The sequence below is a fragment of the Oryzias latipes genome, chromosome 14 (genome assembly GCF_053564925.1).
Source record: "Oryzias latipes strain Hd-rR chromosome 14, Olatipes_Hd-rR_3.1".
Classification (NCBI taxonomy): domain Eukaryota; kingdom Metazoa; phylum Chordata; class Actinopteri; order Beloniformes; family Adrianichthyidae; genus Oryzias; species Oryzias latipes.
Window position 1 is genome coordinate 29,655,358 of NC_136250.1, and position 288,358 is coordinate 29,943,715.

Here is a 288,358-nt window from a genome sequence, read left to right on the forward strand (position 1 = left end):
ACCATTGTACAAATGTAAATACTAAGATCATGAGGACTTGGTTTTAACCAGTTCGGAAAATTGTGACATTCTGACAATTTTTTTTAATGTAATTCTTGTGGCAAATTGAACACATCTTTTATTTTTTTACAGTTCCCTTTGATCCAACAGTCGTAGTTTTCTTTTGCTCAACCTTTCCTCTTCTGAGTATTTTGTCGTACCGTTTTGTCTCCGTTAGGGGGCAGCAGAGTTTTTGAAGATTCCAAAAAGAGGAAGAGGTTGTTGTTTTAAAAGAAGAAGAGTGTGAAGTTCAGGGAGACTTTGTAAACGTAATTTTGAACGGTAATGTGTTCTTCTTGAAAGGTTATTTGTTCTTTGGTTAATAAAGCCGCGTACTCTGGTCTTTGAAGTGTTTGGCTTTAGAATTAAAAAACACACAGATCTACTCAAGAAATGTACATTCTCCCATCTGTCCCCGACTCACCACAGACTTTGAAAAAAAAAGAGGTAATGAAGGACGCTTTTTGTATAGTGGGGTTTAAATGTAAGCAATTTAAAGTCATTTAAACCAGCAACACTAGCAAGTAGATATTTATGTTTGTTTTGTGCTTGCATGTTTTTACAGATTAAAATTCTGTTTTACGAATCTGAGTTGAGCCAACCTGTCATCGGTTTGAATGCAAAAATTCAGAGGGCGCGTGAAGGCAGCTGGTGGAGCAGAGGAGGAACCTTAGCAACGCAGTTGTAAAGCTAGCGTTTCCCCTGATAGAAATGTCAACATGCACCTTGGTGTTCACGGAGAGCGCGTAGTGTTTTACCTGCAGGCCTCTTCATGCTCCCACGTTCATAATGAAGCTCTTTAGTGAGCCAAGCTAGCCCCGCGGACTTTGGCTTTGTCGTAGCCCCGATCGGCTAGCTAGAACGAGCCGCCGTTAGCTTAGCTAGTACCTCGGTCGGTGAATATGGCGATTGTGTCTGGATCGTGTTCCCGGGTGAGCAGCTCCAGAAACGGGCCGTCGGTGTCCGCCGCGCCGTCCCCGTCAGTCGGACAGTCTCAGCCAATGATAGCGGTGTGGGAATGGCAGGACGACCAGGGCTTCTGGCGGCCGTACAGCGGCCAGGTCTGCTCCCACATCGAGCGGTCCCTGTCCCCGCGGGGCCACCGGGGAGCCGGACCCAGCTCCACCAGCGTCTGCCTCGGACAATCAGATCCCAGTCTGTCCCCCTACCTCATCGACATACCGAGCCTGAAGCAGTTTCGACAGGATACAGGTAAACCGCTTCAGCACCACACCTGAAGTCCGGATTCAGATCAGAGATTCTGGTTTCCGTCGTTCATTTTGTCTTTTTAAACTGCATTTCTGAGAAGATGATGTTGGTTCAGTCAGCTGGTCTAGAAAGCAGCAGTACACTTTAAGTTTATTTTATTAAGTATACTTGAGTACACGTATAGCTAGAATACTAGAGACTATGTAGATTTAGTGAAGTAACTGAGTATTTCTTGGAACATTTTGAGTCCAGGAATAGACAGTATGGAAGTGAACTTCAAGTGCATCACTTTTAGTATAGACCAAGTACCTTTTGTAGTACTCTTACAAAGAGTACTGTCTTGCTGAAGGTAAACTCATTTGCGGGTTTTTGTGCAGGAACCACGCGCTCCGTGCGCCGGTCTCTGTTCCCCCAGTCTTCGGGCCTCGGCAGTGGCGTTTACTGGGAATGGGCCAACGATGAAGGGGGCTGGACTCCGTACGAGACCAGAACTTCCATCCTTCTGGAGCACAGTTACCAGGCCCGCCAGGGGACCGCCGACCTGGGCCCTCACGGATACAACTACATTGTGGACCTCACGTCTTTCGCCCAGGTCAACAAATCAACGGGTTTCAGACGGCAGGTTCGTAGACTGGGCAACTCCCCGTTCCCGCTGGCGTCCCCGGGGCCCCCGGCTGTCCCCTTGGGGCCGGCCTGCTCCTGCCAGCAGTGTTTGAGCCACAGCAGCACGGGGCCCATGCCCAGCCGCTCCCGACATTCCTTTTCTTCGGGGAGTCTGAACCGACCCGGCCTGCAGGGACCAGGAAGGGCAGCCGCGACCCACCCCACTTCCGTCTACTCGCCGTATCCCCGGAGGCCCCACTCTGTTGGGGGGATATCCTGGGGCAGCCCCTGGCTCCCCCCTCCCTCTGCCAGTCAGATCTCGGCGTCGCACCTGAGCGGCTCCGCCAGCGCCAACGGGCTCAGGTGGGTTCCGCCTCTCTGTCCGGGGTTTCTGGTATCTGCTAAAACGCTGCCGGTCCCGTTCCAGTCGCCAACACGGATCTGAAGTCACTTTGTGGGGTCAAATGGTTTTACCTGAACAAATGTGGGACAGACATGGATAAAATAGGAACTCTTACATTTTGATTTGATTTGATTTTTGATTTGAAATGGTTTATTTCAAGCAATCAAGGAAGAAAAATACACAAAAACAATACAATCAGCATATTTTATTACATGTTTTATCTTTATCCGGTTCAGAACTTTTATCAGACAGAATTAAGAATCTTTTGGTGTCAATAAATCTCATGATAAAGATGAATTTCTTAATTATTATGTAAAAATAGACATAACTCTATTTTAGAAATAGCAAATGCAGATCAATTATCTAAAATATAAGCTGATTATATTCATTAGAACAATGATGTATATGATTAAAAAATAATACTATATCAGTAAAATAGACATAACACTGTTTCAAAAATCTTCAATATCAAAAATTGATCAAAGTTCAAAAGTTAAAAATATGTGCAAAATTAAGTTTCATTAAGAAAAACCATGAATCCATTTTTGGAGCAAGTGAAGTAATGTAATTAGAAATCACTCATTTTAACCATCTTCGATAATTGATTATGCATTATTTTTATCTTTATTTTATCTTTTTTTTATTTTAAGGTAGTTCTGTGAAATCAAATAAAATGAGAATAAAATCCTTGGTTGTGTCTGAATTCCCACCCTAACCCCAAACTACATAGTGCAGCACTGTGTAGCGCCCTGAATGTTAAAGCGATTCGGACGCCACGCTCACTACTTGTATTTTTTAGACGGCGGATATGACGTCATCGATTTCACAAAGTTAAAATCGAACTGATATGAGCGTTTTTGGACGAGTATTTATGAGTCTACTGTCTTCTGAAGATAAAAACATTAATGATTTATTAAAAAAATACATTTTAATGCATTTTTTTTTTTTTGCCAAAAATTGTTTCGACGCAATGCATTGTGGTCTATATGTGCCGTTTTTTTGCAGACACTTCTGGGAAATTTCAAGGGCACTCCATTTTGACAGCACTAGAAAATCACTATGTAGTGCACTCTATAGGGGTTAGGGCTGGAATTCAGACACAGCCTTTGTTTTGCCACCAACAGTGAGAGGAAAATGCCTTCATGGATGTGATGCATCAATTCTGTAAATACAGCTTTTGTCGGCGTTGAAAGCCGCCCTGCTTTTGGTGGCAGCGAGGATTTGCTCTGCTGGGGTTCTTCCATTTCCCACCCGCTTCTCTTCCTGCCTCATCGCTGAGCCGCCCTGCAGGGCAGCAAAGTGTTTTCTCAGGCTCACTTCCTGTCACTCCTGAGTGCATCGTCTGACCTTCCTTCCTCTTCAAAGCGGTTCCTGTCCTCAGCCGGGCTGAAGATCCAGACCCTCCTGAGTTCTGCTGGATGGGCTTCTTCTCCAGACTTCCACAGTTGTTGCTTGTCCTAATGTTCCCCTTGGAGGTGTCAGGATGCTGCTTCGGAGCCTCAGGAAGCTCCTCCTTCCATCTGGTGGTTCTGCTTCAGTTCCTAAAATGTTCTGATGAAAGCTCCAGAAAGTTCCAGTAAAGGCATTAAAGAGGCAATGTTTGGCATTCCTCCAGAGCTGCTTCTTCTCTTTCCACACAAAGGCAGCTTGAGAGCTCCATACAGCAGCAACTCTCTGGGCTTGGACCGGTACCGGTCCGTGTGACAGTTGGTACCAGGCCGGAGAGAACAAAAACCGTTATTTCTAATCTAATTCTGAAGGAAGTTTTGGAAAAACAACCGACTTCTGTCCACCTCATTCTCAGCACGTGTCACGCCGCTCGGTCCCGTGTGGAAAATCCATCCGCTACCTTCGAAACCGAGACCCAAAAGCTAACAAAGTTAACAAAAAACAAACGTATTTGAAAAGCTTCTTTACTCTGAAAAGATCCAGAGAGGAAACGGAAGAAGAGCCTTCCACTTCAAAATAAAAGCTGCATTTAACAGACAGGAACCAGGAGTCTTTACTCCAAACATGGATTTTTGTCTCCTGCTGGATTTTAGAGGAAACTTTGAACAAAAGAGGATCTTGGTGTTTATTCTTTACAAACTACAATTAGATTTGAAACTTTATGTTCTGTCAGAGCGTCATTCTCAGATTCCTGCATTGGATGCTGCTATTGTTTGGGACAAAAACAGATTCAGAAGGAAGAAGATTTCACGTTGAGGAGAAAATTCTCATCAACATTTTTCAAACAAGCGACGAGTCCCGGTCTGGGAATCCCCCCCGCTGTGGAAGATCTTCTCATTTTCTTTTGCAAAGTTAAAAGAAACGTTCTTTTGTTGGTTTTCACGTGGAGCCATGAAGCTCAGAGACCAGCAGGTCTTCCTGGAGAGTTTGGATCAAAGTTTCAACATACGTGGTGTTTTTCCTGGAGCCATTCAGCCCGTCCATCGTCTTAAATCTGTCTTTCATGCTGATGTCTCCAGGGTTCTGCCCCCCCCCCCCCCCCCCCCCCCCCCCGCCTGCTTGAGCAGAAGACATGAAGTTTAGTGTTTCTTCAGTGAGGCTCCGCCTCCTCCCAAACCTCAGCATCCTGACTGAAAACTCCTCCAGAAGATCTGCTTGTGTCTTTGGGTCTGGGGGCCAGAGAGGTGCAGATCTTCACACTTTGAGGGGCTTCTGTTGGGACTCTTGGCAGACTGCAGGTTTGCCATGAAGGAGCTGCTTCCTTCAGAGTTTAGGACCAACAGGCGCTTATTTTTCCGTGTTTTCTGGCTGACGTTCCGACACGCCGGACGTGACGGCCTCCGGAGCCTTCCGGATCATCTGCTCGGTTCTGCCTTTGTTCTGCTCTTCCTGTGCGTGTCACGTTTGTTGCTGACGGGTGTCTCTGTCTGCTTCCTGCCCCGCAGCGTTCCTTCCATCCCCGTGCAGCTGAGCGGCTCCACCAGCGTGAGCTCCGCCCTGGCAGGTAAAGGGGGTCACCGACCACCCGTCCTCCGCCTTTCCTCTGCTCCTGGCGCGTGTTGGCGGTCAGGGAGGTCAGGGGCTTCAGACATCACCATCTCACAAATTCCATCCCAAACCGTGGGGATCAGATCAGCGTTGAAGCTCAGCGCTCGCCGTCTCAGCTGGAGCTCTCGCATTTCTTCTGTTTTATAGTTTTGCAGCGTTTCTTCTTGTTTGAACGGAGAACAAAGCCATTCCTGCGTTTCCACCCCCAGAGGAGGCCCAACCTCCCCCCCAAGAGGGATGGAAAGGGATGGGCGGGGTTAGATATGTGTCCAAATGAAACGGGGGGCTTATAGACAAATTTGAAGAAGAAAAAAGAATACATTTGTTATTTCACGTGACGTCTGTCTTCTTAAATGGCCCTTTCTTGGTGCTGAATACAAACGTTTCCTGTTATATTATGCTCCATCGAGTCACCAATTCAACTAAATAGGCGAGTGAGTCTAATGTTTTTAGCCTTCATCATTACTTCATTGAGGTTTTGTTTATGTAGATGATTGGTCACCAACCCCCCCCCATGTCCCAGCAATAGCGTCACAAACGACAGACGGTATCATTTCCTCGCCACCATGCGGTAAAATGATGACGCCATATTTAGAGATGTGTAGATAAAGATTGTCTACTCGTTTATTTTCAACAGAACTATTGGGGTTTGAAAAATTCTTATTCGGTTCTAGTCCCGTCTAGTCGAGTCGACCAGAACCCCAGAAACATGCCTTTTGTGTCAATGCCTGCAGCCCCAGGCCTATTTTAGGGACATTTTGTATTCAAAACAAAGAAAAGTCGTCTTCACACCAGATGTGTTGAACGTAAAACCAAAGTTCGTGTTCTTTTTTTTTTTTTCTTCTTGTCAATACTTTGTGCTGAACTTTGTCTGTGTGCGCAGGTTTCATTTTGACAGCTGTGTAACCCCACAGAAAATCCCAAACTATCATTCTGTGGGGATGAAAAACAGGAAGAAATAATAAAAAATGAAATTAGGAAGATTTAAATCTGTCATTGCAGAACGTCAAACCCTAAAAAACCTGCAGCTGCAGAAACTCTCTGCTGTCCTTCTCTTCCCCTCCTCGGCGGTCGGGTTCTGGGCCGACGGGCTGCATGTGAATCATTACAGCCGCCGGACCAGAACCTCATTAGGGAGAAGCGCCGGACCGAGACCTCAGCAGATCATTTCAAATGGAAGGTCGCTGGTCTTCTCCAAACGCACACTTTTAATACTCATTTAGTGGTAATGAGCTTTAATGGTAATCTGTGCCAAACTTAATACAGTTCAGTCTGCGGTCGGGCGCATCCCATAATAATGCTGCAGCGTTAAGCAGCTCCTCTGCATTCAGAGTCCCGCTGCAGATGTTTTCCACGCCTTTGTGTTCCGTGGTCGTAATTCACGATGGTTGATGTTAAACATTTGACTGTAACAACAATGGGACATCTCAACCCCCCCCTCATGTTCCCAAAAAGGACGTACCTTTGCCTCCTAATATGGGCGCCGCCATGTTAAAACCAGTCGACCATGATTGGTGACTGGGACCAATGGCTGTCGACTGGTGTCAACGTGGCGGCGCTCGTGTCAGGAAGCACCGGTGAGGGATTTTTCCTTATTTCGCTCTTTGTTTGAAAAATGCGTCGCCGTGGCAACATTTCTCTTTTTGATTTGTTCCTTATTTCTTCCTCCCTGCATCTCTGCATCCGCCCCCCACTCCACTCCGCCCCGCCCCGCCCCACGTCACTCCATCCCATCCCACCCCACCCCACCCCACCCCACTCCAGGCATGGCCTCCATTTTGATGTCAGCAGTGGGACTCGGCGTGCACTTCACCTCCGCCCCCCTCCCTCAGCAGCAGCCGCCACAGCAGCATCAGCTGCCGCCGCCTTTCTCTCTTCCTCCTCCACCTCCTCTCCTGCCCCCAGCCAGCAGGCCCAGCAAGCCCCCCAGCAGCAGCAGCAGCAGCAGTTCAGTTAGGAGAGCAAAGAGGCAGCACAGGAGAGGTAGCTACCACACCAGCAGCCCCCACTCCACCTGTCCTGCTCCATCACTGCACTCAGGCTTCTGTCCTTCAGACTCTCCTCCATCAGAACTTCTTTCTGCTTCTGCCTCAGTTTCTTCTCTGAATCTGACAGACTCCCCCCGTTAAAGGGGGGGGCAGCCGTGGAGACGTTCTTCACGCTGAAACCTGAAGAAGATGGTTTCTGAAGAATCACTGAACCACCATGACAGGGAGGGGGGGGGGGGGGGGGGGGGGGCATCATTTCCTCACCACTTTCACTCCGTCCCATCACTGCTTTGTTGTTGATCTGGCTTCACCTTGATTGGTCTGAACGTAATCATCAGGTTCCTTACGGTGAGCTCTTTGTGTAGCTGGAATCAAATGGAGAGGATTTTTTCTGTGGTAAAAGTATTTCCTGGAGGATTTCTAAACCTATTTTGTGGAAATCATCTCATTCCACCAGACTCTCCTGGTCTTTCTTGGGTCCGTGTTTTGGTTGGGGTCCTTCAGAACCTCCTCCTGTGTTTTCTCCCACAGCGTCGGCCCAGAAACCCGAGGAGGTGATCCAGCGTTACATGGAGGCGGTGTCGGCGGTTCCAGATGAGGTATGTCATGTTCCGTGTCGGTTTGCACTCATTGGTGGAGGCAGAGAAAAGGGGCGTGGCTATGTGACATCACCTGTCAAACATTCAGGACTGCATCATCTGCATGGACCAGCTGTCCAACCCGTCCGGCTACGAGGCGGGCCCGTCCGAGGAGAGCAGTCCGAGCATCGGGCCCAGCAGCGTGGGGAAGTTCGTGCGATGCGGCCACACCCTCCACATGCTCTGCATGCTGGCTATGTACAACAACGGGACAAAGGTACGCGGGCCGCCGCCATGTTCACCCGGGACGCTCCCCAGACGGAGGGTGAAGGTCTGTTCAGAGTTAGAAGAGCCGTGTGGGAGAAGTTCTGCTTTAATAGTGAAGACCCGCTCTGCCGGGTCATCGGGTCGGCGTTACAGAGCCGGTATCCCGATGGTTAAAGACCTCCACCGGGTCACAGGAGCGCAGTTAAATGTTTCACATCTCATCCTGTTCTTCAGCTGCTTAGACGTCCTTTTCTTTAAGGGAAATCTTTAGTTTTACTTGTTCAGTTCCAGTCTAAAGATGACTAAACCGATGAAACTGTTGGATTTAAAGCAGGTTCAGATGATGATGATGATGATGAAGCACTAGAACCTGTGTCTGTGGGCGGTCTTCTTTGAGGAGTTGCTTTCTCCGTCCTGAACTCCTGAGCAGAAACGCACTTTGTTTCTCTAAAAGTCGTCTGGAAACGTGGCTCAGCTTTGGTTTCAGGAGCTCAGATGTTCCTCGGTGGGAAAAGCTCCACGTCTGACTGTTGGTTGGTTGTTGAAAGGTCCATTTTACTGAGGCTCCGCCTTCTTCTGTCTGAGCTTCTGTAAGGGGCGGAGCTCACCGGGTTCCCTTCTCCCCCGCAGGACGGCAGCTTGCAGTGTCCTTCCTGCAAGACAATCTACGGGGAGAAGACGGGCACGCAGCCCAAAGGCAAGATGGAGATCTACAGCATCGCTCAGTCGCTGCCCGGACACCCGGACTGTGGAACCATCCAGATCATCTACAGCATCCCTCCTGGCGTCCAGGTACATCCCTTCCTTCAGCTACCATCAGGACTCAACCTTTCCCCTTTTGGTTCTTTTCTAGAGATTTTCTGAACATTTTTTTTAGTTTTTCTTTAGTGATTTTGCTCGTCTTCACCATAGAAACCCGTAGGAACCCAGAAATGCCTGGTGAGCTGCGTTTAGGTCCGGGTTCTTCAATCTCTGCTCTTCCTCTTTCTGAATAAAATACCTGAAATTTTGAATTTTCTACCTTGTTGGTTGTAATATTTACTCTCAAAGTAAAATATTTACCCAGAAAAACACGAGTCTGAGATCAAACTGATGTTCATTCAGGTTTACAGAAACCAGATTCCAAACAACTTTGGTTTTTTTGTTTGTTTGCTCTTCATCTGACAAAGACAGAAACACTTTAGTGTAGAAAAAAATGTTTAAAAATAAATGAACTCACAAGTTTCAACCTGTTTTTGGTCAATTATGCTTTAAAATGGTCAAATTTAGGTTTAAAACACCAAAAAAAGAGTTTCTTTTGACTGAACTTGCAGTTTTATCGTTGTCTCTTCTTCTTCATCCTGCAGGGTCCAGAGCACCCTAACCCGGGACAGCTGTTCACCTGCAGGGGCTTCCCTCGTTTCTGCTTCCTCCCAGACAACGACAAAGGCAGGAAGGTAGGGGGAGGAGCCTTGGCCATCATCCCGCTGTAATTCACTGATGGAAAGTGGGATTAAATAAGCCGGCCTCACTCTTTCCTGAATGTGTGCTGCCCCATGTGGGGGCGAGGCGGTAGAAATATCACACAGGCCTTGAACTCGCCTCACGTGAACAGCAGGAGGCGCCACAGAGGAGACCAGGAGGCGTTCAAACATTTTATTCTCAGTCTTGAGGTCTTTCTGCTGTATCGTAGGTTGAAACGGGCTTTTTTTGTTTTGTCGTCGAGGTCCTGGAGCTGCTGAAGGTGGCGTGGATGCGGCGCCTCATCTTCACCGTGGGAACGTCCAGCACCACCGGCGAGCCCGACACGGTGGTGTGGAACGGCATCCACCACAAAACCGAGATGATGTCCAACCTGTCGGGCCACGGTTACCCCGACCCCAACTACCTGGACAACGTTCTGTCGGAGCTGGCCTCGCAAGGCGTGACGGAGGACTGCCTGAAGCCCGCCGGAGGCAGCAGCTAGGCCGCCCCCCCCCCCCCCCCCCTCCCAACACGCCTGCCAGACCGGCGGGGGGGGGGTTCTGTTACAAACGGACTTCTGTGCCGCTCTGCCGATCCCATGAAGCACTTTAGAGCGTTCCTTTGACTCCAGACCCAAACGCATGCAGTCGGGTTTTTTTTCCCAGAAAACGGCCGAGCAGTTCAGGCTAAACGCTGTAAATAAAGACACGAATGCAAACGAACTCTGACTGAAGCTCTCATTCCATCCTGTAAGCCGGTTCTGAGAGAGGTGGGTCATCCTGGAGATTCCTGCAGCATCAGCTGCTGAAGCTGCATCCCGATGGATCTTCATCACATCACAGCGTCAGCTAAGAAGTTTCACGCCATTTGTCCATTTTTGACTGTTTTCTTACATCCTGAAGAAGTGGAAAAAAAACTGAAGTGATTAAAAAAATAGTGAATTTAGAAATGAAACGGATCTTTGACCTTCAGGAATCGCCGTTAGCTGAAGAAACTGAAGCTCAGAAAACATTCAGCAACTGTTCAAAGGGAGGAAATGAGGATGAATATTTATACAGATGAATATTTGATGAAACCATAAACCTGTGAGGAGGAAAAAATGCTGAATCCTGAAGAACCTCCAGCCGTTCAGACCGGCTCGGTCCCGGTTCTGTTCTGGGCCGGTGAGGTGAAAATGTGTGAGGACCAAACAGTCGCGCTCCTTGAACCCTTTTAGTAACGTTTTCATTTCTTCACATAGAATCACAGCTGATTACGTTTTTACCCAAATGACTGAATTTGAGCAGAAATAAAAAAAAGTAAAAGTCTGGAAAACAAAAACCTGAGTTCATCTGAAATGTTCCACATGATTTAGTGCTGAACGCTTTCTGTAAACTCATCAATGGAAATCTGTGAGCAGGAAGAGACAAAACTCTGACTCTTTACGGTAAATAAATTTATAAAGAAAACAGAAAATAAAACGTAGACTTTATTTCAACTTTTCATAACCCTTTGATGTTTGTTCAAAGGCGGCTTTAAAGTTCAGAGGTCAACTCTTCTCTACCAGCCCTCATCAACATCTTAGAAAAGACCTAGACGTGTCGTCGAGGGGTCATGTGACACCGTTTCCCCCTGTTCTCAATGGCTGATCACAGCATCCGGCCGGACTTGGGACATGCCCCTTCTTGATGGAAGCGTGTTCTGGTCCATTCTCTTCACGGTTCGGTCTTTCCCTTCACAAACGTCAGAACATACGACAGGAGGAGAGAACTGAGGTGCAAGGCAACACATTTTATTTGAAAGGCCTAAATGGCGTTAAGGTACAGCATATTAAATAGTTAGTCCAGAAGAACAGAGCAGTCTTTACATGATACATTCAGGCTGACTTTAATGACCTATTTACAGGTTCAAAGGCCCTTTGCTGCGGATGAATCTGAACTGGGGTGAAGCGGCTCCTCAGTGTGCTGATAGTTCCTCAAAGACAACAGAAGAAGATTTTTTACATCCCTGCCCGTCGTGTTAGATTGCAATAAATAGAATAAATAAGAAGTACAAATATGTGAAATAGTTCGGGACCAGAGGCTCGTCAGGCGTTTTTGTCGAGTCGGTGGATGGACACCAAGATGAGAAGGCAAACGATGAGATAGTCGGGACTTTTTTTTATCATTAATGTTAAAAAAAAGGAACAAAAGGTGATGGTTGAAGAAAACCTGCGTACATTCAGCTGCTCCTCCTCCTCCTCCCATCATCCCGTCCTGCTGCAGTTCTTCTTCAGTAATTGACCTTCCCGGGAACCTGAACGTTCACGCCGCCGTAATCCACCATGTACATGGGCCACTGCTGCGGAGGCACAAACGCAGCTCTGGAGGTCACTTCCTCACAGCGCCGGGAGGAAAACATCGCCGCTTTTCCAGGGGAAACGCACAATCTGCTGCAGGTTTGGATCCACTAAAGGTTTTTATTCAGACACCAGTCACATGATCAGGCCCTCCTGGCCCGGGCAATGCTTTACTTAATATTTCAGTATTTATATCATTCCATCCACATCCTGAAGCGTTTCTGTGTTTCTGATCTTTGCGTAAAACGGATCAGAACCGCTTTTATACAGTTGGTTTAAGCCTCATGAATCATTTCTGATCCTCTGGTAAATTTGAGGAATGTTTTCAGATTTGACAAAAAAACAGACTTACTGTCGTTTAGGAACCCAACAACAGTTCAAAGGATTTCCTCTGGATTTAGCAGCACTTCATAGAAAACTAACAACGACGTACCATGACTGGAATCTGATTGGTCGACGGGGCCAGGTCGGAGGCGGGGCTTACTCGGCTGCTCTCCTGGACTCGTTTGCGTTTGCGGCGGTTGGTGGAGGCGTCTGTTCCCACTGAAGATGAGAAGCAGAGGCGTGACTTCCAGCCCCGACCAACGGCGTGGCCCCACACCTGGGCGGACACTCACCTGTGTTGCAGGCGTGGCTGCAGATTTCCGCAAAAGGCCTGAGACAGAAAGCAGCGTCATTGCAGGTGACAGCAGGAGAAAGCATCGGCATCAAGCTGTTGTCTCTGCTCAATATTGACAGATCTCAAAGCAAAAGTGAGCGCCAGGCTCCGTCTGAACTCACTGCAGCTGGCTCTTGATGTTGAACGTGATCTTGTCTGCGGCCTGCAGGATCTTCTCCAGGCACAGGAGGTCGTAGGTGTTGGGGTTCCGGAAGGGAATGTCGTCTGGAAGGCCGCCGACTTCCACAGACTCCGGACTGCCGCGGATCAGCTTGTACGGCACCACGACGGAGCGGTCCAGGCCCAGAGCCTCACCTACAGAACACAGTGGAGGCGGCGCACACGCGTGTTCCTGTGCGTCAGACACATTTGACTGGAACGTCTCCCAACTCTGTGTTTTCTGGAAAACTGTCGACACACAACTAAAAAGTATCGTGACAAAGTGTGGGGGCTCTAACGGCGCGCCCAGAGGAACGCCGCCCAGAAATACCGTATTTCTTGTTGAACAGCTCCTTGACCTGCTCCCGCAGCACCACCTTCTCCCCCATGCGGCTCATGTCGTCTTCATCTGTCGGGAAATGAGGACGATGAAGAAGCAAACAACAACTTTTCAGGCTTGCCGACGATCGAGCGTCTCCTCACCACTGATGGCGGCGTAGGCTTTTTTTAGTAGAGTGACTCGGCGAGGAGCTGACGGGGGGAGGGGGGGATAAACTTTAGCATTTGGAGACTCCTTCCTGAAGAGCGTAGATGAATGACGTACCTGGTTTGGGGATGAGTCCTTGAAAAGGTCTGAAAACCAATAAAAAAACAGCTTTCAGGATAAACACGCTTTTAATGATGTCATCAGTCAACTAACATGTGGGCGGGGCTAAGGATAAAACGGCAGTCTGGTTGCTGGTGTGAGTCTGGGGAGGCGGCGTTCACGGACGGCGGCTTTCAGACCTGGTGATGGTGAAGCTGATCTTGTCGGCGACCGCCAGGATCCTCTCCAGGTTCTGGGAGCCGAAGGTGCAGGGCTTCCTGAAGGGGATGCCGGGCGGGAGGCCCTGGATGATGACCGAGTCCGGGTTGTTCTTGATCCTCTTGTAAGGCACTTGGACGGGGTACTTGATGCCCAGCGCCTCCCCGTACTTCCTGTTGAACAGGTCCTGGACCTGCTCGCGCAGCGTGTTGGCCAGGTCGATGCGGGACAGCTTGGACTCCATGCAGTCTGCGGAGGCAAACGGACGAGGGTTCGAACCCCAGCATTCAGAGGGAACCGCAGGGCGGCGAGGACGCACCTGAGAATCCGGGTTTCTTGGAAACGGCTGCAGAGTCTTCTGGCGTCACCGGAGTGGCGTCCGTGGCGTCGAGCTCTGCAGAAAAACACCTCAGCTTCAAACGGAACGTCTTCCTGAAACTGGGACTTCAAAGACAAGTGGATCCTCAACGTTTGAGACGTTTCTTTGTTCCTGAAAGATTCTGGAAAAACTCTACAAGTTCTAAAACCTCCAGAAACGTTTAGAACAAAAGAATCTGAACAAAGGAAAGCGGTTCTGAGTGTCCTCTTTCCTTTCTGACAAACTCTCTGTGGTTCCCATGGTGGCGTCATGGCAGGGGCGGAGTCACAAAGCAAAAACGTGGCGTTAGCCTGAGCACAAACCTCTGCATTTAAGGGAAACTCTTCATTCCCCCCATCGTGGACAAACCATCAGCTCTGTGAAAAGAGGCCCATTTTCCAGAGAAACCGGAAAAGTGAACGCGCCGTCATTCAAGTGAAGAGCCTTCCAACACTTCTTACAGATTCCAAATCACAAAAAGTCATTTTATTAAAATCAACCATGATTACCGGTAGTTTGACAGAATCCTAATTTTGTTTAACCTTTCAGTCAATCAGGTAAAGTCCCATAGAGAGTCCGGGCCCAGAAAGCGGCCCATCCATACACAGAACTGTCCAACCTCACATCCAGCAGAGTTTCAACTCCATCATTTGGACATTTCTTTTAGAAATGATTTCAGGTTCAGGGGGCAGAGACCCTTAATGCCACCTCCAGCTTCTGGACAGTTGGTACAGTCCAAAACAGGGGTTCTCTGCACAGAACTGTGCAGCCGTTCACATCAACACATATCAATGATAAAACCTCCATAAAAACATCAGAAGTTCTGGATCTATAAACCTGAATACTAGGAATTCGTGAAATCATGACTGAAAATATTGATTTTATTGATCGGCAGATTGATTTGATTGTTTTTTTCTTTTTAATCTTTAATCCAAATAATGGAAACCAAAATAATAAATAGCACCAAATTTGGCTTGAATGGACCTCTGTCAGAAAGACAAGTTTGCCACGAAAACATCCACGATTTTAAAATGTGAATACAATATATGTACTTAATAGTATTCTGTCTGTTCCCTTCAAGTTAAAAGACTCCGTTTACTTCATTAAAGGCACATTGTTGACATTGGTGTCACGGAAATCCATTTTAAATGCATGGCTGCCATCTTTAAAAATGGCCGCCATTTGGGGTTTTTCTCGTGGCTAACGTGCTTCCTGAAGGAGGGAACCATCTCCACTAGAATCTAAAGGTTTCTCTGAAGTGAAGGTCCGAGCCAGGGGGGCGGGGACTAACCTGCGTCACAGATGGGGAGGGGGGGCATCTCTTGCTTCACCTGTTCGGTCAGAAGCTCCGGCCTGAAGACGAGCAGACGGGACGTTTAGACACCCGGCCGGCCGGGGGCTTCTGGGAGGCGGGTTTGAAAGCTTCCTTACCGTTTGATCACGAACTGGATCTGACCGCTGGCCGCCAGGATCTTCCGCAGCTTGGCGGCGCCGAAGCAGTTGGGCCTCCGCAGGGAGATCCCGTCTGGGAGGCCGGTGACGTACAGATCCTCCGGGTACATCTGGAACCGCGAGTACGGCACCTTGGTGACTTCTGTGAGGCCCAGAGCTTCAGCTGAGGAAGAGGAGGGAGACGTTTGGTAGATGAAGAACTCTCCTCTGGTAGGAAACCGCCTGCCCCCCACCGCCTCTGGGGCTCCATGACGACGGGAAGCTTACCGTACTTGATGCCGAAGAGGCTCTCCACTTGCCTCCGCAGCTGAAGGATCATCTCCCCGATGTCCTCCAGCAGAGTTCCTCCTGCGGGACAGAAGAGCTCTTCGGTCAAAGGGTTCAGCCCTCCTCTCTGCTGCACTGTGGGGTCTCTGTGGGCGACGGGACCACCTTCAGGAGGTCTGCAGACGCTCTGGGAGGACGCTCCGGGTGACGGCGCTTCAGCTGCAGGAGCAAAGCGCACAAATCAGTGGAGAGACGGGAGGATTCCTGAGGAAACTCCAGAGTTTTATGTCCTTCCTGCATCTCAGAGGCTTTTTTTTTGGGGGGGGCCCGGTTGTGTTTATCTGTGATCATCTTCATACAGTTTCCATGTTTACTGAGATCAAGCTAATCAGCTGAAACAAACGTCCACATCACACAAACAAAACAGTGAAACGAACCTGTTTCCTCCAAATCTGATGAACCTTGAACTCACGGAGGACTTTCTCCGTCTAGAATCATCACTGAATGATGGCAAAGCAATGCCATACCATCACACTACCACCGCTGTGTTTGACTGGTCTCCCTCTGAACACCCCACTATACCCCCCTGGTCAGAGCTGCACTTTGCTTTCAAAATGGTGGCTTCCTATAGGTTTTATCTCCATAGCAACCACTGTATTTTTTGGTTGCCTGAAAGTGACAAACAGATCTATGTACATTTTAAAAACATCAGCAATAGTAATTTTTTGGATTTTCTTGGCAACAGAGGTTTTTTGTTGACCACGCCCACATTCCTATCATGTTCACGTCGTTTCGTTTCGCTCAGCTTGAACCGGGGATTCGGATTCACGTCACCCCCGGAATTCTTCGGGGAACTGGCGGCTCTAATAAACGAAGAGTGGATTTTATTTTTCTGCACTCACCTGCATCGCTCTCCTTCAGGGGTCGTTGGCGAAAGAAAAGAAAACTTCAACAGAGAAACAATGAAAAGAACCAAAGAAAAACAAAAAAGAACGCCTGAATTCTACGACCGATATCCCTTTGAGCAGACTCCTTCATGGAAACAAACGGTGCGACGAGGACGAGCTGATCTCAAACTCCTCTCTCTGTGTCTCTGTTTTTCAAAATAAAAGCATTGGAGCTATAGCTTTGTCTCATTGAGGAGTTTATTGCAGCGATATTTTAGTTGATTAAAATGTTTATATCTATTTTTTCAGCGCATAGAATCAAACATGACATTTGATCATAACCGTTTCCATGACGATTCCAAGATGACTCCGCCTCCGTCAGAAATCACCATAACAACCACGTACATTGGGGGTTAAAGTTACTTATCTTCAGATTTTCCATCATTACAATCTAAAACTTTAATTAAAACCTACATTTTTAAATTATAATCTTATTAGAAATTATTAATAATAGTGACTGATAAGATCTGTCTTTCCCCCTGATTTAGTTATCAGATTTTTATTGATTTGTTGAATATAAATGTTATTTTTAAAAACATCAGAGGTGCATCGTTGAAACATTAATCCTGGGGTGAATAACGTTTTTGTTGTATTTAAAATGTTGTTTTTACATCCTGAATAATCATCAAACCGTTTTAAATGTGATTTCTTCCACATAAATGATGACTTTAAAGTAACAATTTTTTTTCCTGTTTTTAAGTAGAAACTAAAGTTTCCCAAACGTCTTCAGCTGAAACCTTCAGAACTTCTTGGTTCAGTTCATGGTTGAGGCCTGGAAACTGAGGTGCGAGGGGGCGGAGCCTGCTCAAATGTTTTCGGTAGGTTCCATGGGAGGGGAGGAGCTCTGTGAGATCTGGGAGAACTGATTGGTTTAGTCTGTGACTAAATGTGGTGGGCGGAGCTAAAAGACTGAATCTGTGAGGTTCACGACGCATCGCTCCACACGCGTCCCGCGCTGTGACGGGACAGCAGAAGATGCGGCGTGCTCCTCACAGGTGAGACTACAGGGGGAGGAACGGGGGAGAGGAGCAGGGTGGAGCTACGTGTTACGGGGCGGATTCCCCGCTGAGGAGGTGACAGAGGAGGGTGCCATACGTGCTGCAGCTCATTGGGCTGACAGAGGAAGCTGGAGCGGCGAGCAGAGAGGCTTCTGGGAGAAGAGGAGGAGGATACCTGGGTGGTTCTCCATGGGGTGGTGGGATGCAGGAGGAGCGGGGGGCGCTGAGGGCGAGGATGTGGTCGGACACGGCGCTCCTGCGGCGGCCTCGCTCACAGCCTCGCTGGGCTCCTCCCCGCTTGTGCCGGCGTCTGCAGGAGAAAGGTCTTTTAGTCGAGAGGTTACAGCGGAACCGACTCTGGATCCTCCGGTGGTGCTGAAACAAAACCTCAGGACTACACAGGAAGAGAAATAGTTGTGTTTGTCAGAGGGGGAGGTCAAAATGACATCATATCTGTGGAGATTTTCCCTTTTTAATGTGAGTTAAACTATAAAATTAAAGCCTAAAGCGGCGTCGTATGGCCCGCAGGCGCTACCCGCCCCGTAGCGCTAGTTATGCTGCAGACGAGATGAAGGCTCAGCTCCAGGACCGGCTCGGTTGGTTCCGACCCACACCTACGAAACCAGGAAACGTCTGACAGAAAAACACAACTTTGCTCTAAAATTCACAAATATCCAGTTCTGTATTTCATTCCAAAACAGGATTTATTGTAGAAATTTCACCTGAAAAAAATCATCAATGATTTCTGTTCAAATTTGATCGTGTTTAAAAATTAAAATAAAGGATTTTTGCCATGATTGAATACTAGCATCTTCCTCCATTTTCTGCCGCTTAACTCCTCCTACTATTTTTCAGCTATTTTAACCATTCAACTATTCAAATGTTCAGCTCTTTCAGCTTTTTCCAGCTGACCACAGAAAGGTCCCCCATTCAGCCGGGACTTGAACCGGTGAGGCGGGAGCGCTACCCACTGCCCCACCCGCTTTATTTTCTTGAACCTGAATCAATTAGAATGGAGATCACTCGTTTTCCTTTTTTTAACCAGATGCAATAGGTTTCCATAGTTTTTTGTCTCAAATAGGAGAGAAAACTGGACTCCAGACGGACCTAGATGAACGTTTCCAGGATCTGCAATAGAATAAAGTCTGTTCTGCTCTGTTTCCTTTCAGAGGGGAAAAGCGGTTTCCTTGAAGCTTCACATTTCTGGACGGGGTTTAGTTTTCCAAGAACTCACCAGGCACTGTGATTTGGATGATTTCTCCTTCTGGAGGCTCCGTTTTGATCCTCCTCAGAGGAGCGCAGTCTCCTGACGGACCTGCGGGGATCGAACACCTCATGGTAACTGCGCAGCCAACGGCCGCAGACGCATCAAAATGTTGAAACATCTGCGGGTCTGAGGGTTCACCTGCTTCGCAGTCGGCCAGAGGACTGACACAGGCGCTGGTGGATCTGTGGGGAGAGATCAGTAAACGTCTGAGCTTCTGCCGGAACAACCTCCAGGTTTTGAGGCTGTTAAAGGAGCTGACGGCCGGCGCCGCAGCGTTTGTGCGTATGCCCCCCCCCACCTGCTGCTGTGGGCGTGGCTGACCGGCTCGGCGGCGATCGGGGCGCTAAGACTGTCGCAGAAGCCGTCTTCGGGCGCGGCGCCCGGCTCGTGCTTCCCCTCCTCCCTCGCAATCTTTCCGGCAGCTTCAACAAAGCAGTCCAGACGGTAAACCAACTGCATCCCATAATAAAAACCACCATGGAGAACAGATGAAGGTCAGGAAATCCCTGTCTTCTCTCATCTGTTTTACAGCTGATGTAAAACAGGAATTTAATGTCAGAATGAAATAAAACGTCAGAAAAATGTTTTATGTGAAGATTCTCAGCCATCATGAGGATCGGTTCTGATATTTGTAAAAACTTAGTTTGCCAAAAGAGGAGAAACACAAACTTGATAAGAGTTTTTTTCTCTGCAGACTCAGTTCTCCTGAGGAGATCCCTTTGGATCAATTGAAGATCTTAAATGTGTCACCATGTAGAACCTGGATCGTTGTGTCTAAGGTGGTCCCACCCTGAGCTCCAGCTTTGGCCCAAATGCTGGCGGATGACGGTTCCATGGTTACGTGAGCCGCGTTCTGCTGACTCGACACTTTTCCCGTCAAACTCGCCGTCAATCAATCTACTGGTGGGGATCCTAGAAATCTCTACGTTTGCTTTAAATCCGAAACGCCCCGCCAACACAACGCCTAATGTCATTGTGGTGAGCAGACGCTCGTGCAATCATGAGATTTTCCTTTAAATAGGTTCTCTGCAGCCGCCAGAAACGATGTCATTGGGGAAGAGGACGCTCATGTGCTGGTAACGTTTGAAATCTTTGCTTGATGGAGACAATTTCCAGAATCTCGGCGGGTGATTAGAGACGCCGAGGACGGGAGCTGGGGAGCGGGTGACTCTGTATTTGGGCCAGACGGCAGCTCACATGCAGATGAAAATGAAGTTGGCAGAAAAAGAGAAGGACTGAGACTCTTACCGGTGAAAATCCTCTCATCGAACATCCTGAAGAAAGAAGCAGAGACGGGACTTTAGTCACCGAACGTTTCATCTCAGCCAGAGAGTCAGAACCAGAAAACCACAGAAGGACTACAGAACTAAACACCTTTACGTGGTTCGGTCGCCGTTTCAGCGGCAGGTTGTTTCCCGCTGAGGCTTCAGTTGATGCTGAAGCACAAACAGCAGAAAATCCCTTCATCCTCACCGTTCTACCAAAAGTCCCTGCGTCTTATTTTGAAAAGCCAATAGATCGTTTACCAAAGTAAGAGCGGATAACATATATATATATATATATATATATATATGTATATATATATATATATATATATATATATATATATATATATATATATATATATGCGGAGTACCACCAAATAAAAAAAGGAATATTACGAGATTTAAGTCAGAAATGAAAGAAAAGAACTTGGAAATTTACAACTTAAAATCTCACAAATGAACAACTTTTTTCGTGTAAATTTTCGTGTTTTTGTCGTACATCTAAAGTAAAATCATGTACAACTTTAAAAAATGTAAATTTACAAGGAAAAAGTCCAAAGTTTGGCCAAGTCTAATAATCGTAAATAAATAACTTTTTTTTCGTAAATGTTTGACTTGTGTTTCAAAACTTGAACTAATCCTCCGTCTTAGTTGATGAGATTTATTGACAGGTCTGCAGAAAAACACTAACAAGGTCGACACGTTTTTGTCCAAACTAAGATTTCAAACTAACATTTCTGTCAAATCTGCTGCATTTTAAAGAAAATCCATCAACCTGCAGACACGCCTGGGTCATTCAGGCCGGTTTAGTCTCTTTTCTTTGAGGGTTTTTGATCCTAAAAAAGCAGAACAGCCTTAAAGACTAACAAACGTTTTAAGTGGATTGGATTGGAAAGGAAAGCCGCACGTTTTACTGGGAGATGATCCAAAAAGGAGGAAAGAAAACGGAGTTTCATCACGTTAGAATAACTACCAGCAGCTGAAAACGTCAAATCTAAGACCAACAAATCAGAAGCTGCATCTCCTGGAACAAAGACCATCTGAATCCCGTCGTCAATCCCTCCTGATAGCGGCCTGAAGGATTCGATGTCGCAAACGGGCCACCAAGTCTCCCTTAAGCGGCCCAAACGTGGAGCCCGATGCCCACGCTGCAGCTCAGGGAGCGAGCTCCGAAGGGCCTCCATCACCTTTTGACCACGAAGCGGATGGAGTGGCGCTCGTCCAGGATGCGCTTCAGCTTGGGGACGCCGTACGTGCACGGCCTCTTGAAGGGGATCTGGTCCGGGATGCCGATGATCTCCACGGCTCCAGGGTCGCAGGCGATTTTGCGGTAGGGGACAGGCACCATGTGATCCAGACCCAGAGCCTCCGCTGCAAGAGAGACGAGAAGACGGCGTGATCTCAAAGCATGATGGGAACTTGAAAACTCAGACCATCTTTTGATCTGTTGTGTGGTCTTTCAGGTATCATTATGGCGCTTTGAGCCAAAGTTTTGGCTCGTTTTCAAGGACTGTGGGCTGGACTGTAAGCGCAGAGCGACCCCGCCCCCTTTCCCCTCCCCGTTGCTGAGGCCGCAGAGCGGGGAGCTTGTGGCCCGCTCAGCCTTTCTTCTACGTCACAAATACAAACGGCATTTTTTCATCTGCTCCTGATTCACAGTGATCTGAATTAAAAAATACTCTGAAATGCCCTTTTGATCTGAATTGTCTTAAACCTTTAACAGAGAACCGGAGTTTGTTTATTGAAATGCTTTCCTCGCCTCTTGAGAAAAATCTACGATCCTCCTGTCAATCAAAGAAACTTCACCTGATTCCTCAACTTTAAGCTCCTAGAGGAAATTAAAAGATGAGCTACATTTTTTAAACTCTCCACAGGAGAGGACTGTAGGTCTTTTTATAGCGCCACCTTGTGGTCACCTAATGTACTGACCTGGCTCCATTCTGTTTGGAATTAGCTTCAATCTGGAAGTTGAGCTAAAACGGTTGGCAGACACGACTGGAGTCCTAGGACGGATGGAGAACAGGTCCACAGCGAAGCGCTCTGGCCTCACAGTCCAGCCGTAAAAGGCTGAAAGCGGAGGCTGGCCTCACCGTATCTGCTGTTGAACAGGATCTGCACACATTCCCTCAGCGTGTTGATGTCCTCCGTCTCCCGAATGAACGAGTCCCATTTTTCTGGAAACAAAAAGCACAGAGCTGAACGTTTCAAAACACCGTTTCATTTCAGAAGTCTGAGGATTTCTTTAACCAGACACCGAAATAGTTCCAAAAGCGTGGAAAGAGAGAACAATTGACGTGTTTGGAGTCTTTTTAACTGCAGGTTCTATGGACTCTGGTTCTATAACATCACCGTTTTGATCCATTTTTGTCCAAACATTCGACTGACTCTCAACCAAAAGAAAAATCAGAATCTGATCACTGTTATGCAAACAAATTCACCTAAACTTCACCACCGGACAAAACCGTTTTTGGTTTGTTTAACTAATAAAATATGTAAACTGGAGTTTTATATTTATTGTTTTCAATATAGCTGATTGGTGTCCTTTCACCCAAAGTCAACATAAAAAGGATGAAAATAACTTTACAAACTCGAACCTCTCCACTTCAAAACCACTGTTTTTTGCCTGATGGGTTTGGATTTTGGTGAATTGTTTTTTGAAGAATGATCCATTTAAGGTCAAATTTATTCTAAAGAATAAATTGGAGTGAAGGACATAAAAACATAGAAAAACATTAGAGCTGTGCTTCTTGACGCTTCCTGAAGCCTCTTGAAACCTCCTGAAGCCTCTTGAAGCTTCCTGAAGCCTCTTGAAGGTTCTTGACGCCTCCTGAAGCATCTTGAAGCTTCTTGAAGCCTCTTGAAACTTCCCGAAGACTCTTGAAGCTTCCTGAAGCCTCTTGAAGCTTCTTGACGCTTCCTGAAGCCTCTTGAAGCTTCTTGAAGCCTCTTGAAACTTCCTGAAGCCTCTTGAAGCTTCCTGAAGCCTCTTGAAGCTTCTTGACGCTTCCTGGAGCCTCTTGAAGCTTCTTGAAGCCTCTTGAAACTTCCCAAATGCCTCTTGAAGCTTCCTGAAGCCTCTTGAAGCTTCTTGAAGCGTCTTGAAACTTCCCGAAGCCTCTTGAAGCTTCCTGAAGCCTCTTGAAGCTTTTTGACGCTTCCTGGAGCCTCTTGAAGCTTCTTGAAGCCTCTTGAAACTTCCCAATGCCTCTTGAAGCTTCCTGAAGCCTCTTGAAGCTTCTTGACGCTTCCTGAAGCCTCTTGAAGCTTCTTGAAGCGTCTTGAAACTTCCCGAAGCCTCTTGAAGCTTCCTGAAGCCTCTTGAAGCTTCTTGACGCTTCCTGAAGCCTCTTGAAACTTCTTGAAGCCTCTTGAAGCTTCCTAAAGCCTCTTGAAGCTTCTTGACGCTTCCTGGAGCCTCTTGAATCTTCTTGAAGCCTATCGAAACTTCCCAATGCCTCTTGAAGCTTCCTGAAGCCTTTTGAAGCTTCTTGACGCTTTTTGAAGCCTCTTGAAGCTTCTTGAAGCCTCTTGAAACTTCCTAAAGCCTCTTGAAGCTTCCTGAAGCCTCTTGCAGCTTCTTGAAGCCTCTTGAAACCTTACCAAAGCCTCTTGAAGCCTCTTGAAGCTTCTTGACGCTTCCTGAAGCCTCTTGAAGCCTGTTGAAGCTTCTTGAAGCCTCTTGAAACTTCTTGAAGCTTGACTCTAATATCAGCGGAGAAGTGTTTTCTGAAGCTCTGTACTTCCTCGGTGTGTTGGTGCTTCATCTGAAGCTTGTTAGCCTCTGAATTTAAATCTTTGAGGTTGTTGCATTTTTCTGACGGGGGGCGTTGCCATTTTCCCTACAGCTGCTTTGCCGTGCATTTACAGCAAAGACAGTTTTCCTGCAGACTCACCGGATTTGTCGTGCACGATGGAGAAGAGCAGCCTCTTGGAGATGTGGATGCCGGGGGGGCTCTGACCCTGCTCGCCGGGCCCCCGCTCATCTGCAAATGCAAATGGAAAGAGGGTTTAGCCCAGCTTCCCTGCAGACGGCGCTGCAGTGCAGACTCTACCTACCGGAGCTGACGGCGTCCTTCCCGCAGCAGCTCTTCTCTGCCGCCGCGCTCCAGGTACTCGGCCTGTCTTTGCCCAGGTTGAGCAACGAAACGGGTTTGAAGTCCAGCTTTCCATCGGGAGAGGGTTTGGAGGACATGGGCATGCCGTACAGGAAGTTTGACAGAACCGAGTTGCTGGAGGCGGCCTGACTCTGCGGCGCCGGTTTCACCGGAGCGGGACCGCTCTGGGGAACAGAGCTGTGGTTGACGTCGCTGCTGGACTTGGCTTCCCGGGACAAATCCTTCGCTTGACTGCACAAAATAAAAATAAAAAAGGACAAGAATGAAGCCGAGCCGCAGCAAAGTCTGCACTGAAATGTACATCTGTGTGGCCTCTGGAGCGTCAGAATTCCAGCCCGAACGGGCGCTGAAGCTCTGGAAGTTCTCATCATTTCACAGAGTCAGGAAATCCCGCCAAGACGCGTGACAGACGACAGCAGGGACCACTTCACGCCCAATAAATACGGGTTAAAACAGAGCAAACGAGAAGGAGAAGTGTGGCAAAACAATCTGCTGATGGTGTCTGCAGCAAAGCCAGGAGCGCCAACACTCCACCCACAGACTGCTTCACCCGCTAACTGGCACCCATGCAGAGGGACGGATGTCTGACGTTTTTATTCTCTTTGAGGCATCAAATCCTGGATCTGAAGGCGTCTCCATCGTTCTGCAGAAACAGAGCAGCTCCTTCCTTTTCCCTCTTTTCCTCCTGAAGCTTCAGCTACACGTCTGGTTTCTCTGCTGCTGATGGAAATCCCCGCAAGGATAAATCTGAGAGTTCTGTGTCTCAGACGCTGTTTGTCATGTGTGGACCCACAATCCCTTGCACCCACCTTTGCACTGTGAAGTGGATGCGGTGGCTCTGCTCCAGGATCTTCATCAGCGTTTTCGTGTCGTACTCCGACGGCTTCTTCAGGGCGACTCCGTCGGGCAAACCGTGGGCCACCACGCAGCCGGGGTCCTTCTGGATCGTCTCGTAAGGCACGGGGACCAGGCTGCTCTTTCCCACGGCTTCACCTGCACATCGCATGACCCTCATGAACCCACGGCGAACGCCTCGCCACGCCTGAGCGGGCGGCTCCTTACTGTAAAGCACGGTGAAGACTTCCTCCACCATCTTCCTCAGGACAAAGACGCTGGACTGGGGGGCTTCTGACGGAGCTCTGTGCTTCCCCAGCTCTCCATCCTTACTCGCTTTGCTCGGGTCAGCCTCCGGCTCTTTGGTGTGACAGTTTGCTGCGTTGGGCAGACATGGCAACCCTGAGGTCACATGACAACAAGCAGAAACTCAGACTTTACTGATGCTTGTCAATCAATAAAAAAATGTAAGTTCTGTAGAAAAAATACACTCAGTCATTCTATTGGTCAGAAGAACTGATACCTTATTTTTTTGTACATATTCTTTGTTGATCCTAATTTTTTCCATGATATTTATTCTGTAGTTCAAGTTATTCATGTTATAAACTGACCAATCAGGTGCCTCAATAAAAGTAGGTGGAGCCTGCTTGGTAGAGGGGTGTGGACTTCTAAGAATCTCACTCCTGATCGGCGGGAGTGGTTGCCATAGAAACGATGACTCAAACCGATGCTTACCGACGCCATCTGGCTCCAACATGGTGGCGTCCGTATCACGGAAAGATGGTGACTGAGTTGACTTTTAGTTGAATTGATCCCGTTTTCTATGGATGATGTCACACCGACTCAGTCCAGTTCTTACTTACAGTCACTGGGCTGAACTCAGAATTAGTCGTTTTTTGTCTAGTTTTTAGAGAACAGTCTGTTTTTGGGTAAAGACGAGTTTGTTTTACATTCAACGCTACACATTTCACATCTCCTGGTTGCACCTGAGTGTCGATGTTTGCCGCTGAGCTTACGATGGGACGGATTATGGATCGGGGGAAAAGCATTTCAATCGGAATTTACGGCAGAACTTGTAGAAGTCAGTCTGGATTTCCCTCCTGGCGTTCAGGAAGACCCTCCCCTTCTCTGTTCCCACGGCGATGACGCTGTCCTCGTGCACGGTGACGCACACCACCTCAGCATTCAGCTTCGACATGGCCGTGCACTGGAACACAAAGACGCAGGGAGGGGGGACATGCTCAACACCTTTTGGGATCGGATGTGGGATCCGATGCTGACAAAGTCGTTTCTATTGATAATTCAAACGGTTCTGTTCTGCAGTGGAAACGACGGCTTCGTGTGGGCAGAATAAGCTTTTCTCCAGACCTCTGGGTGGTAAAATAAGGTAGAAAAAAAGCAGAGTGAAATTCAAAATGTTCACTCATCTTCCTTTTTAAGTACCGTTGGTTGATATGAGTTTTCCATCTGAACTTCAATCATGATTCAATTTCCCTGACTTAACAAATGTTAACTTGGTGACTGTTAAGTTTCATAGCTGAAAATTGATCTGTGAACCAATTTTTCCCTGATGGTTTCCCTTCATTCAGCTATATCTGTGTTGGATAGGTGAACACAAACAACAACAGTTTGAATTATTTTAGAAACTTTGGAGTTATGATTAATAACCATAATGAAGAGTAAAAGGACCAAGGAGAGATCCTTGGGGGACTCCACTAATAACCTTAATTTACCTGCTCAAAGAGGCAGAGGCAGCATCACTTCAGGAGACTTTTACCTCAATTCAGGAATCTTTGTCTTCCTTAAGGCTCGAACTGAACACACACAGAACTAAAGTCATGTCGTTTAAAAAAAGCAAACATCCCCACCTTAAATGGGACTATTCTGGAACAGGTTCCTGGATGTAAGGATCTGGGCTTCTGGTTGGGTCTTAGTCCTTTGTTCTCACACCACAGAAGTAGGTAACATTCAAAAGTCTAAACGTGGCTTTCTTTCTTTAAGATAATTGATACTTATCCCATGCACACCCATCACTTTTTCTGCTAGAAAGCCTTTGGTCCCAATGACCATCCTACCAATGCTTGACCATGGTGCTGTCGTTTATAGATCAGCTCCTAAACCTTCCCTTCAGAAGGTGGGGGGTTATCTACCGCTCTGCATTTCATACCAAAGGCCTCCCTTCACACTCATCACTGTTGTTTGTATTTGTACCTGACAAAACCAGAGAAAAAACCCACTGGTATCTGTTTATCGGTTACTGTTGAATGGGTCTGTCTCCACCCTATCTGGTACAAACAACCCTCTCTGACCCCCCCACTGCACGCGCCCGGCCCAGCTTATCATGTTCCTAAAATAAAATCAAGATATGGAGAATTATCTTTCCAACATGCAGCAGCAAAAGTCTGGAATGAGCTTCAAAAAGTCCTAAAACTAAACACCTTTGTGTCCATCTCAGCTTTTTAAACCTTTTCCTTGATGTACTGTCTGAATCCGGCATGTTTGAACTCAAAATGCCTTCATCGCGTGTATATTTTACAGAATCATTTTGGACTGAATGGTTTTCTTGATGGAAATTCTTGATCCTATAGGAGCATCTTTGGAAAACAGCAGGCTTCCATGTATTCAATCAAAGGATTTTTGTAAGTCCATAAGCTGGGATTGCATATCGCTTCTCATCTTTTGCAGCTGCATTTCTTTAAGTTAACTCCATTAAGGCCATCGGCCTAGATCTCTGTGATCTCAATGCAAATTGTTTGACAGGTAATCACTGTTTTTTTTTTAAGAAAACAGTTTAATTTGAGAGCAAATCTTTTCTCCATCTATTTAGAAAAGTGTGAAAAAGGGATGATTTTGGTCTATAATTATTAAACTGATGCTTGTTTTTGGCAGAGCGGCCGCTCCAATCGGGTTCAAATAGAAAAAGATAACAGTTAAAGTTCACGTCATCCAGACTGTCATCAAAATGACCTCCAGAAAAAGAGCAAATAGAAATTTGGTAGAAAAAAAAAAACTTGGTCTGATCTCAAACATTTGCTTGTTTTTACTGTAACCATGGCAACAGGTGGAGGCTGAAACGAAATGCTGCTTTTTTTCCTTTGGGCAGCACTAAGTTGACAGAATGTCGGACCTTTGACCTTCATGAACGCTTCTGGGATTTTGCTGCAACTCCTGCACGTTAATTTGGGGAAACCACTGTCACCATGGCAACCATCTTGACGGCTGTGCCAAACCTTTGTTTGCAGATAATCGGTAAACACTTGGCCTGCAAACAACATTCCCCACATTTTGCTCTGAATTGTATTTCTCCCGTAATCCCGGCGTGGGTCCGCCTGTTGAACGTACCACGGAGTCCAGGGCGGACACCAGGCTGGTGAGGATCTCCTGTCTGGCCGACACCAGCGGGGCCTGCAGGTCGCTGCGGGAGTTCACCCTGACGCCATCACAGGCCAGCTTCCTCATCTGAGCCATGCCTCTGCAAGGAGCACAGGGGGGGGAGGAGGAGTCAGAGAGGCGGGATTCAGGAGGCAACCGCGCACGCCAGCAGCAGCAGCGGCCGCCATTCAACGCAGGTTTGACTGCAGGCAAAAATGAGCTTCGATTAGAAACAAAGAACAACAGAACATCAGGGAGGGAAAATGAGATCAAAGGAAAGAAAGTCACCCTAAACGGCACGAGTAAACCTCAGTCTGAGAACTGGACTGAGTGGCCCCTCCCCCCTGGCGTTCCAAACAGGAAGTAGCTCCAAATCCCAGAGACTTCTATAGATAAATAAACAGCTGTCACTCATTCGTTCTATTGAGCAGAATAAACATTCTTGATCTGATGCCTTGACAGATTTTGTGTAGCCTGCTTACATATGGTAGGGGTGTGGCCTTCTAACAAGCTCACTCCTGATTGGTGAAAGTGGTCCAAATGTTGACTTAAGCCACGCATAATCCGGGCATTTGATGTGCGTTCAAGAACGAGCTCAACGCACGTTCTTAAATGTGATGATGAACGCCCACGGTGTTCACACTGGACAAGCTGGGAGGGGCTTATTTTTCTTCTTGAACAGTTTTCCAGCGCATGTCCGCCCCTTACAGTTGGAGGAGGCCCTGATTGGTCAGGGTTCTACCTGGTTTAACTTCAACACGCATTCCATGGCAGCTTGTTTTGTAGGTAAAGCCCAAAAATGGCGGTAAAAACCTGCATAGCTACGTGTGAACGCAAGAGTTTTGGACGCACAGCCCAAAACGCGCATTTATGCACGTTTGGGCAAAGTTGTCGCTTGAACCCGTGTGTAAACGGAGCTTCAGTCCGGTTCAGCCCGATCACCGTCTTTCTTGAAAAAAAAAGCGACTGAATTGACTTCATTTGGCTGAAGATGGATGTTTTCCTATGGGTGATGTCACACTGGCCGGGTTTGGCTGTAGCACACAGTGGAAGGTCGGAAACTTTGAGGTGACGTTTGACAAATCCACGTCTCTGGACGGCCGTTCAAAACAACCTGAGAAATGTGTCCAGATTAAAAACCATTGGTATTCAGACCTGACTTGGAGATTTCCTGCCTTAGACTGAAAAACGCTTGTATTCATTGTTGACCTTTTAACCCTTTACTCTTCATCTCGTCCACAAACCAAAAACCTCCAACTATTCCCAAAACTTGCAGTAAAACCAGAGCAGATCTGGACACCGAGTGGTTGACCCTCATCTTCGGATCAGACTGACTCTGAGTGTTCAAAAGTCAGGTTTTTATTCATTTGTTGATTTAAAATCGTCTTTTACTGCAACTAAACCTTTGCTTATCCTACAAATGACATGATTGTTCTGATTTCCTGTTTGATTTCATGCTTTTTTTTACTAATGTAAAACACTTTGTGCTTGCATCTGAGAACGATGCTATAGAAATAAACATTTACTTACTTTACTTACTTAAAGTTAGATAACAAAAACATGAGAATAAGATTCCTAAAGAGTTCAAATAAAAAAGAACCAGTAAGAGAAAACCGTCACAACGTTGAGTGTCTGACGCAGAAGCTGTTTCAGCAAACCCAGATGCTGCTCTTGAACAACTGAGAATACAGTATAAAAAAAAAACAAAAAAAACAGACTTCATTCAAAGAAAAGGAAACTTAGTAACACATTTGAAAAGCTTTAATTATACACGTAAAAAAAATGAAAGAAAATGCCAAAAGACAAAATTCAACAAGATAGAAGCCAGAAAAGAAAATCTGAAGTGTTTTAAAGTGGAATTTCCAAATATTCTTGACTCATACACTGAATACATTTGCTTTTTGTTGTTTTGAAATAAAAATGTATCTTGATGCATTACAGACTACAGAAATCGAATCAAACTGTACTTTTCCCGCCTGTTCATTTCCTCCATGCTGTTTCCTGTTTACAAACTGAACCAGAAAAGCTCTGGACTGTTCCGACCAATCATGAACAAGGTGTTAACCAGATCACATGTTCAAGATTGATCAGGATCTAAAGCTCTAAAGGCCTTTACAGCCAATTCTTCAGGGATGTTCTTAAAAAACAGAGATGGGTCATGTGACGGACACGCCCGATTCCGTTATGATGCTCCTAGGAGGCTAAAAGTCCAATCCATCAAGACGCCAGAACGTCCGGTTTGCTTTTGGCAGCTGAAGATGATCAGAGCACTCAGACGACGGCATATGACACTTGATTCTCCGTCTTTGACAGATGGCGCAGTAGAAGCGGTATTGACTGAGGGTGGTCAGGACGAGTCCTCCAGCTTCAGACGCGCCGCCCAGTCCGACTGCAGCAGAACCATCCGTCATGAATAAAACCCGCCAACCGAACCCCATTTAGGAAAGCAAAGAGGCGAACAGATAGGAAGCGGCTCGGCTAAAGCCAGGCACTATGTTTTCATGGCAACTGAAACCCCGTCTCCTTGGAAACTAATCTCGGGGCATTTGAACAATGCAGCTCTGGCCTTTAATCTCTCCAGACACTGAGCCATTATGCTAGCCTTTGGCGAGCCCCGACCACGGACTCAATAGAGACCAGGAGAGTGGGTGTGGTGGGATTCAGCTGCAGCACAACCAGCGTGCCAAGCCTATTGGCCATCTAAATCTGCCTCCCCTGGGGGGCCACAGCAAACATTAGCCCCCTCCTAAATCGTTACAGGCTGGAAATAGATGGCCTCTTTCCCTCACGCTTTTAGAAAGCGAAGGAAGCAGCTCTGAGGAGAGGAAACCGGGACGAGCAGAGGCTCTGGGTAACGCCGTGCCGAACGCCGTAAAGGAGGGATGAACAGATGAATGGATGGTCAGAAAGAGTTAACACGCCCACGAGTCTTAGCGGTGAAGGATTTCCTCCAGACAGTTCATCTGAGGAAAGTTCACCTCATTTTCAGAGTCAACAACAGTTTGAGGACTTTACAGTTTTGTTTTGACAAAGCCAACGATGTGTTAGCGCCGCTCGCTGCTGCAGCCGGAGACAAACACAGACAGACTCCTGGTCTGGTTTAGATGAATCCATCAGCAGTCCTGGGCAAACTGCCCGACTGCCGGCGTTTTAGGACAAACCAATACATCCACGATAAAGGAGATCTGAAGAGTCAGAGCAGAGATCAGAAACGTTCAGCGCTAGTCCAGGACAGACACTGTTCTGTCCAAATACTGAACTAATGCAGACTCCTCTATACTAACTGATAGGACCGCGTTGGAAGATCTGTTACCAACACGACAATGACGGAAAACCCAGAGCTGATGAATGATCATGGAGGGAACATTTCCACATGCAGCACTAACCTGGAGCGCAGTTACATACGACGGAGTATTAGAGCCACCGTAAACGAAGAAAATATAGGAGAAAAAGGTCTACAAGAGTAAAGATATAAAACCATTAGATAAACTCTTCATTTTACTGCAATAAAGTTGTACAATTATGAGAAAAAAAAAGTTTAAATTTGCGGAGAGTAGTTATGAAATTATGAGAATTAAGTTCAAAATGTTGTAAGAATAAAGTCGCAAAATTATGACAAAAAAGTCCCCGAAAATTAATTCAATAATTTACGAGAACAGTAACAAATTTAGTTCTCAAATAGTTGTCATTTAAAAAGATGAAATGGAAAATTTTGCTTTTAAAATGTTGCGAAATAAACAGTCAAACATTGTTTCATTTAAGTTGCAGACGATTCAGAGAAATGGGATTCACATGATAGATCAAAAATCTCCTGATTTCTTGTAGAATTACAGCTTCAGCTCAGACGAACCCTCTGTTCTTTGTCCTAAAAGAATTTGGTTCATCTGATGATTTTTCAGAATAAATCCATAAAATAAACAACAATTAGTGCAAAAATACAAAGGCACATTTGAAGGAGAAACTACTTGGAGATAAAAACCTTCCTTTTTTTTAATCATAGTGTAAAGTTGATAGAACTTATCTGACCTTCCAGTGTTTTTACATTCTGTTAATTGTAAAGCTAACAGAAAAGAACATTGGGGTCATCATGAGGACCCATCCTACGCCGCTATGACGGTTTCCCACAGGTTCAGGAGGGTTCGTGGGAATGTTTGACCGTTCGTCCAGAAGGTCATTTCCAAGGTCAGACGCTAAAGTTGGATGAGAACATCAGAGTTTTTTGGGTTGCTCCTAACTCCCATAAAGTTAGGAGCCTGGAAATCTCTTCATCTAGTGACGTAATCAGAGGGAAACCCAGCTCCTTACAAACAACTCCCCATTATAATTCTCCCTCCACCAGAAGTCCCAGATTCATCCATGCAGATGGAAAAGCTGGACTCACCACATTAGTGATGGATGATTGAATGCAGCTGCTTGGTCATGGAAACCCTCCTACTGTTCCTCAGCTGGTCTGACAGCCTCATGAAGTTCTGAGGCTTGCAGTCAGTAAAGCCCCAATCACATCCACCCCTACCGGGGGCTTGACCCGTCCAGATAGGGTCCCAGTGGTGACCTCAAGGGACGTCATGATAATGGAATGTGCCATTGTCATGAGGTAAGTGTATTGTGAAATGTGAAGAGTGAACATTTTCTCCCTACCGGGTCCCTGAGTGGTCTACAACCTTGGTATTGGCAGAAGTCAGAGCTCGGTCTCCCCCTCTCGTCACCAGCGGGAGCAGTCTCCAGAGTACCGAATGCACTTCATCTCCCAGCAGCCCCAGCGAACACTTCCTGGATGCCAAACACCGGACTCTCATTCACCCAACCAACCACAGTCTACTGAAGCACTGTACTGAGCCTCACTCAGTGTAAAGTATTGTTTATGCCACTCTGCCTTCATTAACGAGTGTTGTATTTGGACCTGATCTTCTGCCTCCTGACCCTCTTTTGCCTCCGACTCTACCTGCCGCCTGCCCCAAACTCTCATCTGGATCCTGACTACCCCTGTTACTTCTCTGATGCCCTCATGCCTGTCATTGAACCCTGCCTGCCTGACCCAGATTTATCTTTGTGGACTTTTAGCTGAGCCAATAAACCTGCTGCCGTTGGATCTGCCTGTTCTTGTGACAGATATGTTTCCCCCACAGACAGCCCATATTCACCCGTAAGGACAGTTGGGACCATGGTCAAAGGTGGCAACCTCTTTGGTCTACGGGCAGCAGCTTTCTCCAACCTGCTCTAATCCACTTCACTATAATACCAATGACCGCTGGAAGTTTTAGAAATTCCCAACTGGATCTGTGATACAAGATCATCCAATCAAAGAAACCGGATCTTCCTGCTCTGGAAGAAACCTGGCGTGGGTATTTCACAGTTGTGAATAAACGTATTTGGTTGTGAATATCTTTGGCTGTTAATCCAGTCGGGTTCTGCTAAACAAATGCACACGGAATTAACACATGAGAGAACAAAATTGCTGCAAGATCAGAGATGAGTGAACCAGTGAGGATATTCATCCCCCCCCCCAGATGTTGTTCTGGTTCATTGAGTGGCTGCTCAGGTGAAGGCTAAAGCTAAATCAGGTGTAGCTTCAACCCCACAAAGTATAATTATCTAACGTTGTCTGTTTGAACTGGTTGTTCTGCTGAATGTAAATGAGCTGAGAGAGAACAAACCAACACACTTTAAAAGCCATGTCACACACCCATACGTACATTTTGCACATATAGCACGGATAAAAATTGGTCATACGTGAATATACGTGGAAAAAGTGAGAAAAGTTGTGGTTCTTTACGTTAAATCTTCACAAATGTGTCACGAATGAAACACGTTAAAACCACGAAAGAGGTACGAATTAACCACGCAAAGAAAACGTTAGTCAACCTACAACATGAACCGTGGGTGAAATGAAAAACTTCCCAAAATAAATTACAACTGGACCAAATTTCCCCTCTCGACCGAGCGGCTTCTCCAGTTCTCTGTGACCGGTGTTAAGCAATTGGTATAGAACAGCGCGTGATTATTGCGCCTTTTATATGCAAATCATTAGTGATTTGCGCATCAATTACGTAATTTGAACGTGATATGTGCGCCGTACAACTTCAGAAAATATACCAACTTCAGAAAATATACAGAAAATCCATATTTTGACATCAGGATTGGTCTCACTGGTCGGTCAAAGGAACGAACCATCTGATTAAACGGCCGGATCGGACGTGTAAGTGTACAATCATATCCAGGATATGACAATAGAACAACTGTCAGCACAACACAAACTCTACAGCCAGTGTCTTCAACCTGCTGTCCAACTGTGATTGGTCGAGAACGACGGTGAGCTATTCTGAGTGAGTGTAAACACCACAGAGGAAGTTGCATAATTGGGTTTATAGATTTGGAGAATTTAAGCTTCACCGTGTCAAAAGATGCGCCCAAATTGTACCACATGTCTGCTCATGTACGCATGTGCAGCGTCTCACCAAACTGCGCTCAAGCAGAGACCAGAACTTCAACGGCAATAAAGTGACGGTTCAGTTGAATCTTCCTAACATGACAAAGTCAGTTTTGGTGTGCACCAGGGCTCAGTGCTTGGCTCCATTCTTTTCATTTTTCATATGCTTCAATTAGCTGACATTATAAGCCAGGAGCATGAAAGTCCGTGGTGATGAGATTGAGCAACACTAAACTAGATGAACACAATCAGCGGAGTACATTAATAGCATGTCTTTAATCCATCCGTTTACCAAACCTCATCTCTTTTGGGGTCACTGAGTTGCTGGAGCCTATCCCACCAACTGGACAAATGCGGGGTACACCTTGGACAATTCACTCGTCCATCCCAGGGCAACACAACTTCACACACACTTGCATTCACGCCTGGGGGCAATTCAGTCACCAATTAACCTGATGCAGCCTGTCTTCATTCATTAGTGTAGTCCACACGGAAAGGACCCATCTGGAGTTCGAACCTCTTAATGTTTTAAACAAACAAAATAGTTTAGTTTAAAATTCTTCTACATGTATGGAAAATTCCGGAAAACACCCATCGCATTTTTCCACAAACTCATATTTCCATTGCATCAAACCGAAGCATTTAGAAACTTCCAAATCTAAATTCTCCTTTCTACTCCCGAGGGTCATTTTCCGATAACCCTCGACCTTCTTTTTTAAAAAACCCAACACATTCCTGAGAAGAAGTGAAGTATTAAGAAAACGACATATCTGTCAGGAAATCAAGTGTTCCACATCAATGTTTGGCTGCAAACCCTTCAAGGCCACAGAGGGCAGAAAACAAAAGCTTCACTGTGTTCAGATTCAGATCTACAGCTTCAAGTGAGTCAGGGAGTGGCTGGTCTGCAACTGTTCATTACAACAACATCATCATCATCTGCGTGTTTGCTCCCCGAGGCTGAGCCTGCAGCGTTGTCATCACTCATGTCAGGATGTGTAATTTCTGCACAGACGAGCAGGACTTGTGATAAAATGAGAACACGGGTTCAGCTCGGTGACTTCATTCCCTTTAATGAAGGAAAGACACGCCGATTGATTATGGTGGCATTGAAGACCACAGACTCAGTGTGGTCACTTTCCAACATTGGGTTTATCTGAACCTCATGGTTGACTCCAAACGGGTCATATGAATCCAGAAGCTCTATTTGGACTGGCAAAGTGATGGACTGGGTTCAGATGTTCTTTCTTTCACATCAGCAAAACAAACCGTTTGAAGTTTCGGCGTTTTGTTCATGAGGGAAAAAGCTTCGACTGTAAAAACACTTTTATCCTCCAACAGGTTAGACTGAACTTGTTTCCAATTGGCCTCCCCGCTGGACACGGGGGGCTTGACCTGTCCGGGTCCGTGGAGCGGCTGCATCCAGTTCCCTTAAGGCGCGTACGGCCACCTTGAAGAATGTCATGGAGATGGAACGTACCATTGTTGTGAGTGTGGTAAGTGTATTGGGAAGTATTCACAAGGATTTAAGAAATTACACGCACTGTTGTACGATGTCCTTACGCCAAACTCCAGTCACTAGTAAGGTGGGGGTACTGGCCCCCTACTGACTGTCTCTTGACTGCGTCTACGATTTGAATAAAGAAATACTCAGAAATGTGATTAAATTTTTCTGTATGTCTAATTTTTTTATAGTGTGAACATTTGGACCTCAAGTCTGTAATAATTCTATTCTACTCTAATAAAATATCCTGTCACATCAAATTTAACAGCCTTTATTAGTAGGGGGGGTAACGATTAATCGAATCAATTTCAATGCGTACGATCCAACCAGATGGATGCGTCTAAAGCAGAATCGAATCGAACTAAACCATTAAAAAATCTCTTTTAAACTAGATAAAAAGATAATTAAATCGATATTGGAGAATACCATTTAGATTGAGACATAGTGGAGTTATTTGACTAGTAGATAAAAACGACCAAGTGCATGATAGCGGATTACACACATGTGATGTCATCAACATGTATCAGTCCATCATTCCAGTCCAATGTGTGGACAGACTGTGAATAAAGTCATGTGACCATCCAGTGTCTAGAATGTTCTAAGAATGTTCCCTTTGGATTCTTTGGATGTGGAAAAACAACAGTGGTGAACTTTAGGAAACTAACATGTGAATGGATTTGACATTCATTCTAGTTTACTTGTTGGTTTGGACACAGATTTCATTTAACTTGATGATCTGGAAGAAATCCAAGAATCTGGAAAACTGTTCAATAGCAGGAATTTCTGTCTGAGCTGGAAGTTCGGATCAAGATGATCTGGATCCACTTTAGGGCAGATAATCGGGTTGTCAAACCACGAATTATGATGTGAATCAAATCGTTGTTGAAAAACTATTTTTGACTTGAGATGTTCCAGTTGGAGGTGTTGTCCGGTTCTCTGTGAAGCTCGTGGACCTGCTTCTGAGTCAGAACCAGCAGTGGGTCACGATTTCCGGCAGAAAATTCCAAATCCACTCCAATTCTTGGGGATGTGGTGAACTTTGCCTGGCAAACTGGGAAAACCCCAACAGATGATGGATGGGATCGAACCCAGTAGGACCTCCCGCTCCCCTTCGGGACACCAGTCTGTCTGTTGGGATGTTTGCCCTCCAAACTACAGTGACTTCCTCGGGAAGTGGTTCCCAGTCTCTGGAAAACTTTTGAACGGCGGCTGGAAGAAGCGGCTTCACCAGCCTCTTCCCTGCTCTGTCCGCCGGCTGTCTTTGTTGTCCTAGCCGGACAACCTCCACTGATCGGGGGGGTGATTTCCCGAGCAGACAGCTGCTGTTTTCCTGTCAAAAGAAAAAAAAAAAAAGAAAAATCCACAGGCTCGCGCTCCAGCCGCGAGGCTACACCGAAGACTGGATTAAAACCCAGGAAACGGGTCACTAGCAGCACATTTGGACTAGTTACGACCAGCAAAACTAACCACTACTAGCTAATTAGCTAACGGTAGCATCATAACATTAGGACAGCGGCGGAGCTAGCTTCAAATTAGCCTGGTGGCTAACTAGCGCTAGCACTTTTCCTTTCATGTCCCCCGCAGAAATGATTATAATCTGATCATTTCTGGATGTTGGCTCACACAAAGACACACTCCCCGCAAAAGCACACCGCGCAGCGGCTCCGACACGCACGAAAAACGCACCGAAATCTCACCTCAATTAACGTTTAAATAGCCTTGTTGCTGCTGTCAATCCCGGAATATTCCCCGATTTTAATCCATCAGAAACGGCTCACAATTCCCGTCCGTTGAAAAACACCCTAATCCGGATCATCGCGCCTTGGACTGCAGTTTCGCTTTCCTTTGATTTTTCCCAGTTTATTCCTGTTTTTCCCGTTTTTGCAGAGCAGGGTGTCCCTTTCTCCTTTTCTTTGTTCTGTAATCCAGTAAAATTGAAACTCATTCGCTTTCTGCTAATCCCAGCCCAACTCAACACCGGCATCCATTGGCTGCGATTTACATACAGGATTAACGGAGGAAACGGGAAAAACGGAAACGGGCCTGGGACCTGAATTTAAATGAGGGAATAATATTCCCAGACAGTTTTAGATTACGAGTTTGGATAAAAGGCTAGGATTATTTATGAACAGTGCAACATCTGGGGAGGTCATTTTAATCTAATCCAGATATTTTTGAATACATTAATTCACAAAATCAACACAGACCTAGAAGCATCAATGAATTAAAACATTCAATGTATTTCAATATAGGCTAAAGTTCATGGAGAAATACAGTAAAGAAATAATCTGATATGTAATCAGATTAAAAAATAATATGAAATCTAAAAAAAAAAAGTAATGAAATAAAGAAATAATCTGATATGTAATCAGATTAAAAAATAAAATGAAATGTAAAAAATAAATAAAAATTGTAATAAAATAAAGAAATAATCTGATATGTAATCAGATAAAAAAAATGTCAAATGTAAAAAAAAATCAAAAATGTAATAAAATAAAGAAATAATCTGATGAGTAAAAAAATCAGGAATGTTAAAAAATAAATAATCTGAAATGTAAAAGAAATCGGAAATGTAATAAATTATGAAACAATCTGAAAAGTATTTTAAAATCAAGACAAAGTCCATGAAAAATAAAAAAAAGGAAATCATACGAAATGTTTTTTTTTTTTTAATTTTGAGCTAACATTCTTGGGAAAATAAAGTAAAGAAATAATCTGGATCTGAATAAAACAAAGAAAATTTTCTGAAATCTATTTTAACAGCGATCAAATTAAATAAAAAGTAGTATATTTAATATGGGCAAAACATCATGGCAAAATTAGGTAAAGAAAATAATCACCGGCTTCTTCAAATGTATTACACCTCCTACCCATGAATATCCAGACTGTGGATTAAAAAAAAAACCTCTGTTCAAGTGGATTAAGGATCCACGGCTTGGTTGGGCTTTACAGATAAATGGTTACAGCTTTGCCACAAAAACCCCAAATATGTGGAAGTTACACTAGAGTAGAATAAAACATGCTCAGCCCACAGGATTAATGTTTAATGGCTCAGTTTCCAAAGACCTTCAGCAGAAAGGTGGCGTTTACGGAGTCCTCGCCGGTTGTTGGACCTTGTGTGGCGTCCTCTGAGCAAGCAGGCCTTTAGGTTGAGCGGACAAACGCATAAATCTGTAGGTGGAAGGCTGAATAAAAGTTTGTTTTTTAACCGTTCACCGCTCAGGTTTGAGCTTCTGCAGAATTCTGAACATTTTTATTCATTTAAAGTTATTAGAATGTAAAGGCCACGTCACACAGCCACTACATACAGTTTGAGCATATTGTGCGGATGAAAACTGGTCATACACGAACATGCGTGGAAAAAGTGTTCGTTATGGGAAAATTCCATAGATGTATCAGGAATGAACAGCGTTAAAACCACGAAAGTACGAATAAACCACGCAAAGAACATGTAAATCAACGTAGAACAAGGAGGTGCGTGATTATAGCGTTTATATGCAATTCATTAGTGATTTGTGCGTCAATTATGTAATTTGAATTGATATGTGCGCTGTATACGCAATACATGCGAGAAAAGTCCGTTAGACATATGTGGATGTATGTAAAAAATCAAGCACCGTTACGCAAGTTTTACGTAATAATTACAGATAAACTACGTAAAACACGTGTGAACTGAGTAGTTCTCACCCGCTAAATACCGAATTCGCGGGTTTGGTTTGCTTAGTTGTTGGACAGGACAAGTTAAAAAAAGACAAAAAACGATTCATGTAAAGATCCGTTGGCCGAAACCCTTGACAGACATCTGTGCTAATCGGCGAACGCAAGAAACACTAATGAATATATCACGCATGTATCACGAAAGACCGAAAATGGAAAATGCGCAAAATGTCGGTAGTGGCTGTTCGACACGGCCTTAAGAAAAGACTTTGGTTGTGTTCGAATTCCTTCACTACTCACTATATAGTACTCTCCGGAGGAATTCGGAGTACAGAAGAGAAGGAATTCGGACACGACTTCCTTCCCTACTTACTATATTGAGCACTACATAGTGCGTTTGCCTTTTTTAAGTCATGTGCGTATACATGGTTGTGTCCGAATTCTTTGACTTCACACTATAAAGTGCATTCGCCATTTTCTGGTGCTGTCTGACTCTACAATTCCAAAATCCAGTGCCCTAGAAATTTCCCAGAAGTCTCTGCGAAAGACCAGTGTGCATCGATGCTCACTAGATTGACGAATATAGACTACAAAGCATTGTGTCGGAACAATTTTTGCCAAAAAAAATGTATTTTTTGAATCAACCATCAACAGTTTTTACTTCAGAAGACAGTCGCAAAACAATCGTCGCTAAACACTCAATTCAATTTAGACTTCGTGAATTGATGACGTCATATCCGCCATTAAAAAAAAAAAAAGAACAGTAGTTAGCATGGTGTCCGAATTGCTTTTAAAATTCAGGGAACTACAAAGACCATGTAGTTTTTTAGTAGTTATGGGGTTAGGGCGGGAATTCTGACCCAATGCAGAGCAAAATCCTAAAAATGATGAAGGGATGCGGGGTCACAGCGCTCCACTCTTTCATATAAAAGCTTTAATGACTGAAAGGATTCAGAGTTACAGTATTTTCTCCCATCGTCACATCGTTGCTCGTGGTTCCCCATCCTGGTTCCTTCCTTCGGTTCTGGACACTTGGGTTTCATCTCGACAGCCTTGAAGGGTTTGTTTGCTCGTTTTTGACCAATCAAAAGACGAGATGGAAAACTTTCCATCCAAAAGAGTTTTCATGAGCTTTTCTGCAGACATACAGTGGATTCTAGAACAGAAGTGATAAATAAACCAAAGGAAGCCATCATGTTTTTGTCAAGTCAGCTGTTGGGGGTTCTGGACCGAGATGCAGAGCGGTCCAAAAGTTCTTGCAGAAGTTTCTAACTACGATAAAGCATCAAAGGTTTTCAGCAGGTGTACCGACAACATCTCTCCTCGTCCGTTTTTATATTACTTTAAGCGTTCTTCGTTGCTCTCCAACAGCTCAGAGGTTTTGGTTTGAAGTGGGAACGTCTGCGGGGAGGGGGGGGGAAGAGTCGGTCCTCCGTCGGTCTGGATCCGGCTTCTCCCGCCTCCATCAGCGCTGTCCCTGAACACGGAGCAGAGCGGTTAGGAATGAAGCGGCATCCACCTCAAAGCAGCATAAAGAGGCGATACCAACATCTTCTGACTCCTGGGGGTGAATCCCGTTGGCCGAGTTCGCTCCGTGGACCTAGAACACAAACCGGTGTCAATCTGAATCTATTTAGGATTGTTAACACGGAAGTTTGATGTTTAAAGTTCCTTTGAAGAGCGATATGAACCACAAAAATGGATTTATTTGAAATTCCCATCTTCGTTTTAGACCCAAATACTTCAACATGTACATACAGACCAAAATATATTAGTATAGTTTATAAACAGTGTGTGTCTGCTTCAAATAGACAGGCAAAAGACTGACTCAAGGTAGTCAAAGAGAGGGTTTCCTTTCTACACTGCTGTGGTTTTAGGGTCAAATGGACCCTTTAATGCACCTTAGTTCAGTGTATAACAAGCTGACTGGAAACTCTAAAGCTTCTCTGCTTGTTTCTAGGCCTTAAGGAGGAAGTAACCCTTGTTTATTTCAGTCTGTTGATCTTTTTTCTAAGTGGTTTTTTCATGATGACGACGCCGGTCACAGTTTCTGCAGAGCAGAAGGAGCTCCTTAGAAATTATCCCCTGAGTTGTGGGCGGGACCGTTGGCATGGAGCAACCCCCGCTCCCCTCCCCATGGCTGAGAGCTCTCCGTTCACATGCTCTCCTGCTAGCTTACAGCCCCTCACAACCTAACATATCAGAGGCGTACAGTTCAGATCCAGATTCCAGCTCAGACGAGGAAATCAAAGACGTCCGGCTCAGTGGCCTTGCGCTAGAGTGTCCGCCCTGTGACTGGAAAGTTGTGAGTTTGAATCCAGGCCGAGTCATACTTGACGCTAAGCATGAAGGGGTTGGACTGGGGGGTTAAACCCCCGAAAGCGGAGGACAAATTTCACACACCTAGGTGAGTGACAGATGAACTTTATCTATGTGTCTGCAGGAGGAGCACTTCTCTGTTAGAACCCCTCCTATGTAGACGTGGGTCATTTGGAGCACAGTTTAGGTTATTTTGACTTTTGTTTGAACTGTTTTATATGTTCGTCTATGCAATACTGATCACTGATGTGGCAGCTTTCCTCACATCGTCCAGCTCTACTCAGAAATGCAGCTTTATCCTCTTTATCCATGTCCTCCATTGTCATCATCGGAGTGGGTCTGTCGATGTCTCACCGGGCTTTTATCGGGACGTCTGCGCATGGCCTGGACCAGCTGGTCCACCTGCTGGTTGTGGTCCAAGGCGTTCCTCAGGGCGTCCTCCGTGCTGAGCAGCCGCTGCCGCAGGCGGTTCACCTCAGAATCCAGAGCCATCGGGTCCAGCATGGAGTAGCGTCGGTGATCCGGGGAGGATCGCTCCCGCCCCTGGAAAAAAAAAAAAAAACCCCACTTCATCTGCTGAACTCCTCAGATCAGGTCAAACCTTTGGAAGATCTAAAACCCTATTAGTGGACATTTGCCAGCTTTGATGTGGCTTTTATTTAAATCACCACAATGGAGAATCTTTTGAGAGCTGGGATCTACAAATAAGTAAATGATGGTTACGATGAGTCCAAACCCGTTTGCAACAGAAAAACTTGATTCAAGACTTTTCAACATTTCAAATTTCACAGTACTGAAGACAGACATTCATTCTCCTTATTTTGAAAACAAAAACATCAAATTTTGTTTTAAGAATAAGTACAATTTTTAGATTTTATGAGGATTTATTAAGATGGACCAAGAGCCACATCTTGTTCACATTTTCTTCTAAAATGAGTCATTTCCATTTATTACACTAGTGTTTGTCACTATAATCAAAATAAACCACAATTAGGTTAATCCAAACACAAACTTTCTGTTTAGAATGAGCAAAAATACACCGTTTTCAGGATGTAGAACATTCCGTTTGAAGTAATTCTGTCATTTTTTAGCTTATTTTTTGCCCTTTTGAATACTTTTGTGGACCTCCTGGTAAGTTTGATCAGATTTCTTGAGTAAAAATTGCTGCTGCATGGAGAGACCATTTGGTGACTTTCAAGTCATTTTTGTCTTAAGATTAAAGGGTTTTTAGGCTCTTTTTGCTGTTTATGCAGCACATTTTTAAACAGTCTTTTTTTTGACGTCATTGTTAAACATTGAATTCCTTCCAGGATTGATGTTTGCCACATCCATCAGGCCATATATTATCTTCAAGAAATGGAAGTGCTCCCTTTTTACAGCTCAGTTTTACAGATTTCAAAGAACTGCTTCAACTCATGGGTTCATGAACTACAAAAAGGGAAATAAGAGATCAGTTAGGCTCCGTTTCTCTGCAGATCTCCTTCGTCTCGGCTGCATCTAGAGCAGCTTGACAGGAGAAACACTGCGACTACATTCCCCATGGAGGCATTTAGTTTGGAGTTTCATGAAAGTCCAGAGAAGTGCCACAAATAAAGGAATGTGTGGATCCGGATGGAAGTAAAACCTCATCTTCCTCACCAGAACCAGCAGCTTTTCTCTCAGGGTCTTGATGTCTTCCTGAAGTTTCTGCTCCTTGACCTTCCACTCGGCTTTGTGCACCTCCCGGTTCAGGTCTTTCTCCACGTCGCGCGAGTGGCGATGGGACTCCAGGAGCAAAACCCGGAGTTCATTCAGGCTCCTGAAGATAAAAACCAGCAGAAGGTCAGCTTTCATGACCAAATCCCCCCCCCTGTTTAACACTAGAGTCTTGGTTTAAGGTGGTATTTTCAGAGCCGTGTTTGTGTCATCCAGGTTTGGTCCTGCAGACCTTCACCGTGGAGCAGAACTGTCTTCTGTTGTTTTAAAGTTGGAGGTGTTTTCACTGACCGAGGTTCTGTCGTCTGTAAATACAAGTTTCTATACACTTTGGATTTTTCTGCTTCAGTGGTTCAAACCTTAAACAAAGTCTCATCAGGATTCATGATCCACAAAAATATACTTTTTATATTTTTTGTATTCATGCAGCAGCTTTTGAAGTTTTGTCAAACAGCTTTTGTGTACGACAAAAACAATCTGATAGGTTGAAATAAATTCAATTATTCATCGAAAGATTGAAAGACAATCAAATGATGATTCTTCCACCACCGTGCCGGCAGCTGGAATGAGGAATCCTCATCCTGATGGTCCAGAATTTTGTGGGTTTTTTGTTCAGATGCAGAAACAGAAGCTTAAATCTGGAGATTTTATAGACAACAGCCGCTCTCAGTACAGTTTACAGATCTGTTTAATCCTCCTGAGGCTTGTAGAGTCTGAGATGTTGTTCTGTTTTGTGTGAAGAATATTTTTGGATGTAGAACATTCCAATCAGTCAATATCTACAGAGAAGATGAAGTCCTCTCCTGCATTAGAGCGTCCGTCTTCACATTTAGTTTGGGTCTAATGAAATGTTTCTAAAACTCTGCCGTACTTTATCTTCTAGGAATCAGTCCTAAAAGGATTTTTATCAGTCACATCTGTGAGAACAACAGGGTAGGAGAAGAAAATCCACATTTACTTCTCTTTCTTCAGCAGGTCCTGGCTGATGCTGACCAACTGCCCTGATGCATCATGGGACTTCTTGGTCATGGACTCCAGCTCCGCCTCCACGCGCATCTTCTCCTTTGCCAGTGCTTCCGTTCTCTTTTCCCCCAGTCGAACCTTGCCCTCCAGAGCTGACGTCAGAACCAAAACACGTCATTCAGACCAGAGTTTGAGACGCGAACGTCACCGTCTGCGAGGAAGTCTTCGGTTCTCCTGAGCTTAGATGGAGAGGCACAAACCATCCCAGCAAAAACCTGAATCCCACGGTGAGCTGCCGACGTTCACCGTGAGGGAGTCGAACACACAAACATGGATGAACTGGTGGTCCGCTGAGCTACAGAGCCGCCTGCGTTTGGGATCTCTGGAAATGACTTTACGTCTTTCTGCAGGTTTTTGGAAATGATTTCCTGTCTGATCATTTATTTCAGCAGAACATTGCTTTAGGGTGGGGTAAAGAAGAGGGGGCAGATGTGTTATTTGGCTGCTTTTCTGGGTGGGGTTTTGCCCCAGGAACCCAAAAACCTTCTGAAACCCCCCTGCAGAACAGCCACAATGTCAGAGAAGCTCTGAGAAGCAGGTTCTAAGCTTAAAAGCCTCATCCTGCCTTCCTGCTGACAACATCACCCATCCGGACTGTTTCCAGTCTCTGGATCCTCAAGCTGAAGCTGAGCTCCACCTCCAGAGGAAACCTGGAAGCTGCTTTTAGAAAACATGGATCTGAAGGAGAAGATCCAGAGCTGAGCAGCAGCCGGAAGCTGATCTTTGTCTTTTAGCAGATTCAGAAACAAAAAGAAGAAGTTTGGACTCGATAAGAAGTCAAACCTCAACCCAAGTCCTTCTCCAACTCTTCATGTCGTCATTTGTTGTTAAACTTCTGTTTATGAGGTTTAGTTTGATCTTATCAGTTAATATTCAATAAATGGGTAACTAAGTAAGAACATTAAAAAGTAAGTAGAGAAATAGGTAAGTAATTAAGAAAGTAAGTAAGTTTTTAGGCAGTATGTAAGCAAGTAAAAGTAAGTTATTATGAAATTAAAAGTAAATAAATAAAGAACTGAATAAGTACGTACATAAAAAAAGTAATTAAGTTAAATTAATTTAATCGGTCAGAAAGTAAATAAATAATTAAGTTAAATAAGTAATTAAATAAAAAAGTAATTAAGTAAATTAAAAAATGAGTAATTAAGTACGTAAAAGTAAGTAATAATGCAAGTAAAAGTAATTCAGTAGGTAGGTAAGTAAATAAATAAATAAGTAAATGTAAGTAATTAAGTAAGTAAGTAATGAAATAAATAAGTAATTACGTATATAAAAGTAAGTACTTATGTAAGTAAAAATAAGAAAATAAGTAAGTACGTAAAAGTAATTTAGTAAGTAATTTAGTAAATATGTAAATAAATTAAGATAAATCACACACCTAGATGTGTAATTAAGTAAGTAAAAGTAAGTAATGAAGTAACTAAAGCAGCAGCATCTGAACGGGGTGAGTTTGGAGTCCAGAGTGAAGAACGTTCACCTCCAATCTGAGATTTGAGAGCTTCAAGCTGAGACGTCAGAGTAGAAACTTCTTTTTCTCTCTTCAGGAGCTTCTCTGTCGTTTCTGTGAACAAACAGAAACAACGGTCAGAATAAGCCACACCCACTCCACATGTTTGACCAATCACACAACAGCTGGCGGTTGTTGTCAGACTGACGGCTCTTTAACGAGCTGCTAGGAGGGACGGCGTTTAGTGACTAGCTCCTCCCCCTAACCGTTGGTTAGTTTCCTCAACACGGTTAATTTTAGAACGTAACTCCTGCAATAAACGAGGGAACTCTGTTTTCTGGTGAGACGGTAACGCAGAGATTTGCTTAGCTGCAGCAGGAGACAGAAATTTGCTTTTTTCATTATTACTGGATGAGAAACAGACGTCTGGTCATTTTTATTGATGTTATTTATTTTATTAAAGGATCATGAATTAATAAAACTTGATTATAGGGTTTTACAATAAAAAAAAGATCAAAGAAGTTCAAAGAAAGAGTTCTTATGGCCTAACAGAAAAAGTTTGAGGCCTCCGCTCTAGCATCCATGTGGTGTTTGAAGATCTGTTGTTTTTCATTCTTCCCATCATTCAAACATCACATGAATGCAGCATTTCTCCAAGTTTTACAGAGATACATACATTGATTTGGTGCAATTGGCTCTAAAATTTTCTGTTTTAAAATATAATTTTCAATCCAAATGTTTTCATCCAGATTCCATGTTTTGTCTTTCTCACTCATCTCATCTGCTTCTGGTCCGGCCCTTCTATCCAATTTAAGAACCCTATGTGGCCCCGAGTTAATAATAATAATAATTGCCCCCCCCCTGCCTTAGAGGGTGAACTCCTGCAGAAACTATGTCCCAGATAACCACACAGGTTTTTGGATTTTGGCTAAAAGCAGCATCAGTATCATGAAAAGACGACGGGACGCTTTCAAAATGATCAGGGTGGAACTGAATGGATTTGATTGACTCATAACAAAGTACAAATACTGTTAACAGCAAGTTGGAAAGTAATAATACATACATTTACTTATTAGACAAATTTATCTTAAATAACCAGAACAATCTACTTTAATATGAGATTTCTTTTTTTACCCTGGAGAACCCACCAGGTCAAATTACACCACTGACTTTTTTCCTTTTTTTAAATTCTTTTAAAGATCTGTTATTTCATCTTTTTCTTTGTACGCATTTGACCAGTTAGTTGTTTCCGCCCAAAACAAACAGGCAAAGAACAGATTCTCTAATCAACTCCAAAACCCCAGAAGGAAGTTGCTCCTGGGTTCTCCGGGGTTAAAAGGGCAGAACGCCACCGTAACTTATTTTAAGAAATCCCACAGAAGAACAGATTCTACCGGTTCAGTGGGCCAAAGTGTTACGTTTTGAATTCCTCCGATGAAGAGGCTGATTTTCATCACCAAGTCTGGGTTTTTGGGTTACTCTCCAACTTCAAAGCCAGATCAGGGAGTTTCCTCTTTAGTCCTTTCTGATGTTTTCTTTCTTTTAGAAAAAGAGGCTAAAGGACTTTACTGTAGAGGAAACAAACCTTCAAAGTATCAGTGTGTAGATGTACCTTCAATGTTCTGCTTCAGCTTCATCTTCTCTGCTGACATGTCGTTGTCTTCTATCACCTGTGAGGACACAGAGCAGTGAGGATGCAGGTGGAGGATGCTGCCCGTCTGCCGGACGGCGGCGGCGGCGGGACTCACGTTTGCATCGTGCGAGGTGTAGCGGTCCGCCTGCGCGGCCTGCAGCTGGTTTGCCGTCACCCTCAGCTTCTCCTCCAGCCTCTGGATCTCTCCTCGGCTCTCTGCCTGAGCGTTCTGCAGCGCCTGGTAATCCGTCATCTTCTTCTCTGACAGCTCCAGCCTGTCGCGCAGCTCCACCGCACTTCTGTCCTGCTCCGCCTGCAGCCGCTCCATCTCTGCCAGCCTCCTCTCCGCCCTCTGCAGCTTCTCGGCGGCCTCCGTCTCGGGCCGGGGCGCGTGGCGGCCCTCGGCCAGCCGGTCCCTGGCCTCCTGCAGGCGAGCGCTCAGGTCCTCGCGCTCCTTGGTCAGAATGGCCGCTTCGATCTTGTGCTTGGCTTTCAGATTCTCCACCTCCAGCTGGTGCTCCATCTTCAGGCCCTCCAGGGTGCTCCTCAGTTCCGGGGCGTTCTGCTCGGCGCCGTCTGGAACAGCCTGACCGGGGCCCAGCAGCGAGGCCTTCAGCTCCTCCAGGGACCTCTGGTGGTCGCTCACTAAGGTGTCAAATTTAGCCTGCAGAGGACAGGAACCAGATTCTGACGGTCAGAGTTCTAACAGTGATCAGATTTAGTCAGTGTTTTTCCAGCATGTGGGTTTTAAGAAGGCTTTCATTCCTTTTTATGTAACTTGAACATAATTTGATTAAATTGTTAAATAATTCCAATAATCCTCCAGTAACATTTCTAATACATAACTGAGCTGATTTATTACAGATTCCTTTATTCTGGAGCTTAAACCTCAAACGTTCAAACTGGTTCCCAGGTGGGGTTGTGTTCCAGTACCTTCCAGCTCTCCATCATCTCCACGTTCTCCTTGGTGGCCTGCTGGACTTTCAGCTTCATCTCACTGATCTCCAGGTTCTGTTTCTCCACGACGGCCTTCAGAGTCTCAGCTTCCTGCCGGCTTGCTCGTAACGCCGCGGCGTGCTCCTCCTCCGGCTGGCCGTCGGCAAACACGTGTCCGTCTTCGGCGCGCCGCCCCAGCTGCGCCTGCAGCTCCTGGATCTCGGCTCTCCGGAGGCCGAGCTCCCTCTCCAGCTGCACGATGCGACTCTGCTCCTGCACCGTGGTTTGCTGATGCGGGAAGAAGAAGAGAACATCGCTGCTGTTGATCTCCTTAAAGCAGAATGTGGCTGAATAAAACAGGAAAAGTAGAAAAGAAGAGTAGAAGATTTGGCAGAGAAGAAGACATGAAGGTCCTGGCAGAGACTGGAGACCTGATAAATCATCCAGATGTGGACAGCAAGACATTCTTTGGTTTCCTCTGATCCTCACTGAAAAGGATTTTCTGCTTCCAGACCAAATCGATGAAATAATGACATTTGCATTTTGAACGGAGGAGATAAAACTTAAACTTCTGTGGCTGCAAACAAACTACAATCAGTCGTGTTCAGAGTGGACCAAACAAAACTAGGGCAACATAATGTAGAGCAGAGTAGAGTACAGTAGAGTACAATAGAGAAGAGCAGAGTAATGTAGGCAGAACTAAAGTAGAGCAGACAATACGAGAAGGGGAGTGGAGTAGGGTAGGTAAAGTAGACAAGACAAGAGTAGAGTAGAAAAAACTAGACAAGAGTAGAGTAGAAAAAACTAGACAAGAGTAGAGTAGAAAAAACCAGACAAGAGTAGAGTAGAAAAAACTAGAAAAGAGTAGAGTAGAAAAAACTAGACAAGAGTGGAGTAGACCAAACAATACTAGAGTAGAGTAGAAAAAACTAGAAAAGAGTCGAGTAGAAAAAACTAGACAAGAGTAGAGTAGAAAAAACTAGAAAAGAGTCGAGTAGAAAAAACTAGAAAAGAGTCGAGTAGAAAAAACTAGACAAGAGTCGAGTAGACCAAACAATACTAGAGTAGAGTAGAAAAAACTAGACAAGAGTAGAGTAGAAAAAACTAGAAAAGAGTCAAGTAGAAAAAACTAGACAAGAGTAGAGTAGAAAAAACTAGACAAGAGTAGAGTAGAAAAAACTAGACAAGAGTCGAGTAGACCAAACAATACTAAAGTAGAGTAGAAAAAACTAGAAAAGAGTCGAGTAGAAAAAACTAGACAAGAGTAGATTAGAAAAAACTAGACAAGAGTAGAGTAGAAAAAACTAGACAAGAGTCGAGTAGACCAAACAATACTAGAGTAGCGTAGCGTTGAATTGTGTAGCATAAAGTATTGTAGAGTAGCGTAGAGTAGTCTAGCGTAGTGTAGTGTAGTGTAGAGTAGAGTAGACAGATATAGAACTTTAAATGATCCACTTTACTTAAAAAAGGCTTAGAGGAGCGTTTTAGCTAAATAGCTAAAGCACAATTTCTTTAATGAGAATTTAAAATGTTTATAGAACAAAAAAAAAACCAGTTTTTAACCACAGAAGTGCAGAATATGTAAAAAAATGTTCAGTTAGTTTCTCTAACGCTTCATGTTGGTCACATGGGGGCAGCGGAGCAGTTTAAAGCTTTCCTGTTTATTAACGGTACTTGAAGATGCTGAGGCTTAATCTTTCTTGACAAAGGAGCTGACAGGACCATTTATCACATTTCAAAGACAACATTTTTATGAGAAAATGAGTTTTAAGGGCAGAAGATGAACTAAAAACTCATAATTTATCTTCAGGAAGGAATGAAAAACAGAAGTTGGCGTGAATCCCATCTGCAATCAGATTTAGGTTGGGATCTCGCCGATGCAGCATCTTTTAAGAGATTCTGCTGCAGCAGCTCCAGCAGAGCCCCCCCCCCTTCAGAATCAGGCTAAGCTGCTGCTCAGCCACAAACGTCTGCGCAGCCAAACAAGCAGGTGAGAGGAGAGCGCAGCCGTCCGGCCTCCTGCAACCACTGACGCGTTCATCTGAACTGAACCAGGAAACCTGAGACGGATTCTGGAACCGCATCCAGGACACGACAGCGCCACGCACAGGACAGGAAGAGAAACGAGTGTGTGAAAGGTTAAAGTCCCGGACGGCGTCTGAAGACAGTTCAGAGTCAAATGAAGGGGGTTTTCTTCACCTGGAGCGTCTTACCCAACCGCTGGGACGCTGCCGCCTGACTGCGTCTCCCCTGTTGGCAGAAGCAGGAGTCCGTGCTTTCAAAGAATGCTGAACGCCGTTTTCCCCCCAACTTTGTGCCGACGCCACAATTCTGACATCAAACTGCAGAAATTCACCATTTCTGAGGACATTCTGACACTTACCTTCAAAACACAATCGAAGTTCATTGAAAAAATGATAAAAATGGGATTTTTTATTTTGACATTTTTATAAAAAACTTTTATTTTGGTAAGAATTTGTCTTTTAGACGTCAAATGAAAAACTCCACTAAAACAAGTCAGCGTTCTTTAGCTTGATTATCGTTTAGCATTCCGCTTTATTTTGAACGCAGTGCCTATTCTGTTCTTACTAAAAGTAAATGTTTTACTGGAGACCATAATTAAGCAATCACATCTTTGTTTTTTTAGTTTTCTTCAAATGTTCTGGGATTTTCTATCCTTTACAGATTTTTTATATTTCAGTTCTCATTTGAATGTGTTTAAACTGAAGCCCATCTAACAGTCATATTTTTGTGTTTTCTTTGCTTCTTTTTGACCTCAATATGTAGAATTGAAGATGTAACCATAAGCTCAACTCATATTTTTAGGGTGAAAGTCGACACCTTTTGCTTCTTTTTTCAATTTTCTAAACTCTATGAGCGTCTCTGTCATTTATCTTTACCATGTAGCATTTCTGCAAACATTTGATTACATTTAAATAACACAATTACCTTTAGCATTAATTCATTTAGCATCTAAAAACGAATTTACTAAGAATTTTCGAATTATAGTTGTTCGCCTTAACCTTATTTTGAAGGATTTATTTGGATGGTTTTGCACATAATTTAGCATCTGGAGAAGGATTTCATCATTTTTGGCTGGAGAATTCTTTCAGATTTCAGCATTTATCCCTTTATATCTCCAAAAGAACTATTTTTTGGGACATTTTTCCAAACACAGAATGAATTCCCGTCATAGATCCGTGTTCTTAGAAGTCTGAAGGGTTTTCTTGATACGGCAGAATACAGGAGATTTCTCCGTTTAACCTTTTCTTTCTTTTCTTTTTTTAAGAGGATTCAGTCAGAAGCAGCTTTTTTTCTTTAAGAATATCTCTATAGATTTGCAGCAGAAATCCATCTAAAGATCATAAATCTGTCACATTTCAGATTATGGTGAAGTTGAATTCATGATACTAGTCTGAGGATGGGAGGTCTGATTTGTGGTTTTCTGCTGTGGAGCTGCTGTGAAGCTCATGATTACAGAAACAGTGAATCTGAGCTGCAGCGCCTTTCTCCTCATCTCCACGATGCCTTCAAGGTCATCTACCAACGGAAGTCTCCACCCCGCGGCGCTGAAACGGGAACGCTGGGATGAACCTTCGCTTGCTGACGCGGACCAGGAGAGATCTGATAGGTACCTCCAGGTCTCCTTTGGTGATGGATTCCTCCTCCACCCTGAACTGGAGGTCCTCCACTTTCCTGGAAGTACATCAGACATTCAGGAGAAGGCCCAAGCAAAGACAGAAGTGACAGCAAAACAAGCAGCAAACTTCAGTTTTGATGATTTGATGAAAAACCATCTTTAAAAGTTGAGCCAATCGGGACTAAAGAATGAGGTCTGATCTTCTGGAGCCGAATCAGGTTTTTATCAGCTTAAACATCCGGATCTGGAGACGTTCGTCAAAGCTGATCTCTGATACAGCCTGGTTCTCACAGAACAATCTCCCTCAGTAGCCCAGGAGAACCAGGAGAACCAGGAGAACCAAACCCTCGGTTCTGAGGAGCTCCAGAATCACCACCTCTACGTTCTCTTTCTCTACGTCTGCCTTCATCTTTTTCTGTCTCACATGTTTTCTCTTAAAGATCTGACTCCTGCAGCAGCACAAAAAAACTTTTTTCTTTGACGGGGAAGCTGTAGATCAGTGGGCTGCCAGTCCATTAAGCAGGGGATCAATTCCAAGACTTTGACAAGCCACAACAGCCCCCGCTGTAAGTTGCTTTGGATAAAAGTTCCTTCTGAAATGTTACGTACTCTGCTGGCTCCTCGCTGCTGTTATTTTGTGGGTTTTTTGTCCTCTGTCTGTCTGTAAACCCTCCTGCTCACTTTGGATCATTGGGGATGGTTGGAACAGCCCAGATCAGGCCGATAGGTTTTTAAAAACGACTTTGATTACAAAAAAATGTTTTAAATAATCAGGATTCCCTGATTATAATCTCATTTTTTTCCATAATAATTAGCTTAAAAACAGTTATTTCTGTAGACCTTTCACTGATGTCTGGTTGACTTTTTTTTTTTTTAGCAACTACTGGGATCTATACAGATGTACGTTCTGGTGTACTTTGAAAAGCATCTTCTTTTTGTCCTATAGAAGCAGAGAGAGTTCTCAAAAAGCAGCACAAACATGAGGAGGCAGCAGAGCTTTGTGTGCTTTTATTTTGAAAGGCTTTTCTCTGCACCGATAAAGCATCAACCTCCGTTGGGTTGAGCGTCACAGAAACAAACGGCGTTTTGAGAAGCTCCCCCGTCAGTCTGTGGAGATGCAGTGACATGACCAAAGTATTCAAGCGGCCTGGTTTTGTGTGTGACGTTTCTGACAGCTGAGCCTGATGCTCCAGATCGGGTCACCTCTTCTCCTCCTCCAGCTGATTGGCCAGCTCCAGCTTCTCCTTCTGCGCTCCCGCCAGCACAGCTTTGAGCTGCTGCAGTGCGCTCTCGTTCTCGTTGACGTACTGCAAACAGGAAGTGGAGACGTTTGCCGCATTTCTGTGTCTTACTAATGAATTAAAGCTCATTTTACAAAGGCCTCTTCCTCTTCCTCCTCCTCCTCCTCCTCCTCCCCACCTGCATGTGCTGCGTCTTGAGCACGCTCAGCTCTTTCTCCACCTCACAGATGTGGCTGGTCGCCTTGGCAACCTCGGCCCGCTCCAGGTCCCTCTCTGCCAGAAGCTGCTCGATGTGCTGCTGCTTCTCCTTCAGGGCTTCCTGGAGCGCCGTGGTGCCTGAAATCTTCCGGGCGTAGCGGGACGACGTCTCCGTCAGCTTAAAAAAACAACAAAAGTAAACAATAAAAATACATTTTTGGAGGCAAAAACTAAACGACTCATTAAACTTAAATAATAGAGACATTTTAAATAAATTCTTTTGTGCTGACAAACAATAAAGTTTTGTTTTTTGATAAGAATTATCCAGTAGGCACCAGAAAGAAGTTCTGTTCCCCATCTGTCCACTAGAGGGGGGTCTTGGTGAGGATTTCCAACCTACAGTGCAGCTTCAGCCCATCAGAGAATGGAGCTTTTGTTCCAAAACATCCAGGAACCGAGACACTCTTTTCCTCACAAGTACATTTTTCCTTGTTTTGGTCATTCGCCGAACACATTTATGAAAGTCCTGCAGTACAATCCTGCATTACTTCTGTTTTCTGGACACATTTAGTGACTTTAAACAATATGAAAGTGAAAAAATATACATGTCGGACTTTTCCACGCGGTGCAACCACCCAGATAATTCACAAAGGTTGCCTTCAGAGCTGTCCGACGCTGCTGCCAGCAATTAGAGAAAGTGGGAGGGGGGAGTGTTCTCCATCCAAGCGCTGGCCTAAAACCAGAATCTAAAATCAATGTGAGATGCCCCGATGCCCCACTCCCCCCAGCTCTCTGCCAAGCTTCGCTTTGCAGACGCAGAAAGAGCTGAGGTCTGCTTCAGCTGCAGGTCCGTCAGCCAAAAGCCGGAGGAAAAAAAGCCTGAGCAGCAAATAAAAAGAAAATTTGAGCCGGAGAAGGAACTAAATCATCAAAGAAGTGATGCTCGTGCATGTACGCTAACTCTTTCCTGTTAAATTAGAGTCTTCACATCCGTTTCACGTCGCAACTAACACTTCAGATCAGTTTAGAATGATGAAACTATTTCAAACCAAGAGTGTGGAGCTCTTCATCGTCCAGTCTTCCTCAGAAAACCTGGGTCACCTCAGTGTAGCTGAGAGCTTCTCTGAAGGAGTTACCTGTGTTTTTGTCTGATTGCAACCCACCACTTCCAATGAAGTCTGTAAATGCGTGTTTCAGGCGTCCTCGTTCAAAACGAGCCTTCACTCAAGTTTTTAAGTGGCCTCCAAGTACAAAACGCACAGCCATGGGGGCGCGTTGAATCCAGTTTAACTTTGACCCATCACGCCAACCGTTTGAAAACTGAAAAAGCATTTGACAAAGTAAACTGGAAGTTCCTCGTTACAGTGCTCGATAAATTTGGGTTTAGGGAATCGGCCAAATCCATCATTCAGAGCTAACAAACAGACGGCCGACAGGGTTGCCCACTCTCCCCCTCTCTTTTTGCTCTTATTTATTGACCGTTTAGCTGCAGCAATAAGACAGCATAAGAGGATTAAAGGAATTAAAACCAAACATGTCTACCATAAAGTTAGTCTCTATGCAGATGATACATTACTTTTGAACAGCGTGTGTTAAAAGCGCATCCAAGAATCATGTTAAACGCATTCTTGAAGGAGCATCTCATGCCCGGTGTGAACGGAGCTTCGGGGATTTTCCTGTAGCTGTTTGTTTTAGTGCTTTATTTTGAAAGTCTTTTTTTTGTGTGGACTTCCTGTTGGCTGACTGCAGCTTAAATAGATGCTCTGAATCTGGACAATGTTCATACGGAATACTTAATCCAAAAACTTTACTCCACCTCTGATCACAAAACAGGTGTAAGAAAAGGGGGCGGGGCTGGGAGAGAAAGCGGGAAATGGGATCAGAGCTAATGCTTTTGTGGTTACACCTCAAAAGACTTCAAGAGCTGATCTGCAAAAACACAACGGTTCCCCGTGGAGGTCAGACGCCGCCTCGTCTGCTCAGCCCCGCCCCCTCAGTGGACGCCTGAAGCAGCCGTCTTACCAGTCCAGCGCGGCTCGGCCGTCCACCCACGGATGAGGCCACCGAGCTGACTGAACTGATGGAGGAGCTGCTGGGGCTGTGGGCCAGAGAGGACACGCCCATGGCCACCCGCTTGCTCTTCTTCGCCTTGGCCGGGCTGGTGGAGGGGAAGCCGATGCGGATCACCTTGTGGATCGGAGCGAAAAGGCCAAACTTGGGAAGACACTGGAAGTATCTGCAGGAAGGGAAGAGGGGACGTCAGGAAGACCTCCTCCAGCTGTGATATCAACGTCAGAAAGAGTCCAAAAGGCGCCTAAAACAGTCTGGCTTTCCCTGAACTAACAGCACCGGAAACACAAAGGCTGTCTTTTTTCAGACTAAATAAAGAATAACTTCCTTAAAAAAACAGCATCTTGATTTTTTCTGCAGACATTTTCAACATTTTAATGAACAAACATCAGTATTTTTCCATTTATATATCTAATACAGAATAAAATCCAGTTTTTAGGATTTTGAAGCCACTTTTCTGTAGTTTTCCAGATCCTGGTCGACAGAAATGTGACCTGAATCAAGGAAAAGACGCTAAATGTGACTCAAATATGAAGCAAGCGAGTCCAGCAAAGGTTGCAGAGGAACAGATGGATCCACTTCCTTCCCCACGGCTTCCTTTTAAGGGAAAAAGAGCAGAGGAGGAATTTGGGGGCGTCGTTTGTGCGTTTACCTTGTACCAGCCACGGCGCCGTCGTTCTTCCCCAGAGGCTCGTCCAGCTCCACCCCGCACCATTCCCCTTTGGCGAAGTCGGTTTCTCCCACGTAGCGAATGACCCCCGTCTTAGAGCCCCCCACCTGAGAGCAATGAGGACAACAGGAAGTCCGTCTCACAGGAAAAAAACAACCGAAGCTTTTCTGAAACCTTCAGGCCAAACATGACAGAGTCGTTTTGAGGATCCGAGAACAAACGTCATCACCGTGGAGACCAGTGAAGAAGAGAACAAAAATCTTCATATTTTCCCACAATATTGAGGTGAAAATAAAGAGTTTTGTTTGAGCGATCTTCAAAAATTCTCAGGTTACATCTACAACCACAACCAAGGTTTCGCTGACCTTTGGGCCTCCTCACACCAGACGAAGCCTACCACACTTTTGGCCCCAAGATTTGGTTCTTCTGTCTTCTGCGTTCCGCAGAAAAAGCCGAATTCAGGGCAGAGCTTCGTCACTTAGTTGACCTTTAACGGTAAGTCACGGCTAAACGAACCGGTCTGTTCTGAGACAACAGAGGAACAGAAAGAAGGCAGCTCTGGGATGTCTGTGGTTAAACTTCACCTGCATCCGCCGTCCCAACGTTAACACTCAAACTGACCTAAAACAGGTCTGAGGTCCAGGCCGTTTCGGCTTTGATCAACATCCCATTATTTTGCAGGACAGAAACAAAAACGTTTGGCATCCGGTTTGTGGTGTGGCAGCCGTCCGACGTGGGTTTGCTACGGAAACCTGGAAGCTCCATACATGGAAAGCCTTGATGAGAGCTTTAGAGTCTGGTCTTTGCAGCCACGCTTCTAAAGAAAACCCGCTGCAGTTGAACATTCGTCCCTTTGGTTCAGAAAAAGTCTGATCGGGTATCAACTGCAGCATCATTCTGCTGCTTTGATGTAATTCAACTCCATCATGGAGAGAAGCGCCTGCGTTAAGGTGTACTGTGATGTCAGCAGCAGCAGCAGCAGCAGCAGCCTCCATTACACTGGAGAGGCTTAGGAATTAGATGGATGCAGTGATCAATGTGTCAGCAGTGGCTGCTCCCCTCTTAAGTGCTAACAGTAATCCAGAGTGATTGAGGATATTGACCGGCGCGGGGCTTCTGGAGCTGAGCGCTGCCTGACCCCGTCAGCAGACGGAAAGCAACATGACCCCGCAGCGATGCGGCGGGAACGTTAACGGAAAGTGATCAGAAAGGAGAAGAGAAAGGGATGGCAACCTATGGGCGGCTGCAGGCTCAAGGTGCCAGGAAAGAAGTGGCATCCCACCGCAGGGAACCATCTACCTATCCGGCTGCTAACAGTCATCCTCTTCTTCTGTTTTTGTGCTACTCGGGGTGACGTGGCCAAAAGTGTGACCTTCAGGAAAGTTTTGTGTCCGGTCAAGCTCTCGCCACGTGCACCTGTAAGGGTCACCCCCGTGTGGGTTTTTGGTTTGTCCCAGTCCGTGGAGGCTCAGAAAGAGGAGCGAACACATCCTAACCCCCTTTACGCCAGACGCTTCATAGCTGCAGAGTTGACATTCCTTCGACTAACGTAACTCTTCAACCGTCAACGCAACTAACGTCTTAGCAGTTTTCCGTAATCGACGTAAATCAGATGACTCAACATGTCAGGAATGAGCCGATTCATGTCGATCGCATCAACTGTCGAGGTTTTACGGACGGTCAAAGAGCGTCCTTCTTGGGTGTCGACATCTCCAGTATTGAAGGGTTAAGGTGTGTCTTGCAGTTCTGAAGACCTACTCGAGGGGGGCGTCATGAAAATGGAACGTACTATTGTAGTGCGCCTTGTAAGTGTATTGCGAAGTATTCCTGAGGATAATGGAAGCTACACCTACGTATGACGTATGGCTGATGCCGTCCTACGATGTCTGTTCACCAAACTTTAGTCGCTAGTAAGGTGCGAGTACAGACTTCTTACTGGTTGTCCGTATAAGCCGGACGAACGAGGCGTGCACGTGTTACGCAAGTGCCCATAGGACGCCGGTAGGATGTCAACACAAACTACACTCTGCTTGTCTAGTTTCCTCATTTCTAAGGCTGCGTACACACCCGAAATGTGATGTGTATTCTTGAACACACATTAAAACCATGGCGTTCACGCCGGACAAGCACGGAGCGTCTCCTTCTTTTCTACTGGTTACTAGCGCATGTCCGCCACTTACAGTTGTGTAGATCTGTGTCAAAGTGGGGTAAATCTGGTGAATCTCGCTCCAGACTATCTCTTTAACTTTATTAGGATATATGAAAGACTCGGGTCGTAAAATTCTGGCCAGAAACAAACCGCAGTTACTAATTTCTCCTTCATGATCAGTTTTCAAACGGTTGGCACTTCTGTGAATTAAATGGACGCCATCCATACGTTACTACCAAAGCAGAGTCCCCAACTGGTCAAAGTTCAACTGGTTGAACTTTTAACTTGCGTTCAATGACCGCACGTTTTGTCGGCACTCGTAGGATCTTGTTACATGCTAGAGTTTTGAAAAACCAAAGCCTGAAACTCACATGTACACACGTGTGCATAGACTCTGTACACTGGAACAGGTCACTTGAACGTAGCTTCACAGTTAGGCGGTGCCTAAAGAGCGCACACGCATCACGCCAACAGCACTAACAGGATCCGTGAATCTGTAGGATTTGGGGTGGAGTTGAAAAAAAATGAAAAATCTGTACGACACGCCTGCGCCTCACCTACTTCATTACGTGTATTGTACGTGTTCCTTACGACCCGTCGCCCGTAAAAAACATGTGTTCACCGAGCGGTCAACCAGCTCGATATCTCGTTTTTCCGTATCCATCCGGAAGGGCAGTTGGGACTTGAGCAGAGTGGACCACAGTAGCAAACAGGAAGCCTCATCGACCTGCAGGGAAGTTTAGACCAGCGGTCCCCAACCTTTATTTGCACCACGGACCGGTTTGATGTCTGGCAAAATTCTCACGGACCGGTATGTTATAAGTGGCGGACACACGTTGCAGCAACGCTGCACTAAAGGCAGAGACATGTGATAAGACGTACTCTGCACTTTTATTTTGACACGCTAAACATTGAACATCGCACAGGTGTCATCACCCCCCCCCATTCCCACACTCATGGTGCTAAAAAGCAGTAAACACAACAGGAAGAAACAACTAAGGGTGAAACAACATAACTGCCAGATGAAAGGACCAGTAAGCAAAAAGAAACACCCGTGTTTAACCCTATTTTGACCAAAGCAGGCAAAGGGGATTGATTTCTATAATTCCCTGTGATGCCAGCTCTGACAGTAACCCCTGCAGCCTGTGGAACTCTGACAGCAGACCAAACGTGCACGTGACGGACGCTACAGTACAACAAAATAATGTGACCTGCATGAAAACTGTGGTATTTTCAAAACATAATAATAAACACGAATTATGACCTGAGCAACATCCTCTCTGCCTGCAACACTCTCTGGTCACTATGATAACATTTAAAAATGCCTTCAAAATAAGAGCATGGGAAATCCAACTCACCACAACGCTGAATGGTTGGAGGGAATCTCCCGTTGGGATAAATCCGTATTTTAAGTAGGACTCCTGATACTGTCTATTAAATGAGGCTTTCTTTTTTTGGAAGTGGAAGGCTCCTCTTCTGTCTCCTATCTGGGCCTTTTCCATTTGGCAAAGAAACTTTCCAAAGATGTTTGTTTTTTAGTCATTTTGCTAGTTCCTGGGTTTTATTTTAGCGGTATCCTGTCACATGACCGAGACGAGCGCCTTGGCCTGCGTCAAGAGTCACATAGACGGAGGGAACAGAGAATTGGGCAATTTTTCAAAATAAAACATCTTTCAGATTCCGAAATAAATAAAGCGGAAGTCATGCAAGTTATTTTAGTGTTTCTGAGCGGCCCGGTACCAAATGACCCACGGACCGGTACTGGTCTGCGCCCCGGGGGTTGGGGACCACTGGTTTAGACTACATGCGTGTCTTTCCAGTCACATACATACAAAAGTCTGAGATGCAAACATTTTGTTGCCAGGATGGAAAGAAGGACTCTAAAGGCTGCTCCGTGTGCCGCTGGACTTGTTCTGAGGTTAACTCAGAGGCAGTTATCCGTTTCAATGACCCCACAGTGACAGCATGTCCTCACCTGAATCTGGATTTTGTGATGACGTCCTGAGGAAGCATATATCTTATATCTGAAGAGGAAATCCCTGATTTGAAGGTTTTCTGGATGTTTCTGCGTCTCTCCAAATTTCATCCGAATCTTTCAGGTTTAAACTAAAACACATTCAGCGTCATGTGACCTCTGAGATCTTCCAGATGACCTCTGACCTGACTGATCAGAAGAAACACAGCGTAGTTTTTCTCACCAGAACTCGATCTCCGACTCGAAGGTCCTTGTCTCCGCTCTTTTTAACCGACCCGCTGTCCGACAGGTTGGACCCGGACTCGTTTCCGGTTTTCACGGCGCTGTTGAGCAGGCCCTCTCGGAGCGGCACCACAACCCGCTGACCAGCGGGGCCGCCGCTCTGCGGCGTCTGATTCTGGGCCGAGTCTGTGGAGTGGCTGTCGCTCCCCTCGCCGACCGGCTGCCGGGTGAGCTTGGAGGGCCGCGTGAAGATGCCCTGGAGGGGCTGGCACTCGAAGTAGCGCACGCCGCCCACTGAACCGTCGTTCTTGCCAACTAGGTCGTTTAGAATCACGCCTGCCCACTGCCCTGGGGCAAACTGGGTCTCCCCAAGGTAGGCGATGACTCCAGCTTTGACCCCGTTGACCCAAACCTGCTCGCCAACGGCGTAGTCGCTCAAAACATCATCGCCCTCCTCCGACATCCTGGTTGGTGGTACGGGTTTGAGTGGAGCGCCTGAAAAGACAAGACAGACCGACGAGGAATATAACGTAAACATGTTTGAAATTAAAAATGGAAAGTCTTTTCAAAATAAAAGCATCAGGAGAAGAGCTCCTGCTCAGTATCCAGTCACGGCTCCAGACAGACGCCTGCGTGGTGGCGTCCAGAACACGATTACAGGACGCTAATTCTTTCGGAAAAGTGGGTCAGAGCGGCGAGCTGCTGACTGACCCCGCTCGCCTCGGCCTCCTGGTCCTGCAGCAGCCTGGGAACGGCGCAGGCGGCGTCTGCATGCGGGTCGCACCGTCAGCAACAACTCTTTGTGCTGCAGGAAGGCGTTGATGCCAGCAGCTCTGAGGGCCTTTCTAGGTCCGGCTGCACAGCTTTGGTCCTTTTAGAACAGCCAGAATTCAGTTTAACAAAAATCCACTATTTCAACCCGTTTGCTGTGGTTATTTAATGCAGACTTTTTATTAACAAACTCCTAGTCTGGTCTGTAATCAGATTTTTTTGGTCCAATCTCTCAGTTTCTGTATTTTCCTCAAAGTTAAACAGTATTTTCTTCTGTATTGTTTGTAAACGCCCTTTCTGGAATTGTAATTTTCATAAATGTAGGTTTATACGGTACAAACCATAACCGGAAACGTGAAAACCTGTGGTCTGTACCGTATCTCGGGATGACTGTGAGTTTTGGTGAACAGGTAAAAAGATGGAACAGTCGGACGGCTCAGGCTGCTTCTGTGTGGCCCAAACTCAGGAAATTGACCTTTATGTTGAGGGTTTTGTGTTGTTTCAACCACACGAGGTGTGTGACAATGACGTGTAAAGTTTTAAAAAAAATCACACGAGATAAACTTTAACTAGTGTAAAAAAAGAACACCGACTTCCCTCAAAACCTTCAAAATAAAAGTTACAAACCTACATATCTACGGTAAGCTGTGCCAGGTTTCTATGGCAACCTGTCAAACATTTAGAACGTTGGACATGGGAGGCCAGCAGGCTCCGCCTACTGTTATTAAGGCATCTGATTGGTCAGTTTAGAACTTCAATAACTTAAAAAATATCATTAAAAAGGAGAGTATTATCAAGAAGATGTTAAAATAATGTATCAGATGAAGAACGGTTCTTCTGACCAATAGAATGAGTAACTGTTGTTTATTTCTCTATAGACGTCTACAGGATTTTGGCTTCTTGGAGCCACTTCCTGTTTGGAACGCCAAGGGGAGGGGCCACGCAGTCCAGTCCTCCAGGGGCTTGTCCAAACACAAACTCAGATGGAACGGTGCAGAAGGCAAAAGGAAGGACAGACATGAGGATGAACATGAAGTTTATGTAATAAAAGTTGGATTTTCCACAGATGATCCAAAGAAAGTCCATCCAGAAGAATCCAGACGACCAAAAGTCCTGGAACCTTCACTGTTCTCCTAAATGATGTTGAGCATCGTCAGGTCTTCAGTTCATCATCAAAAAAAAACTTTATTTCATTTTAAACATGTTCCTGTTTGATGAAGTATCACCTTTCAAAGTAAAAGGCTCTTTAGGGTCTCGTGAGAGACGCTTTGTTTTGGACCCAAACCAACCAAAAAACCTGCTTCATGGAGTTTGTTTGAGCAGGATCTGCCTCCAGAGTGCTTGAACCCGCGCTAACCAGGTCTGAGTTGCCATGGCAACAGCCCAGCGAGGGGACAAGGATCTTCAGCCGAGGCAGGACTGGAAACACAGCGCTCACTTTCTCCCTTGTGCCACCTCCCACCGCCGTCTGAATCCCACCATTCATCAGCTCGGCACAAAGAAGCCCCCACAGCTTCCTCTCGGCCCCCCCGGTTGACCCCCCTCCCCGCCTCTTTGATCAAGCACTCATCGTTACGAGGCGTCTTTAAACTCCACGTCTTTGTCATCATCTTCCACAAAAGCCCCGCCCCCCGGCGGTCCCAGCTCCTGCCGCCTCTGGCTCCAGATGGAGGGGGGGGTGTGACCTGCATGCTTTTGACTTCAGATCAATGTATTGCTCTCAAATGAAGCGGCTGAACGTCTGGTCATTAGTGGGGGAGGACGGGTCAGCACATCTACGCCAACAAAACGGATTGTGACGACTCAAATGAATGTGATAAATCTTTATTTTAGGAGTGACAGACGAAGACGGAGGATTCCTTTAGCATGGAACCAAATCTGGAGCTACGTATTCCACTGATTAGAGGCAGCGTTCACTGGAAAACAAGGCTGCCAAGGGTCACGACCTCCGGATCTCATTCAGAAAACTTCAACTTCTCCATTTAGACGCGTTTCAGCTTCAGTGAACTGCGTGTTTTATGTCAAAAGCTGAGATACGTTTTGGGGGCGGAACCATCAGACAGAAATCTCTCCCACCCAGATTGGAGGTCATGTGACCTGGAAGCAGGAAACGGATCCGTTCGTGGTCACGGGCTTTCCCACAGCCGTTTCAGCCATGGAAACAACAAGAACTCCACCTCCGGTTCTGATGGACCTCACTGCTAAGAAAATAAACTCTTTAGACATCCAAATATTCAAAAGCTGCATCACTGACCCAAGTCCAACTTTCAGCCGCTGCTTGAAACTTTCCAGGAAGTTCTGTTTCATCTCACGGACTCCACGCTGTGTCATGGAAAATGTTTGGGGTTTTTAAACAAATCAGGATTATTTAGGACTAAGGTAGAAATAAATCTATTGGTATTTAATGTAAACACGCAGTAAAGCTGCGTGAAAGAGAATTCGTTCATATTATGATATTTTTTGAGACTTTAGTTTCTTTAAATGAATAAAAATTGAATAAAATAGTCAATAGAATAAGATTTAATTTTTATTTTTCCCATTTCTAACAGTAGTTTCTGAAAAACTTTGACATTTACTGAAAATCCTTTGGTATATTTTCTTTTCTCACAGTTGGGAGAGTTTGTAAGAACTTTAAAATCTCTGATCTGCAAATATGAATGAGAAAAATACGTTATTCTACGATATCAGAGACTTTTTGGGAAAAGGTTGAACAAAACAAACAAACTATGTCCCAAATGAGTGCATCCTTTAAATGTAAAGGGAATATTTCTCATTAGAAATGTCAAAATAAAGATTAGTCCTCAAAATATCGTATTTTGTGGGATTTTCCACAGAATTACTAGCGAATATCCGCCATTTTTTTTGTAGAACTGTTACGTTTTTCCATGTGGACAAAGGTAGCTACTCCACGTTTTGGGATGAGGCGGGGTTGAAACTTTGGCCTCCACCTAAATAAAACCTCCAGCACTTTGATAAGTTGCAGAAAAGCCGTGTGTACAAAAGGGCGTCGATGTGCTAAACATCTACAAGTTAAACTTCAGCCTGAACGATTGAAGCTACAGACTTTCTAAAGCTGACGAGGCTCAGGCCTTTTCTCCAGCTTCCAGTCAAAGCAACCAAAGTCCTGCTGTAAAGTCCCTTTTCCCACTAGCTTACAGCCACTCAACAAAAATGGCAATCGGTATCGGAGCTGTCCAGCCGTCCGGTTCTGATCCATGAAAACAAAGCCGTTCGTGGATCTGTCTGTCTGCAGGTGGATGATCAGAAAGGGGCGGAGCAGGGAGCTTGTGGCTCCGCCCAGCGTATTTTCTACCATCTTTTGTTCATTCTTTTGTCTGCCTCTGACTCACAACGATTTGCATAAAGAAATACTCAGAAATGCACATTTCTTTCTATGCTTCCTCCGTCACGAGGGAAATGCTGCGAGAACATGTTAAGAAAACGTGAGGTCCGTTCATCTGCAGCAGCAGAACAGACGTCTCCTCTGAGGAAGCATTTCCGGTTTACCCAAAGGGCACAACCGGGAAATGACATCATCCCGGTTTGTTCTTTTTTTAGCTCCTCAACAGGAAGAAACGTTGAACCGAACCAGAACTCACGGGTCGGTCACCCACAGCCGACAGACCCGGGGCTGCATTCGGGGATTGTGGGAGCTCACAATCAGCAGGTCTGCAGCCTCACTTTGACTCTGTCACACTCAAACAAACACAAGGACGCCACTGTCTGCTGACGTGAACCCTAAAGGCTTTGAGTTTCAGCACATCCACAGCAGCCAGAGCGAGCAGGAAATCCTGCCGCCATCAGGAGGCGCCGCCGACGCACGTGGATCTGGTGGAAAGGGGCCGTCCCGTCAGCCAGAGGATGAAGCGTGCAGATGCACCGCAGCTGCCCAACAGCTGGGGTTAGTCAACGCAGACGGACGCTGAAACTCGGTCCGTCCAGGAGCCTCGTTCAGTCGACGTCGTCTACCAAACGTTAACTCGGCGCTCTCAAAAGCGTCACATTTTCCCGTGTTCAGCAGCTCCTGCCGATGTCTCCCACCTGCACCTCAGACCTCTGCTGCATCCGACTGCTACAAACACGACAGAAACCACCCAGAAACAAACATACAAGCTAAAATGAGATCAAAAGCAACCCCCCCAAAGACAGAGTTCCTGCACCAGAACCAGAAAAGACGACAGAAGATCTCTGAGAAACATCAGAAAGGAGGGTCTCCCGTCCGGATTTTCAGACTGGAGTGGGTGTAATGTAGTCCAGCTGTGCTGCAGAGTCATTAGCAGAACAAACAGCCAGAGGTCAAGAGGTCAGGAGGAGGAAGTGGCTTACCGTCTTTAGGCGCCACGGGGCTGGACGTCCCGCCCACCGAGGATCTTCCCACCGGGCTGGAGTGTTTGGCCCCACGGCTGGGGACCTTCAGCCCGCTGGACTTTAGCATGTTCATTCTGCAGCGTGAGGTGGGCGGGGCTTCAGAGCTCCTCCCACGAGACGAAGGCTTTGAGGATCTGGCTCTAGAGGAGGAAGTGGAGGCCTTCAGCTTCCATGTTTATCTGCAGAAATCAGACACGACACATCAGGAAACCGGTAAAAGTTAACCGAAGGGCGACTTCTGCAGGACCGTCCCTTATTTACCCAAATGTAAAAACATTCACTATTAATTATAAACAACTGTAGTGGAACTCTAGACAAAACATCAAAGGGAAGATGAGCTGAACATCCACCACCACGGGATGTTGATGACACTGTTTCCATGGAAACAGACACTTTTGGGAAAAAACGTTTAAATCCATCCACGTCCGGATGGTTTAATGGAAAAGTTTGATGCGTTTGTTATCCTCATGGAAATGTAGAGACTATATGAAGACTGGATGATGACTTGGACCCTTGACAGTGTGTGAGAACTGGACTGAGTGACGTCACCCATAGAAAATGGTTTATATCCAGCCGCAACCAAATGAAGTCAATTCAGCCGCCATTTCACTGCGACACGGACGTCACCCAGTTGAAGCCAGGCGCCGTCAGTATGCAGTGATTGGTCCAAGTTGGTCTGGGTTTCTATGACAACTGCTCACCAATCAGGACTGAGCTTGTTGGAAGACTAGACACCCTTACCACTTGATAGGAAGCCACACGAAATCTGTCAAACGTCTTCAACGTTGGATATGGGGGGCCAGCAGGCTCCGCCTACTTTTATTGAGGCACCTGATTGGTCAGTTAATAAAAATTTAAAAAAAAAAAGAGGATGATCAAGAATATGCATTAAAAAAGGTATCAATGGCTATTCTGACCAAACGACTGAGTAACAGCTGTTGTTTACTTCCTGTTTGGAACGCCAGGTGGGAGGAGTCACTTAGTCCAGTTCTCATATACAGTCCGCGGTTGGAACTCAAGCCATCTGGAAGACGCTGAAATAAAATAAGTCAGACGTACATTAAGACGTCCTTTATTTGAACCCAGAAAACCAACCAGACACCCTTAGACCTCCACAGTCTGGAATGTTTTCCCATCATTTGCTAAACTTGAATAGTTTTACAGAGGAGCATCATTCTGTCAACATTTCTATACGTCCGTGAGCTTCATTTCACTCCATTAGTGGCTTATATGCAATTGCAAACGCACTGACTCCATATCATGAATGTTCCACCTGGGTTTTTGGTGTGTTGTCTTTAGCTTCTGGACTTCTGGGGGGTGTAGAAATGGTGAAACAGTGGTGAAACCACAGAAGTCTTGTGTTCCACATGTTTATGACTAGAACATCCTCACTAAAGGCTCAAAGACACAAAAGTCACAACAATGAGTCGTTTTCTGAGGAGGTAAAGACATCAGTGACCTCATCTATGAGCCTTTCTGGTCTCAGGATGACTGGATCCACTGCAGGCCCAGGAGGACCAGAGGATCCTGGCCTGGAGATGACGGCGTTGAGCCCATCGTGGAGCTCCAGCGCCGTCACAAACCTCCGGGAACATCTCACGTCTGCTCCCGGGATTCCACACCGAGCACCTGACCCAGACTAACGCCCATTTCCGAGCCAGACCAGCGCGTCTCCATCCCTGAAATACCGGTCCGGGATGAAGTCATCCCCGCCGCTCTCTCTGTTCTCTGTACCGGTTTAAATAAAGGTTTGCCTGCCGCCGCGCTGAACGGAACGGCGCCGGTTGGATCCATTGTTGTCGCTACTGCGGCAGCGTGGTCCACACCGCCCTTCACTCACACCCCAACGGCCCCGTTAGAAACGCCTCAGAACCGCAACGGCCCGCCGGAAATCACTGCTGCTCACCTGCCCGTCTGGGTTGAAATCCCGTTCGGGGGAGGGGGGGGAGGGTGCCGGATCCCGGCTGGCCTCCAGGAGTTCGGCGGGGAGAAGAAGAAGGGCGGATTCGGCGGCTGCCACTCCCTGGGAGGCAAATATGGATGCTGGCGGGGAGGGCGGCTCGGCGGGCGGAGGCACAGACCGCTCCGAGTCACAGGCAGACCGGTGTCGAATTAGCATCTAGCCCGCCGGCTCTTTTTTTTTTCTTTTTCTGGAATGACAGCCGGAAAAAAACGAAGAGCGCACGCGGATGCCGAAGACGCTTCGGGTCCTGACGCTTCCCGGGGCAACTTTCCGTGGAAATCGGCCCCTCCCGCAGTTTTTTATTTATTTTATTTTAATTCTTTCGGCTTGTCGTCGCCGCTGACGGTGGGTGTGTGGGACAGAGCAGCCCCCCCCCGCTCTGACTCAACCCACCGGCGAACAAAGGGGCTGGAGGACGGAGCCTCCTGGGGGGCGGGGGGGGGGATCTGACACGTGCGCCCTTCACAAGAAAACTACAAAATAAAAGCTTTTCCAGTCATTTAAAGCTTATCTATATTTATTTTATTGTTTAGGCCAAACGTTAAGTAAAAGTTAATCAAAGAAATCTCATTCAGAATTTAATTGAAATGTATAAATAATTGCATATATTTAAAAAAGACTAGTATAACAAAATTAAAAAAACAAACAAACAAAAAAGTTTTTTTTTATTTAAAGTTCATCTTTCACACGTGATTCCTGCTGATTTTTATGCCAGGGGGCGGGGCCTGTTTCCTGCTTGGCAAACTGTGCTCTGATTGGTCAGTGCATCTGGTAGCAGAACATCCTGATTGGCTGTTTTTGACAGCTGTAGTTTGAGAAACTGTTAGTCCACTGTTATTCATCAATTTTAAAAAATAAAAATAATTATCAGCACGGCAGTTTGTGGTCTCAAAACGGCAGGACTGGTATCTGCTTTTCTCTAATATTTTCACTGTTATGATTATTATTATTATTCTCTTTGGACAAACCACCTTCTTCTCAATTACTGGTTTAGCATTTTGACTAGAAAAAGGCAAGAACAGGAATCATACATTTTTTCTAAATAAAAAAAAAACTAAATAAAGTAAAACTATACAACTCTAATCATAAATAACTCAAAACTAATACATCTTGATATTAAACGCAGTTTATGTACAGAGATGACTAATATGGATGTAGCTAAAATAGACGGAGACTATGAGACATTTGAGGCTAAAAACGACACAAAAAGTTTGTTTTTTGCTTGTTTTTGGTCATTTAAAGCAGTTTTTGTTTTTATTTTTAGCATGGACTCCTTTTACAGAGCTGCCTGTCTACTGTAGGCCAAGTCAAGTCATGAGAACCTGCTTTTTTTATATAACCTGCTTGTTATAGTTTACAATTCTATAACAGCAGCCAAAAAAAAGAACAATGGGAAAAAAAAGAAAAACACCTGTCAAATTAGACCCCGTGGGTCTTCCAGGGTTAAAGAAGAAGAAAGAGACAAACAGAGAAACACTGGAACATCTAAGACAAACAGAAAGAAAGAAAGATGAGAAAAGAATAAGAAGCAGATGGAAGAACACAAAATCACTGATGAAGGACAGAAAAATAGTTATTTGTTGCACCAGGAGGCAGATGAAAACACCGACTGCTGAAAGACAAACTGTGAACCTGTTCGTGTTTTATGGAACAGCGAAGAGAAGTTTGCTGCAGCAGTGAGAGAACAGAAGGCAGACGGGGATCGAGCCAATCGGATTGTCTGTTATTACAACCTTAGGAAGTGCAAAAAGAAGAGAAAAACTGAAAAAATCTGCTTAAATTTTATCAGCAAATTATATTAATCAGTGAACAAAGCCTTTTCAAACGTACTAATGTGTGACATAAAGATGTTATTATTATATTTTAATATGATTTTATTTATAAGCTTCCGGTTTCAGAAAAACCCTTTTTTTCAAATTAAAATACTACTCCAAGACATTTAGCCTAAAAATCTTGAAACAGTAGTATATTTGTTTACAAAGAGTCAATGAAACTAAGTTTGCAGCTTTAAAGTTACTTTTTTTGTTTGTTTGGTTTTTTTTTTTTTTAGCTTTTGAGCGTTGGGCTACTAACTTTAGTGATCCGAACAAATGAGTTATATCGCTAGAGGAGACATCACGTGGTTCCTCGTGGGAGGAGAGCACCGCCATCTTGGTGAGGTCAAGTCACTGCTGCAGTGCATGCATGTGAACACATTTTTTGTGTAATACCAGTTCATTGTTTGTGTTTCAACTTCCAAAATCAGATAAATGAGTCCATGAAGGAGGAAGGTTTATCATTTCACAGGTAAGTATTTTGATTTTTCTCTTTTAATGCTGCAGGGGCTTCATTAATCATACACATGTTGACATGCATGATGCTGCAGGGCTGTTATCAACATGCTGCATGATGTACGGATAATGTGCTGTCGACATAAATGTAAACTTTATTTAGTTATACCTATATACAGCAGACTAGGCTATTATAGTAATATAGATTTATACATTTCTGACTCAGTGACTGAACTTTTCTTGCAGGTTTCTAATGGATTCCGACTTAATAAAAAAGTGGATCTTAGCTATCAAAAGAGCTAATCCAGATGGATCACTGTGGTACCATCTAGTAATACAGTCGGACTGTTCAAAACATTTTGTGGAAACACATTTAGATAAGAGGCCAGACTGTTTGCTTGAAACCCGACACCAAACCATCTGTGTTACACAAATTGATCACTCACATGAATCAGTATAAATCTATTGTTTTTCTTTGTTGTTGTTGTTTTTTTTTTTAGGGTAAATCTATTGTTCACTTTTGGACTTCTTTTGAATATTTATTTTTTTATTATTATTGTTATTATTAATAAGATTATCTTTTATTTTTTATTGACTTATTATTTATTTATTGTTATTATTTATTGTTTGTATTGACTTACTATTGATTTATTATTATTAATATTATTGACTTATTGTTGGGTTTTTCTAAATAATTTAAATTAAATGTCAAAGAGGTCTAAAACTTCTAAATGTTTAGAAATTATTTTTAAAAATTCTTTGTAATAATTTTTTTATATGTAAGAAGTCCTGCAACAATGCATTTTCATCAAAGTTGGAGCTTTTAAGGCTGACTGTTTCTCTTCTTTAACAACAACAAATGATGTATCTATATATATATTATATATATTTATACATATATTTACATATATGTATAAATATATATAAATGTAAAAATATATATATTAAATGAAAGCTACTTAGACGCCACTAAAAGGAATAGAAATCACTGTCATGTGGGCGTCGTCGACCTCACCAAGATGGCGTCGCGCTCCGTCACCGTCGGCCAGCCTTCTAAAGCGGGCGTGTCTCCTCTAGCGATATAACTCATTGGTTGAGCTACTAACTTTGGCGGTCCGAACCAATGAGTTATATCACTAGAGGAGACATCACGTGATTCCTCATGGGAGGAGAGCACCGCCATCTTGGTGAGGTCAACTTACTGCTGCAGTGAATGCATGTGAACACATTTTTTGTGTAATACCAGTTCATTGTTTGTGTTTCAACTGCAAAAATCAGAGAAATGAGTCCATAAAGGAGGAAGGTTTATCATTTCACAGGTAAGTATTTTGATTTTTCTCTTTTTATGCTGCAGGGGCTTCATTAATCGTACACATGTTGACATGCATGATGCTGCAGGGCTGTTATCAACATGCTGCATGATGTACGGATAATTTGCTGTCGACATAAATGTACATTTTATTTTGCTGAACCTGTATACAGCATATTAGGCTATTATAGTAATATAGATTTATACATTTCTGACTCAGTGACTGAACTTTTCTTGCAGGCTTCCAAAGGATTCAGACTTAAGGAAAAAGTGGATCTTAGCAATAAAAAGAGCTGATCCAGATGGATCACTGTGGTACCAACTAGCAATACAGTCTGGATATGTTCAAAACATTTTGTGGAAACACATTTTGATAAGAGGCCAGACTGTTTGCTTGAAACCCGACACCAAACCATCTGTGTTACACAAATTGATCACTCACATGAATCAGTATAAATCTATTGTTTTTCTTTGTTGTTGTTGTTGTTTTTTTTAGGATAAATCTATTGTTTACTTTTGTACTTCTTTTGAATATTTATTTTATTATTATTATTATTATTGTTATTATTATTAATAGACTTATTTTTTATTGTTTATTTACTTATTATTTATGTATTATAATTATTTATTGTTTGCATTGACTTACTATTGATTTAATATTATTATTACTATGATTATTATTATTATTATTATTAATAGACTTGTTTTTATTATTATTTATTGACTTATTATTTATTTATTGTTATTATTTATTGTTTGTATTGATTCACTATTGATTTATTATTATTTGTATATTATTGACTTATTGTTGGGTTTTTCTAAATAATTTAAATTAAATGTCAAAGAGGTCTAAAACTTCTAAATGTTTAGAAATTATTTTTAAAAATTCTTTGTAATAATTTTTTTATTTGTAAGAAGTCCTGCAACAATGCATTTTCATCAAAGTTTGAGCTTTTAAGGCTGACTGTTTCTCTTCTTTAACAACAACAAATGATGTATCTATATATATATATCATATATATAAATATAATGTATTTACATATATGTATAAATATATATATAAATGTAAAAATATATATAGTATATAAAAGCTACTTAGACACCTCTAAAAGCAATAGAAATCATTGTCATGTGGGCGTCGTCGACCTCACCAAGATGGCGTCGCGCTCCGCCACCGTCGGTCAGCCTTCTAAAGCGGGCGTGTCTCCTCTAGCGATATAACTCATTGGTTGAGCTACTAACTTTAGCGGTCCGAACAGCTGCTTTAAGTCACGTGACGTGTCGAGACAGCCGGATGTGGTGAACAGAATCCGGTAGTTTTCCAAAATAAAACTCCATTCAGAATCAGAAAATAAAATAATAACCTACAATAGTATGCATTTTTTTCCTGTCTGCGGTCCAGACAGGAAAAAACACAGCAGTATAAATGGTTTTGTCCAATTAGACAAAACCATTTATACTGCTGTGTTTTTGATTGACCACTAGAGGTCCTCACAGGCCAACTGAACCACCATGAGATCTGCTTAGAGGTACAGTTTTGTTTGTTGAGGAAGGGTTGAAATAAAGTTATTTCATTCATTTGAAGATGATGTTTTGCTTTTTTATATTCATGTCAGAACGTCAGGAAACTTCAGTCGTCATGGAAACAGACAAATATCTTCAGCATCGTTACAGTGAAGACCTCCGGAGGAAGCTGAGATGTTCCTTCATGGAAGATTTTTCATTTTAATTAGCTGTTCATCTTATTTATGTCCTGCCATGCAGCTTCTGTGTAGACATTCACAAAAATCTGTTTTTCTGCCCCGTAGCATCAGCAACAGCAGCAACGGCAGCAGCAGCCACAAAAGCAGCAGCAGCAGCAACGTAGAGTAAATGTGCACTAACAAAACACTAATTCTTTCCAAAAACAATAAAGTGATGATGATAAGGCAGCATGACAGGATGAAGAGCTTTAATCCGGCTGAGTTGCTCTATTTCCATGACAGTGTCTGCAGCTGTAGCTCCACTTTCTCACATGAGGAAGTAAACACGAATTTCACCGGTCATCGCCACGACGATGGCCTTTTGTCAGAGTGTTGGACACATCACTCTGACCCATCGGGTCGCTGAACTAGAATCTATTGCAGGGAGGTTCTGGCTGGCAGCTGCAGAGCTTCACTCGTTCTTATTGGAGCTAAAATGAACCACAATCCATGTTTTTATCCGATGCTGGCAGCAACATGGCACAGAGTTTTGGTTCGGTACCATCCCAAGTTAAAAATAAGTCGTTCCTCTCTCAGAACAACAGAACAAGCTGCTTCTGGCTGAGATGTTGTTGCTTTGTAGATCTGTTCAAAGAGGCTCCATGTTCTCTGGCTCAACCAGCAGTCGGAGGTTGAAGTGGAAATCAAGAGTCGGACGCTGAAGGTCGCTCAGAAATCATTAAATAAAAATCCCCCTGACAGCATTCTGAATCCAAACAAGAATCGGCAAATAAACTATCGTGATAAATCGTCAAATCGATTTTTTCCTACACCTCAGCGACCTTGTTCCTCATTCTGAGCATTACTTCATCCCAGGATCAGGACTTAAGTATGAGATCTCTTATTTTTGACTTTTCTAAAATCCCTTCCTCCTCTAGTTGGGCTTGATGTTGCCCACATAGTTTCTTCTGGCCCATCCTTACCCAGGAATGAAGCTGTTGACTCAGTGTGGTCGGCTGAACCCCTGAAGGGGGCTTTTTCCTCCACGTTTGGTTTGTGACGCCGGAGCCAGGGCCGACCAGCACAGCAAAGGCCGGAACTCAAGACACGGCATGTGGGCCAGAAGCGCCAGAAACTGTCCCAAAAATGCCTGGATTGTGACATGTTTGCAGAATAACTGACACTTAAAGAACGCTCAGGGAGAAAACCTGAAATCTCTGGGAAGTAAATCACCAAAAAAACAACCACTGCTGGGAAGGCTGAGTCTTTGAATTAGAGAAGGGATTAGTCTGCACAAAAAGAAAAAGAAACACACAAGATAAAACTTTATTGACAGCTCAGAAAATACATAATAACAAAAAAAATTAAAATGGAATTTTCTTAAAATGGGAACAATTCTGAAATCTGAATGAGCTCATTTGATCTGGGGGTTTGAAAGCTGCTAAATGAAGCTTCGTTCATGTGGATTAAACTCACTGATCTGTTTAAAACAAAAAACAACAACAAGCTTGAGGCACCGGCTGCATCCTGAGGTGTATTTGTGATCATCTCTCAGCAAATTTTGGAGCAATAGTTTGGTAAAAAAATTTAAAAAAGCCACTTTAATCTTTGTTATTTTGGTTTTGATGCTGTTTCGTCCGATTCTCTAAATCTAACCATAAATGTTTTTTGTTTTAGCTTCCAAATCAAAACTTGCAGAAAACCCCATCAGCATGTCGCTGAGGTTGACAGAACTTTGGTCCAGGAGTCCTGTGGATGCTCCAGATGTTCTGAGTCTGGATCCACGGTAGTCCAGTGAGGCCTGCAGGGTTTCTATCTCCTGATTTCACCTCTCGGAGTCTTTTTCCTCGTTCCACGTCTGGATGATGGCCCTCCCTGTGCTTCGTCTGAAAGCTGCAGAAACCCCTTTTCGTCTCTGACACGTCTTTTTTCTTTGTAGCTGGAGATTGTGGCCGGTTTTTGAATTCTTCTGGACTCTTCGCGCGGCAAAACTTCACACCTCCTTGTTGCACAAACTAAACTCAAGTTCCATCAATTAGCTGGTTGAAGGTAAAGGCGGCAGCTCTTTCTGACCCCCTCGTTGATATTCAGACACATTTTTCTGGCTGGATTCGCCGTCACCTGGGCGTCCAGTCTCGGCGGCGGCGAGCAGAGCTGCAGGCTGACCTGAGCCGCCTGGTTAATATGCAGGGTGTCCAGATAAGGCCTCTGGGTGCCTCATAAGAATGGCTTAGTGTTTGAGAGCGTGTGGACGTTGCCCTCTCAGGGATGGATTACACCCTAATCCCATTATGATGCTGCTGCCATGTGAGGGCTGATTGGAAGGATTAGAAACCGAAGGAGTCTGACAACCAGATCACCAGCAAACCGCCGCCTCGACGCCACTAAGACAGTCTTATGGCAACTGAGAAGAGTGCAGATGATCTACAGGAAAGGAGATGTTGCCCTGTAATCTGGGACTACATTGACATGGTATGTAGCACTGATATCCTCTGGATTTTGGTTCCATCAGGGATTATTTAGACTCCAGAGCAACAAAAATGTGACGGGATTAAAGAAACTTTAAAATCTGGAGTCAGTTTGACTTATAAATGTAAATTTATTCAGTGTATCCTCGAGATTACAGAAAGAAAAACCTCCTATGATGTTTTTTATCTATGGAATAGGGAAAATTTGAATGAAAAAAGTGGAAATTAAATGATCGTTCTGACATTTACTAACTGAAAAATCCAATAATATGTATTGAAATTATTTGAAATTCCTTCAACTGTCAGATTTTATCAAATTGATCAAAACGTTCTCTTTTGTTAAGATCATATTATTCAAAGGTTAAAAGGAAGAAATATTACTTTTCATGAGACAAATATATCAAAAACACAAACTTAATATTTTGCCGAGTAACAAAAAGTCTTTTTGTTAAAACAAAAACAACAAATAAACACTTCTGAATTGAATTAAACGTTATTTATCTCACAGAGAAGAAATGCACCGGTCGCCAACTGAAAAGGAAAAACAGGTCAAAACAAACAAAACAATCGCTGATCAATAATAAATAAGCAAATAAATCCATAAATAAATATTCATCCAGGGCTGCTCAGTGATTCCGTGGTTGGCGTTCTCACTAAAAGGGATTCTGGCGGGTTAAGAAAATGGATGGATGGAATAAAAAGGTAAATATTAAGATGTTTTTTTTCCAACATTCTTCTTATTGTTGTTCTGAGACACAACAAGAAAATGTCAGACAGAGTCATGGAAACCTGGAATCAATAATGATATTTCTGTTTTTTCTACATCTTGAGTTTTCATGAAAATATTAATACTTAGTAAATAAAAAGGAAACTTTGTGAGTTTTAAAAATGTCCATTTGTTCTTAGGAGTAATGATAAGAGAATAGCAGCATTTTCCTTTCTTATTTAAAAATCAATCCAGGAATCTTTGATATTTCTCTGTTGTTCATATGATGATGTCGTGCAGCAGTCCTGTTCTTCCTGCACCTTTGAGCAAACATTTCACCAACTCACCAACGTTTGCACGCACCGACCCGGAGAAAATGAGTAAGAATGATGACATCACAGCGGGAGAAACCATCAGGAAAAAAAAAATGAACGTTCTTATGTTAAGAATTGGGCTTAAAAAAAATAAGGTTCAAAATCCACCAACCAAACCAAAAAACACGCATCGGGATATCCAAAGGAAATTCTAAAATTATTGTGGGATGCCCTCGGGAAAAAAAAAAGTGTGAAATTTACGTTTTCCACAATACAGGACTAGAAAAAAAATATATATATATTTTATACTGTATTCATCCCTCAATGGGGAAATTCTTCTCCACATTTGACCCATCCCCTTGGGGAGCGGTGAGCTGCAGCGCGCTCGGGAGGCAGTAGTGTTAAGGGCCTTGCCTAAGGACCCCCACTGGGTGATGTTAACTGCTCGCCATTGATATGGTAATTGCCCCCCAGTACCATTGCTTATTCCCCTCCGGGAATCGAACCCTGGATTCCTGCATGGTAGCTTGTCACCTTACCAACTGAGCCACCCAGCCACATTAAGTTTAGTTCAAGCGATCTTAGCAAAATTTCACACACATGCCACCAGAGAAAGTTTGCAACCTCGACCAAAGTGTGGTTGACCTTTGACCTCAGGAGTAGGCCACCATCTTCAGGAAAAAAATCCCCTTTAGTACCTTCCATCAACCGCCGCCTCTTAACGCCTCTTGAGCTACTTTGGGGAAAATGTTTGTAGATTTTGAACGGCGTTGGAGTGGCGAGCCCCTCGAAAAGTGGCGTTCATCTTTTGCTCGCACATTTTTTTCCCGGAATATTTTGACGCACGAATCGCCGGCTCCAGCTGAAAGACACAATATGCAATGTGGACACATTAAGGATGTGGGCGTGGCTAAAGTGGTTGCCATGGAAATTCAATCAATCATAGTCACATTTTCTCAGGTCAGATATAAAACAAGACATTGTGTTTCAAACTTTTGAGATAAAGATATGTTTTTAAAAATGAAGTTTTATTGTTTTTTTTCTGGTTTTGAGTCGAAGATTTTGGCTAAAAAATGTAAATTTTTGATCATTTTAACATTTTTAGATCCAGAATAAACTTTTACGATTCTACATACACTGTGAGAAACTATGTGGGAATAGTGATGTGATCAATGTTACGCTCTTTCCTTGGAGAAATCAACAGGCGTGTGCGTTCCTGCCGGACCTGTCTTCTCAGGTAAAGTGTTCCACAGGTTTGACAGAACGTGTGTCGTTTCCCACAGGGCTTTGCTGCACTGTTGGCTTGTGGGTCGTGCTGTGACCGGCGCCGTACCAAAGGTCTGTTTGGGAGAAATGAGGGATGAGAAAATGATTAACCTGCTGGGTCTGTGGGATGCGTGTCACTATCGGAGCCGTCAGCCGGCGTGCGGGACAGGTGAAGGTCTGCAGGAAGGACGCGGCGCTCAGGCTTAGAGGGGGGGAAGCAGGCGGGGATGAGAGGCAGACGATGCTCGGGACCCCCGACTCTGGAAGCATCCGTCGTCCAGCTTCACCTCTCCTCTCTTGGAGCAGACAGTGACAGTTAAAAGTCCTCCGAGTCCCGTCAGTGTTCTGAGGACGAGGTCTGACAACAGTCATCAGCGCTGGCTGTCCTGCATCTTCATCTCCTACCTCCTCATCCTCCACTGCAGCGGCAGCTTCAGCGCCGACAGAGGAAGGAGTCCACTCAGAAAGTCCAACCAGTCCGGCGCCGTTTCCTCTGAGGTAACGCAGGAAGTTCTTGGCTTGTGATGGAGAGACGTTATGGTCTCCTGTGGGATTGGAAAGATGCTCTGACTCCACTACGGCTGCTGTAACGACGTCTCTCACCTTTTAATGAGGGTTGCTTTGAAAGTTGGCTTTCCGTGTCTGACCTTTGCATCTGTTTGCAAACTTTTTTTTGCACCTAAAGGCGACGATGATGAGGACCTCGTCTCCCGACAAGACGCCAAAATGACATGTTTACACAATTTCACACACTTTCGGCACTCTTATATTTGCACACTTGTGTATACTGTTTGTTTGTTTTTTGATATTGTGTTACGATGTTCCTTCCTCGCTGTTCTTGCACTGATGGCGATGCTTCAATCTCATTGTACAACGGATAATGACAATAATCAAATCTAATCTAATCTAAAATCTGATTCATCAGCATGAGAAGTCAGGAATTTTAGACTGTATTTACAGAAAATGATCCAAACTTTTTGTGAAGGTTTTGTGGTGGATTTAAGGAAACATCTGCTGCTTCTCCACATAAAATGATGCACTTACAGTAAACGTATTGTGACTTTTGAGCCACATGTCTGACAGTTACAAAAATGTGGTCATATGGTCATGCTTGTCCTTTTAAAGGAGCTTGTTTGGATTTAGATGTTTTTTTTCTTACTTCAGCTTTTCTGTTTGAGGAAACAAACAATGACTGTCAAACCTTTTCAACTTTAGAGAAAGGAAGAAATGCTGGCAGGTGTGTTGGAACGAATAGAACCTCATTTCTTTCGCATTTTACAACATCCAGGCAGCTCTGCAATAAACACAGAGATGAAGGGAAAATCGAGCAAATGAAGAAGAAAAATATTAGATGTTTCCAATATCATCAAATTAAGCATCAGAGTGGGTCTTGAAGTCAATTGGGGCAAAACCATGAAGATTTTCAAGAACAAGCATCATGAATTTCAAGCCAGTGACGTGAGCTGATGCCGGGTTTGAAGCTGAGGATTTTGGTCTTCTGGTCAGAGACGATTCTGGCTCCTCGAAGACACCGGGCAGCAGTGGATGCGGTTTGTTGGACTCCGTTTAGCTTGTGCTACTTCACAGCAGACGGCTTGATAAAGAAAACTCAGGATCAGTGTCATGAATGTCTGGATGTATTCCTCATGGTATTGTGGTTTTTTTGTTGGTAGGATAAATTGGGATAAGTGGGATGTTCAACCATCTCTCAACGAGTCCACCTCTCTGAGTTGTTCTGATGAATTGTGGGGTTTTTTTTGGTCAAAAGCAGCGTAATGTAATTTTTTTGTTTTTCTCGTCCGTCTCCTCGTAGATTTCCTGATGGCTTCTGCGGCTCTGGAGCTGATGGGTTTCCTCCTGGGTCTTCTGGGAATGCTGTGGGAACCCTGGTGGCCACCGTCCTGCCGTACTGGCAGATTTCGGCGCACATCGGCTCCAACATCGTGACGGCGGTGGCCAACATGCGGGGCTTGTGGATGGAGTGCGTGTATCAGAGCACGGGGGCCTTCCAGTGTGAGACCTACAACTCCATGCTGGCCCTGTCCTCCGACCTGCAGGCGTCCCGCGCCCTCATGGTCATCTCCCTGGTGTTGTCCATCCTGGCCGTCCTTTTGGCGGTGCTGGGGATGCAGTGCACGGTCTGCCTGGGGAGCTCGGGCGCCCTGAAGGGTCGGTTGGCCGGCACCGGCGGGGGGTTGTTTCTCGCCGCCGGCCTGCTGTCCCTCATACCCGTGTCGTGGACCACGCACGAGGTGGTGCAGACCTTCTACCGCCCCAACGTGCCCTCCAGCATGAAGTACGAGCTGGGGGAGTGCCTGTACCTGGGTCTGGCCTCAGCGCTCATTTCCATGCTGGGCGGGGGGCTGCTGAGCGTGTCGTGCTGCGAGGAGTCGGACGGCAGCCGAGGCAGACGACACGGGCCGGGGTATCCCTACCCGGGGGTCGCCAGCACGGGGGTTCGAATGACTTCCCAGACCTACCGCAACCCCACCCTGCAGGTGGGGGGAGTCGGCGCCACCAGCAGGGGGCAGACGCTTGTCCGCAGCACAAGCGGCAGCTCGGGGTCGAACCCTCCAGGGGTTCAGGGGAGGAAGAAGCCCACGGCTGCAGGTTATGACGTCACAGGATACGTCTGATGCTCCTCCCCCTCTGCTCTGGACCTTTACTCAGACGTTCACGGGTGGGTTTGCTTTTTCACGCTTTCTCAGAGGGACTGACACGAAAAAACCAGATCTTCTGCTCGCTCAAAATATTTAGACACACGTGATGTTTTTTGTGAAACGCTGTCATTTTTAAACATTGAAAATGTTTGGAGGCAATCGAAACATGTTTGTTCATCTTAAATAATCCTAATAAAAGTTCCAACATTAATTTAGAAACGGAAACACGTTTAAAATAAATCCTTTCACGTGAAAAACACATGGAAGCCTTTATTTCTTTTGATGTTAAAGACGCACTTCCATAAAAAAGAGGGTTTGGGCTGTTTTTGACGAGTTTCTGAGGATGGAGGTGACGGGAAGGGAGGGCGGGGTTGTTCTCAAATATGGATTTTCCATGCTAAAAATGGCAAAATCGTGATGAAAAGACCACTGGGAACACTTTGAAAATAGATCAGAAGAGGATGGGAGCGGGACTTTAAAGACATTGGAAACGAAAACCCAGAATTTAGTCTCAGAAAATGAAGCTTCATGGTTTCAAACTCTTGTTGTCACATCCTGTCAATGGTTTGAGTCAGAAGAGCGACTGACAGACGGTCAGAACATCCAAGCGGGTCGTTCACAGAGTGCAGAAGGAAAACGTCCAGCAGAAAACTGGAAGAACCGAGGAATTCCATCAGGAACGTGGAGGACCATCACAGGGAACGGAGTCAGAACATCAGGAACCTCCAGACACAGATGTGGATCGCTAATGTCGCCTCTGATGTCCGAAGAAAAACGGAAACTGTTGCTCAAAGGTCCAAAATTCTCTTTTCAGTTGGTTTTCCAACACAAAACGTTTGTCCATTGATGTTCTGATCGACTAAATGTAAAGTTTTCATCATCGACAGAAAGATTTCTGTGCTGAAATACATTAAAATAATTCTGAAAATCTGTTTCTGTCTGAAACATTTCCAGGTTTTCTTTTCATTCATCTTCCTTCTTGTTTTTCTCTGAAAAGAGACTTTTTCAAAAATCCTGTTTGGGTTTGATCACAAAAGTGTTCAAAGACGACTTTTTGTTTTCTTTTTTCGATCGTACTCTGAGATGTTCAAAGTGAAAGAAAGAAAGAAAGAGGTCTGGTTGCCGTTAGCAACAAAAAGACAACTCAATTCAAATGTTTAAGAAGACACTGAGAGCAGGATGGATGAAAAATGTTGATGTTTTGACTTTAAAACCATCCTGAAAATAATGAAATGACTTTTTTTTAAAAGCAGAAACATCCAAAGCCAAACTAAAAAGTTTCTCTTGAGTCGGTTTTTCTCCTTCCTAAAGATGAAGTGACATTAGATCAATGTTTTTGAGATTTTGCAGGCGTTTGATCAGAACAGGAACTCTGATTCTGTAAATTTAATTTCCCTTTTTTGAGCCTCAAAAAACCTGCAGATCTGGACCAGAACCAAACCTCATCCCGGTTCTGATGCTGCGCCTTCACTCCTCAGAGAAAGAAACGTGTAAAAACATCATAGACAGAAGAACGTTTGGATCGGTCTTTGTCCTTCAAATTCTGTTTAACAGGTGAGTTTCGCCTCTTTTGCCATAAACAGAGAAAGATCACAGCCCTGAACTGGAGGCAAACAGAAGTCCTGAAGCTAAACAGAGCTGTACAAACAGACGCCTCATTTCAGCCCCAGCAGCAGTTTCAGCCTCATAAATAGGTCAAACGCCGCGCCAACGGACCAACTTTAGGCCTGAAAAGCTGTTTTTGACAAACGGGGAGGGGCCAGAAAAACAGACAGACTTCCTCGGACAGAAGTCCCTGGAAAAAGGACTGAAGGATTCAGACGTTTCATCTGCGTCTGGCCTCTAAAGCCCGTTTTGTTTGCTCAGTGCACCTTCACAATAAAAGCCCTGTCTGGGAGCTGCAGACAGTTTCTCTGACCCGGTCCGTTCCAGTCCAGTCCGACTTCCATTACATTAAGATCACTGCTGGTTTTGTTTTTCTGTCAGCTTTTAACAGTTACATCTTATCACAGAAACTTGCTTTTTCTAGTAGTTTCCTTCTGCAGCTAAAATTGGGTCATTGGTTCTGTTTGGGTTCTATTAGTTTCTGTTGAAAAAACCTTCGGGTTCGCGGTTTGAACTGAACACAGGGGAGCAGCAAAATGCTGGAATTAAAACCAAACAATGTGGTCAAAATTTTGGAAAGAAAAAACATCAATTAAAAAAAACTGCTTTGATCTGTTTTTAACACATTTAATTTAAAAATCACCAAAGTTTAATTTAGTTTGAAGCAGTTTTGCAGGTTTTCTATGATAAACGTCTGAAGTTTCCGCCTGAAATCTCATATTTTGAAAACTCAAATAATGAATTTCCTCCATCTGCTGTTGTGTTTATTGACTGTAAAATCTTTCATTCTTTATTATTAAATGTTTCATTTTTTATATTCTAAACATTTCAAGAAAAAACAAAACGAAGAAATTCTGCAGTTTTTTGGAAATTTGATGAAGATGATTTTTGTTTTCATTCAAAAACATCTTTTCGTCGTTTCATGGTTTAAATGTTGCAGATTCTTTTCTTAAAGGAGTATTTTTCTTTACAAAAAGCACGATTTGAGGTCTTCACACCAACAACAGTCATTTTCCTACGGTTACCGGACAAACAGGAACATCGCACAATTATTAAAATAAACCTGAATAATTTACCTGAACTTTGTTTTATCCTGTCAACACAGAAAAGACTCTGGTTTCTGAGGAAAAGAAATAAATTCACTTGAAGGTCACAAACCGGAAACAGGTGTAAAAAGTCGAGCTTTGATTTTTGGCGAATTAAATAAAAATGCGACTTATTGTGATTACAGGCAGTCGATGGATGTACTACTGACAAAGAAACTGTTAGTAACCATGAAAAGAAACTGTCAGAATGTTGCCGGAAAACGGACACTTGCCGAGCTTTCTGAATAAATCTTAAGCCCAGTCAGATCTGAAGAGAAACAGCAACACAAATGTGGATTTGATGGACTGAGTTTTGCTTCACAATTTCCTGGAACCAAATAACTTAATAATAAATGTTGATTTTCAAAGAACGTTGATAGTTTCTATCAGAGTTTTTTTTAGCAGCCAAAATAATAATAATTATATATATATATATATATATATATATATATATATATATATATATATATATATATATATATATATATATATATATATATATTCATTCATTCATTCTTTCATTTTCTATTCCGTTTTTTCCCTTTCGGGGTCACGGGGTTGCTGGAGCCTATCCCGGCCACTTGTGGGCGAAGGCAGGAGACGCCCTGGACAGTTCGCCAGTCTGTCGCAGGGTAGAATGTCCTCAATCACACTGAGTTACAAAGAATTACCAGTTAAATACTGTTGGATGAACGGTGAAATATTCCGTTTTTATCATCATAAATCTGACTTCAGAGGAGTCGGTGCCTCACCAGCCATCAACCTCACCGCCCGTCACTGAGTGGTAGTGTGTGTCAGAGAAAAGAGTGAGAGAGAGAGTATGTGTGTGTCGTTGTGTTAACTCTGCATTGATGTGTGCATTGAGGTTGGACACTTTCCTTGAAATAAACACAAGTACAATATTTGCTGTTGTGTTTCAGGGAGAGGAGTGTGTTATGGAAAATAATATCGCTTTAATTGCGTGTTTGTGTGTACGTCTTGGCAGGTCAGTGTGTTGTGTGGCTCTTTGACTCTCACAGTTAAAAACTTCGGCTCTTGGTGTCAACCCCCCCCCCCCCCCCCCCCCCCAGTCTAGTGTCTACATCTGATCTTTATCCACAGGTTTATCTCGGGCCGGTTAAAGTGCTGGAACGGTCCGGACTCTGTCCCGGTTCTGAAAGGCTGCAGTTCTTCTGCTCCGGTTCTGACTAAACCAGGAACAACACAGTCCGGTCCTCGGGTCTTTGGGTCTCTGACTGAGAAACGGCTTTGATTTCTCCACCAAAGACCATATCGGACCTGAACCAGCAGGTGATTCTGGCCTGAAATCAGACGTTTCAGCTTCAGGTAAATGTGTGCACAGAAGAAACTGGAAGTCTTTTTCTTCTTTAAAGTGTTTTTAATGATAATTGATGACTTTATTGTTTCTTTGGTTAACAGTTTTACTCATAATTTTGTCCCAGAAGCCATTTTTTCCCTTTTTCTGTATCTTTGAATGATTTATTTCTACAGAAACTCCCCTAAAGTGCCTACACAAAGAAACAATAGTTTTCATTTCTGTTTGTTTGATGTATTTATGGTGTTTCAAACTGCAGCCCACCCTAAATGAAGGAGGTTTTTTAAAGCATTGGGGCTTAAATCTGTGAATGTCTCCATCTAATGTCCAGCAGAGGAACAGATTCTCCTCTTCTGAGGCTCAGAAAGACGATCTTTAAAAGACAAGTTTGTTATTGAGGGAATTTCCTGAATGTAAATGTAGAAAGATGCTTTCATAAATACACAGAAAAATAACAAAATCATTTCTTTAAAAACATTTATTCACAGATAAAGTCATCCATAGGACCCCCCCCCCCCACCACCACAAATGATATTTGAGTCATAATAGAAGATAAAACAGTGAAAACTGCTTAACATGTTGAAATATTTCCTTTTTGTGTTTTTATTGCTTCTCCTCCGTCTTCTCTTCCTGTCGTTCATGGCCAAACTCGACCACCAAAGGTTTCCCTAGCAACCGGTATCCATGGACCAAGTGCAGTGCATGCTGGGCTGTCTCGGTGTCTGCCGGGGGAAAACAAACACAGAGGAGCGCCGATTGAGTCACGAGGAAGGGTCACACACATCAAGAAAGTTCTGCTCGGTTCTGGTCACTGTGGTCCGGAGTGAAGGACGTTTTTCTGCATTAGCTTTGGGGTTAAAATGTTCACACTGTGAACCTTTTAGACAAAAATGGTTTGATTCCTGACATGAACTGATGGGACTTTGGCGCCATTGTGGCCCCGCCTTTCAGAAAGGGGACAAACAAAACCCCCGACCGTTGCAGGACCGCGCCTGGTAACGCCGTTCTAGAAGGAGTGATTAGAGGGCCGTCCGTCCGTCCACTGAAAGCCACGGAAATTCTACGGTTTGAAATGAAAAGTGGTTCCTAAAACGTTCCTGCCGGTCCAGCTGTGGTGGAGGTTTCATCTCACTTCAGAGGGGAGAAAATTTCTGGAATCCGGCTGCAGTTAAGTCCAGATTTGTCGTGAATTTCAACCGTTACAGGCAGACGGCCAACCTGAAAGGCCCCCTAGTGGGTGAACTGATGTCACGACAATTAGTTTGGTTATAAAGTCAGGAAGTCCGACTCAGTTTTTTTTACATCTAATGCATCTAATCCATTAGCACAGTGCAATGCCGGGGGGGGGGGGGGGGGGGGGGGGACGCAGTAGTGGCAGTTTTATGCACGGATAACACGGGCAATTGTACGGGGCGCAAATTTAATGGGGGGGGGGGGGGGGGGGGGGGTGACAGCGGCAAGAATCTGGTCCACTATTGGTTTCCTATTATCTGTTCTATCACAGAGTTTGTAACGGCCTGAAAGCTGTGAATCCCCGTCCCTGCAGCTGCGTGTTCCCGTCTCCTGTCACACGCGTGTGTGAGAGAGAGAGGGGAGGGGCAGTGGGCTAAGGCTGCAAGGTGACACGGGGCACGTGGAGAGCTGCAAACACTGCCTGTTGCCCAACACCAGGATCATGGTGTGCCTTTAGATTCCTAAGCTTATTCTAATAACTTCATTCTTTATGAACTATTGTAGACATTTTGATGGCGTGTCTTTATTTTCCATCAATGTATCTTTGTCTGCCTGTGGTTTAGTTGGTGTCAGTATTTGACATAAAGACAGCAGGTAATGCAGGAAAACAGCTGCACTTTATGAGATCATGAATGAACAATCATCATTTAGAAAAATAATCAGCACAATTGTTTTAACCTTTTTTTTCAGACTAAAAATATTAAATATATTAATGCTGCTGTGTTCATGATTCAGATCAATTTACATTTAATATTTTGTATTGACTGAAATATTTTCTCAGCATCAAATAGTTCAGTTGGTCAAAATGTTTCCAGTTTAAATAAGGACATAACTAATAATAATAATAATAAATAAATAATAACAGATTTTTTTTATTTCAGGCACTTTAGGCTTCTTTTCTGTTTTAGACTAAAAAAGAGTTTCTGTGGATAAATAAATTTAATATTTGTTGAAAGTGGATTTTTCTTTTGTTAGTTAAAAGATACAATTTAGGTATACTTACACAGTTTTTATAGATACTAACCTAATATATTGTCACCACGGCGAGTGTGTGTGTGTGTTTGTGGTGGGGGGAGGTTATGGGGGGGGTGGCGGGTTAGAGGGGCGCGAAACATTTTCTTTTTCCTGGGGGGGGGGGGGGGGGGGGGGGGGGCTTGGCAAAAATCAATTGAGAAGCACTGGATTAGCAGAATAAAGAAAAAAGAGCTGCAAACAAAGCAGCCACAAGGGGGCACAGTCCAACACCTTCATGCAGCGGCCCCCAGGACCAGGTGAAAGCAGGGAGACGCGTCAGGAACCAGAGCAGACTTTAACGGATGTCTGAGTGAAGGCAACAGGTGAAGAGGAAGTGAGGGAGAAGTTTGGAGTTCATGACAGACGGTAGTGGACGCTGCTGAATGAATGGAAATGCCAGTGGTGAGGAGGAGGAGGAGGAGGAGGAAGGAGAGCACACGGAAAGATCGCATCATGTGCAGACGCTGGAATCCGAAAGTGGAGGTTTGCTCCGGAGAGGAGAGGAATGAAGGTCAGCCGCTGGGGGACGGCGTGAGAGGAACGCCAGAGGAATGGTGAGGTTACAGCGAGCAGAGGCGGAGGAGGTGGAGGACTCTGAGGATCAACAGCCCAGAAGGAGGTGAGGAGGTGCAGGAAGGTTTCAGGTGTGACCAAAGCAAAGGAGGCGGAGATGAAGAGGCGGAGGTTCTGTTTGGGACCAGGATGGATCCTTGAATCCATCAGAGGAACAGATCACGGATGTTCTGGAAATCCATGCAGGGAAGCAGATGGAGGCGGTTTGAGAGGAGGACCGGGGAGGAGGATGATGGGGAAAGAGAGGAAGAACACAGAGGAGGGTCATGGATGTGGAGGAGAGGGTTAGATGGAGGTGGCGCCCCTAAAGGGAGGAGCCACATGACCTCACACCATCACTGGGCTCCTGGCAGAAAAAAGCAAGAACTTTGGAGAAAAGTTCTGTAGTTCCCGTCACTGTTAGAGCCAATCATAAACTAAATGAAGCAGTGAGAGAGTGTATTACTGAAGTAAATGGGAGCTCCACAAACTCCTATTTAAAGTATTTGACATCCTATTGTTGCATCATTTTCCATAGTGAAGCTTGGTTTCTGCCTCTGCAGCTCTGGCGGGGAAGTCACCCGACCGACGCTCGCCGCAGACGCTCACCTGGCAGAGTGACGAAAGCTTGACCTTTCATCCGACCCGTCAGCAGGCGGTAAAGGATTGGCGCGGCGTCTTTCTTCTCAAATCTGGAGAACAGCGCCACCAGCTGGGCCAGCGATGCATGTGTGCTGACGTTTTTCACACACAGAACCTGCAACCAAAACCCAAGCTCTTAATCTGCTCACGTTTCCATCTCAAACCTGCAGAACCACCTCTTTTTTTTTGACTGCGTCACTTTAAAGTTTGTAGAATTAGAAGCTTTTAAAAGTTGCATATTTCAAATCTATCGCTAAAATTCCTCGAGTCGGTCTTTGCAAACAAACTCCAGAGTTTTTGAGGTGTGTGGAGGAAATTTGTTTCCCTTTTTGCAGAGTTGTTTGAATCCAGTGACACTGACTTTCCAGCAGAAACCACAGTTTGAGGTCATCAAAGAACGAACCAATCAGATGAAAGTCAACATTTGATCTAGAAATCTGCAAAGCCTTCATCTGCATTCATCCAGAGGGATTTAGATTTTTCCCTGCTGCACAACCCAAAAGGTCCTGAACTGATGAAGGATTTCCTCCTTCAGGATGGAGTGGAGCTTCACACCATCACACTTCCACCTCCGTGTCTGACTGCTGCTCTGATGTTTGACGTGACGAGAGGCTCTCCTTCCAGAAACGTCCTCTCCTCTTCTCATTAGAACGTTTGTTTAGTGGATCGTCCAGCATTATACCATGGTCTGGGTGAATACTCGATTCTGATTGGCTGCTGGGTGTGCATTAAAACCTGATAATAGTTCCGGTCACCTAGCTTAAATGCGCCGGCTTCTTTAAAACAAATTTAGCTTCATCATTTGGACAAAAACAAGCGGTAGGAGGTGAACTTTCTCCCTGAACTGATGCTTCATTCAACCCATCGGAAAGATCAGCATTTATATATCGCCGAATCTTGACTGCAGCGGTGGTGCGGCCCGATGCGCCCCATCACGTAACAAATAGTCCGCTTTTTGTGAGAAAATCGATCAAAATCGGGGAAAAAACCAGGAATTAAGGACTAAAAACTGGTTAATATGTATTGCTTTTGTAAGTGACCATGGTATAAGCGGGTTAATGGCCGACGAAGTGTGCATTATTACTTTTTAACGCTTTGTGTCGGACGGGTCAGGCTTCCACGGTGTGCATTAAAAAGTGATAACGCACACTTCGTCGGCCATTCACCCTTACGTGTCTGGATCCGTGTTTGTCCTTTCTGACTGGGGTCCTGAACTTTGACCTGAACTGAGTCCAGTGAGGTCTGCAGGTCTTTCCGTCTCCTTCTGCTTCTTTCAGGACCTCCTGGATGAGTCCTGGTTCTGCTCTTGGACTGGCGCTCTCCTCTCTTCCCGGGTTTCGTCATGTGTGGATGATGGAGCTCGCCGTGGTTCTTTGGAACATTTCAGACTAGAACAGAGACTTTGGGTTGATCTTCCAGCTCTGATAGCGGCGTCACGTCACTCAGGAAGCTCCTGTAGAACCTTCTTTAGTTCTGACAGGGATCAGCTCTGGATTGTAGGAAGAAGAAGGGATTTAGGGCAAAATGAGCCTTTTCAAAACGAGTTTGCATTCTTGTTGACTCCTGTCTGGGTGACAGATTTGAAAAATACCCTCAAAGGTGTTTTTCTGCGCATTGCGGATTTATTGGGACCCCGTTGTTTAAAGTGACGCTTCCTCCAGCAGCTGCAGCTTCACTGAGATCCTGCAGGTCTGGAGGATGAAGGGAGGAACCTCTCTTCCATGAGAAAAGTGTGTTTATTTTTTCTGGTGTGTGTCTGCGGTGAATCGTTATCCTGATACCTTTGAAGGTTTTCCCGGCTGGTAGTTTCGGAACCTCGGGATGCTCCGGATCGCCTCCTCACGCTCGCGGTTCTCCAGGATTTCTGCGTCTGTGATGGTCTCCACCTGCCCGCGGACCGTCAGCGGTCCTCCTGATCCCGCCGTGTCGGCAGATCCACGCAGGCTGCCGATCGGCTGGTGGATCTCTATCTGCACTGGAGCGACGGGATCCGGTCTGTCCTCGGATGCAGGCTGGGATCGGGCGGATGGAGCGACGGGATCCGGTCTGTCCTCGGATGCAGGCTGGGATCGGACGGATGGAGCGACGTTCTCCTCCTGCTGCTCCAAAGGGAGGCGGTCTGAAGAATGTCTGGAGTTCTGCTGCTGGGCTTCGGTTCTGTGTGGGGAGTCTGGAGGCGGTTCCGCTTCGGTGCTGCAGAGAACGTCTCTGTACAGAGAGTCCATCGGGTCAGAGGACGACGCCCCCCGCTGGCCTTTCAGGGTACCTTCATCTGGGATGGAAATGACAAACACTTTTGATCAGAGGTTTGGTTTTGGTGGATCGTCGTTCCAACATCCAGGACTTGGTTTCTTCCTCACCTGTTTCTGACTTTATTAATAACAAATGTTTAATCAAAAACAGTTTTGAGGTGATAAAATGTTTCTGATCACAAGTTTATCTCACAAAGAAACTGGAATATTTGGTTTATGTTGTTCTGAGGTGTTATACCAGTTTAGGATTTGTAATCTGACATTTTTCCCTTTTTTTATGTTATGTTATTTTATTCTGGTAATCGCGTGTCTGACTTTGCAGTCTCCTCTGAAATAAGACTTGGTCTGTGCAGAGGACGCGTACCTCTGTGGTAGAGCGCGGTCAGGAAACCAGGACGGTCGCTTCCCTGAAACAGCGCCTGTTCAATCTCCATTTCCCGGCGGGACAGTGGGTGGCTGGTGGCAAAGCGCTGCGGGCGGGACAGGAGCTCCGCCCTGGCTTCAATCTTCTCTCTGATAATCTGCAGTCGCTGCTGCTTTGCATCCGGAGCTGCACTCACACCGTGGGACTATGAGGGGTTTAACCTGAGTTTAGGGATGACATCATGTGACAGAAAATGTTAAAAGATCAACCTGAAGTTCTGGAGGCGTCACCTTCTCTGCAGCATCTCTGCTTTGCCACAGCTGGATCTCTGCATCGGTGAGGCCCAGTTCCCGCAGGCTGGCCAGCTCCGTCTCCTCCTCCTGCAGGAGCTGGAACTGGGAGAGGCTCCTCACGCCCGCCGCCTGCTCCCCGAACGGCCGATAGAGCGCCGCCGGGGCGAAGCACTGCTTCTTGGCGACACATCTGCAGGAAAATCCATTAAAACAAACTTCTCTTTAAAAAAGCAAAGATATTCACAACTAGAGTCGCATGATGGATGATCACATGATACATAAACAGAAGAAGAGCTGAAACGGACAGAAGTACCGTAGTAACAAATGAAAAAAAAAAAGATCCATCACTAAAAAATCTGACAGAAGTTTAAACTATTGTTTACCAGAACTAGTTGAAAGTATTTTTTTCATATTTAGTCTGATAATTTGACGCAGGTAACCCTGTTTGGATTCTAAATTTACCATTTCAGCAAAGCAAAATATTTTATTTTTATATTTCGCTCTTTATAAACCTTTTATTTTCTGCTTTTTCTGTTTTTTCTGGCTGTGTGTTTGTAAAGACCCACTCTGAAAATAAATCACGTTTTTGGTGTTTTTAACATTTTCCTGATGATAATAAAGATAGACTGAAAAATATTTGATGGTCGACAAAAAGTTCAAAGCTCATTTTTAAGACTTTGAGGATTTTTTTTTACCAGGTTTGACGTAGTTTTGACTTGTCTTTGCTCGACACCTTTCCAGCTTTTTCTCAAAATCCGCCGGTGGAGAATCTTTTGTCTCATTAAGGGCGAGGATCTAAAATGTATTATCAAAATGAATCAAAGTCCTTTTATTTCATACTCTTGAAAGAGAAAAACTTGATTTAAGACTCAAAAAGCTCAACTGCACAGTCAATTTTAACTATGCTATTTTAAATTTAAGACTGGCACTGGAAATAAAAATGTAGATTTATGTTCTAAGAAGAAGTGCTTTTACATTTTATGATGATTTTATAAGGTAGACAAACTTGTACGAAGATTCTCATTTTGATCACATTTTTTTAATTATAAAATGAGTCATTTCCACTTATTACACTAGATTGTTATCAAAATAAAGTACAGTTAGTTACATAAAAACTCAGAAAATACCAACCAATAGCCTAAAACTAGAAAAAAAAATTATTGGGCTGTGGAACATGGAATTTGAAGGAATTCTATTCAAACAGTTAAGTTTCTTATCTTATTTTTCTCTGTTTCAATGCTTGTGTGGAACTCATTGTTTCGACATTTTGATTTTTTTTTGTTAAATAGAAGTTAATTGCTTAATGGACAGATCCTTTCACTCAGAGCAGGAGAGCTCCCCCTACAGGTGGAAGTAGGGCGCTGTAAAGGCTCTGTGAGCTGCAAGTGGTGGAGGATGATTTTCTTTTTTTGCTTTATTGTCTTTTGTACCAAAAACAGAGACTTTGTTTGTATGAGATCATAGAAAAGAAATGTCCTGGTTTGTTTTGGTTATCTGAAGATAACATTTTACATTGGCTTTTTGAATATGAAATGTTTTGTTTGGCAACTTTTTTGTCAAAGGCACGGACAATAAGAATGGACACTTTGTATTCCGTTAGACTATGACTAGGTGGGTTATTGTATTTTTGTGATGGGCATGTTTCTATATTTTTTCTGTATTTTGTCTTTCAGTGTCATATAAGCCAGTGTGGGCGGAGCACATTAGTGTATGACACTTAAATCAAATAAAATCAATCAAAATCACTGCTTTCTAGGGTTTGTTTTCCCAAGATTACTGTTCTTTTCCTGACTTTAGTCTACTTAAGACCCATTCCGATCATGTATTTTCAAAGTGTTTCCAGTTGTCTTTTAATTATGCTGTGGCAGGAATATCAGATCCATCCCAGCCGTACAGTTTTGATCCATATTCCAGCTCAGACGAGGAAAACAAAGACCTTCATGGATCTTTGTGTCTGTAAGTGGATGCATCAGTATTTTCTACGTCACAAAAAAGCTCTTTGTTATATTCCCAATTAAAAAAAAAACTCAGAAATGCAGTTTTGGACTTAATTTCCTAATATATGTTCTCTCTATACATCTATATCATCAGAAAAATGCAACAAGAACATATTTATAACACAATTTTTTTATCATATTTTAGAAAATTAAGCTTAAAATTGCATTTGAATTAAGTACAGACAAACAAAACAATTGGAGAGAAAAAAAACCTCCATCTTATTTGTGACGTAGAAAATACAGGGCGGGCCCCCAGCTCGCTGCTCCCCTCCCCCCGGAGCAGAGAGATGATGGAGAATCAGCAACATCTCTGCGCTGTCGAGGGCTGCAAATCTAAGAAGCGATACATAGATGTCAGTTTTCATCGTCTGCCCAGAAATGCTGCAGCGAGGGACAAATGGATCGAAATCCTCGGCCTCCGCAACATCAAAAAGCACACATGGGTTTGCAGTCAACACTTCCGAGAGGACTGTTTCGCCAACTGGAAGGAGAAAAACATGGGCTTCGCCAGCAAATTACTGCTGAAGCCGGACGCCATCCCGTCCTACGCAACCCCGTCAAGCGCACAGCCCGGATCGGCACCGGTAGGTTCATTTGCTCGCCAAATCAACCACCCTGACTGCAAACTGTACGGCTGGATAAGCTCCGCCACGGCTCGCCATTTTTGTTGCTCCGGTATTGTTAGGTTTCGGGGGTGGGCGGGGCTACGAGCCAACGGGAGAGCTCCTAAAAAGAGACCGGGCCGGAGTTTCTCCACGACATCAGTTCCGCCCACAACTCCGAGGTGAATTTCTAATAAACCACTGTCGCAATATAAAACGACGCAGGCTTTTTTTTTTATTATTATTATTTTGGCTAAAAAAAAGTCCTGACCACTAGGAACGCTTTAAAAATAGATCTGAGGATATCGGACTTCAAAGAAGCTTTCTTCAGTCCCTGCTGCAGAAAATGACTGAACACCCAGACTCAAAACAAATCTTGTGTGTCCTTTGACACGCAATATTTTCCCGGGTAAATGCAGATTATTTTAAATTTTTTACCGATCAATATCCACGTCCGTGTGGAGCTGCTGCAGGAGGAGGCCGTGCAGCCGCCGCTCGCCCTCCGTCTCCTGCTCCTCCAGCAGCGGGCCTTCATCGCAGGCTCGCCGGCTCACTCTGGCGGATCGAACAAAGACAAATCACCTCAAGTTTGCCCTCCGATGAAAGTACGATGTAATATTAAAGACATCAGGTCACCCAAGAACCAAAAAAGTAAAAAAAACAAACAAATCCCATTTTTATTATTTCAGAGCTTAAAAGAAAAACATTTCACAACCTGTTCCCGTAACTCCTGTTCGATTAGCTTGCTAGCATCTTAACAACACTAACATGCTAAAAAAACCAAAACCCTCCTAACCTCAGAAAAGGGGACTAAAGCTGTGAGTGTACATTACATAGTTGGGTAATCCAACAAAAGTCTCTTCTGTTTTAAACACCTTTCCCATTTTAGCAGCTAGCATAAATAATGCTAGCACTAGCTAGCCATCTCCATGACAACCACTTTCGAGGGGGACGAATAAAACGCCGTGTTTAAAACGAGGGGGTTTGTTACGATTTTCACATTTAAACTCTAATATTTTTACATCAAAAATATTTTTTAACCGACTAGGTTGCATTCAAAAGTTTCTTAAAATACTGTGTTGCAGGAGGTTTTGTTTACCTTTTCATGCTTCCTGTACTGACTTCCGATTCCAGTGGGGAATTATGGGAACTGTAGTGCTTTTTTTTTGAAAAATGTACTTAAACGGTGTTAAGTGTGTGTATTATTGTTAATTTTCTTATGTAACAATTGATAATGCGCCGTATTTGTTATAATCATAATGTTAAATAATTTACAAAAATAACTGTTTACCGCAGTATAAGGGTAGTTAATAAACCGGTTATTGATCAGTTCTGTCTTGTTGAATGCACTTCTGTGGAAATGTTGCATAATCCGCCACACCCTGCTTCATGACAGTGGGTGTGGTTTTAAATTTGTGTGATTGGAGCTGACCCCTTCTTCCTGTGCGTGAGCAGCATTCTGGTTCTAATGCCGTAAAGCCTTTGCCGCCCCTCCCCGTCAACTGACACGCGTAAGGTGACCCGGGCGGTTCTCCTCATCTTCATCACGTTCACGCAAACAAAGCGTCTCTGCAACAGCAGCTACATTACTTAGAAAAGTCAGCAGGACAGTGACCCCCCCACCCTGCCCCAGTTCCTCGTGCGGAGCCGCGGCCCGCCTGCCGCGCGGCGCGCAGCGGCTCGCGGCTGCACGGCTCCTTCTGCAGGGGCTGCGCAGCTCCTGACTGACAGAGAGATGAGGGGTGGGGACGCAGGGTGGGGTCACGAGCAGGGAGAGGCGGAGGAGGAAAAGGCAGAGAGAGAGCGCCCAGCCCTTGAAGCGCGCACGGCAACAAGCAGCCTTCCACAGACGGAGGGAGAGACGCGCACACACCGGCCGCTTTCCGGGGGGAGCACCGTCGACGCTGCTGCGGGCATGAACTGAGGCGGCGCGCAGGAGCAAGAGGCACGGACCGCGGCGCCACATCCCGAAAATTATCCATAAAGGTGGAACACTGCCCCCCTCCCCTTCCCAGAGCCCTCCTCTCCCCCCCTGACAGCTCGCATTCAGATAGTCCTACACCAAAAAACCGCCCCCCCCCCGCGCCCCCCACCCTCCTGCGCCGCTGCTCCAACCGCTCCGGCAACCGAGATGCACACGGAGACCCGTAACAAGAAAGTAAGTGCCCGTCATTGGCTTCGCGCCCGCGCAGCGGTAGAACGCGTGCACGAGCAGAGCTGTCAGCTCCTTCACGTGCAGCCGGAAGAATGACAGGCAACCGCAGCCTCGTGCGCGTGTTTTCTCTGACGTTTCCACGCCGCTGCGCTGCGTCTGGACGCAGGCTGAGTCTAGAAAAACCTCTGATCTAAAGGCGGGAAGGAAAGTGAAAGCAGCGACTGCGGCTCGCAGGTCGACACCATCTTAGCTGTTTAAAGGGCCAGCAGCCTCTGCGATCACACAACAATAACACGCAGGTGGGAGGCAGCCAGGTGCGCGCGGGCCCCAGGCCCGCAGCTCTGCGGGAGCCCGGCGTGTTTGCCGCTGTTGTGATGATGGAGCGCAGAGCTTGAGGCCTGGCGGCACCTTCACTGCTCATCCAGGTGTGTCTTCTGTTGGGCGGGGCTTAGGGGAGCCCATCAGCAGACATGGACCCCTGGAGTCTTTTAGCTACCGCCAGGTCAATTACAGATTGTTGAAATACGTTTAAAAAAATGGATTGGATTTATCTGCGCTTTTCAAGACACTCAAAGCGCTTACAGTGTGTCCATTATTCATTCACTCTTCATTCATACTTGGTGATGGTAAGCTACGGTTGTAGCCACAGCTGCCCTGGGGCAGACTGACAGAGGCGTGGCTGCCATTTCGCGCCTACGGCCCCTCTGACCATCCCCGGGACCATTCATGCACATTCACACACCAGTGGAGTCACACTGGGGGCAAGGAGGGTGAAGTGTCTTGCCCAAGGACACAACAACATTTTTGGCTGGTGGGAGCGGGGATCGAACCGCCAACCCTTCGGTCATTGGACGACCCGCTCAACCACCCGAGCCACTGTCGTCCATAACATATTTAGGTTTATTATATCTTTTTATCTGTTTGTTGTTGATATGAACTCGTGAAAAATACGAAGCAATCCCAGCATGCACCTCTTCCTGCGGACCCCTAGTGCTGCAGAAACACGTGCAGAAATGTTAAGGTGCAAAACATGACATTAGAGACCAACAGGAGCAGAGCATCAGTGTAGTATTAACGGCTCCAACGGGAATTTCAAATAAAACCCTTTGTCATTTTGAATTTCAAAATAAAAGCATTCCATCAAATACAGGTTACGGATCCATTAACATGACCTTCACTAATCAATTCTTCACATATGTTAAACAATTTTCTTTTATAGATGATTTGGTTACTTTTCTAAATCAAATCAATTTTCTGTTTGTTTTTATCAGAAATTTGATCATAACAGTAATTTTGACAGCTAATTGTGCATTGATAATAATAAACGCTCCCGCTTTAATTCCATTGAATCTCTACTTGAGTAAAGACGGCTGTTCCAGCCAGACCAAACTGGTTTTGGAACAGAAATAGGAAAAATTGCATCTATATTTAATCAAACTTCTTCTTTCTTTACAAAAATAATAATAAAATGAGTTTGCGTTTAAAACAGGAGGCATCGTCTAAAGAAATTTTAAATATATATACATCAAACTGTACTCAAGGCACCAAAACTATAGAAAAAGGAGACGAAAACACAAATTATGAATCATTTTGGCCAAAATATCCTATTTACTGTTAATTTTTTCCTTGTTTTTTAAGAAAATTGCAAAATGTGAATCATTTTTCTGGAAGAGCAGATAAAACTTCAAAATCTAAATATATAACCTGAACAAATTTAGTTTTTAAAAAGTTTGTTTTAACTTTCTGCTTTGAAATTTATCATCGCTTCCAAAAAGTAGACCCTTTTTTCAGATTAAATGTCATTATTGTTTGATAAAGAAAACATCTAACCGGTGCGTTGACTTGGAGTTTCAGTTTCGTTTTTTCTAATTTTATGGCGGATAAACGAATGAACGTCATCGTGCACTAAAACCCCGAGCCATAGGTTGACCTTCTCTCCGCCCTGTAAGGATATGTAACACATTTGTGGTCACATTTCTTCATTTTTGTACACATTATCATGGAAACTTGTGCTTTGGCATGAAAAAACAGGACAAGAACTTCCTTCAAAGTTTGGATGAAATGTTTGGACCTGAAAGATCAGGTCATTCGTGATGGAATGAACTGGTAAAGCTTCATTTCTCCAGTTCCAGCCTCTGTGACGGCAGTCTTCTCTGCACTCCTCAGTGGTCAGGTCCACGTCCAGCTTAGTGTGGATTGCTGGGACAGGAACAACCGTTTGGGTGACTGTTTTGCTAAATCTGTATGAATAGTCAAAGCCCTTTGAACTCCAGGGCAAACATGTGACTCTGAGCTCAATGAAGGTCTTAACCAGAAAGTGGGAACCGGTATCTGCCGGCGGCCTTGTGACTGAAGGAGGCCGCATTGGAACGGCTCAGACTGAAGCCAAACGAGGTGATGGGGATTCCTGGTTGGAATCCAACTTGAGGCGTATGAACGTTGGTGAACTTCTGTGGCCAAATGCACTTGATCTGGCGTTCCAAACAGGAAGTTGCTCCAAAAAGCCAAAATAGACTTCTATGGGGAAATAAACATCTGTTACCCAGAAGAACTCGTTCTTCATCTGATACATTTTATTCCCCAACATGTTCTTTGTAATCCTATTTTTTATTCCATGATACTTTTTGCTGTAGTTCAAGTTACTCAACTTATAAACTGACCAATCAGACGGCTCAGTAAAAGTAGGTGGAGCCTTGCTGGCCCCCAACGGGACCAATCACTGCTCACTCCAACATGGCGGCGTCCTGTATCAGGAAAAACCTGGCGACTGAATTGACTCGGTTGGAGCTGGAGGCGAGCTGCTCTCCATGGATGACCTCTGAGCCGCTCACCGCCGTTCTCTGATGAAGTCGATGGAAACGAGGCGGAGAAAATATGTGACAGAACGTTTTCAGTCTGATGTTGAATTCCTAAGATTTATTTTGACGACTGTATTAAGCTCCTTAGTTGTTTGGTTGCCATAGAAACCGTGTGTAAGGAACTGGGGCTAAATGTAGAGAGTGAAAAAGTGTCTTCTTTTGCTTTTTGTTTTATTCAATTGCTTGTCTTTGGATTTTGATGAAGGAGGAGGAATCCTTTTTCCTTCTGTTACAGTTGAGGGTGTTGGTGGTTTGAGCGGCGTGCGAAACGATCCCTCGCCCTCCTGGGACAGGAGCGAGCGTGCTCCGTGGTTTTATGCAGCATCTGGATCAGCTGGCATGCGGGGCGGGGCGGGTCAGCATGCGGTCCTCAGCCGGAATACAAAGTCTACTGTTGTTTGTGTGTGTGAGAGGGAAACGGACGTCCCAAAGAGGCAATGATTAACTCCCAGGTTGATCATCACAACATTTGGAGCAAAAGATTATGGTGTAAATAAAAGTTAACGCTGTTTGGCCTCATAGTTGTGATGCAAAGTGACATTAATGTGCAGCAGCGATGTTTAAACGCTGCGTTTGGGGAATCGTTTATCAATACCTGATCAATATTTTTCTCTGAAGCCGTTCTCCAGGGTCATCCTTTAAAGCGCTTTCCTAAATATTCAATAATAATTCAAATTTATTAAATGTAAAAACAATATTACTTTTAAAAAAGTGTCAAAAAATTGAGTGGATAAACTTTTTGTACACTTTTATAATAATTTAAGTGTCATTTTCTACTGAAAAACATGTTAACCCTCAAAATTCACGTTTAATAACAGCTCAAAAGCTGTTAATTGGTAAAACATAACCAATAATTAGGTAGGTTTTTATTTAGAGCTGGGCAGAATTTCCGGAATCGAATCGATCCATAAAGATGGATTAGATCCATTTAACTATTAAATTATCTGGAATTTATTTATCAAAAGGATTTTGTTTCATTTTTTGACTGAAAAAATATAAAAGAAATGACGAAATCATCAGAAAAAAAGCAGATCATTGAATCTTTTGCATCTTTCGTTTTGATTAGTCGATGTGTTTTAAACTCAGCACATCTATAAATGTTGCAAAGGGTCATTTTTTTGCAGTTGAACTTCCTGTTTCATGGACTCCTAATATGCTGAACTGAATGCTGAAAGAGTGGAAAAAGCTGCGGTCGATGCTTATTATCTAAAAACTGTTAAATGCTAGGAGAAAGGACTTTTGACACGGAAGAAGCTAAAAATTACTTCAAGAAAATGTTTGAAAGTATCACAAATAATAATAAAGTCTTTAATGTTAAACATTTACTGATATATCTATTTACATAAAAAAGCTTCATTATTTGGAACAAACTTAAGGAATAAAAGGTAAAAACCTATAAACTAAGAGATTAAGTTAACCTAAAAATATAAAAACTTAGAAGGTAAATAAAGTAAAACTGAATCAAATAAGGATGATTTATAAAACAACGGAGGTTTTCTCAGAAGCATGCCACCGTTATCAATTAGGATGCTTAGAATAAGAAGAAAATGCTGATTTCTTAACAAATTTAAAGCAATGAAAGAAGTAAATGTGGCTGACGCTTAACAGTGGGCTGGATGTTGAAAGAACACCTAAAGTCCAGGAAGGAAAATGGTGAGTGTTTCCTGAAAGTGAGGCATCCTGGGATGCATTTGCACCTGTGACCTGGACGTCAGGAGGCTCACTTGCGGCTCGCTCCAACAAACATCCTGTTTGAGCTCTCCAGGTGGCGGCGGGGTAAAGGAGGAACTGGACGTCTCCATTTTCTCTTTTCTCTGGTTTTCTTTCCTGAAGAGGCGAGTTTTCGGAGTTTTCCTCCTGGAGGTTTGGTTGAATCTAAACCCGGTTTGCTGGGGTTTACGGAGGAGTTGGTCCAGCTGACCGGATCGTTGCTTTGGTCCGTCTAGCAGGTTGCAGAAACGGCAGAAGATAAATGAGGCCTAGAGACGCGATGCGAGCGATCACAGGGTCGGCGCCGTTGGCCGGCGTGTCGGTCGGGTCGCTGTGTGGCAGATTAATGGGGAGCAGAGCGAAGATGCAAGTCATGGAAGTGAATTCCAGCGTGGAAACAAAGAGAGCCGATCCGCCTCTCCGGGTTCTTCCTTTCAGGTTTATCTGTAACCTTCAAACCGATGTGCTGCTCCAAACGAGCAGCCGTCAGGATGTGAGGATGGAATCGTCCGTCCTGTGATGCTGACGTGATGTTTGGGTCAGGTGGGTCCTCATCAGGGCTTTCTCGCCCTGATCCTGTGAAGCAGAGCAGAATGGGAAGTGAAGTTGTTGGTTTTTTTTTCCTTCCTCTGTGTTTACTGGGCTGTCTCATTCGGGCTGGCCTGGCCCGAGGCTTTACGGCTATTTATAGACAACTCGTGCTATTAATGTGGCAAAGGCAGACCAGAGCAAAGAGGACTGATTCTCCTTCCTTCACATTCGGACTTGATTGTTTAGGTGAGATTGATGAGATTGATCAACAACAAGTCTGATAGAAATTAAACATGGAACAAGATCATTTTTGGATTCCTTCTGATTTAGGCCTGCAGGAACGAAGAACTGTTATTTTTATTTAAAGTCCGTCTCTACAGACTTCATCCCAGTCCCTTTAAAAAAACACAAACGGGCAGAAAAGCCCCTGTGGGGCTGAGGATGTCACCTGTCAATCAAAGACCCACATGCCTTTTGTGTTGTTCACCTTTTGGCATTTCCCTTCGGGGGTCACCTCAGCTTTCCCTGATTGGCTCTGGGCCTTTGACAGAGATTCGTTCACAAGCCTGTATTTTGATCTGGGCTCGGGACCGGCACTGGGGGGGCCCAGCCTTTGGCCCCCGTGTGGCTACATAAGCAGTGGTGTGAATCACAATGGATGAACCTCATTGGGTTTCTGATGTGTCAGTCCTACAACAGCCAATGGAGAACATCCAGCTGCTAACCACGCCCCCTTTCTATTATTATTAACTTAAATCCAGTGATTGGGTTCCCCGTCCCCCCGGTTCAGTTGTCATGGAAACAACATTTGAACACTAAAGTAAAAGACAAAAAGTTTAAGGATCTTTCATAATGAAGGGAATTCATGAAGCCACTGGTGAAACCCGTTCTTTAGTGGATCTTAAGGATGGGTCACGGTTGACCCATACAGGTTTTTTTTGGGTTGTCTGGGTCCGTGGAGAGTCACAGAGGAGCGCAGGTGGGTCAGACAGTTTCCTTCAGGCTCCTACAACCCCCCTCAAGAAGATGGCGTGGAAATGGAGCGTACCATTGTCGTGCGTGGGGTGAGCGTAGTGTGAAGTATTCGTTACACCACAATGGACGACAGGTGATGCTGTCGTACGGCGTCCTTGCACTGTAGCTGTTAGTAAGATGTGAGGACTGGCTCCTTATCCCTTGTGCTATCATGTGGGGTCCAGATGACCACACTGGGTCATCTGGACCCCACATGATGGCACAAGGGATATGGGAACACCACTAAAGGGAATCCCTGCGTAATCCAGAGGATTTGCAGATTTTAACCTTACGACACGCCTGCGTCTCACCCACTTCTCACGTGTTGTACACGTGTTCACCACTGCGTGTCGAACATTTTCTCTCTACGGCTTCATCGGACGTCCAATGACCTCGATTCTTCGTGCCCGTGTCCACTCAGATTTGTCTGGTCTGATTTTTAGATTTGCAGGTATTTTGTTTATCGTTTGAGCAACAAAAGAAGAAACGTTTGTGTTTCAGTTGTTGGAGAAAAAGGTTTTTGACACCAAAATAAGCCGTTGTGCTGAAAAAAAGCTAAGTGTGAGAGAAACGGGTTTGAGGCAAAGTCAAAAATCTGCAACAGAAAAGCTTTTTTTTAATGTCTTTTTACTGTAATTTTATGCTGTATTAAATGTTTATCCTAAAGCCCGGAGAACCCAACAACAATTTTCTTCTGGGCCTTTAAAATTAATTTAAAAAAATGGATTTTGCTTGTTCATTTTGGGAAGCAGCAATTAAAGTCAAAAGGTAAAAATTTACGGAGACCCTAAAGGGCCATTGAAGAAAAAAAGTAATTTGAAGTAAAAAAAAGTTCAAAAAGAAAAAGGGTGCGTACTGGTTAGTATCGGATGCGCACCCGATACTAACCAGTACGCTTAAACAAGTTTTGAAGACGTGGTTTGTTTCAAAAAAAGGTCCAAATTATATTTGGCATTTGGATTGTTATGACAAACTAAAGCCACTTGTTATTTTTACTATTGGCTGTCAGAAACTGGTGAAAAAAACATATAATTGTAGTTAAAAAAAAATAAAAAACCAACAAGTGCTACCCTGATACTAACCGGTGTGCACTCGTTGTTTTTATGTTTTTTCTTTACTTCAATTTTTTTTTTTACTTAAAAATTGTTTTATTTGTTTTTCTTTCTTTATTTTTACTTCAATTTTTTTTCTTCAATGGCCATTTAGGGCCTCCGTAAAAAATAGAAACATACTTTTAGTTTGTCAATTTCCATGCGGGAACCTCCCAAATGGATAAATAAAGTTGTCTATCTATACAAATAGAAGAAAAAAAAATTAAACAAAAAATAAAAAACACAAGGGCCAAATTTGACCCTGTCAAACATCCTTATTTTACAGCGTTATAATGGTTGTAATGTAAAATAAAGAATAACTCATACTTTTAAAAAATTGTAAAGATGTTTTTGAGCAAATTCCATTTTTTACCTAAATATTTCTTCTGGAGTCACAGTACAAAGAAAAGTTATATTCTTTCTATTTTATGACTGAACAGGATAAGCAACATTAAACATTTTAACACATTTTAAAAAAAATCCCATATTACGTTAGAAATAAAAGAGGTTTTTAACATTCATTCCAGTAGATTAATCTACATTTTTTTCAACTTCTTAATTGTTTGCTAAAAACCTTCATGTTACCAAACCAATTGTAATGAAGGGAAGTGTAGTTTTCTGTCATGTTTAAAGAGCTCCACTGAAAACTTTACGCTGTAGAAAACCTGAATTTACAGGTTTTCAGTGGATTTACAGCTGCAGCTGAGACTTCAAGTTTACTTTTTCATTATTTCAAACTCCCTGCAAATTCTTCAAAAGCTCTGCTGGAGCTCTAAAAATAATCTTCAGTGAGCTGGAAATCCCAAACTCTGTCTAGGAAAATTCAGAGTTTGCTGTAGAAATAGTAGAAAAAGGGTGGAAATGACTGTTCATGAAAGTGTCATTGTGTTTGTTTTCTTAGCAGAAAGCTCCAGTCAGGAACAAAGTGATGACTTGAGTCTAGAAGCTGCAGCCGCTCTGACGTTTCCTGACGTTCTTCCACTTCAACACCATCTGGAGGCGACATGATTGCACTTTCAATGTCTGACTAATTAGGATTTCAGAATCAGTGCTGGACCTGTTCACAAATGCATCTTCAGGTCTGAGGGGGGGCGGTTATTAAACAGCCACCCAAGACTTTCCTAATCCAGCATTTATCTGTTTATAGAACGGGTCCATGTTGGAAGTGAAGCAGCAGAACATGAACCCAGAAACAGACATGAGAAACTATTCGTCATTTACGCCGGTACTGAACTTTTCAAAGCCGTTTTTCTCGTTTCAGACATCAACGCAAAGCTTTGGAAAGCTGATGGCAGTCAGCTCACTCCTGCGTTTCCAACTCCTTCCTTTAAATTTATCGCTGACATGAAAAGCAAATTAGCCAGATGGTGAAGCGATAGAGTCGGAGAAGGTGGAGCTGGAAATAAAAAAGCTGAATATGTTTACAAAGACGCAGACATTAAAGCGGCTCGGCCAGTTTAGCCGCCAGCTGGGTAACGTGACATCGAGATGACGCTTTTGGGTTTTAGACAGTTCTTCACAAGTTTTTCATGGTATTTATTCATTTATTTATTGAAATTATGTGGTTGAAAATAATCGTTTATTCATCACTTACAACAACACTGATATAGAATTTTAGATTGAATGTAAAACTAGCTGGTTTTCCAGCTTTCTGATGAATCTGAATTCTGAAATTAAAAAAAAAATATGCAAAACTATCTAACTAAACTAAACTGTCTTCATAATGTCTCAAATGTGTCTCAAAACAGTCTCAGTGTTGTTTTTTTGGGAAACTAAATGTGAGACCATTTTGTTCAGAGTACTTTAGACTGGTCTGGTTGGAGAACGTAATATTACTAAATAAAATATTATTATGTAGTGTTTCCAGCTGATAGGTGCTAATGGGTTTTTTAGTCATATTGTTTGAAATGTTCCTATTTTCTGGTAAATTTTTAAACTAGCGTTGAGTTGTCGAAGCATTAAGGCCCGTACACACCGGGACGAATTTCGCGCGTGATTTTCGCCGACGTTTAACGCCTCGTGACTAAACAAAGGGCACCAATGTGAGTGTGCACACAGACGCGAAAAAATGCCACGCGTTCGTTTTTTTTTTTTTTGACGCGTCGTGTCGAAATCTATTCGATCAATGAGAATGGCGCTTTTGCACACGTGTCTGGAGCTTCTGAAGTTACAGTAAAACACAACTTGGGGGCGCTCAAACACAAAACTGCCTTGCTGAGCACACATACCAGCGAAGAAGATAGACGCCCAGTAGCGTCTACACTGCCGCGAAGAAATAATGACGGACATTCTAAAATATCCCCGAACCAAGCACCAGTTGGAGCTACTGGTGCTTGAAATATTCATGTTTTCTTTGTATTATTCTGACAAGCGCGTAAATACTTGCTCTCTTCTTCTGAGGGAAAAGCGACTTTAAGAAGCGTAAAGTTGCGCAGCGCCACCTTGTGTACAGGAGTATTTCTGTTTTACATTAAGCGCCATCTAATGTCAGGGAATGAAATTGCATGTTCGCTCGGCTCATCGTCAGCGAAAATCGCCTGGGTGTGAACACAAAAAACGTGGTGAAAAACACTGGGGAATAACGCCTGGCAAATATTCGTCCCGGTGTGTACGGGCCTTTAGATCGTCAAACTTAAATATGAAAATGTTTGGCAGCATCTGTCGATCTTGTGCAGTTTTGTGGTAATTCTATGTAGCAGGCTGAGACACCGAGTACCCTTCAGTTTTTGTTGGTTTTTGAAGTTTAATGCAAAAAACAACAACACAAACAAATATTTTGTTATCCTTTTTTCAAGTTTAATGAACCAAAACACACGTCTTAATGATGTGGTCATTCTTATTATGTATAAAAGATTTCATTCTTGAGTTTTAAGTCAATAATTCAATTACTGATAAAAAGTCAAGAGGGACGTTATGTTCCATTTTTTTATCAGAATAATGTGAAAACTTTATACGTGAATCATTTGCTCAAGTTGAACACAACGATATGAAATGCAATATGACAATCTTAGGGGCGTGGTTAACAAAAAAACCTTCGTTGCCAAGGAAATTTAAAAATGTACTTTTGCCGATCCTTCTAAAAATGACACAGAGCTGTTCGTCAACTCCAGGCGACCAAAAAATTAAATGGTTGCTATGGAGATAAAACCAACATTCAACCATCCATTTTGAAGAAAAAACCATAGTCACGTGCAGCCCTGACCAGAGTGGCAGGTGCAGAAAGTGGAGACCGCCCACACGGTCAAAAGGGGGCAGCAGGGGCAGGAAGTGCCTGTGGGCCATACTGGTTCCACTGATCTCCACCCTCCTTTGAATGATCATATTTCCATGACCTGTTCAGGTGTCATCGATTCCCGGCTCTTCTGCACAACCGCCTTAATCCTTCTGCTATATTGTTGGGTCATCTAGACCCACTAGACAGTGCGCTGAACCTTTTTTCTTCAATGATTTGTGATCTTCACTGGTGTCCATGGATTACATGAAATCTTTCCACCTTTATCCACCTTTGTCATGGTAGGGAGAACACGTCAATGGAAGGGTGGGGTCATCTGGACCCCTACAAGATAGCACAAGGGTTAACAACGATCCACTAACGAGGACTTGAAAAAGCAGATGTACACACCGCGGTTGGTCTCACTTCCTGGACTGCTCTAGAAAAGCAAGAGCAACTTCCTCCTATTGTTATAAATCCATCGATCGTTGTGGTTCACGTAGTGAAACTGTGGACTGCTGATTCTGTTGTCGGTTGACACTTGATGGATAATTTGGTGATCGGCGATAGACTGAAGAGTCATCTCACCTTCAGGTTTTTGACCTAAAGGTAGCTTGACTTTGCAGGCACATTCGAACAATAGATCTTTGTAAAGTGTCTGTAGACATTTACACATTTTCAAAACCTTGAGCATCTGTGTAGAAAACTGCAGGTTCCCACGCACAGGTCCAGGGGGCACTCCGCCCTTTCACCAGCTGAACGCTCCAGCACGGACCTCACCTGTGTCAAGTCTAAGAGCGGCACCAGTTTCTTGGGTTTGGTCATCTTGTGTGGGCGGGGATTTTTCCTGGGGCGGCGGCCTGTGCCGCCTTTATCAGCGGAGCCAGGCGTGGCTCCGGTGGAACCCACGGCCCCTGGAGTAAACAATGCCGGCTCTGAAAGCGGGAACAGAGTTCAAGTTCACTGGAAGTTCAGGAAGCGGTGGGATTTTTGTCATGTGAGCAGCAGTTTCTGAAAGCTCAGCTCAAGCAGGAGACGGCGTTCTGGGTTTCAGCTCACGTCTCTGCGCTTTGATGCTCTCTGCCGTTCGTCACTCTGCTTTGGTCTCGGGCGCCTTGAAGCCACGTTGAAGGACTTGCAGAACTAAAATGATGAAACTACCTTCTACTGAAAAACCGAAGGCAAACAAACGCATGAAAAAGGCAGCTTGAAGTTTTACTGCATTCTTTTACTGCTTCAATCAAATTTCACATTAATAACCCACTTGGTAGGTTTTAATAATTTTTATTTTGGTATTTAAACAGCCTTTCAACAAACTTAAAATACATTTTTTTGTCTGAAAAAAGTTGCAAAAACATCGAAACAATAATTCAACAATACACACAAAACAGCCAAACAATTTTTTTGGTCTTTTTGAAAATTATATAATTATTAAAATCAATTAAACCCAAAAATAAAGCTTAAAGAAAAAATTGGTTTAATAAAATTGTTTACGTCTTGCTAAATTAGATAAAACTTACCCCATGTTTTCATTTTACTATAAAAGAAATGAAACAATCTTTGTGAAAATGCAATAACAGAACAGTGATTTTATGGATAAAGTTCTGAAAACATGGCATGTACATTTTATTAATACTATATATGTATTTATTTTTGTTTTGTTTACATCATGTGATGCTGCTGGTGACTCTAGACTTTCTCATCCCTGGTAGGAAGCAGTGCCATGACTTCTCCAAATTGATCAAATAAAAATTTAAACCATCCTCACACATCATGAACCTATATTGTGACTTGCTGAAAACATTTTCCTTATACTCCCATCACTTGGAAAGAGAAGATGACTGTTGAATTTCCTGTATTATGTAGATTGAAACCGTATCTGCTATCTTATTATTAAAACAGATGAGGAAAACTTTATCGACAGTTTGTAGGGTAACAAAGATACTCATCTGCCTTCAGGAGTCAAATGTCAGGACAAGAACATGAAAGCAGCATGGTGGTGGTAGTGTCATGGTGCCATTACGACTTGATCTAATAGATAAAACACAAATTCAACACTGAAGCAATAATAAATATAACTATAATTGCACTCTGCTCATGTCAATGTAATAAACATAGAAAAAAGTAAGAAATGGCTGCAAAGACTTTTTAATTGCTGTTTTAGTTTCATTTGATTGTGCTAAACCAAGTATAAGAGTCAAATACTTTGTCGACATCATAGTATCATTGGCCGCTCACAGTTGTCGCAAGTGTTGTTTGTTGTTGTTGTATCTGTTGCCTATCATTTGTTGTTTTCTGTCCCAACCGCAGCTTTGCGTTGAGTTTTTATGCAGACGAATGGAGTCTGAGTCCCCGGGGATGAAGGGGCGTGGTCACAGAGCACGTTCTGAGGTGCCAATCTCAAGATGTGGCGTCTGGCAGCCGTTCAACAATTCACGTTGGAAGAATCCAGCTGCGTTTTCTCAGATCACTGAGTGTGTCTTAGTGGCGTGCTGTTACAACTTCTCGACATGTTTGGCTACAACTTCACACCAACTTCACATGTCTTTGAGGATTTTACTTTCGGTTTTGAAAATCCTCAAACATTGATTGAAGGAATAAAGAATGAGAGAAGCGACGCGTTTGGGGTAAAAGGCGGTGTAGCTCCATGGGTGGAGCAGAGATCTTCAGTTGATTGATCAAAAGTGTGTTTAGGACACACAAAACAAATGTTCCCACAATTCCCTTCAAATGTAAGAAATGTTTCCTCACGGCTGTGAATCGGAATCATCTTAGGTCTCAGTCATGTGGGGGTGTTAACTCATGTGGGTGGGTTTGGATTGGCCGGGACAGTGGAGGGCCGTAGACGGGAGCGCCGCTGTGCCTTGCAGGTCCCATAATGGAATGTACCATTGTCGTGCATGTGGGTGAGTGTATTGTTAAGTATTTGCAAGGATAATGGAAATTGTACGCATTTATGACGGACGGGTGATGCTGTCTTTTTGTATTTATTTCTTTATTGAACTTTTATAGAATACTATACAACAATACAAAATAAGAACAACACAGAGTTCTAAATACAAAACAACATTGTTTTTGAAGCAGAAATTAATTTTAAATATTGCTGCAGTTTAAATTTCAGTCAGAAGAATTCAGGTTTTTTATTGTGAATATGAAATTTAGCCATGAATAACAACATATTTATAAAAAAGAAACAATCTTTGTGTTGAAAACTATGAAAACCAAACGTTACTTTTATATAATAAATTTGAAAATCAGCAAAAATAGAGTCGGTGATGAATTTGTGGATGTTTTTTTCCTTAATTTGAATTCACAGGACCAGAATAAATAAGAGCACGTTTCAGGTTGCTTCTTCAGAAAGAACAACGGGTGTTTAGGTCAACTCTAAGTTTAGATGAGTAATGCTTTGCTGGCTGACATCTGCATCAGTTGTAACGGGTGATGCTGATGTCCTTATGCCGCTGTAGTCATCAATGATGTGCGACTTTTGGCGTCCTACTGACCGCGCATAGACCTCCTAGGGCGTGAGATGTAGAAATGTTCACGATGACCTGTCGCCCGCATCATGACCGTAGGAAAATGTTTTCTCTCTATGCGTTCACTGAGTGATCGACAACCTTGACATACAGGTCACCTGTGTGCAGGTTTGACTCTTTTTCACCTGCAGAAGGCCTGTGTCCACCTGGAAGGGACTAAGGCCTTAACAATCCACATCAGAGGCAACGCATTCCTTTTTTGGACATCGATCATGACGGTTTAAATTCGTCAAAATACATTAATGTACAGTAAAAGTTAGATGAAATATAGCGAAAATGGTTCCTGTTGTTTTTTTTCCTACATAAACAGACATCAGCAGCTTTTCTAAAATGTCATTTAGATTTTTTAAGATACATTTTTCATAAACTGCAGAGTCACGGTTTATTAATAATCTCCATTTGAGTTTGCTTAAATATTTTAAAACTCCAGGTTAGAAGACACAAACAATTTTGTGTTTTTCTATATTAACATTGATATAAACATCTGGATATAGGATTAGGTAGAGAAAAAGGTGAGGGTGGGGCCCAGTGAGTGGCTAGTTTCTCATTTATTTGTATTTATCAGTATTGTATTCGGTTTTAGTGATCTAGAGACTCTTACGATCCCAGAAAAGGTCATGTCATTTTGTCTGCTTTGCAGATATACAAAGGACAAATTGATTGATTGATTGATTGATTGATTAGAAAACATTCTTATCAAATGTGTAGGATTTGTCGTTGAAAGTATGAGATCAGCTCAAAGTCACCTGTTAATCCCTAAAACCTGTTTTTAATCAGAATAATCTCTTTTTTTCCTTAGTCGTCTGATAGTGAACAGTGTGAAATGATGACTTGAACAGATTTAACCCCAAACTCTGGTTGAGGATCTGGACCGAGTGCAGAGTTAGATCCCGACTCTGGACGGAGGCGTGGAAGCGGACGCCGTGGTCGTCATGCCGTCTCTAGACGGGGGTTCCTGATGGGAGCGGGGGGTGTAGCTGATGTGAACGAGTGTGTTGGTGGGAGAAGAAGGGCGGGGTTTGAGGAGATTAAGTGTGTGTGTGTGTGTTTACTCTTCCTCTCTGGGAGCTGCTTCAAGTGTTTGCCGTGTGCTTGTGTGTGTGTGTGTGTGCACGCCTGTGCATGTGAGGACATTGGCGGTGTCACCTCAGATTAGGCCGTGATACGGCGCTGGTGACAGCGGTGGTGAAGGAGAGTGCCCCCCCCCATCCTTACCAACCGCAGCACAGTTATTAACCAAGAGCGTAGCGGGGGGAGAGAATCCCGTCTCCATGACAACGGTGGCCGCTGCCAAGGTGGCCACAAAGAGAAGAGAAGGGAGATGTGGGAAAAGGGGGGGGACAGGGTTGGAAAAAAGGCAGTGGGTGTGTCATGCGTGGAGAGGGGCGGGGCCAGAAAAGGGGCGTATCAGATAATTGTGCTACTTTCAAAGATGTTTATTGATGTTTGCCCCGCCTGCCGATTTTAAAAACATCTTTCGTTGATTTGCTGCTTGCATCAAACCTCAGTCTGCAGGTTCTAAGGGAGTTCAGGTGTTTCTACAGCAGAACCTGCAGAACCCACAGGAGGAACAAACACATTTTAATAACAAAACCATCTTTTATCATTTCTTTACTGAAAAGTAATGCTCTTTTCTGCAGAAAAACACTCACAAACACGACTGGTCAACCTTTTTTCTTTTTTTAGAATAAATCTTTGAACAATTTCAGCTTTGTTGTCGCGTTCTGATATTTTCTTCCATCCGAGTTTACGATTCCAGAGAATTCCGGGTCTGCAGCTGCCCTGCAGGAAAACCTTCACGAAACACAAGAAGATCAGGTTAGCAATCAGGAGCAGACAAACAAATGCCGTTTGAAAAAGGTTGTATTTGTGACGTAAAAAAATCTGCTGGGCGGGGCCACAAGCCCCCTTGCTCCGCTCCATCCTGATGCCTCCACTGTCAGACAAATGGATCCATGAACGTCTTTGTTTTCCTCGTCTGAGCTGGAATCTGGATCAGAACCGGACGGCTGCATAGCTACGATATCGCTCGCTGTTTTTGTTTTTCTGGTGAGGTTAGGTTGGGGGTGGGAGCTAGCAGAAGAGAGTGAACTCTCAGTTACGGGAAAGGAGGGTTGGGGTCCCGCCCACAACTCAGAGGTGAAGTTCTAATGAACTCCTGCCGCTCTGCAGAAACTATGTCCTAGAAAACAACAGGTTTTTGGAATTTTGGCTAAAAAAAAAAGGCATCATCGTAATGTAAAGACCGCTGGGAACGCTTTGAAAACAGATTGAAAGATGATCAGAGTGGGACTACAGAGAAAGCTGCTTGGAGTTGTTCTGTGTCATACCACCTTAAACCAGCAGGGACTGCATACTGGTTCCAGACAGTTTGTCCCAATCACAACCGGTCCGGTTCCAATTTTTCTCATTACTCGATCGACTGAAGCCAGTTCTTGGGACGATCCAGGTGAGAGAGGCTGCTCAGGCGGGTGCTCTGAAGCCTCTGAAGGCCTCAGGACTTTTCTGCCTTCCTCAGCACTTCCTCTGCCTTTGTGGGCGTCTAGCACAAACGTCGCCGAGTTTGAACCCTGCCGGCTGCAGGAGCGACGCCGTGACTGGGCCAGCAGCGCGGACATTTGCTGACGGTTGTTGAATGGGAACATCTGCTCACGGCGTGTGACAGACAGCGAACACGTGTTTTCAACGTCTGTCGCCGCGCTCTGGCTGCATGCAGAGCTTGAATTCAGAACCAGCTTTGGAGAAGTGAGCAGACCGCAGCGTTGGGGTTTGAGCAGGCGCTGTCGCCTGTGCACGTGTGCAGATAGGGACCTGGTGGCCGCCGTTGCGTCAACAGGGTGTGGTGTGATAGCAGACAGCTTCTCCCTGCCTGCCAGATGGAGCCACACCCAGTTCCTCACAGCAGTGCTGTCACACACAGCAACAGCGTTTGTGAGCAACACCAAGAACATTTGCGGCACCTTTTCGTCTCGACTGTGTTGGCGGCTTTCAGATCTCGTGTCTCCCGTGTTTCCGCAGAGAGGGGTCAAAGTTCAGCAGCATCTGTTGATCACAAGAGAGACAAAGAAAAAGACGAGAGTGCCAATGATACCAACACGCCCTGATTTATGGAAGGGTTTCTAGTTTATTCTTTCTTTTCCTGTTTTTGGGCACAAAGGTCCAGACAGGTCTGAGAACAGATACTAAAATTTTTTAGAACTTGTTTTTAGTCTAACTTTTTAAATGGTCTGGCTTGGTTAGATGTCCTTTCCAGAACCGAAGTCTGTTGCAGGACCATCGACTGCAACAGAGAACTGGACTGAGCAACTGTGACATCATCAATTCAGTCTTACAGGTTGGAGCCAGAGTCTACGTTTCTATGGAAACCACCTCTCTCTAATCAGGAGCGAGCTTGTTGGAAGGGCACACCCCTCCCACTTGAAAGCGCGCCACACGAAATCTGTCAAACGCTGTAAGACGTGGGGGCCAGCAGGCTCCGCCTACTTTTATTGAGGCATCTGATTGGTCAGTTAATAGCTTAAATAAAAGAGAATAATCAAGAAAAAAAGAGCAAGAATGGTTATTCTGACCCACAGAATGACTGAATAACAGTTTTTTACTGCTCTATGGCAGTGTTTTTCAACCTTTTTTGAGCCACGGCACACTTTAACCTTGACAAAAATCCCGCGGCACACCAGCATCCAAAAAAAAAAAAAAAAAAAACAGAAATTCATGGTCTGTATTGATCGACAGCCGCAATCTCACGTGCATTTTTGTGATAATTGTGGCCGGAAAAGCAGGAAGTTGCGGCTGTTTTTTTCTAAGAGATGAAATGAAAGTTAAATTAGAAAATTTAGAAACTGTTTGTTTGTTCGGGTTTCAAGGCGTTTCGCAAGGACAACTCATTGTGCACTGGCCCTTTAAGCCAATGCATCATGGGAGATGTAGTGTGAAAACTGCCGAAAACTTGCAGAAAGACTCGCGTCAATGAGCTTCATTGTATTGTCCACTTGTTTCACGGTCTGACACCGGACTCTGTGGAAAGCTACACCGCTAAAGAAGAGCTTTAGCTGGTATTTATGTTAGAACTGAGCGACTTTATCAGCAGAATTAAGAACAAGGAAGTGAAGACTTTAAGCACTTCTGATTGGTCAGACTGATGACATGTGATTAAGCCTTCAAGAATGATTGGTGGAGACAGTTAAAGGGACGGGACTTTTCCGCAAACTGTCATAGCTGCAGCTAACTCGCAGTACCGTCATTCTTATCAAAATTTCTTTAATAGAATTAAATAAACACAAAGAAAAAGTAATTTTAAGATCTTTTATATTCCTAACTCCTCAGTGTTTTATCAGGGCCTGTTTGGATGAACAAAGAGCTGATTTCCTGGAGATGGGAAATGTTTTTAGATCAGTGAATGATTAATGAGGGCAATTTCTCCACGGCACACTTGACCATCTCCCACGGCACACTAGTGTGCCGCGGCACACTGGTTGAAAAACACTGCTCTATGGGGTTTTGCCGCCAACAGGTACTTCCAGTTTGGAACACCAGGGGGAGGAGTCAGTGAGTAGGACAGATTAAATGATCATACAGTTCCAGCATCTGCTTCTAGGGGGGCGCTGTTGCTCAAAGTTAGCTTTGAAAAGGGCGATGAAAAAGCCAAAAGAGAAGAAGAAAGTGATTTATTTGGAAATTCCTGTCGTTTTTCACTGCACCTCCTCTATTCTGCATTAGAACACTTTTCCTGTTCTTTCTGCTCCTGATTGGCAGCATTTCCTCCCTTTGCCTCCCTTCTGTTTTTAGGAGAACCCGAGCTTTTTACATAGAAAGAAACATGACAACATTAATCACCTTTATTTAGATTATAACGTGAATTTATTCCCAGAATTTCCCCCCATTATTTTCGTATACATTTTGACTGTTTTTAACGTGGGATTGATAAATGTATGTATATATATTCCTTTATCCTCAAAACCATTCATTTCATGTGATCTTATTTTGTGTTTTATAACTGCTCAAATAGTAGTCAAGGGAATAAAAGCAAAGGTTAAAAATGATGTAATCATCAACCGCTGCAAAGGTGGATGCTTCATCATAAAAGCGCAGACGTGTGTGATGAAGATGAGGCTCCTCAGGGTTCTTCCATGTTTGTGGGTCAGGGTTCCTGCAGCCCGGTTCCTCGTCTTCCTCCCTGCAGCTGGTTTTCTTCAAATGTCCCCATTTGTTCTCATAAACCGGAGTGAAGTTTGAGATGTTTGAAGGTAAACAGTGACCGCCCGCTGTTCTGCAGTTTGATTGGTTGATCCCTGCAGCACATGCTAGTTTGAAACAGATTTGTTTTGTTATACTATATGTTTTTTATATTTTATATTACATTTTTATACTTTGATCTTTTACTGAAAAAGGCAGTTTTAGTTTATTGGAATCAGTTAAGCAAGATAACTCTTTTAAAACAATATTTATTTTAATTGCATTTGTTACTCAGGTTACTTTTATTTTCTTTTTTAATTCGGTTCTGCTATATCATTGGATGCTAACTGGTTTATTTAAATTATTTCTGTAAAAAACTTGTTTTATATTTAGCTTTTTCCCTTGTTAGTTTTCTTTTTTTAAAATGTTTAGCTTTTTTCACATTTTCTTTTTAATTTTGTTCACATGCCTTTAATTTTCGTTTTTTTGTTTGCTGTTATCTTATTTTAATTTGACAAGAAAAATAACTTTGGTTTGTATATTTACCTCTTTAACCTTTTTCTCCTTTAGGATATGTTTGTCTTTTATCATTGTTTATCGTATAGGTTGGTGATTTTGTGTAAAACATATTTGTTGGCCCTTTCTGGAACTTATTTGAAGAAAATCCAGTAGAATTTGAACATTGGTTATGAGAGTTTGATCTTTTTATTTTGCAGTCTTTTCTACAGAAAATCCCAAAATGATAAATATCCTAGATTTTTTTCTTCTCTGCATTTCCTCAAATTCACTGGTGTTTTTCTCTGCCCTTGACGGTCCCGGGTCAGGATTGGTCAACAATCAAGGGCCTCCGTGACCCACATCTGGGGCGGTCAGTGTTGACGGAGCAGATGTGGGTCACGGGGCGACCCCTCGTTCCTGTCAGTCAGACAGATAAGCGGCGTCCTGTTATCTATTCAGGAAAAAGCGGAGCTGAAAAGCAGAGGTGGCGTGATGAAAGGCGAGGCGCGTGGGCCAACTTTCTCCCTGACTCCTATCTGGTTTCTTCTGGAGCTGCTGGAACTTTCTGCAGTGCAGCTCCGTAGGAGGATGCCGTTTGAGGGGCGTCGGTCCGTCCACAGCTGACAGAGGGATGGGGGGGGGGGGGGGGCTGCATGGGAGTGGCGTTTTTTGGGTGGGGTGAGAGAAAAGTTTTTCTTCTCAGGCTTGAAGTGAAACAGAAACGGGTCTTTTCTGGCTGTGCAGAGATGTTGCAGCTTCTCCCTCCTGCATTGACCTCTGTTCATACGTTTAGAATGGGCCTGCACAATAAAACACTAATTTATCGTTATCGCAATGTCAAGCTGTGCGAAAGTCGCCGAAAATCTCAATAAATGGTAGCCTTATATGTCCTAAAACAATCTTATGGCAGCTCGACGTATTTAACGGGTCAAATAAATCCCTTTTATGCGTTCGACCAATCGGATGGAGCCTGTTATGTTAAAGATGTTTGCCTCCTATGTAGACGAGGGGCTTTAGGAGAGTAATTTAAGTTATGTTGACTTATTTAAACTGTTGCAGTAAAATGGAAATGATGTATTTGTTTTACTATTTGTTCATGTATCACAAGCTATATGGGCATCGCAATACTGATCATTAATATCGCACATCGTAAGTTTTTCTTAATTAAACAGAATTTTATTCAGCCAATGGTCTGTTTAAAACACAAACTGAGCTCTGGGTGAGGGGGGGTGTGTGTGCGGGAGGAAGAATTGTTTTATTCACAGAAAGAGGAAGACAGAGAAGTACCTGCCCTCTGCAAACTCTTGTAGCCTCTTTTTTTATTTTATTTGAGCCACAAACGCATAATCAGTCTCGTCTGGTCCTTTCATTTGTAGGTTTTGTTCCTTTGCAGTTATTTTAAAATCTTAAAATATGTTATGGAAAGAATGTTTACGAATAACGTCGCTCAAACAGGATGCAAAAGATGTTTTCATTTTTGTTTCAGTTCATTTTTAAAGTCTGGATTTCTAAAAACCAACAGAAAGAAAACCTAAAAAAACCAAACAAAAATCCTAAATAAACCAATTCTAATCCAATTTTTGCAAACCGAACAAAAACCAAAGCGGGTCTGGAACACAACCACTGTTGGAGAAATACGAAGATCAGACCAAAGAGGGAGAAAAGTTACTTTTCATGTGAATTCTCAAACACGGTGGTGGAGCTGTGATGATTTGGGCTGCTTTAAAGCCACAGACTGAAGCATGAATGTTTGATGCATTCGGTCTACAAAGACAGACATGGTCCAACGCATTGACTGTAAATGAGAACTGGACTCTACAGAGGAATGAACAGCTGCTACTCAGTCATTCTACGGGTCAGAAGAACCATTCTTACTCTGATAAACGTTTTTAGTTCTTATTTACTATCCTTTTTATTAATATCCTTATTATATTTTGGTTCTTGATAATCCTCATCTTCTTTTATAGTGTTTTTTTTTGTAGTTCAAGTTAGTAACCCTTGTGTTGTCCTAGGCACTTTATTGTTGGGAGTTGGGTCATCTAGACCCACTAGACAGAGCTCTGAACCTTTTTTCTTCAATGATTTGTGATCTTCACTGGTGTCCATGGATTACATGAAATCTTTCCACCTTTTTCCACCTTTGTCATGTTAGGGAGAACACGTCAATGTGAGGGGGGGTCATCTAAGATAGCACAAGGGATAAAGACCCCCTTTGATGAAAATCCTTTGTTGTTGAGTTTTTGACCGCTATGGGTGGCATTTTGTAATGAAGGACAACAAATGTAATAAGAAATCATTTCATTTTTTCCTTTCTGAGGATTTCTCCTTTTAAATTGCTGTCAGTCAAACTGTCGTAAAGACGCTCTGCATGAATTAATGGGCCATTGTAATGTCGGCCCAAAAGCGCATGCGTGAGCTCCCTGCAAGAAGAGAAGATGGCATCTTCCCACTTCTGTGCTGTAGACTAGAGAACTGCAATGCCATGAAAAGCTGTAGTGGTGTTAGCTTTCATTATTTTCCCAAGGACTTTGCTTTGAGAAACAAATAGATTGAATGTCTTAACTTCAATAAGCATTCAATCATTTGCTGTCAGCACTTCCAGAAAGACTCTTTATTGAACTGGAAGGAGAAAGAATTGGGCTTTTGTATTATATTCATGTTGTCTCTATCAAGACACCATCAAGTGGACAGCCTGCACCTTCACCGCTATCTTTTATCTTAGGCTGACGGTAGGCCTGCACAACATACCGCAAATTTATCGTTATCGCGAAATCAAGCTGTGCAATATGCATACCGCAAAAGATGGCAAAAATCGCAATAAATGGTTACCTTAAATGTGCTAAAACAAACTCATGGCAGCTTGAAATATTGAACAAATGAAATAAATCCTTTTATGCATTTAACCAATCAGAAGGACCCGTTTACGTTTTTGATCAATCAGATGAGCCCTTTTATGTTTGATGTTTGCCTCCTATGTCGACGAGGGTCATTTGGAGTATAATTTTTAAACTGTTGCAGTGAAATGGAAATGATGTTTTTTTTTTTTTGCTATTTGTTTATTTACCGCAATTTATATCGTTATCGCAATATTAATTACCAATATCGCATATCGCGAGTTTTCCTCATATCGTGCAGCCCTAGCTGACGGTCAGTGGCAGTTTCTCCTAGGGGCGATGTGGGCGGTCGCCCAGGGCGCTCACTGGCCGCCACAAAGAGAAGAAGGAAAAAAACATTGCCTGTTTTTTCTTCTGCAGTTTTTCTAGACTAAAACCGCCCACTACCCAAATACCTGCAGCTTCCAAATAAAAAAATAGTTTTCATTCATAAATTGAATATACTTTATTGGGTTTACTGGAAGAATTAAAGAAAACAAAAAGGAGTCTGCATCAAAGTGAATTAATTTCCGTCATCTCACTCATCTCAACTCTGGGTGTTTGACAGACAGAAAAGTCTATTCAAGGTTGTGGAAAATGGTTCTGTTCTTTGGAAAACCGTTGGGAATGATGGCCACAAACTGGACCTTCTGGAAGTTCAGAAACTTTCTCAGCACCGGGGACTTTTCTGCTGAAACGGCTAACTGCCCCGTCTCGTCGCTGCCACTCATTAACCATGCCCCACCCTGAGCTGCAGTACAAAGCGTGAGAGGGCGAGAGGACAGCGGAAACTGAGACGGAGAGGCAGCTCAGTGAGTCCGCTCTGTGTGTTTGAATGTCCCTGTGTGAAGGAAATGCAAACCCAAACCCCTCCGACCCTCAGAGCTGCACAAGCACACACAAAAACACACTCGGACATTGAGTTTTTCTTCATTTTCTCTGACAAAGTCCTTCCTACTGCCTTTCGGGGCTGAGGTCGCACAAGCAAAGTGCTGTGTGTGTGCGCGCGTGTGTGTGCATGTGTGTGTTAAGTTACTCTGGTTACATGCGTTGCGCAACGTTTGGACCCTTCATGAAAAAACCAAAGGAAACTGACCTCTTCTCTGCTCCGCTTCTCTCTGAAGTTCAAAGGGAAGAAAGACATTTGGTCTCGTTTCAGTTTCAGAAATGAAGAATTAAACCAATAAAAATAACAATAAAATTACATTTTAATTAAAAAAAAAGGATTTTGTTATGTGTATGTGTAGGTACCATGACCATTCAGCCTGCAATAACCGCTCGGGGTCCTTGTGACTGAGGATAACTTTACACTACGGTAGCCCCACTTGGACAAACTACGTAGCGTGGACATCTGCTCGGGCTCTACATATTTTCATTTCACGTTTCCTTTTGTAACCCAAAGTTCTTTTCCCTCATAAGTTGTGTCTGCCATTATTCTTTATAGTGTTTCTACAGAGATTTTTGCCACAACCCACTTTGTAAAAAGATCTGTGGCTGTTAGAATGAACCTGCTGCTCCACACAAGCGAACCGTGTCTCTGAGCAGAGCAGCTGGAATCTCGTAGCTTCGTGTTTGCAAGCAGGGAAGGTGCTTTGTTCTAGTGTGCGGTCTGGAGAAGGGTTCGGACCGCAGTCCGTTCGACTGCAAATGCACTTAATAATAATCATAATAACAATAAAAACACGTTCAGAAGATAATCTCGCTCCGTGTCGGAGCTCTGTTTGTTTACAACGGACCACATAATATCTTCTTCTATGGTAGTATAGTAATTTGTCCAGACCAATCACTATCTGACATGACTGTCATCGGACCAACGGACAGCCAAACACATAATGTGACGTCAGCACATTGAACGATTGGTGCAGGCCGAATGGTTATTGTACCTAGATCCACACATTTAGCAAAGAGGATTCAAACACTTTTGTTTGACGTTTTTTTTCTCAAATATTTCCGTGGTGCAGCGGTAGGGCATTTTTTCAGTCAGGTTCTTGCAGAGCTCACTCCACTGAAACAGCCCTACTCAAAGTCACTAATGATATCCTGATGCAGAGTGATGCAGGGAAATGCTCTGTGCTACGGCTACTGGACTTGACAGCAGCCTTTGACACCGTCGACCACTTTGTCCTCCTGGACAGGCTAAAAAATTGGGTTGGGGTATCTGGTTCCACGTTAAATTGGTTTCCCTCTTATCTGACGGGTAGATCTTTCTCTGTTGTTTTTTCAAAGTTCAAGTCCTCTTCTGCATGCCTCACTTCTGGTGTGCCACAAGGCTCAGTTTTGGGACCTTTATTGTTCATTTTATATCTGCTGCCTTTGCAGCACATTTTAAGTTCTTTTAACGATATTTCTTATCATTTTTATGCTGATGATATTCAGCTTTATGTGTCTTATAAACTGCAGGATGTTTTTAAAATACAGATTTTACATAGGTGTCTGACTTAGTCAAGTGTTGGATGAATGATAATTTTCTCCAACTAAATGAAGCTAAAACTGAGGTTTTAGTCTGTGCTCCTGACAGTTGCCTTCCCAAGATAGTCCAGTAGTTCGGTCCTCTCGTTTCCTCTATCAAGCCGTCTGTCAGGAACCTCGGGGTGACTGTAGACCCAGTTTTATCACTTGACTGACATGTCGGGTCACTTATACGTTCTTGTTTTTATCATTTAAAAAACATTGCAAAGCTGAGTCCAATTGTGTCACGTTCTGAGATGGAGATGCTCATCCACGCTTTTATTTCATCTCGCCTTGATCACTGCAACTCCATCTTTACATGCTTGAGCAAAAAATCTTTAGAACGGCTTCAGCTTGTCCAGAATGCTGCTGTGAGGCTTTTAACTAATTCATCCAAGTTTTCACACGTCACCCCGTTGTTAATCCAGCTGCACTGGATCCCCGTCTGTGTCTGAGTGCATTTTAAAATCCTGGTTTTAACACACACAGCACTCAATTACCAAGCACCGGTCTACATAGAAGACCTTTTGCAGCCGTCCACTCCAAGCAGGTCCCTGAGGTCATGTGACCAGGGTCTGCTGGTTGTTCAGAGAACTCGGTTAAAAACTAAAGGTGATAGAGCCTTTGCAGCAGCGGCTCCATCCCTCTGGAAACTCCCTTCCTCTCAGCCTCAGATCTGCAGACTCAGTGTTTTCTTTTAAAAAGTAGCTAAAAACCTATCTTTTTAAAATAGCATTTTCTTAATTTTCTCTCTATTCTGTGTTTTACTGTGTTTTATTGTGTTTTACCATGTTTTACTGTGAAGCACTTTGTGATTTTTATCTCGAAAGGTGCTATACAAATAGAGTTTTTTATTATTATTATTATTATATGATCGTAAGATTGCAGGTTTGATTCCCGCCTTGCACACCCATGAGTCAAAGTGTCCGTGGGCAAGACACTGAACCCCACCTTGCCTCTGGTGGTAGGTTGGCGCCAGTGTTCGGCAGCGCCACCAGTGTGTGAATGTGTGTGTGACTGTAAAGCGCTTTGGGCCTTGTAGGTAGAAAAGTGCTATATAAGTATATGCCATTTACCATTTTTGACAAAGAATTTGGTACAATAAATAGACAGGTAAAATGTAGTGGAAATTAGCAGATTGATGTTCTGTCATTAATCATTAGGCATGATGTTATAAATAGCCAGCAGAGGGCGCTGGAAGCCTCAGCTTCCGAACTAATTGTTAGCATGAAATGTTTTTTTGTTACTACACTGTGGTAGCATGAATATTTTTTCCCCCTTATCCCGGTATATGATGGTATAACCCACATTGGCTAAGCCCTTGATTTCATTTTAGAGCATGGTCGCTGCTGGTGGGACCTATTGGACCCGTATCTCCACAGAGACGGACATCTAAGTTAGAAATCTGTTACCAGCCTAAAAATCCTCCCCAGCGATAAATATAAACGCAGCCTCATGACGAGAGCGAGCTCCTGGGCAAAGCTTAACAATACTTTTCACACAAGCCATCTTTCCTGCACGAATGAGGAATGAGGATGAAATAGAGTGAGGTTATCTGAGGTCAACCGCTGAAAAGTAGTTTTTAGACAGAAAAAAAAAATTTAAAGTTAATATTAAGGTACAAAAAGTTTAAATGAGTAATTGAAATAACTATCTTTAATGTAAAGCCTTGGTCAAGACCACCCCTACGGCGTGTCGGGCCATTCAGGTGCTGCGGCGTGTTTTTGGCTTGTCTGGGAGGGTCATACAGAGGAGCGGCTGCATCTTAACCCCCTGTGCAATCCTATGGGGTCCATATGACCCCACCCTTACATTGACGTGTTCTCCCTACCATGACAAAGGTGCAAAAAGGTGAAGAGGATTTCATGTAATCCATGGACACCAGTGAAGATCACAAATAACTGAAGAAAAAAGGTTAAGAGCACTGTCTAGTGGGTCCAGATGACCCAACTCCCAATGGTAAAGTGCCTTGGATAGCATAAGGGTTACGAGGGCCGCAGGGACGTCATGAGAATGGAAGGTACCATGTGTTCCGTGTGGTAAGGAATCTCTCATCGACTTCATAAGGTGACCAACCACTGCAGCCTTTGGTTTGTTTTTGGTCATAAACTGGATCCCAAAAGCAAAAAACCACCTCTAAATATGAGTTCTAAAAGTGTCAAACTATCATCACTTTCATCTGAGAATTCACCAACTTGGACACATTTTTCTTTGTTGCTATAAAAATATAGAAATATATTATATTATATACAAATATTATATAAAAATATAAAAACAGTGTTTTTGTTTATTTTGTTTTGTGATGATCTTGGCGCTGGTATTTGTCGTCTGAACGTGGACTGAACCTTCTGGGCAATCAGAAAACTTCAAGATGAAGGAAAATACTTTAGCCAGGCGGTTGTTTTCCCCCCTTCCTCTTATGCTCATCGTCAAACGACAGCTAAAGCCAAAGCTGGACTGTTTCTCAGTCACAAAAACTGGCGTCCTCAGCCTCTGGTCATGTGGATGACTTTCTTTCCGTTGAGGTTTTTTTTATATTTTGCTTGAGAAAATGACTGTTTATGGTGAAACATGTATGTTAGATATGTGTGTGTAAAACTCTGTGGGGGCTTGAACACTGCGGCCAACTGGGGCCGTCCCCCGCCCCCACCCGAACATGCACGCACACAGGGCCGGGGGGGGGGCTTTGAAGAGCGGCGGCAGTGACACGGAGGAGGGCGATGACCCAGATAGTATCTGCTCCACCCTCTCATGCTGCCACACACTGTAAAAACATAAAAGTCAACTAATGAAGTTGAATTTTTTTTTTACAGATGCTTCTCACCTTTTTACAATAACGTGTATCAATAAAGGTTTATTTTGAATCCCTATCAGCTAATCCTGCCTGCCAAGTATAAACATTGGTCAGAAAGTACTACACACCGACTAATACCATCAAATCTGTGGTCCAACCTCTTTTTAATGAGGAAAATAGTGATTTTACAGTTGGACTGACCCACTAATGAGGCATGACTGAGGCCCTCTTCAGTCTCACACAGCTGCATTTACACCAGTGATTGTGGTTGTATGTTGGGGATATATTCGTCATATCAGTGATAAACTGATCTTATGTGTACATGAAAGTACGTACAGGAAGCAGTTTGGACTCATTTAGCTCTACTGCTTCGTGATTTAGCGGTCTGACATTTTTGAACTCCTAAATTCTGGCAGAGACGCTGACAAGATAGCCTCACAAAGGGCAAAAAGGCGGGGCAGTCTAGCCTGACAGTTGTTGGAAGACGCCCAGTAAAAGTGCTCTAAAGCTGGAGACTTAAGTTCCTGTCTATCAAAAGGCCACACCCACCTTTAAAGTCCAGTTTCTGAAAAAAGTGAGTTTCACAAAAAGCACTGGCAAAGTATCGCTCCAGTCTGTGCTCAGGAATAAACAAGTGAGCCACTTAGTAGAGTAGAGGCGTCCTGGTTAGTGGACAGTGCAGATCTAGTGTGAATACTAACCGCCATGGTGAGCGGTGACTTGCTGAATCATTGGATTGACTTGTGTAATTTTGGTTCCTTAACTGCAGATATAAAATTGGGCCCCTGGCGTTCCAAACAGGAAGTACCTGTTGGCTCCAAAAAGCCAAAATCCCATTGACTTCTATAGAAAAACAAACAGCTGTTACTCAGTCATTATAACTCTTGCTCTGCTTCCTTTTTTTAAGCATGTTCCTTATAATTCTCATTTTCTATTATTGTTATATTAATATATTCAATATATTAATGCCTTAATAAAAGAAGGTGGTCTCATGTCACACATTCCAAACGTGGCCTTCCAACAAGCTCAGTCCTGATTGGCCAGAGTAGTTGCCATAGGAACACTAACTCAGACTGGTTGAGACAGATCACTGCTTATTGGCGACGCCCTGCGATAGACTGGCGACCTGTCCAGGGTGTGCCCAGCCTTCGCCCACAAGTACCTGGGTTAGGCTCCAGCAGCCCCGTGACCCCGAAAGGGACAAAAGCGGGTTTAGGAAATGGAGGGAGGGAGGGAGGGAGGGATGGATGTCACACTCAGTCACCCGGTCCAGTTATCAAAAACAGTTAATGGTTTGGTCCAGTGGTCCCCAAATCTAGGCCTCGAGGGCCGGCGTCCTCCATGTTTTCCAACCAACCAGCCATTGAAGCTCCCTATTGGCTAAACACACCTGATCCAGGTAATCAGCAGCAAATAAGGTAGGGTTTCTGGAAAACCAGCAGGACATCGGCCCTTGAGGCCTGGATTCGGGGACTCCTGTTTGGTCTTTACTGACTTCTTCTGTACTTTTGATCTTTGAAGTCCAGCATTATGTTATGCAATTGAAATCTTTGTATTTCAGACTTAAAGAAAACATATTGGTAAGAGGATGCTGAGGGCAGAGCTACAGGGAAGGGGGACCAAAGAGGGGGTTCATGGACATAGTGAAGGGGGTCGATGTGAGTGAGGAGCATCCAGAAGGCTAGATGGAGGCTGTTTTTCTTTGGCCAATAGAATCTCCAAAACAGTTTAGTCAAAAACGTCTCTTTACCAGACATGTGAGATCTTGCAGGTCAAACCGAATGTGTGACGTTTGATGTTTTTCGTTTCATGACATTGTTTTTCCATTAAGATGAAGGTTTTTCTCATGTTGGGAGGGGGGGCGTGTCAAGTTTATCAGTCTGACTCCAGTCTGAACGCAGAGTTTTTGTGAAAAAACATCTTTTCAAACGCTGGTCCTCCGCTGTTTTCTTGGCTGAGAAGAACCACAAAGTCTCTGAAGAAGAAAAAATCTGGGCCTCTCCTCATCCCCCCCGTACCCCCCACTCCAACTTCCTGTGTTAGGATCAGAGGCTGACAGGGTCACACCCACCCCACCCTCCCTGTTACTGCCATTCCACAGCAGGAACCCCCCCACCCTTCTTTTCTAGGAGAGGCACACACATACACAAATACACACACAAATACACACACAAGCGTCTTGTCAGTCCTCATTTACACACATAACATGCGTGTGCTCCTCACACAGGCCCTCACCATCACTCCTCGTTAGTGCTGCTCTTCACACACATGCACACATACCTCCTGGACCCCCCCACCCCCACCCACGTTCCTTTACCGCCTCGTTGGGGAGCAGATGTGGATCAAGACAGATTTGCTTCGTTCTGTTTGCTGTGGTGAAAAAAAAGGGCGTGATCGGTGATCTGGCGCACAATGCGAAAACTCTGGTGTTTTTCTTAACCTTCTAATTTACGCCTCATCCGCTGCACCCACCTTCATCCCGGGACGGCCTAAGGTTGGGTTAAAATAATCCCAAACAAATTCTGTTCTGTTTTCTCTGATCTCCCTTGATCCCGGTTGAGTCTTGGCGCATTTGTGAACCGTTTTTGGACCTCAATGTGCAGCATGGACCTTCGCGTCCACCACATTACTTTTTGAGTCACACTATCACGATTTAAGAAAAAAAAGGCCTAAAAGGCAGCAGTAAAACACAGTGGTGGAAGTGTGATGGTGTGGGACTGCTCAAAACCTGGATGGTTTATCATCCTATCCACCAGAAATTTCTTAACTTTGGGGAATCCAACAACAATTCTTTTCAGGGCTTTTAAATTTAGTTAAAAAAATGTTTTTGTTTTTGTTTGTCCATTTTGGGAAGCAGAGACTACCAGCAGTCAAGAAGTAGGTATTAATCCAGAAGTTAAATAGAGAAGTTCCTTTGGGATGTGAGCTGATCAGCGGCAGAACAACCAATGAAAACAGCCATTTTTGTGGAAAACTGTGCAGAAAACTTTTTCATATTGTTCTTGAACTGCATCACCTCATTGTATGCATTGTTTTTTTTTCCCTGCATTATTATATAACGTTTTTTTTTAGTTCAGGCAAACAGCTAGTTCTGAAATCTTGTTGCTCTCAGGGCGTCTTTGTGTTCCATCTGGTTTCGAATATGTTTGTGCGATTGTTTTGGTTTTATTTTGAACAGCGGGGCAACAAGCCAAGTGTAGGTTCCACCTTTTGCCCCCTAGACTGAATGGATCACTAGAATGGACTTGTTGAAACATGTAGAAGCTATACGTTCACACGTGGTCCTTGGTGAAATTTCAGACCTTTTGGGTTGCCTGCTGGGGGGGAAGGTGAAGCATCAAGCTGGCTTTACCTTTGTTTAGAAGCACAGGGGGGTCTCTGTGCGTTAACAATGGAGCCAGGGGACCTGTGTGTCTCCTTTACATGTGTGTTGGAGGGGTGGTGCTTGCAGCCACACCCAGGCTGATTAGCTGAAGCCTAACCCCGCTGTGGAATCCACTGAGGTCGGGTCACATGCGTGGCCACAGCTCCGTCCGTCCGTCCGTCCGTCAAGGGCAAACAAAACACAAGGAATGCTATCTAGGTTGAAAAGAAGAGAGTCTGGGTGAAATAATCTGTGTTAATAAAAAATAGAAGAGCTTTTTGTTGTTTTGTCAGAACAAAACACATCAGGTATAAAAAAAAGCTCTCATTTTACATTCAGGTGTAGGCAGTTAGTGCAGTTTCTCAAATAACCACTGGGGGCTGGTTTGATTAAAAAACACACACAACCTGTTCATGAAACCTTCTTTTGAATTATTTATTAATATACTTTTTATTTTTGATAACTGTGTGTGTGTTTGTGCAGGTGCTATTTGAAGTGTTTTATTGACAGGACATTGGACCGATGACTTGAATCGCCTTTCTCCGTTCCACCCATTTGTCAGTTTTTGTGTTGTTGTTGTTGTCGTGGCATTGGGTGGTGTAAAATCCAGTCAATAAATCTGCAGCTTATCAGGCTTCATTTTTATCTGTCAGAATCCTAACCAGTGACGTCAAAGGAGGATCAAACCAGTTTACAATTCATTCAAAATAACTGTAGTTTCTTTTTAAACTTTTGCTGCTGTTTAAATGTTCGAATCCGATAAACTCACCATATGGAGAACGCCATCTCTGCACAGCCAAAACCTTATTTATAAGCTCCTGTTATTATGAAGGCAAGCAGTGCTTTAGTGTTTCCTTGCACTGCTGACAGGACAATTATGGGTCCTCTTAATACTGCTTTCAGTTTTAATCTTTATTTTATTGCTGCCTTTTATGAACACTTTCAATATACTTCCAAGCTGAATGTATTATTGTTTCACAAGTTTAACATCTAGCTCATTGTTTTACTTTCGCAATAATTGCTACACGAACAACCCATTTGCTGGTCTAAATCACAAGGTTTGTGAAATAAGGATCAATTTCATGTAAAATGTTTACATCGGTAACGTTATTATGTTACGTGGAGAATCCGTTCAAGATTTTAGGCTAAAACAAACCAGAAAAACAACAACAAGAATATTTTTGACCAAAACAACAAAAATAATAACACGAATAACCCCCAAGGAGTTTGCAATAGTCAGCAATAGAAATGCAGCATTGATCTGTGGCTATAGGTGATGTTAGCATGCTTCACTGAGATGCATGTCAATGCAGTAACCGGATGAGCTGCCAATGGACATTGCTGTTAGTAGCATTGACATGCAGTAGGGTGTTTGTCTTAGCCAATGATATCTGTGACATGCTAATGCCCTCTGAAGTGGGGCTAAAGCTGTTGTTGGCTTACAGTTTTGTACTGTAGCTCAGTGCAACAAGATGAGCTGCCAGTGGACACGAATACCTCGTTTGCGTTGGGACACTGCGTGAGTTTTCTGGTTTCGTCACATTTAAACCAAATGCTTCAATCTGGCTTTTTTCAATTCTTTCTTTTAAAATTGCCTGCCTGGGTCACAGTAGCGCATCTCCAAAACCACAATATCTCAACAATTGACTGCATACGGGAACTCGACTGAGTGACCCCTCCCCCATGGCGTTTTTAACAGGAAGTACCCACTAAGTACCCAGGTTTAGAAGTGGAGTAGTTCAAGTTATTCAAGCTAAAAACTGAACAATCAGATGCCTCAGTAAAAATAGGTGGAGTCTACTGGCACCCACGTCACACATTCCAAATGTTTGACAGATTTTGTGTGTCCTCCTTTCAAGTGGTAGGGGTGTGGCCTTCCAACAAGCTCCGTCCTGATTGGCCCAAGTGGTTGCCATAGAAAGTCAGACCGACTCTTACCAATCACTGCTTACTGACGTGGTCTGGCTCCAACATGGCGGTGTCCGTATTGCTGAAAAATGGCGACTGATTTGACTTTATCCTGGTTGGAGGTGGATGTTCGCTATGTGCTATGGGTGATGTCTATGTTTGATTGAAACCAAACCATATGATACACCATTAAACCGAATCGCGGAGAAAGTGTACTGTTGTATCCGTATTGGATGTTTCCATTGGAAGTGTCCGACAATTGTTGGGATAAATTCAAGTTGTGATAGTGTTTATTGTGTTGTTCCACATTGTCACACCACATTGATCCATGCGCCAGGGTCAGGTAGTGACAATCCACCGTATGCTAAAAGCATGTTCAAGAACCCGGGCATCGCATGGCCGGTGTGTCCGTAGCATCACAGTACGTATCAAACGGTTAATAAAACTTTTCTGACTGTACCTGACGGTTGTTCTGGGATTGTTTCCCCAGTTTGTTTTTATTTTACTGGTTGAAAAGACAAGACAGAAACTTTAAACCTTACACCAGTTATAACAAAGGAAGTAAATGACATTTTTTGGTAAAGTGATTTAAAGTTTGTGGTTTCTAGGTTTGGTCTGATTGACGAATCAGTCGAGACAGGAAGAGGAAATGGACAGAAAATTGAGCCTGGAGAGGCGGGGTGTGTGCTACCCTGGATATGTGTGTTTGTTGGCACTCCCCACTGGCTGTGTGTGTGTGTGTGTGTGTGAGTTTGTGTTGCTGAGCTTCCAGAGAAGGGTGTGTCCGCCTGCCTGCCTCTGAAAAGGAGGGAGGGGTCAGCTGGGCTACTCCTCCCTGCTCTGGCTGTTATTTCTCTTTCATTCTCATTCCCTCACTGGCTGCCTCAGGATCAGGCCTTTGTCTTTCTTTCTCCTCTCTGCTTCTTTACTTTCCATGTTTGGTCTGTTCTGTGTTCATGGTGTGCTCTTGAGTGGGTTTCCATCCCCTCTCTTGGTAGATTGAAGAGTTTTACAGCGTCTTTTGGAGGTAACCATGTTGTTGTTTTTGCTCTAAACTCCAGAGCAGCTTCCTGTCTCACCTGATATTTATCTTCTCCTTTTTCTTGCTATTTTTCCAACTTTTCTTGCAACTTTTTTCCTCCTCTAACCCCTTTCTCCCATGATTTGCTTTACCCTTTCACCCCACCCCCCCTATTTCTCCTCTCAACCTCCCCCTTATCACCCCCCCCCCCCCTCTCCCCACATTCTTCTTCTCCTCATTTGCGTTCAGGCCCACCTTACTTCCTCTAATCTTCGGCCTTCTTCTCCTTCAGTGCCAGTCAACTCCAAAGCAGAAGAAGAGTGCTGTCGGCGCCCGGAAGAAGGTGAGGGGCCCGGCCAAGCTCAGCCCCCCAGCGCAGCAGCCATCGCCGCCGCCACCTGCAGTCCAAGCGGAGGAAGAGGAGGAGAAGAAAGAGGAGCCGGCCACCGGGCCTCGACCGCCCCACGGAGAGGAGGAGGAGGAATCTGGCAAGGAGCAGCGAAAGGAAGCGGCGACGCAGTCTGCAAGGGTGAAGGAGGAAGAGGAGAAGAAAGACAAGGAGGCGGAAAGCGAGGAAGACATGCCGTCTGTACAGATCAAGGCGGAGCCAGAGGAGATGGAGTGCACGGTGAGGAGGGGGGGTGGGTGATGGGGCAGGTGAGGTGATGGAGGAGACACTGAAGTTTGTCAAAGAGCCTCAGAAGGTCACGGTGCTTCGCTGAACAGCAGTTTGTAAAGTTTCAGGACCCGTTTGATCTTCACTACTGATCACTAGAAATCGCACCCAGGAGAGGGAGGCGTGGCCTAAAGTGACCATAAGCCTAAACACGGCTTTGAGCTGCAGATCCTGCACAGGTGCTTCATGCAGAAAGTTTTGCAGCAGCTTTTTGTCTCAGTCAGCTGTAAGGCTATGGGGTTTCAGGCTGTGAGCAGAATCGGGTGGGTGTCGTAGTTTTTTTAGGAGATGGTTGAGTTGAAGTTTGTTCAAACACGATCTAATGGAGAAAATTTCTTTTCCTGAGATCGCCAAGTCCCTAAATCCAAATTTATCATCCACGAATGTGAGTTGCAGGGTTTTAGAATTCCATAATACTTGGCACCGGCAACGCTCTAAGTTTAATCAAAGGTCAATTATTCAACTAAACAAAAAGAAAATGATCCAGAAACTAAAGTATTTCACTCAAATGTTTTTGTCTCTTATAAAAAAAAACAACTTAAAGTTCCACTCAGATCATTTTCTGATCCATTTCCAAAGTGTTGGTCTTTTAATTCTGATGAGCCCGTTTTTAGCCACAATCCAAAAACCTGTGTAGTTTTTCTAGGACATAGTTTCTGCAGAGCGGCGGATTATCAGAAATTCACCTCTAAGTTGTGGGCGGGACCCCCTTCCCTTTGCGGATCAGGGAGCTTATGGCCCACCTATCATGTTTTCTACGTCACAAATAAGAAAATGTTTGTCTCCTCCTGATTTACAGCAATTTAAATAAAGAAATAATCAGAAATTTAATTTTAAAGTTATTTTTTTTTCATAATACCACAAACAATATCAACTTTGGTGTTAAAAGCACAAAAGACATGATTTTTTTATTGGAGTGGGCCTTTAATAAAAACTATAAGGAATAAATCAGAGTCCAAAGTTCAAAAAATGTAGGTTTAGGACAAAATGATGCTTTTGTACCAAAGCAGAATCTATGGAAATCTCCAGTGAGTTGAAGCCACTTGTCTGAAGCAGTTATGATTCCTCTGAGCTGCGCGACACAGGGCAAAGGTCAAAGGTCGGGCATTCATGATGTCCGTTTTCGTCAAACAGTATCGCTTCATTCATCAGTCGCTGATAAAACCACTGCAGGAGCTTTGAGTGCAGTTTTGAACCCTAAACCTCCTAAAACGTCTCACATTCCTCTCATCCACAACCTCTGTGAGATGAACCACCGTGAAACCTCATGACGTGTTGTTGTTCTGGATCTGTCACTGCAACAAGTCCAGACAGAACCAGAACCCGGCAGCACTGAGCTAAACATGAACTTAAGCAAACCAAGTCGGGTTTTTCTGTCTGAGGCTGGAGCGGATCAGAGCTGAGATGTTCACAGCTGGTCAAAGAGGAGGAAGGTGACGGTGATGATAGACGTCAGGTATCCTTGTAATCTTCACCTGTTGGGTTAATTAGAAAACATTTTTATTGAGAAATAAGAGTTTGCTTCACATAAAACAATTCAGAATCTGTCTGTGGAATCCATTTTAACTAAAGATACTTAGTTTAGAGCATTAAGGAAAGAGGAAACCTTTTCTTCTGGGATCTCGGCTCCATCAATAATTCAAAGCGCAGGACTTTCAGCTGCTGAAACTCAAAACGGCCTTCGTGTTGTGGAGCCTTTGAGCAAGGCTTCAGTGTTTTAGCAGCGAGAAAACAGCGGAACAAACTAAACTGTGTTTTTAGTGGTTCCAAGTCGCTATAATGACGTTAACTCGTGTCAGTGACTTTGCGGCGGAGCATCGGTTGATTTCCGTCTGACCTCAAAACAAATTCCCAGGAGGTCAGAGGTCAGAGACAGTTTCTTTCTGGTTCTCAAGAGGCTAGAAACCCCAGTTATTTATGGCATTAGTGGTTTTCAAACAGAAACTTTGTTGTAACTGATTTTGTCTGTACTCAGGAGAACTGCACTGCTGCAGAATGCAAATATGCGGAAGACCAGGCTCAGTGACAGAAACTTCAACATTTGAAAACTTAACCAAAACATGGCAAAACCGAAAAGGGTGACAAAGCAGAACAGAGCAGATGACCTCAAAACCAGACACTTAAATAGACTAAGGGGGATTAACTAAATGAAACCAGCTGTAGATGATCAACCTGAACCTGCTGAGCCTGACAAGGAGAACAGACAGTGACATCATTCAGTTCTTGTAGATGATTGGTGGATTTCTTGATTTCTAACAATCCTGAAGAAACTTTTTCACTTCCTGTAGAAGTTGTTCATATCTTACAGCTGTTTTTTGGGTTTTTATATCTTTTTATTCGCTGTTGCTGCTTTTATTTTTGGAAGAATGTATGTTTTTGGACACCAAAGTTACAGCACAGTCGATTTCTTTGTTACAGAGGATTTTAGCAATTCTTAGAGAGCATTTTAAGGGTTTGACTCTTAGACTCTTTCTCATGTTAGCAGTAATTCTAACAGTCAAGTTTGGCTTCATTTGTTTCGGTTCTGATCATTGATTGTATCAGAGAACTGGGCCGAGTCAGTCTGACATCATCTCTATAACATATTTTACCTGTCAGTAGTCAGTGAGCAGTAATTGGTCTCAGTCGTTGTTTCTATGGCAACCACTCTCCCCAATCAGGAGTGAGCTTGTTGGAAGGCCACAGCCCATCCAGTTAAGAGCAGAAAAATACACAAAATCTGTTAAACATTTTGACCGTTGGATGTGGGAACCAGCAGGCTCCGCCTACTTCTGATTGGTCATTTAAAAACTAGAACTTCAACTACAGGAGAAAAAAATGAAGATTATCAAGAAGATGTTAAAAAAGGTATCAGATCCAGAATGTTTATTCTGATCAACAGAACGACTGAGTAACACCTGTTCATTTCTCTATAGCAGTCTTTGGGATTTTGGCTCCTCGGAGCCACTTCCTGTTTGGAATGCTGGGGGGGCGGGGCCACTCAGTCCGGCTCTTATATACAGTCAGTGGGTCTTCTGGCGCGAGCTTGCGAGTCTTCATTTGTTCAGGAGAGGTTCAACTGTGCTGGACTACAAACATTTGACGTCTTATTTGCCAGAGTTCCACCCCCATACAGTAGAGGGCAGTATGCTTTCTTTTTGTTCATTTTCCCCCCAAAAGGTAAAAAACGAGTGAAGTTTGAGCCTCTTTGAATCTGCGACTAAACTCCTAACTAATTTAATAGAAATGGTTAAATTGATTTTTAAATATATCGTAAAATACATGAAGGAAAAATGAGACCAAAAAGCTTTTTCTTTTTTAACCTGTTGAAGCATGACCATGTCATGTTTGTATCCTCTTAGCAAAAAGTACTCTAACTGTACTACAAGGCAGTATACTTAAACTTTACTTTTTATTTACTATCTATAAACTATAAAATATTAAAATTCAGTCGGAAGAAGTATTCAGTTAGTATACTTCCTGCACTACACGTACATTGTCCATAGTATACTTGCTATACTTATACCCAAGTATACTTAATAAAATAAACTTCACTACTTTTTGCGTCTGCTGCAATCAATCTGTGAGAAATTTGGATTAAAGCCTAAAAACCTAAGATTAAACCAAAAAATGAATTTCATGAATTTTGTTTGCTAAATTTTTGTTTGTTGTATTTCCTGGTCAGTCTTTAAATCTTGACGCTGAGACGTTTCACTCCACTCACTCGCCAGTCTGCGGTGAACGCGGCTCCATTCCTGTAGGTCTGGAGCGTAAAAATTAAGGAGAAATGCAAACAATAAGAGCATCAGATGACAGCACGAAAGCTGAAAAAAGTCCTTTGGGTTTCTCATCGCTGAGCTCTAATACTACTGTAATCTCAGGGAACCCGAACATCAGAACAAACCAGAAAGTTTGATGCCTTAAATGTAGAGATGCTGTGCTGAAAATGCTCAGCATCTCTGACTTAAAGCTGAGAATCAGAGACTTTACCAGCAGAACCAGAAGATTTGTTTTCTTCTGTTCAGTTATTATTAGTTTGCCTAATGGCCAGTCATTGTTCTCCACATTTATTATGGATGCAGAGACGGCTGTCTGCCTGCTAAACGCATTCATACGTAACACTTGAATGTTCGCCCAGATGAGCTCACAGGTTCTAACTGCTGCATCTTTGGAGCTGGGGTGGAAGTGCGGAGAGTGCAGGGCGATAACAATGAGCCCTGTCAGAGTTTGCAGGCATTCCCCAGCCTTCATGCAGAGAAGGGATGCTTACAGCGAGGATGTAGTCAGCAGGAAGGGTGCGGCGAAGAGAATAAGCTGAAGGAAGTGTGAAAAAGCAAAGAGGACGCAGATGGAGCAAGAGCCTGGAGAGGAGATGCAGAGACAGTGGAGCGGGTGGGTCCGCTGCAGGATCTGCATCAGCAGGTCTACTGTACTCACATCCATTTAATGGATACTTTGAATTTCAAACGTTAAATTACTGGCATGAAACGTTTTTCTGCTGTGGGACCAAACATTTGTGACACTGAAATGCTGTGTTGGTAATGGTTAGCTGTTAGTTGTGTACAGTCTCTGCAGATGGTGATGCTAGATATGAGAGAGACAAACTAAGACAACATTCATATGGTAGTTTATTTATGCACAAAACATGGTTGATTTGCATCAAAGACAAAATCCCTTATATGGCGCAAACCTGTCCTTTCCTGGAAATTGAGCAAATCTGAAAGTGGTTATTGGTGAACAAAGTTAAGTCAGTTGTTCTAGAAAGACTTCCATCAACTTCCTGTTCTGGGTCGACGCTAAGATGGCGCGTCGGCTAAAGGCAGCTGCATCATAGAACCAAATGAACAAAACAAGTCTAATCAAATATAAAAGTTATTCAAAATGATGTGAGGTAGGAGACAGTCAAATAGTGGGCATGCACTGGGTGACAGCGGAGAGAAACCACCTCATTCAAACTAAAGGAAAACTGCAGAAGAACCAGTTTAGATCAAGTCAAAGATGACAACAACAAATAAAAACATGCCAACATCTATTATGAAGCAAAGAAGCTTCAGACCGACAATGATTTAGACCAGGGGTGTCAAGATCCAGGCCTTGAGGGCCGGCGTACTACAAGCCCCTTATTGACTAAACGCACCTGATCCAGGTAATCGGCAGGAGATGGGACCGGATTTCTGGAAAACTAGCAGGAGGCCGGCTTGGAGGCCTGGAGTTTCATACCCCTGATTTAGACAAAGGACAGACACTTTGACCTATACCCTTGGTGGTTCACTTTTCGTGCTCTCGCTGTTATTCCGATTTAAATTTTTGTAAAAAAATATATTTTTTATCAATCTCCTCTCAGGTGTGTCTCCTGTACAGAATGTGTTCAGTTTTTTTTTTTTATAATTCTTCTTTCAATTGCGATCAGATCTTTGACTTTATTCTACAATGCTGGCGTATTTTTCTACGAAGTTTTGAACTTTCAGAGTTTAAACAAGAGAGAAAATTGTGGAGATGTTCATGACTGTCTGAGAAAAGTGTGTAAACAACCTTAAAACTTCCAAATTATTTGTAAAACATGGAGCTAATATTTCTAAAATTTCATTTAGCACATGTTGTTTTCTTAACCGTGACTCCTGCAATAAACAATGTAGTTTGGCTGATTTGGCATCATCTTGGCAGGCCTTTATTTAAATAAACTTTATCAACAACATTTTTAGCATGTCTTGCTATGAAATTGTTTCTAACAAGACTGCTATAAACAGACATAAAATAGTTAAATTACGTCTCTGCTTAAAAAAATGTCCAAGACCTTTTATACATGCCTCTGGAAAGAGTTTTCGCTTTTCAAGAAACCGTTTGTTTTTTTACCGCGGGCCAGAGAACCTTTCCATGTTAGCAGTGAAATAAAGTGTGTTCTGGTTCCTTCAGTCCATAGATTAATGGTTTTCACTTTGCTGTTTATGATGTTTTTGTGGTCTATTTTAATGACCCTCTCCCTTTGAGGAGAAACACGTTTCTTCTTCAGTCAGGCCCAACGACTGTTTCAGAACATGTGCCCGTCGCTTCACTGCTGCTCACCCGTCAAACTGACATTTGTACAAGTTTACAAACTCTCACATCAAGTTCCACTTAGTTGGGCAACACAATAGTTTGAGATGATTCTTTTTTTAAAGCTGTTTGACCTTTAATGTGCTGAGCAGCCCTGAAACAGCCCAGCTTTTATTTCCCCTCTTCATGGGCTCTTGGTGGGAAGTGGTGTGTTTAGGAACAGTCAGAGATTTAGGCGCTGGGTCTGAAAAAAGCCTGGAAACTGACAGCTTTTAACAGCTGATAACTTGTAGAAAATTCTTATGGCTTTATCCTCAACACACAAGGTTTCAGATTCACATAAGAGTTCTTCAAAATAAGCTTAAAATTTATTTAGAGTTAAAGGGTGTTGATTTAGGTTTAGATTGGAAATATAGTAAACTGCAAAGAAGAAGTTCCAGGTACAGACCCCCCCCCCCCCCCCCCCAAAACACACACACAAATTTTGATTTTGATTTTAGGAAATGTCATGTTAATCAACTGGACTGATTATTTGTGGAGCACAAACAGCTTTTTAGAATAAAGGAAAATATATTTAACTAAAAAATAAAGATTAAAGAAAAAAATCATGTTGTTTATTTTGACAAATTTACTTATTTAGATCATTTTTAGAGCCTATAACAAGACACCTCGAAACGGACATTTAACATGATTTAGCTTCACTGGAAAAAAAGGAGTTTTTTGTTTTTGCCATAATAAGTTCTATTCAGATGTTATTTAAATAATATTCCTAAAAAAAAGAGTTTTTGGTTTCCGTCGCTTCCATTCTTGTTTGATTAGTTGTATCATCTTATCTTTAACTTTTTCAAAAACTTTTTTAAGTTCAAGTAACTTCAAATCGCATTTTATGAGAGCTTTTTGTTTTGCTTTAACTTGGCTTTTTTTAAATTCACGACCAAAACTCTTCATTATCTAAATATTTGTAATTGTCAGTGTTAGTGTTTAGGTTTACAAAACACAAACCTAATTAGCAAAAGGGTTAAACTGAAGTTTGTAATATGTTATCACAACGTTGTAGTATTTGTCATAGCTCTCCTCATTTGTTGGCTTAGTTCCACATGTAATAGAGATTTTATGTTTGGAATACCCCAAGGCCTACAACTTGATCCTCTTTTTTATGTGACTACAAGTAATTGTGCTGTAAAATAAGTTCCTGTGGTTTTGTTTTTAATTGTTTTTTAGTCTCTAACTGAAAATTAAACCCAAGAGTTTTTTCTATAATCACACATAAAGACATAAATTCAGATTTAGTTTTTTTTACACCTGGAAGTAAAATATCGCAGAATAAAATACCAGAATTTTTAGAACATGACAAAAGAGGAACAATGTCTCTGCAACAATTAATGGTGCTGCCTATAAGCTACAAAATAGGATTTGGAACTAAACTGTGTTTCTTTTTCAGTTTGACTGCTTTCCATCTGAACTTTTCTTCTCTGGAAATGAGTTACCTGTAGAATTGACAGGTTGTTTGAAGTCACGTGACACAGATCAGTGGATTGTCTTTGAATTTGTGTCTTGGCTGGTAACCTGGGATTTGGAGATTTGTATGCGTTTTACACCAAACTGAATCACTGATGAAATCGAGCTTCCATTTGAGTTTTTAATATGCCGACAAAAAGAGGCTGCTGCAACAGTGTCCAGCTCGGTCAAGGCGGGGATTCAAAAATAAAATTTACCGACTGAGAATTGTGTTCACATTGGGGGATGGGAGTCCAAACCCCATGTGCTGTATCTGTGTGTGTCGTGGCATGGTGTGGTTTGGGTTAGCGATGGGTGGGGGGCTGGGTGGAGTAGTATTGCGTAAGGAATCATTAAGCAGTGTGTGTTTGCGTGCTGACCACACCTCTGCACAGAAGGGAGCGGACTTTCCTGTGCAAAGATAAAGTCTGCAGGAAGCAGACCCTCCTTGTAATCACTGAACTGAGTTCAAACATCTCGCCTGGCGCTGCACATCTCCACCGAGGCCTCGTCCTTTTAATATCCAAACCTGTCAAGTTGCTCTAAAGGCAGAGGAATACTTTGACAAAACATTTGAATAATTTGAAGTGGTGATGCAGGACGTCTATTATATCACTTTCTCAGAACTCAGAATGAAACGTGCTGGCAATACTACGGATGTTTGATAATACATTTGACAATAATTTTACTGTGTTTTACTTTTGAATCTGTGCAGTGTCCTTGAGTGTTTTGAAAGACGCTTTTAAATAAAATGCATTATTATTATTATTATTATTAATAGTATTAATTATTAATTATTATTCTACAGCGTGTTATAGAAATGGCACTTTTGTCTTTGTGTCATTTTTTTTAATAAAAAGAAGTCAAACCTAGTTCATTGTAGTTAAAATAAATGCATATATTAGTGTTTTTCTGTGCACTTTCATAAACCAGTTACAATCTGCTTCATCAGAAAACCTGGTTTCATAAATATGTGAAAGCTTAAAGGTAGGGCATTAGGGAAACCTGCTTTTCCAGTGAACATTTCAGCCAAGATAACCTGCCTGCTTTTGCATTTAATGACCTGTTCTCCAATTAGTGTTTTACAGGAAAACATTTGCATGACAAAAATTGCTGACACTTTATATTCAACTTTCCGCAGAAAGGAGTAGCAAGTTTAAGGCTTGATGATGTCCTATAGAGTAAACCTGATCACTGCTGTGTGTGCAAACCTATAAACCGATTTCTCCTGTAATCAAGTGTTCCAATCATGTTACTTAAGTGAATCTAAATTTGTTTTGTAGACAATTACAAACTGCCAAAGAATTTAGAGGACCTATTCAAGGTTTCCATCGTCCTCCTCAACAGAGACTGGGACAAGCTCTCACAACCCCAAAAAGGGAATTATCCAGACTTGGAAAACGGATGCATGGAGTCCTAAAGGAGTTGTTAAAATATTTCAAACATTTATGAAGGGTCTCAGATACTTGTTTTAAGCTTTTGCCTAAATATAACTGAAATTTTAAACAATAGTTTCAACAGCAAATTTTCTGACTAATGTGTTGGTTGTAGGAGATGTTAGAAAAACCACGAAGAAGAGAATTTACTTCAGGGTTTTTTTCCTTTCACAGCTCTATTCCGATATATGAAAGATTCGGTCTCATAGAATTCCGGCTTGATCAATTTTCAAACAGCTGGCTCTTCAATGAATTAAAAAAGACGTCATCCATACATCACGACTAATTCCTAATTGGTCAAAGTTTAACTGGTTTAATTTTCAACGCACGTTCGATGAACTTGGGTTCTACATTTGTATGTAGAGCCAGAAAAATGGACTTAAAACTTGTGTAGTGACACGTGAATGTGAGTTTTAAATGCTGATTCCTGAAAGAGAGACTTTTTTTTTTAAGTTGTTGCTTGTATATGTTTTTTAGGCTGGTGTGAATGTAGCATGACACACAAATTCAGAGAAAACTTTTCCTGAGTGTTGCCAAAGTAGCACACTGTAATCCCAACATAAAAACTGTTTTTTTATTCTACTTTTATACTGAAACAAAAGAATTTCAATCAAAAACCATTAAAAAAAATATTTTGAGAGTTTTAAGTGTTGCATCTAAAACTACAGTAAAGTTACTTAAACATAAAAAAATGAATCTATTTAGCCTCCTAATCTGTAGCTGTCATCATCACTACATTGGTTTTATAGCAGCTGTCGATGACTAACCGACTGGATGTTTAATGGTTTTTGTAAATGAACCATATTACATGTATCTGTCTAAGTTGTCAGTTTCTGGTTATTTTTTTGTGTTACATAAACACCACAGAGATCTCCTATATGTGCTTACTGTTATGTCATTTATAATTTTTCATTGTGAAAGCAAATGTGTCTATACCAATTTGTGTCTGTAGACATGTTGTTCAGGAACACATTGCTCTCAAAGCATAAATCTTTTCTAGATTAAAATAGAAGAAACAATAAAGAAATGGTTATCATTTTTAACCTCAGCTTGCACGACTTTTGTTGAAATCAAAGGGAAAGAAGTTGAGGCAGAGACAGAAAAGGGGGGACTCAAAGATAAAAAACTGATAAATAATAATGATATCTCTGTATGAGGGTAAAGTGTTTGTCAGTTAGGGGGTTTCCTGTTATTTTAAGCCAAAGGGACAGAAAAACTGGTCTGAACTGTAATGCAAAGAGCCACAAGAGAGAGTTCTAAGAGTTTTCTGTGACCAGAACTAACCTTAATCTAAAGGTGTGTCTTAACTATTTTTTTTTTAGAAACTGTCCCCACTTCACACAAGGTCCCCAAAAGCCGATGTGCTGTCATCTTTTGGTCCCCATTAATGTCTAACAACAAACACATTGTAATCATTTTATTTTGTGCCTTTCTCTGTCCACATTCCTCCCCTACTTTCTTCTCCAAACTCCAAAACTCTTCCCGTCTTCATCCCAGCCTGCTTCACTCTCCCACCCTAATAGGATATGTCGAGGGAGGCTTTGCTTCCGCTCGACCTGTTGCCATAGTAACCACGGCTCTGGCGGGAGTTGCCGAAAAGACGGTGTAGCCTGACCCCAGTGCACCCCCCCACTCCATTTCACACAACCCACCAACCTCCTCCTCCACCTTTCCATACCCGTTTCTAGCTTTCTCTTTCAAACACTCACCCTAAATACCTGACAGAACAGTGCAGTGAATGGCTCTAATCTCTCCCTTTTCTATACACAAATACACACAAACAAACAAAGAGGGCCTCTGTGTGTGTGTTGCTGATGTCACTGATGTATGCACATAAACAAGTCAGTTGTCCCCCAGCAAACAAGAGCACTCATGCACATAGACAGGGACAACACACGCTCATCCACCCAGGAAATCATGTGTGTGACAGCATGAGAATGTACTGTGGGGGGGTGGGCTTACTGAGCGTTTGGGAGTTAGTTAATACACAGTAAACCAAACATGCGTGTTTGTGTGTCGGTCCAGTCAGAGGAGGCACATGTGCCGGGATGCAGAGACTCGGGGAGCGTGTGCAGTGCAGATTCCAAGTCTTTCTGCTGTTGCAGGATGGTGATGTCATTGTTGGCAGAGGGCTTCACTCAGGAAGTAAAATGCAGCAGCTGAGAAAAGACGCAAAGTGTTTTTAACAAACTGTTCTCAGAAAACGGTCAGGCACTGCATTTCTGCTGCACTTCGTTCAGGCAAAACCTTGGGGACTCAATTAGAAAATTGCATGTGCACAAGTTTATGATTTAATACATAGCAATCATTTTATAAATTGTTGCACCAAGTCCCTCAATTTCAGGCAATTCATTTTAAATATTTTCGATTTGCTCCTTAAAAATACTTTTGTTTTAGCTGAACAGGATGAACACAAACAACAAGAGCTCAAAACCCTATAATCGCCCTTTTCTAGGGTAATATTCTCTCTCTCTTTAACTGAGAGTACAAACTCACCCCAAACTGATAAAAAATAAAGGATGCACCTTGTTTTCTTTTAGTAGGTTATCCGCTGACTAAAGCTGATATTGCAGGAAACAGAAAACAAAAAGCCAATAACATCATACACCCTAGTGAATGATATATTTGTAGTTGTGTTTGTGGTTCTGTGTAGATCAGCCCACTGCCATTGTTAGTGCAAATACAAGTTCTTTTTTTTTGTTTGCATGTCTATATAATGACAGTATCAAACACCGGATAGTAGCTGGATGTACTATCCTATTGCTAACATTAAGGCTTTTGAGGATTAGCAGAAGGTCTTTTCACACAACCACTACGTATATTTTGCTCATATTGCACAAAACAAAATTGGTCATACATGAGTAAAAGCGAAAAAAGTGATAAAAAATTGTGGTCTTATGTGAAATTTTCAGATGTATTACGGATAGATTAAAGAAGTACGAATAAACCACGCAGAGAACATGTAAATCAACATAGAACATGAATCGTGTGTGATTATTGCGCTGATTATATGCAATTTATTGGTAAATGGTTTCATTTGTATAATTTGAATTGATATGTGTGCCATAGATGGGAAAATAAAAGTTATACCTCGGTGGTACATGCATGAAAAGCCCGTCAGAGATACATGGAACGGTGGTGGAAAGGCACAAATTTGCGTGTGCATCTCACAAAACACACACAATTCATTCACGTAATAATTGTGTATAAACTATAAAAAATGTGCATAAACTGCGTAATTCTCAACCGACCAAATATTTTGATATTTCTGAATTCACCCATTAACCGAAACTCTCGACGAACATCTGTGCACATCGATGAATTATGAACGCAAGAAACACTTATGAGTTACAAATATCACGCATGAATCACAAAAATCCAAAACTTCACATGTGGATAATGTGCAAATCTTAAATGGTGGCTGTGTGACACGGCCATAACATACAACAGTGCAATCACCAAATCTCTGATAAGTAATAAGGTAAAAGATGTTTGGTGGACCACACTTGCAAAACACAGGATTTTGGTGGAACATTTTTGTTATTTATTTATTTTTTACATTTTACTTTTTCTAGCTGATGATTCGTCCTATATTTCTTTATCATTTATCCGTTTGTGTATTACTTATTAACGCATCATTAATATGAAAAATGTATTTTTTTAAAAAGCTTCGTAAAGGGGCCAACTGGTTGACTTGTTGAGTCTTTTTCATAAACTACATTTAGAGACTCATAAAGATTCCGTTTTGAACTTGTCATTAATGGCCGAAACATAAAAACAAACCTGTAAAATCTGCTACCTAAGGAAGCATGAGTCTTTGCAAACTCATTTCTTTTTTCTTTTTTTTTAAACTCATTTTTTCTGCTCTGAGAGAAGTTTGCAACAATGTGATGCTTGTCTATGATCAGGCGTGTTAATGTGGTCACAGCTGCACATATTTTTACTTCCAAGATGGAATCCAGTGTGAATTCATGGAGTTCTCGTAGATTGGTCGTGTGTGTTGGTTGTTCTTACCCATCAATATGAAGGCAACAGGCAATTTCACTTTGCCTCTAAACTTCAAAAACTGACAGTCTGACAGTTTTTTCACTCATGTTTGACATTACATCTGTACAGGAAGGAAAGAAAACTGGGACACGTTGGTAGCGACTTGAAAAAAGGGCACACTTTGATAACAAACTTTAAAGAGACGCTCTGCATGAGCGTCAGCAGACATTGTTGAAGCAGCAGCGGCTCTGAGGCCTCGGCTGAGCCGTGGAGGGACGAGACATGGCGGTTTTCAAACTCTTATCAGACTGAAGATCGGCACCTACTCCTCTGTACACTAAATTTCTTTCAAAGTTTGGTGAGAGAAGTTAAAGCATATTTTTTTTTTTGGGTTGGAAAAATCCTGCTTTAAAAAGCAGGAAACATCATCCTACTGTTATTTACCCAAACATGGAAGAAGCACCACTGATATATGAGTAACACAAACTAGTCCAGATGATGAACCAAGGAAAGCTCCTTTATGAAGAGTGACCAGTGAAGGCAATCGTTGACTAATTGGACCCACAACGGAGTATCTGACATTCCAGGTTTGAACTCCCCTTTGATGCATAAATGTGTTTTTTTCTGGGAGTTTGTGCGGGATTGTTAAACTCGCATTTAGTTTTTAGTTCACGTGAAAATTGTTAGCATTTGGAATATTTTCTTTCAATTTGAAGTACTTCAACCCAGTAAGGTAATAAATTATCACAAAAATATTTAAAGATCTGAGCATAAATGCACAGCGGCGGTGGAGCTCCATGTGTGTTTGCGTAAAGCCTTCGTCACTACTCTGCTTATGGGTGGATGGGCGTCTGCAGGCACACAAAATATCAAGGTCATAGACTCATATGAACACTCAATGCAACATGTAAGGCTAAGTAAGAGGGTGAAGTAGGTGAAACACAGGCGTGTCGAATGGATATTTCATGTTCACGTGATACGTGCACGCTCCTTGCTGCAGCCTGACTGTTAGAATTAAAGAAATTAGAGTATAGTTTGTGTGGACATCCTATGGGAACTTGCCTATCTAGTACACACCCTGTGCGTTGCAGCATTCACATGCAGTCAGTACTCGTATCTTTGTAATGACTTGAGTGTGGTGTAAGAACGCCATACGATGGCATCATGCATACGTCATTAGTCTGTGAGGCTTACATTATCCATCTTAATACTTCCTGATACACTTACCACACGTATGACAATGGTACGTTCCACTTTCATGACGTCCCTTGAGGTGGCCGTACGAGCCTCAAGGGAACTGCAAGACACGCCTGCCGTTCTCTAAAAACCATAGACTGTAGAGAGACGGACACAGCTGGGTGTCACGTCACCCATAGAAGATTACCTTCGGCTCCAGCCAAATGAAGCCAACCCAGTCGCCATTTTTCAGCAATACGGGTCCCATTTGCCTTTTGGAGCCACTTGACAGTGATTGGTCCATGTCGGTCTGAGTCAACATTTCTCTGCAACTACTGTCGCCAATCATCAATAACCTGTTTTGAAGTCCACACCCCTTACACTGAAAGTGGCTCAGGAGAATCTGACAATCAAACTTTTGAGGTGGAGGCATCTGATTGATCAGTTTTTAATTTTAGTAACTTGTGATAAAGAAATATAATGAAAAAAATCAGAATTAGCAAGAAGATTTTAGAAAAAGGTATCCGAGCAAACATGGTTTTTCTATCCAGTAGAATGACTGTTTATTTCTCGATAGAAGTCCACGATATACAGTCTATGCTTAAGGGACAGCCGCTCCCCTCTACGTACCCTCCATGGACACGGACAACCTAAAAACCTGCAGCAGCCATACGGGTGCACCCCCCTCTACGTATTTATGTGACTAAGGCTTTATTTACAAATAAAGTTTTCAGCATTTGAATTAGCGTGACATAGGAAGAGTCAGTCTTATAGTTTAGGTCTTGCATGGAGTTCTGATAGAGTGGAGACATTTTCAAACCATGACAACACATTTATATTGTTTTATTAAAGCCCTAGTTAACATTTATTGTGCATTTTAAAAGTTTATGAACTTCATAGTCTTAAAGAATAATTCCCTAACTACATTTTCCCCAAACTGTGAGCCGTGGAGAATTGTATACATCAGTTTTACTGCAACTTGGTGTAATTTAATGCAGTCGCCTTTTCCCTAAACAGAGTTTTTGCTGCAGAAGAAGACTTATGTTTTCAAATGATTTCACTGCACAACAATAATGCTGCACTTTACCTTTAACTAGCAGCTTTGCAACCTCTAACGTGAACAGAGGAAATAAGCATGAAAGCATGCAGCCTCTTCCACCTCGTAAAGAAACCCCAGCCCTCCACACGCGCGCTAAATATTGTCATACATCATAGGCACTGTTCCACGTTAACGGCCCTCTGTGGGGAAAGTGATAACGGAGGTTTATTGCCACGTTAATCACTCATTACTTTACCGGCATGAATTGTGGTGCGAGTTCAGAGCGATTAAAACCCTTTGGACGCCGTATTTCTTTGTCTCTGCCATGCTGCTGCAGTCCCAGCTGCTCCCTGCATCCATTCAAGTTAAAGATCACATGAATTAATTGCAAGGCAAGGACTGGGTGACCCATTTTATGATGAAGCAGTTAAACTGAGAAGTGTAGGGGAGGAGTAGCGAGCCTCCATAGCAACGCGTGTCACCCAACCAAGACTTTTGGCTAATTCATTTCTCTGGTTTTTTTTGTTGTTGTTTTTTTTAAATTCAGTCTAATAGTTGGAGGTCTTTAATAATACAGAGACACTTAAACCAAATAGTTTTGGCATTTTTAGGTTAGTTTTGTTTTATTGATCAATATTGCATTTCTGTATTTTTTACTGACTGTAATCTAATTAAGTCAAATGGAAAAAAGAAAATAAATTGTGAGTGGATTAAAGGAAATCAAGAATTTTGATAGATAGTCTGGATGCATGAAAGTAAGATGATTTTTCTTTTATAGAAAGAGTTTCCGTCCATTTCCTGTCATGTCTTTCTCTGCTTGGGTCCAGAGAGGTTTCCAGCTATCCGCCAGATTCGGTCTCTTTTCTCAGAAATGTTATCGGAGCTTTGGTGAGCTGAGCAGAAATGGAAAATTACAAGAGTGAGTGGGCAGAGACGCCGCCACGGAGGGATGAGAGGGTGAGGCAGCAAGGGTGTGGTTGGTGGAACGCACAAGAGATGCTGGAGGAAGGGAGGCGGGGGTGTGAGAGAAAAGGTGACAGAGGTGTGGTTCCGAGAGAAAAAGGAAGACGAAAAGAAGGGCGGGTGGACGGCAAGGTGGGGTTGAAAGGATGGGTAAATTGGGAGGGATAATGAAGGGAGTTGGTGGTAGGTGGGGAACAAGTGGAAAACATGGAGTCAGCTGATAGCTCCCAGTTTCCATGGCAACGCTAGCCCTTTCCCACCCACTCTCTTTCTCTCCCTTTTTTCCTTTTCTCCCTTGCCTCACCCACTCCTTTACTTCTTTCACAGTAAATTTTCTTTTCAGTTTCCTTTTTTTGCTTCCTGCTTTTTCGTAATCACTTTATGGCTTTTTTCCCCCTACCTTTTCAGTTTTTCTCTGCCTGGCTTTACTGTTTGTGAAAGCTCATTCAGTTCCACTGAACCTTGGCCAAATGTTTGCTGTATGCATTTCCTCTCCTTTCACCTTTTCTCCTCCCTTCTTGTCTCCTCTCGTCTCCCTCTTCCTTTATTTATGATGTCAAAACAGTTAAGGATGAGAACTCGGTGCAAAACGTTCCTGCACAGCCTCTGCCCTGGAATGGCAAATTGCATTTAACAAAAAGGGAAAATAAACGCCGGCCACAGCCTCGAAATGTCAGAAAATGTTTGGGAAACAATTTCTCAAAACCTTTTCCTCAGTTTTTGACTGTAAACTGAGGAAGAGGATGCACCTCTTATTTGCATGTTTGCCGGTTTGCTGACAGCTTAACGGGAAGGTCTTCCTCCACCACTGAAAGCTTCAAGCTCAACGGAGCAACCTGATAAATGGGTGTAGCAGATCTCCACCCTTTTTCTCACCCGGAGCCAAACGGCGCTCAGCTGAACTGGACAGAGGCCAGCTGGCTGGCCACCTAGCCCTTCCTCTTTTTGCTGCTCTCTCAGTCAGTACCAGCTTCTCTTCATTCCCATGCAGCCCCTCTGTCTGTCTCACTTTCTCTCTCCCACAGCGAGCCACACAGCTGCCATTGTTCCCTGTACTTTGGCGCTGCATGGCGGCTGAGGCCTGGCTCAGTAGAGAGGCGGTCGGGGTGCTCCTTTTGCTGTGAGGAAGCTGAGGAAAAACTGGGGCGCAGAGTGTGGAAAAGACTGATGCAGGCTGGCTGAGAGTGTTTATCTGGAAGGAAGCATCTCCTCAAAGCAAACATGAACGCTTCTATCAACTGAAAAAGGAGGCCAGGCAATGAAAGAAACATGTTTGGGTCTAAGCTGCTCACAGAAGTGTTTCTGAACCAGAAACTGATGCTGCAGCCTTCAGTTTGACTGAAGGGGGGGTCTCACATGTAGACATCGGGTTTTAAAGTATTACTTGTGCAAAATGGATCAGAATTAAGTGCTTTGGATACAAGATTTTATGCTGTTTTTACTCTTTATAAAAACATTTCAGCCTTCTGACTTAAACCTTGAAAGATGCGTCCACACCATTGACTGTAAATGAGACCTGGACTGAGTGTCCCCTTCCTCACTCCAAGGCGCCAAAATCCCAGAGACTTTTATAGAGAAATAAACAGCTGTTACTCAGTCATTCTATTGGTCAGATCAACCATTCTTGATCTGAGACCTTTTTTAACATGTTCTGGATAATCCTCATTTTTTGTCATGATAGTTTTCTATAGTATAAATTACAAACTGACCAATCAGATGCCTCTGTAAAAGTAGGTGGAGCCTGCTGGCCCCCAACTTTAAATAAATTGTTTGACATATTTTGTGTGGCTCGCTTTCAAGTGGTAGGGGTTTTAACTTCCAATAAGCTCACTCCTGATTGGCCAGAATGGTCGCCATTGAGATGTTGACTTACTTGGACCAATCACCGCTTACTGAGCTTGTCTGCCTCCAACATGGCGGTGTCCGTATTGCAAAAAATATGGCGACTAAGTTGACTTCATTTGTAGCCTGAAGTAAAACATGATGTCACAATGGGTCCACACCAATTTTTTTTTTTGTTTAAACTGAAGGAGAGCCTTTGTCTTTATTTGTGTTTTTATCTATATGTTAGAAAAGTTTTTCATCTACATCACTGGATGACTTTTTTGCAGTAACTAGTGTGGACCAAAAAGTTAAACTGAACATAGACGGCTTCATCTTTGTCTCGGTCCACAAATCAATGACATAAAACCACCAAACTTCTCCAAATTCTTATCTTTGGTGGTCGAAAACATCATTTTAAATCATTTTAATAACAGAGACGTGTTGTTTTTCTCAGCAGGAAATGCTTCAGTGTGAACGTCGTCCCAATTTTTGCTCATATAATTGATTAAAAATCAGGAACTTTGTTCTTTCCTCCCAACATTGAGACATTTGGAATAAATCCACCAAGGCTCAACGTGAGGCTATTTTTTAAAGCCCTTTTTCTGAAACTGTCTTCCGTCCTTCTTCTTTCCATGTTCTTTCTCCAGGCCGATGTAGGTGATGACTGCTCACAGCCAGCAGACCTAAAGGTGAAGTCTGAATGCAAGACAGAACCCAGTTCGCCTCAACCGAGCCCCACCGAGGACCAGACCGAGCCTGTTGATCTGTCGCTCAACAAGCCACGCTCCTCTTCCACAGCCAATCCGTCGCCCGGCGCTGCTGTGATGCAGCCCAGCCTGCCTGCAACGCCAGTCCCCTCTGCGGTACAATCCATAGGCTCCATGGTAACAACACCCTCTAATTGTGCAAATTGTGAATGCAGCAGGGTTACAGAACCCAACTCTAACCTGCTGCTCTTCCTTTCATGTAGGTCCTCTCTCCAGGCTCCATCTTAGCCACACAGGGTGCAGGGGGTCAGCAGATCCTCCATGTCATCCACACAATCCCGTCGGTCACCATGCCCAGCAAGGTCGGTCAGTTGCAGACCATCCCCGTGGTGGTGCAGTCGCTGCCTGTCGTCTACACCACCGTGCCTCCTGATAGCGTCGCCACAGCAGCCATCACAGTGCCACTCATAGGCAGCGACGGTCGCTCAGAAGGTTCTGGTGAGTGCTTCAATAAGTCATGCTAAGACATGCTAAAATATGCTAACTGTGTCTCTAGTGTCACTACTCCAACCAAATATCTTGGAACAGGAAGTGGAATTATTTCAAAACTTATTTAACTAAACTTTCAGAATATTTGCATCACATATCAGTCAAATAACCTGCAGAACTCAATTGGTTAACTTTTTTGTTTGCTTTGACCTTAAAATCTACTTCTAGAATGGAGACAAAAAGGCTTTTGCCATCAAATTTACCGCACAGAGTTCCTTCTATCCAAACATTTAACACTTCATTCTCTGTAGACCTTCGTTTCTCAGTCTCGATGAACCCAGGAAGCCACGTCTCCATCCTCTCACTTTTTGTGTGTTTAAAAAAAAGGGATCGATTGATTGATTAACCTGTTGATGCAAACGGTCGCAGAACAGATGTTCTCTCTTTAACATTTGTTTGAAAGTCAATCAAAGCATGTAGGTTTTCAATAATCAACCTCAAATCTTTAGGCAGTTGTTCAAAGGAGTGGAAGCCAGATTTGCCAGTTGGCCTAGGCGAATGTGTCTCTTCCCATCGGGGATTGCTTAGGGACATTATTCCACTTTCTGGAGAACCTGAAGACAGACAAACTCTGTGAGTGTAGAGAGGCACCAAATAAGAAAACCGTTCACCAATTTATCCTCAAGTTAGTATATCCAAAAACAGTAAGAGAATCAGATGGAAATGACTTTCTTAGATACTAGAAATATGTGTCATAATTCCACAAAGACAAATTTAGACAACAGCAAATGTGACCAAGATTAAAAGTTCAGCAAAACTGCAAGAAAGAACAAAGTATTGCTGAATTCAAACCAGAGCTTATTTTACCCCTAACACTACAATGGAAAAGTCAGGTCCCAACACGACCTGCCAGTTCCATTAGTAAAAGGGGTAAAAAGCTGTTTGGTTACGGCTTTAATCAACATTTCATGATGTGGTCAGTGTTGTTTAACTTAATCAGGTGTTCATTTTAGTCAAAAGACGACAAAACGAGGTTATCAGTCAGCCGTCACGGGTGGATATTTGTTCTTAGTTGGAAACATGATGGTGCAGCTTTAGTAGCAATAAATTTAGGGTTGCTGACGGTTCAGAAAACACCATTTAATTACTTCTTCACACGCTCCTTAGCAGACGGCTTTCACCCTCCTCTTCCTCATCAGGGGACTTCTTTTGAAATTGGTTCAGGAACTCTACTTCTTTTAAAGTTGGATTAAAGTCTTACCTGGACTTTTTTTATTTCATCAAATCCTGAAAATGCTGATTTTCTTTACAGAATAAAGTTTTTACAAATTTTGGGAAACTTTTAATTAGTCAAAACTTAGTTTAATTGGTCCACAGAATCCAAGATCAGAGACACACACAACAAATTTTACTTTTTCATTAAACCTTCTTAAATTAAGAAACTACTATCATCAGCAAACATTCAGACATTTGAATTAAGGAATGGAGCTTTATTTGTCAAATGCAGAATCAACACAAGGTCAACAATGCCATAAAATAGTTAAGATCAAAAGAACAGTTTGACTCGCTAAAAATAATTGAGCTGTACTTATAGAATGAATAGTAGTACCTTGCAAAAATACAGAGATATGAAAATTAATGAAAAATAATAACATGTTTTTTGTTTTTATATGATTTTGAACTATATTTTCTGAGAGTAAAGCCTTAGTCACATCAGGGTACACGTTATTGAATTGTCCAGGGCCATGGAGGGAGTGGCTGCATCATAAGGGGATAGCAGGTGTGTCTTGCAGTTCCTTTGAGACTCGTACAACCACCTGATGCGACAACATGAAAGTCCAGAGAACTTTGGGAGGTTAAATAAAGCAAAATTCTGTACGACACGCCTCCGTCTCACCTACTTCCCTCTTACTTACCCCTACTTGTTGTATAAGTGTAGACTATGACTACGGTTAGTGCTGAGGCCACAGAACTGTCCTCTGCTGGTGAGTAACCGGGAAATTTGCTTTGTTGTTGCTCTGTTCAGTGTTTTCACATTGACAGGCCCTGAATGTCGGTCTCCGCTGGCTTTAAACTTTAAACAGGTAACGCTGTTTAAAGTGTCCAGTGTCAGTTACACTGCTTCAATTTTATCAAACGGTCTTGCTTCAGTAACGACGGGTTTTTTGCAAAGTCCTGTTTTTCCAGCTACCGTTCTGATCTGAGAACAATTACACAGACAAGCCCTCTAGTCACATGACTGGGCTGATCCAGAAGCAGATATACAGCCACACGGTCGACTTTTACAGAGAGGTTGTCATCAAAGCCCCGCCTTTCTGATGATAGATTATTAGATGGGACAAAGACATGAATTTGATTCCCAACTCTCAAACACTTTTCTGGCTACAATGTGATCTCAAAAATAAAAAATCTACAAATTTCATAAAACGTTGCCCTCAACATTTTTATTGGACCTATAGATCTCATCAAAGCACAAAGTTCAAATGTTTATTTTACGATGACATAAATAGACTGACCGGAATGTGCACTTAGCCACCTAGTGGTCATGTGACAAACTGACCTTTTGCTTCCTAACCGGACAGGGTTGTTTAGGGTCACGCCATGTTTGAAAGTTATTTTAAACAGTCAGTGAATAGATAATTGTTTTGTTTATTTTTTATTTTTTACTTGTCCTGTCCAACATCTGGGCAGACATTGAGAGCTGAAGGCCTCTTGTGTTGGACATATTTTACTTGAACAAGAGGGGTTATATGAGTCAGTGAATAGATTAAATAATCAACAGAAAATGTAAAATTCTCTTCAAATTTGCTAAAATAAAAAAGGAAAAAGATCAACAACTAAATGATAAAAAAACAAAGTGACAGAAGTATTAATGTAAAAAAAAGTAGATGTGAAAATGAAGAAGAATTTAAATTTGTCGGAATATGTAAATGTATGGTTAGAGTTATATAAAAATGTAGGTACACTTTATCTGTTTGCGCCATAAATTCTAAAAAATTATATATTGTTAACTGTCAAAAATGGGAAAATATTTCAAGGGAAATACATTTATTTTGGTAGTTTTGGATTGCCTTAGACATAAAACACTTATAGAACTTTTACTTAAAATAGGGAAAGAAAACTAAACCCAAGATTTATTTTGGCTCCTCTAATTGGTTTGAATACATTGCTCTCATGCCTCTCTGTGTATTTTCTGTTGCTTTGTTGTTGTTTTTACCTTCTCAACGTTGAATTGGTACTAAATTGAATCATAACTTGTTTAAAAGTTTGGCTTTGTTATAATTTGTCCATCTAGTCTATTAGATGTCAAGAATCCAAGTGGATTGCTGTAATTCTCTATGGGGGTTGAATCTGTAAAATCTACATTTTCAGATTAAAAAGGGTAATTTCAGAGAATAAATGCTGTAATCTGAAATAATGTTAGGATTGGGTTTCATTAAGGTTTACGTTCATGCTGCTGTGAAATAGAGCAGTCTTTCAGGCTTTATTATCAGCACATCTAACAAGGAAACAGTGAATTCATATTTGTGGAAGTTTTTTGGTTCCTAATTTAAAATAAAAGAATAAACCCAAAAACTGTGGGTGTTTCAGGAAATAAATACCTTCCTTCACGTGTCATAGTTTGAATTTGGAAACACTATAACCTCAATTGATTTGAATTTCCAAGTAAACGTCTAATCTTGTCTAATCTTAAAATTGTACATTTTAGAGACTGATTTTCACATTCTGCAGACTCCATAAATTTTAATTATAGAACAAAGATTCATATTAAAGCTATATTAAAACCTCAAATAACTCGATCTGTTGGATTTAATTTTGTAATTTTGAACTCTGGTTTGTTGAAAACGTTATTAAAAGCTGCTTTGGGAACGATAACGCCTGTCAGTTTATTAGGGCCAGCTCGGGTCTCATTAAAGAAGCAGAGTAGTTTGACGTGTTGATTCATGTGTTTAGATCAACAACAGGTTGATTGTGGTTTAGTTTGAAACAAACCAAGTGAGGAGGCTTGTTATTCTGATCTGTTGTTTTCTAAAATCCTGCATGATATAAAAGTGTTTATTTTTTTTCTATTATTGCTTAGTTTAATAATGAGATTGTAGTAAAATTGTAATTTGAAGTTTAAAGTTGAACCTGGTGAACAGATGCTTTTCTTTTTTTTTTGAGTGAAATGAGTCTATATTGGGTGAGGTTGAATATGAGGGAAAGGCGGGGCGGTTTCTGCGTGACTTTGCTGTGGTCTCAGTGGGAGTTGGAGAGGTGGATGCAGACAGCGGGTGGATGATGTGGAGGTGGGCGGGGTCCAGCAGGAAGGATGAGGGAGGAGAGGGTGCAGGGATGGAAAGCAGAGGAGGCGTTTCTCCTCTGAAACCTGAAGGCTTTGGTGGTGTTGGTGGTGGTAGAGGGCTGGAGGTAATTGTCTCCAGAGACAAAGAGCACCCCTTCTTCTGCCATGTGACCCCCCCTCCCCACACCACCACCACCACACAGAGACTCCATCCAAATTCCTTGCATCGCCCTCCCCTCCCCGGTTTCTTCAGGCTTTGAACAGCACGTCTTCTGCATTCCTGCAGACGGAAAACACATGGGGGAGGGGGCACTTTTGTTTTCATTCATACTTTTTTTTGGACTTCACAAGTGCTGCAAAAAATATTTCCTGATCTTTTTAGTTTTATAAAGAACAATCAAGATTTTCATCAAAAACCCCAAAAATCTGTGCAGCTTTTTTGGAAAAAGTGGATTAATTTAATCGTAGAAAAACGTGTTTGATTGACTGTCAATTAATTGAAATAAGAGCTGCTTAATCTCCAATTTCAAACTTTGAGCTTTAGCACAATTTTTTTTCAAGAGATCTTTTCTGTTGTAGCTTTAAATTTGCACAACATTTTGTGGAAAAATGCTTCAGCAAAAAAGGAGTCTAAGGTGATATTTAAGTTCCACAGTAGTCCAACAACCAGCTTGTTTTCACAATTTTTCTTTCTTCCTGCCTTTTCAGCAAAACGTTTGTACCCTCCAAAACTGACAAAAATCCACAACCGTGCATAAAGAATTTTTGGCATTATTAAAATTACACACACATCTTAAGTCTTCAACCCCCCCCCCCCCCCCCCCCCCCCCTGAGTTTCGTTAACCTTTGACTTCAGAAGACAAGATGTCGCCATCTTGAATTTTCGAAAAACAAACCACCTTTAATACCAGCTACTAACTCCAGCTAGGGATTTCAATCTATTTCCTCCTACCTCCTTGAGCATCATTGAGAAGCTACTTGGAGAAAAAATATTAGTTCTAAAGTTTGAAGATTCTGCTAACAGCGTTAGCGTGGCGAGCTCGCCAAAAGGGGCATTGCTCAGTTGCTCGCACAATTTTTTTGCTGGAATATTATGAAAATTTGATACAGGAATCTTTGGCTCAAGCTGAACTAAATGATAGGAAATCCAAAAGTTTACTTTTGCAGAGTCTTCTAAAAATTACACAGACCTGTTTGTCATCCCCAGGTGACTAAAACATAAAATGTTAAAAGCCGCCATTTTTAAGAATTAAAAAAAAGAAATGTTTTACATACAGCTCTGACCAAGGAGGCAGAGGCAGAAGGGGAGGGTGAGGGGCGGTTCCTCAGCCAGGGAGGGCGGGTCAAAGGGGGTAGTGAGGGCGGCTTTTAATTCATTTTATTTTTAGAAACAGATCAAACAGAAGAAATGTAATTTAGCTTTAGAACTAAATCTCCCTAAAAAAATCCCATCCAGACGTTTAGGAACTCAGAAAACCTGGAGGACATTAACCAGAGCGTCCCGTCGCCTCCAGAGAAATGTCTTTTACTTAATTGCTAATTAGCATCTGTGAGTTTATTAACATCTGTTCACATTATTGTCCTCCTGCTCCGACTTTGTGAAGGAGAAGGAAAGTAGAGAGAACCAGAGGGGGCCAAAAAGTACAGAAAATTATTCAAAATAAGGTTTACTAACGAATAGAGGAAAAGTAAATGTGGAGAAAATATGGAATTAAAGAAATGCAGGAAAGAAAACACAAGAAAAAGAAAAGGCATGAAAAAATGAAGAAAACCCACAGAAAATAAAACAGGATGGAATAAAACAAAAAGCAGTGATGGTAATTTATTTTAAAAGACGCTTGCAATTATAAAAGAGGAATCAGATAGAAAACAAGAAACTACTAAGGAGGAAAGGTTTTTTATGGAAAGAAATGAGAACAAAACCCAGAAAGATGTGGATTTAGGTAGAAAAATTCAACCCCTTTTGGGTCCACAGCACCACCCCACTCTTTGTCTGGAGCAGGTTTCTCACATGTTTCCTCTGCTGCTTCCCAATCAACCTCCTGCAGGTCCATGCGCCCTGCTTTGTTTCTAGACTCATGGCTTGTTTCCAGATTTCTTCAAACCACTGACATCCTTCCTGTCACTTCTCTCCCACTCCAGTTCGTATTAAACCGGGTTCCACGTCTCCGGTGGAATACCAGAGCGACAGCGAGGCGGAGAGCGGGACAGAGTCCAGATCGCCCTCCCTGAGCGCCCAAAGCCTGGATGCAGGGTGAGTCACGGCGCTCCAGAACTTGGATCGATGGTTATGTCTGGCGTCTACAAAGAACCCTTTACAGACCAAACCTTTACTGTTATTCTATTGTCAGATATTCATATGCAGAAGTCTTCTCATGTGAACTGTAAGATTTATTACTTTCTGTATTCAAGCATAAAGAATATTTGGACACAAATTACAACAGATTCATGGGTTTTATAATGCTGTGTTTAATATAGCTGGTATTTCTGAGCTTCATGTATTTGTTCCTTCACGGTAGTGTTAAGCCATCTAACAAAGTCATGCACTCTGGATCATAAGAAACACTTATGGAGAAACGCCTGGCAGAGTTAACATATGTGATGCTTTATGTCACATAAAATGCGTCAAAAACCGAGAAAGTTTGTGTTTTTATTTGTTTATAAAAGGTTCTGGAACAGAAACAAAAGTGTAAACATGACATAATCCCGATCTTTCCAAATCTTTGCAAAACAAATACCATCTGTAAATGCAAATGAAAGGGTTTATTCATTTAAACAGCAAGATTTCCAGTTGATTTAATTGTCACACACCCTTCTTAAGACCATGTACCACTTCTTCTACATAAAATTTGCGCATCGATGCAGATGAAAACTGGTCATACGTGAATATTCGTGGAAATAGTGAGAAACGTTGTGGTTATTTATGTGAAAGCTACATTGAATTTCTCACCTTTTACATTCAAAGCACCGGGCAGATATGACATTGCATCAGCACCATGGTCAGCATTCACTGTGTCCTCTCGCGATGCTTTGTTTTAATTAAACAGTCGGATTCCCCAAGTCCGCACCACCTCAGTCAACCGCTAGGCGCCATTTTCCTCAACTTTTTGTCGTGCCATTTTCCTCAGAAAAGCTTGTCTCACTGGAACCTGTGAAAAAGCTGGTTCCGATCGGGATGCTGAATGAACCTAAGCCCCATGAGGTCATAAAAACAAGAACACACCAGATTTCACACCCGGAATATCTGCTGAGGCAGAAATTGGACACCAAATCGAGGAAGCCGCTGCTGAGGAGATCCAAGTACGCGTGTCCAGAGTCGCATCCACGCCTGGCACACACGGCTCCCTCCCGTGACCCACCTTCCATGCAGTGCTGGACACCACCCCGCGAGAGACCTGACCCCCCCATTCCAGCATGCCCAGACAGGGGGTCAGGTCAATTCTGTAATTTGTGCGCTCGAAACGCGATTTAAAAGTTATACATCGGTGGTACATGCATGAAAAGTCGGTTACGACATGCGTTGAACAGCCGTGGAAAGCTACACATTTGCGTATGCATCTTGCAAAAATCCTGCACAATTGCATAATATTTACTTACTAATTGTGTGTAAACTTGTTAAAATATACGTAAATTCCCAAAATTTTGAACCGCTCAAAACCGAATTCACACGTCACCCGATACCTCGATTTTTACACCTGCGCTCGTCTACAAATGACGAACGCAAGAAATGCGTATGAACGACGTCAATCATGCAGTAATCATGAAAATCCGAAATTTCATACGTGGAAAATGGGCAAATTCTGCGTGGTGGCTGTCTGACACTGCCTTTAAATACCTTTCCAAAGATTTGTAGACTCAGCTAGGCAAGAAAAAACATTTTAAAATTTAGATGGAAACGTTTTCAGTGGATTTCATTGTCACACGCCCTTCCTAGGGTGGAGATATTCAGCATCTTTTACTATGTTTTCCGCCCTGAGCTCCTTCAGAAATGCAAAGCTGATCGTGTTTTTTGACTCTTTGCTGCTCATTTTCCTCATCAGGATATTTTTAACAAACAAATTTGACCTTTGATTCACACAAAACCATCTTCTAAACTTTAGGTTTAAAAGCACAAATCGACATCACAACATAGAAAAGAAGCTTAAGGTTCAACAGTTGATAATTTTAGCGTGTTGTGTTTCTTTGCTGAACACTAAAGTGTTAAAGCGTGAGCTGAGGCAGGACTTGACCTGGTGGCGAAGCCCTGACGTGCCTCTGACCAATCGCCGTCCTCAACCATAAATCAGATGTCGGTAAAACCGTTGACAGGACATAAATACCAGAATCCATGCGTGATATCAGCTGACCATGGAGTCCATAATACAAGTCAGCAGGGCTGGCCAGAGAGAGACTAATGCGCAGCAGGGTTTTATGGGAAATTTGGTCTTAGTGTGGGTCACCTCCCTCGCCTGCAGGATCCTGACTAATTACATTACTGCAGTGCTGCCATGACTGGATCCTTGTATAAGCTTATATAATGCTCCGTACAGCAGAACACGCCGGAGACACCCAGATTATAACACAGGGACACAAGTGTGTGCACATTCATGCAGAAGGCGGCGAGCTTCCACACTGAAGATGTTTGGAACAAGAAACATTTGGAGGCTGCAACCTTTATGGGTAAAGTGTGAGAGGCTAATGGTCCTGTATGTTTGTGAGGACGCAGAGCAGGGCCACGCCCAATGGGTGTGGCTGCCTCAGCAGAAATTCAGGGTGTGAAATCTGGTTTATCGCTGTAATCTGGTGTGTTTGTGTGTTCTTGTTTTTATGACCTCATGGGGCTTAGGTTCATTCAGCATCCTGGTTGTGACCAGCATTTTTCACAGGTTCCAGTGAGACAAGCTTTTCTGGGGGAAAATCATTAAAGATCAGGTGTAAGTTAGAGTGAAGCAGAACACAGTAAAGGTCAAAGTTAGGCTGCACAAAAGCACAGACGGGAAGGCAACATCCCAGTAAGGATAGCTGCACAAACTTGTGTGTGCATGTGTTGCTGGGCAGGGCAGTCCCAGAAGTGGAGCATAAACAAGGTTACATAAGGCAGCCTGCCATCACACCTCTTACTAAACAGCCAAGGAAACTAAAGCACTGTGTTTTGACCTTCTATTTGAAATACTATAAACATATTTATTAACTTTAATAACTCATTTAAATCCACTGCTTTCAGATATATAATTTTATCCTCCATTTGACATAACAAAAATTAGCTTACATGATTTTTTAGAGAACAAAAATGGAGATGAGATTTTAGGTTTTTTGTTTAGCAAAATGAAGAAAAAGAAAACAATTACGGGTGGGATGAAACATAAAAGAGAAGGGTAATGCAGTTTGTTTTCTATTTCTAGCTCTCTGCTGCCCTCTGCTGACAAAAGATGAGAATAGATTTTTACCAGAATCTGACTGACTTTGCACCACAGAGCCCTTTTAGCATTTATTTATCAGTTAATGACCCTCTCCTCTGACTTGTTCCAGGTCAGTTATGGACTTGGAGCCAGTTGATCCAGATTCACTAGACCTCAAGAGGCGACGGATCCACATGTGCGACTATGAAGGCTGCAAAAAAGTTTACACCAAGAGCTCCCACCTCAAAGCCCACCGGAGGATACACACAGGTAAGACCGCAGATAGATAGATCGATAAATTGATAGATACTTTTATTTCTAATTTTTACATGTACAAGAAAACTTAATTGGTGCTGTTTGATATAGCAGCAGCCATTAATAATTAAAAAATACATAGACTTAAAAATACATGTCATGACCACAATGGAGCGAGTTTTAAAAACATCCAACATGGCACAGTTTTAGCTGGAAGTTGCAGTTGCATTTTGGAATTTTAACGCTTTTTAGCAATGTTTAAAAGCGCTTTTGGATAGAAACTGTTCTTAAGATGATTTGTCCATTGCTTTTTTTACTCATGTAACATCTGCCTGAAGGCAACAGCTCCAACCAAGGGTGAATTGTCTTTGAACATGTTCTGTGCTCATATCGTTTTTTATCTTTATCTTTTAATTTTTAAGAAAAAAGCAACAAAAACAGACAAACTGGTTTATAAATTAGAATTGCCTAAAGACAGGTATTACACATATTCCAGGTTTTCTTTTTTAGACTATTTTTGAACCTGTTGTGGGTGAAAACAGCCACCAAACCAGCTGCTTTTTATCTGAGGTTGGTTTGCTTTATAGTTTGCAGGGTAAATAGTTTGGGCTCAATAGGCTTCATTCAAAACCTTAACTTTACTTTTGTCGACTTCATACAAAATCCACCTTTACTGACAGCAAAAAAATGTACAAGCTCCTGTTTTACAGCGCTGTCCCTACGAATGAAGAAAAACATCTTTAGTAATGAGTTTTTTCACAAATATTGTTGAAACCCATCAAACTTTGTGTTTAAGATAAAAAAAGTCCAAAAATGCACAAACTAGATTTTTGTAAATTAACTCATAATCAAAATGTCTGTAGACCTTGAGATCTATCTTAGTATGTTGCATTCTTAAAAACCCTGAAAGTACTTTTGTCTCAGTCCCAGCTGTCCTTACGGATGGATACCGGATATCTGAAGATGAAAAAATGCTTCATGATACACACGCCACACATATGACAATGCTGCGTTCCATTTTCATGACGTCCCTTGAGGTAGCCGTACGAGCCTCAAGGGAATTTCAAGACACACCTAAGATACTGCAGCTCCTCTCTAAGACCTTCCACGTACCTGGATAACCCAAAAACTGGCAGAAGCCATAAGGGTCAACCCCCATACAAGTGCATCCGACTAACGCTTGAGAAATTAAGTGGGGTTATGATGTATTTCCAAAAGTTGTAAGAAGTAACGCTGATCCACAATTCTTGTTGTTGCAGGAGAGAAACCCTACCACTGTACCTGGGAGGGCTGCACCTGGCGCTTTGCACGCTCAGACGAGCTCACCCGACATTTCCGCAAGCACACAGGAATCAAACCTTTCCGCTGCACTGAGTGCGACCGCTCCTTCTCCCGGTCCGACCACCTTTCCCTGCACCGCCGCCGCCATGTGATGATGTGAACTTTCTAACGATTTCCCTTTACGAACCTCCTTCCCCAACAAATGTCACAGCACATCTCGCACCCCCACCTCACCAGCATTGACTTCATCCTGTTTGCAGACGACAAAAAAAGGTCTGTGCCCGTTGCACCACCTGAAACGTGGCAGGATTTTAGGGATGTCTTTATGTGTGCATGCATGTGCGGTGGAACCATCCTCACCGATCATCCCGAGGACGTCCTCTCTTTACAATCCAGAACTCTTTATGAGTTGTCGCCACCTGAAGCAAAGGGACTGAGAAACATCCAGTACCAGGAAGATTCATCCACCCATCCTTTCCATCTAACCATCCATACAAGTAGAGGCAAGAACACAGTAGAGATGTGCAGATGTTTCATCTGTACTGGGATGTCACTTCAGCTCCTGGTTTTGGCATCAAAGGTAATCCTTTTCAGACAAAAGAAAAACGCTGTCCTGTTTTGGAATTCAGTGTAGGATCCATGCCAACAGACTCCAATATCTTCATAAAGTTGGCAGTGCACCAATCACATCTTTACATCCTAATAGGATCTTCTAGGTGGACAAGCTGATTGAATTGTCTTCTTTGGATAACGTGTGATGTGATGTACTGAGATCGCGCCAAAGTCACAGCGTTTTGGTGGTTCAGTATAGAAACAGATCTTTTCCAAGCTGTGGACATAAAAACCAAGATGCTGGAGTTTGGATGCAGACGTGAACTTTATCCAAAAGTATTAAAAACTGTACTTCTACCAGCCTGACACCTTTTGTTTTTTCGATTTATTGATCTTTTTAGTAACAATAAAAACAGTAATTGGATTGTGCCATTTCTAAATGTGGCATAGGGTGTCGTCTGGATTCTCAGGAGCTGAAGTGACATCAGGTCCGTCCTCCTCCCCCTAAAGCCCTGGTACACAGAGCTTCAAGACTGTGAACTTGAATTCAAGAGTCTGATTTGTTTTTCTGGTGGATCAGTCACTTTGTTGCCTCCTTACCCCCCACCCACCCCCCTGCACATGCAGTTTTACCCCTCTGTGATAACAGTATTTGCTTTGGATGTGTTGTTGTTTTAGAAAAAAAGGCCTTCAGTCCTCGTTTTTCTTCTCTTGCCATTTTCGGAACAGAATTTTTTGTTTTGTTTTGGAGGAAAATGTGGAGAAACGAAAAAAAAGTGGTTGAAGAAGACGACTCTGGCAGGGAGTAGGGGAACTTTACAGAGCAATTTATTTGCGTGTTTGTTCACGCGTGTGTGTGTTTGTGCATGTTTTGAGGAAAAAAAAAACCCCACATAATCCGAGCAGACTTTTGTGAGTGTGTGTTCCGGGCACCTGTTGTTGTTTTACTTCTTGCCCGTTGAGCCTTAATAACTGAAGTCAATCTGTAAGGGCAAAACCAGAGCCGCTGAGAGACGACGCGCAAGCACAAATCCAGGAATCTTTTACCTCTTTTTTTGTCTCAAAAAATAACAAATCCAAAAGTTTCTCTATCAAAACAAATAATTTAACGTTCTCTGAGGAAATATTTTGCTGGGTAGGAAAATCTGAGCCTAAAATTGAGGATAACAGACTATTTTATCCTGGAATATACCTCCACCTGCTGCCTTTAGCTCCATCACCCTCCCACCTGCGTTAGGGCGTCACTTCCACCCACTTTGGCAGTTGTCTTTCAGGGGTTCTGGGGAAACCAGGCACTGTGTCGGGCTGTCAGGGTCCATAGCGTCTGGGGTTCGAACCACAGGGAAACTAAGCGCTCTCGTCTCTAGCATTTTCAGCCCAGCAGGGTTCAGTTCTCCCAACTTCCATGCTAACACATCACCTTGCTTTGGTGTATTTTTTTCTCGTTAAGTTTTGAAACCCTCTAACCTCATCGTTTGAAACTTTTCAGAGAAGAACTGACCCCGTCTGGCTCTGCTGGCGAACACAAGGTGTCCATATCTTGTTCTTCAGCCCTGATCTGGGCTGAACTCCATTATGCAACAAAATGCAGACCTCCCTCCAAGTGCTGTTCTGAGCTCAGTCACAGAGCTCGAAAAGTAAAAAATAAAAAAAAAGGCTACAAAAGGGAGGTCAACGTCCGTGGAAGCTCGCCACAACTTCCTGCGGACTCCTTAAGGCCTGTCGGCTTAACGAGACTTTTAAAGCTTGGCTGGTATCTCCAGGAGCACAAAAGAATCAAAAGCTAGAAAGAGAGAGGCAAACATTTAAGGTGATGGAGAATGACATGCAGGTTTACCCTGAGGTGAGGTGAGTGCATGCCGTGAAGAGGGCGGTTCCTTACTTTGTCTGCACACTGCACAAAAAAAAAAAAGAGGAAAGAAGATCCATCCAAGCAGAGGCTGCTTTTCCCCGCCAAAATGTCCATCTTGGCTTTGGGAAATGGCATCAAAAGGTTTAAATTAGAACTTTGTAATGAGATTTGGAGGATTTCCTTCCTTTCAGCAGCGCAGAGCAATGCAACGTTCCCCGCCAACACCCCTTCTGCTTCAAGTTAAAAGAGAAAAAAATCTAAAGCACATCTTTCTAGAAGAGTATATGCATTTGATTGCAATTTTCTTTCTTTTGTAAACTGTTGATACAAATCAATAAGGAAAAATAATGAAAAGAAATCCGTGTACATAAATGTATAAAACCAGAAAGTGCAGAGTAAATGTAACGGGTGAATTTCTATTTTTAACACTGACTAGATAATGTGAAAAACCTCTTTCTTCTTCTTCTTTCTCTGTTGGTTTGATGAAATGTGTTCATCTTCTGTACCCCCCCCCTCCCCCATGACAGATCTAATACATTTGTTGTGTAGGTTTTATTTTATTTCTTTTTTCTAAAATGGTCCAGCTTGTGTTGTGCACAACTGTGTTGCATGGAGAATAGCCTTCCTGTTTTCTAACGGTGACGTCGGTGAGCATGTCAATGTGTGTGTGAGACTGTGTGATTGTGTGTGTGTGTGTGTGGGGGGGGGTCTGGAGTGTCTTTATCATGCTGACCCCATGAGCGAGGGAGGGGGGACAGAAATAAACAATTGAAAACCGCTGCGCTAACGTGATGGAAAGCATTCCCATCGGGCCGTTTGCAGGATTTCCCTCACAGCGATCTGGTCTGCAGAAAAGGTCCTTTAAAGGCAAATTCACAAAATTTGATGAAAATAAAATTCCAAAAATATCCGCAGATTTAATCATATTTTAAATTTTTGTCAAAATCTACTGACAAAAAACCAGCGCCTAAACATTCTGAACACGACCTTAATTTCTTTTTTTAATAAATAATTAAGAAGAAAAAAAAACTAACTGGATGGAAACTCATTTCAAAACTATGACTAAAGGTTGTTCCTGTTTAACTACAAATAATAATCATCATTTTACTTTAAAAATGAAGAGTAAAAGGAAGAAATCTGTTAGAAGCTGGAATTTAAAAAAAGCTAAATGGAGAAACGACACAAATGTACTCAATTAAACTGAAGGAATGTGGAATTTTGTTCAAATTAAAATTCTTCTGCTCTTGGTTAGGATACGGTCATTAGATGTATACATTTAATCCTTAATAATAATAATAATAATGGCGTTCTATCAAAGTAGAAAAGCACATATAGGTCTATGACATTTACCACTGGTTAAATGAGATAATAAAAATGATGCTGATAGTTCATGTATTTCACAAAATTCCCATAAAAATGTAATAGAAATTAATATTTAATGAGCAGGTTTTTTTATTTTGAAAACAAACATTTTATAGAATTAAAATTAAAAAAATTCAAATGTTAAAAATCACAGAAACCAAAAAAAAGGGATGCAAATGTTGCTCATTTAGCAAATCTTGGAAAGTGAGAAGATGTTAACTGACAGTTAAAATCTGTATTTAAGACGAAGTAAAACATTTTGGTAAAATGTCAAATTCTGTAAAGAAAGTATAAGCAAAGGCTGATTGAATTTTAAAGATGCTTTTTACTTAAAAAAATATTTTCATTTATGCAAAGCAGAAATCCTGGACGAGAGGTAGATTAAAAAATGAAATGATTCTGTTAAACAGTTAGTTTAGGCATAAACGGGTGAGAAAAATAATCTGGCATTTATCCCAAAGAAAAAGTGAGAAAAGTTTAGCTTTTACAGTTCAGGATTTAAACTGGGGGAAGCCATAATGAATAACTATTTTTGTTTGTTTATTTGAAGCAAAGACAGTTAAAATGCTTCAGTAAATTCCCATTTAAAAAATCCCATTAGAATAAACCAACTGGATGATGTTTACTGGTTTTAAAGAATTTATTTTTGGAGCCAAGTTTAAAAAATTTCCCTTTTAAATTTCCGCAAATATTTAGCTAAATAAAGAATTTTTGCTCTCAATAACTGAAAATAAATTAAGGCTCGTTAGAAAAGCTGTTAATTTAGTTTCACACAATCCAGCGAACTGGTTAAATCTTCAAATAAGATCTTTTAAAGTAATTAGAAAAACATTTTAGATTTTAAAAAAAAAGGTCTTTGTATTTACAAATTGAAAGGCGTTGATCTCTGAGGACATGAAACCTTCATGATGTTTTCTAATCCTACAACTTCAGCCTTTCAAAGTAAAAGCTTGTGAAGAACCTTTATTTTGAAGAACTTTTGTCCCATCGGTGTTCCTCCAGAGCTTCAGGCCTCCCAACAGGAATGTTTCCTCTTCAACTCCACAGTTCTTGTCTGAGGGTGACGTGGCGACTCTGTCCGTCTGTGTGCGAGTGCCCCGACTCACCACTTTTTCTGCAGATCCAAAATTTTTCTATTGAATGCAGTAACTCACGGGCCAGTACTATATTTACTCAGTGCAATGCAGTTAACATAATAATACAATGATTCATATTTTTTCCTTATTTTGTATTTTTACAGAAGCAGTGTGTAAAGATCAGTGAGGAAAACGTGAGCTTTTTGATACTGTGATTCATGGTGTTTAAGAGTCAGTTTCTCCCTGTACAGTTGTGATTCTTTTTGCCCCGCCCCTTCTTTCTTCTTTTATAGAATAAAATATGTTTTTGGTGCAATTTAACACGTTCACCGTATCCTTTTTTTCCTTCAGAAACATCCACATCACTATTGAACTACTGAAACACTTCTCCAGGAGCAAAAATTCATAAAAAAAGTCATTTTTAAAAATCTCCAGCAGTTCTATAAAGATGATGCTCTTTTCTGGATTCAATTAGAACAAACATTTGAACAGATGAGGCTTTTTTGGTAGGATTTCCATAAAATCTGCACTCACTCCTCTGGAATTATACAAAAATAGGAAACTTGAAGGCATTAAAAGACTTTCCAGAGAACTTTCTCATTTTAAGTGAGACTAAAACAAAAACTTTTACAACCTGTGATCATGTTTGTGGCTCAGTTACGCTTAGAACTGAAGTTTATTCACTGAATTCCCCAATTAGTGCTCTATAAGGAGCATTTATTCAAGTTCAGACTCATGAAGAAATGGAAAACCTGAATGGAGCCATCAGAACAGCAGAGTGCAGTTACCATGTGTGCCACGAGGGGGCGCACTGTGACAGCATCTGGAGAAAGCAAACAAATCAGCACAGAAGGAAAAATGAACTTTTTTTAAAGTTACTAACTTCATTTAAAAGGTTGAAAAAAGAATAAACACAACCTGTTCTTTTATCAATAGTCTATTTATCTGGGATTAAAACAGCTTTGAACCTAGTTAATGAATGAATAGTTTAAGTCTCCTTGTGGCCGCGCACGTCTGTTCAACAGAAATGGTTTTATTGGCCTCATGCAGTTGTGATCGGGCCAATTATTAACACACGCAGCGCCAGGCGGTTGGATTCATGCAGATGAATGCGGAGACAAAGTTGCACCACAGAAATGCAATAAAAGAACAAATATTTGCAGATTAGAGATCTGTCGACATGGGGCTTGTTGGCTCCCAAAGTGAATCAGTTTTAGTCTGTCACTCAGTTGGAGGAATGACTTCAGTGACTCTTCATGAGGAGCACAACTCACTAGCATTCATTTAAAACAGATAAAAGATGACGTCAGAAATGTCAGTCTTACAACAAATCCTGAACTTAAAACCGGTCACAGGTTCTGCTTTGGATGCAGAAGGAGTGACGCCGGCTCCTGAAACTTGGTTCCTCAGAGGAAGAACCCAAAAACTGAAGGTCAGGCAAATGTTCCTGACCCGAAAACTCTTTTTAAAAAAGTGTTAACAGAGACTGAGAGGCCATTGAGAACATATTATAAATGTTAAACACATTATTTTTCCTAAAAACAAAATGTTTAATCTCTGAAAGGGAGGGAAATGGACGATCAGATGATGTTCACCTTTTGGATGATCGCCACAGTGAATCAACTGATTCACATAAGCCTGCTTTTTATCCGGGCTGGGGATCAGCACAGGGAGACCCCCCCCTGCATGGTTCGGCAGTAGGGTGAAGGGTCCAGCCTAAGGATCCTGGATTAAGCTCATCGCACCCCCTGGGAATCAAACCCTGGTATGTTGTGCGCCAGTCCGACACGCAGCCAACTGAGCCTTCCAGCCGTTGGTTTACTTGCTTTATTTGCTGTTGCATTCCTGTTTAGGGGATTGTAAAACGACATAAAGGAAGGAAAACCAATGAAATTCGCTAACAACTCAAAAACTCCTTGAAAGACCCCAGGATTAAAAGTAATCTGGGATTAATTTCGCGATCATTACACAAAAATAACCAAAATTACCAAGGACCAAAGCCACTGTAAACAGAGGAAATGTTCGAATCCTTCCTTACTGTTATTATTATCTTTTTAATGCTTTTTAATTATCTTTTAGGTATTATTTCTGTATTGATTTTTTGGGGGGTAATTAAAAGTTTGGTTGTTACCACACTTGAGTGTTTTCTGTTACTTTAAAAAAATATGCACTTGAAGTGTCACTGTGTGATTGTTCTGTATGTGCAACATCTTTCAATAAAGTTAAAATAAAGTTTGACCTGATCTTGACGGTTAAGGAAACATTTTCAAACAAAAGAAGAAAAAAAAGCAGACAGGGGATCTGTCGTATGTTTACCTAACAATTACCGGTACGGCGCCCCCCGAGACCACTGTTGCTGTGAATTTGGGCTATAGAAATAAAAAATTAAATTGCATCTCCTACTCTGACTGAAAGTAGAAAACAAAACAGATCAAAATTGCAAAAACAGATGTTTTATTTCCTGTTTTTTCTGTTCTTATGTGTAGTTTCTACGTCTGAAAAAGCTGCTTTATTTCTTCATCAGCATCGACCTTATTGCTCATTAATGTGCCATGACCCTTTCTTAAGAAATACATGTTCAAATTGTGACAAAAATGGATATTTTCTAGGAACCAAACCACCTTTAGCCTAAATGTAGTTTTGCTGTTCACACAGTCCCCCATTTATAGTGCTTTCTGCTAAAACCTCTTTCTCTCACAGTTTAGTGTTTCAGCCATGAAAAGAGGTTTTGAATTTACTCGTTTCTCCTAAAATACATTTCGCAATTTGCCTGCAGGCCAACAAGCTGTTATTCTGCTGAAGCACGACTTCTTTGGGATGATAATTATTTATCATGGATCTGATGTAACACTGCAGCAGAGGTGATCCTGTGGATCAGCTTGATCCTGTTCTACAGTGAACATCTCGGCTGATCCCTGCATGTCTGGGATGAGCTGCACTTCCTGCAGGTCGTTTTTGATACTTTTATCATCGTTTTGTTTTTTGTTTTTCCTCCATGTCCTCCAGTCATCTGGCCTCACACAGCGCAGCTTTCGACTACAACACTTGTACATGTGAGCGTCAAAAACAGCCCTGATGCAGCGTCAGCTGATCCCTGATCAAACAATTCGAGGAATTTCACGTCATGGCTTTGTTCAGACGAGTGATTTATAGCTGCGGTTCTGAGTAGAGCATCAAACTTCAGAGGAACACATCAGTTCAGGTGCTCTGCTGTGAAATATGACTATATGACTATAAACGGGACTATATGAATGTGTTTTCTGCAGCATCTGTACAGACGGATGCTTGAATTATGCTATATTATTGTCTGGAAAAAGGGAAACAGTTGATGTCAAACATGAAAACAAAAATCTCATGTTATGATTGATAGATTGAGGATTTAAGCAAAAGCTGAATATTGTTTAAAAGTATTTGACAAGAGTTCCAAGAAACGATGGATTCAAATAAAATAAAAATTAACCCTTTACATTCTTCCTTTGACTTCTGTGAATCTTCAACCGTTTACGCATCAGTGTGAATCAGCTGACGGTGATGCAGAGGACGGCGTCCCTGTGTCGTCATAAAACACTTTACATTAGTTACCATACAATGTCACAGTGAAGAACCGCTTTTCTCAGCGACAGAATCACCAAGTTCACGCTAATCGTACGAATGGTTGATGATTTATGGTTCTGGTTGTTCTTTAGGTAAAAAAATAACTTTATGACTACATACTAGTCAATAAAATTATTTCCTGAACCAGTCATCAGGTAAAGGGGTTGAGCAATTAAGGATTTATTTTATTTTATTTTACATGAGTAGTGATTCATCTGTTGGACAAACGTGGAAAGCCACAAATGTGCGTTTGCATCTAGCAGAAATCACACACAATTGTGAAAGATTTATGTCATAATTGCGTTTAATCCGCGTAAACTGTGTGATTCTCAAGCATCCAAAAGCGTTGAACAGCTCAAAACTGAATTCACCTGAAGTCCCGTCGGCCAAAACCCTCGATGGACGGACATCTGCGAATGAAACACGTATGAATGACGTAGATCACGCATGTCTCATGGACGGACGGATGGACTTCCACAGATGTTTACTAAAGCTGAGAGCAGTTTTTGGTCAACTCTTTCCAGATAAAACTCCAGAATAAAAAAACAGACAGAGAAGCTCAAGAAGCTGCTCCACACAGAAATCAAACTCTACAGGAGTCAATCGGAAAATGTCCATCAACACGTCTTATTGACTGACAGTTATCTCTGTCTGTCAGGTAATTGCTGCTGACCAAAATGACCAAGCACCACCAACCAAAGAGTCATGTGATCACAAACATTTCTCAGTTTTTGGGGTCTGCATGGGATATTGATTATCCCTTGTGCTATCTTAGATGACCCCCCCCCTTCCATTGAGGTGTTCTCCCTACCATGACAAAGGTGGATAAAGGTGGAAAGATTTCATGTAATCCATGGACACCAGTGAAGATCACAAATCATTGAAGAAAAAAGGTTCAGAGCACTGTCTAGTGGGTCTAGATGACCCAACTCCCAATGTTAAAGTGTCTAGGATAGCACATGGGCTAAAGATGACAAGAAGGACAAATTGAGGACGAGTCAGAGTCGTTCTCTGCCTTCATCTCCTCAAAACTATTGTTTTTAAAAAGAAAAAGCTCTTTTGAAAAACGCAACTGTTTGCATTTGGGGACGTCACCGTGGAAATGGATGGATCGATGGAATTCTATTGTAAAAAGTACCAAGAGGACAAAAGTCCAGCAGAAATCACAATAAATCTAAATTGATACCAAACCTGAACATGTATCCACCGATAGAGAGAAATTCAAGAAAACAACAACTTGCTTTTACAGTTTGATGTTGCAAACATGACATAATTTATTTTAACTTTATGCAATCTTGAAAAAACAGGATTATAATCCTTTTTCAGAGGATTATGAAAAAGCAGCCATTTAATTGCACAATGCAGACCAAATCCTCTGCTATTATTGTGCGGGCAGCAGAGTCAGTGGAGACAAGTTGGAACAAGAATCTGTTTTCTGCCGTCACTGCGGAATGAGCCGTGAATTGGGCATTTGGCTTCACCTGCCCTTCAGGTTGAAGGTTCGGGAAGGTGAAGCAGGAGAAAATGTACCTGTGCAGCAAATGGAAGAGCAACCGAGAGGAGGAGAAAAAGGTAAATGAATGGGTGAGTCGTGTGAAAGCCTCCAGGGAGGAAGCTGCTGCAGGAAAGGATCAGAACCATCTGCTTCAGTCTGAGCCAAATAAACTAAACATTTAAAAACAGTTTTGTTTTCACCAAAGTCAGCAGGTTTTTTTCTGTTGGAACGTGTGTGTTGGTAGTTGGAACCACTAAAGGAAAAGTTTAGAACCTGCTCCGTCCATAACAAGCGTTTGGAAACCGGCCTCCACTTTTGATGTTTCCTAATCTTCTAAGCTCCATTAAAGGCGTCGTCTCAGGTGAGGAGGCGAATCACCAGACTAACAGCATCTTCTTGGCACAAACATAACTACTTTCTCTTCTTGCAAAATCCAGCGGGGGCTCCACCCTCTCAGTCTTTAAGCTCCGACTCACTCTCCGTTGGGAATGTCGCCATCTTTTCCTTTCAGGACTGCAGGCCCTTTTGTGTCACGCATCCTCGGTGCGGCAGCTCCTCACCTTTCACATCACGCAACCATAAACAGGTATGTCCGCCCCGGCGAGCCAGAGCGGAGCTGAGGAGTCAATACGGAGAAATGATTAACCTCCTTGGGCCGTTTCTGTGAAAAGCTGCCGGTCTGTTATCTCCCTATAGATGGAACTTTATTGACGCAAAGCAGAAAGTTTAACTTCCACAGTAAAAATCAAAGAGGAGAACACTGGATTTTCAAAGTCAAGATGAAGTTTATTCATTAACTTCACTTGTTGAAATGAGTTTACCTCATTACCTTTTTTTTGGATTTCTTCTGAGAAAAGAAACGGTCAGTTGTAATAACTGATTTGAAGAAACTTCTATTGTTATTTATAAAAAATGTAACTTTTTTCTTCAGGTGCGTTTGCTCATTTAAAACAGAAACATGAACTTGCAGCCTGTCATGGATCTTCATTCCTGGTCAATGACGTCACGCATTCTTTACCAAAAGGCCAACTTCTTTGAGATTTTCCTTTAGTTTGAATCAGGCAAAAAAAACAAGTTTTACACTGAAATCAGATTTTTGGTCCAGATTCCCTTAAAAGGCATTTTACTTAAGCAGGAATTTCCTGGTTAAATAAATAAAATAAAAAACTCTTACTGTGTAAGTCGTATTTTGTCCTTTATTGACATTTGGGGAGAAATCTGGATTTACGGTTTTCAGGAAACCTGTGAGAACATCTTACAAAAAACTCTGATCACCTTTTGACCTCAAGAATCTCAGAAACTGACCAAAATGTCAAAAAGTCAAGGAAATGATCAAATTCTAACCTTGGATTCAAACATTGAAATCTCTAAGCATAAAACAATATTCCCGCTAGTGTAAAGATATGAATCTGATCTCAAATTTTAAAATCAAAGCCTCTTAGTTTCATTTTTTATTAGTTCTTAATGTTTAGCTTGTTCAAATTTCTGCTGCGGCTTCATTCTATTGATAAGAACTCATCTTTAATCTTTTTATTTGACTTTTTTCCATGACAACATATGTTAGGACTGAATCTTTACATTCTTTGTTTTTTTCTTCTTCAAATAAATCAACTTTATGTAGAAACTGTGTGCATGAACAAAAAGAAAACTTTTTAGTGAATATTTTTTATTCATTTTATTGCAGCACAATTGCTGCACAAAGTCATTTTTTAAATCATTTTTTTACATTATCAATTTGATAATCATTTTACACACATTAGGTATCAAAAACAAAATTAAACTTTAAAATAAAACCGATCTAAATCCCAAAGGATGAAAGAAAAAAAAACAATATTAAAGCAGCAGTTAATATTTACAGTTTTAGGTTAGAACTAAATCTACAGGTCTGTACACAGCGGGGGCTCAACAGCGCCCCCCTAAGAGAAACGGGAGAACTTGCTTCCTTAAACTAAAAAAAAATAAAAAAGCTGAACATAACAGGAAGTGTTTGGGGAAAAAAGTTAAAAAGTTTGGGCTTGTGAGAGTTTGGTGATTTTTGCAGCTCAACACAACAAAACTAGGATAAAGTAAGGAAGTGAAAAAATTCACAAGTTTTTTTTTAATGCAAACACTAAATATATTTAAAATAAATCACTTTTAAAAGGAAAAAAATATTGTTGCAGGGAATTTAATAATTTCAATGGTTTAAGAACTGAATGAATATACTAGCTTCTAATTCTACTATCAATCAGGCTGTATTGATTTAAATCTGAAGTTGCGTGAACTTCAGGCAAATTTTAGCCGTCAGGAATTAAAATTCATGCAAATCCTTTTTTGTAAGGCGTAACAACAATTTCAATGGAAAGTTTTACTTCTTAAATATACCAATTTCAGGGCTTTTAAAGATTCAGCTGACAATACATTTCTAAAACAAGGAACTTTGCAGTTTTTGTAAAGTTGTACTGCATAGTTTTTGCTTCTGTGTGGCCCATTAAAAAATTCAGGAACAGGACGCTTTTCATCAGCTAAAATGTTAGAGTACAAGAACATTAAAAGAAACTGGAGGGGGATGGACATCAGAGCAGTTTACCATGGACCTGTGTTGCCATGGTAACCTGTAATGCCATGGATACAATCATGCGCTCTGCTATCTGACGCAGGCGCAAGAGGCTGGGAAAGCATCCGTTGATTTATTATTATTTTTACATTTCCCAGCAGTAGATTTCTCTTTAAGGGCGGGATTACTATTAAGGCCAATATTGAGGACAAATACAAGCAAGATATCAAGTATAAATTTCAATACATTCATTACATCCTTAGACAGAAGCACTCTTATAAAAACAGGTATGTACAGAGCCTCTTCGCTTTGAAAGTTTATACCTTAAAAACTTTACAAAAATGTCGACGTCCTGAAGGTAAAAAGCAGAAAAGTATGGAAGGATCCTAAATCCCATGTAGGATCACCGAGTGCGACTTGGTCTGTCTTCAGGTGAGCTGCTTGGTAATGGAAACAACCAACCAAAGTCATGCATTTCACTTGTTCTGCTGCTTAAACGATGGGCAGGATCAGTTCAGAAAGGAGGAAAAAGGTGGAGTGGCTCTGAAACTCAGAGAAGGTGTCTGACGTTTACCCAAGAAACCCATCCACAGGAGGTTCTTCAGACCATTTTGTGAGGAACCACAAACATGGGGCCCACAGAGGACTTTGGTTTTGCTTCTGACAGGTCAAGGCGGGGTCTTTGTATTCTTGCTTTTCAGAGGCGGCCCGGTTGGGAAGTGGGTGCGTCTGTTTTAGTTCTGGTGGCGCTTCATGTGCAGAGCCAGGTGGTCCGAGCGCGAGAAGCATCGGCTGCAGGCCACACACTTGAAGGGCTTGGCTCCCGTGTGTTTTCGGTAGTGTCTGGTGAGCTCGTCTGACCGAGCGAAGCGCCAGTCGCAGTTCTCCCACGTGCAACGATATGGTTTCTCACCTAGAACAGAACAGAACAAGAAGACGCGTCAGCTGAATTCCTAGTTTGATTGTTCAGGCATCATTTCTTTATGCAGATTTAAGAAATCCAAACAAAACTCAGCCCGACAACTGGGCTAAAGTTCTAATGGGAAACCGGTAAGTCCTTCTCCTTTTATCCGTAGGTTGGTGCAGCAAGAAGCATCGTCTCCACGACAACATGGGTTTGATCTCAATTGAGAGCGAGATGCATGCATTGGCTGCAGAAACAGCCGAGTAGAGAGGATGAAGAGTTTCAATAAAGAGACAGATTCCTCTTTGAAATGTCGTCTTTTCCATCAATTTTCCAGATCTAGCTGGGATTTTTCTACCAACATTTTGGTTTGCTTTGATCTGGGTGAATATAAAGCAGCGTTTTTGGAGATAAAAATAAAGGTTATGCATCCACATTTATCAGAATGATACCAAATGCTCCATTTCTTTCAAAAGTTGCATATAACTATGAACATATCCAGACTAGAGCTGCAGGATGTGAGGAAAACTTGCAATGTGTGATATTGTCGAAATGACTTAGAATACCTGAACAAATAGCAAAACAAAAACCAACCGACTTCACTGAAACAGTTAGATTGCAGTCCAAATGACCCAAATCTACATAGGAGGCGGGAATCTAACATAAAAGAGCTCCATTTGATTGGTCAGTGATGTGAAGACTTATTAGGAGGCCTTATTAGGAGGCCCAATCTATACAATTCCAGTAAAAAACTGACTAAATATTTTCCAGCCGACCTGCCTGAAAATGTCACAATGGAAAAATGAAAAAAGCCTCGTGACCGAAGACCAAATCGCTGACGGATCCTTCACCGTTTCTTGGAAATTCAGAAAAAAAAAAACAGGTTTGATCGACATCGTGATTTAAAGAAGACAAAAGAATCTGAAGGGAATTCGAGCACAAAAGAACAATAGTCCACCCACGCTGTGACATTTCTGAGCCAAGCTAATCATCAACAGGAGAGAGGAGCTCTCGTGATCGACCACGCCAACGACCATCCGTCAGAGCAAGATGTGAACACAAACAAATTTAAATGCCTTTGGACAAACCTGCAGTTTCCTTCATGAGGATTTCCACTAACCAGTTTAAACCACCACAAGTAATCCCTATTTTTAAGCCCTTTCTCCATAAGTTTGGATCTTCCTGCACCGACCAGCTCAGGGTAACAGCCTAGTAGAAGTTAGACGATGTTCGACCAGTTCACGACTTTACGATACAACACATCCTGGAAATGTCGCGTTGATGAAAAAGAATTTAAGACCAATTCACCAGAATTTAAGATATTGAATGCTTTATGGGGCCTTTATAAATTTAAGACCTTTTAAAGGATCTGTGCCCCCCCCCCCGGGTTTGGTACTTTCCAGAGCAAAACTGAAAGGAGTTTTTGCCTGAGTCTGAACTGAGAGCTTTCCAACACACAATGGTGGATGGGTGTGACCGACTCTGCCTGGGTTATTAAGTGCTCATTAACTGCGTGGGCCATGTCAGCGCTGATTAGATAGCCTTGATGGGGCAAACCATCAGTCAGAAGTGACAGTCCTCAGCTAAGCCATGAGGTCCAAAGAACAACTCCAGGTCAAAAAGCACACACACACACACACACACACACACACACACACACACACACACACACACACACACACACACACAAAAAAAGGATCACTTTTCCGTGATCCAAGCTGAAATTCAGGCCAAATTCAGCGCCGTGACAGGACTGGAGTCCACAGGCGTCTCCTATAGAGAAGCGCAGTCCAACTCCTCGTCCACAGGTGTGTTTGGATTTGTTCTTTAGCTGCACGGTCGAGGTCACGAGCAAAGCCGCCCCCCTCTGACTTTTATCCCTGAAAGCTAGCAAACAGGAGGGTGAAATACGACACATCGCACAGAGAACAAACACACTTGACTGGTATATATTCCTAGACAAGCTGCCAAAAGGGCAGGTGAAACTCCTGACCTCCACTCATCCACGGATACGCTCATTTTTCTGAAGTCAAGGGAGGAAGGAACGCACTTCATACACATCCGTGTGTTTGAGCCTCACTTATCTTCATATTTTAAGACTTTTCCTAATTAGCATCAATCCTTTTCTACTTTCAGTTCTAAAACGTGTTTTGATCTCACAACTGAAACCTTTCATTTTTTAAAAAGAGAAAAGCTTTATTGACATTTGCAGTTAAACGACAGCAGCTGTTTGATCAGGTGGAGGATAACCAACGGTGAAACTACAGCATTATCTCCCCTTTCAAGCACACAAATGTTAATGAGTCCATGTACTATGACCACATCATAAAGCATATTGGACAAGCACACAGTCCTGATCACACAATCACAACAAAACACACTCAGAAATGTACAGCTACAGTGCATCAATCACTCCCAACAAAAAGCCTTTTGTGCTGCTGCCGTGTACTTAGCATGGAAGACACATATTTACTTTATGAGAGGCTCCAAGTTCCAATGACGCTTTTGAAGTGCTGCTTGAGGTATTTTTTAGCTCTCCATGTGTAGTTTCATTCTTTCCTTCAAGCTATTTACGCCAAGCATGACTCCACTCTGGTATGATGCGTACTGGAAGTGTTATAATTTGATTTTATAACCATCTCTGCCTGCTTTTACAGAGTCAAAGAGCAAACACTTCAGGCTCCTCAGGACGGCCATAAAGTCTTTGTGGACCTCTCGTTCTTATCAGCTCGGTTAGTGTTTGTGAAGAGGGCAGGAGGATTCCCTAATCGAGCCGATACCGCACTTCAACACCGCCGAGCACGATGCACCGTTACTACAGCGAAGAAACGCCGTCTTCAGTCACGGTCAAGATGAAGAGTCTCCCCTCTGAAGTTCAGATTTCACAGGTTAATGTTCACCCTGAGGAGCGGATGGACGACAAGTCCAAAAAGAAATCCGGGAGAAAGGTCGCAAAATCCAGAGGACTCACTCAGAACAAGCGAGGAGAATCAATCCAACCCGTTCTAAAAGGAGGTTTTTCTTTCTCCCCATTTGACTCCTCAGTTTCCTGCAGATCAGGACACACTGTTCAGATTTTATTTCACTTATGAGTCATCATCCATGTTTGCTAAAGCAAGACTAGGCAGGTCTGATGCATCCAGAGAGCTGGAAAAGCCCGTTTGCACGATACAATCTGCACCACAGAAGAGTCATTTCAGGATTTTTAAGGTTTAATATCTAGAAGTGAATCCTCCACACAATATATTCTCATTTTAGCCCGTTCAATTGGAATAAAATGTGTTTTTTATACTCAAAACTGTTTTTGAATAGCAGAAATATGTCAAATTTGGGAAAAACATTTTGGAAAAGCAAAATTTGAAACCGTTTAACTTCCATTGTAATTTTTCATCAGCAAAGCAAAAGAAAATGATGTCAGACAGTCGAGTTTTCCCGAAGGCGTGCGCTTAAAAATGAAGGACCTTTTTAATTTTGACTTTATTTTGTTCGACTTTAAAATGTCTTAAATCCTATTTGGTTCAGGAATCAGACCGAACTCAAATCTAGACTAAAGTCCACAGCTAAAACACCGGGTGATGATGGTCAGACCTTCATCTTTGTTTTCTTTAACCAGTTTCAGCATCATGTGACATTTTCCATTTAATCACGTTTTTGTTCTGTTGACAAGCTCTAACAGCTGACTTTTTTTGTTTTTTTAATTCAAATGTCAGATATCAAACATTGTGGGATTTTTTTAAATGTTAGAATCAAATAATTATACATTATTATGTATTATACATACAGGAACAACTTGCATTAAATAGAACAAAAACAGCCATAAATAGCAGTGAAGAATTCTACTGTACAACTCTAAAAGAAGAGCATGCAGCTATTTATCCAAACATCTCGCTAAACCGACTATCTGATCATGAAAAAAATGCTGAATGTTGTTTCCTTCCTTGCTTGTATGGCAGTTACTTTACACAGTAATATTCACGTTTTGGTTTCCTCTGGAAAGTTTGTCGTTTTTGTCCGTCCTCCGTGTGAAAGCTCCCCTCTTCAGCGGTTTTGTTTTGTTGACAATTCTCACTACATATCATGAATTCTGTTTGTCCTGAGCTGCCATATCCTGCCGCGTTTACAGCCCAACTTCCTCCCTGAAACCCGTATGCTTCCATTTCATTCATTTATGACCCCAGAGAAAGCCTCTTGCCTGTTTTTGCCCCGCTGAGCTTTATTGCGAGGGTAAATCTCCAAAATACAGGTCAGGCGCTGCTGGGAATCTGCAGGTTTCATCTTACAGAAACCCGTTCTCCACTTTTCTATGCAGCCCCTGCCTTGATCCTTGTGCATGCTCTGAAAAGGAACTGAAAAGCAGGAGTAACTGGTTTGGCCTTCGTTTAATGGCGTGACTTCCCTCTTTTTTCCTCTTTTCTTCGTCGGACTCCCCTCCCTACCGTCTTTGTTCTCCCTCTCTGGGGAAGCTTGGTGGACAGGTAGCGGCATGCATGAACGTGGGTGAGAAAAAACAAACTCTACGGCAAACTATTGTTGCTTTTGTGCTTTTTTTCCCGCTTTTTTGGCATCTCAATGCTTCACTTCTGTGGTTACAAAAGGCAAAAAAAAAAAAAAGTTTGGTTGAGTTTAAAACCAAGATTGACATCATTTGGAAAAACGAATTTCTTCATAAATCAATATCAGTGTGTCCGTTTTAATGACTTTTTGTTAAAGCACACTGGCTGGGGGGCATTTCCCTGGTAGGGTAACTAACGCCTGCAGAGCATCCGGGTTCCTAAACCTAAGAGGCATGTTTTCTGTTCAGGATACTGAATGTACAACATGAAACGTGGAGGAAGCGTGCAGCCAACTGTCAAGAACATTAACCAGAAAATCAAGTCACCTGTTAATTCAGATGAGTCAACAGCAAACTGAGTTCCAACTATGTCGGTCTCTGGTGTAAAAACAATTTTTACATTTCTTGAGTCTTTGAATTTGGTTTAAAATCTGTCTCATGCCTATGGTATGACGCATTTGTAACACATCTGTAATTTTCCAAAAAGAAAAGTTCATCTTGTATGGAAAGTGAGTCTTTTCTGCTTCTGTGTGACTCGTGTCAAATCCCTACATTTGGTGCCATGATTTTGGAAAAGGTTGGCTAGTATTTTTTTTTATTTCATTAATTTGGCAGAATTTGTAACAAAACTGCCAAACTGGGAATTAAAATACAAATTGGGGGCTTGTCCGAGATGTCTAGTCATGAGCTGGTTTGCTTTGCGGCACAGAATTGACCCAATTTAATGCGGGATAAACAACAAACCCGCTCTTCTACTGCTAAAATAAATGTTCGGGGTTTTTATGTCTAGCTGTAAACATATCACAGTAAAAGATAAACCCATGTTCCACGTGCTTGTTCTACCAGGATATGGTCCAATTCAACATCTGGTGTCAGTCATGAGTTTTGCTGTGGAGTAAGAGAGATATGAATCGTTTTATTTGATGGTTAAATCAAATTTACCCGTGTGCGTCCTTTGGTGTGCCTTGAGATGAGAGCTCTTTGTGTAAACTTTGGTGCAGCCTGCAAGAAACCAGAGAAATGTTCAAAACTTAGATGAGCATAACTGAAAGGTCCAGACTAGTTTTAAAATCTTTCGTTTTGCTAAACTGAAACGGATGAAACAGTCCTTGCTTCATAACTGCTAAATCCCCGTATATGACGGAAACTTAAAAGCGCACCGATGTGTTTGGTTTCTGCTGTGTGAATCGGTTTAACAGACAATGGGGACAACACCAGCAAATCGGACAAACAAGTTGGAGCAGTTGTGCCGAATCGTGTTTTCATTGGTTGTTTGTTTATCAGATGTGAAGTTTTCCTGGTCTCATCATGTGTGCACAAAACTAAACGGCTCTTTGTGTGGGAAAACGCAAACTGAAGAGAACAGACGATGTATGCGTTAAAGAAATGTCATTAAGAGGAATCTTTGGTGAAATGGTCTTCATGCACACCTGGGTAGTCGCAGAAGTGGATCCTCCTCTTCTCCAGCTCGGGGTTGTTCCGTCGGTTGTATTTTGGACCCGTCAAAACCCCCTGACCGTGCGTCATCAGCAGGGCGTGTGGGGTGAGCCCCGCCACCTTGGCTCCTCCCAGACGCTGCTGATACGGCGGCGGAGGCTGCGACGCTAAGCTGAGCAGCTCGGCGTGGCCGTCCGGACTCCCGGGCTGGGAGTTTGGAGGTGAGGGCGGCAGGCTGTGGGGCGCCGTGTGCTGCGGCACATTGCTGGGAGAGACCTGGTAGTAGGCGTGATGCTGCTGCAGCTGGTGCTCTGCCATCATGTAGTTATTACCCCCGAGGTTCAGCATCGTCCTGCCGCCGGCGGAGTCATGAGCGGACGAGCTGCTGTGCGACAGCGTCATGGTCAGGTCGGCGCTGCTGGTGATCGGCATGTGGTAGACCTGCGGCTGCGGAGGCTGCGGCCCGATGTGAAGTTCTGTGTCCAAGTTCTGCTGTGACCCCACATTCACGGCTCCGCCGGCGCTCATTTCTGGTTTGATGTAAACGTTGTTGACCACGGGCGGCATGCTGAAGACCGAGGTGAAGTCTGGAAGCGCCTGAGTGGTGGTGGGCATGGAGCAGGGCACCTCCAGCCCAGGTTCCGTCTTTATCTGATGCGGCGTCAGGGTCTTGGTGTTCGGCCTGTAGAGGCCTGTGCGCAGGTGGGTGGTGTTGGGAAGGATGAGGTTGATGTTGAGGCTGTAAGGGGTGGAAGGTTTGTCTTCTGAGAAGTACTCGTCCACCACCGAGGCGCTTTCTCGCCGGTACTTCTTGTCATTGGCATCAGTGGATGCAGTCAGGAGAGGACTGGCGACCTGAGGAAGGTATTTGTCCAACTCCAGTGCAGTCTGAAACACAGATAAAGAGAAAAGGTTGAAAACAAAACATTCTTTGATCAATAATCCTGCTCTTCGTGGTGTTTTTTTCCTAAGAAGTTGATGCATGCAGGTTTGCATAAACGCAAACCAGTCCGTACGTTTTCTTTGCCAACTTCTCATCTTTATCTGCCCCTGTTATCTGTGAAAACGTAAAGCACGAGCGACAGTTGCATCATCTTCAGAGCAACCCAAGCTGTTCATCGTCCTTCTACTTTATTTTTCTACTGTAGAATCAGACACAATGAAGAAGAGTGCGTTGCAAACAAAGATTTGCACGTGACATTTACCCGATCAATGCCGTTTTGATCAAAAAATACATAAAAAAGTTAAATCACAAGGCTTTCTTCTACCAACTCTACTCTCAACATTCCAGAGAGAAGACCTTTGTCTGTTTATCGTTTTGTGTTTTTCCACAGCGGACTGGCTGATCTGTTTGCTTTCCTAAGACACAGGATCTTTCTGCATCAGTTTATGAAAATGTCTGGACACTAAAGAACACAAACGCGTTTGTCTAGTTACAGAGTGGAACAGTTAAAAGAAAACCAACAAGTTTTTAAATAAATACACAACATCTCTTTTACTATTACTGTTTCCATTTGGCAGGAACATTTGTCACTTCTACTTTTGTCTTTTTGTGGCACGCTTTACAAAGCTAAATGGATTTTTTAAAATTAAAAAACTATATTTTAGTTAAAGAAAGTTTCTTGAAAAAATGCGTAAAGCGTAACGTAGAGTCTGGAGGACGGGGAACTATTCACCTGCGTTTGACTTTTCCCAACGCCTCCTGAAAAGGCGTGCTCCATATTTTACACCTGCTGTCTGCACGTTTACCGAGCTGTGAAGTCCTCGCTGCTTCTTGGAATTAAAGTTCAGTGACTTATGCTCTTCATTTTGGAAAACAACAATAACAATCAAAGCTATTTAAAGTACTAAGCTATTTATACCAAAACAACTCAACGGTTATCCAGGCTTTGAACCACCTTTTCAGAGCACAAAGAAAAAAAAAAAAACATGTCAAGCACAAAAAACGGCAATTGAAAGAAGCAGGACTGGACCTGCAGTGAAACACAACTGCAGCTATTTAACTGCTTAAGTGGGAGGAATCATCAGATCTTTAGCCCCAATTAACTGGTGTGCACACTTGCTGGTGCACATGAATGTGTGCGTGTCATTCAGAGGCTCTGGAGCAGACCGCCGCTCCTTTAGAGATGCTCGAGTAGAGCGCCGCGCTTCTGCAGGCATGCGTACGCGCATAAACTTTACACACGTTTGCTGCAGAGTGTAGAACCACGGGCCGATGTGCACGAGTGGGCGGCAAGATCCTCAGCGTGGGGGGTGTGGCTGCCGGCTTGATGCTTGGCGGGGACATTCAGGCACGCCAAAACAAAAGCTGAAGGCATGAGAAAGACGCGGTGAAACCTAAACACCACAAACACAAAATAGACCTGCCAGACAACTGCCATCAGCACAAAGACAACAAATAACCAAGGACAAAAAAAAAGCTGTTCACGGTGAAGAGGAAGAGCGGAGGAACACGTGAGCCACAAACGCGTGCTCCATGTTGGAAAGAACCTGATTCAAGGGATAAAAGCAGATGGCAGCAGCACAAAAGCTCCTCATGAACCATTTTCTATCAGGATATGAAAACAAACCAAGCCAGATTATGAATCTCATGACATATTTTTCAAACTTGTTGCGGAAAACTCCCCCAGCTAAAGCCCATAATGAGTTGATGATGGGTTTGGAGCGAGAAGTTCAACTTGATGAACTTTGCTTCCAACAGGAGAAAATAAGCTGGAGCTCAAGGTGAAGCCTTCTGGGACAAATGAGGGTAATGATGTGCTGAAGGGCTGGAGGTTGGGTTTGGAACCTCACAGAGTCTGCTTCAATGCACCTATTCTGCCCCAACAGCCCCCCACACCTGCAGGCCCACTCAAAAAACCTGCAGGGTCATTGTGGGGCCTTCCCATTCACCAGTGAAAAAAAGCACTCAACGTACCACCGTCACTCGTGGATTAAATCTTCTCAATGGGTTTTCAAAAGCCACAAACCAAGTAGCATTTTACGCTTTTCATCAGATCAGACTTCCATGTTTGGTTTAGATTCAACTTCATATTTTACCGCTTTAAAACACGTTTTACATGTTTATAAAACAACTCACAAGGACTCTAAGTTGTACAGCTGGATAGCTCCAACACTGCTAGCCATTGTTGTTAGGTTGGGGGGGGGGGGGCTGTAAGCTAGCAGGGGAGAGTGTAAACGGAGTGCTTAGTTGTGGGTGATGGGGAGGGGTGGGGTTGCCCTTCGCCAACAGCCCCACCCACAACTCTAGAGATGAATTTCTAACGAACTCCTGCCGCTCTGCAGACACTATGTCCTAGAAAACGACACAGGGTTTTTAGATTTGGGCCAAAAACAGCATCATCGTCACTAAAAAACCCTGGGAAAGATTTGAAAATCGATCAAAGTGGGACTTTTAAGTACCATTTAGAATCATTTGGACCAAATTTGACAAACCAGTTGGACAAACTGGGAAACTATTTTAAATAATTATATTTTTTTATTTTTGGTGTGGAGCTTCTTTCCATCTAATGACATTTGTTTAAATTGACAGGTTCAGTTAAAATGTAGATCCCTTGGGACGCCGTTCAACTGTCCGCAGTTCCATGGCTGGTTGGTTGAGGTGAGCACATGTTCTCTGTAAAACTGCCGTCTTTTCCCGCTCACAGAAGAAAGAGAACATGTTTGATAAATGTAAGCAATCCAAAACCCAGATTAAGAACAGCAACTGGGAGGTGTCAGCACTTGTTGTAAAATGCAGACAAACGGACTCATGATGGAGGTACATGTAATCTGGAGAACCGGTCAGCTGCCAGTGACGACGTAGACGAGACGACCAGGCACTGGATCTGAACAGCATAACATGACTTTAAGAGGAAAAATACATTTCTCAGTGAGAGATTGAAGTCAAAGCATCAAAATGTTTGTTATCCTACGGACAAAAAAATATCAATGACAGAAATGACCATTTATAATTCTGTGCATGAGACCGGTACCAGCAGCATTTGTCAGTTCTTTGAGTCCAGGTCAAAGTTGCTTCTTCTTTGCATATTTTCTTACAGTTTGCATCAAGTCACGAGCTGCTGTACTCTGGGATACAAACACGGTTCTTCCAGTTCAAACATTGAAGCTTTCCGTAAGGCTGTTCCGGGCGTCACGCAGGAGAATCCGTCCTGGAAGCTTTCCATGTGAATCTGTGTCATTTCTCCATTTCAGCTCTTAGCCGTGTTCCCTGCAGAGTCAGGTCACATGTCATCACGGACTCGGTCATCCTCTGCTTCGCTGCAACCCGAGCGCCTGGTGAAACCGCAGAGCAAACCAAACCGGCTGGAAAACAGACGTGTTCTGTGGTGCTGGACGGCCTTGGCCATGTTCCTTCTCTCATTCCATTTTTCCTACATATTCCTCCAAAAACAGACATGTTTCCCATGATAGGCATTTCAAACTAAGGTCTAATATTTTTAAAAAGTTTACATTATCTTAGTGATAATAGATCTATAAACATCGATCGGAAGATGCAGTCGTCCAATTCTTTTTTTAAATCAGGATGAAACTTTAGAAAAGGATTCCTCTCTAGCGAGGAGGACCTCCAACAGTTTATTTCCAACTTTCAAAGGATGAAGAACGGATCGAAGTGTTCATGAATCTGTGTGCATAGTTTGTCATAATGTCTTTGCACAAAGACACAGTTGGTTAATAATTGGAGAACCTGTACAAATGCTTTACTCCGACTCCTTCTGCCCGATAAAAAACACTCCTTATCAGTCGACTTCAGGTTTACGGGATGAAGTGGGAGTTTCCACACTTCCGACTCCATTTTCATCCACAGTCAAAGAAGTTCTTAGCAAATCCCAAAGCACAAAGTTAAACGTAAGATTTTCAAACCAATGCCGTTAGCTTAAAACGTTTGTTTGCATCATCGTGGAACAGGCAAAAGAAAGAGCAAACGCCCTTTTAAAAAACAGCAATCTGACCTCTGACCCAAAATCCTTCAAGTTTTATCGGATCATCTGCACGCCAGTTTTCCTTTATGGCTTTCAGGAATGCAGAATTGCGGCCCTTTGCCTTCACATCTCAATAAAAACGAGACAAAAACAGATGTTGAGCGAACGGGGCCACCGGGTCACCTCAGAGCAGGAACTGAGTCGGGTTCGTCAGAACGAAAACAAAACCTTTGAGATTCGATGAAAGTTTATGGCCGCCAGCGAACGGACCCATAGGAAGGCTCAGATAAACCCTCTCCCCCCATCCTACCAGGAAGAATAACCACAAAATTCAGCTTTCCAATGAGAAAACGCATCATCAAAATGAATATTGACCGTCAAACTCTGAGTTTTTCCACATTCAATCATAAATGTCAGTACTGACCAAACATTTTACACATTTTGATGCAAACTTTGAGTTTTCTAAGCGCCATCCTGAGGTCAAAGTGTCACTGAGAAAACAGTTTCAATTGTTCAGGAAAATAAAGCAAAAAGGTTTTGGGGATCCTTCTTCAGACGTTTGAGCTCCTAGTTTTAGTTTTAATAAAGCATTTTACTATCTTTAATGAAATAAAATTGTTGCATTTTTCTGTGTTAGCGCTTAAAGAGCAGGATGAAATGATCTTTAAGTTATTCCTAAAAGCATAATCTTCTGTTTTCCAACAGCCCAACTCCTCAGGTCCTCCGTTTTAGCCTAAGCGTAAAGCACAGAAATCTGCGATCCAATTACACGTCTGGAAACGACTTTAGCCTCACCACAAAAATGATTTTACGCATGGGTTTTTGCTCTGGGACCGCTTCATTTTCTTTGAAGGGTAAACAGTAGCTGTCATTAAGTAGAATATGCTGCTGTGGTAGATGAGCTCGCAGATAAAAAGGCTTTAAGAAACAGAAGACTGTCTGCACGCGGCATGTGCTGTCTGGTGGAGAAACATGGCCGGGCATGACGGCGTCTGCAGAGCAAACCAGCTCAACGGCGTGAATGACAGAGTGCTGCCAGGAAAGCGCTCCTGCAGGAGAATAAACCAGAGTTCTGGGCGGGAACTATTCATCCCCTTTCTTTAGTCAAATTTCTGATGGGTTTAAAAGTTGGTAAAAGGAAAAAGATCTTGAGATCGACAAAGGCACCGCAGAAGCCAAAGTGACTAATTGTGTGGGAGTTAGGTTAGGAGGAAAAACGTACGGCGCCGACCGATGGAGACGTCAGAGATGCAAACTTAGACAAATCAGCTGCAATAAGAAGAACCAGCTGTAAACAAATCTAAAACTCTGAAGAAAAAACAAAGAATTCTCAAAACTAAGATTTCAAAATGTGCATCTCAGCTTCAGTCTTTCACCTCTGAAAGAAACTAGAGTCAACCTGATGAAACATCCAAAGACATCAATGGTCAAGTCTCAATGGTGCAAGATCCACAGACTGCTCTACGTGGACTGAGAGCCCAAAGAAAACAGCTGTTGGCTGAAAAAGAAAAAAGCTGGACTGGTGTTTCCTACAATGCTATTCTACAGGCTGCAAAGCTTCTGGGAAAATGTCCTTTGGAGCTTTTTAGCTACTCTTTATTCCAAGAAATGAAGAATGCTAAGAAAAGAAGAGACTACTGTGAAACACTGAGGAAGTTTAGTCATGGTTTGGGCTGCTTTGTGGAATTTTGTAAGGGGGAGGGGTCTGGCAGCCATAAAAACTCAAAAAAAAAAATCATTCAGCAGCCAGATATGCTACAGAATGTCAAAAATGTTGGTTTGGTCTGCTTTTCCAGCAAGATAATGAGCCAAAAGACAACCAGATTCACCCTGAGCCCTGGTCTACAACATCTGTGGGAGGAGCTAAAACATTCCACCTGGAGAAGACATCCTTCAAACCAGAGGCCCTCCGTTCATAAAGCCCCACTCTGATCATCTTCTGCTCCATTTTCAGTGATTCCAGTCTTTTCTTCCCCGTTATGATGATGCCGTTTTTAGCCACAGTTAAAAAAAAACCCGTGTCGCTTTCTAGGACGTAGATTCTGCAGAGCGGCAGGAGAATTCACCTCTGGGTTGTGGACAGGACTGTTGGAACGACCCTCAGAAATACAATTTTGAGCTTAATTGTCTTTATCTGTGTCCATCATCAAAAAAAACTTCAACTAGAATAGGCCTGCACAATAAAATGCTAATTTTTCATTCTTGCGATATCAAGCTGTGGAATAAGTATATCGCAAAAGTCTGCGACAATTGCGATAAATGGCTACCTCAAATGGGCTAAAACAATCTTATTTGGACTGCCAAGGGAGCTACTTTGGTCCAACGGTAGGGCGGTTGACCTCTGACAGAACACCGCAGGTTCGATTCCTGCCTTCAAGAGTCCTTGGGCAAGCCGCCCAAACCCACCTTACCTCTGGTGAAGCCATCAGTGTGTGAACGGATGAATGGGACTGTAAAGCGCTTTGGGGCTTCGAGGAAGGTAGAAAAGCGATATACCCGTGTGCGCCATTTACCCACAATCCCTTTATGCATTTGACCAATCGGACGGAGCCCTTTTCTGTTAGCCTCCTATGGAGACTAGGGTCCTTCGGAGTGTGATTTAATTGATGTTGACTATTATTTAAATGAAACTGTTGCAGTGAAATGGAAATGGTGTTCTTTTTGCCATTTGTTTATGTATTACAAGTTATATCGTAATCGCAATATTGATCACCAATATAGCAAGTTTTTCTCATATCGTACACAAAAACGTGTTAAAAACACCATTTTCATTGGAGTGGGTCTTAAAGAGAGAACCAACTAGCAGCAGCAATCCCCCGGTTCCTGTGTTGGGTTCTGCTACAAAATAGTGGTGACAAAAATGGTCATTTCTGGGCGCCATCATTTCTGTTGGAGGCTGGCTTAGATTGAAGATAAATGGCGAGCTGTGATGGACCTGCGCTGTAAACTGGGCCGAGTCCGACCTCAAGACTGGATTTCTCCTCATCTACACAGTGAGTAAAATCATTGCACGCTGGCAGCCACTTCCTGCCTCAGTTCACCGGCGAGCCGAGACTCGCAGTCAGACACTTGTTTTCATGCAAATCTGCTGCCTGTGTTTGTCCTGGAAGTCAAATCATTATTTGAACCACAACCACTCTAAACCTTGACTGCATGAGTAACGTCTGTTTGCACTGAGGGAGGGGGACACTCCGGGTGAAACCATGGCAACAGAAACAACACTATACTTATGCCGTTTCGCATAAAAATGCAGGAAAAAAATAGAGCCAAATCCCGGCATTAATATCTCCAGGAATCACTGGGTGTGACCAGCGGTTACAGAGTAACTCCAGCCGTCATCCGACAGGACACCACCAGTGATCCAACGGCGGAGGAATCCAAGGAAGCGTTTGCTCTCTTTTGCCAGGCTGCCACCGTTCAGAGGACTCAACCCGATTGGTTCACGAGGGAAAGACGTTCGTGAGAAGCTGAACCACAGCGGCTTTCGTGAGGCTTTGATGCGCAGCAAAAGCTGACGGCTGTTTCATCACCAAATCAGGGACAAAGTTTATTCAGGAAGCATCATTTCTGTTCAAACTTGTTCGGTTTTACTCCTCAAAGTCTGAATCTGGACAAATCTTTGGATGTTTTAGGCATTTGAGGCATCTTTCCTTAATGAGTCACTCCAATGAAAACGCAGGTTTTTTTTAATTTACCATGTTCTTGTATCATTTTTCTCATGGAGGACATTTATTAAGTAACTCAAAATTACATTTCTGAGTATTTATTCAATTCGTTGGGAATCAGGAGCAGACGAAAAAAAATGTCTGTTTTCCTCAACTGAGCTGGAACCTGGATCAGAACTGGACGCCTGGATAGAACTGATATTGATGCATAGCTAACGTTAGGTTTGGGGTTTTGAGGGGCTGTAAGCTAGCGGGGGAGTGTAGACAGAGAGCTCTCAGCAACGGGGAGGGTAAGAGGGGCAGGGTTGCTCTATACCAACAGTCCCACCTACAACTCAAGAGATGAATTTCTAATAAACTCTTGCTGCTCTGCAGAAACTATGTCCTAGAAAACGACTGGTTCTTTTAGACTTGGATTATGTTTATACGGTTTTTAGCCAAAGACCACTGCGAACGCTTTGAAAATGGATGTAAAAAGGTACAAATATTTTCCAAATGCTTTCGTTTTAGCTAAAGTTTTTGTTAAAATTATTTCTTTTGACAAAATGTCATCTAAAAATCCCCATTTATTGTGGACTTAAGCACAAGGCGGCACATCAAGGCTCTACGGAGGCCCTAAAGGGGCATTGAAGAAGAAGAAAAAAAGTTCAAAAAAATAAATCTACATTTTTTTTTTCTTCTTCCGTGTCCCTTCAGGGGCTCCGTAAGACTCACTGAGCTGGAAATTCATTTTGTCACGACAGAAACCTTTATAATCATTACACAACATGAGTCAACATTCCAACGCATCAAACGCAGAATTACAGAGGATTGGACCTACAAAGGTCACGGGTCAAACCCAAATGATTCATAACAAGAATAACTAGTTTGGAACCATTTTGCTGTCAATCTCAGAAATACAAGTATTAACTACTTCAATCGTTTTGAAAGGCATCGTTATGCCTCGGTTCCACATGGTGGCGCTAATCACAAAACTGAGCGACAGAGGCTAAAGTATATGAGATAATGATGGAAAAAAAAAAACTGGGAATCTTTTCACCAGTTCCAGGAGATTTTAAATCCAGATTTTGAATCTTAAATCTGATTTGGTCTTATTTGTGACAAATTCATTTCGTTTTTATTGATATCTGTGGTCGTGTTAGTTTACATTAAAACGCTGTATTTTATTTTAAAAACAACTGTTTTGAACCATCTGCTCCAAAAGCTCTGAAAACCTGATTTGATGCCAACCATTGCACGGCGAGAAGCCCCATTCTTAATTCTTTCCAAGTCTTTCAGGCTACAAGTTCCTGTTCGGTTGAAAGCGATTAACGAGTTCAGACGATGAAAATGAGCGAGGATGATGAGGAACGGGGATGAGCCTCAACATGTGTGGCTACAAACCAATGACAGGTCCTCAGCTGAGCTCAGAACGCCACGTGTCTGACATGTGATCTTTGACAGCAAAATGCCTGCATTCTTAAAAAAAATAAAAATGACATAACAGGAAAGGAAAATATAAAAGATATTTAAGATTTTTTCTTCAGAGAAACATCAAAGACGGGTTTAGTTCTTTTAAGCTGCTGACAGGAAATGTGGTCCACTGCAACTTCACTCCCTAAACTTGTGCCTCAAATCTTCCCAACTTTAAACGGAAAAATAATTCTAAGAAAATAGGAACTGGAGAAGCATCGCTGATGTACTTTTGAAAAGTCACTCATCCTCAAAGAATGATGTCAAAAGAGGAATGAGGATGACAGCATCCTGGCGTCTGCGGCTCGACCTTCCCACGGGGAGGGAGGCTGCGTTTCGTTCGGCGTCTCCTGGAGGCGCACGGTGCAGGTGATGCGGGTGCTGCTCAGACAGGTCGGGCAACATGCGGCCTGAAAGCTCTCCGCTGACGGAGGTGCTCTTTAAAAAGACCACACGTAGGGAAAGGAGGAGGGAAAAGGAAAGTCAAAAAAGCAAAGGCCTTTCATTTGAGCCCGCACTTCCTGCTGTGACTGAAGAACTCAGGAGAACTCCTGCTTTAAAGTCGGACCGAAAGCTAAAGCAAAACTTCAGCTGCGGGTGGAAAGAAATTTGCCTGAAGGGTCACCATTTCACTTAACCAGACTTCTTGAAATGTTTTGCATAACACCAAGCACGGCCTGTTCCAGCAAAGAGAAGCAGGTTGTTTTACCTTCACAAAAACTGCTCAACAGAAGAAAATATCAAAGACGGGTTTTGTGTGTTTGAAGCATTTATGTCTTCGGTAGAGTGTATGACGACAATTTCTGCAGTTTAAAATTTGAAATTGTGTCAAAACTCTTAAGAAAAATATCACTTTCCTCAAAGTGCCAGAAACTTTGGGTGTTATTTTCCCTTTATTGGCCTAAACTCCCTTTTCAAACATGTAGAAACACTTTGAATGCAGTCAAACAAGCATAAGCTTTTGAGTCAATAACGGCTAATATGATGCATGAGTTAATCATTGCCGGAGAAAAACTGCTGCTCTGCGTGGGTTCAGGCTGTCAGCGTTACACACACGTGATTCATGATGGAGGCTGTAAAATTCTTTATGGCCACCATGTCCCACATTCAATCGGCAGAAAGACATCCGAGCAGCGGACGAGGATTCTGGAACTCGGCTGAAAAAAACTGGGAAAAAAAAACTCCTGAAAGTGCATGGACCCCAGAACTGGTCCTGCCGCAGGATCACCAAAAAGCCAAACATGAAACTTACACGAGCGTAAACGACCAGCTTCTTTACAGACAATAAATCCCCAAAAAGCCGTTTCAAAACAGCTCCAGCACGTGACTCCTTTCATTCTGTGTTTGCATAAACTAATGCTTTGTGCTGCGTGTGCAGGTGCAACACGTGACACCCATGCACCAACATCGGTCATCACTGGGTCTTCTATGATCATCTGTGGGTTCTGGACATGCATGGGGGTTTCATAGCTTCAGAATACAGACTAGGCCTTCCAGGATGTCCTGCATCTTCTAGCCTTTGGAGGACTTTGGCAGATTGATCGATCTAGAAGGATCCTGAATGGATTGGGGAAAACTGACCACCTGATAGGATTTGATAGATCCATTGCTTTACAACCCTAAAGATAAATGCAAAAACTCATCTAATGGACTTTTTTTTAAGATGCTGCAGCATTTCTGTTGCAAACGGCTCCAATTTAGGCAGAGAGCAGTAAACAGGTGAACTTTACCTGCACCAGCTCACCTGTCAGGTGTCAGTTTAGGACTTTAACCTGCCTGACTACCTTCACAGGTTTCCAAAGAGGGTTTTTTTTCGGGGGGGGGGGGGGGGGGTGGCTCAGAACCAGGAACATATCACTGAAGGGCCACAGCTGCGGCTCTGAGTCTTACCCCGGGCTTGACGTCCTCGAACACGGACGCGTCCTCGGCTCCGTCCGCTCCCGACATCCTGACGGGCTTCAGCTGCGCGAACACCGCGCGCTCCTCCGCCGCGAGCGGCGGGTTCATGGGTAGTCCCACGCTGGCTGCCATCACAATCAATACTCACTTCACTGATCAATAATGTCGTCGATGAAAGCACATAAGGGATTCTGTCCACACCGACTGTCGTTGAAAAAGGAGCGGACTGCGGCGGGAAGCGACCTGACGTAATCCACAGCCCTCCTGTTGATTCTAGCTCTGCAGGTAGATTTTACCTGCAGGAGAGGTGTGTGAAAACCAATCAGAGGAGAGGCTCACAGCCAATCACCTGCCAGGAGGCGGGACTCACCTGCATGAAAGAAGAGAAACGCCTGGGAGGGTGGAAGTCCACCGACAAAGAAAAGCCCAAGGAATCACCTCGAACTACAGGTAAAATCTACATAATCATTAAATATACTTTAATATTTTCATCAAATATTTTGGTGCAAAAGGTTTGAAATAATCGGCTTCTGTTGCAGCACCTGTTCTCACACATGCAGGTAAAATTTTTAAGCCAAAGTTTGCATCAGGGTAAAAGGAGAACATTAGCAAATCACACATAGTCAAACAAAAACAAACAACAAATGTACATTTGTCCACAATATTTCCTACTTATATGAGTCTTTATGATGTTTTTATTTATTATTTGTATTTATTTATTTATTTATGCATTTATTTTATTATTAATATAATTTTTTTTACAATATCTGCAACAGGTGCTTTCCAAAAGAGGAAATTATAAATAAAACACATAAATACAATTAGGTTAAACGTTTTTAATTAAAAAGAAAACCAAGAAGACACTGGAACTAACAATGCTGCACTGCAAGCACTACAGTCCCAACTGCCCCCACGGATGTCTTAGGGCAAAAAAAATGGTCAAAACCTGCACGGGTCACGCAGGTGACCCCGTACAAAACAAGGTCAGAGACCGCTCAGTGGACTCGTAGAGAGCAAATGTTCATGCTCATTTTCCTTCGGGCATGCTGCAGGTTGTACAAAAACACGTATACAACATTTAAGGGGGAAGTAGGCGAGACTGGCAGACCTACTGGCGCTTGTGTATCACATGCACGCCTCGTGCGTGCAGCATTTGCACAGTCAGTATGGAGCCAGTACTCATGTTTTGCCGTGTCACACAGCCACCATGTACTTGTACACTTCGCACATTTTTCCACGTAGGAAATTTCGGTCTTTGGTGATACATGTGTGATATCCGTCATCCATAAGTGTTTCTTGCGTTCTTGCGATGTGCGCAGATGTCCGTCGTGAGTTTCAGCTGAGGGGCCTTTACTTGAATTTAGTTGAGAATTAAGCAGTTTATGCATATTTTACACGCAGTTATGTAAATCTTATACAATTGTGCGTGATTTTAGCGCAAATTTGTGTCTTTTTGCGACTGTTCCGCGCATGTCTAACAGATTTTTACGCATGTACCAGCGATGAATAAGTTTTACATCACATTCACGGTGCACATATCACGTTGAATGGATGTAATTGACGCACAAATCACTTAAGAAATACACATGAACAGCGCAATAATCACACAAGGTTCATGTTCTACATTGGTTTAGGTGTTCGTTGCGTGTTTATTTGTACTTCTGTGTTCTTAACGTGGTGCATTCATCAAACATCTGGTAAAATTTCATGTATAGACCAAAAAATGTCACTTTCTCACCCATATTCACGTATAACTAACTTTCATCCATGTAAAATGCCCAAAATGTACATAGTGGCTGTGTGACACGACCTTCACTAACAAATAGCGTGTGGCGAAAGGACGCCGTACGATAGCATCACTCGTATGTCATAAGTGCATGCAACTTCCATTAGTCTGACAAATGCTTCACAATACTCTTATCACACGAACGAAAATGCTACGTTCCATTTTCATGATGTTCTTTGAGGTGGCCGTACGAGCCCTCAGGGAAGACACACCTGTGCTTTCCTTAAGATGCAGCGGCTCCTCTCTACGACCATCCACGGACCCGGACAGCCCAAAAACCTGCAGCGCCCGTTCAGGTCAACCCCCTGCACAGGTGTGTGTCTCTGCGGCACAAATATTTAAAAACATGTGGTTGTAAGAACTCTCTGGAAGAATGAGTTTAAACTCCAAATGCAAAGAAGTAAAATAATAAACAATCTTTTTAGATTTAGTTGAACAAGAAAAAACATATTTCACTATTGATTTAAAGAGTTAAAATCAATTTTCATCTTTTTTAGACAAGGACTGGATAAAAAGGTGGACGAAGCAAAGATATAAACACAAAAGAGTAGAAAACATTTTATTCAGCTTAAGCAGAACAAGGACATCGACACAAATACAAGCAAGAAAAAAAAAAAGGTCAAAGTGAAAAGTATTTATTTACATCTTTAACCAAAATGGTTAATACCTGTTTAGATTTTTAATTTCTCTATATGCATTTAAGCAATGCAGGAAACAAGTATCTCTGTTTTGAAAATCAGAGTTTGGAGCCAGAGGGCAAAACATGCAGAGTAAAGTGCAGCAAAAGATCCAGTTTAGTGTTTTTCTTGGAATGCTACAGCTTGGGGCCAAACAAAGACAAGGTCACGACCTAAACAAGCCGCCCGCCATTTAGTTTTTAGCCAAAAGTTTCTAAAACAAAAACAGCTTTTTATTTTAGACTCTTTGTACTTTTCCCAAAACCCATCTTTGGTATTTGGTATTAATGTCAGCAGCAGAAAAATTGATCCTTTGAGTTTATTTCGAGCTGTAAAAAATAAAAAGATTCACACGTTTTTGCTTTCAAGTAGATACTAAAATTAGGTATTATATATGCTATAAATATTTGCATCAAAGGTATCAAAACCAGGCACTTGTATAAAATCCTAAAATTAAAATAAAAAACAAAGTTTGGTTGATTTCTTGATTTAGAAAGATGACTGGAAAAAGGAATTTGTACAAATCCAGTATAAATAAATGAAAGATGCAGCATCTATTCAGTCATAAAAGTGGGAATAAAAACCTGCCATCTTAATCTGTAATAAATCAATCATAAATGTGACAAATTGAAGATAAGAGCTTGTTCCACCCTGACAGGAAGTCTTTGCTGAGGAGCAGTTTTCTGTTTGAGTGGTGAAGAACTGATCTACCTCCAGCTTTCCGTCTCTTCCGTCTCTTCCGTCTAATGAAATAGTGTCCAAAACGACTTCCTTTATAGGTTTTAATTTAGGATGTTGATCTTTTTAACCTGGACTTTTTTCTCTAATACAGCTCCTGTGTTATTGGAGACTGGTTTGTTTTTGATTGGCAGGGGGGTTGGCCCTTTGGGCGGACTCAAACGCCCGTCGTCCCACCTCCCACCCAGCTGTGTGGTGAAGGTGCGGGGTAAGAACTCTGGTGAAAGCGTCCGTCCCACGTTGCCGTTGGGTGATGTCAGAGATTATATAGTTTTCTCTGCTTCACTCAGAGACACAAACTTCTTGTTTTTTTGGAAATTATGTACAGATTAAAGATGGCATCTGAAAAATAAATGAATAAATAAATACATTTTATGCAAAATACTGTATGTCAGTCATGTTCTGATGAAACATGTCTGTAGTGCTGAATCTGTCCTTAAGGAGTCTTTGGAAAAGGTCAGTTTTTTCATTTCACAGAGAATATCAGGAGCGTTTGCTTCAAATCATGTGTTTGTCTCTCTCCAGGCTCACCAGTAACTCTGAGAAAGAACCAATAACATTCTCTGCTCTGTGGGATATGCCACCGTTGCAGTATTCATTACAGTGACTTGAATGTTTTTTTTTCTGGTTGATCAGGTTAACTGTGTTTTTTGAAAGACACACTCAGCATAAAATCCACCATGACTCCCGACTGAAGTTGGTATTTTTCTGGTTTTGGGGCCACGTTTGGGTTACTGGCAGAACGCAGACTTTTGCTTTACCGTGTGACCAGCAGGCAGAGCTTCTCAGGCTGAAAACAACTGGAAACTCTGCATTCCTCTGCTGTTTGTGTCTCAGTCAGAAACACGGGGATAGAATGCCAATGGCAGATGAGGACAAGGCTGCAGCACGCTGGTTATGACACACTTCAGCTCAGTGATGGAAAATACTCAAGTTAAGTCCAGATATTCTCTCCCATCATGCAGCCCGATGCTATAATGTCCCTAAGCAGGAACCAGGAAATGTATCAAGTCTGCTTAAATATTTTATGTGGGACATTAAACAGCATTGAAATCCAGTTCAGACACACCACTCCAACACATGAAGAGGTGGAAAAGTTCATCCGAGGTGACAGGACTCCAAAAGAGGAGCTGCAGGTAATTCTGCCAGGTTTTTTCTGGTGCAGAATATGAAGCGTGATCTGCAGGGCTTTAAAACCACAAAAACAGACAAGTTCACCTGGACAATAAAATTAATTTAAAGCATAGGGAAGTCCAGGAAAGCGGCTGGATGGTTCGGCTGCGGGTAGGACTGGCACATGAGACACCAGGGTTCGATTCCCAGGGGGTGAGATGAGCTTCATCAGGTGTGGGTCCTTGGGCAAGAACCAACACACTACTGCCCAACTATGTACCCACAAGGGGGCCGCAGTCTTGGTCTCCCTGTGCCGGTCCTTTGCCCCAGAAACACCTGAAGCAGTGAACGCTGCCTCGCTGCGGTGACCCCTTAAGGGAAATGCCGAAAGGTGAACAACAAAAGTCCGGGAAAAGACAGCACTGCTGCCTCTCCACAAACATGCCAACCACTCCACCACTGTGCAGCAAGAAGGTCAACATTTGAAATAAAAAAAGACAACTTACTTTCCATTTAAGAATGTAATCCGTTCTGATATAAGTGTTTATGTATAAGAAGCCGTTCTCATTTATGTGGAAAATAACATTTCAAACGAGCAGCACTGGTTAGCACCGTCCCCCTACAGCCAGAAGGTCCTGGTTCCAATCCGGGCTGGGTTCTTTGTGTGCAGTGAGCGTTTGTTGTCCTTATGCATGTGTGGGTTTTTCACCTGTAACTTTAGTTTTCTTCCTGCAGTCAGAAAACATGCTTCACAGGGTAATAGGGGTCCCCAGGTGAGCGAGTGTGTGACCCTGCAACAGGCTGGCGACCTGTAGGGGAGGAACAGCATCCCTGTGTCCCCAAGATGGATGAAAATTTGTTTGGGATCTGATCAAACCGCTACCAACTGTCTTAATTAAAGGAAATGATCGACGAATGGGGGCGGCTGTGGCAGCGCTTGGCCACTGGCCACAGGTTCGATGTCAGGACACTGAAGCCCTGGTCCCCCCAGTGGTGTGGTTAGCACCTGCATGGCAGCTACGCAGCCATCTGTGTGGGAATGTGTGATTGAGGGAATAACACTGATGAAGGAGGTGAAGGGGGCTTTAAAACTCATCTCACCTGGAATCTTATTATCTTAACCAAAGCAGAAAAAATGTGGGCGTCAGAAACAGACCACGTTTTTTCCCAAACTTTAGGTTTTTTGAGCCTTTAAAGTTTTAAGTTTGTGTGCATGGATTCTTCACATTTAAAATAATTTAAAAAAAAGTCTGAAAACTGTAGCATTGGCTTCGGATAAACCTCCCTTTGTTTCTCCCAAAAAAAAAATACTTTGAGTCAAGAAATGTTTTTACTTGTGTACTTTTTTAAAAGGAAAAAACGGAAGACCTCTTTGTTAAAAGAAAAACATTTTTACAGTAACTTCCATGTTTGCTGAGAGCCTGTAAACAACCGTGGATTGGTAACGGACACATTATTGCCTCGAGCGTCTGTTTCCTTTGAATCAGCTGTTGAGGCACATGCCTGGAAGGATTTACTGGCAACAGGAGTTGCACTGACATGTAAAGTCTGATTAAAAGTTTTCTGATTAAAGTAGTTGTTCAGGAGAAATCTGGACAGTTGTGGTACAACGCTGGATCTGTGCCAAACTCCTGGTGTCACGCAATGAAAAAGGGTTGCCTGGAACCGGTTGGTTATCTTAACAGACAGTCAGGTGTAGTCCTGCACATTTTCTGAACCTAAGATTCAAACAAGATAAAAGATCGACACTTTTCTAAACTCCCCGTAGTGCTTTACTGCTGTCCGGGCAAGCAAAATGTGTTTCTCTGTTGTGGTTCCTGCCCTGCTGGCAGTTTTACTTCAGCGCTTGATTGGTTTAAGTTTGCTCACAAAGTAAAACTTGAAATGACAAAATGTAGTGAAAGTGATTTGGATCAGTCAGAGGTTTTTCTAAAAAATGTAGAAGTAGCGCAGAGGATAGAAATTCCAAAGAGGTTTGCATTTTCTCCACACTGTACAATCTTATATGTTTGTAGGGTAAAGATTCATGTTTGGCTGAACTCCATTGAGAATCAAGAGAACAATTTGTTTGTGATTAGAACTCATTTTATGCATCTTTGTTCAACAGACCTCTGTTGGGGGGGATTTAGTTGAAGCCTGGACAGGTTTTGTTTCATGATCTAAAAAACACAATTATGATTATGACGTTTTTACTCAAAAATCCACCAAACCTGTCGTTTTCTAGGACATAATTCTGCAGAGCAGCAGGAGTTTAGTACAAATTCACCTCAGAGTTGTCTGCTCTCGCTGAGCAACCCTGCTCCCCCTTTCCCTCCTCGTTGCTGAGAGCTATCTGTTTACATGCTCTCCCACTAGCTTACAGCCCCCCACAACCCCAAGCCAACATGAATGTTGAGCAATATAGGAGCAGTCCATCCGTCCAGTCCTGATCCAGATTCCAGCTCAGACCAGGAAAACAAAGACGCAAAGACATTCATGGATCTGTTTGTCTGCAGGTGGGTGATCAACATGGAGCAGAGCAGGGAGCTTGTGGCCCCGACCAGCATATTTACTGTCACAAAAGGTCACAACAGCATACTTTCTTCTGCTCCTGATTCACAACAGCTTGAATAAAGAAATAATCAGAAATGCAGTTTCCTTCATCTATGAGAAAAATGCCACTAGAACATGGTTAAAACCCAATTTTCATCAGAGTGGTTCTGTAATGCAGAAAAACTGATACCAAACAGTTCCACGGAGAAGAATTAATGTTAATCTCCTCTATAGAGTTAAGAAGAATTTGCCGTTAGTTATCTTATATAACTGGTTGTAGTTGAGGGCAGTTGTGGCAGAACCAGTTTCCAGAATGCACCAGGCAGGTTTGGTCAGCTTTTTACCTAAATACGTAAAACCAGAACAAACAAAATGCTTTGTGTTCCTTTTAATCATTTTAATTATTTAGCAGTGAAAACAAAACACTTTATAAAGATCAAATATAAATTTATGAACATACTTCAGAAAATGTCAACCAAATACTTGGCTTTGCTCTTTTTTTTCTCCTCCAGTCTCAGTTTTACAAACTGTTTTTACTCAAACACGTTTCCTTTTCTGAATCAGAGCTGATAGGAAATTTCCTCAGTTCCTCTGGTGGCAGAGTTTTGTTCCGAGTGGCTTAAACAGGGTCGTAAATCCTCGCTGCTGTCAGCATAGAAAGCTTCTTACTCAAACACTGCGCGAGACATTACATGCACGGAGTGGGCATTAAGACAACCTGCTGGAAAACCTTGGATTATCCGCCATCATTCTCCTGCTGCGTCTGCAGATGCCGGCAGCAGAGGGCTTATGGGAAAAATGTTTGACACCCAAAGCTTTAAAATCATTTAACAGATTCAAAAAAACAAACTTTGGTTTATTAACGTTACAATAAGAATTTGCAAGTATTGGACCATGTACCTAACTGTATTGACGATGTTATGACAACCATGACTAATACAGGTGATAATGGTGATCAGGTAGTTGCTCCATGGCCATTGTGCATTCCTGGCAGTGAATGGTGGGTGTGTTGAAACAGAGCCGTCAGATTGGCTGTTTGGACGTGGAGGCCTATTGACTCAAGGAGGAACCCGTGAACAACGTCCAATTGTTCTTCAGAACGATGCCTCAAGTGGAGGCTTGTTTATCTTTCTTTAGGGAAAGAGCTTAAGAATTGATCCAAGCATACCAAAAGCGGCTATGCCTCATTACGTCAGCTACGCTCGGTGTGTACAGAGGTGAGACATTGTCAAGTTCAAGTAGTTAGGAGAAGGGACAGAGAGGGTAAATCTTTTACGCTCCGGTTCTGCCAGAAGAAAACCACCCAGAAAAAACAAAAGAGAGAATATTATCACTAAACCTTTCAGCCACAACATCACTTGTGTTTGACAGGTTTGAAGAATTAAAGAAAATGTACGACGACCAGAGACATTTGTTTTTACCATCATGGACCATGACCTCCTTTTCCTTCATTCAGCCTCAACCAAACCTTCTGTTGATACCATTCGGATGTTAAGCTGGAGCATCTAGCCGACTTAAGGAAAACAAAGGCTTTGTCATGAACAGCCAATCAGGAGACTCATTATGTGGGTGGAGAGCGATGTGAACTGTTCAGGGTGCACCCTGCTTTTTTACCTGAAGTAGCTGGGATAGGCTCCAGCAACCATTTGACCCTGCAAAGGATTAAGTAGGTTTTGAAAATGTTTGAAAATATGTGGGTGAAATCTGGAATAATTACTTCTCTTTTTCATTTTCATTGGCAAAAAACCTTTTTGCTTCTGTAAAATAAACAAATAAATAAATGTCAAGTGCATTTTTTGGTGCTCCTGCAGAACCAGGTGTGCAATAAAGATTTACAGCTGTGAAAATGTTTTCTCTACAGACTCAATAGGTTTTAACAGAAACTGCGTCAGCTTTTTTTTCCAGTCATCCCTCTTTTCCTTGACTTTTTCAACCAATTTTGTGGTCTTTAGATGTCCCTTCTTTCCTATCAGGGAATGACTTCTTAGCTGCACAAATAACGTTTTTTTTTAAAAAAAAAAGAGCAAGGAAATACATTTTTTTCCCCTCTTAATGCAAGTCATGCTACTGGGTCACCACGCTTCTTAAAGTAATAACCCAAATCTGTCCTTCAACAGTGAAAAACACACAGAAATTCCAAATCTTTTTACTATTTGTTACTCTGTAACAGCACCAGATTCCCTCAGACAGGACTGTACGAGCATTAGCCCGTCACCGCGGCTTCTACTTAGATCCTTTGACTCTATGTAACCCTTGTTAAGAAGGTCCTGCAGACTCTGAATGGTCTGGACTAGGGCTTTGCATTGGCAAGTCTGACGATACAATATGCATCGCAATACGATTCAAGTCTAAGGTTATTCCTTTAAATGGCGCCTTTCAGGGCAAACAAAGCGCTGTTCATTAACAGCTACAGTCGAAAGATTCAAAGAATTAAGGTAAAAGTCTAATGTCATTAGTATATTCCAAGTATACCAGAGACAGTATATACCAACTTTCTGAAAGAGTAGGACTTTGAAAAAACTTTGTTAGAATACTAATACACCTTTCACACGAAAAAAAAAAAGTAATAAACATTTTACTTCATGATCAGAGCATTTAGCACCGCGACTGCATCTCATATGCAAGTTACTTTTACCCATATGCAAATTCATAGTGATTTTGGTAAATTAAGAAATATTTTTTCCAATGCTTAATGTCTGGTTTCCAACACTGCTTAGGTGTACTTTATGAATTTAGCAAGTAACTGCTGGATTAAATGATCAAAGAAACATTGAACGATCTCCAACAATCTGCCTATTTCTGTTAAAACTAGTGTTGGAAACGGTTTACATTTTATCTGGTGTTGAACTGTTACTTTTAAAATGGTTCAGGTGCTTTAAACAATGAAATATGCTAGTTTATTTCCATACATTTTTTAAATGTACTGAAGCAGCATCAGGGTAAAGGAAAGAAGTCTAATGTACCTAAGGAAGTGGCTTTCCTTCTTTGACAGTCTGCACTGCAGCGCTGCATCTTTATCTTTTTTGGAGCATTGTACACGTTTATCTATCAGGTCGCTGAAATTAGAATCTTTTGCTGTGAAGTACAGACAAGCTCCAAAGCTCCGCCTCCCCTCATGGCCTCACCCATTCCCCGCCTAGAATCGGTGGAAAGAAAAAATGTCCGACTAGAATTGTACAAAAGCTAAATCAAAAGGTAAGTGATTGACACGTCTGAAACAAAGCACCAAACTATCTTTTTATGGGGCAGCAGAAGGTCCGCATACATGGCGGTACCGGTACCAGCTTGGCACCAAGTTTTGGTACCCATCCCTAGTTAAAGCTGAATTGTCATCGAGCTCTGTAACAACTGTCAGAGTGAACACCTTCCATGAGATGTTTCTCACGAAATCTTGTTCTGGTGCAGAACTGCTAAAAGAGGTTTGGGGTGATGCGCTGCCAACTAGTGGTCAGGGTATTGAGACTGAATTTACTCCATATCAGGGGAACCCAAAAGTAAGATGCTAAACTATATGTATGGTTATGGATAATTAAATAACATTTTGGCAGCATTTCAAATCGATACAAGTCCAGAAAAGTTAAATATTGCAACAATTCAAAGATTTTGTCCAACTCCCTTAGTCTGGACTAACACTGCAGTCCCAATGAGCCTTATCTGTGGGCTTTTTTCCAGGGTGAAATAAGCGAGAAAAAGAAAATCTGGTAGTCTGGTAATCCTTTGATCATAATGTGCTAATAAGTGCCTCCACCTCCTCAATGCACGCGTTGGCTCCGTTAGACAGTGCACTACTTTGTTAGTTCTGCTTCCTTTTTTCGCTCCATGATCAGCTTTCTTTTGCCCCCCATAATAAGCAGATCTTTTAATAGCTAAAAGACCCTCGCTCTTAAGCGGATCAAGACTTGCATGTTTAGGCCACATCAGAGTTCAAGGAAAACCTTCACAATTCTCAAAAAGAGTGGAAATTTCAAAACAACGAATCCTGGTGCAAACCAAACTTGCTGATGCGAAGGGTCATTACCTCTTGATTGAATTTATTCCAAAAACACTGTTTTGGAATGAGGAGTAAAACTTGAACTGAATCTGCCATTTTCACAGCTGAAAGGTTGAGGTTGTGAGGAAGAACATTCATACGGAAGAAGCTCAGATCCTTTAAGGCACATGTGTCAAACTCAAGGCCCGCGGGCCAAATCTGTTCCGCCATGTCATTTTATTTTGCCTGCGAGAGCATTTCTTAAAATAAAAAATAAAAATTGGTGTGTATTTATTCATATCTAGGGGGAATTGGACTTAAAATATATGGGCAACTAAACATTAGGGCTTAAACACCGTCAATATAACCTAACCTGACAGAATCAAATGTAAAGGGATTTATGCTAGAATAACAAGCAAACATGTGTTTTCTATCCAACTGTAATTGTCACTTTAAAAAGTTATGATAAATAAATGAGTTATTTAACATTAAGGAGTAGTTAAGTTTTTTTTCATTACATTTATTTACATGTACAAGTTATATCTGCCCCTTTGAGGACAACCACTATGCTGATGTGGCCCTCAGTGAAAATGAGTCTGACACTCCTGCTTTAAGGACACACACAAAAAAAAACTGGATTTCAGTCTGCTGCAATAGGAGCAGCATCAGTTCATTGCATCGCTTCCCTCTATGCGCTCTGCTCTAGGCTCCTCACCTCCTCTCCAAGGGAAACCTCACCCACGCTGCAAAGGAGACCTTTAACTTGCATTTGGTCCTTTTAGTCATGACCCAAAGTTCAACACCATGAGACCAGGAACAAGGATTGACCAGTTATTTGAAATTGTCGTTGGCAACCCTGCCTGTCAATCACACTTCATCCTACTAACTGTATGCTTGCACTTCATCTAGCTTTTTTTCCCCAGGTAAGGAACTTTGTAGCCCTGATTTTCATCGCAGCCTTTTCACACTGAACCACCCAAACGGACACCAAAGGTCCGGTTCTGATTAAGCCCACACAAGGGCATCCATCGCAGAAAACAAGTATAAAACCTGGAAGTCTCCGAACCAGACTCTCTGGCTCCTTATTTCCAGAGAAAGAGGGCATGATGACATCATTCTTTTCACTGATTCAGTTTCACATACTTAAGCCTTCCTTCTTAAGCTCAAAGCTAAAGAAAAGGTTGTTTTATTTATTTTCATTATTTCGCTCAACATTAGAAAAAAAAGAATTAAAATATCAAAGTCAGTTTAAATGTAGATGTTCAAAATGAGAAGATGTGTTTTGTTTGCTTAAGTTCAACTCAGATCGAATAGACAAACCAAAAGTTAACGATTCTACGTAAAATCATTTATGCAGATGAGACCTTCCTTCCTGTTGAAGTTTGACTCACCACTGCAGAGCTCTTATCAGCGAAAATACTGTAATTGGGTAACTAAATGTGAGCCAGACAGTAATTAACCTTTACACTGCCGGATAAGACCTCATTTACTTTGATTTATTGCTTTTTTTCCAGTGAAAATATTAAAATGGAAATTATCATTGTCATGTCTGCTTTTCATACCATTACACTTCCTATTAATTAAAAAAAAGATTGATTAAAATGATGATAGTTTCCAGCATCATAAAATATTTGTTGCATTGATGCATCATGAAACAGGAAGCCAGGCAGTTACTACAACTACTTTAATATCATTGTATTGCACAACAGTCACCATGACATGACAGTATTAGTACGTTAAATTTAATTCTTTACAGGTTTAATAAGGAATATATATATATATATATATATATATATATATATATATATATATATATATATATATATATATATATATATATATATATATATATATATATATATATATATATATATATATATATATGAATATCTCCAAAACACAAGGAACACTTTCATGTAACAAAAGCTTAAACCTGTTTAAATCTTTAAGCTAGAAAAGAAAATAAGAGCAATGTTTTGCAATCTACAAGTTGATGATAGTCAGGATGTAAAAATCCATATTTGGGTGCCGGAAGGGACTGGAGTTCCCTCAGGTGAACAATTTGATGACATCAGACCGTAGGCAGATGAATGGCTGAGCAGAACAGAGGGAATGCTGTGCTGTCAATTTCCTGTTCTGATAACCGACTGAAGCAACCAACGGCGTGGAGATGCAACATCCTGCAGATTTCTCTCATTCCTCTGTTGTGCAACAGACCTTCTTGAAGAATCTGGGACACAGTTTATTGCTACATCATGAAGGCTGAAGGCAATATTGTTGTAAAACGCTACTAGTTAAGTATTTTCTCCAGTGTCTGAAAAGCAAGTTTGTACAGAATGTTTTTGAAAACAAACTCATGAGATCTTCACATCAGATGCAGGTTTGTCTGAGACAAACCCGTTACAGCAGGACAAACCTTCTGGGAGACTGATGACACAGGTAGAAGACTGAACTTGAGCACAGGAAGCATGTGAGATCCTTCTCATTGTGATGGGCCATAATTCTGTAGAACACAAACCCTGGGAGCATTTCCTTTATTAGTTTGTGCAATATGTAGAAAAACTGGAGATACTAGAAACGGTTTGGTTGGGATTTCAACAAAACAAAAACGATTAACAAAGTCAATGGAAAACTCCCACATGTAAAGTGATAGATGTGTTTTTCTGTACATTTGTGTTATGACTGAATGTTCATGTTTGAAATCTTTGTGATCTCTGTACAGTTTTGTCTGCTTTTATTCTGATTTAGAGCTCATTTGAAGAGACACAAACGTACATTTTTAGAGTGAACTACAAGGAGATACAATCCAGTGCTTTCGTCTGCCGGTCCCAAGTTGTGTCAAGCAGTGGGTTGTGTCCACTGACTGTATCTGAGAACTGGACTGAGAAACGCCTTCCCACTGGCGTTCAAAACAGGAAGTGGCTCCAAGAAGCCAAAATCCCATAGACTTCTGTAGAGAATAAACAGCTGTTAGTCATTCTATTGGTCACAACAACCCTTCCTATCTGTTACCGCTTTTTTAACATGTTCTTGATCATTTTTATTTTTACGTCATTTTTTTTCTGCAGTTTGAGTTACACAAGTTATAAAGTGGCCAACTAGGTCCATCAATAAAAGTAGGTGGAGCCTGCTGGCCCCCACATCCAACGTTCAAAACGTATGAGAGATTTCAAGTGGCCTTCCAACAAGCTCACTCCTAACTGGTGAGAGTGGTTGCCATAGAAACCTTGACTGAGACCAATCAGTGCCTACCGACGTCGTCTGGTTTCAACGTGGCGGCATATGTATTGCATAAAATGATGACTGAATTGACTTCATTTGGTTGGAGCCGGAAGTAAACTACTTTCTTTGGGGGGGACGTCACACTCACTTAGTTCAGTTGTCACGGTCAACAGGAAGGCCATCGCGTAAAAAACCAAAACTAAATCCTTTGTGTGAATCCCAAACAAACAACGTTCACACAGGATCAGCCGCATATCTGATCCTATAACAGCTTGTTGGGCCACAGGGAGCTGGAAGTAGGCATGGATGCAAGAAGATATGAGGATGGTTGGAGCGAGCGTGGAGGAGAGGAACCTATTAAGCTATGGTCACACCACCATCGACAACGTGCGTTCCAGCGACCACGTCCAATGTAAAGTCTATGTAAACATTCGTAAATGCGCATTTTGGGCTTTAAAACTCACTTCCCTTCACACCTAGCTATGCAGATTTTTAAAGGCAGTTTTCGGGCTGTGCATACAAAATGTGCAGCAATTGAACGCACGTTCAGGTCCAACTTTGACCAATCAGGGACTCTGATTTGGAAGTGAAGTGTGGACGACATACCTTTCAATTCACGGAGAGGTCAACCGTTTGAAAAAAGATCATGGAGGAGGAATTGTGGTTTGTCTTTCATATTTCATATATAAGCATAGAAAAAGATAATTTTTGAAAAATAATTTATAAAGTAAAAAAGAGGAATGTCTAAATTCAAACTCCCCTCAGAAAGAAAAGTCAAGATGGGTTTTAATGTTGGACATTTGAACCAGCAGCCCTATGACCGCACACACCTGTGTATGTTATTTGCGTGGACATACGCTGAAACCTGCAAAAATATCTAAACTAACTTTCTTTGGAGTGAAATTAGAGCCGCATGCAACGTGTCCACGTAGGAAGTGAGATACTTTATACAAACATCCAACCCAAAAAAAAAAGCTTTCGCCGATTCGCAAAGGAGGTTCGGCAGAGTTTATTTATGCCGGATGCCTTTCCTGACAATCCTGTATTTGATATGGCTGACAAACTATTCTTGAGTAAATCCAATGTATTAGTAGTAAACCTGTACAAATTCAACTGAAAACAAAATGAAATCAGTTTTGTCCTCAGCTGAACCCTTTGCTCAATCCTTAAAGGCCGTTTGTGTCAGTGTGGCAGCTGTAAACGTCGGGTTTAAGTATGGAAAATTTGGAAATGAACTTTGAGACACAAAATTGATAAACATCTTATCAGGCCCAGACATAAAAACAAAACAGAAGTTGTCACCGTCAAGGAAGCAGTCTTTCTTTCAAATAGATTTTCCTGCCATTCTTGTATCGAGAATTGGTTTATTCATCTTCTCTTGTTCACAGCGATCCCAATATGTGATATTAGACGTGGCTTTTGTAGCACATGCGGGTAGGAAGATTTGAAGGTGGATCTGGGAACATTTCCATTTATATTTGCTGATGCAATAAACATTCACAGAAATTAAAATTTAAAAGGATAGCAAAATATATTTCAGCAATAACAGTAAACTAGAAATTCCCACAAAGCACCAAAATAGTTATGAAAACTGAGAAGTGCAGCATAAATAGACCAAGACCGAATAAAATATGTTGCATTTTATAATTTACTTTTTTACGTTTTATCACCAGTGAACAAATAAAAGCATTTTTTTTCACATAACCAATTCATTTTGTGGCTAATTTTATATTATTGTTGATAATAAATGAAGTAAAGCAGCAAAACAATCTGAAGAGCTGATTGGGAGCTGAAAGGGTCTGCTCTTTGTAGGGAGCCGAGCCAGAATTCCCATCATCATTACACGAGTGGAGGAGTCTTTGCCTGCAGTGTTGCTGTGGTCACATTCCTTCATAAACCAATCAGACTTTGATTTGCAAACCTAACTTTCTTTTTCTCAAATAAACATTTCTCCACACATTCAGCACAGTTAGGCAACATTAGTTTGCAGTAGCACAAAGATTTCAGTGTTCTATTTGATGAAATTTGGTATTTTAAATATATAATATTTTTATACTAATCTTGCAACAAACAGTATTTGCTTTAGAATTCTTTTGACATAAAATGTAAGTATGAAGACTACATGATTGTTTGTGAAAAAAAATGGTTTTTGAAATCATAAAAGTCTTTTTGCAAAACATGACTTAACACACATCAACTCTTTCATGACATGCAGGTCTTTTTTTGTTCCATTCTGATGGTATTTTGGAGTGTGGTCAACAGACGTCACTAGTTTCAGTGTGTCAAACGCTTCCCAACACTGAACCCTTTCAGTACAGTGAGATTCATTTTGGTTCAGAAAGCTTTGGTTTCATCACTACTTCTTCATTCTCTGTTCAGTGACGCCAACCAGCTCCTCAGCATGAAGCTGCTCATATAAACGCTGTAGCCAGGTGATTGTTAACGCCCCACAGCTGCACTAATGGAGCTCACCTGTGTGTGATCCACACCTTCACCTCCACCTGCAGGAAGTTGCTGAGTATTTGCTGTTTTTAGATTCACTTTGCTTTGTGAACTCTACAGTAATAAGAATTCATGCATTATCTATATATATCTATATAGATATATATAGATAGATATCTATATTTATCAATACATATCTATATATATATAGCTATATATAACATTATTAAATAATAATATTAGATAATAAATAATATCATTTATATATAATAATTAATATTTCACAGCACTACCTTATAATAATAAAAATTAAAAATAAAATAAAGATAAATAGAATGCTTAATCAATTATTAAAGATGGTTAAAATGAATGATTTCTAATTATATTACTTCACTTGCTCCAAAACTGGATTCATGATTTTTCCTAATGTAACATAATTTGCACATATTTTTAACTTTTAATACTTGATAAATTTTTGATATTGTAGATTTATTAAACAGTCTTATGTCTATTTTACTGATATAGTAGTATTTTTTAATCAAAGACATGCTTTTTCTAATTAATATAATCTGCATATATTTTAGATAACTGATCTGCATTTGCCATGTTAAATTCTAAAATAGAGTTATGTCTATTTTACACAATAATTAAGTAATTCATCTTTGTCATGGAATGTATTGATACTTAAGGATTCTTAATTGGAAGTTAAGAACCAGATAATAAATCATGTAATATGGTTGCGGTAGAACAGGGGTGGGATTATATAAATTTAATTCCTTCCACTCCCTTTAAGCAATCTTTAATTTTATGTCTAATTATTCTACATTTGATACATCTTTGTATGATTGTAGAATTGATGACTGTATTGTTTTTGTGTATTATTCTCACTTGATTGCTTGAAATAAATCAGATAAAAATAAATCAGATCAAAAAAAATATATATATATATGTATATATATATATATATATATATATATATATATATATATATATATATATATATATATATATATAATATTTATTTTGCTTTTAATGTCAATTTTTTACCTTTGTTTTGTAAAGTGTCCTTGGGTTTCATGAAAGGTGCTTTAAATAAAATGGATTATATATATATATATATATATATATATATATATATATATATATATATATATATACATATATATATGTGTGTGTGTGTGTGTGTGTATGAATATACATTTAATATATTGATCTGATTATCTTCTTCTTTCTCTTTCGGCTTTTCCCATCAGGGGTCGCCACAGCGAATCATCGTTTTCCACCTCACTCTATCATGGTATCATTATATGTATGCAAAAATATATAGAGTGGTGGACAAAATTGTTGGTACCCCTCAGTTAAAGAAGAAAGTTCACAATGCTCACTGAAATTACTTGAAATGTTCAAAAGCAACACTAAATTAAAATTGATTGAAAATGAAATAATTAAAATCAGAATTATTTTAAAAAACAAACTAAGGAAATAGGGCTGGTGTTCTGCAGACTCAGGTCCACTTGAATTGGCTCTGGGATGTTGGTAAAGCCGCTTGTGTAGAGGTTATTTGGTTTATCTTACGGACTGGTCATTGCAGTTCTCTTTGCACAGTACACAACGTTGCTCTGTTTGTAGCTGGGAATTTGCTCCTTCGAATGAACCAGTTTTTGTCTGAGACTATTAACAGGTTTGAGATGAACTGAGATGTTATGTTGTCTGAAAATCATTTTTAGTTTTTCAGACAGGCCCGAGATATAAGGAATGGAAATACTGTTCCCTTTAGGCTCTTGTTCCTTCTTTTATTTATAAACCAGCTCTTTTACCAGCTAATTCAGAATTGACAAAGCCTTTTGGATAAAAGGTGAATCGTCTTCAACCTTAAAAAAAAAAAAAAAATTCCAGATGACAATCTTTAAACCCAATACTATGAGGGAATCAGGCTGGATGAATGAGAGTCTTCATAGACAAACGGACACACTGTGACTTTTCAACTTTTATTGCAGCTCATCTTATAGTTTTAATGAACAGATGAGGTTGAAGCCCAGCCTGTTTGGAGTTCTTTGCTTTTGTAAAAACAAAGATCATCTGGTATTCTTTGTGGAATTGAATGCCATTTGCTTCCACAAAGGCATGTGCAAGTTATAAAATGATAGACATGCAAGTTTTCAAAGTTAAATATTTTACAGAGATTTAGTCATCAGCAGGAATTTAAAAAAATTCTATTGACATTTCTCAAGGAAATATTTTATAAGAGGTTGACAGAGCTGTCCGGTTTTTTGTGAGTCACCTAGAACCTTTTATGAGTCCACTAGTACTACCAGAAACACAGTCGAGGTTCATGGCATCCCGGTTGTTTTTCATATTTTGTTAGCTTGGTCACAACTCAAAGTAACCAAGCTGATGGTAAACAGGCAGAGTCTCTACAATAGAACCTGAACATGCAGGCAAATATTCCAGTCTGTGTGAATATATATTTATATATATATATATATATATATATATATATATACACATCTTTATATACATGCCTTTGTATATCTATATCTATATATATAATATATATATATATATATATATATATATATAGATATATATCTATATATATAATATATATATATATATATATATATATATATAGATATATATCTATATATATATATATATATATATATATATATATATATATCTATCTATATATATATATATATATATCTATATATATATATATATATATATATATATATATATATATATATATATATATATATATATATATATATATATATCTATATATATATATATATATACATCTTTTTCAACTGAGTGCCATTGCAATTTCGTTGTAGGAATACAATGACAAAAAAAATTTGAATCCTGTGATTATTAATACATATTTCGGCAAAAAAGGAATTTAGTCAGCCTCCTATTGTATAAGTTTTCCCACTTAAAAAGTCGAGAGAGGCCTGTAATTTTCATCATAGGTAAACGTCAACCATGAGAGACAAAATGAGAAAAAAAAATCCAGAAAATCACATCGTCTGATTTTTAAAGAATTTATTTGTAAATTATGGTGGGAAATAAGTATTTGGTCAATAACAAAAAAGAAACTCAATGCTTTGTTATGTATCCTTTGTTGGCAAGGACCGTAGTCAAATGTTTTCTGTAAGTCTTCACAACGCTTTCACAAACTGTTGCTGGTATTTTGGCCCATTCCTCCATGTAGATCTCCTCCACAGCAGTGATGTTTTGGGGCCATCTGTGGGCAACACGGACTTTCTACTCCCTCCATAGATTTTCTATGAGGTTGAGATCTGGAGACTGGCTAGGCCACTCTGTGACATTGAAATGTTTCTTATGAAGCCCCTCCTTCGTTACCCAGACAGTGTGTTTGGGATTGTTGTCATGCTGAAAGATCATTCTTTCCTTTACACAGATCTAACTGAAGAAGTTCCTTGGATCAGGCATAAACTCCAGTTCACACAAAACTCCACCTGGATGACATTTGACCTTCACTGACGAACATTAAAAAAGGTCAAACAACTAAAAAGTGCTTGTCAAATGAGACAAAAGTTGAATGTGAAATTCCCCAGGGCTCCTTTTGGAGCCCCCTGGTTTTCTTAACTTCTAAATGACGTAACCTGAAGAGCTGACCTCACCTGTAAACCATTGAAAACAGGTTAAATGCCGAAACATCAGCCTGAAATCATTGGGACCAAACATATTCCGGCAGTTCTTTGATGGAATGAGCGCTTTAGAATTTTTATAGTAAATTATTCAATTCAGTCGGAGTTCTGTGATGTCAACAAGTTAATAATAAAATGTTCAAATCACAACTTTTTCAATCCCTGAATCCCTTTGATGGCTGTTGTTTGGATGCAGTTCAGAGCTTTAGGGAATAAAACTAAATATTCTTCAAAAACATTTTGGACATAATAAACCTTTGTCCTGTATCCTTTGTGTTTTATAACACAGATTAAACATGTAGAGGCAAAATAAAAATATATAAATTCAAAAACAAAACAAAGACAAGGTTAGAAAAATGTGAAAGATGTAAATTAGAGGGGGGCAAAACTTCTGAGTTGTGGGCGACAAGAGGTTCTAAACTTTGATATATTTTTAAAGCACCATCTATGGGGGACAAAACAGAGAAATGGAACATTAATAAGGGTTATTATTTCAGTTTGGCGGGAACTACATCATTGTAAACAAGCGATGTGACTGGCCGACACACCGGTGAGTGTAGAGACGACTAAGGGAGAACTGAAAAAACGAATAACCGACTTGGTAATGAGGCGTTATAGTTCAACAAAGGAATGTGTGAGGACTCTGTGAAGACCTGTGATCTACTCATTCCTCATGAAAGGCTTCGTTCAGAAGCAACAAAACCTTTATAAACTTTACGGCACACCTCGTCGGGGAGTTAGAGTGAGAGTTTGTAAATATACTTCAACAGTTTTTGGACGTTTTTTGACATCTTTTGAGTTTCTCAATAAAATGTTGGAGAAGATGGATTTATAGATTCATTTTAATTTATTGTTAATGGTGCTGCTTTGTCCTGGAAACATATCATAGTTGGATTTTTATTGATTTATCAATTGGTTTACTCAAAGCAAATTCCAAAAAATTAAAAATAAAATGAATAAGGATGAAAGAAAACTTAGAAAATCAAATCTGTTTAATAAATTATTTACAAACTGATTAAAAAAAATTGAAGTAATCCTCTTGGGTTTACACTTGCTCCTAATCATAAATGGACACATTTGCACATATTTTTAAAATATTTTGTAACTACATAACAGTTTTATGTTGTGTTAAGATAATAATCTACCAAAACATATTTGTTCATGTAAAAGACCAAAACGCACTGCAGTGTTTTTGTTTTATATAAGACAGGGGTGGAAAAGTTCCCAGATGGGGTACTTTGAATAGCCGTCTGTCAAGCACTAATTGACGGGGAGGATCCATGTTTTGTGTTTCTACCGCTGCTGCTGTGCAACCAGAGGCTGACGGACAGGCTTTCCACGCCGCCTCGTCCACACGGAGGGCGGATTTGACTGACTCTGCGTTTTGAGCGTCTGCAGTGACATCACAACTGACGTCTGCACGCCGCAGTAACTGCTCTGACTCACGCTCTGCTTTGTGTTGTACATGCCTCAACACAATCCACTTCATAAAGACCTGCATTTATTGCGTAGTAAAAGGAAATGAAAGACGAGAATCTGTGATGTGATGCCAAAAAAAAAGCAGGACGCATTTCATCACTTCCATAGTGTATCGTCAACCAGCCTGACACCGTTTTTCCATGGAGTCAGACTGAACGGAAATTAAGAAAAAAAATGGATTTGCTAAAAAATAGTAATTCAGTTTAATCCAAACAAAGTTATTGATGTCTCATTACGCCTCTGCCCATTTAAACTACGAATAGACAAACTAATTGACTTCAAAAGTTGACATCTGCAATGCTGATACATGTCCCCCTCCAGCCACCATTGTCTTTGCTGAGTAACCTGACCTGCAACATGGCAATTTTTAACAAATCCAACCCTCTGGACTTCAACATCTCAATAGTGAATATATTTCCTCTTAAAAATATTCCAATTAACTTCATTTTTTACTTAAATTTCAGTGGAACTTCATGTGCAAAACCACAAAACCCTGACCTTAAGAATCCAGAGGTAGTCTCTGAAAAACACAGCTTTGTGTGGCGATCATTGGAGGAGTGTGTACAGATCATGGAGATGTTGGATTCTCACTGGTTCCTTTTATTTCCTCTGGATCCTATGAAAACATACTAGATTGTCATTTACTACTGGGAACATCAACTGCAACATCGGAAGATAACCTTCTGTGAAAACCAAAGGAAGAAAAGTTTCTTCTCAGGGTATCTTCTTGATGGGATGCACAGTTAGCTGTTTCTCTGTAACTAACTAAAGCCTTAGACATAACTACCCTTAGGGGTGTTTACAAACCTGTATGGGGCACGCAGGTGGCCTGCAGAAAATATCAAGACCGTAGACCACTCAGGAGGGAAATGTTCATACACATTTATTCAATGGGCATGCTGCTGGCGACAGGTCATAGAGAACACTGATACAATGTGTAATAATAAAAAAGGGGGAATGGGTTTGTGTGGACATCCTACACATGTCCTACGAGCACTTTTGTGCCACGTGCACACCCTATCGGGGCAATATTTGTGCGCGGTCAGTAAGGAGCCAGTACTCACACTTGACTATCGACTAAAGTGTGGCGTAAGGACACCATCTGACCGCATCGCCTGTATGTCATAAGTTCATGAAGCTACCAATACACTTACCACACACACGACAATGGTATGTTCCATTTTCATAACGTCCCTTAAGGTGGCCATATGAGCCTCGAGGGAACTGCAAAACACACCTGCGCTCCCCTTAAGATGCAGGCGTTCCTCTTCATGACACGGACCCGGACAACCCAAACACCCACAGAACCTGTACGGGTCAACCGCTGTATGGGATATGGCTCAGCTTGAACCTGTTTCAGGCCCAACAGGTTCTGCCGTTCAAACACAGGTACTGGAACGTCAGCACCACCAGGGAACAAGACCTCAAACCAAGTTATTTTTGACATCCGCAGGAAAGGTTTGGCTTTTTTTTTTTTACTGAATTCTGCTGAAACCACAATCATATTCCTCATGAATGTGAATCTTATAGTGAGGCTACTGCAGACAGCATACAACACTATAACCAACCAGCTTCTTCTACAAAACCCTTCTGTATCTCAGCCTCTCTGTGCTGGAAGTCGTTGTTTGTCTTCTGGATGCCTGTCATCACAGCAGTAAACTGTGTTTAATGCTGATCCAGAAATGCTGTGAGATTTGAATAGTTTTCCTTATTGCAATGTTTAGAGTTTTGTGAAAACTGAATTCAGGATTTTATTATCTTTATCTACACTCATCAACATAAAAAGTAAAAAAACAAAACAAATCGGCTTGCATGTTTCTTTATTTAAACATTATTACACCAAATTATGTAATAACATTCTGTTATAAGTGAACCTTAATTTCAATGGATTTACCGATTTAATTATTTTTTGAATGAAAAGATTTTGATGTTTGCCAAAAAATCTTTTGTCCCGTTTTACCTAATCTCCAACTCTGTACTAAACTCTACTGTTTCTCTTTGACAGTAGCGCTCTTATGCCTCTGTCATAGCTGAGGTCTTTGCCAAAGTACAGACACGCTTTCCTGCATGGTTACCATAACAACCAAAAAACAGCATGGAGGCACCCATGAAGCCAGTATTTTCCTGCATTCTCCAAAGTAAATAAATGGACTCCTCCGGAAGTCCGTGCACGTTTGGCTTTGGTGACGAACGTGCACGGAGTTGATTTTTTTAATCCGTTATGTAACGCATGCCGTGATGCTCCACCCACTATTCGTGACGCTTGGCAAACTAGCAACGATCCTCGGTACAGTTTGAAAGAGTTTTGTTTTTTACAAACATTCATTTGAACAAACCTGAGTAAGAAACACAAAGTCGTGGTTTTACTTTTAGAAACCCCTCAGGTGTGTCACAACACGGAACAGTGCGGCGCAGTGAGCCTAATCCACGCCATCCAGAGTCTGTATGCATGGGGGGGTCAGCTCTGTGGTCACCATGGAAACCATAAACAACCAGAAGAACATAATCCATTGAGCGTTTGCTGGTCAGGCCGAGCAAACTGGATCGTTCTTGGATTATACCATTTTCTGGACACTTGGCACAGCAAACAGGAGACTGGAACAAACCATTGTGATTATTGATGTTACCCAAAGTTTTTTTCATGTGTGAAAAGACTTTTACTGTTAGGAACGAGCTTATGACTATAAATATCTGCTGAGTGGTTTATAGTTGTTAAAGCAACAAACCTTTCTCTGCGTTATCACACTGGGTTTTCAGATCGCAGTCCTTTCGCCTTTGTTGCTGTGCTTAGCTGCTATTGTTGAAACAAGAAGGTGTGTAGGGGGGAGGGGGGACTTTCTGATGTTTGCAGAGTTGTGCTGTGTAAATCCACAAAAGATGAATCGAAAAGTCAGAATGTTCAGAATGAAAAATGAAAACTAACATCAGCAGTTCTAAGCAAACAGCAACGTGCAGCGGATCATCAAACGCCAGCATCACTGTGACGGGAGGAGAACTTCAGTCTGACAACAAACGCTGTGATAAATTTTATTGGTTTATTTTAAGCAAAAAAAAAAAGAGAAATTTATAGATACATCAAACTTAAGAAAATATGAATTGATTGGAAAAAGCAAGAATGGAGTCAAATGGAGTCAAAATGGACGGGAATTAAGAAAAAAAGAAAAAAAGAGGATTTGCCAATATATATATATATATATATATATATATATATATATATACATGTATATGTACATGAACTGAGACTTAAACGTATAATCGCAGCGACTCCAGTTGATACCCTTTTCTATTTTTTTGTTAAATTTTATTTATCTTGATCAAAAAAAACCTTTTGATTCACAATTTTCAGTCACACTGAACAACAAAGTAAAGTTACAGCAAACGTCTGGCAGAACGTCAGATATATTCTAAAAACTTAAATTTTAAATCTGTGTTTGAGAAAAACTTTAAATTAAACTATGACAAACATTTTGCTTCAGGTTTAGTCACTTTAACTAAAACTCGCACTAAAAGTTCTTCTAATGTTTTTTTTTTCTACTTTATGTTTTTTTTTTGAAGAACACAGACATTTCCTCTGTTGAAAAATGAAGGCAAGACAGATCAAATTAATCACGACCATCCAAAAATGCATTGGTGGGTTGGTCCATGTTAGTTACAGACCAACGAATAAATACAATTCAAAGCAGCAAAAACAGTAAAAGACGAAAGTTTCTACATTTGAGTTCATTGTCAAGTTTTTGAGCTTTTGATTTAGAGAAAATCTGCTCTGAAGTATCGAGACTTTGTTTTTGGTACAACTTCGAGACGGGCGTTAAACAAACGTTGGTCCACATGGATTATATTCTTCTTGTTGTTTGAACAAACTGTTGCACAGACCAGACTGTGTCATTAGCAGCACAATACGTCTGTGACGACAGCTTTATGGCCGCCATTGGATGCAGGTGTCCTCAAAATGGTGAAAATCCAGTTATTCAACTAGTTGACAAAAAGTAAGCGTGGGAAAATGTTTTTATAGCATTTTACATTTGATGAATGTGCTGAGAGAGACAGACGAGGGTGCGTGGGTGGCCGCTCCGGGTTGTCTTTGCTTGGTTCACTTTGTTTTCTTGAAGATCATAGCAACAAAAGTTGTGTTTTGCTGCAACCTTTGACCAGCCCTGACTGTTAAAGGAACATTTCAGGTTTTTGTGAGAAGCTATTCAGAAAGGAGAAAGTCAGAATGATGCACTTCCTGAACTTGTAGACCGATGGGGCGTGAACTCTGTAAAGGGGTAACTGGAGTCCAGGTTTTTAATTGTCACCCTTAGTTTCTCTGAGAACGTGAAGCTACAGACAGTCATGCTGAACATCGTCTGTTTTGTGCTCATTCAAACTTTTTTGAAAGATTGATCTTTGAGCTTTTTTTAATTGGTTGAATACATTTCTGGTCGAGAACAAACGTTATTGATGCTGTTATGGAACCGCATTCTAAACATTTTTGAGATTAACCTGAAAAACAGCTAAATATTGAAGTTTCAGTTCTTGAGCCCCACACAGGAAAGACAAAGCACACACTTCATGTAAAAAGGTGATCAATCAATCTTTAAGTCAGTAATAAACTTGTGATGAACAAATGTTTATTTGTTCATTTAACAATGTTTGATCTGACTAGAAAAATGTGACTAAATCCACCAACAACAATAGTTTGGATGCCTAAACTGATGGAACCAAGTCTGAGTTGAACCTGAGGCGAGTCTGCGGATTTAAGCAGGGGACAGCGCCCCCCTGCTGGATAAACGGGCACATTTCATCTCCAGATGCAGGAAAAGACAACTTGGGTTTAAAAGTAGATCTCCTTGGTGATAAAAAAAAAAGCTTTGCTATGAGTTAATTATTATTAATGGTTAGTTAAGAGGAACAGATTTATTCTTTTTAATTGTTATATTTTTATTCAGATGGTCTAAAGCCGGTTTCCCATGGGTTTGTACACTGTAAAAACAGAATCTTAGGAAAGTAAAAGGAATCCTGTTTCAAGAGTCGTATTTTTCTGTCTTATAGAAAAACAATCTTATCAAGAAAGTTTCCTATTAGGAACATAATCTTAGACAATTTATTTATTTTTTCTTTACAGGTTTTCAACTGTTGTAATACAACAGCACCATAACAAAATAACAAAATAAGGAAGAGCACAATTGAAATAAAAAATACAGAATATTTCTCTTTTGTCCAACAATATAAGATCAGGTAAAGTCAAGTCTCACTGACAGTCAGTTCATTATTTACAAAGGTTGACACTTTCAATCTTGAAGGGTAGAAGCGAGTTTTTCCATGATATAAATGTTGTGAATTTTATTGATCCCTTCTTTCACTGAAGGAGGTTCCACATTTAGCCCTTTCCTTGTGATTTCTTTTTTACTAGCAGCCAGGAGACTTACTGGAAAGGAAAATAATCTTAGTTCCAGGAAAGATGTTTTAGTGACTAGTATTTCTTTCTTAAAAAACAAATTCTTGGTAAGACCGTTTTTCTTATCTCATTGGCAGGTTTTGTTGTGTTTTTTTTTTGTTTTTTTTTTGCTTATTTAAGCAGAAAACATAAAGACTTTTGTCTTTTTTTAACCTTTAGTTTACCAGAAAGTTCCTTGAGATAAAACCTCTTTTTCCTCAAGAGACCTGGCCAAGAGGCATTGGCACACAAACACCCCCCCACACACAAACAAACATAAAAATAAATAAAAAGAAAACAAATTTAAAATCATGTAGACTCTTCAGTCACACAGAAACAGTCGCACTCACCAAATGAATGGTGTTTTCCTGCTGTCATGAATAGACAGGAAGAGGTGTGTGTCTTCTGCATAGAAACGGTACAAAAACCAGATGCAGCTCAAAGATGTGCTTTAGTTTTCACATCACTGATGTGGATCTGTGTTGAGAATCAAACCCTGATCCAGCTATACACATAAAGTCTCAGTTCCTGTTGTAGGTCTGAATGCAGGTGAGCTGTCAATCATTTTAAAGAGCAGAAATCCAAAGTCAGTCAGAAGGACATGACATTATGAGTAGATCACAGCTTCTTCAAAAGTATATATATTTTTTTATCTCTCTGGACTTCTTGACATGCCGCCCCCAAAATAAGCAGCTGTTCACTTAAAGCTGAAAAGCAAACACAACTGAATGGAAAATCGAGGTTTCTTCGTTTTTTCCGGAATCCGTTTCTTTTAGGAGTTTTTCTTTACCACAAAGGAGGGTCTAAGGGCAGGGATGGCCAGTTTAGTTTAGTCTGTTTAGTTAAAGTTTAGTATTCTCCTTTTGAATTCTAAGCATTTATGATCCTTTTTGATTGTATGTTCACTTTACAATTGTCGGTACAAAGCCCAGTGAGACGACTGTTGTTGTGAATTTGGGCTTTCCAAATAAAATGGAATTGAGTTGAACTGGAAAATCTCGATGTTTGCATGAAAGGGTCGTGTCTGCCGGAGAACATCTTTACCGTCCCAAAAAGATCTCTGACTTCAGCCCGTTTGAAAAGTTTGAAAAGTCACATCTTATTGTCTCAAAACTGAAAACACAAGTTTGGGTGAACCGAGAGGTTGGGATGTAAAATCCTTCTAAGCCCCAAAAATGCATACGAAACTATGCTAACTGTGCTGAAACTACTGTTTTCTGTCATCCACCTGACTTTCCTTCAAGGTTTTATGTAGGATGCCATTCCTGACACCACCCTCTGCATTTACCTGGGCTTGGAACAGCCACACATGTGACACTGGCTTATGCCCCGTTGAGGCTATATTTTTTTGTAAATGTAATTTTTTTTGAGTGAGTGAGTGATCTTTATTTATTTTAAGCCTGTCTGTATGCTTATCCATCTCTGTTCTTTCTTTTATTTAGTTATTTATTTGTGACATATTTTGTGTTACTTTTGTTTATTTTTTAAAGTTTATCTTTGAATAAGTTTTTTCTCTTTTTTATTTATTTCTATGTATTTTTGTCACTTTTTTATTTACTTATTTTAAAGTTGATCTGTTTAGCTATTTATTCTTTTGAGGTTTTTTAGTCTTTTATTTCTTTTTAATGTTTTTTTTTGTCACTTTAGTTTAGTTCTGGGCACACAGCATGGCTTCCATCAGTCATCACAGCATTAGTCGTCTGTTCTTTTGTGCAAAAGTCCTTACAAATGAGTCCATATCCAGGCTTCTTGCTGTGTCCTTCTCATGAGCTAAAATAACTAAACTTTGCTTTCTTTTGGTGCAGCAGAAGAACTGGAGACAAAGTAGAGAATGATTCAGATGATCCACCAATCACGATGGAGGTCACATACATATGATGGAGCTGAGGAAAGGTGTTATACCCATGTAGTTATTTGCAAACAGTGGCAAAGTCTACAACATCTTCGTTGCTGTCAGAATCAGTCTTTTTGAACTCTTTTTCCAACATTATTTTTGCGACAAGAATCTCGTTGGAAAGTTTTTCACTGTCATTTCCCGCCATTTTCTGCAGAGGACTAAACATGGCAACATCCAGAAAAGAGGGAGATTAAGGTTGAAGACAATTAAATGCTTTCACAAGGTCAATGTTACTTTTGGAAAATCTCCAGGTCTCCATCTCTACAATGTCTATGTCCCCCAACTCCATCTGGATGAAGCTGGACTATTTAAATATGTAGTTGTAGAGTTAGATAAGTTAGTTCAGGTACATCGCCTGTCTGTCCTGGGGGAGGATCCCTCCTTTATGTGAGCACCCCGAGGTTTCTTCTTTTTTTCGGTAATCCGTATTTTTTAGGAGTTACTTCTCATCAAGAAGGAGGGTCAAAGGGCAGGGATGCCAGTTTAGTTTAGTCTGGTTAATTAGTGAAGTTTAGTATTCTCCTATTGAATTCTATGTATCCACGATCCTTTTGATTTTATGTTTACAATTATCGGTACGAAGTCCATTGAGACGACTGCTGTGAATTTGGGCCAGACAGATAAAATGGAATTGAATTGAATTGAATATGTCCAAACTCTTCAGAGCTTGTCAAGGAGTCTTCTTCACGGTCCACAGTGGACATGTCAGCACTTCCTGTGAGCACTGAGCTCCTTGTTCTCTTTCTTTTCAAAGATTCAATATTCAAAGATTTTTATTGTCATTGTTTTTCTACAGCGAAATTCTGTTGGCACTCAGTCAAAAAGAAGAAGTAAACATCAAAGAATAAAAACCAATATAAGAATATGAAAATCAGAAAATATGTTAAGAAGTTATAAAAAAAAATCTCACAATAATAAAACAGCTTTATTGCACATTCAGTGCTGTGTTTTTCTGAGGGTTGCTGAGATGAATAAGATTTAAGTCAGTGGGAGATGGAAAGCGCGCGGGGGGGCAAGGGGGGGTGATGGAGACTACAGCACTAGGGAAAGAAGCTGCATCTCAGTGTATTTGTCCTTGTTTTTATTTTATTTATTTATTTATTTATTTTTTATTTTTTTTTAACTTGTCCTGTCCAACAGCTAGGCAAACAGATGAGAGCTGAGGGCCTCTTGTGTTGGACATATTTTATTTTAACAAGAGGGGTTATTCATCTTCAGACAAACCAAAGGTATGTCTGGATAAACCCCTTTTGTAATTGAGGCCAAACTTTATTAATTTCAATCATGTTTGAAAATCTTTGGTGTTGGACCGGACGGAAAAGGAAAGAGGGGAAGAAGAGAGAGGGACGTTAGAGAGAGGGGGGGGGGGGTAGGAGGGTGATAATAGGAGGGGAAGGGGGGTAAGACCATGAAGCAGCATAGAGCAGACAGGTTTACTGGTTGTTTATCGTTACGGTACGGTTCAAATGTAGTACAAAAAGGGCGGGGCCTGTTCACACACACTCAAATATTATCAACACACCTGCTAGCCGCAAAAATGTCCACATGTCAACATGCACACAAAACAGATAGTGTTCACGAACGCATACCTATGCCTTTAAACCAACTAGTGTGAAATCTTTCATTCATTCAATCATGCAAACTATTAGTGCAAAGGTGAGCTAACACCTGTGCTCAGGTGAGTGTTTATGTTCTTCTAAAATGGATGGTGGAATGTGAAAAGAAGGAGGAGGAGCGCCCAGCCACCCCCACACCCATACCCCCGCCGCAGCAGCAGCGGCAGCCGGAATTCCCCCAACGCCACACGGGAACAGGCAGGGAACAACCGCCCCCCGGGCGACCAAGACCGCCACCCAGGCCAGGGCCAGCAGCCTCGGACCGCCGCGAGGCCCCCAGAGCCAGAGAGCAGGGAGGCGCAGAGGGAAAGAGAGCGCCGCCCCAGCCCAGCCAGGAAAGCAGCCCCCCGCCGCGCCGGAAGAGCCCAACGCAGGGCCCCACCGGAGAGGGACGCCCACAGCCCCAGACGAGCACCCCACCACCACCCAGGAGTTCCGGGCATCCCCCCGCCCCGACCCCAGGTACGAGCCAGGACCCCCCAAGGGAGACCCGCTCCGCACTCCAGGCAGCCACCCACCCGGCCCACGGTTGGTCCAGGTAGGAGCAAGGCAGGGGCCCGCCGCCCCCGCCCAGGAGGGGGGAACCCCGGGGAAAAAAGGGCGGCCCACAAGGGGATGTTATAAATATGGCCCGACCAGGCTCGGCCATGTTGGAAGTTTGGCGGGGCCCAGCGCCCAGGGGCAAGGACCAGGACCCACCCCCCAGGGACACGAACACCCCCGGCTCAGGTGTAATATGAACCCCCCCACCGTGCGGAGAGAGCACCGCCGGGCCCAGGGAGCCGGCACCCAAGGGACACGGCCGCCATCGCCAAGGGGCCCGCACCCCCCACCAGGGAAGGGTAGGGGACAGATGGACCCAGGTCCCACCTTCCTTGTAAAATGTGTGTGCGTGTATGGGTGTTTGAGAGGGTGTTTGTGTGCATGTGTGTGTGTTTATGTTTGAATGTATATATTGAAGGGGGAGGGGTGTGTGTACTAAGGGGGGTGCAGTTAAAATTGGCGAGTAGGGCACTAAGGGGACATCTCCTGATTACTCACAGTGATGTCCCCTCACCCTCCACACCAAGGGGCCCTAAATGTCTAAGGTGCGGTTAAAATTGGCGGGTAGGGTGCCAGGAGGACATCTGCTGCTTGCTTGCAGTGATGTCCAAGCACCCCCCCTACCAAGGACCCTTCATGTCTAAGGTGCAAATAAAACCGAAAGAGGGGGGGCCCACTCCATACGGCAACCATAGGAGGGGGGCCACTCCCAAGTAGCCCCCCCCCAAGGCGCATCGCAGGCTAGACCCCCCACCCCCTCACCCTAATATGAGGTTATATAAGGAAGGGGGTAAGTTGGGGACAGCTGGTAGACTGTCCCCCGGTGGTCAAACAGCCGTCCCCCAGCCCACCCCCAGCAAAGGGGCCAGGGCCACCCAGCCCAGGGGCCCACCCCCGGAGGCGCCGACACCCCAGGCCCGGCACCACCCACCCCACACAGAGAGAGAGGAGCCAGAAAGCGTCGCCCCCCCGCCCGGAGCAAGCCCAGGCCCCCACCCCCAGACGCCGGCCCTAGAAGAGCTCTGGTCAGGCCTCGACGGGACCGAGGAGGCCAACCGGCCGAGGCAACCACTGATTGCTTCAGCGGAGACCCCGACCCGCTAGCCCCCCCGACCCGTACTAATAATGGGCCCCCCCTCCCCCCCAGAACGCCCCCCCACAGGACAGGGCCGTTTTTAAAACCCGGTACGTCTTGCCGAATTTTAGCATCTTTTTTTTTAGCACCTTTTTAGCAGCTAATGCATACATGCTGGATAACGTCTCACTCTCCTCATCCCTCATCTGCTTCAGAGCCTGCAGAGAAACACTGACTACTTCTGAAACACAGCACACCTGCAGCATGGCATTTGCAGACTGTATCCCTTGTGCTATCTAGTGGGGTCAAGATGACCCTACCCTCACATTGACGTGTTCTCCCTACCATGACAAAGGTGGATAAAGGTGGAAAGATTTCATGTAATCCATGGACACCAGTGAAGATCACAAATCATTGAAGAAAAAAGGTTCAGAGCACTGTCTAGTGGGTCTAGATGACCCAATTCCCAATGTTGAAGTGCCTAGGATAGAACAAGGGATAAGGAAGCCAAAGCTTTTAGAAGAAACTTTCCTGTTTCAAAGAAATGATTCCTCCTTAACATCATCGGTAACCCTGATGCCTCTGTGCAGATGTCACAGGCAGCAGCCCTGACCTCTGTGACCTCTGTGACCTCTGACAGGATACTCCTGATAGCATCCTGATTCTCCACAAGGCACTTGGTGACACCATGATAGTTTGTCCACCTGATCTCCAACAGTCGTTTTAAGGAGGGAACATCGTAGTTCTGTGACGATGGGAAAATGAGCGCTTGGATCCTGACAGATCAGAAAAGGTTTTTGCACACGGCTCTGCATGAAACTGCATGGACCGCTGCCAAATGCAACTGGTGGGTCTAACAGGGCATATACGGTATTTCCTTCGCTACCTCCTTTTGCAACAAGGCCTGAACTCCTCCCCTGACCCCACTCATGACAGAAACGCGTATGAATTAGTATATCCCTCATGTATCACCAAAGAACAAAATGTCATACGTGGAAAATGCTCGAAATGTACCTCATGGCTGTGTGACACGGCCTTAAGGTTTACTTGAAGAGTATAATCGAGTGTCACAGTTTTTAAAAGAGGAACATTAATGTTCAGATTCTTTTTTGAGCAGCAGAATGAAACAGCCTGACGTTTCTGAGTTTTATCTACAGTCTGGACAGGTTACATGTGTTCCTCAAACGTCAAAATAAAAGCAGAGCAGCAGGTATGATGAAAGAGCTGGACCGGTGAGCGCTTTGAACTCTGTTTGTATCTTCAATCAGCCTGTGCTGCTGCAGATGAAAAGCTGGGGTTTTGAAAACATCAGTGTTTGGAGCTGCATGTCTGACGCGTCAATTCCACTTCAGGTATGTGGAACATTTGTACGCCGTCTCTCCACCCTGTGGCGGTACAACTTTGGCAGGAATATTAAAAGAAACACTAATTCTATTCCTAACAGGAGCTCAGCTGGACCTGTCTGTGTCTTCCTGTGGTCTGCCGGAGCTGACGTGATGTTACCTGAAGCTCCCTTCAGCTTCAATGTGGATCAGCCGCCAGCTGAGAGCAGAGGCAGACAGGCGAGTCCTCACAATCACCACCAGGTGGCGGTAAAAGCCAAACTTTCAGGCCTCCTCTTGAAGTCAACAGTGTCCTCCATTTGGCAAGGAGCCACATTTTTTTATCAAGCACAAGTTATGCAGGGCTAATTTGCACCTGATGTTATCTTAATGAAGACAGATGCAGACGAAGGCGTCCGGGGAGATCAGGGGGGGCAGGTCTCCTGACATGATGTAGCAGTGAAGTCCCACTAATTAAGATTTTACTCAGCAAGCAAACTAATCACTAATGAGCCCAACAACCTGCTCCAATCAAAACATCATCAAACAAATGAAAACTAGGCTCGGTCGCTCTGAGAGCCGTCTGAGGCTTTCACACTCAAACATCTCAATCAGGAATAATCTCTTACTCTGACACCCAAAGTTTTTTTGTTTTTCAGGACTCATTTTAGGGACTTTTTTTTAAATCCAAGGAGATAAAAAAACACAATTTCGTTAGTGTCTCATCTCCATTAAAAGCACAACAAGTTTAAGAATACTAGGTTTAAACAAGCTGTTGAATAAAAGTGAGAAAGGTGAAGGATTTAAAGGATCAGAGCATCTGTTAGTTTAAAAATGAGGTGAAGAGCAGGTTAGAGAAGAAGGTAGGTAGAGGAACACTCAAGCTGTCTCTGGATTTAAATGGGTGGCATCATTGATGAGAACCTCAGAGGAACAGTTCACAGTGTTTTTTAAAAAAAGACCGAAAAAAATCTTTTTTTTTTGTATTTTCAGAGGAGGGATGCAAACTATTCTGTACATGGATGAAGTTAGGGGAGATTTATGACGTGTTGCTGTTTCCTCTCTGATATTAAAGGAGAAAAAACAGAATTGTTGCTAAATTAACTAAAAAATAGTCTAAATTATTAGGAAAATTATTAATTATTATCCCTCTCTTTTCTGTTCTTTTCCAGCCATCAGCCAGGAAAGGTGGCTAGTTGCAGAACTGAGATGGAAGACGGACGGATGCATCTAATGCAGCTTTTTACAGGATGCAGGGAGATATTTTATTTTCTTTATCAAGATTTTTTTTGTTCTGGAAGGTAAAACATTTAATAGCCAAATTGGTAAAGAATTCTAGACAAAAAGATCCCTGCAGCACTCAAACATGGTGGTGGTAGTGTAATAGGTGGGGGATCCTTTTCAGCTTCAGGATATTGATAACTTCTCACAATCAATAGAAACATTATTTCTGTCTATTTCAGAAAAACTTTATGGAAACCCTCAAGCATATTTTTTCCTGCATCTAGTTTTATGTAAAACTTAAACATCACCAGACATTACACAATAAGGCAACTTTTTGATTTATTTGAACATTTTAAATTTCCCCTCTGTCCCTATTATCAGGGATAATTGGGGGCTCTCTTTGGTTGTTCCTAATTTTGTGATAAACCAAAGGTGAGGAGGTCACCTTACAAGGACTGATCAGGTGAAAGTAGAAAAGCGGATCTGACTGTGAACCTTTAGTCAGTCAGAGCAGCCACTCCCTCAATAATGTATAACTGTAGGCGGATTACACTGGTGAGCTGTATATAACTAAATCATGATGTCATCGAGCCATTTTAAAAAGTAATCACTCACAACACAAAAGCTGCAAGGACCGATGCACTGCTGACTGCTGCCTCGGGTGGCCATTCGAGGAACTGCAGTTTTTCAAAAGCCAAAGATTGTCTCTGCTGTGTTCAACTTTGGAGATCCTAGAAACAATTTTCTTCTGAGCTTTTACAGAGAATTTGACAAAAAGATTGTTTGGGTTGCAGCAATAACAGCAGGAAAAAAATTAAAATAAAGAAAGAAAGAGAAGAAAAAAAATGAAATTAATAGAAACAAAAAATAAAATCAAAAACATTTGATCAAGCAGGTTATCCAGGGTGAAAAAATGTATCAATTATGTGCGTTTCTTCTTTAAATTCCATTTATATCTTCCATTCATGTAAGAAATTTGAAGAAAAAACATTTCCCAGCTTAATGTACATTAAGTTTTTGTTTGTGATGATGATGCTAAAAGAAACTTTCATTCTGGTGCACGGGGTTCCACAGGGCTCAGTCTAAGGGCTTCTTCTGTTTATTATCTACCTCCTTTCTTTCTGCCCATTTTGAGAATGAATAAAGACACAGTTGGATTCAGTCTTCACCGACACAAAGTGAAACTCTGGAGGAGTAAAGGTTCCGGTGATCAACACCATCGTCGATCAGGCCGTTGGGACTCTTTGAGGACAAAACACAGAAGGAGCTGTGGATTTACAGAAGCTGCACATGGGTTTAAATTGACAGTTTACATAAAAACCAGTGTCTGCTCTTAGATGACTGAACACTTTTAATCCGTCTGGATTATTCCAAATAGAAAATAGGGACAATAGAAGGTACAGGTGAGCAGACCTGATTATGGAGACAAAAACAGATCGGATTGACTTTCTGTCTGCGTGATGCACTCCAGGAAAACCAATAGAGTAGATTCATTAACAGATGAAAAAAGCTTCATGAAGGAAATTTGCTGTTTCAACTGTTTTTCTTTGTGAAAAGCTCTTTCAGTTGCAGCCGCAGCATGAAAATAAATCAGAGAACCACATCAACAGCTGTCACTTATTAAAAAAAGACAAACATTTTATGACAGAACATGGTCGCAGCATCACCTGCCTCTGCGGCATCACTCAAGCCTTGACCTTTCATCGTGACCTTTCCATCTCTGATTGGGAAAAGGTGGAGGCCGACCTTAAAGTCAGAGATGGAACAAGATGTCCCATCAGTGCGGACCAGTCCTTTTGGCGTAAAAACTGCACCAGAGGCAGACAGAAATGGGGGGGCAGCACGTGAGCGATGGTCAGATAAATCCTCTCATGGAAAAATCCCTTTTGTCTTGTTTGCATAAAATCCAAACTTGGAAAGTCAAAGCTTTTCGTGTGTAAACGACACTAAAACTGATGGTGGATTTGGTTTTTCTGGCTCTGTGTGTGGAGCTAAACTGCATCATCTGGTAAAAAAGCTCTGAGATTGAAATGTCACGTTAAATCAGAGGTGAAGTCTGTCTTCTTTTACTTGTAAATGAAAGTTACGTTTTTATAGCAAAACAAAAAGGAATAAAGTCAAAGTGAAACAAGTTAAACTGATCTGTGAAAATACATCTTTATTTTTTTCATCAATTTAAATCCAAAACACATTTCGAACAGAACTTCCAATCCTTGTCCTTGTGAGCTAAAGCTGCAAGCTAACTGAAGCTAGAATTTGTTATTTTTCAAACACTAAGATTGTTAAAAAGTGTCTTTAAGGCTGCGTGATATTCAGAAGTCAAAATCAATCCAGGTCCATCACCAACAGCCCTCACTCCCTCTCTTTCCTGTTCTAATTGCTTGAAAAGTCATGCAGTTTCCCAATAGTCTGAACCCATTAGCCTGCCTTCCCTCGGACCAACACTTTCTGTTTTTACTGCACCTCTGAGACAAACACATGTGGGCAAAGCAGATCCAAACAGGGAGGCGTACGGAAGCCTCTCAGGCAGCACGAAAGCGCCAGTTTGCTTTCACATCCACACATTTTTATGTCGCTTAAAATAGTTTGAAGTTCTTTTGGTGCATTTTCATCTCCTTTTCTCCACACACACACAAAAAATCCTATTTGTCAATAAATGTTACGGAAAATCTATGTGCAAACCAGGCTGCATGGCACGAAAGTGGCGGTTCTGTCAACGCAGAACACCGCGTTGACAGGAAGTTCCTGACTGTTACACTTTTTTCCCCCAACCCATTTTTACTGTGGCACTATTAAACAATAATAAAAGGAAAGTAATATGATGGCAAAACATTATCAAGAAAAGAACATTTTAAAAAGCTGCTTTACACCTACAGAGCCAGTTTGCAACAAGATAAATGGGAAATCATTGAAGACTAAAGTTCCAACTGTTCTCCAAAGCAGTGGCTCCCAATCGGCCTGCAGAGAAAAGAAAACACAACTTACCCTTTTCCATTTCATTTATATTCTGATTCTGAAAGAAGTTTTTTCTGGGAAAAACAACTGGATTTTCTCCAACACATCTGACTCTTTGACGCGTGTCACGTTGATCGTTCACGTGTCAAAAATACATCCCCTACTTTCTTAAAGCCGAAGCGCGGATGATGAACTCAAAAGCATATTTGGAAAGATTTATTTTGGCACAAAAGAGGAAACAGATAAGAGATTGTGACAGTTGTTCCCACAGACTATAAGAATAATGTAGAGTATTCAGCAGCCAGCCGTCTAATGCTACGAGTTTGTTTTTCAAACTCACTACTTTTTAGAAAAATACCAGTTTTAAGGATTTTTTTCATTTTTTTAATCCATACGTCGCACAAGACTGAAGTAGGCGTCTGATTTTTTAGCTTCCACTTTGAAAGTTATGGGTTAAGAGAACGATCACATGAAATCCAGAGTACAATGGAGCAGCTGCAGATATTTTACAGAGGATGAAGAGAAAACTTTACCCTCAAAGGTAAAAAAACCCCCAAGAGGCTGAAAATAAACAATTGGAAGTCTTGCTATGTCTTTACAGAAAGCCTTTCGCAAATACGGACTGAGATAAAAAAAATAGCTTCATAAGGTCTGAGGACACAGATCAATCTGGTTTGCTGTCAGCATTTGTAAGCTGTCTTGGCAAAATGTGAAATATTCATCTGTTACATATCTGTCATTCGTTGCTTTGGGGCATCAAAAAGTAAGGCTGCAGGTGGGCTTCATAAAGTGGGGAAAAAAAGCTATTAAACATTAAAGCTGTGGCTCTTTGACCGGCATAGAAACATGCAGACAACTGGATCCAGAGCCGTTAAACGTCGGCCTGTGGGTACAGGAGCTCAGAGGAGGTCCAGGAGCAGGGGGACCGGCGGCGCCTCCATCCTCCAGGCGATTTTCTGCAGCCAAGCACAGCCAGGCTCCGGCCTCCAGCTGTCTCCGGGCAGACGTCGTAATCAGAAGAAGTGTCAGTCACCGAAGGCAGACAGGTAGGGTCACCTGGTCCTCCAGCGTCCAGCTGTCAGGACCAAAGTCTGCTTCACCCTGAGCTCGTGTTTGCTTCACGTGTGAAGAAACAAAGTCGAGCAGACACAGACAAACCCCCAAACACCCCCCCTTGGCATGAAAGAAAGATGATGGCATGAATGATGCACACACACACACACACACACACACACACACACAGGATGAGCAAAGTCTGGGGGGGGAAGTCTGACGGACAGATGCTCAGCATTCACCTCATTCCTCCATCTTTCATGTAAGATGTAATGTAATCTCTAAACATACAGAAACTACTTCAAACGCTGTTGGAAATATTTCTATTTTCAGCTGAGAAGCTATTCATGTTATTAAAAATAATAATTACAGATGATCAAAGCATCTCGATCAACAAAAGCAACCACAGTAAATACTACACACACTGTTTAGATCAGAAGTTTTTACATCCAAAAATTCCTGCATCTTTAACCAAAACCGCTGCCATCGCTCATGGATCAAAAGTGAATGTAAGTAAAAGTTCTTTCTGTCCCACCCAGACCCAGTAACTGTCGAGACCCGCCAAACAAAAACACAAAGTCAGGCTCCAAAAAGATGAGACGAGAAACAACCTCGTTGATGTGATCTGGTCTGTAAGGGTCACAAAGACCCAGAGGTGGGAGACATCATTCCAAAAAATGATGAAAAAAAAGAAAAGTGGGAACAACACGCCTGCATCTCACCTGCTGCACCTTTACTCTCCGTGTTGTGTAAGTGTTCTGTACGACCTGTCACCCGCAGGTCGTACAGAACATTTTCTCTCTTCAGGTTGACTGAGCAGTCTGGCACCTTGATATTTTCGTGCGGGTCACCTGCGTATCCCGTACCATTTTTCACCCGCAGACTGCCTGTATCCCACCTAAAAGGGCAGCTTGGACTAGTATATCAATGTATATGTATATATGTACTCAGGCTTTATGTCAAATGTTCATTAATATTCAAATTACAATCAAAGAATTATTTAAGAACAGACCTCATACATGTATTATGTCTATTATCTCTATCTCTCTGTTATATCTAGACATATTAGCATAAATATATTAATATATATTATTGATAATTTCTGAGACTTGTTTTTATGTTGTAAAATGTCAACAGCCTGTTTCTTAGGGAGTCTCTCAGCTGCTCTATTTATTGTCCCCAGCTTTGCATCCAGTGTGGAAAAGAAATGATGTCAGAAACGTTTCACGCGGTGATAAATCACTGGCGTTTGCTGCTCGACATCGCCATGATGGATCATTTGAATCAACGCAGTTTTGCTAATTACCTGGTTAGTGGCTGATTGCCTGAAGTGTCAACACCCATCATGAAAAGGTGTTTTGAGGAGGCTGCCGATAAGGAAGGCTGCATGCTAAAACGCTGGGGGGCAGATTGGTTGCGACCACTATCGACTGAGCGACGGGGAAATGTCTGCAGTGATTGGAGCTGAAATGTCCTGACGAGTAATGGGCCTGCGGGATTTTCCACCGGGCAGTTATTAAACAAAACACTGAGGTGGGAACCAAAAAAAAATCATATTTTGCTTCTTTGTTTTCATCTAACTGTTTCTCCATGACAGACTGCTCTGATCCGGAGCCGTACGGATCAGTGTTTAATTCTCCGCCTGCTGGGACGGCCTGGTCGCCTGCGCTGACTTGTTGTCATCAGGTTGTCACAGCGAGTACAACACACAACGCCATTTCATCGATCAATAAATGGAGACAGGATGAGGAGGGCAGTGAGAGGGAGAAGATGGATGGAGAGAGTCTCTCTTTGGTCTACATTACCTGGATCACGGAGCACACAATCCCTGTGGGGCCCAAACACACAAACAAACGCACTGCATGCAGACAAACACACAGGATGACGCACACATGGACATTTAGGCCATAAACCACTGTTGTTCCTGTTTTTGTCTTTGGACAATAATAAAATAAAAGGAAAAAATAAAATGTAGAGATGTGTTTGTGATGGGTGATGGTGTTCTGAATAAAAACAAGGTATGTTTTCAATATTTTTTGTAAAAATTCAAAGGCTTAACATAGAGATATAAGTTTTAAGGACAATGTGTGGCTAATGAAGTTCAACCAAGGGTTCAATGCTTCACTGACTGAAGGTCAAGATTTGATTTTCAACCATAAACTGAAGGTAGGGAAACGAGGGCCGGTGTGTCTGCATGACTTCCTGATATCTAAGCCCTAGTCATGACCGATTACCTGGTTCAGGTGTGTCCAGCCAATCAGAACATGCCAGAGCTGGGTATGTGGGAAAACATGCAGGAATGCGGCCCTCCAGGCCTGGAGTTGCACCATCCCAGCTAGTTCAAAGCGACACCTACATAACACACACTCTATGACATACATAAGCTCGTCAACCGTTTATGTGATCTACATGAATCAGCTGATTTCAACGCAAAGAAAAGCAACTTTTGATATCAGCTTTAGCGGTTATGTGGACGTTAATTTTCTTTAGTGATGTGCATAACAGGACAAAGCCACTTTTCTCTGCAAAAGATTTAGCTGAATTATGTTAATTTGCGAAAATAATTGAAGAGTTCTGGCAGTTCTGGTGTTAAAGGGTTAACCTGTAATGATCACCGATACCATTAAGTATCAGACAAGCAGACAAAGTTGGTGAATCTACACCGGGGGTGTCCAAACTGTTTGCAAAGATCTTACCAGATCTGTTGTGGTGAAAATGTGTGATATATTTGCCAAACATTCGGCCTGCACTCTTTGAACCCTTTGAATAACACTGAATGCAAATGAACTATGTGATGAAAAATTCTATTACTTTCTTTACATGAACACGAACAAATAAAAAAAAATATAAATCTGTCATGGCTACAGAACACTTTCAGACCCAGATGCTGGAACCCGGAGGAAACACAGCGGGAGATGAGCGTGGCAGGCAAGTAATTTAATGGGAGTTTCTGGAGACAGAGTGAGAGCGGGACTAATGGTAGGTCCCTGGCGAGAGGCAGATGCTGGTGGCGTCACTGGTGGGTTCCTCCACAGGAAAGAGCAGCCGTCTGAAGCGGAGGTCCAAAGAACAGAGGCAACGGCAGAGGCTCGAGGTGTGACCGCAGGAGAAGACAGAGTGGGGGATCCGGGCTGAGGCTGATTCTGGCGACCACTCGTGGTACTGGATTCCTGGAGGTGAGTAGAGAGAGACAGTTTTTAGTCATAGACTTGACGTAACGAAACAGACAATAGCTTGACTTGAAGACCAACTATGCACCATCAGGGGCAACGGACTGGCGAAGACTGATGATCCTGGAGCTCCTTATGAAGGCGGATGAGGTGATGAGGTAAGTGGTCACAGCTGGGGAGAATCAGCAGCCAAGTGGAGAGGAGAGGGGGAGGAGTCTGACAGAGGCACCATATCATAAATCTAAAAAAAAAAAAATCCAATCTGGGTTGATACGAAACTTTATTGTTAAATTCTCACAGGAAACTCCTAAATTTAGAACAGGAAGATAGCACAAATAGTTATCCTTTTTAGAAGTGGTTGCCACATATTATTGATTTTATAACAGGAGCCTACGGGCCGGACTTTGGACACGCCTGATCGACACAGATGCACTAAACAGGTTGGAAAATGATCAGGTTTACGCCATAAATCCACCACAATGAGAAGAATCCTCCCCAAAACAGCTGCTCAGGTTTAAATGCTGAGATTGTGTTTTCAGTGTTGAAACTTCACTGAGCTAGGAGCTCAAACAAAGAAGCACATCACCCTTTGCTTTTACAGATAAACTTGACTGTTTTGCTCCTAAATCTCCACATCACTACATTTGGGAGACCGTCTAGAAAGAATCTCCTGAGTCAAACTGGTCAGGGCCTTTCAGAAGAACAAAAACAAAGATCCTGACCTCAATTAGGCTCACTGAGACCCACCATGGAGCCCACGGAGGGGCTCGTTAGGGAGCACCTGTGGATGAAGACTCTTTGACCCACCAGGCTCCCCCCTGGCCATCATTTGGCTTTACGTCCGAAGCTAACGCCTTTCAAAGCTCATCCAGTAGGAGGCAGTGTGGACTTGTTGCTGGATTACTAACTGCTAATAAAAGAAAAGTAGGAGTGTTTTGAGACACACAAGAGTCTCTCATTGAGTGAAGTGTATGTTACATGTGAGGTCTGTCTCTTGCAGAAAGCAGTTGGTACTTTAGGTTACTGTAAGGCTCATTGCCACGCCGTTTCTGTCACCCAACACGAGTCCTTCAGTGACTCACAGCCAGGAACAAAAGTGGGAGCCGTTAACAATGAGGAGTGTGAAACAAAGCTGCGGACGCGTCAGAGGCGTGCCGCTTTCAACAGACATGACCTTCGATGACAGGGAAAACCTGCAGAAGGGTTGAAAAAGATCCAGATGTTAAAGTGCCTAGGATAGCACAAGGGTTACACGGCAACTTTGACATCATTGATTTCGTGAATTTGCACATTCTTTCATGACTATTTGTGAATCCACTGTGTTCTGATTATGTAAACGATGGTTTATTACACAACAAATAAATATATATGTCAAAATACTTTTTTCCCCCACAAAAATTGTTCAAACGCAATGCATTGTGGTCTATATTTGCCAACCTAGTAAACATTGATTCACACTGGTTTTCTTGCAGGGACTTCTGGGAAATTTCTACGGCACTGGACTTGTAGATTTGGACGGTTCTACAACATAGCAATTGCACTACTATATAGTGCATTATATAGTGAGTTTGTCTATTAGCTCTTATGCTGCCTTTTTTCTCTAAACGCAATGCATGATGGTCTTTAATATTGAAAGCAGGAAACGAGGATTCAGGGTAAGACTTGAAGTATTGAATATAAATCTCACATGCTTCAGTTTTTATTTTTGCATTTTATCACCTTTTTTTTCTTTTCATGTCTTTATTTAGCTTATTTATTGTTTACTTTTATTTTTCAAATAATACATACAAAATTCTGTTTGCGAGCAAAAAATAAAAAAAGTACAAATGATAAACTTTGATCAAATAACTCGTACATGTTTACGAGATAATCATTATGTCTTGTTTTATTATATTTCTACTCTTCTTTAGATTTGGGCATGGTTTAGTTCAAGAAACCAAAACGAAAAATAAAACTAAACTAAACAAACGACGAAAATATGAATCTATGCGCAGATATAGCAAATTTAGGATTATTAGTCATGGCTGAATGTAAAATACATGCAAATCCATACACTTGAAAATAATTGAATTGTTACTCTTAATCATAAATAGACACATTTATCATTTGAATGCTATTATTTTACATAGACTTCTGTCAATTAATCTGTGACATTTATCTCTCCAAATGCAAAGCCTACAAACACCAGATAAAAATCGACTGTTTTTGTGTTTTCGTTTGTTAAACCTGTTAATTTAGACACTTTCTTCTTTTCCTTTGTTTCCCTGTGAAGTATAATTGCATATAATTAAATCTAAAAAGTGTTTTATCGTCTGAACAGATGTTAAGTAAAAGCCAAACACAGAAAATCCAATTATTCACTTCATTATACAAGACGCACTGCAGAGCCTCATGGAACCCTTTTAGTGTGTGTGTGCACGTGCACGTGTTCAGTGTGGCGGGCTCTAAGTAGTCCAGACTCAAGCGTATGGTCACACGTCCGACCCCCGGCGCTCTAACACTTGTAGAGCGGCCCGCTGGCCTGCAGGTCCTTTTGTTTGTGGAGCATCAGCTCCGACGGGGGACTGTGCTGGAAAGGTCAGAGGTCAATGTGATCTTTAATAAAGCAGGACCTTGTTTTCAGGATGACCCCAATTAAATACCCCCCTGCCCTTTCATTTCCCAGCCCGACGGACGCGGCTGGACTCTGACGGCAGAATCAAGATCTGATGATAAATTGTGTGTGAAAGTGACTGGAGGAGGTGGGGAGTTACACTTTTTCATTTAAATCACAGTTTAAAATAGTGAAACATTTCAAACTTTATCTATAAAGATAAGTATTTTTTATTTACCATTATAAAGTATATTTACCATAAAATCATTTCACAACAAATATAATGTTTTTATGGTTTTTTTTTAGGTGAAAATTCCCAAAAATGTAAATAATTAAAGGAACGAACGAGAACACTTTTTTTGGCGGCTAAAGTTTTGAAGTTCTTACGTCATAATACATTTAGAAAAGCTTCAAACTACTTTTTCTTGGATACGCCTTAAAATTATTGCAGAAATTTTGAATTTCTAAGCTTTATTAGCAGTTAGAACAACGTGTCAAATCTTTACGCCACTGAAATCTGGAACTTTTTTCCTCGAGTTTCCGAGAGACGAAGTTTAAGAAACGAGAACTTAGTATCAAACTGTGCAGCAGGAGTTGAGATTTAAAGTAATTTGATAAACTAAATTAAACAAACATGCCATCATTTTCATTTTTCTTTTTGTATTAGGAATAGAGCTGAGTTTTATACAAATGTCATGAAACATTGATGAGTCAGCAATGTCAGATTCAGTTTTTGTCTCCGTTCAGAAATGGTTTTGTAGGATTTTCATCTGTTGGAGAGGTCATGCATCTCCTTTTTCTTCAAATGTGAGTGTTTGGCTCATGTCCCAAATTAGCTTAAAGTTCTCCTCTAAACCAAAGTAAATACTCTCACTTTTAGTTTGTGTTGTTCCTACGTAGTGCACAATATAGGGCAGGAGTCTGCAACCCTTCAGACTAAAAGAGACATTTTTGGCCAAAACCCAGCAAGACCCGCAAAGTTCCACCACACAAAATACATTTTTTTAATTGTTTTTGTGGACTTTAAGGCTTTCATTTATAAATTGTTGTTTTCAAATATTTACAATAATTAAATACCAAGTATTATATTTTTCTATTTATAAAGCAGCACTACAAGATCCTTTCAAAATAAAATACACCAAACAAGATCCTCCTGCTGCAGATGATGAACTTGAATTAAAAATGCAAGCAAACCAAATCAAACATGGCATTTTCTATCATGATGACTGCGTTTCTCCTTATGCTACAAATAAAAAAACAAGTTGGTGAAGAATCCAGTTTTAGGTGCAATTCTATGTTATGCAGCAGAAGATCGGAATATGTGTTTTAATCCTATTCTAAAAATAATCCATCACCAAATTGAATAAACTAAAACAAATGAACCAAAACTACAAACCCATTAATCGTTCAAATTAATTGCATTGTTTCTTCAAAGCCAAAGATCCAGATTGGATGCATGTGGCTCCAGATAATAGCGCGTTCTTTTGGTCGATTCCAAAATTTCCCAGAAGTCTCAGGGAAAAACTAGTGATGCTCACAAGACTGGCGAATATAGACCACAATGCATTGCGTTCGACTGATTTGTCATTTGAAAACAATTTTTTTAGATTTATTTTTTTTAGTTTTTATCATCAGAACGCAGTGAAAAATGTTGGTAAAATGTTCATATTTATCAGTTTTTTTTCTACACATTATTAATTTGTATTTGATGTTTTAAAAAAGGATAAAATAGTGAGAGTGTGTCTGAACTGAATTAAAATCCAGAGCATTGGACAGTCCCGCACTAAATGTTCTTTTGGGGAGGGAATTTGGACATAACCTAAAGTTCAAATCTGCTCGGCCCCATGACCCAAAAAAAAAAGAAACTAGCTTTAGGATATTAAGCTGATCTTTTAGCTTTATTCTGAGCTCTTCTGCCAAAATAACTTGGAGTCAGACTAAACTCTAAGGCTGTCAGGAGTGTGTACTGGTTGTATTTGATTACAAGTCACCATGGGGGGGGGGGGGGGGGGGGGGGGGGGGGGTTAAAAAGCAGGTTGTATTGTCTGGGGATGACGAGTATTTGCACAGAATTTCATGGCAATCCCTCTAATAGCTGTTCAAACCTAAACTAACACGCAGAGAGGCGGTGAGTCCAACATGTGCTGCTTCTGTGTGGAGCCTGGAGGAAGGTCTGGGGGGGGGAGGGAGGAGACATCGGTGGTATGACAGCACCTATAAAACACCACAAAGTGATCATTAGCCCCATTCTACACCCCTCAGGGTGTGCAGACCCCCCCTCCAGCTCCATCATCTTTCTTTCCGCTAATCCTCCCTCTGATCTTCGAGGCTCATCAAGCTGTGGGTTAATCCTCACTCCGCTGCTCTCTTTGCAGCTCCTGGGGTGTCCTCTGTGGGCCGGGTGGCCGTCAGTCACTGGCTGTGGAAGTGGACCAAAACGGCCGTTAAATCAAGAACTCAGACACAGTTTGTGCGTTCATGACTTTATGCGGCTGCATTTTACTGACATGTCTAAGTTACTTGAATACTTAAACCCTGCAATGAGAAAAGTGTCATTAACCCCTTCAGACATGCTGTCCTCATGCGTGGACATCACATCTAGGGTTAATATTAACTCAGGTCCAAAAAAAACCCCAAACTAAAAGTATCCGTGAAGACTCTCATTCATCTGGGATGGTTTCATAGTAGAAAAAGTTTTATATTGGTTCATTTGGACTTGGAAAAGTGCTACATACATAAAGATTTACTTACTTACTTACATCTGCTCCTTCTTCATAACAATTTGAATAAAGAAATACTCAGAATCACTTTATTGATCCCACACGTGGGAAATGTGTTCGTTACCATAGAAAATGACAGCATTGTAAACATCAGAGAGAAAGAAGAAGAAGAAGAATATAAAAAACAAAAACAAATAAATGTAACATAAATGTAAACAATAAGGTGGTAAAATTTAAAAAGCTATTTGCAGACAGTTCAGGTAAAAAGAAAAAAGTGAACAGGTTATTTGTTGCATTGTGAGTTATTGTACAGTGTTATTGTGTTGGGTAGGAAGGATTTCCGGTATCTGGCAGTTTTGGAGCTCCGCTGTTTGTCCAGAACAGGGTGGAGAGGATGCTCTGGGTTGTCCATAATGGATAAGATCTTGTTCAGTGACCTCCTCTCCATCACTGCTTCAAACGTTTCCTGTTTGCAGCCAATGACAGAAGCCGCCTTCCTGATCAGCTTGTTCAGTCTGTTGGCCTCACTGACTGCAATGCTGCTTATTCCTGCTACTTAAGTGATCAACAAATGTGCTAAACAGTGAGGTCCTCATGAGCTAAACTACCATTTCAGAATCAGCTGAGGATTATTTTTGGTTAAAGCGGAGCGGAAACTTTCTCCGCCCAAAAACACACCTGCCATGGTCCGACCACGGAGGCCCAACTCAATCAATGAGCTCGTTTGTATAAGTAAGAGTCGGATCTGCCACATAAAGACCCAGGCGGGACGGACGACATTGTGGCCTGTGGAATCGCCTGTTGAATGTGAGAATGTGTAATGAACAGGAGGCATTCATTATAGATCACACGCATCATTTATTCATCCCCCTGCTCTGTCTGACCGTCTGCAACACGACTGTTATCCACTTCATGTGCTGGGAATTCATTCTTTGTGATCTCTGCATTGCCTAATTTTTTTTTCTTCCATAAAATCAAAAAACATGAAATGCATCTCCTAACCCCCCCCCCCCCCCAAAAAAAAAAAAAAAAAAAAAAAAAAAACTGTTGTTCCTGTTGTGGGATAAGGACTGGAAGTCCCTCCCATGCAGGTCTGTAAGGTTCAGGTCTCTTTGTTCTACCATCAGAGCTCTCTGCTCGCCTTAATGGCCTCTGAAACGCTGATATCATCAAAATGCATTAATGCTCCTGTGAGTGAGACGGCTCGATGAGAGCAGAGCGCAGATGATGTATGGATCAAGTCTTAGGGAGTCTCTCAACAAGACAGCAGGATGGTCGTTTGTTGTACTTTGACATGTGCGGATATCAATATGGTACATTACCTCGGTGCACTTCATTTCAGCCACCAGGGAGTTTGAGCCAAACACGGTTCGAAGACAAAACAGAAACGATCTGAGACGTTTTCTCGTGAGTTCAGTGGAATCGGTTTGAAGCAGGGTTGTGATATTTAACTTTTGTGAAGCTCTAAGAAAGCAACCAAAGAGGCAGTTCAAGTGTAAAGAAAAGCTAAGATGACTAGACAGATAACAGATTCAATGAAGCTTTATCTAAATCACACAACCACTATGTACATTTTGCACATATGGCACAGATAAAAAATTGATTATAGGTGAATATACGTGAAAAAAGTGAGACAAGCTGTGGTCTTTACCTGAAAACGTTACAGATTTATCATGAATGAACCACGTTAAAACCAGGGATAAAGTACGAATAAACCACGCAAAGAACACATAAATCAATGTAAAACATGAACCTTGTGTGATTATTGTGCTGTTTATATGCTATTCATTAGTTATTTGTGCATCAATTATGTAATTTGAACGTGATATGCGCAACATAAAAGTTGTACACTAGTGGTACATGCGGGAAAAGTTTGTTAGACAAACGTGGAAAGCCAGAAACTTACGTATGCGTCTTAAAAGATCACGCAAAATTGCGTAAGATTTCCGTGATTATTGCGTATAAAATACGCGTGAACTGAGTAAATCTCAACTGACCAAAAATGATGAACAGCTCAAAACCAAATTCACCTAAAAACCCGTCGACCGAAACCCTCGACGGACATCTGCACACATCGACAAATGAAAAACGCAAGAAACACTTCTGAATTTCCGTATCACCAAAAACTGGAATTTGATACGTGGAAAATGCTGAAAATGTAGGCGGAGGCTGTGTGACACGGCCTCAAGTCTACCAAAAATGGATTCATGAATTCTCCTATTGAAACTTGATTTGCACATATTTTTAACTTTTGATACTTGATCAATTTTTGCTGTAAAGATTTTTGAAACAGTGTTATGTGTGTTTTACTGATATAGTAGTAATACACATGATTTTTCTAATGAATATAATCTGCATATATTTTAGATAACTGATCTGCATTTGCCATGTTGATTTCTAAAATAGTTATTTTTTACATATTAATTAAGTAATTAATCTTTGTTATGGAATTTATTGATACCTAAGGATTCTTAATTCTGTCTGATAAAAGTTATGAACCGGATATTGATAAATCATGTAATAAAACGGTTACGGTAGAACAGAGGGAGGGGGGGGGGGGGTTATATAAGTTCACTTCCTTCCACTCCCTTTCAAGCAATCTTTAATTTTATTAAGGATTAATTTTTTTTAATACGTCTCTGTATGAATGTATAACTGCTGATTGTATTGTTTTTGTGTATTATTCTTACTTGATTGCTTGAAATAAACCATTTCAAATCAAATCAAAAAGAAATGGAAACCAAAAAAGATAAAACGATAAAATTTGGTTATTGACCACTGGATCATGAACATTTAACCCAATGGCTTTTATTCGTGCAGCATTTTATATTCAAAGTTTAGTAAACTGTCCAAAAGCTGCATCTACCACTTGTTGTGTACAGTCAATATTTGGCCCCTGATAAACGGCACTGGTCTGCACAGATCTGCACTCGTCTGCACAGATCTGCACCCGTCTGCACAGATCTGCACTCGTCTGCACAGATCTGCACTCGTCTGCACAGATCTGCACTCGTCTGCACAGATGTATCTGTTCAAACGGCAGAGCTTTGAGGAACCAGGTCAGGTCAGAGGCTCGCCGAGCCTCTAAGATGGGATGGTAAATTGCCGTGTTTTGACATGTCAGATATCAATATGGTGCATTACGCTCTTGCACTTCATTTCATCCAGATGCACAGGGGAATACATGAGGAAACTGCTTGGAGTGCATGATTGAAGACTGACCACGACAAAAAGGCTTTGCGGATCTGAAATGTTGTGGTTTCTGATTGGAGTTCAGGTAAAAAGAGTCAGTTCTTCTGAGAGCATTTCACCCTAAAAGTTTTTTAATCTTCAATTTAAGAAAAAGCTTCTTTCCTCAGTAAGACTGATCAAATCTACACAGTGTCAAATCTCATTACACAGCTGTAAAAGAGACGTCTGTGGAGAGATTTGTCATCAGCATGAGGCTGTAAAAAGAAAAAAAGTGTTTGTGGTGAAATTTCAGAGTTATGACTTAAGATCTCAGTTCAGTGTTTATCTTATATGGAGTGATGAAGTTGCTGGAGCCTATCCCAGTCCCTGAAGGGTGAAGGTGTGGTAAAACCTGGACAGGTTGCCAGTCTGTTACACACATTCACAACTAGAGGCAGTTGAGCAACCAAGGAAACTGAAGAGTCTAGAAACATTTCAAGCACAAATGTGGAAGACATGCAAACTGCATAGAAAGGTCCCAGCTGGGATTCAAACCAGGGCCTTCTCGCTGTGAAGTGAGAAGGTAACCACTGCACCACTGTGCAGCCCGCTCATATTAATATTACTATTTTTCTTTAAATGTATGTGATGATGTCAAATTCTACTAAAACTTGCAACAATGTAGCCATAATGTGCACGTCCGTTTTGTGAAGTTTGTGTTGGGGACACTTTGGGACATCATCACTTTGCTTAGTTACCGTGGCAACATTACAAAACGATAAAGGGTGGTGTTACTATCTTTACCAGAATGTAATTTCTCAATTTCTAAACTGTGTGTAACTTTAATATTCAGGAATAAATTCATGTAAAAACAAAGAAACTCCAGATTAAACGTCCCCATTTGTTAAAGGTGTATTCCATGATTAGTCGATATCTTTGGGGTTTATTGTCCATTCGTGAAGTTTCAGCGCATAAAAGCTCAGCTTCAGTGAGAATTTTTCCGCCATAGAAAGTGAAATAACTACGTTTTCCCCCTTTTCTCCTGCAGTTGACCCCTCAGAAATGTAACCGTAAATGTTGATGAATCCGTCCCGCTGCCCACTAGTGTAGGATCTTTAATTAAAGGCGCACACGTTGTTCTGGCTGCAGGAACAAGCTTGGCACAAGAGCTGCATTCATGAACAGCAGCTGTCAGTGGCAATAACTGGCTGCACGTCACCGCGCAGTAACAGGATAGCGTTCGGCGCTCTGCATAGCTGATCCTGTGGCCCATGTGCCATATGCTGTCCCACGGCTCCAGGTTGGCCTGAAGGAGCGGCTCCATGAGGTGCAGGTCTTCCTCATTCACAGAGACTGTACATATGTTTTACATTTCACACCTTTTATATTAAAGCTTTGAAAATGAAAATTGTGACATTTATGGATCAACTAGACCTCATTTTGAAATGGATTTTAATGGTTTGGATGCAAAAAGGAGCCAAAGTTTTGTTTTATTCTTGAATATATTTTTTCGACCAACACTGACACTAAGCTGTCCCTCAAAGATGTAAAGTTCCACCATATTTGCAAGTCTATTGAATAGAAAATGCAGGTTTTGTGCAGGTTTTGTGTTAGGTATTAAATATGTTTTTGTTTTAGCCCAAACATAAAATAAAGGCCCCCCCCCCCTTATACTCTGACACGGTTCGGACATTCTTCCTGCTGTTCCTGCAGACGGCGGCTTTAACACGTCTGTCGGTGTTGATTCTCCTTCCTGCAGGTTGATTCCATTGAAGTAGTCGGTAAAAAATAGAAGTCAAGAGGACTTGGTTTGTTTTTCATTATCAAAGATTTTTTTTACTTCTTTTTCAAGAGACAATATAGACAAAATAGAAAAGTGTTTGACTGTTTTCTGTTTTTAACTTTTACCAAACTGACTCCGCCTGATTATAGATTTTTCATTAAAATATTATCCTTTATTATCACTAAATGTTTGTGTCATTATGTCACATTTACAACAATTTACAGAATCCCACTTAAAATTTAAAAATATCTGGAGTTTTTTTTCTATTTATAGTCAATAATTTAATAATGTCTCATTGTATATCATAAAAACTTCATAGTTAAAAAATCACAAAGTTTGGGTCATTTTTAACCCTCAGAGGTTTATTTAATTGTTTATTTATACATTTTCGCCAACACTCCAAAACCCATTAATAGGCAAATTCACACACTAAAATCACACAAGTTTCATACAAATATACAAAATAAATATTATAAAACAGTAAATATAATAAAATTAAACAGCGAATTTAATTTTTAAGAGGGAGATTTACAGGCAATAACTCCATTAACTCCAAACTTCTGCAACAGTTTTCCTGAATCTTTTCATGGTTTGTGGTTAAGAAGCTCCACAATCATGGAGACGACAGGAGACAGTCATCCACACGCGTGCTGCTTCCAGGAAGGTGAACTGAAGCAGCAACACAAACATCTGCGACCAGGGGAGTTTCAAAGAAATCCATTTCCCAGCCTCCAAAAGCTGAGGAGGACTTGATGGGGGGGGTCGTGTGTCACCTGTCCTCATGTCAAACCTGAGCCAGAGACGTCAAAGTGTCTTACCTGGACTCAGGAGAAAGACAAGTCCAACCTTTTAGTTGTAACCAACTAAAGTTAGTCTTTAAATAAATTATCCATCGAGATTCAAGTTTTTGTGGGAATCTGAACAAAAGAAAAGGTGACATTTATTAGCTACAAAAAAAATAATAAATATAATTGATCCAGTCCTTGAACTCAATTCAGTGCTACCAGAACTTTTTCCTTCTCTTTAAAAAAAATCTAAAACAAAACAAACAAAGAAAAAATAAAAATATCAACAAAATAGAATTCATTAAAATGAAAAGGTACAGTCTTCGAGCAAGGTTGGATGTGTGCTTATAAAAAGCCTTAAATGAACAAATTTATACTTTAAAAGCATTTAAAAAACGCTTTTATTGTCACTTTAGCTGATGGGCAGGGAGCATCATCATCTCTATAACAATCTTCATATCTTCAAAACCTCTTCTCATCCATCCTCCTCATCCTCCCGTCTATTTGTCTGGTTCAATGAATAATTCAAACTTCTCATGAACAAATGAGACACAATTACCCCTTTGGTGACCTTAAATGACCTACAAGGTGTTTGATTTTTCGCTCAGCTTCTCAGTTCTTACAGAGAAACAGAGGGGATTTTGATTGACAGGCTTCAGTGCAGCTTTTGCACTTGTCACCTCAGGGCACAAACTGGATGAAGCATCTGATTGAAAGAGCATCTGCCAATCCACCATGTAGTATTCAGTGGAATTGTAAAACAGAATCCTCAGGTGACAGAAGTTACAGTCTTTCAGAACAGTCATAGCAGCGTGAGGGAAAGACAAACACGTCCGTCATTCACTATTCTCTTCCTTCTTTGGCTTCAAAGTTCAACACAAGCATCAAAAGCTTTGGAAAGTTTTTGTCTCGTGAGCAAACAAACCAAGAAAAGAAAATCATCATTTTTCTGTTCATCTTCTCAAACTTTTTAAAATTCTAGATTATCCGACACAAAGTGAGAACATAGAGGCCAATGAGCATCGTGAGTCACCAAACGCTTTCCTTAAATCCAAAGCCGACTTCAGTGATGGTTTCTTTAAGCTCCACCTCCTCTCTTCCTATAATAACACGCATCCGTCCCTACCACCCCACCAGCACCATCTCTTCTGGAATCTGTGATGAAACATGTCCATGACGACACTTCCCTTCATGTCGACAGATGTCCTGAAGAAACGTTTGGTGATGCCGAGAAGAACCAGGCGGCCTTCATGGAAAATCACATGGAATATGGAATAAATCCAAAAAGCCAAAACAGAGGAACTTAACTGATGCTAAAAGAGCTACAGGACTGAAGATTGGGGATGGGTACTGGTCAGAAATTATTCTACGCCGGTGCTGAAATGATCCTTTTGAAACGGTTCCTGCACCTAAATGGTGCTGGAACAAATGCCGGTTTTGCAGGGGTGAAGGGGAGTGCTTGAGGATGCTTTCAGTTGTTTTCCTGACGGTCGGCACTGCAGCTCTGTATCTCCGTTTTCACACACACTAAAGTAAACACAAATGTCACTGCTCATCGCCACGACAACTGCCTTTTTGTACACATCCATCTTATCCATCAGGTCCCTGAACTTGAATATTTTGCTGTGAAGTACTGCTGGTCTTTCACTCGCTTCGCCATCGGCATTTTCTGACTAAAGCTCCGCCCACCCTCACAACCACCATTCTTTATTAGCCCGTCGACATTCGCTGGAAAGGTAAGATGATCGGCTTGAACCGTACAGCAAAATGAAGCACAATACAAATGATTGACATGTCCGGTAGTACTGTTCACGTGGGCTCTGCTACCACCTCGGCACGCTTTCAGTAGCCGTCTCTACAGAAGATCTGACACGGAACCGCTCAAAATGTGTCCTTGTAGGGGAAACACAACAACTACAACAGCAAAACCAACCTGTTGTGCTCCGGTGGTTAAATGTGTAACCACAAATCCCAGCAGGCATTTCTTTGTGGGGACTCCAAGATAAAAACTGTGCATTCACACTGAAGGTAAACCACACCCGGGTTCACTTGCAAGTGAACCAAGACACCAGAATCCACTTACCAGGTGAACACCAGAGTTCAGATAACCTCACAACCATCAGAGACAAACTCTGGTGCCGACCAAGCACTCCAGTGTGACTAAATTGTCATCAATTTTCAAGAAATCTGATAAACTAATACATCTAAAGTTTGCTTTTATGGGAACATTTCGACCATCACAGATATTTATACGTTTTTCTATGAATAATTTGATGGGAAATTGTAGTGAAACTTCAACCCCTGATGCATTTATTTGCTTCCTGTCCTCATTCAGGAGTCGTTTGGCCTTTGATGACATGGATTAGGTTTCCACACTTTAAGCTCTTTGGTCGTGGAAGAGGCGATATCATGGTTTGGCATGGAAACCTGCACGTTCCTGAAAAAGTGACACCACTTCTCATTTGTGGCGCGCTTGACTTGGTCTTTCATCCCTCACCCAAAGGATTTTCTCACTCCTGCCTTGTCCCCTGCCGCCCCGCCATACCTCGCAATGGAAGTCATTAAATATTCAGAACTCCATTCCAGGCTAATTGTCCTCAACATGGCAGAGAGCGGGGGAATGAAATTAACCCATTAGCCAGGACTGCTTTCATCAGAGCGCAGGGTTCAGGAAGTGGAGGAGTGTGTTTGCTCGGTTTTTCAGTGTTTTACATTCAGTTTCACTTTGTGGGTTTCTTTTTACCGAATGTCTAAGACGATATCTTCATTGTTTTTTCTTGAATTTTACTTATATTTTAAATAAACAGTAGCTGAAATGTTCAAGTATAAGACAAAACAATTCTTTAAAAATGTTTTAATTTTGAATTTAGCACAATCATTACCGGGACGAGCAAAGGTAAAACCAAGCAAACATTTGACCTTTTTTTTAAATTACAGTTTTGTGTTTTTCTGTGAATAAAATAAAAACACTTTTTAGAAGGAAAAAAGTCAGAAAAGAGTAACTGGAAAGTCAGAACAATCCTTCTCCATAACAGCAGCACAAGAGTGGAACTCTGTTCCCCACGTTATCAGAGACCTCAACACATTCACTCTGTTTAAAAGGAACCTAAAAAACCTGTTCATATCACAACAAACATGTCCACATTGAACTATATTCATTGCCTGGCCTTCCTTGTCCAGTCTGTCACCTTTGTGTCAATTCAATACCATTTTATTTATATAACCCAAATTCTTCGTGCCGGTAATTATGTTTCTCACTGTGTGCATGTTTTAATGTATTTAAATGATTTTTAAATGTACATGTGTATTTTTTATTTGTATCTTTAATTGATGTTTTTAGGTTGACCATTTTTTAACACCTGTCCAGGGGACTTTTAAAATAGCCTTTGGGCTAATCCTGGCGCACTGCAGACGTGCTTTTAATGTGCACTGTCCCTGTTAAATAAATGAATAAATAAACGCAGAAATACTACAAATGACATGAGAGGTTTATAAGTGTTCCTGCTGTGCTGCTTAGAAGAAAAACCATGACTGCTCAAAATGCTTGAAGAGATAGTTTTTGGATGTGAAGAAAATAAAAAGCAGTGACTAAAAAAGCTGTCATGAGGCGTCCGATCACCCTCTGGTCTATTTTCAAAGCACTCCCAGCTGTCTTTTAATGGTGATGATGATGACCAGTGTCCTTTTCTGGGACATAGTTTCTGCAGAGCAGCAGGAGTTCATTGGAAATTCACCTCTGAGTTGGAGCAACCCCACCGCCACTTCCCCTCACCGTTGCTGAGAGTTTGTATTTTTTTACGTCACAAATATTTTTTCCAACAATTTCTAGAAAGAAACACTCAGGTATGCACCTTGGAGCTTAATGTTCCTTATTTAAATCCTCCAACATGAGAAAACTGCTGTAAGAACATGTGAAAAACACCAAAAACCTCATTTTCATCTGACTTGTTTCATCCTCGGTGTATCAACACGGTGCTTTTATTTTCTGAATTTGACTCCTGAACTAACTCCGATATTTTCATAGTTTTATGTTTTCCTAAATGTGGTTAAAGTCTGTTCTCTCAGCAGGTAAACATAAAAACAAATGTATTTATTACTTAATACTTGAAAATGTGCAAAATAATAAAAAGAAACCTTCCTCCTTTTTTCCAGTCCTCTCCTGATATATTCCCCTCTGTCTTGGGTCAAAAGCCCCCCTGTTGAATGTATTGACAGCATAAAGTGGTCCTACTTAACAGCACACAGCGTCTCACTTACACGAAAGTCTCAGGGGGAGGGACCAATCAGGAGGAGGAGGAGGACGGAGAGGATAACGGAAAAAGGAAAACATTGACGCCAAATTATCCGACTTTGGATGATTTCTCTGATTCAAACCTTGTCTTTAGTGGCTGCTTCAGAAAGTATTTAGTTTAAGAAAATCTTTTTTTTTTTACAGTCCCTTGTTGTGAACATTTGATAGTAGAACATTTGAAGTCTCTTTTATATCAAAAAAGTCCTATTTTTTTGTAATTTTATTCTCAAAAGGATCACAAAGAACCTTAAACAGCTCAGTTTACTCTACAGTGCTGAGTTAACCTGACCCCACTGGGACTGAGCTGCTTACCTGTCTGCTAATGAAGATCCTGCTTCATTTCTTCCTCATTAGTGCTAATTACCCTCCTCCTCCTCCTCCGCCTGTTTTCTTTCCACCTTCTCTCCCTCGGAAAAAAACACCTCTGCCACATGCTTGTTTTCCTCATTTCGCTGTTTCTGTTGTGGCGCCGAAATTAAATTTGATAAACGAGACAATCTTTAAAAATTAATTATGTATTAATTACATTCGCAAGGCAAAACAAACCTCACTTAATGATTTATGAGGATCGGTCCCACTTTACTTCGGATTTCTTTGTCCAATGAGAATCCAGAGAGAGAAGGGAAATGGAAAGGCTGGCAAATGAAAACAAGGAGACAAAATGTGATTAGGAGGCGAATATGGCGGCGGCGGTTTTCACAGAGGATTCAGGCTTTGGAAAAGAAGCTCTCAGGATGGGAATCCTGACACGTTTACGAGGTTTAACCAATGGGATAAGTTTACCTTCTTTAGCCTTCAGCTTTAGCACAAGAATCAACATTTATTACTGTCAAATTACTGCATTTCTAAAGTATCTAGACGTATTGCTGAGTTTTAAAGTCTGCTTTTTAAATTAAACTTAACTCTTCGATTTCCTGTGACAAACAATAAGCTATAAAGAAAGGAGCGAGTGGCTCTTTTCTAAAAGTCCCAGTACTTTGAAGGAAACGTTCAGCTTTTGGCTCAGAAATATCATAATCACCTCCATATCAGAGTTATTTTAAGTGATTTACCAGATGGTTCCAAGAGTCTGCTGACATTAATCCAAGTCTAGGAATATGACAAGGACTACTCTGTGTTATAACTAAAATACTTACAAAAATATATTTACTTTTTGAACTTACACACACCAGTCTTTCTGTTATGAATTTTCTTTATTGAGAACCTAAACTCACTCAAATTAGGTTTTTAGAAATTAACTAGAAACAATTCCCCCCCCCCCAGAAAAACCTTGATTAGAAGCTACAATTAATTAAAAAAAGAAAATTTAAAAATGCATTTAACTTTTGTATGATGCTCGAAGAGTTACGAGGTGGTAGATTGGAATGAGAGGAGTTTAAATTTGTTGGAGGTACTTAAAAATTCAAGCCGGTGACCACTTCTTGAGGTCAAAGGTCAAAGAAATTTTGGTTGTGGTTGTTGACTTAACCTGGGAACATGTGTATGACATTTTGTGCTGATCAGTCAAACAAGTTTCCTTCACACATATTGTGGGAAAATGTGTTTTTTTTTTAGGTGTTTGGGAACTTTGATGAGTTTTTGAGTTTGTGGGCGGAGTCAAACTTTTGGCTCAAAGGTCCGAAGAGGAATTGTGAAAGAATCTTGTCCTTCATGCTGCTGTGGAATAGAAATATGGAAATGCAAAACTCTTAACAATAGAACTTATTTATTTGTAGTTGTAAATTAGAAACCAGGTTTAAACCTCTTAACTATTTATTACAAATCATTAAAAAAGTGTAATATTTTCTAGGAGCATTCTCCCTGATGATGATGAGGATGAGGATGCTGCATCTCTTCCAGTCAGCAATTCTATAATTATTTAACATGTGAAAACAAAAAACTCCTTTTAGTTAGATATTCAGAAGCAAAGGCGGCCCACGATCTCTACTCTCATCATGTCCTTTGTGTCGTCTTCTTCTCAGGGGTGTCATTCTTTTCTAAAAACACAACTTCCTGCTGATGTGTGTGTCTGATGCTCATCCACGCACCGACCCAGGTGAGCACTCACACTCATCACCTGTTCCCATGATGCCCGGCTGTCTCTGGGGCAACCTTCCTGCAGGCACACACCGAGCCTCCCCACGCTGATAAATATTTCAGAGGCGGAAAGTTTAGTAAACAAAAGTGTGTGTGTTTGTGTGTGTGTGTTGTATTTTAGGTTCTGAGGGATGCTAAAAAGAGGTGTCATATTGTCTTTCTTCTTTTTTCCTCTTCTGTTCATCCTCTTCTCCTCGCTCTGAAATTTGACCTTGTTGTCTTGCAGTTTCTATCCCAACAAACCGCCTCTCATCCAGAGGGAGGTGGAGACGAAACCACAGGATGACGGCGTCAGAAACACAGAAGCACCCGCGTCTTCCTCTCTTTTGGTTTGAGTTCTTCCTGCCTGAGTTTGTGCTGTTCTGTGCAGATAAGACATTTAATTTAAAGTTAATTTCATTGAAATGAAGTCAAATTGGCAGCTTCACGTTTTTTTTTTTTTTTTTTTGGCTGATGATAAACTGGCTTTGTGACTTCTGTGCTTGCACGTTCTGCAGTTGAAGGCTTGTGCACGTGCATGTGCACGGTGGGAGCAAACTGTCACCCGAAAGAGTGCGACTCAGGAATCCCTGCATGCAGCAGGAGCAGAAATTAGCATAGCGCTGCTCACCAGCTCCTGGTAAATAAAACATTAAAGACGTACAAATTTGGAGAGTGGGGAAATTTGAAAGTGCTTAATACTTAATACACACTTTACACTATGTTCTGCTGTATCAATATGTAATGAGACATAACTGGCAGAAATGAGAACTTATAAATGTATTGTGTTGCTTCAAATGTGATAAAGAAACACGGGAAGAACAGAAATGTGTCATTTCTCACCAGTCACGGATAGAGCCTGACTGGGAGACACAAAAACAGGAAGATGTGGAACATTGTTCCCTAATTATGGGATGTTATAATGATAAATATGTGTCCAAAAGAGTTTTCCAAGTTTATCTAATTGATCTTAACAGTCGCCATTGCAGAAGATGCACAAGGGGATAAAACAAAGGCTGTTAATGTGTTAGCATTGTATAGTTTATTTTCTATAGTTTTATTATTTGTCTTGCTTTTTAGTTTTTAAATTTGGAAAGTGAAATAAAAAAAAGTAGTAAGGAGTAAAAATAAAGTTTGATTTTAAATTTCCTATAAGCAGAGTATTTCAAAACTAAATAAAAGTGTCCATATGTTCACAGAAAATGAAAGTTTTTTTTGCTGTACTTTTAAAAAGTTTGCAAAAACAGAAGTTTGCAGATGTTTTTTTACCTTTTTTCATAGACGTCAGCTCTGTTGGTGATGCTAAACTGATCTTTAATTACCTCATGAAAAGAGGATTCTCCTCTGACACAAAAACCTCCCACATTATTATAATGTGTTCGGTTTTTCGGTTGTTTCAATCAAATATTGTCTTTTTACTCAAATCCATGGAACATTAATTTAAACAATTGCTGCAATATGTGGTTTCAAAGGGTAAAAATGCATAAGGGATCAAACTTTTTTTTTTTATTGAAATATAATCATTACAAAACACAAGACACAACCACACAATGATCCACGGCACAGCTCTTCACAAAAAAATAAATAAATATTGAAATCTATATAATATCTATATATATAAAAAAATCTATATAATATAGAAATACATTTTAAGGCAACCAACAATCTGAACTCTAGATCTGTAACCATTCTGTAGCAGATTTACAAATGTCATCAATGAAAGGACTTGAGTTCTGAATGCATTTAATGAGGATAAATACAGTCTGACTTCATTTTTAAAACACAGGAAATTCGGCAGATCTTTTTTCCACTTTTGTTTATGAATATGATATTTTCCCCAAATCAGGAGGATGTTCAATTATAAGGGATCAAACATGCTCCAGTAAACAATTAGAAATGAAAACACAGAAGCCTTTGGAGTTCAGAACCACAAAAGGAAAAAAACAATAATCTTTGGTTAACAAACGAACAGAAAATTCTTATACAGTTCAGACTTCCAGGCACTTTGGTTTCACATTGGACACGCGGGATCATCACATCGTGTCCATTGACTGTATGTGAAAACTGGACTGAGTGGCCCCTCCCCCCTGGCATTCCAAACAGGAAGTGGCTCCAAGAAGCCAAAATCCCATAGACTTCTATAGAGAAATAAAAAGCAGTTCATTCTTATGGTCAGAAGAACCATTCTGGATCTGCTGGATCTTTTTATCATCTTCTTGATAATCTTCTTTTTTTCCATTATATTTTTAATAAGTTATTCAAGTTCTAAACTGGCCAATCAGATGTCTCAATAAAAGTAGGCTGGCCCCTGTTTCCAATGTTCAAAACGTTTGATTGACAGATTTTGTGCAGTCCACTTTCAAGTGATAGGGGTGGAGTCTTCCAACAAGCTCACTCCTGATTGGTGACAGTGGTTGCCATAAAATGTCGACTCAGACCAATCACTGCTGACTTTTGACGTCTGGCTCTAACATGGCGACGCTAGTATTGCAAAAAAAATGGCGACTGAATTTACTTCATTTTGTTCGAGTGGGAGGTAAATCCTTTTCTTCGGATGACCTCATGCTAAGATTGTCTCCGAATTCCTTCCCCAATCATTACATAGTTCACTATTTTGGGTTTTTGTCATTTTGTAGCGCTCTCCAAATCTACAATTCCAAAATTGAGGCCCTAGAAATTTCCTAGAAGTCTCTGCGGAAAACCAGTTAACAATTTTGGCAAAAAAAATTGTATTTAAACGTCTCTTTTTTTAAAAACCATCAGCATTTTTACCTTCAGAACATAGTAGATTCAAAAAAGGTTATCGCAAAACGCTCATATCAACTAGATTTTTTCGTGAAATCGTCATATTCGCAGTTTAAAACAAAGAAAAAGAAAGTAGTGAGCGTGGTGTCCGAATTCTTTTTTTTTAGTAGTTAGGGATTATGGCGGAAATTCAGACACAGCCTCGTCAGTCCAGTTCTGAGATGATCTGGAAAGTTTTTAACCATAATGCTTTGCGGTTATTTGTCAGCAGAGTCATCTGTCAGAACCTCCCAGTGGTTTATTACCATCCTTGAATCCTGGAGGGATTTTCCTGACTAAAAACAATTTTCAATGTTGTTTTCACAAACACAAAACATTGCCAATATATCAATATCATTGTTCACCTTAAATGGTTTTATACTTTAATAAAGTGAGGACAGTGGGAGGCGGCAGCAGCGGCGGCAGCAGCGGCGGCAGCAGCGGCGGCAGCAGCGGCGGTAGCAGCGGTAGCAGCGGCGGTAGCAGCGGTAGCAGCGGCGGTAGCAGCGGCGGTAGCAGCGGTAGCAGCGGTAGAAGCGGCGGTAGCAGCGGCAGGGCTGCCAGGCTGTGAGTCAGGGTTGGCGGAGTGTGGAGCTGACAGCAGTGAGAGCAGAAACTCTGAAATCGTAGATGACCCTGAACCGGAGCGGGAGCCCACACAGGATGAGAGGATGGAGCCTCGGAGAAGCTCCATGTTGGAGGAAGCTTTGGGGGCGGGGCTTCACAAGGAGCGGCTCTAACTACCACCAATGCCCAAAAGTTTCAAAAGTTTCAGGACAAACAAACTCATTACCCCTTGTGCTATCCTAGGCACTTTAACATTGGGAGTTGGGTCATCTAGACCCACTAGACAGAGCTCTGAACCTTTTTTCTTCAATGATTTGTGATCTTCACTGGTGTCCATGGATTACATGAAATCTTTCCACCTTTATCCACCTTTGTCATGGTAGGGAGAACACCTCAATGGAAGGGGGGGGGGGGTCATCCAAGATAACACAAGGCTTAATGTGGCTAATTTCTGATAAAATCCAGAAAACTAGACAGATTAGGATTATTTTGTTGCTTCTGGTAATGGAGCTGAACAAAGATGAAAAGGATCTGCAAAAGAATAAATAAAAGTGGATAAATTGAGGTTAAAACGACCAAATTTGGCTGAATGAGATGAAAACTGTGTAACTGTTCTGTATTTGGATCTTCCTGTTTTCGGAACAAAAAGGTTTTTGAAAAACATCTTTTCAACACTGGGCCTCCACAGTGCAGAGCGTTTACAGCGAAGGGGGCCGGGAGGAGTGTTGGTGGGGGGGTGGGAACATTGTAATGGTGGTGGTGGTGGGGGGTGCTCCATGGAGGATAATGGGAGCAGCCCAGGCAGCATATGGCCAAGCTGGGCTGCCTGCTGGTGCACCAGCTGTGGAACTGGTGGGGACTATCACACAACCACTAAATAACCCCCCACCCACCACCACCACCACCACCACCCCTCCCCGCCTTTATCACTTCTATTCTCCTGCTCATGTCAGCTCAGCGCACTTTCATGTAACACAACCTTACACTTACACTCACGACCCAAAGAGGTTCTTCCGTCTACGTTTTTAGCAACAAATGAAAGCACATCTGAATTACACAATTTACCAAAATAAAAGAAAGCTTTATTCTGAACATCCTCCATTGTACCAAATGCCAGTTATTTAACTTGTTCTCCATGAAATTCATGAAAGTTTTAGTTATGCAAAAGAAATTTGGGAACCAGGACATATCGATTCTTAAATTGTCCCTCTCCTCCCATTTTGATCAAATTTAAACACAACTTTATTCATAAAGCACTTTTTGTACAGTAAAGCAAAATGCTTTACCGTTCCCCCAACCCTCCTGACAGACTCACACCTGACATGATTAAACTGAGGTAGAGCGATCGATTTCTCATTAAAGGATCGAAGGTTCGGTTTCTGCCCGCCTGAGTGTTGAAGTGTCTTTGGGCAAGACACAGAACCCCACGTTGCTCCTGGTGGTTGTAGGTCGGCGCCAGTGTTCAACAGCGGAGCTGCCATCAGAATGTGAATGGGGGGGGGCTGTTACTGGAACGCTCTCTGGGCCTTAAAGAAAGGTAGAAAAGTGCTGTAGAAGTATCAGATATTTACCATAAAAATATATGAATAAAGCTCAAAATAGAAATTGAACACATGATTTCCTGACTTGAAAAGAGTAAAAACCTTTAAAATAAAACAATTAAAAACCTAAAATTCTTTTTTTAGCAAGACTTTATTTTAAAGAAAAAAAGCAACAGCAAAAGAATAATTATACTCATAATAATTAAAACAACATTTTTCTTAAAATCAAGCAGCTTTCCTTTGTAGCTTCATTTAAATAAACATGTATTTTCTTTAAAAATCCGTTTTTCATGGCATGTTTGAAAACTTTGGCCACAAAAGGTTTTTTCGGTTTTTAAACTAAAGTTAGACACATTTGATCAACATTTCAAGTATTTCTTTTTTTAATGTTTCCCTAAAAAAATCCTTTTCTGCTTCCAAATTTTACCCACCTAAATGTGGACAAACATGTTTTTTTTAACGCCTTAAACACATGAATAAAGACTGAACTGGAAAACATTAATACTGGCCCAAAAATTCGATTAAATTTTTGCACATAAAGTATAACTTATTTTATCATTAGGATTACAAAAATCACACTTTTCCATTCAAATGGGAGCAACATCAAAACTTTATTCCATTGTTTGTCAGAACTACTGATGGAATAAAGTTTTGCTTAAAATGGGAGCAACATCAAAACTTCTAACCATTTTGAATAAAACTTTATTCCATTGTTTGTGTGCAGAATTACTGAGAATCCATTGCTTAAAATTCAGATTTGACCTATTGTTTTTGAAATCATACTCTTTAGGCAGAGGATTGTAACATTTAGCAGCTGAATTCAGGTGTTTTAGTGAAGGCGTTCCGCTGAGTTTGAAAATAATCAAAGCGTCCTCGCCGCTGCCGTTCAGCCGTTGGACTAAGTTTTATTGAGATGACGGCTTTTAACGGAGCGATCTCCCCCAGCCTCCGCTTTCCTCCGTCTCCTCTGCGCCTCCATGCCTCAAGGCATCTCCTAATGCAGAGGGACGGGAGGCTTATGGGAGTGTGTGTCTTTGTGTGCTGTTGTCTGATGTGTGGATGGGGGGCAGAAAGATGACTGGAGAGCTGGGTGTGTCAGTCATCATAAAAGCATGTCAGCTTCCTCTATTTTTGTCTCATCTCACTGACTTTGCTTTCTCTTTATTGCAGTTATTCCTGTTTCCATTTTCTTTACTTCTGCTTCCTTTTTCCTCCGCTGACCCCGTTTTTTTCCCTCCTTTTCTTCCCTCTTGTTCCTCTCATGTTCGTTTCTCCTTCATCTGAATGTGTTGCTCTGCCTTTTCCATCGTTTTCTGTCATCCCCGCTGCCTTTGCATGGTCTCTCTGCCACTTGACGTCTCTGCGAGCAGCAATCTGAGCTCATGGTAAAGATGATGCAATATGGATGAGATTGTCTCAGAGGCATCAAACCCGCAGCGGAGCGTCCCTGAAAGACAGTCCAAACTTTGTCAAATCCAAACGCAGAGACCACTTTTCCTCAAATTTCTCTTTCATATGACATTCGTGACAGTTTCATCCTCTTCTCAGACTCTGATCTTAACTGTTTCGACTTCTTGTTTTTTTTCTGCGACATTTCAGTTTCAGTTTCTTTATTTCAATCAAAAACACAAATATAAACGAAAAATCAACAGAGTGGTTTAGAAGACATAAGACAACACAGTATGCTCGAAAAGGAGGGGGTTGAAGAGAAATCTTGTCTGATCCCGCCTCTTTTTACAACACCTGATTTACAGGTATGTACAAAATATTCACGGTACAAATTTTGCATGGCAACTGCGCAAAGTGACTTTTTTTTTTAATCTTTTCTGGCCTTATAAATATCTATTAGTGACTTCTTGTAGGTTATGTTGAATATTTGTAAACTTTTGCTTTTTTTTAAACCTTCCTCCAATCCGTTCCATAATTTGATAAATACATTTTATTTCTTATTGTGTGAATGCGCTGCTTTTTGAAATTCCGTTGTTTTCTTAGATTGTAACTCCCGTCTCTGTGTCTCAACATTTGCTGTAAGTTTATTGGAAGTAATTATTTCTGGCTTTATACATGATGAGAACCGTCTTCAGTTTCACTAGATCCCCTAGTTTCAATAAACCCGGCTTTAAAAATAGTGGGTTTGTCTGTGTCCCATAATCCACTCCATGAACTATTCCAACAGCTTTTTTTGTTAGACGTACAAACACTGTAGGTCTCTTTTATAAGTATTTCCCCAAACTCCTACACTGTATTGTAAATATGGATGAATATAGTAAACGTGCTTTGTGAACGTATGACGCATTTTTCCCAACACTGCTATACTTTTAGCCAGTTTAGCTCTGACCTGCTTTATTTGTGGTTGCCTGCTTATTTTGTCGTCCATAATTACTCTGAGGAACTAAATTTCAGTCACTCTGTCCAGAACATGATTATCAATGGCAACTTGTACTCTAAAATTTGGGTGATTTGTAGAACATAAAGACTGAAGAAGGTCACTGGGAATGTGGACATCACCAACAAATATGGAGCAAGCAGCCTGAAAATGAATGACAGATGGTTTAGCAAACTGAAAAATTAATTTGGAACAAAAAATGTTGACCGTTTGTAACAAAACTCTCGCAAAAATATGTGGGACTCATGGAAACGCAAACAAAACTCACCAAAGCTGATTCAGCTTCATCTCAGTTCAGAAAACCTCCACAAATGTTTTTTTTTAACGTCTAAGCTTTCCCTCCATCCTTTTCATCCATCAGACATGAAGAACCGATGCAGGTTTGTGTCCAGACGTTCCGATACGTGTCTGTCTATAAAATCTGGTTCTAAAAACCACAAGGTACTTTTCCTCGTGCAGCCACATTTTTGGAGGTTTGTAGGTTACTTTCAAACTTTAAAGTAATCCTCTACTTTACAATATTAAAAAAACAAACAGTCAACAACAATTTCTAAACAAAAGAAACAAAAGAACAAAACCAAAAGAAAACATTTTGAATTTTTAAAACAGGCCTGTCAAAGGACACCAAACAATGGGCGGGTCCACGGAACTTCCTGGATCCAGGAAGTGTTCATAAGGAACCAAGAAACCCAGGAAACAACAGAAATCAAGTGACAAAAAACAAACAAAGTGAATTGCAATAGTTGTCAGACCTTTACAGCTGAGCAGTATGTGCACTGACTCATGGCGTCAAAAACAAACCCACTTTGTTGAATCGTCACACAGTGACTGACTTGTACTCCGTCACACAGAAACAACATCACCTGAATCTTTCAGCTCACGGCTGAAGGTGTGTGATGACCAGGAATCATTGCTCACATTTCTATGTTGGTTTTCTTCATGTGTCATTTCAAGTGTTTGTTTTATCATTTCCGTTTAACTGTTTTAAGTCTGTAAAGCGCTTTGCGTTGTATTAAAGTTCCCTATAAATATAGTTTGATTAGGTGTAAAAACAATCCGAATTTGCCATCTATCTCCAATAATGAAGCCTGCAACCCCAGTAGACGTCTTCCAGAACCCACCTGATGAGCTCCTGCAAGTCTCGTCTTCATCTGATTGGACTTTCATTTAATCTCCTGTATTCATCAGCTGCAGCAGCCGTCCAGCATTTGTAAATATGGATAATTATTTAAAAGCACAAACATGTTTGTAAGTAGTTCTTCAAGTGGTTCACACATCTGTTGATTTCCTCCAGACTCCGTAAATATCTTAGTTTCCTCGTAAGTCTTGTATTAAGGTCAAGTAAAAACATAAAAAATGCATTCTGTCTTTAGCGGTAGACCGTCGGAGCGGCCAGCAAAGATAATAGTTTATTCTGGAAGGCAGAGGAATTATTTATGATTATCTTGCACTTCAAGCAGTCTGCCAATCAATAACATGTGGCCTTAATCACCCGGACAAAGCTGTACAAAACCCCTCCACAAACACAAAAAGTCACATCTCCCTGCAGTCTCCAGCATCCACCAGACGATATGCTACAAGGGACGGCTATCATCACAGCATCAAGTATTAATCAGGCCTCGGAGAGGGAAAGAGGGGCGGAGCCGTTTGACGAGTCTGCTGTCAGCGAGAGGAGGAAATGCTCAACAGGAGAAATATATACATTTCCATTTTCAGTTTTAAATGAACGTAACATATATTCTTTAATTATTAGATTTTATCGTGCATTTAATTACCCATTTTTGCTCCTTACTCTCATGTCTCTGTCAGATTTGTGGTGGTTACAGTTCGGTTTCCTCCCTTCTCCTCTCTGCAGTCTTCCTCTCATTCCTTCATCATCTGTGCATTTCCTGGTGTTCTTCTTCGTCTTTCCTTCCCTCCCTCTTACTCACAGGATGCGGGTGCAGCCGCCATGGTTGCCAGGCAGTTACCACGGAAACGTTCTGCATTATTAATGGAGCGACGATTATGGTGTCCCACCAAGAAGCATCCCAACTGTCTCAGCAGAGCGCGGTGCTGAGGCAGCAGAAGAAGACCAAATGAACAGAGAGGATGAAGACGTCGGCCTCCAAAGACTTTGGTGAAACATGCTGTGCATTTAGTGAGAGAATAAAGAATAAATGCCTCAGGCAGAGGTTTCGCTTTTGGAATTTTATTTATTATTACAATCACAAAACTAGGAAAGACAGAAACATTCAGTCAGACGTCATATTTGTTCCATTACAAAAATAGGGAACTGTGTTCTGCTCACATATTTCTATTGGTTTAAATACAGGATGCAGCTCAACATAAAGTTACAACCAACACTTAATCCACTTGAACATAAACTGCCAGTTTTGGTCACACGGAGCGCCTTCCAGCTCGGCTAACGGGAACATTTTTATTAATCTGAAACTAACCAAAATGAAAGTTCTGGAGAACATCTTCAAACTTCAGGATTATATGATGCATAGATGCTCTGGAAACAGTTTTCTCTTTGAGGTAACCATGATAACCAGCACATCACCATGCAGCTCAACTCCACAACCACAACTCAGTTTCTGTTCCATTAAGGAGGAGAAGCAGAGGGGAGTCTCTTCCTCTGCATGGGACCCCTGCCCTCTGCCCTTTAATTGTATTTTCATCTTAACGAGATCATAACTAAGGATAAAAATCAACTATTGCTACAGCTGTTCCATATAGCTTTAGATATCAATACTAGGTTTTAAGAAAAGCTGAACTCACTGAGATATTTGTTAGAAACAGTTGGAAATTAGCCATTAAGCCACAATCTGTGCCGACAAATTGATTAACTGAACTAAATAACAGGCTGCTAGGTGGTGCAGTGGTTAGCGCCCCTTCCTCACAGCAAGAAGGTCCCTGGTTCAAATCCCAGCTGGGGGACCTGGACCAGAACATCAATGGGGGGGCTTTCTGTGTGGAGTTTGCATGTTCTCCAGTGCATGAGTGGGTTTTCTCCGACGACTCTCTCTTCATCCACTGTCCAAAAACATGCTTCATTACAATTACAATTACTCTAAATTGTCCCTAGGTGTGAATGTCAGTGTGTGTTATGGTGGCCCTTCCCACAAACTGGCGGCCTGTCCAGGTTTTTCCCCTGCCTTTGACCGCAAGTGGCTGGGATAGGCTCTAGCAGCCAGGGACAAAAAAAATAAATAACATCAAACTTTGTAGTTATGTGTCAAGAACAGAACTGAAGCCTATTTACACCAGTGCTGTGTTTTTGTGATGACATCACAACAAATGTTTTAGAATTTTTCGTGCAAAAAAGGCAAACAAAAAAGATCAAATTAAGACAAATTTGAAGATTGCTGTGATTTTTTTCTCATAAATATTGACCTGGTTTCACACTTAAAGCTAACTGTACAATGCTAATGCTAAAGTTAGAATCGTTTTATAGCATTATCAGCGTTAGAAATAAGGCAAGTAATATTTGGTTGTCCTCCCGAATTGTTGGTTGTCCTTCGTTACCAATATTCAACAGCAACGAAACCTACCCAGATGTCAGTACTTACATCTTTATTTCTTCTATACATCTAATATCAATTGCCTCTTATGGTGGACATTTAAAAAACTCTTTAAATATTAAAAACAAAAATTTTACTAGATATTGAAGCATCTGGTTACACAAAGTATTGCCATGTAAATCAAATATTGTTACGGTCAAATGAAAATACTTTATCTTACTCTATAATATATCAGATATATATTTCAGGCATACTCGGTTCGTTCGGAAGTTACGTGACATCGTTCGTGTACACTCGGTTTTATCTCAAAAAGTCGGACGTCGGTTTCCCAAAAACTTTGAAAAATAGTCGAAAAATACCAAAATGTTGAATAACAGAGCAGGTTGTCACACGGACAACCATCAGGTTCATTATTGGTTGTCCTCCGTGAAATCTGGTTGTCTCGGACAACAGGATAACGGCTTATTTCAAAGGCTGATTATAATGCAAAGCAACGTTAAACCCAACACTTATCAACATGCAGACACACGCCATAAACTGTATCTGAGAACTGGAAGGACTGAGTGTGAAGTCATCCATAGAAAACGGTTTACTTAAGGGTCCAACCAAATGAAGTCAGTTCAGTTTCCATTTGGACACAGCTCCATCAACCAATTTGTGAATTCCCAACAAATGCTGGCCTTAACCTCATTGTGCCATGCTAACTCTTGATCTCAGACTCGTTCTGCTGTTTTTTTCATTTAATTTTTGTTTAAAAGCCTTTTAACTGTGAAATTATAATCTTTTTCTTACCTGCTAAAAACCCCATTATGGTGACGACGACAGTCCTATTAGGAGATTATATTTGGTACATTTTCTCCGTCTGATTGGTCCTCTACGTCAGAAGGTGTAATTGTTCTCTTTCCTCTGATTGGCTGGACGGTTCAGTCATCAGTTATGCAGTTATTTAAACTGTTCAATAATTCACACCAACAAACATGACAATCTTTGTGTTACATCTATTGGTCACTTTCTCTAACAATGACACACTTGACTTTTCGATTAAAGTTAAAACTGTGGATTTAAAAGAAAAAAATCAGGCAGGAATCCAGCCAATCGGTAAAAACGCATTTAGGCACCGTTGAGTGCTTCCAGCCGAGCAGGCGGTCCCCCGGCCGTTGAGCAGCATCACTCACCTGTCGTGCCTCAGGCGGCTCCTCCTTCTTGATCCCCATGATGCAGCTGTCATGCCCAGCCTCCCTTTATTATCCATCATCCTTTGCACCACCTGAACATCCAGTGGTACCTCTGAAAGAGGCCTTTTGTGCAAGCGTGCATGCTGTCGCTGTGGTCGTCCTGCGCGACCACCTGTGTTTTCCTCACAGTCCGTTTGTCCAGCATTCCGGCAGAACGCCACGTTACCTGACGCAAACCGCAAAAAACACAGCTCCTTGACCTCAATTTCTTCATCCATGTTATGGAAAAGAACATCTTGTGACCAAAAGAGTAAACAGAAAACGTATCCGAGGTTGACCTGCGTGTGCTGTCCTGTGATTCTCTATTGCCCCGCTGCAGAAAAACATTAAAAAAAGATGTAGTTTATCCACAATGTCAGGACCCATGGGCCCCAACAGATGCAACGAAAAAGAATGAAAAGAAGCAGACAGGATGAAAAAAGGAGAACCAACAAGCATGTGCCTCCACTTTGAGCTGCAAACAGCAGCTTGAATGAGGAGGAGAGGAGCGAGGCTGAAAGTTTATATGTGTTCTCTCCCCCTGAACCAGGGGACGGGCTGAATAAATAATACAATAGATTTTCCTGTGATGAGGTCTCTGTGCACCATTCATAATTATTTCATTGTAGCTGTAATGAGAGTGCTGGCCCTCCCGGTGCGCCTTCGCTTGGCAGGTAGGCCTCTGCAGAACCCAGGGCCCAAAGGCAAGAAGTCAACCGGCGCCGGCTCTGTGCTCGCCACGCACAGGTCATTATTCCTGAAACATCTGTTGCCTGATGATGCAGGTGAGGAACATGACAAATGATGTGAAAGATCAATACTCGGCTGCTGCTGCCACACCTAATGAAGCATCCTCAGCAAAGCTGCTGGTAAATCTATTCATCATTATGTGCCAAAGGCCAACTCTTTTGCTCCAGAGAATACTTCTGTGAAAAGCAGCTGTGAAAAGCAACCACAAAAAATCTCAAAAATCTACTAAAAAATCTCCCCAAAATCATGTTTAGTCATTTGTGAAAGCTTGATCTCATCTTTGAAGGGATGTAGGGATTTATTCTAACAGCAATTTAATTCCTTGACGATATGATTCACAGTCGATTTTTGATCTTTTTGAATGATCCAATTTGCGGACCTGAAATGGATCCAGGACATCTTTGTCCAAACGCACTATTAGGCACACTTAAAAGCCTTCATTTCTTTTCAAATAGCGGCTCGAAGTGACTTTGAGAGTCACATGACACTGTCAAAATGTTTGGTTGGGTGTCATTGTAAATAATCATCCGGCTAACGTGGTTTTTTACATGATAATAGTGAGGTTGGGAGCTAGCGTTGTGCTATATCAGGCTTGTTTTTTTATGTTACAAACAAGGTTAGGCCTCACGAGCATTGTAAATACCCTAACGTGTAGCATGTTACAAACGAGTTCTAGAGTTACTGGGAATGCCATTAATAAAGTCTGACTGACTGACAGATTAGTCTCTGACTCTTCTGACACACTTAATGCGCCATTTATGTGACATAAATTCAAAAATAGACCATTCGGTGCACCGGATGATCCGCTGAAGGAAATACGCTATTTGACTCATTTACTGTAACAAATATGACAAAATAAAAAATGCCCTTTTAGCACTAAATTCTCACACATCTATGATCATTATTACTTTTCCTTAAACAGAATAAAATCTCATAAAATGTGCACATTTGTTGAGCTTTAAAGCTTTAAATTCTTGACTTTATGGTAAACAGCTATTTTCTAACCTCTGCCACAGAAAAGTTGCTACAACCATGAGTAGTTTTTTGGAAGAATACAGAAGATTATGGCGTTGCAACACTTTGATTAGAGCAGAAAATGTTTGCATTGTTTTTCTAATATAACTAATGTAAACCTCTTTCTACCAGAAGTGGTTTGGAGGTACTCAGTTATGCTCACATTGTTTGCTTTTTAATGACCTTTTCTTATAGAAATACTGTTCTTGATGGTATTTCCCACAGCTCTGTATTCTCTGACATTTTTTAAAACCGGGTTTAAAAGCTTATTTAAGTCTTCATGGGACTTGTTAGATTATTCCCAAAAAATAATTTAATTTCTAGAACATTTAAGGGAGAACCTGCTTTATTAATTACCCACAGTCAACCACAAAAGCCCAGCCCCCCCCCCCCCCCCCCCCCCGGTGTCCCTCCTCCCTTGGGGCCTCGGTCCATCCCAGCCTGGATGGCACTCGGAGACCACCTCCACTGCTGTCTGCCCCTCGCATGCACATCCGCTCAGAGGTCTGCCGAGCGAACACTTCCATCCTTTAATCCTGTTAGCGTGAGACCCAAGAGCGGGTGGGGGGGGTGAGACGGGGTGAGGACAAACTGTGGAGGAGGTGGGGTGACGGGGTTATGAGGAACACAAAGACCCACCCGGTCCAGCACCAGCTGGAGCCCTGAGGTGTATCTGAAACCTGAATGGTCTCTTTTACACACAAGTGTACAGTTTTAATTCAGAACTTCATGTTAGTCTGAGCGAGTCGCGCAGTTCAGTCCACAGTGTGTTCACCCCCCCCCCCCTCAAAAAAAATGTGGGGGGGGGGCTGCTTCTGTGCAAATAGGTATCATTGGCAAATAAAACAATTCAAGTTCAGCCTAACCTGCCAGCAAAAAGGCCCTTTCAGATGAAAAACCCCTGCAAATGAAAGGAAAAAACAAAGGTGAACTCTTTGGTTTTGGTCACGTTTTCAATGAGCTAGAATTCTTTCAACTTTGTTTTTATGTGTCCCACTGATGTGCAAAGAACAATAGTGACTAAACTGTTTCATATAAAACAGTCAGTGAGGGTTGGATGTGAGTCAATAGTTGGAAAACAAAGGGTCTGGTCTGGTGCATTTTGGATAAATGAAGCGTTCAAAGACAATCACACGCTGAGGTTTGCAGGCCGTTCATCCAAAGGAAAACATCTGAGCTTGAATCCAACGGCGACGATGAGCACGTGCTGTAAATGGTTCCACCAAACGATGAACAATCAAATTCCCTGCTGGTGGCGTGGCAGGTCACAAACGAAGTGGAGTCAGGTCATCTCGCCGGGTGACCACAAGATGTTTTAGAAAACAGTCGCATCACATTCATTCGAATGTAAAACAATGAATGAAGACAAAAATACACAGATTTTTCGAATTTTGTTAAACTGTTTGGTCAGATTTACAGACAAAAATGATGGGGGGAGGGGTACTTTTTGTGAATCACATTGAAGTGTGACATTTGTTCTCCGTGTTTGAGTATGACTCCACTGTGGATTTGAACCCATGAGCTTTCAGTCTAAGGGTGGACACTGTACCATTGTATCCATGTGGCCCATGTGGGGGTGTGGTTAATCTTTTGACCATCAAATCATTAGCTCCATGTCAGCCTTACTGGGTGTTAGAAAAATGGACAGAGGTCTTTCTTCCTCCAAACCAACTGGAAATTACCTTTGAATAGATTTTCAAAATAAAATACTTTCAATTAATTGATGTCAGAGTGGAAAACAACCTTTTACCACTTACTTTACCTTTACGTACTTTCCTTTTGGAATTTTGCAGCATTTGTGGGTTTTGAGGCTAAAATAAGTTTTGTTTTTAGGAGTTTTTTCTTACCGAGAAGGAGGGTCTAAGTTTAGCTTAGTATGTTTTGTTTAGTTTAGCAATTACCTATTGTATATTATGACTGATTTCATGTTTCTGTACAGTAAGAAGTCCATTGAGATAACTATTGTTGTAACATTGGGTTATATAAATAAAATTGAATTTTACTCAAGTGGAGGTTTACCAATGTCTGAGGGCCTGAGCAGGTAAAACCAGGTACAACCTCTGCTTTCAATGTAACAATGTAACCTTTGATCTTTGGAAATCTTTGGTCTTTTGAACACCCAACTCCAACTAGAGTGCTTTGGGGTGTAGACATCCATTTTCTTAACCCGCTCCATCTCTTTCAGGGTCACCTGGGATGCCAGAGCCTAACCTGCTACTCTTGGGCAAAGCTTTAGGGAGTGAAATTTTGGGAGAAATAAAACTTGCTTTGGTCCAGACGTGGCACAAGAGTTTAAATTGAACCAAAAAAAAAAGGAAGAAGCCATCTCAGATTTTCACCATTGCTTCTTTTATTCTAATAAGTGAAGTGTTCCATCTTTCATTCATTTGTCTGTCTACTGACATCTGCATTTGAACTTGAAACAAATCCTCCACGCATCAGCATCTCCAAATAACTTCAAATAACATCTCTACTGTGGATCAACACGTCTCCCTAAAGTCACAAACACCAAGAAAAAAAAGGATTCATTTCAATTTACATGCGTACAACCCCTCATAATCTGATCCCCCTTATCTCGGTGACATGTTCATACATCATTTTGTTTGTTTTCTTGTTTTCCCTTTGTTCAGCTGCTCGGTGTTCTTGTAGAACAGGGAAGAGATGTGGATTTGTTTGTATGGAAATGAGAGTGGTTGCCCCCCCTGGGAGCTGCTCAGAGGGTTGAGCTGTTTGATGCTCTGTCCTCTGTGGACTGTCGGGAAACCACCGACAAGAATTTCTGCAGTCAGAAAGAATGAGGCAGATGCTGTAAAGATCAGCTTTTCTTGACTGCATTTATAGGGTAGATTCTGACACAAACATTTATATACATCAATATGAATAGAAACTAGCAGGAGCTGCATTTCCAGAAGAACATGCAGGTTTGAATACTATATTACTGAAAAAATGAAACTTAAAGGGTAATAATTGGCAAAAACAAAAATTAAACAAAGAAATGATCAAAGTTGAGCATAAATAAAGTGAAAACAGCACAATAACAATAAAAATATATTTATGAAAAATGCCAGAGCCGGGTATTGAACCAGCGAGCTTCTGCACCAAGGATCCCCCATGTATTTAAATGGAGGCAAAAATCCTGGAATATCTGGAAAAGTTCAAGGATTTGAAGGAGCAAAAGTCACAGCTGGAAAAAGCTGAAAGAGCTGAACATTTGAATAGTTGAACGGTTGAAATAGCTGAAAAATTGTAGGAGTTAAGCAGCAAAAAAAATGGTGGAAGATACAAAAATAAAGAAAGAGAAACATGAAAACAATAAAACAAAACATCTTAGTAGGGGAGTTTTCAGTTGTCAACAGAGTAGATGTTTTGGAACATGTTCTTGTCTTTAATTTCTTGAAAGTTCCACTATATATCTAAATGCTGTGCATTAGGTTCCATAACTAGAAGAACAACCATGAAGGTGAGTCTCCCATCACCTCCTTAGGCCTTAGTCCTAACTGCCCTTACAGCTGGATGTGGGTGGTCCACAGACAAAAATGGGTCAAACCCGTACGGGACACGCTGGTGGTTCGCACGAAATATCAAGTTCATAGACCGTTCAGCTAACCTGCAGAGTAGACAAATTAATGCACTTTTTTCCTCAGGGCAAGCTGGGGGCGACAGGTGGTAGCAAACACCTATACAACAGGTAATAGCCATAAACTAAGTGAGGAGCTGACAGCTAAATTGTTAAACTTAACCCCCCCCCGCCATATATAAAACAAAGCAATAAACCTCGAAAACTATTGGATACCAGGTTGTGCAGTGTTTCTTTAATTTCTTTGGAGGAAGGTTGGACATTTAAACATTTACAAATTTCACTGAAACCAGCCTTCAGTGGTCATTTGAGGAATTGCAACATTTGGGTTTTCCTTAGATCCAGGAATGCGGGAAACTAGTGTTGTCGTGGGATTCAGTGGAACAAAAAAAAAAAAAAAACAATAACAAAAAGTTTGATCATTCTGGACTACAATATTAAAAGAATTTTAAAAAGTCACATAAAATAAAATCTCTCTATCCTGTAGTTGTGCACTTCTACACGATGCGTCTTTAAGTTGGCGTTGAACTCCTGCACACATTGTTGCAGGGCCTCCGTTTGCCAACGTCATTTCAGTTCAGCGATGCTCAGTTTGGCATGACAGCGGTCCCCCGAATGCTCAGAGTAAACAGGCCCGCGGTTATGAAGCTTTTACACGCCAATCCTGCCCAACATTCCCTTTATGTGAAAGTGCTGCAGGGCTCCGATGCATAATACATGAGCACTCAGTTAATCTATTGATCCAAAATATGTCTTCTCTCTTTCTCTGTCTCATTTACTATCTGTTTTTCCTTCATTCTGTCATTCTTTCTCCATGCTTCTCGCTCAGTGTTGTCCTCGCCCGTTTCTTCCTCTTCTGCGATTCTCCATCAACGGCCTAATTACAACACGTGGAAAGACACAAGAAAAGATTAGAAGGAGAGATGAAAGAAAGACTTGCATTAGGAGGTGGGGATAATGAAAACAGTAGCCATGAAAAATGCACAAACCGTACATAAGAAATAACCCTGTGAGAGAACTCTGGTTTGAATATAAACAGCCACATGCCGAAAGGAAAGACGAGCAACACGATGCAGGTGTTCAAACCGGCCCTCATTAAAGATGAAAGTAATCTGACGGACTTTAAACCCCCACAAAAATATGGCAACAGCAGAAATAGAAAAAACTAACAATTACGTTTTCATCATAAATCTTTCAAAAGATTACTGCGTCTGCTGCAACAACAGAAAAAGACATTTCGAAGGAGTCCAAGTCACCACAGGAGCTTTCCTGCTTCAGCATTGATGCTGCTATCTGGTTTATTTCCTGCATAGGCTTTTATTTTTCCATCCAGTTCCTGTTCATCCATTCTTTATATCCTTCACCTTCCCTGCAATCAACCTTTTCCTTTCCTGCTCACCTGAAGTGAGTTTCTGTTTGGTGAGCTGCCTCTGTCTGGTTTATCATTAAAGGTTGCCCGTGTTTGATTCCAGCCCGTTGATCAAGGATTTTTAGTCAAGAAAGTTGTGCTCTGCAGTTCAGATTTGTTCCCACAACTTTATTCAGAGGAGTAGGGGTTCATTGATCTTCGCCACCTTTATGTGGAAGACCGCTGTGAGCGATCCTGCTGTCTTCCTCATCTTCAACCAGCAGCTGCGCTGTTTTTCTCGCACAAATCATCTTCAGACGAGTGTTCAGCACACGTAAAGACGTCGTCTCTGTACAACCCGACTAAACTTTTGTGTTCTCTCCTTCATTGGACCCATCCTGCAGATTCTTTCAGACATCCCCCTCTGGCAGAATTTTCAATTATCACCGTATCAAAGCACAATTCCCGGTTGTTAACAAACATTCAGTAACTACCCTGTGTCTGTGTCCTCTGGTGACTCTGGTGTTTTTGGTAGTGAGGATGATTCAGTGCAGTCTTCCCAGTCTTGGTTCTGACATCCTCCTTACAATGTGACACTTTCCTGTAGCAAAGACAGCCATTGCAGAAAGAAACACGTATAATTAGCGGCGTTGCAGGTGCTACCTGCCCTTGCCACCCTCCTTTCACCCACCCTCAATGGCCACATTGAGGGTGGCCTCTCTGCACCCGCCAACCTGGTCAGAGCTGAACGTGACAAATTCAGGAAAAACAAAAAAAAAAGAAAATACTTTTATCAAAAACTTTGTTATTGGTTTTATCTCCATAGCAACTATTTTATCTCTTGGGTTTCCTGGGAGTGACGGACAGATCTATGACATATTTAGATGAATTGGCAAAGGTACATCCAACATTTTTCCCCAGTGGCTTCTCAATGATTGAGATCCTCCAGAGGATTTTGATTTGTATCTACTTTCAAAATAATTTTTTTGGGGAGAGCTTAAGACATTACCTAAGGTCAAAGGTCAATGAAACTTTGCATGAGGTTGTCTTTAGGTTGTATCTGAATTCCTTCACCTCTTACGACACAGTGCACTGTTCAGTGCATCCGCCATTTTGCCGTGCCAAAATCCAGTGCCCTAGAAATTTCCCAGTGTGCATCGATGCTCACTAGATTGGCAAATATAGACCACAATGCATTGCACTTGAACATTTTTTTTAAAATAATACAATTCAATTCAATATATTTTTTAACCATCCATGTTTTCATCATCAGAGCATGGTGGATTCATGAATAGTCTGCGTAAAATTCTTGTATTGATTAGGTTTTTGTGAAATTGGTGATGTCATTTTGTTGTATAAAAAAAGAAAGTAGTGAGCATGGTGTCCTATTGGTTTTAAAATACGTAGTCCGCACTTTATAACTTCTTAGTAATTAGGAGTAGGGAGGGACTTGGGAAATAGCCTTGATCTGGTGGTGTCTGTGTAAAATCTTTCTGCTGATGCCAAAGCGTTTGCCAAGAGATACAGTATAATCTGTCATTCTAAAACTATTTTTGAAAAGAGAATTTATTTTTTAACATGAGTTTCTCTCAAAAATTGGATTTTTCACCTCAAACTCCATGGTCCTTCTTGATGTGGTAAAGTATCAGCTCCACTTCAAGCTCCTCCAGCAAAGCTGAGCTAACCCCATCTTTAAGGGAAACTCCAGAGGACGTGCAAAGGATTCTCGTTTTCAGTTTGTGTGTCTGATCTGATCGGCTTCTTCACAATCCACGGCCACAGGTGAGGGCTGTGGAACAGATTGACAGACAAATCTAAAGCTCTCTTCACCACAACAGACCAGCACACTCTGCACGGATGTGCCGGTCTGTCTTCTCCCACTCCAGAACGGAGCTTAGAAAAGGCCCCCCACAGTCTAAAATAATTAGCCAGATTGTAAACAAAGATCTTCTGTGTCCAGAGAGTCTTGTGAGCTGAAGACAAACCACCTCATGCTTCAATATAGGAAGGATTTGGAAAACTAAGTCTTGGTCTTTTTTAGTTATGTTGTGGGTCATAAAAGGAGTTTTTTTAATGAGTCAAGTCCCATTAAATATTAAACTGTATTTGTCGAGTAGCTCACAAAAGTAAAAAAAAAGTACAAAATGAGAGCAGATTCTTTACTCCACCTGCGGCGTTGTCCATCAGGAGGTTAGCAAAGTCGTACGTCTACCATCTTCCAGCGCCGTGGCGTCCCATGGATGATACTTGGTCACTTGGTTGCCTGTTTTTTCGTTTCTTAAAGCCAAATGAAGCAGAAAGAGGGTCTGCCGTTTGAGTAGCAAATCGCCTTTCAGAACCTGCCGCCGCTGCAGGTGAAGTGCACAGAATTTCTCCCAAAGCGAACCTACTAACCTTTTCTTCCAGCCTTGTGTCTTTAATTTGTACTGGCAGCCGATGAAATATTTACCAGGAACCCTACAGGCAATTACATTAAAAGTGTGTGGTTAGACACCACCTACCCTTCGGCAGGCCCCCTTGGCGAGAAGTGAAGGCCGATTTGGTGAATGGTCACAAAGTTTACAACGTCAGATTTTACTCACTATCAATAATTCAGAGACTGAGGAAGTAGAGAGGGGGAAGAAAAGGAGGACAAGAGTTTACGGAGAAGGAGGGAAGGCGAGAGCGGCGTGATGAGACCGCGGCGGAAGGCTGCACTTCAGCGTCCATTTGCTAAATGTGGCAGAAATACAGCGTGTGGCAGCCATGTTCTGCTCTCTGAAAGCTTTGCAGCATGTTTGATTCCTCTGAGTCCACTGCACTCCCAGCACACACAGCTGCCCATGCATTGCTGCACAATCCCACATGCAACGCTTTTGTGAGAGGATGCACGCACAAGCAGCCTTTTGTCCGTGTTTGGAGGGCATGAAACGACAGAAATCACAGACGTCCACGGAGGTGTTTCGTTCCACCAAACAGACACGAGAAACAACAGGAAGTCGGAAATTAACCCGACACTTTGGGTGAAGCTTTGGCGCAGTTTTAATGAGGAAGATCTATCTCACTTACCTGTGCAGCAGGTATGCTGGGTTGTTACGTCACCCTACACGCCATCATCAAATAGGCCCTCACTTTGACCCAATAGCTCAATATTCCGCTTTTCCTTCACATTCATAACTTCGCCTTTAAAGACCCACTTTGATGAAATTTGTTGTTTTTAGAGTTTTTTAACATGTTCTTGTGGTATTTTTCTGATGGGAAAAAAATCTGCTTAAAATAGCATTTCTGAGTATGTCTTCGTTCAAATCGTTGTGAATCAGGAGCAGAAGAAAAAATGCAGTTGGAAAAAATCATATATGTGGCATAGTAAATATGATGGGCGGGCCCACAAGCTCCATTCTGATGTATCCCCTTGCAGACACGTAGATCCATGAACGTCTTTATTTAAGCTCTATTATTAAGCTAGCGGGAGAACATGTAAACAAAGGAATGATGGGAAATGAGAGCAGCCCACAACTCAGAGGTGCCTTTCTAATAAACTCCTGCCGCCCTGCAGAAGCTTTGTCCTAGAAAACGACAAAGGTTTTTGGATTTTGGCTAAAAACGGGATCATCGTGATAAAAGACCAAGAAGAACATTTTGAAAATTGATCATTCAATTCATTTAAATTCATTTTGGGGTTTCTCTTTGCATTCTAGATGGTTCATCAGACCTCCTCCACCCTGTTCTCCACCTGGAGTGATGTTTTGGCATTGTCTGGCCTCCAACCACCATCAGGGTCCAGGCTCTGGGGTTAATCCTTCTCTTGTCAAAGTTCATTCTAAGGCGTCAGAGGCCCAGAACCAAACTGCCAAAAAATATGGACTCATTTCCTGCCCAATTTTCTGTTTCACAAAATAATCTTAATTCACATTCCTAATAGCCCTCCTCATTGAAATGACTTAAAACTTCTCTTCTCATTCTTGCAAATGTATACCAACGAAAAATCTAAAGAGCAACGATAAACATTTAAAGCTGCCCATAAAGAGTTAGCGAAGCTTATTTCCCAGCATGCCTCAGGGCGGCAGAGACTTTTCATGTTTTTAATGGAAGGCTCAAGACCTTTTTAATCTGCTTTTAGTTGAAATTTAGGAAATTATTTGATATTTTAATTATTTATGTTCTCTTTTCACTACTTTGATATGTTTTTATGTGTATAAGTACATATATATTGATATATGTATATACATATTTTTCTTAAATTCATATTTACTGTTTAATATCTGTCTGTTGAGGTTTATTTATGTATTTATTTGGTTATTGATCTATTTGAATTTATATCTGTAACTCCAGTGTTTTCCTCAGAGGGATCCTCCACATCAGTGACCGACCCTTCTCAGTGAACGGGGTCACTGCAGTCTGATCTCCCAGGTCTGGCTCTTAATCTTAGATCGGGGGGGGTCCTGTGGTAGTGTATTGTGTGAACTTGAGTGGGGGGGTCACTGATGTGGACATGTACCCAAAACATCATTCCCCCACTTCAGTACAAAAACTACATTGCATCATTTTATCAATCTTTTTTATCATGGAGTGTGTGTGTGTTTGGGGGGAGGGGGGTTGTCGGCATTGTGCGGGTTTTAAACAAACTATTTGTCTTCTCCTTTTGTTTTTAAATTTGATGATGTTATTATGTAATGCACTTCGAGTGACCTGAGTTGTAAAAGTGCTATACAAATAAAGTGTGATTTGATTTGATTTGATTGACAGCACAGTTGAAGCCTTCCCCTCCACACCTTCAGCTTGGATGAAGCTCAGGTTGATCCAGGTTTTTAAGAAATATATATTATTTTAAGTCAATCTTAGAAAAGAAAAAAAACAGTACTTTTAACACTAAAAAACTGTTTTTCAACCACATTTTTCTGTCCCAACCAAGTTCCTAAATGATGGAACCGTACAATTCCTGTCGATTTGAGAAGCAGAACAATGAACAGCAGCAGGTCCTCCTTGGAACCGATCGAGATATTCTGTCAAAATATTGAATCACTACTTGTTTTAAAAAAAATAAAAAACGCCCCCCTCACCCTCCGCGGTTGGTTTCTCCTCCAAGCTCGGCCTGGGAGCTTGAGGGTCCTGCAGTATCTTAGCTGTTCCTGCGCTCTTCTGGACTGAGAGGTCTGAGGTCTTTCCAAGTATCTGTTGTATCTGTTGTCTGGTGTGGTAGATCTACACCTTGGGTCTTGTCTGGTGTGGTAGATCTGAGCCTCTATGGCTCTGGTGCTCAGGGCTTGTTCCTGAGCTGCCAGGATGAGTGCTTCAGTACTGTCCTGTAGGCCAGCCCTTTCTAGCCATTGGTAGGACTTCTTGATATCAGCCACTTCAGTTATGGTCCGGTGGTACATCCCACGAGGATCTGTCCTCCAGCCATTTCCAATTGAAAAAATAAATGCTCCATCACGTTTGGATTTAAACAATTCTGCAAAGAATTGTTTGCAATTGTCTGCAAAGAACAGATTACCTAAACTCCTCCATAGACATGAAAAGCTTTATTGCAGATTTTGCCACAAAGCTTGAAATAACCAGTTTCTTAAACTAGATTTTGACTGCAGTTTGTTATATGAAAAATCGTTGTTTTGGTCCAAAGTATGTAAAGAAATTAATACAAAAATTCAGAAAGTGGGTAAAAACCTCAATAAATGCGGTAAATTGAATGTTTGGACTTCCTTTTTTGTTCCACTTCCTCCCTTTACGTCCTGGCGGAGGTCCTCCTCCTGTCCCAGATGTGCTCCCTGTACTTGGTGCGTAAAGTGCCGCGCTCCCAAAGGAGCAACTGCCTGCAGGCGCCCCTGCAGAGGCAGGTGATGTATATTTGATGAGCGGGTGCTGGGGACCCTCTGGAGGGCCGGAGCTCCAGCAGGACAAAAGGCCTCGTTCAGGTTTCCTCACGCCACTGCTCCCTTTGTAGGTGAGTCAAAGCTGCTGGTTCAGACTGCAGAGCGGAAGGCAAAGTTACACCAGGGACAAAGCAGAAATGCAGATTCAATTACATTATTACATAGATTAAACTTTAATGGGTTGCCAAGTCTGCCTTTTATGAAGTAACGAAGTTTATCCTTAGAAAACATTTTGGTTAAGAAACATTTAAAGATGTTGAGAATTGGAAAAGGTGATATGACATTTCTCAAATTTTTAACGTCTTTTGTTGGATTTGAAAAATGGATGAAGGTTTAGTTATTCACAGGAATAGAATTAGTTTCTTTTATTCCTGCAGCCCTGAAATTACGCATTGCACAATTTCCTTTTTATTCCTGCAGCCACAATAAAGAGAGTTTTGGTTATCATCTACAACATAGAACTTTGCATGAGTCATTAACAAAAAGAAAAAAAAATACATACTTTTGTTTTCATCACAAGAAAGTGTAAGGGGGGGCTGGTGAGCATGAAGGACCCAAAATGCAGAAGCGGGAGGCACACGGTTCCAGGGCAAGGGGTTTATTCTTAAACAAAAGGCGCTGCTAAGCAAGGAAAAAAAAACCTCACTGTGGGCTGAACAGGTAAACATGGCAGAACACGTGCATGAAAATGACGGTCAGGGAAGAGACGGTGTGGACCAGCACAAGAGGAAGGCAGAGATGAGACTTAAATACAAAACAGGACTGACAAGACACAGGTGAACATGATCAGGAGAGACTGGCACCAGGGACGTAAAACTCAGAATCATGACAAAACAGGAAACCTTCCAAAATAAAACAGGAAACAGAACTCAAACATGACAGAAACAAAAGGAAGCAAAAACTAAGGCAAAGAAACCCAAACCACGACAGAAGGATGGTGACCTGTTTGATTCCACAGGAGTAATTCAAAAGCAATTATTTCTTTGATGAATAAATCTATCATTATTTATTCATTTGTTTGTTTGGTTTTTGTTGTCTTTATTTTCCCTGTCTGAATCTAAAACTACGAAACAGCCCCATACCATCACACTACCACCATTGTGTTTGCCTGTTGTTCCTAAAGTTTATTCCTGAAAGTCAGTTTTAATTTGAATCCAGATTTAACAGGACACACATGTTCTAGAAAGAGCATCTTGTGTCTCATTATTGCAGAGGTTTTTTTGGGGGGGCTCATCCAAATGCCCACTGTGTTCTTGTTGTGTCCATGTTTTTCTAAAAGTCTCTTTCTGACTGTTGGATCTGAGGTCTCCAGGTCATTCTATCGGTTTCTGCTTCTTTCAGGATCTCCTTGTTGTGTTTATGGACTCTTGGGAGGTTCTCCTCTCTTCATGTTCTTTTCCACATGTGGATGAAACATATTCAGGCTTTGATGTTGACTGCTTGACCGACTGCAGACCCCATTGTGTATTTTTGAAGTATTAGTACTTTTTAAAAAAAAAATCAAAGATAAGATCTATTTGATGTGAGTTCTCTCTTGTTAACCGCCTGTCAACCATTCTCCTAAACTTCAAGGAAAATGACAAATTTTATTGCAGTTCTTAGTTTTGACATTAGGTGGAGCCACTGCCAACAGAAATTCACTTCAGCACAAAACAATTTGTCGACCACTACGTGCCTGGAGATTTGTTAATTAAAGCTTTTTTAAATTAACTTCCACCAACCAGCTTAATTTTCAAAACACTTGACCTTTGACCTACACAAAAATATCCGTTTATATAGCAGTGTGTAAAACTGAAGAATAACTTACTTGTATTCTTTAGCATTAAACTTGTTTAAACACTTTCTTCATTATATTGTGTCAAATAAAATAAATTTTTCACAATGATCAGAATTTCAATTAATTTTGTTCCTAAATGTATAATAAAATTAATCACTAAAGAGGGGAAAAACTTAAAGCAGCTTAAGCATCGTGTAAATGTTTAGGAATTCGGTAAAGTCCAGATGGAGCAGAAGGACCTCAGTCCCATTCACCTGCACACACCTGTGTGTTCAAAACAGGTGACACCAACCTGCCTGCTGATTTTCTGCCAGTTAGGACGTTACAAAAATTAAATTGTTTCCTTAAAACTGTTCAAATAGGAAAGAATAATTAAAACATATAATTTATTGTAAAATTTAGGTAATTGGCTTTTATAACAATAACCCTTATTATTGAAATTTAATTCATTTACTGAATACAATATTTATATTCTTTAAAATATATACTTATTGGTTTTTATATCAAAATAATACATTTTTGTGCTTTTTGGAAGGCCTTTGTTGGAGCAAACGCAACATTTGCGTCAATCATTTGACCCCGCCCACTTCTATGCCTCATCATCGCAATAATATTTCTTTCTGATTGTGCGTGTCAGCCGGAAATCCCCCGTTTGATTGACGCGCCGCGCCCGCTGACCTCGCGCGGTTTACGCGTAAATATTTCATCATGCGCTCTTTAGGCCTATTTATTCTTTAATTGAGAGACGTGTGCGTGTTTGTGCGCGACCGCAAAGTAAATGAACGATGATTAATTTATGCATTAATTGCCTAGACTTGAGGTCCAGCAGAGGAATTCCTGCGCGCGCATCTATTAATCATCTGAGGAGCCTCGCGCTCCACTCTTTGGAGGCTTATTGATGGTTTCAGCTCCTAAAGATGCAGATTTAGACTCACATCGGATTCCAAAAATGCTCTTTGGGTTTAAACGGCCTAAAATTACTGCAGTATTTCAGATATTTTAACTAGTAAAACTTCAAAATATTAGTGGATGATTAGAAAAATTATATTACTTAAATTGTTACATTTAAATTGATAGAAAACAACGCAACTAAAGTTCTTAGTTTTAACAGACACAAACAAGTAGTTAATTTGTCTTTTTGCAGTTTTTTTTTGTGTGAAATCGTGAAGAGCGTAATTTATTTTTCCTCGCTCCATTTATACACATTGTTGGAGGCAGAAAATGATTTTTCAGCATAAGTTGTTCCCCCACGCGCCCTTCCTTGTTGCTCCTCTCAAGACAGTCTTCGGCGCGCGTGGGGGCGCGTCTAAAGCCGGGCATCTCCATCTGATTGGTGCAGACATCTGACAGAAATCAGTGACGCTCCTCCAATGAGGAGTAGCCTGCAAGCAAGTGGTCCAATATAGGCGCCTGAGGCGAGGATCATCTTTACTATAGGAGTCGTTTGCAGGCGAGAAGGAGGCAGAGGATCCGCAGGAGTCTCGGAGTTACTTCTCCCTTCTGATTTTTTTTTTAATTCTCCTTGTGAAGCTCCTCCTCTGTGTGAGCGGCCGGTTCCTCTCTGAAGGCGTTTCTTCTGGAAAAATCAACCAAAACGGATCCGAACGAGGAAGACGGACAGCGACCCTCCCTTACCTCTGCAATCATGATGTCGATGAACAGCAAGCAGCCTTTCAGCATGCACCCCATCCTGCACGAGCCCAAGTACACGCCTCTGCACTCCAGCTCGGAGGCCATCCGCAGAGCGTGTCTGCCCACGCCGTCGGTGAGTCCGGCAGAACAACTCCAGCAGCAGAAAACCGTTGGAATAATGATGGAACTATCACTAAATATCTGCAATCCGAAAGTTTTTAATCGAGGCGCGCGTCAGCGACAGCTGAAGGATGTCCAAACTCCAAAGAAATGACAGGAGAAATTTATTTTCTGCAGAAAAAAATGTCACAAGTTATTCGTTACAGTATAACATAAATAGAAAAAAAAATCTTCAATTGACTGAAATTGTTTAGGAAATGCACTAAAACTGTGAAACTGAAGATGAAAGAAAAAGAGGCACATACGCGCCTCAGAGGCCGCCTCCTCAGCGAGGGATGAGGGAGGAAGAGGAGGAGAGGCTGCGCATCCTCTGATATTGTCCCATTCATATTCAAAGCCGTCTCGTTTCAATTGTGCGCAGAAATTATTCAGGAGATCGTAAATATTAAAATGAAATGAACATCCTCCCGCGCGCGGACGCACGAGCGCTCATGGGGGGGAGACGCGGTCCAGACCGCTGCCAGGGAAGTTCTGACGTCAACAAAAGAAAAAACAAACAAACTACAAACTGATTCTAAAGTTGCTTGAAAATAATTTTTGGTGATGATAACAATTATCTAAACATGGTTTCATTTATTTCAAAAACGGGTTTTGTGTCAGAAGTTTTGACAAAAGTCCTGAAGTTTGGTGCCACTGAGTATGTTTGGTTCAAAGTTTGGTTCCATCGGTTTGCTCCTCTGACCTCCTCCCTCTGCTCTGCTGTAGCTTCAGGGAAACATCTTCGCGGGCTTCGATGAGACGCTGCTGCAGAGAGCCGAGGCTTTGGCCGCCGTGGACATCGTGGCGCAGAAGAGCCACCCCTTCAAGCCGGACGCCACCTATCACACCATGACGACCATGACCAGCATGACCTGCACCCCCACCTCCTCGTCGGCGCACCTGCACCACCCGTCCGTGCTCACCTCGCACCACCACCCGGCGCACCACCAGCCGGCACAGGGCCTGGAGGGCGACCTGCTGGACCACCTCACGCCGGGCATCTCGCTGGGGGGCATGCCTGGATCCGACGTCTGCTCCACCGCCTCGCACACCGCGCACGCGCACATGTCCGCTATCAACCACATGCAGCACCACCACCACCACACGCAGTCCATGAACATGCACCCGCACGGCCTGGGCTCGCACGGCTCCCTGGGGGGTTCAGGCGGGGACGCGGAGCCGGATCCCCGGGAGCTGGAGTCCTTCGCCGAGAGGTTCAAGCAGAGGCGGATCAAACTGGGGGTGACTCAGGCCGACGTGGGGGCCGCTCTGGCCAACCTCAAGATCCCCGGCGTGGGGTGTCTGAGTCAGAGCACCATCTGCCGGTTCGAATCCCTGACGCTGTCGCACAACAACATGGTGGCCCTGAAGCCGATCCTCGAGGCCTGGCTGGAGGAGGCCGAGCGCGCGCAGCGGGAGAAGATGTCCAAGCCCGAGATCTTTAACGGCGGCGACAAGAAGCGGAAACGCACGTCCATCGCCGCGCCGGAGAAGCGCTCCCTGGAGGCGTACTTTGCCGTGCAGCCGCGGCCGTCCTCGGAGAAGATCGCCGCTATCGCGGAGAAGCTGGACCTGAAGAAGAACGTGGTCCGGGTTTGGTTCTGCAATCAGAGGCAAAAGCAGAAACGAATGAAGTTCTCTGCCACGCACTAGGACACCGAAGGGCCGCAGCCCGTTTCCATAGAGACCAATCAGAGACAAGCTGCTACCGCGCGCTCGGCAAAAGGCGCGCCGCTGCGCCCGGACGCACCGGTGCGCACCTCCACACCCCTCGAGTCCAGAAAAAGGCACGCTTAACTTCCTCAGATATAAAAACTAATATATCTTGAAGAATTTTGGGATGAAATCGATGCGAAACTTTCTGGCTTTGAGCAGCAGCGGAGCGACGCTCGCAGCAGTGTTTCCTCTTCCCTTCTCTTCTGAGCACGAAAAAAGAGTATTCTCCACTTGTCACTGTCCAATGCAACAGCTTTTCGGAAAAGCTGTTTGGACACGGGGCGCCCGAAGACTTTTTCTTGGTTGGACAGATGGTTCCGCCACGCAGCCGCAGAGAAAACGGGAAACCGGAGCGGCGTTTTCCCCACCTGGAACCTGACTGTCCAGAACCGAAGCGGCGCGGCAGGAAAACAGACGGATGTGGCAAATCTTGTACAAAAAATAAGAATAATAATGACGGAAAGGGATGGGAATTAATGATGACCATTGTCCTCTTTAGCCGGGATAGCTTTTTTATATTTATCAGTGTACAGATGTTTAAATATGACGCACCTCCGTGTGGAAAAACTCATCCAAATGCAAATGTCATCAGTTTTTACTTTTTTTGTTCCCAGGTTCTTTTATTCCATTCCCTTCATTTTTGGGGGAGGGAGGGTGAGTCCGACCCAAATGTTGTTTTAAAATGGGGGGGGGGGAGGGTCCAGAATTCGTCAGATTCACTGCATGGTTTACTGTTAACGGGAGAAGCGGGGCGCTTTTTCTGCGCGCAAAAAGTATCCAAAACGCACCGCAATACAAAAAAACAACTACACACAAACACGCACGAACACACGCGCGCACGCTCTTGGCTGTGCGTCTACCTCATTAGTGTTTCACGTTCGTTGTGATTTCCAGATCCAAACACGCACTTGTGGAGATTTTTGTTCCTCTGGTGAATTAGGCCTATAGACTCACTTGTGTGTAAATCTCACTGCAATGATGCTCTGACAATCAGATTCTGATAGTATTACTCATGAGTCGCGGGCCTCCCCTCTTCGTGCACATCTGTGGAGCGCACTTTGTAGATACTCCGATGCGGGGAGACCGTCGGCCTTATTTATTTGCAGAAAACGTTCCGATGAGCTTTTTTTTCTTCCTTTATGTCATCTTTATTTATTTATTTTATTTATTTTGGACATGAAGACAAACGTGTTTCCTTTGTGAAAGTGTGCTTTAATGTGTCTGTAAGCGACAGAAGCTGAAATAAAACCGTGCACGTTTGACCTGCTGAGCTTTTGCTTTTATTTTATATTTATTCTGTATATTTTTATTTTGAGGGTAGGGGGGGGGGGGGGGGGGGGGGGCTCCGCTGGTGGCGCGCGCAGCTGCTGCTGTGAAACTCGAGCAGGACGGAGATGAAGGAGCTCCGTCTGAAAGCTGCTTCAGCGGTGATGAACAGGATTTGATACTTGAGTGAGAGGAGTATTGATCGCTGCGGGTCTGAGGAGAACACGGCTGCAGCCCGCCGCTCGTGCGCCTCCTCACGCGCCTCCTCACCTCCCAAAGGTGCAGTTCAGGAACAAAATTCCCCAAGATTTTATTTAAGAATTTCCCAAATAAAAACGAACATGTTTGATAAAGTTTGGCTTCGTTTAGAAACTGACATTGAGTTTTAAAAGAAAGTTTTGGAAAAGACCTGAAAAAATAAAAATAAAAGGATTAACTAAAACTAAAGGTTCTGGAACATCCCAGGAAAAAGAGTTTCTTATGTGGCGGGTTTTTACTTTTGACCTCATTTTCTTTTGCCGAAACATTTTAGAAAACATAACTTAAAAAAAAGAAAAGTTGCAAAACAGCTCAAAAAAAAACAGCTTTTGAAAATTCTGTCTTTAACACATTTTTAAAAACATCAATACCTACTTATAAGATGTATTTATTTTTAATCAATTCATTTTAATTTAAATAATTCATTTAGATATTAAATAGATTTTCTACTTGCGTTAAAAACTGATTAAAAAATATTTTTTATGTACTAAATATGTCTTGTAAACATTTAGTCACAAAGTAAAATTACTTTTTTTGGTCACGTGCAGCCTTCAGATGACTGCAGATATTTAATTTATTAATCACTTATATTTTAGAATCTTTCTATTTGTCTTTCTAATGTATGAAAACCTAATTTTCTTTTGTTTTTTTTTGCAGTTAAAAAAAATTGTTGAATCATTTTACCCGTTTACAAATTTACAACTCATAAAATGTTGCATGAAAATAAATAGATGTTCTCTCTTGTTTCGGATTTACATACGAAATCATAATATTTCAGACAATCACCTAAGCAGAAGGAAAACTAAGCAAAATGAATTAACTTTAAAATCCTATAATCTGAAGGGGAAATTGGTTTATTCTCACATTGACAAATCTTGGAAGTTTCTGCAGCTCAGCTGGAGTTTTCATCCATAAACTTGTGCTGGATGAATAATAAATACCAGCTGTTATGATACTATTGATTTTCAGGCGTGTTTGCTAAGAAGCTGCATTTATGTGTCGTACAACAGAAGCTCGGCCCCCGATCCCCCCCGGAGAAACCCAATCCTGGCCCTTAAAGCAGCTTCGCCATGCAGGAGGGGCCTCCGCGCGGCATCAGCGCGTCAACAGCGCGTCATCAGAGAAAAACAGGGAAAAGATTCCAAATAAACGCAAAAACAGGAACGCCTGAAATCCACTTTATGGAATGGAAGGCTGGAAATGTGAGAGGAAGACACTCAGAAAAGGACGCTGCAGGGTTTCTTTTCCCCGACAACCAAATTGAGTCCAATTTTTTTTAATGAAATCCAGTAAACTACAATTCCCAGAGCCCCGCCCTTAACATTTGAAAAGCTCTAAATGTCATCTGTACAAACCAAAATGAGTTTAGGATGCAGTGGTTGATATTATTCAGGTTTAGAAATGTTCTCTCCAGAGGACACATCTGCATTAGTCAGGAGTATTTTTATTCTTCCAAATTACACTAAAATTGACCAAATGACTATTTTGATCTGTAAATTATTAATATTTCATATTTGTCTGACAGCATAATTTATGTCACAACTTTGACTGAGATCGTTTAAAAAATGTCAACAGATAAGTAAAGTCGAGAGCTGGTTTTTACTTTTTTAAATATTTTTTTATCCAGGCAAGACTTTCCTGATTTTCTTTCTTTGGCACATTTCTCTCCCTCAAATGACCTCAATCATGAAATAAAATTTGTATCAAAATCACATTGTAAATTTTACACCCTCCCGTAAAATTATGACAGAACTGCACCTAAAACGAGTCTTTGAAACGTTTTCTCCTCGTTCAATTTGACCAGATTACTGCTGAGGCAGCAAATCACCCACATAAGCTGTCTGTCAACTCAAAAATGTAAGAATAGACCTGTTTTAATCAAAACATGTGAAGATGCTGTTAATCCATCATCCAGGGATGGGGAAAACAGAACAAAGGAGAACCTTCCAGGAGCGAGTGCCCAAAATAAGTCCAAGAACACGAGGAGAACTCATCCAGGAGGTCCTCAAAGAAGCAGAGGAAGATGGACAAACCTGGAGCCCCACTGGCCAGCTCCATGATCTAACGGGCGTGAAGACACTTTTGGACAAACATGGAGGATCCAGACACTTTTGAGCAACAAGAAGACAGAAGAACATCTGGACTGATGTTCTGATGAGACACCAGAGGAACTTTCTGGATGGAAGGAGTCCCTAAATATGGGCACTCCAAATAATACCTAAAAAAGTCCGTCAAACACGGCGACGGTGGTGTAATGGTATGGGGCTGCTTGATAGATGTTATTGATGGAAGCATAAATCATGAGCTCAGTCTCAATCAATTAAAAAATTGTTGTCTGACACTCTTAGGAACTTTTTTGTTTACTAAAACCTTTATGATCAACATCTAAATAAAGAAAAATACTTTTTGGCACTATAATTTAACAAACCCCTCATACTGTTTTTCTTTGATGCCTAAAATGTTTCAGCCAGTTTAAAAAAAACCCACTGTTGTCATATTTGAAAGAGAAAGAGTTTGTCTTTTTTTTCTTTTTTTTACAGACATTTATTTATGTTTGTTGTTTTTTTCTTGCAGACAGTGGCTGACATGTTGGTCTAAGAGCAGAACACGGCTTCATCAAAGTGTAATGGTCTAATGGCTCTCCAGTTGAGGCCTATACGTTGTATATAATTGAGTGTGTATTCACTGTGAGCGATGGATCAAGTTTTCCTGAAATAAAGGGACAAAAATAAAAAACACAACAAAAGAAAAAGAAAGAAAGCTGTTAAAGCAGCTTAATGAACAGACTTAGGCATTTTTACGAGATAAACTCACCTATACTGATAATTGTTTATACTACAGATTTCAAAGGCAGTGAGGTTTCTTATGAACTGCAGCCTCCTCATACAGATTTATTTGGCCAAACCTTTGACTAGAACTGTCCAGTCCTGGTCCACCTCCCATCTTTTTCTAACTGGATGGATGAATCTATTGATTTTTGGTCTTGATGGATCAAACACATTGGATTCAGGTCATACGCAGAAGGTAGGACATCGTTTGTTGGTTTACAAAGTCACAGATAGATTTTGAGTGTGAGAGACAATTGATGTCAAAATAAAAGATCAGGACAATAAAAAAAGTTGTAAACCCTAACAAAAAGTAGAAAAAGAGGCTTTCCATGAATTCCCAGACAATAAGAGGAGATGTGCTTATAAAATAGGAGAAGGAGCATCCTGAAGACCCCCTGAGAACAGACAGGAAGACGAGTTTCCTGAAGACCAAAGCAGATCAGACAAGAAGAGGAGTGTCTCACAGATTGCTTCAGAACAGGAAAGAGAAGGACTATCCGGCAGACCTCCAAAGAAAATACAAGAAGAGGAGTGCCTTGCAGATCACTTTACATGAGGAAGAAGCCTTCTGCAGACCACCTAAGAACAGACAAGAAGAGGACAATCCTGCAGGCTGCCTCAGAACGGGAAAGGGGAGGAGCGTTGTACCGACCTGTAAGATCAGACAAGAAGAGGAGCGCCTCACAGATTGCTTTAGAACGGGAAGAATAAGGAGGTTGTCCTAGACAAGCTAAAACAGACTGAAAGTTTTAAACTTGTCAGGCATTAAATCACAGAAGTTGGTGACTCCATCATGGCTATGTCAAGTCATGACACCCCCCCCCCCCCCCCCCCCCAACACGCACACATTTGCTTTCTTATCTGCTTTTCATTCAGTTTTTGGAATCTGTTTTCTTTCTGAACACATTTTGTACTACCCCCTTTCTATATCTCTGCATCAACTGTGATCTTGGACCAGCCAGCAGATTCCTCCTCTTGGATCTCCTCCCCTGTCTCCCCTCCCCTGGAACTGGATCTGATTTTCAGTGTATCCTGTCAATCACTTCCAGCCTCCTGCCAGATCTCCCCATAGACGTCTCCAACCTTTGAAGTTTCTCAGTTTCCTCCTGTACAGCAACTCTTCAGTTTCTCAAGTCATCGTTCATGAGATCACCTTAGAAGTGAGTATTCTTTCATAGGTCTATGCTTCTCATCCTCCACTTTTTCAACTGTGGCTGTCCTTCAAGCACTGATTACTGTCTGCCATCATCCAGGTTACACTGGAACATCCTTCTGCCCCAGTGACTAAGAAACAGCTTAGAAGAACCTTAACTGACCGTTCTGTGTCTGAGTTTAAACACACAGTTCAGCCAGTACTTAGTGATATTCTGAGAAAATACTCTGAGACCAGCTCCCATGGCATCAGTCCTAGTATAAATGACCACTTTGTTAATGATGCCTTACAAGCCGTCAGGAGTACACTCGATGTTGTTGCCCCCTTGAAACCTAAGTTCGTCAGACAAAACCGAGTAGCACCGTGGTTTAACGCTGAAACTCGTTCTCTTAAACAAGAAACCCGTAAATTGGAAAGAGAATGGCGCCGCTCCGGTTCAGAGCAGTCTCTGGATATCTGGAAACATAGCCTATTAAATTATAAAAAAGCTCTGCGTAGAGCTAGAAGCCAGTACTATTCAACCTTAATATCAGAGAATGGAAACAACCCAAGATTTCTTTTTAGCACTATTGCTAAATTAACTCACAGTCAGAGCTCAGTAGAACCACATGTTCCTGTTTCTCTCAGCTCTGATGATTTTCTTACATTTTTCAACAGTAAAATCTCAAATATTAGACATAAGTTAAATCAAGTTATTCCTACTATCAGCCCAGAGCAGGCTGAAGCGGTAGAAATGGAGGCATCCATAGAAACCTCTGTAACATTAGACTGCTTCACTATTGACTCAGTGAGGGTCCTTAGGCAAGGCCCTTAACGCTACTGCCTCCCGAGCGCAGTTCAGTTGCAGCTCACCGCTCCCCCAGGGGATGGGTCAAATGCGGAGAAGAATTTCCCCATTGAGGGATAAATAAAGTATACGAAAAAAAAAAAAAAAAGAAAAAAAAAATTGTGGATCAAGTGGAAATAGCATCAATTATTACGTCCTCCAAATCCTCAACGTGTCTGTTAGACCCAATTCCCACTAGACTTTTTAAAGAAACTTTTCCCCTAATTAATGATCCCATATTAACAATGATAAATGCCTCTCTGGAAACGGGTTACATGCCACAGTCTTTTAAATATGCAGTTGTTAAACCTCTTCTGAAAAAGCCCAGTTTGGATCCTAGCATCTTGGCCAACTATAGACCGATATCAAACCTGCCCTTTATTTCTAAAATCCTAGAAAGAGTTGTAGTTAAGCAGCTTTACTGCCACCTACAGGACAACAGCCTCTTTGAAGACTTCAGTCGGGGTTTAGACCCCACCACAGTACGGAAACTGCACTAGTTAGAGTCTCTAATGACTTGTTATTGGCCTCAGAAAA

The 288,358-nt window shown here is 42.0% G+C and overlaps 8 protein-coding genes and 1 long non-coding RNA gene across 27 annotated transcripts; 4 read left to right on the forward strand and 5 right to left on the reverse strand.

The window, feature by feature from the left end:
* The first annotated feature begins 302 nt into the window (after positions 1-302).
* Positions 303-10,249, forward strand: dtx2 (deltex 2, E3 ubiquitin ligase). Of its 2 annotated transcripts, XM_023962898.2 has the most exons (9): positions 303-1,251; positions 1,626-2,214; positions 5,149-5,207; positions 7,016-7,234; positions 7,771-7,838; positions 7,927-8,094; positions 8,715-8,876; positions 9,431-9,520; positions 9,790-10,249. In XM_023962898.2, exons 1-9 carry the CDS (start codon positions 942-944, stop codon positions 10,027-10,029), a joined length of 1,905 nt encoding a protein of 634 aa, XP_023818666.1. In that variant the 5' UTR covers positions 303-941; the 3' UTR covers positions 10,030-10,249. The 2 variants fall into 2 exon arrangements, with proteins under 2 accessions (XP_023818666.1, XP_023818667.1); XM_023962899.2 differs by lacking the exon at positions 7,016-7,234.
* A 1,028-nt stretch (positions 10,250-11,277) lies between these two features.
* On the reverse strand, positions 11,278-38,288 carry gtf2ird1 (GTF2I repeat domain containing 1). Of its 10 annotated transcripts, none has more exons than XM_078930861.1 (28): positions 37,967-38,288; positions 28,630-28,727; positions 28,312-28,544; positions 26,035-26,176; positions 25,198-25,371; positions 24,945-25,128; positions 24,077-24,366; positions 23,914-24,003; positions 22,111-22,194; positions 21,208-21,391; positions 20,004-20,029; positions 19,054-19,177; positions 18,894-18,937; positions 18,723-18,803; positions 17,664-17,798; positions 15,709-15,762; positions 15,544-15,624; positions 15,256-15,439; positions 15,116-15,177; positions 13,786-13,860; positions 13,448-13,715; positions 13,266-13,294; positions 13,145-13,192; positions 12,993-13,070; positions 12,625-12,817; positions 12,462-12,499; positions 12,278-12,387; positions 11,278-11,846 (listed from the first exon to the last, which is right to left on the reverse strand). In XM_078930861.1, exons 3-28 carry the CDS (start codon positions 28,435-28,437, stop codon positions 11,778-11,780), a joined length of 2,973 nt encoding a protein of 990 aa, XP_078786987.1. In that variant the 5' UTR covers positions 28,438-28,544; positions 28,630-28,727; positions 37,967-38,288; the 3' UTR covers positions 11,278-11,777. The 10 variants fall into 10 exon arrangements, with proteins under 10 accessions (XP_078786987.1, XP_078786988.1, XP_078786984.1 ...); XM_078930862.1 differs by having other exon boundaries at positions 28,312-28,441; positions 37,967-38,206; XM_078930858.1 differs by having other exon boundaries at positions 15,544-15,762.
* Positions 38,289-40,840: 2,552 nt separating this feature from the next.
* Positions 40,841-68,641, reverse strand: clip2 (CAP-GLY domain containing linker protein 2). Of its 4 annotated transcripts, none has more exons than XM_023962325.2 (18): positions 68,190-68,641; positions 66,242-66,462; positions 61,146-61,639; positions 56,781-56,905; positions 56,081-56,294; positions 54,039-54,236; positions 53,823-53,926; positions 52,615-52,675; positions 51,179-51,229; positions 48,977-49,267; positions 48,159-48,707; positions 48,023-48,080; positions 46,441-46,524; positions 44,899-45,055; positions 43,884-44,043; positions 42,600-42,788; positions 41,476-41,526; positions 40,841-41,403 (listed from the first exon to the last, which is right to left on the reverse strand). In XM_023962325.2, the coding sequence occupies exons 2-18, from the start codon at positions 66,354-66,356 to the stop codon at positions 41,392-41,394; spliced, it is 2,913 nt and encodes a 970-aa protein (XP_023818093.1). In that variant the 5' UTR covers positions 66,357-66,462; positions 68,190-68,641; the 3' UTR covers positions 40,841-41,391. The 4 variants fall into 4 exon arrangements, with proteins under 4 accessions (XP_023818093.1, XP_078786992.1, XP_078786993.1 ...); XM_078930866.1 differs by lacking the exon at positions 68,190-68,641 and adding an exon at positions 67,743-67,760; XM_078930867.1 differs by lacking the exon at positions 68,190-68,641 and adding an exon at positions 67,557-67,588.
* Positions 68,642-78,075: 9,434 nt separating this feature from the next.
* LOC101157239 (claudin-7) lies at positions 78,076-81,866 on the forward strand. The gene is made up of 2 exons (XM_078930871.1): positions 78,076-78,232; positions 80,075-81,866. The coding sequence occupies exons 1-2, from the start codon at positions 78,168-78,170 to the stop codon at positions 80,895-80,897; spliced, it is 888 nt and encodes a 295-aa protein (XP_078786997.1). The 5' UTR covers positions 78,076-78,167; the 3' UTR covers positions 80,898-81,866.
* A 3,523-nt stretch (positions 81,867-85,389) lies between these two features.
* rbm41 (RNA binding motif protein 41) lies at positions 85,390-95,572 on the reverse strand. Of its 4 annotated transcripts, none has more exons than XM_023962656.2 (7): positions 94,975-95,572; positions 94,314-94,430; positions 91,274-91,466; positions 90,984-91,188; positions 90,149-90,639; positions 88,335-88,482; positions 85,390-85,648 (listed from the first exon to the last, which is right to left on the reverse strand). In XM_023962656.2, the coding sequence occupies exons 1-7, from the start codon at positions 94,980-94,982 to the stop codon at positions 85,530-85,532; spliced, it is 1,281 nt and encodes a 426-aa protein (XP_023818424.1). In that variant the 5' UTR covers positions 94,983-95,572; the 3' UTR covers positions 85,390-85,529. The 4 variants fall into 4 exon arrangements, with proteins under 4 accessions (XP_023818424.1, XP_078786994.1, XP_078786995.1 ...); XM_078930868.1 differs by having other exon boundaries at positions 95,308-95,570; XM_078930870.1 differs by lacking the exons at positions 85,390-85,648; positions 88,335-88,482 and adding exons at positions 88,505-89,856; positions 89,959-90,058 and having other exon boundaries at positions 95,308-95,570.
* Positions 91,466-166,227, forward strand: klf8 (Kruppel like factor 8). 2 transcript variants are annotated; one of them, XM_023962654.2, is made up of 7 exons: positions 91,466-93,857; positions 130,352-130,687; positions 149,317-149,553; positions 149,640-149,874; positions 156,293-156,404; positions 159,659-159,798; positions 161,043-166,227. In XM_023962654.2, the coding sequence occupies exons 1-7, from the start codon at positions 93,561-93,563 to the stop codon at positions 161,222-161,224; spliced, it is 1,539 nt and encodes a 512-aa protein (XP_023818422.1). In that variant the 5' UTR covers positions 91,466-93,560; the 3' UTR covers positions 161,225-166,227. The 2 variants fall into 2 exon arrangements, with proteins under 2 accessions (XP_023818422.1, XP_023818423.1); XM_023962655.2 differs by lacking the exon at positions 91,466-93,857 and adding an exon at positions 95,633-96,033.
* LOC144983717 (uncharacterized) lies at positions 112,420-130,445 on the reverse strand. Its single transcript, XR_013647487.1, has 2 exons — positions 130,315-130,445; positions 112,420-113,023 (listed from the first exon to the last, which is right to left on the reverse strand). It is a non-coding gene; the product is annotated as an uncharacterized LOC144983717 (long non-coding RNA).
* Positions 166,228-172,644: 6,417 nt separating the features above from the next.
* Positions 172,645-192,671, reverse strand: klf5l (Kruppel like factor 5 like). 2 transcript variants are annotated; one of them, XM_004076808.5, is made up of 4 exons: positions 192,354-192,671; positions 180,418-181,312; positions 179,930-179,989; positions 172,645-174,444 (listed from the first exon to the last, which is right to left on the reverse strand). In XM_004076808.5, the coding sequence occupies exons 1-4, from the start codon at positions 192,492-192,494 to the stop codon at positions 174,266-174,268; spliced, it is 1,275 nt and encodes a 424-aa protein (XP_004076856.1). In that variant the 5' UTR covers positions 192,495-192,671; the 3' UTR covers positions 172,645-174,265. The 2 variants fall into 2 exon arrangements, with proteins under 2 accessions (XP_004076856.1, XP_078786998.1); XM_078930872.1 differs by lacking the exon at positions 172,645-174,444 and adding an exon at positions 174,451-177,484.
* An 86,742-nt stretch (positions 192,672-279,413) lies between these two features.
* pou4f4 (POU class 4 homeobox 4) lies at positions 279,414-282,752 on the forward strand. The gene is made up of 2 exons (XM_004076809.5): positions 279,414-279,748; positions 280,501-282,752. Exons 1-2 carry the CDS (start codon positions 279,629-279,631, stop codon positions 281,425-281,427), a joined length of 1,047 nt encoding a protein of 348 aa, XP_004076857.1. The 5' UTR covers positions 279,414-279,628; the 3' UTR covers positions 281,428-282,752.
* Positions 282,753-288,358: the final 5,606 nt, after the last annotated feature.

Excerpts from the sequence above, each read along its gene's own strand:
- pou4f4 (XM_004076809.5), top strand. The coding sequence starts at position 279,629 with ATGATGTCGATGAACAGCAAGCAGCCTTTCAGCATGCACCCCATCCTG. Across the intron at positions 279,749-280,500 it reads CGTGTCTGCCCACGCCGTCG|CTTCAGGGAAACATCTTCGC; the intron begins GTGAGTCCGGCA and ends GCTCTGCTGTAG.
- rbm41 (XM_078930868.1), bottom strand. The coding sequence starts at position 95,420 with ATGAAGATGAGGAGAACCGCCCGGGTCACCTTACGCGTGTCAGTTGAC. Across the intron at positions 91,467-94,313 it reads ACGGACGTGGATATTGATCG|ATGTGTCGCCAAGAAGCAGT; the intron begins GTAAAAAATTTA and ends ATTTTCCTGCAG. Across the intron at positions 88,483-90,148 it reads AGCCGGGAAAACCTTCAAAG|GTTCTGTGTGTGAAAAACGT; the intron begins GTATCAGGATAA and ends TTTTGGTTGCAG.
- dtx2 (XM_023962898.2), top strand. The coding sequence starts at position 942 with ATGGCGATTGTGTCTGGATCGTGTTCCCGGGTGAGCAGCTCCAGAAAC. Across the intron at positions 8,095-8,714 it reads TGTACAACAACGGGACAAAG|GACGGCAGCTTGCAGTGTCC; the intron begins GTACGCGGGCCG and ends TCTCCCCCGCAG. Across the intron at positions 9,521-9,789 it reads ACAACGACAAAGGCAGGAAG|GTCCTGGAGCTGCTGAAGGT; the intron begins GTAGGGGGAGGA and ends TTTGTCGTCGAG.
- LOC101157239 (XM_078930871.1), top strand. The coding sequence starts at position 78,168 with ATGTTACGCTCTTTCCTTGGAGAAATCAACAGGCGTGTGCGTTCCTGC. Across the intron at positions 78,233-80,074 it reads TGCCGGACCTGTCTTCTCAG|ATTTCCTGATGGCTTCTGCG; the intron begins GTAAAGTGTTCC and ends GTCTCCTCGTAG.
- klf8 (XM_023962654.2), top strand. The coding sequence starts at position 93,561 with ATGATGGAGAATCAGCAACATCTCTGCGCTGTCGAGGGCTGCAAATCT. Across the intron at positions 93,858-130,351 it reads CACAGCCCGGATCGGCACCG|TGCCAGTCAACTCCAAAGCA; the intron begins GTAGGTTCATTT and ends CTTCTCCTTCAG. Across the intron at positions 156,405-159,658 it reads GCCCAAAGCCTGGATGCAGG|GTCAGTTATGGACTTGGAGC; the intron begins GTGAGTCACGGC and ends GACTTGTTCCAG.
- klf5l (XM_004076808.5), bottom strand. The coding sequence starts at position 192,494 with ATGGCAGCCAGCGTGGGACTACCCATGAACCCGCCGCTCGCGGCGGAG. Across the intron at positions 179,990-180,417 it reads CCACTTCTGCGACTACCCAG|GCTGCACCAAAGTTTACACA; the intron begins GTGTGCATGAAG and ends GGTTTCTTGCAG. Across the intron at positions 174,445-179,929 it reads ACACCAAAGGACGCACACGG|GTGAGAAACCATATCGTTGC; the intron begins GTAAATTTGATT and ends GTTCTGTTCTAG.
- clip2 (XM_023962325.2), bottom strand. The coding sequence starts at position 66,356 with ATGAACATGCTAAAGTCCAGCGGGCTGAAGGTCCCCAGCCGTGGGGCC. Across the intron at positions 56,295-56,780 it reads GGCGCCGTGGCTGGTACAAG|ATACTTCCAGTGTCTTCCCA; the intron begins GTAAACGCACAA and ends CCCTTCCTGCAG. Across the intron at positions 49,268-51,178 it reads GGTTGGGTAAGACGCTCCAG|CAAACCACGGTGCAGGAGCA; the intron begins GTGAAGAAAACC and ends TTCCCGCATCAG.
- gtf2ird1 (XM_078930858.1), bottom strand. The coding sequence starts at position 28,437 with ATGGCTCAGATGAGGAAGCTGGCCTGTGATGGCGTCAGGGTGAACTCC. Across the intron at positions 13,295-13,447 it reads ATCAGCTTCACCATCACCAG|ACCTTTTCAAGGACTCATCC; the intron begins GTCTGAAAGCCG and ends ATTGGTTTTCAG. Across the intron at positions 11,847-12,277 it reads CCAATCAGATTCCAGTCATG|CAGTGGCCCATGTACATGGT; the intron begins GTACGTCGTTGT and ends GTGCCTCCGCAG.